This window comes from Pseudophryne corroboree, chromosome 4 (assembly GCF_028390025.1).
Source record: "Pseudophryne corroboree isolate aPseCor3 chromosome 4, aPseCor3.hap2, whole genome shotgun sequence".
Lineage (NCBI taxonomy): Eukaryota > Metazoa > Chordata > Amphibia > Anura > Myobatrachidae > Pseudophryne > Pseudophryne corroboree.
Window position 1 is genome coordinate 395,349,697 of NC_086447.1, and position 288,358 is coordinate 395,638,054.

At 44.6% G+C, this 288,358-nt stretch overlaps 1 long non-coding RNA gene across 1 annotated transcript; it reads left to right on the forward strand.

Annotated features, from left to right (window-relative positions):
• The first annotated feature begins 103,256 nt into the window (after positions 1 to 103,256).
• On the forward strand, positions 103,257 to 216,806 carry LOC134911453 (uncharacterized). The gene is made up of 4 exons (XR_010176584.1): positions 103,257 to 103,432; positions 103,850 to 103,900; positions 187,007 to 187,103; positions 215,902 to 216,806. It is a non-coding gene; the product is annotated as an uncharacterized LOC134911453 (long non-coding RNA).
• Positions 216,807 to 288,358: the final 71,552 nt, after the last annotated feature.

Genomic DNA, 288,358 nt, shown 5'->3' on the forward strand with positions numbered 1-288,358 from the left:
TCACTGCATGGAGCAGGAAATCGGATGCAGCCTGATGTAAATGGTGGACAATAGTACTATGTGGAATGTGAACAATGGTGCTATGTGGAATTGAGAGTGGTTGATCTCCTGACATTGGCTTAAGAATCTGTTCTGATTGGGCAATGTATCTCTATGTATTTTTAGGTATTAGTCTTGAACAGCGCAACAGGTAGCCGAAGTCAACTGACATAAACACGGATGGTGCCTGGTTGCTGTTAGTATAGTCATATATGTTGACACATATTTCTGATGTTTATATTATCTGATCGGGACCTTTACCACAAATTGGTAGGCACAATTGGAAGGGAACTTTTTTATCTACTGGGTGCCTAATGATTTACAAGTGCCCCTTGCCCTAAACTCCCTGTAGGGCGAGGCTTTTCGGACGATCCTCCTATGACCCGAGGATGAACGGGATGAACTAGAGGAGATTTACAGCATATTAGTTGATATCTAATGAGACACCTCCCCCGCTGAAACCCTCCGACAGCGACTGGTCATTTTCAGAGGGAGGATGAGTCCATACCACAGTATGCCAATGCGCTTCAGGAAATGATGGGGGAGGTACAGAGGAAAGATCCCGATGGGTTTAGGGCGCTCACCAATACCAGCCAGATATTACAGGACCAATTCCCCATGGGACTCGGGAATGTGCCTTTGAGGCAGGTCATTCTGGATAAAATCTCTCAAGATGACACACTGACCTTTCATCAAGTGGAAATTGACGCAGTGGCCAAGGATCGAAATGCAAGTTACGGGCCCCACGCCATCGTCCCCCAATGGGTGCAGCCAATGTCTGAGCCAGAGGCTAGCAAGGAAGCCAATCCCTTACAAACCTGTGTCAGAGACCTGAAGGAGACCTTCCTTCGGGTGACCAAGGAAATGAGGGATGAGGTTGTCCAACTATGGGATGAAGTGCATTGGCGGGATCGCCAAGGCACAGAGTCTAGATCCCAGGAGAGGAATGCCGGACGGACCCAGGGATGGAGCACTGGAGACAGTTGTTCTGGAGACAACAGAGGACCTCGTTGTTACTCATGTCATAGGTATGGACATATCACCTGGACTTGTTCCGAGGTGATCCCAGAGGCTCAGTTAAACTAACATTCCTCACAGTAATGGGACCACCCACGGGGGAAAGTGACAAGGGGTATTCAGCCATCATCAAAACAGGCTGAATTGGTAGGAGAGTGTCCCATTGTAGTCGGACACCTTAGAGGAAAGGATCATTCCTGACTGTTGGATACCAGCTCTCAGGTAACCACTATGTCCGAGGCATGTTTCTTGGAGCACTTTGTCCATCTAAAGGACACAGTGTCCGAGAGCTTTATCGAGAGCTTTTAATAATCTGCCCATCCCAGTGGTGGGGGTGGTGTGGATGGAGATGGAAGTTTGCGGCCAGAACCTGGGGAAGAAGGGGCTGCTGGTGGTCAGTAGCACTGGATTGAGTCATGACCCAGTGATTATTGGTATGTATGTACTACGACATCTAGACCAACTATTGTTCAAAATGGGCAACGGTACTGGAAAAGTTTGGGAGTTCAGCGCCCCGTCCAGCAGGCTTTCCAACTGGTAGGTCGGCGACAATGGACCAGAGGACAGTTAACGATCGATGAACATCTGGGCCTCATAAAAATCGGTCACCACCAGCGCCTAGAATTACCCCCTCGTCAGGAGACCATTATTCCCTTGGAGGTGCGGACTCATCAGAGCCTGAATGGCATGGAAGTGATGGTGGAACCCACAGACGTGCTGGGAATAGGATCTGGGGTGATGGTGGCCCAAACCATGTCGGTGGTCTCTGGATGGAAAGTTTCCGTTCGGATCTGCAATCTTAGAGATCAACTATGGTGGATACAGGCAGAAACAGTTATCACTCAGGTGGTGGCCATCGATGAAGGCAGCATTCAGGGGATGCAAAAACTTTCCCTACAACCAGAGGCTTTGGAAATATGGGCAATGTCCATTTGAGTGGAGAGAGGAGAGAAGCCCAGCCCCGAGTGGAACGGCACAGTTATCCGAGAACAGATGGACGTGTCTCTGGAGGAGTGTGATGCCGGGGATATAACCAAGTTGGATCAGATGCTCTGGGACCGACAGAATTTTTTTTCCCGTCATGAGGAGGATTTCGGGTACACCGATAACTTGTAACATGAGATTCACACAGGGGATTGCCTTACCTATCTGAGAACGGTACCAGCCGATACCTCCACAGTTATACCAGGAAATCAAGACAATGCTGCGTCAAATGTTGGACAACCACGTGATACAGGAGAGCAAGAGTCCATGTGCTGTGACCATAGTCCTTGTCAGGAAGAAAGATGGGACCATCCATTTTTGTGTTTTGACTATCGGAAGTTGAATAGCTGCACTGTCTGTGATGCTTATCATCTACCCAAGATTGAGGAGTACTTAGCCGCACTGGGCAATGCAAGATTCTTTTCCACCTTGGACTTGGCCAGTGGATAGTGGCAAGTGCCTGTGGCCCCACAGGATCAGGAGAAAACTGCATTTGTTATGCCCATGGGGTTGTTTGAGTTCTGTTGCATGCCATTTGGGCTGACCAACGCACCCACCACTTTCCAGTGGATGATTAATTTTGAGGCCTTGCTGATTTACCTAGACAATATCATTGTGTTTGCAGTGACATTGGAGGAACACTTTGCTCGTCTCAATATGGTTCTCCAGCGGTTAGAGAAGTATGGCCTAAAGCTTAAACCCCGGAAGTGTAACCGGTTGAAGTCGAGTTTGGAGTATCTTGGGCATGTGGTGTCCCATGATGGAGTGTACCCTGCACCCAGCAAGATTGCGGCGGTTCAAGATTGGAAGGTACCCACCTCTGTCACGGAACTGCTGGCTTTTCTGAGTTTAGTCAGGTATTACCGACGCTGCATCAAGGATTTTGCCTGGATAGCAGTACTTCTTCATGTGTTGCTTCAAGTAATCGCTATCACAAAGAGAGCAAACCTGGATATGTGGGGGTAGGCACAGGACCATGCCTTCAACCTGTTGAAGAAAAGCCTCACGGAAGCTCCAGTGTTATTGTATGCTGACTTTGAGAAACCATTCATCCTGCACACGGACGGAAGTCTACAAGGACTGGTTGCGGTTTTGGCTCAAGTTCAGGATGGCCAGCAGCGGGTGATCACCTATGGCAGCCGTAGCTTGCGGGAGACCGAGAGAAATCCGGACAACTGCAGTTCCTTCAAGCTGGAGTTGCGGGCGGTAGTTTGAGCCATAACCGAAAAATTTGCTAAATACTTTACAGCGGCCCATGTGGACATTTATACAGACAACAACCCCTTGGCATATCTGGAGACTGCCAAGCTGGGCACCTTAGAACAATGATGGCTGGCTAGGTTGGGAAAGTTTTTCTATAAGCTCCACTATCGGCTGGGGAAGAGAAACGCCAATGCGGATGCTCTGTCCCACTTCCCAGTGGAGGTGGCCGATCCTGATGGGGAGTAAGACAGAGATGGTGTAGAGGTGCTGGATCTAACCTGTGTGCGGCAGCCCATCCCGGAGAGGTGTGTCCGGTGAAGATACAAGCTGCGCTGCTTCGACAAACAAAAGATGACTGGGCAAAGGAGCAACAGCAGAACGAGGGTCTGAAACTCATTCGACAGTGGAAACAGGCCGGTCATTGGCCGTCCTGGCAAGAGCAGAATGGGCTGACTATGTTCTGCAGAAAGGGGATGCGTCGCTGGGAACAATTGCGGGTCTGTTCGGGTACCGTGCGAAGAGTGTGCTATTTGGAACAGGAATTTCATACTGTTGAACAGATAGTGGTGCCGGAGGCCTGGGTGCGAACACTGGTGGAAGAAGCGCATGATCAGGGGGCTCATTTGGGAACCAATAAGAGACACAAGTACTTTGCCCCTCATTGGGCAGTACTTTGACACCAGTACTTTGCATCTGTAGGGGCAGTCCTTTGCCCCTACATTGGTTGAGACACCAGTACTTTGCCCCTCGACTGCAAAATGTTGTGGATCAAGTGTGTCGGGAATGAAGATGGTGTGCGGTAGTTAATCCGTAGGAGCAGCATGCATCCATCCAGACTATTCGGACCAGTTGGCCATTGGAATTGATGATGATCGTCTAAGTTTTGATCGGGGAGTCGGTCAGTGGACACCAATATGCCCTTGAGATGACTGACCACTTCACCAAGTTTACAGTAGTGGTCCCCACTTGGAATCAAACTGCCGAATTAGCAACAAAGGCAATCATTGAGCACTTCATTCAACAGTATGGTTGTCCTGAATGGATTCATTCCAATCATGGAGCCTGTTTTCAGGGACAGTTGATGGAACGTCTTTGCCGTCTCTATGGTGTCCAGAAGTCCCATACAATGCCTAACCACCCATAGGGGAACGGATCCTGTGAAAGGTTTAATCGGACATTGCTGCAAATGCTCCGCATGCTGGAGGGGGAAAAGAAGCACCAGGAGTCCGAACATGTGCAGGACTTAGTCTGGACTTATAACAACCGGGTCCATCACACCACTGGGTTCTCTCCTTTCTTCCTGCTGTTTGGAAGGCCAGGGCGGGAAGCGCTGATTTACAGTTGTCTGGTACTGACGAGGGGGTTCCCCTATCTCCAGCCGGATGGGTGGAGGAGCATCGACTGTGCCTGAAGGCAGCCTACGAGTTAGCTGGGTAACTTATCGCGGATCATCACCATGCAGCTGCAATGTCTTGAGAAGCTGAGCCATTGGCGGTAGGCCAGCGGGTTGTGGTGCATGAGGTCCGTCCGCAGGATGGTGGGAGGTCACCCCTTACGTTATTCGCCATTGTCTGTCTCCGGATGGTCTAGTTTATCAAGTAGTGTCAACTGATGGGACCAGACGTCTACGTATGTTTCATCGGGATAAACTGTGACCTTGTCCTTTTCCTGACCGCACTCAGGGTAACCTGTCCTCGGAGGAGGCTGAGGGGTTTAGGACTTCTGACTGGGAAGTTCCTTTTCCTGTGCTGGAAGTAGAGTGGTGGCTGCCTGCTGAAGAGTATCAGCCAGACGAGTTGCCGGGAACTCAACCGCCAACTGATGTGATCACCCCACCTTTGCCAAGGCATTCTCAGTGTTCTAACTGTGGTGTTTCTGGCCCCCGCTATGCGGACCCTGACTTTGTATGGTCAAACTCTTGCTTTGTAGGGACTACAAAGGACAAGGGGGTGGGAAATGTGGAGTGGTCCGTGTGGGTAACCTGCCAGGGATGGAGTGGAGGGTACTTACCTCCATCTCCCTCTGGTGGGCAGTGTCTCATGGTGGGCTTCGGTGCAGCGGCGGGATTCTGGCATGGAGGGACTTGCATCCATTAAGATTCAAGTCCCTCCAATTGGATTGCGGCAGTTTGAATGGCACGCCAAGCGCAAGCCAATCGGGGCTCGCACATTGGCAGCCAATGGGGAAAGGCCATGACAAGTCAATCAGGGCTTGCTACGTCATATAAGAGATGCTGCAGAGCGGAAGAGCTCAGTTGGGTTCCGAGCACTGAAGCAAGAAGAGCTCCAGAAGAAGAAGAAAGAAGTGGTTATGGTGGAGGCTGAGAAGAAGATAGAGGAAGAAGTGGCAGGAGAAGCGGCGGCGGAGAAGATCAAGGAATCAGTGGAAGAAGCCCAGCGGCGGAGGACCGGCAGAGAGTGCTGCAGCGTGTGGAAATCAAAAGAACTGATGAAGCCTCTCCCACCAAGTCGGGTAGGCGGCCTTGGGCCACCAGTACATACTGTACCTTTAATCCTCCCTAGAGCACCAGGGTTCAGGCATTAGGCCTGTGGACATAGTCAGGCCCCTTCAGCCTATGCTAATATAGTCAGGCCCTTCCTGCCTGTGTCCACTTTCAGGCCTCTCCGACCTGTGCCACTTCCAGGCCTCTCCAACCTGTGCCCCAACCTGGCCTCTGACCTGTGCCCACTTGCAGGCCCCTCCGGCCTGTGCCCACTTTCAGGCCTCTCTGGCCTGTGCCCCAACCAGCCCTCTGGCCTGTGCCCACTTGCAGGCCCCTCCGGCCTGTGCCCACTTTCAGGCCTCTCCGGCCTGTGCCCCAACCAGCCCTCTGGCCTGTGCCCACTTTCAGGCCCCTCTGGCCTGTGCTCTCAACCAAGCCTCCAGCCTGTACCCTCAACCAGGCCTCCAGCCTGTACCCTCAACCAGGCCTCCAGCCTGTACCCTCAACCAGGCATCCATCCTGTGCCCTCAACCAGGCCTCTGGCCTGTGCCCACAACCAACCATCTGGCCTGTGCCCGCATATAGGCTTAAGCATGAATCTTTACAGGTACAACTCCAGCTTGAATGTGTATAAATCATTGCCCGGTGAGTGAGATAATCCATTGAAAGGTCAGGATAAAGGGTTGTAGTGCACAGGGCCTGGCCAAGATGAAGCTCCACAGGTAGTGTGCTTGTGCAGTAGCTTACAGGGTCTGGCTGGGTGTGAGGAACCAGCTGGTTCCCTCACTTTGCACACTGTAAGGGATTGGAGGGGCTGTGGAGTAATGGACCCATCCTACACGACTCAACTTCCCATTAACCTGGAGTGGACTGCTGTCCACAACAGAGAACGCTATTGGCGCGTCAAGGGGAGAGCACCCACAGCATCTGTTATCCTGTGAGTGAAGCCGGCTATACTGGGTCATCATATGTCATCTCACAGGGATATTATTCAGTCTGATCCATTGCATTGTGGTTGTATATTGATGGTGTGATCTCTGTCAGTTAAAGCTAGAAACAGTAGTCCCAGCTGTATTTGTTGTATTGTTCAGCAGGTGAAGTTAGGCAGAAGTTAGTTGTTAGCCATTAGATAAGCCTGCAGTTAGGGAGGCTGCTCTTCTTCCTTCTACAGAAGCAGAGATCTGCTACCATCAAGGTGACCAGTAAGTTTAAAGTGAGTATTGCTCTGTGTCTGTTTGTTACCCCTCCCCATGCACTGGTCTAAGGGGTTTGCTCACGGTAGTGAGAACCCCATTGTCACACTATGCCTGGACTACACCTGAGTGTGTGAAAATTGGGTAGCTGAGGCTTCTAGCCAGTGATGTCCTCTCCCCCAACCGGAGAAGGTCAACGCTACCCCTGACGTATCCCCCTTCTCCGCTGAGAAAAAGGGTTGCTATTTCTTAAGCAGCTCACTCCCTCTTCTAGATTGACCGATGACCGCTGTTGGGAGGAGGTATCTGTGCACTGGGTTTGTCCAGAGGTCCTGTTCATTAAAACTTAAGCATCCTGCCAGTGAGAGGGTGCTACCACAGGTAAGCAGCAGGACTACACCTGCATGGCAGCATGCACTGCATCTTGGGTCACCCCATTACATAAACACACACCAAATGATTCCTTTAAGCACCACTGTTGGTAAAAAAAAAATGGAAACCACACACACCTTTTTCACTAAAAAAAGAATACACACAACTTTCACTAAAAACACACCCACACCTCTTTCATTCAAAAAATACACATACACACCTCTCACTTAAAAACACATGTGCACATAAACATAAGCTGCTTCCATCATTTATTAAAGACGCCCTACGGCACTCTGCACCCTCTACCCTCCTATGCACCACACAGTACAGCTTGATGCGGGTGCTCCATACCTATGGCTATCAGGGAGGATGAGGAGAGTGCTTCACCTGGCCAGCTGTCAAAAAATCTGGAAAGTGCCTGGGAGGAGCTAGCTGCAAGCCATCTCATGGCTACAAGGAGCTGGGAGGTAACTGCAATGTCAAACAGCTCCTTCGTCTTCAAAAAGCAGGCACCCCCGCTGCACTGCACGCACTGAGACATGGGCACTAGGCTCCTCTGTAAGGGTTGCGGATGAATTACACGTCACATCCGCGACCAGTCACTAGCGAACCAACAGTCCGGGTCATGGAGCGGAGCACTGCTGATACTGATGGAGCTCCGTTCTGCCACTCAATGTCACAGGTCACGGTCAGTAGCACAAAGAGCCAGAGACAATGGAGAAGTGCCCACTCCAGGATAGAATCCGGGCGGCAGCCGACTCCATTGTCTCCGTCAGCTCCGCCTCTGCCGGTGGATTGGAGTAAGGTCCATGCTCTTCTTTAAATTGTAAACTCATCTTTAAAAGGGTGTAGAGTGGCAGCAAATGCACATGTATCCCACCCTATCTAGAGATGACTGTCATAATGCCAATAATAGAGTAATACTAGTAACCTTGGGTAAACATTATTAAAATTGTGCCACCTTATCAGAGGCATAATAATGACTGTAAGGGGCTGACTGAAGCAGGCCCTCCACTTTGTGCAGTGGGCCTTCCCCATACTTCTGCTTGTGGCCATCTTTCAAGTGACATTTTTAGAATGATGATGCATGTGCAAAGGTTTGCAAAGACCAACTGACACAGTGAATATATCACCTGGAAGATGGTCACCCACAGAAGGTATAAGGGGAAGGGACGGGTGTCCAGCTGAGCTACACAGTTGGGCCTGTTCTTGTTGCAGGCCTCCCCTTGCCATATGGACCACACACCCTTCACCCATTATAGATAAGCCACTGTCTCTTATAAAATTATTACTTTGGGCTAATGTCCATAAAATATTATTACTAATACATGCAAAAGAACTCCTAGGGGTGTTCCTCTGTACCCACCAGGAATAGCTGGATACAGTAAGGTCCCAGAGCGACACTGGTCTTATCTTAATTAGACCACCAATATATTGTAATTTTGGACACCAGGCCCATGGGCATTATTTCATTTCGGGTGTCAAGCCAGTGGACATAGAGTAAATCTAGGGTACTAGGCCCATGGTACAGATTTAATTTCAAGCACTACTCCTGTGGCCATTATTTCATTTTGGCATTAATCCCATGGAGCTGACTCCCTCTTGGGGTGTGAAGGGGCTCTCCGGATCCTAAAATGAATGTCCTGTTTTCAGTGAAAAGCCCAGTTCTCCACCAAAATGGCATTAAGCTTTTCATTAGCCCTGTGTAAGTGTGTAGTAGGAACTAGGCCTATTACACTGAAAAAGACACCTAGGCCTGCAAAAGGTTAGATGTCCCGGCATTTGTGTGTGTGTGTGTGTGTGTGTGTGTGTGTGTGTGTGTGTTTTCTGTTTAAGTGTGGCATGTTTCAGGTCCCTAAAAGGAGTTGATTCTCTTGCCTAATATGACAAGTTTCCCCTAGTGTCTATGGTCAACTGTTGTCACTTTGTCATTAGTTCTTCCAGCAGTCAGGTCCCCATTAAAGGTAGGAAACTGGTAAGGTACCTACCGGTACTTATTTCTGTTGCATTGTAATGTGTGTGGGTTATTGGGGAACACAATAGTAGAGTTTTACTGATAGATTAGTAACCTACATCCAGCCGGCTGTTGTAGGTGGTACATTCCTAGAGAATAGGGCTAGTGTACCACATCTGTGTGGGTGGGCTATGTTAGTGTGTATTTAGGCCATAAAGTGTCCATCAAGGTGAAAAGTGTAATCTTACTGAGTGTCATTCTTATGTCTCTTACTGTCTAGGCCTAGTTTCTCTTCCACATGTGGGTGCTATAGCAGACTGTTAGCATGTACCCTTGCCTGTCCCTACGCAGGGCATCCCCAGAAGCTGGCAGTGGGGGTCAGTTAGTGGATACTGGCACTGTCTTACCTAGGTTCTGGTTCTGGGCTGGACCAAAAGCTCCTGCAACTGTGTCTATTGGCAGTCATCAACCTACAACTTTATGCATATGCATATGCTAATACATAGCCCTTCCTTTGTGTACTCCTGTGCTGCTGTATGTGCAAGGACTGAGGTGCCCACTTCAAGTGTCTGTACATACAGTAATACCAGCTGGTGCATCCTTAGACTCACCACTGATCACACAATCAAAACATACACCAACTCTGTGGCAGGTACAGTTTCTCTATTTGAGTACGGCCTCTTATATGAGCAGTTGAACATCTGTATATACAACCACTTTCACTGGCACTTGCATAACACACCCATAAGACGGGCTATCTCCATGCATGCAACAAGACATCTGCTTGTCAAAGAATGAACACATCTGCTTGTCAAGGAATGAACGCTGCATTTTCAATACACGTCTTCCTGCATGTATCTGAAATTGCAACAGTGACTCTGTATGAACAAAATTGGGACGTATCCATGGTGTGACTTAGATAAATGCTCAGTAGTAAGTTTTGTCAGTGTCTTCCCATATTGTTGCCTGGATCTAACATCTTTGCCACTCCTGCAGAGTCATATGACCTGCACTCCAGAACTGTCTGCAACATCACAGCAGCCTTAAGGTAAGAGCTTGAGAAGCAATGTAAGTGCACGGCTACAGTTCACAAGCCTCCACCTGTCACAAATACTCTGTGAGGAAGGAGAATAATAAGCTCTGTATGGCTATGTGGAGACATAGCTTGACACACAAAACAGTACGGTAGAGAAAGGGAGAGGAGCAGGGTGAATTTCCCATTAGACACATGAAGCACATGTATAAGGGAGCCACTTACAGGGGTGCAGCACTCAGGTGCTTGTTTAATTACTGTTAGACCAAAATTTCCCAGTAACTACAAAATATTTCCCCTGTAGAGTACAGTATGCCATCTTGAGTTAGGTGTGGATGGGTAAAACATGCACAGACTGCCCCTTTAAACTGCCTTTAATAAATATCTATACATCATAATACAAAATGTCATACAGTTGATCATAGCTTGCAGTGGCAAACACAGGATTTCTAGAAGGGGGTTTCCAAATTCAATCCACAATCTCCCACTCCGCGAAACATGGAAATTTAACAGTATTGATGGCCTATAGTATAGGCTGCATCTGTACCTGTCTCCTTCTGTGTACCAGTGGCGTGCGGTGAGGTCAGTGGCTGGTGAGGCACTGCAGCTATAATGTCCGCCGAGTCCTGCCAACGAAACCTACCACCGTGGGACCAATGCCCGCTACCGTCGCCATCCCTGATGCCCGCTACCCCCACCACTAATGGCCACTGCCCCCACCGATGGCTTACAAAATCACCCACCATCAACTGCCCAGGCCCCCCGCCACTAATTCGCATCTCAGTCTAATACCGTCGATGTCAATGCCTGCAGCCAGCCTGCTCAGAAGACTTGTGATGAGCAGGCGGCTAATATATTGTACATTTTTATAAAATAAATATTAGTGTTTAGGACTGGGGAGGGAGTGGGAGGAGGACATGAATGCAATTTTGTTGTCCAGGGCTTCCATTAACTTAATAGCACCGTGGGTGCGGCGCTATTAATTTAATGGAAGTCCTGGACAACAAAATAGCCAGCAGTGGGTGACAGGGAGATGGTGACGCCAGGTAGTTGACAGCAGTGGGTGAGAGGGAGAGGGTGACAGGGACACGGTGACGCCAGGTAGTTGAGAGCAGTGGGTGAGATGGAGAGGGTGACAGGGAGATGGTGACAGCAGCGGGTGACAGGGAGTGACGCCAGGGAAAAGGTGACAGCAGCGGGTGACAGGGAGTGATGCCAGGGAAAGGGTAACAGCAGCGGGAGACAGGGAGTGACGCCAGGGAAAGGGTAACAGCAGTAGCAGTGGGTGAGATTATGACAGAGAGAAATAAAGGGTAATGGGGATAGGCAGTGAATTACATTATAGTGCTATTTACTTACCTGGTCCTGGGCCTAGAACTGCAGTGTGGCGCTTAAGGGCCCCATACATTAGACCGATAATGCCGGCTTTCAGCCGAATTCTGGCATTCGTCCCGATATATTGGGTGAAATCGGGCATTTTTGGTGTGATTTCCCCCCGATCCGATGCACGTTCCCGTGTGCATTGGATCGGATCCCCCTAGATCCGACATATCACGAGTGCTAAATTCGTTATATGTCGGATCCCGCAGTTAATGGATGGGAAAGTAAAAGATACATCGTATGCAAAAAAAACGGCATACGATATATCTAATACTATCTTACCAACGGGGAGGATGCCGGGAGGTTGGAGGAAATCTTATATGACATGACGGACCGTCATGTTGTATAAGTGTATAAGAAACAGCATTGGCTCCTCGTATTTAAAATAGGGCCAGTGCGTGCAAAAAAATATGGGGGCATGGCTTCATGGGGTTAGGGGCATGGCCACAAAATAATACCAATGCATATTAAGCTGTACAATAGTCTCCATTATTCAAATTACGCCGCACAGTAGCGCCACTCACACACATTACACAAGGTAGAACCCCTGTCACACATTACGCCAGGTAGAGCTCACTTTTACACAGTACGGCAGGCATTGTCCCCTTTTTACACAGTACAGCAGGCATTGCCCCCTTTTTACACAGTACAGCAGGCATTGCCCCCTTTTTACACAGTACGGCAGGCATTGTCCCCTTTTTACAAAGTACAGCAGGCATTGCCCCCTTTTTACACAGTATGGCAGGCATTGTCCCTGAGAAGGGTGGAGGCACAGGGGCAGCAGAGCCCGCACTCACCTCATGCTCCCCCGGGCCGCGATGCTTGAAGTGGGTGTAGAGGGAGAATGGAGCACCACCGCCCTGGAGTTCCACTGCTCCGTGCTGCGTGGATGGCCTCCAAGTTGCCCAGTGCGGGGAACTGCTGCCGGGTGATCCGCATTGCTGTGGCTAGCCGTAGTGCGGTCACTGCGTAGGTGCCGGCTAACAGAAAAACATTTCAAGTTCTGACGGCACCGGCACTCAGGTCTGTCACTATACAGGGGGACGGGCTGGAGGATGGGCGGGCAGGGATGGCGGGGCATGTTCCTTGGTGCCCCCCTCCCGATTCAACCACTGGCCAATCGATTCCGACTAAAGTGACAGGGGCGTGCTTTCATATGAGCTGAAAGCACGCCCCTGTCAAACCGGCACTTCTACTAGGTGCCGCTTACAGGGATTTTTTCAATGGGTGTTTGCTGTCCATCGCCTGGCCCCGCCCCCCGCTTCCGGCCCTGTCACGCTGACATCAGGAGTCACCAAGAAAGGTGCCTCCAAAACACTTTAAAACAGGTTTTTTATAAAGATAAATATGATTAAAATAATATTAAGGCTAAAGCAGATACTTATGACACAGAATATGTGTCATAAGTATCTTCTTTCTATTATTTTAATCATTATGACAGGGGAGGCACTGCCTCCCCTGACTGCACGTCCCTGCTGTGTACCAGTCTATGTGTGCATCCCCTTGTGTAAGACCTCTATTGCCAGGAGTCACTCGGAGGCAGAGTTATATGATGTAAGTTCCTCTTCCTCCATCCCAGAGAGAGAGTGAGGAGAGTGTGACACACAGTGAGAGACTGAGAGACAGAGTCCTGGTGTACAAGTGAGCAGAGCTGAGACTGGGAGCAGATCTCAGCTACAGAGACTCACAGTATTCCAGTGCATGCATCATCTTCTCTACATTGGGAGTCAGACTGCCCGGCAGAGCAGTCCTCCATGCTTCACCACCACAGACATCTCCTGATAAGTACCACTACTTAATGCTGTTACCTTGTGTGATATATGGGCTCCTGTTTACAGCTATCAGTGTGACATCTGAGTCACCTGTGTACACTAAATAAACCTGCATTACTGTTTAAGTCATCAAATATGTGGACTGACGTCACTGCACCAGATAGCCCAGTACACTCGGCTAACAGTATCAAACATATTTAAATAATATAAATTAGATAAGTGGTTATGAAAAGGTTAATCATACTATAATAAATAAATACAGAAACATAATAGAACCAATAGGAAACAGAACTGCACTTTCTAAGCTCACATTCTCCCACCTCATGGTAAGGCTCCAGCCTCTTCTTCCCGGTAGTTACTCTCTGGTCCAATGCACTGGCTGTGGGCACAAAGCCAGCAAACTTGGTAGAAGAATCTGCTACCACTGGGTATGTACAGCAGCTCCGCTCTGTCCCTTAAACTGCATGTTGTGGCAGCAGCTCTAGTAATTGTACTATATACCATTGCTACTGTCATAATTTGAGCCACTTGCCAAATCCCTGCATTTGTCTATGGCTTGTTTCATTATTATCTTAAACTGCTAATCATCAATGACAGTTTATAAGAAAAAAATGAAAATAACAAAATAAGGGTGGTGTGGTGTAGCCATTACTTTTGTGCTTAGGGGCGCCCTGAACTCTATCTGCCTCTGGACTGGGGCATCAGCGTAAAAATGGTACTGGAGGTCAAAAGGGTGAAGTAGTTTACCAAGATAAAAGGTATGAGGAGGGAGAAGCAAATGGAGGAGTGCATGTGGTAGAGAAAGAGACAATAAAGGAAAGGCAGTGTACTGTATAAACATAGGCCCTCATTCCGAGTTGTTAGCTCGGTATTTTTCATCGCATCGCAGTGAAAATCCGCTTAGTACGCATGCGCAATGTTCGCACTGCGACTGCGCCAAGTAACTTTACTATGAAGAAAGTAATTTTACTCACGGCTTTTTCTTCGCTCCGGCGATCGTAATGTGATTGACAGGAAATGGGTGTTACTGGGCGGAAACACGGCGTTTCAGGGGCGTGTGGCTGAAAACGCTACCGTTTCCGGAAAAAACGCAGGAGTGGCCGGGGAAACGGTGGGAGTGCCTGGGCGAACGCTGGGTGTGTTTGTGACGTCAACCAGGAACGACAAGCACTGAAATGATCGCACAGGCCGAGTAAGTCTGGAGCTACTCAGAAACTGCTAAGTAGTTAGTAATCGCAATATTGCGAATACATCGGTCGCAATTTTAAGAAGCTAAGATTCACTCCCAGTAGGCGGCGGCTTAGCGTGTGTAACTCTGCTAAATTCGCAATGCGACCGATCAACTCGGAATGAGGGCCATAGTGCATAGGCCCTCATTCCGAGTTGATCGGTCGCATTGCGAATTTAGCAGAGTTACACACGCTAAGCCGCCGCCTACTGGGAGTGAATCTTAGCTTCTTAAAATTGCGACCGATGTATTCGCAATATTGCGATTACTAACTACTTAGCAGTTTCTGAGTAGCTCCAGACTTACTCTGCCTGTGCGATCATTTCAGTGCTTGTCGTTCCTGGTTGACGTCACAAACACACCCAGCGTTCGCCCAGGCACTCCCACCGTTTCCCCGGCCACTCCTGCGTTTTTTCCGGAAACGGTAGCGTTTTCAGCCACACGCCCCTGAAACGCCGTGTTTCCGCCCAGTAACACCCATTTCCTGTCAATCACATTACGATCGCCGGAGCGAAGAAAAAGCCGTGAGTAAAATTACTTTCTTCATAGTAAAGTTACTTGGCGCAGTCGCAGTGCGAACATTGCGCATGCGTACTAAGCGGATTTTCACTGCGATGCGATGAAAAATACCGAGCGAACAACTCGGAATGAGGGCCATAGTTTGTAGTCAGAAGCAGCTGACCTCTGGGGGTTATTCAGGTTTGTTAGCAAACTAAAAATAGCACACTATTGGGCAAAACCATGTTGCACTGCAGGTGGGTCAGATGTAACATGTGCAGAGATATTTAGATTTGGGTGTGTTGTGTTGCTTCTGTGCTTGGTAAATAATGCAGTGGCGTAACTACTGCCCCCGCAGTCCTCGCGGTGGCTTGGGGGCGAGGGGCTGCGGGGGCGCCACTGACTTAGAACAGATTGACATGCGGACGAGCGTCTGCATGTCAATCTGCGGTCTCCTCTCCCTCCCTGCTGTGTTGGAGGGACACGGAGCGCACATCGCGCGTCTCTCCTGTGTCCCTCCCTGGCTCTCCCCCGGCCGGTCTAAGGAAGTGCCGTTCGTGAGCTCTGATTGGCTCACAAACCGGCACTTCCTTTATTAGACCAGCGGGGGAGAGCCAGGGATGGACACAGGAGAGACGCACGATGTGCGCTCCGTGTCCCTCCAACACATGGGATGGGGGGGCGGGGGAGCAGGCACTGGGGGCATATACCTGGCACTGTGGGGGGAAGATCTGGCACTTGGGGCATATACCTGGCACTGTGGGGGGCAGATCTGGCACTGGAGGCATATACCTGGCACTGTGGGGGGAAGATCTGGCACTGGGGGCATATACCTGGCACTGTGGGGGGCAGATCTGGCACTGGAGGCATATACCTGGCACTGTGGGGGGCAGATATGGCACTGGGGGCATATACCTGGCACTGTGGGGGGAAGATCTGGAACTGGGGGCATATACCTGGCACTGTGGGGGGCAGATCTGGCACTGGGGGCATATACCTGGCACTGTGGGGGCAGATCTGGCACTGGGGGCATATACCTGGCACTGTGGGGGGCAGATCTGGCACTGGGGGCATATACCTTGCACTGTGGGGGCAGATCTGGCACTGGGGGCATATACCTGGCACTGTGGGGGCAGATCTGGCACTGGGGGCATATACCTGGCACTGTGGGGGGAAGATCTGGCACTGGGGGCATATACCTGGCACTGTGGGGGCAGATCTGGCACTAGGGGCATATACCTGGCACTGTGGGGGCAGATCTGGCACTGGGGGCATATACCTGGCACTGTGGGGGGAAGATCTGGCACTGGAGGCATATACCTGGCACTGTGGGGGAATATCTTGCACTGGGGGCATATACCTGGCACTGTGGGGGAATATTTGGCACTGGGGGGAGCAGGCACTGAGGGGGCATATGTGGCACTGTGGGGGAATATTTGGCACTGGGGGGAGCAGGCACTGAGGGGGCATATGTGGCACTGGGGGGGGGGTATATGTGGCACTGGGGGCATGTACCTGGCACTGTGGGGGAATATCTGGCACTAGGGGCATATACCTGGCACTGTGGGGGAATATCTGGCACTGGGGGCATATGTGGCACTGGGAGCATGGCCCTAGCAACAAGCACTACCCCCTAGCAACGAGCATGACACCCAGTGCATGAAACCCCTGGCAACGAGCATGACACCCTGAGCATGAAAACCCCTGGCACCGTGCATGGAACCAAGAGCATGAAACCCCTGGCAACGAGCAGGTAATTTAAAAGTAATTAGAAGCCTTACTGTAGAACTTAATGTGTAATGGGCATTACGGTGTGTGGCATAATGTATCACGGACATTGCGGTGTGTGTCATAATGTATCAGGCATTACGGTGTGTTGTATACTATATCACGGCATTGTGGTATGTGGTATAATGTCTCAGGATCATTGTGGTGTGTGTCATACTGTGTCACAGACATTGTATGTGCTATAATGTATCAGGGGCATTGCAGTGTGTAGCATAATGTATAACGGGCATTGCAATTCCTGTCATAATGTGTCACAGGCATTACGGTGTGTGGCATAATGTGTCTGGGGCATTACAGTGTGTGCATATTGTGTCATGTGCATTATTGTGTGTGGAATAATGTCTAAGGGCCATTGCAGTATGTGGAATAATGTATACTGGGCATTACTATAAGGAGGAAAAATGACAAATAATGTAAGGGGCATGAATCAGGATTATTTTTCTTTCCTGTGGTGGCCAACGTCTGGGCGTGCAGGTTGCAAAACTGGGGTATAAGGTAGTCTTTTCCTGCAATGCCACACCCTCCATGCAAAGCCACGCCCATCTCGACAAAGCCACACCCCCTTTTTGGCGGCGCGCGCATTTTTCTACCTTTGCTAGTGCCATTACGAGGGGTATGGGGGGGGGGGGGGGCACCGAAGGATTTTTTGGCTTGGGGGAGAAAAATTTCTAGTTACGCCACTGAAATAATGGGTGCTTTATTTTTACACTTCAATTTAAATTTCAGTTTGAACACATCCCGCCCAAAACTAACTCTCTCTGCACAGGGCCGATGCAAGGTTTTTTGGCACCCTAGGCAAAAGTTCAGCCTACAGCCCCCCCCCCCCCCCCTCTATCAGTCAAAATTAGTTCTAATAAAGACGTGAAGTGTGAGGTGTGATCATGTTCTAGAAGCTGTGTGTAAACAGTCTGATTCTGATCTTCCTGAAGCAGCAAATAGCAGAAAAAGAAAAACTAGATATATGGAGTGTTCAGTGGCGGAACTAGTGAGCGGTGGGCCCAGGTGTGACAAAATTCTTTGCCCCCCCCCCCCCCTCATCCCATCCAAGTCCACCCCCTCACCCCTGGAGAGGATCTGGTGAGGGGGACCTGCTCAGGGCCAGGGAAATGGATACCTAGCAACAGTGGCGTAACTAGACATTTTAGCGCTGTGTGCACGAAACGGCATCGGAGCCCCACCCCTGCATGTAAAACAGGGGTAGTGCGCTCCGTAGGCGCGCGAAAAAATATAGGGCGTGGCTTCGTGGGGAAGGGGTGTGGCCACAAAATAATACCAATTCATATAACGGTGCACAGTAGTCTCCATTATTCAAATTACGCCGCACAGTAGCACCACTACACCAGGTAGATCCCCTTTTAAACCTTACGGCAGACAGCGTCCCCCTTTTTACACATTAAGACAGACAGCATCCCCTTTTTACACATTAATGCAGACAGCGTCCCCCTTTTACACTTTACGGCAGACAGCGTCCCCTTTTTACACATTACGGCAAACATCGTCCCCCTTTTTACACATTACGGCAGACAGCGTCCCCCTTTTTACACATTAAGGCAGACAGCGTCCCCCTTTTTACACATTAAGGCAGACAGCGTCCCCTATATATATATATATATATATATGTATATATACATACATACATACATACAGCATGCATTGCACATATACACACAAATACTGTACACAGCTACTGCAATCCTGTCCACACTCTTGCCACTTGTTTCTCTGCTCCTTACCAGCTGTGTGCACCGCTGTTGTGACACAGGGTCTTCGGGTTAACATTGCAAAGCAGGGAGAGGCCAGCAGGGTGCAGTGACCTGATCTCCAGGATTCGGGCTGCTGATCTACCACTGTGTCAAGCTACCTCTGCTCCCTGTCATCTCCCGAGCCCATCACTTACCCGCACAGCTGCAACATGCACGGCTCTGCCCCTGCCGCCGCCTCCGCTCCTCAGCGTCTCCATCTTGAGAAGCAGCCCCTGAGACAGTCACTACAGCACACAGCCGCAGCAGCATGCTTGGCTGGGCTCCGCTGTCTCCTCCGCTCCATCAGGACAAACTGCAGTGCGCCCGCTCCCACATCCGCGGAGCCTGCCTGTCACTTCCACACACAGCCGCAGCAGCTGTTCTGCTGCTTGACCGGGATCGGAGGAGGCGGCGATGGCGGAGCCGAACATTCAGCTGTGTGTGGAAGATGTGACAGGCTTGGGGGGGAGGGGGGGGGATGCGGGGGGGGCGGGCGGGGGTCGAGGGGGGATTGCCTAGGACACATAATCTGTGGCCGCATCTTCCAGGGGCAGTTGATTGGGGGGGAAAAAAGTAAGTTTACTGGGAGCGTGCCGCCCTCCAGTGGCAGCCGCCCATAGGCAGCTGCCTAAAGCTGCCTAATGGTGGCGCCGGCCATGTCTCTGCACATGTTACATCTGCTCCACCTGTAGTGCAACATGGTTTATTAGTGTGCTTTTTTGGTTTGCTAACAAACCTGAACATGTCCCTCTATCCACAGATCATGAAGACCATGCTCTCCCTTCTCTTTGAACCTCTGGACAAAGTAACACTCATTTGCAACAAGCATTTACATTTAAATATATAATGTAATCTGTTTTTGATATACATATACAGTATATATATATATATATATATATATATATATATAAAATGCAAAATTAAATATATTTACTGCAAAAGTACCAGAAATGCCCTTTTACATTATTGCAGAGCGACAGAGCGTGTGGGTGGGGAAAAAATAGTTAATAAAGGATTACTAAGTCATCTTTGTCTACAAATAAAGTATAAAGTTCCAAATACATCTAACCAAAGGGTTGCAGATAGAGATTCTTGAAGGTAAACTGTCTCATCTTGGAGTCATTAATCTGGTTTGCTGGATCTTAGTGATGATGAGATATTTGGTAATCCAGTCTTGCAATGTGGTACTTGTTGAGACCATTTCATCTGTCTTTATGGAATGGGATTCTGTCCATCTGCTAATTTACTTCAGGATTTTCAAGATGTGTCATTGTAGAAGTGGGAAATAACATATCATATTAAAATAATGTACATTTTCCTTTAAATATGGGTATCAATATATTTACATATACATTGTGTCTATTTATAAAACATGGACCTAGGCTAAACCACATTTTTCATGCATGTGAATGGGCTTGTGATCTATAATCTTCCAGAATCTTGTTTTTATATTATCAGTATTGATAAGAACAGATGCTGAAAATACCATCCAGCATACAAAACTATTTGTACTGTGTAGACATTCAGCATTACAGGGCAAGAGCTGACTATGTAATAACTTTAGCTTAGTAAATGTGAATATATGTCTACTTGCTATGCCAGCAGTAACATAACATACTCCAGAACAAATTCACAGCATGCCCTGCAGAACATCACCACCAGCTCAGCAAACGCATTTTCAATCTATAAATTTTACTAATAGCATTGTGTATCAATAATAGATTTCAAAATAGAACTTACATATATTTTAGTCTATGAAACTTGCACTGCATATTTCCTAAGCCATCTAATGAAATCCATGTAATACATTCCAAGCAATAAATTCCAATCATATCACAGCTATACATTTACTGTCTCATCTGAATGTACAACATAAACTTTACCTCAATTGTCTGTTAATAGACAACAATGCCCCCTGGACACCCCATATATTGTAATATTTATCAATAATTTGCTTACCAAAATAAAAAATGACAGCCACTATCCGAATATTACATGTGTGCTAAACATACTCCCAGTAACTAACTGACTTAAGGTGCATACACACCAGAGGCGGAACTAGCGCCAGCGCAGGCAGTGCCTTGTACTGGGGCCCGCAACTGTCAAGGGGCCCGCAGCCAGAACGGCATGTAATGAGTTAAACTAACTCATTACATGCCGCCTGGCTGCCGCTGTGTTCCGCCGCCACCAAGGAGAGGATGCGCACCGGCTACGGGGGGGGGGGGGGGTAACGGAGGAGGGAGCCGCAGCAGCGCTGTGTAATTGGTGCACATCGCATCCCAGCATTCACAGCGGCGGAGGGCAGCCTATGGTAAAGGAGAGGTCCAGCAGCAGCAGCGCTTCTACCGATGACATAGCGCTGCTGCGGCTCTCTCCTCCACCCCCCTCCTACTTCTTCTCCCCTGCCAGAACAGAAGCTGCACGAGGAGCCTGAGCCAGCGGAAACGGTAAGTATACCTATCTATCTATCTATCTATCTATCTATCTATCTATCTATCTATCTATCTATCTATCTATCCTGTTTGCCGTAATGTGCAAAACATGGGACGCTGTCTGCCGTAATGTATAATAAATGGGACGCTGTCTGCCGTAATGTGTAAAAAATGGGACGCTGTCTGCCGTAATGTGTAATAAATGGGACGCTGTCTGCCGTAATATGCAAAAAATGGGACGCTGTCTGCCGTAATGTGTAATAAATGGGACGCTGTCTGCCGTAATGTGCAAAAAATGGGACGCTGTCTGCCGTAATGTGTAATAAATGGGACGCTGTCTGCCGTAATGTGTAATAAATGGGACGCTGTCTGCCGTAATATGCAAAAAATGGGACGCTGTCTTCCGTAATGTGTAATAAATGGGACGCTGTCTGCCGTAATGTGCAAAAAATGGGACACTGTCTGCAGTAATGTGTAAAAAGGGGACGCTGTCTGCTGTAATGTGTAAATAAGGGACGCTGTCTGCCGTAATGTGTAAAAAAAGGGACGCTGTCTGTCGTAATGTGTAAAAAGGGCACACTGTCTGTCGTAATGTGTAAAAAGGGGGACGCTGTCTGCCGTAATGTGTAAAAAAGGGGAAGCTGTCCGCCATAATGTGTAAAAGGGTCTCTACCTGGTGTAGTGGTACTACCGTGTGGCGTAATTTGAATAATGGACACTACTGTGCACCGTTATAGGAATTGGTATTATTTTGTGGCCACACCCCTTCCCCACGAAGCCACGCCCCTATTTTTTGCGCGCGCCTACAGCGCGCACTGCCCCTGTTTTACTTAGAGGGGCAGGGCACGATGCAATTTCTAGCACACAGCACTAAAATGACTAATTACGGCACTGTTGCTAGGTATCCATTTCCCTGGCCCTGAGCAGGTCCCCCTCACCAGATCCTCTCCAGGGGTGAGGCGGTGGACTTAGATGGGGGGGGCCCAAAGCATTTTGTCGCACATGGACCCACCGCTCGCTAGTTCTGCCACTGATACACACGGTGAGATTCGGGCTAACCCCGATTCTCACTGTGCGATAGGGACTAGGTCGGCATCGCAAGCATATAGTGACTGTGCTTGCGATACTGACTGTGCGATTTTGGCTAAGTGTCAATTTTTACTGTCTTTTCTACGAGATAGTCAAAATTGACTTGCCTGCACAGTCAATCTAGGCTTGCGATGCCGACCGCGTGGGACCGCGCATCGGCATCGCAAGGTGACTTTCACCTTGCAATCTGCACTAACTTTTCTTATGATTTTGACTATATAGTCAAAATCGTAAGAAAATATCTCACATTGTGTACACTCCATTAGTATACCCTAATTCATTCAAACATTTAGGAAGCCCTTAGTTCAGTTGCCTTTATCTCCAAACATTTTCATTCACTAGAAAGTTTTCAGTTAAGCACCCTTCTTATTCCAATCACTTAAGGTTAGAGCCTCATTATAGAGGTGAAAGAACTTTGGGCCTAATTCAGACCTGATCGCAGCAGCAAATTTGTTCTCTAATGGGCAAAACCATGTTGCACTGCAGGTGGGGCAGATGTAACATGTGCAGAGATATTTAGATTTGGGTGGGTTATATTGTTTCTGTGCAGGGTAAATACTGGCTGCTTTAATTTTACACTGCAAATTAGATTTCAGTTTGAACACACTCCACCCAAATCTAACTCTCTCTGCACATTTTATATCTGCCCCAGTGCACATGATTTTGCCCATTAGAGTACAAATTTGTGCTGCGATCAGGTCTGAATTAGGCACTTAGTTAGCTTTGTGCAATTAAATCATGCCAATGGCGCATAGTCACAGGCAGTGGCAGAACTGTGGGAGGCAGTGGAGTCGGCTGCCGCCGGGCTCCTGACCTCAAGGGGGCACATCTCCTCCACTGTCTCCCGCTGCCTGACTATCCGTTCGCTGCTGCTTTTTTTTTTTATCACGGAGGAGCTGTGTCAGTGACACAGAAGCTGTCTCCTGTATATAGAGAGAGCTGGCACTGGCTGCAGCTAGGGGGAGCTCCAGAGCGCAGCTCCTCCCGGGCCCTTCCAGTTAAGCAAGCCAGCCAAGTGAAGCACTCTGATCCTCCGTCAGGCTGATGATAGCCAAAGGTAGGCACTGGCAGCACTTGCTGGGGGAGAAGGTGTAGTTGGGGGGCTTTAATATATGTTGTAAGCACTGTGTTTTGTGTGTGCATGTTTTTAAGTGAGGTGTGTGTGTGTGTGTGTGTGTGTGTGTGTGTGTTTTTTTTTTTTAAGGAAAGTTGTGTGTTCAAGTAAAAGAGGCATGTGTGTGTAAGTGAGAGGCATGTGTGTGTAACTGAGAGGCATGTGTGTGTGTAAGTGAGAGGCATGTGTGTGAGAGGTGTGTGTGTGTGTGTGTGTGTGTGTGTGTGTGTGTGTGTGTGTAAGTGAGAGGCATATGTTTGAGAGGCATGTGTGTGAGAGGCATGTGTGTGTGTAATTGAGAGGCATGTGTGTGTGTATAATTAAGAGGCATGTGTGTGTAAGTGAGAGGCACGTGTATGTGTAAGTGAGAGGCATGTGTGTGTAACTGAGAGGCATGTGTGTGTGTGTAAGTGAGAGGCATGTGTGTGAGAGGTGTGTGAGAGGCATGTGAGTGTGTGTAAGTGAGAGGCATATGTTTGAGAGGCATGTGTGTGAGAGGCGTGTGTGTATGTAATTGAGAGGCATGTGTGTGTGTATAAGTAAGAGGCATGTGTGTGCAAGTGAGAGGCATGTGTGTAACTGAGAGGCATGTGTGTGTGTGTGTGTGTGTGTGTGTGTGTAAGTGAGAGGCATGTGTGTGAGAGGTGTGTAATTGAGAGGCATGTGTGTGTGAGGCGTGAGTGTGTGTGTGTGTGTGTGTGTGTGTGTGTGTGTAAGTGAGGTGTGTTTGTGTGTGTGTGTGTGTGTGTGTTTTTTAAGGAAAGTTGTGTGTTCAAGTTAGAGGCATGTGTGTGTAAGTGAGAGGCATGTGTATGTGTAACTGAGAGGCATGTGTCTGTGTAAGTGAGAGGCATGTGTGTGAGAAGTGTGTGAGGCATGAGTGTGTGTGTGTGTGAGTAAGTAAGTGAGAGGCATATGTTTGAGAGGCATGTGTGTGAGAGGCGTGTGTGTGTGTGTGTGTGTGTGTGTGTAATTCAGAGGCATGTGTTTGTGTGTGTATAAGTAAGAGGCATGTGTGTGTAAGTGAGAGGCATGTGTGTGTAACTGAGAGGCATGTGTGTGTGTGTAACTGAGAGCCATGTGTGTGAGAGGTGTGTAAGTGAGAGGCATGTGTGTGTGAGGCGTGAGTGTGTGTGTGTGTGTGTGTGTGTGTGTGAGTGTAAGTGAGAGGCATATGTTTGAGAGGCATGTGTGTGAGAGGCGTGTGTGTGTGTGTAAGTAAGAGGCATGTGTGTGAGAGGCGTGTGTAAGTGAGAGGCATGTGTGTGTGTAAGTGAGAGGTGTGTAAGTCAGAGGCATGTGTGTGTGAGTGTGTGTAAGTGAGAGGCATATGTTTGAGAGGCATGTGTGTGAGTGGCGTGTGTGTGTGTTTGTGTGTAATTGAGAGGCGTGTGTGTGTGTGTGTGTGTGTGTGTGTGTGTAAGTAAGAGGCATGTGTGTGAGAGGCGTGTGTGTAAGTGAGAGGCATGTGTGTGTGTAAGTGCAGGGGAAAACGCAGGATTTGTGAAGGGGGTTTTCCAATGTGGGTGTGGAGCCATGCATAGTTGGGGGCAGGGGCAGGACTGAAGTGACACTATGGGCAGGATGTACTAAGGAAAAATGCGGTAAAACCCCCTGTTTTCGGGGGCTTTACCGCATTTTCAAATGTACTAAGACCCGGGTGCAGTTTTTTCGCCGCCCAGGGTATCGCCATCTCTGGATGGCGATACCCTATAGAAGCTTATGGGCTTCTTATCGCCGGCCGTTGCAACCTGCCGCCTCCACGGCCCCCGCCACAGATGCCGTTTCCCCCCGGCATACCTACCTCCAGGCAGCCTGGAACCGGAGACCACCCGCCAAACACCTTACAGGTATCGCGGGAGTCCCTGTCACCGCATTGCGATGTCTGATCACATATGTCAGTACATATGCAATCAACATTGCTGCAATGGGCGGCGATGTATGTTAATACATCCCGCCCTATCTGTGTACATAAATATATAGCACACACACCTCTTTCACTTTATATGCACACACTTTTCATTTATTGCGCGCACACACTATTCACTTAGTACGCACACACACATCTCTTTCACTTTATATGAGCACACCTTTCACTTATTACGCACACAATTTTCACTTATTATGCACATACACATCTCTTTCATTTTATATGCACACACAGACCTTTTTTACTTTCTACGCACACTCCTTTCACTTATTACGCACACACTTTTCACTTATTGCGCACACCCCCCCTTTCACTTTATATATGCACACACACCGTTTCCACTTATTACAAACACACACACGTCACACACACACACACACTTCACTTAATAACACACACACACTTTTCTTTCCCCTCCCCCCCTATATCACTTCATAGTATGTTTGCACATAAACAAAGGCGGCTGCTGTCAGCATTTATTACAGATCCCCCCTGCCGCCCCCCACTTGCTCCATACACACACAGTGCAGCTTGATCCGTCCGTATGCTTCGTTACCTGTGACCATGGACGGGACGGAGGAAGAGAGTGCTTCTCCCGGCCAGCACTAGTAACATTGGAACTGCTGCTTCTGAGGAGCTGTGCTCCCCAGCTCCACCTACAGTAGAGCCAGCCCACTGCTAGCGGCTCTGAATATGAGGAGGAAGCTGCCGTGACATTGACAAGCTCCTCCGTCTCATAACAAAAAAAAATCAACGGTCAGCTGGGGCGATGTAGTGGAAAGCAGGGGGGTTTCTAGGTACTCAGAAACCCCCCCTGCGTGCGCTAGTGAAGTGAGAGGCATGTGTGTGAGAGGCAAGGATTAAAGGAGGCATTTGAGCATTTCTACAGGACTACACACCTGGTCTGGGTACACGCTATCTTACAAATATATGGAGGGGTGTCCGTTTCTGTGTGTGTGTGTGTGTGTGTGTAAGTGAGAGGTGCGTGTGTGTAAGTGAGAGGCGTGTGTGTGTGTGTAAGTGAGAGGCGTGTGTGTGTGTGTGTGTGTATGTGTGTGTGTGTGTGTGTAAGTGAGAGGCGTGTGTGTAAGTGAGAGGCATGTGTGTGTAAGTGAGAGGCATGTGTGTGTGAATGTGAGAGGCATGTGTGTGTCTAAGTGAGAGGCATGTGTGTGTCTAAGTGAGAGGCATGTGTGTGTCTAAGTGAGAGGCATGTGTGTGTGTTTAAGTGAAAGAGGCATGTGTGTGTTAAAGTGAAAGCGGCGTGTGTGTGTGTTTAAGTGAAAGAGGCGCGTGTGTGTGTTTTTAAGAGAATGAGGTGTTTGTGTGTTTTTTTATATATGTCGGCAGACCGCTGCGCCAAAGTATCTCCATCGAGACCCGCTGGCGGGTGAGGAAGCACTGTAGGTGTACTATAAAGGTATTCTGATGTCTGTTTTATTTTAATGACTGACTTGGTGTGCGTCCACTATGTATGTGTATCTATATTACTATTGGGAAAATTACCTAAGCACGCTGCTACTGTTCACCCTGAGTGCCGGATAGTTACATATGGTATGTGTGTGTATATGAAGGGGGGCACCAACATTTATCATGCCTCCGGGCGACTGGGACAAACTTACGCCACTGGTCACAAGGAATCATTACAGTGCTCAACTGTGATGAAGAAAGAGTCCTCATATGTTATCATGACCGTTCCTCATATATGATATCCCTTAGCTGCCCATCTAACATTCTGTGTAGGTAAAATGCAATCCACACAAGCCCACACTGCTCTGCATGCCCAAAGCCCAGAAAACATACATTTTGGTGCACTTGTATTAATATTAGAGATGAGCGCCTGAAATTTTTCGGGTTTTGTGTTTTGGTTTTGGGTTCGGTTCCGCGGCCGTGTTTTGGGTTCGAACGCGTTTTGGCAAAACCTCACCGAATTTTTTTTGTCGGATTCGGGTGTGTTTTGGATTCGGGTGTTTTTTTCAAAAAACACTAAAAAACAGCTTAAATCATAGAATTTGGGGGTCATTTTGATCCCAAAGTATTATTAACCTCAAAAACCATAATTTACACTCATTTTCAGTCTATTCTGAATACCTCACACCTCACAATATTATTTTTAGTCCTAAAATTTGCACCGAGGTCGCTGTGTGAGTAAGATAAGCGACCCTAGTGGCCGACACAAACACCGGGCCCATCTAGGAGTGGCACTGCAGTGTCACGCAGGATGTCCCTTCCAAAAAACCCTCCCCAAACAGCACATGACGCAAAGAAAAAAAGAGGCGCAATGAGGTAGCTGTGTGAGTAAGATTAGCGACCCTAGTGGCCGACACAAACACCGGGCCCATCTAGGAGTGGCACTGCAGTGTCACGCAGGATGGCCCTTCCAAAAAACCCTCCCCAAACAGCACATGATGCAAAGAAAAAAAGAGGCGCAATGAGGTAGCTGTGTGAGTAAGATTAGCGACCCTAGTGGCCGACACAAACACCGGGCCCATCTAGGAGTGGCACTGCAGTGTCACGCAGGATGTCCCTTCCAAAAACCCTCCCCAAACAGCACATGACGCAAAGAAAAAAAGAGGCGCAATGAGGTAGCTGTGTGAGTAAGATTAGCGACCCTAGTGGCCGACACAAACACCGGGCCCATCTAGGAGTGGCACTGCAGTGTCACGCAGGATGTCCCTTCCAAAAAACCCTCCCCAAACAGCACATGACGCAAAGAAAAAAAGAGGCGCAATGAGGTAGCTGACTGTGTGAGTAAGATTAGCGACCCTAGTGGCCGACACAAACACCGGGCCCATTTAGGAGTGGCACTGCAGTGTCACGCAGGATGTCCCTTCCAAAAAACCCTCCCCAATCAGCACATGATGCAAAGAAAAAGAAAAGAAAAAAGAGGTGCAAGATGGAATTGTCCTTGGGCCCTCCCACCCACCCTTATGTTGTATAAACAAAACAGGACATGCACACTTTAACCAACCCATCATTTCAGTGACAGGGTCTGCCACACGACTGTGACTGATATGACGGGTTGGTTTGGACCCCCCCCAAAAAAGAAGCAATTAATCTCTCCTTGCACAAACTGGCTCTACAGAGGCAAGATGTCCACCTCATCATCACCCTCCAATATATCACCGTGTACATCCCCCTCCTCACAGATTATCAATTCGTCCCCACTGGAATCCACCATCTCAGCTCCCTGTGTACTTTGTGGAGGCAATTGCTGCTAGTCAATGTCTCCGCGGAGGAATTGATTATAATTCATTTTAATGAACATCATCTTCTCCACATTTTCTGGATGTAACCTCGTACGCCGATTGCTGACAAGGTGAGCGGCGGCACTAAACACTCTTTCGGAGTACACACTTGTGGGAGGGCAACTTAGGTAGAATAAAGCCAGTTTGTGCAAGGGCCTCCAAATTGCCTCTTTTTCCTGCCAGTATAAGTACGGACTGTGTGACGTGCCTACTTGGATGCGGTCACTCATATAATCCTCCACCATTCTATCAATGTTGAGAGAATCATATGCAGTGACAGTAGACGACATGTCCGTAATCGTTGTCAGGTCCTTCAGTCCGGACCAGATGTCAGCATCAGCAGTCGCTCCAGACTGCCCTGCATCACCGCCAGCGGGTGGGCTCGGAATTCTGAGCCTTTTCCTCGCACCCCCAGTTGCGGGAGAATGTGAAGGAGGAGATGTTGACAGGTCGCGTTCCGCTTGACTTGACAATTTTGTCACCAGCAGGTCTTTCAACCCCAGCAGACTTGTGTCTGCCGGAAAGAGAGATCCAAGGTAGACTTTAAATCTAGGATCGAGCACGGTGGCCAAAATGTAGTGCTCTGATTTCAACAGATTGACCACCCGTGAATCCTTGTTAAGCGAATTAAGGGCTCCATCCACAAGTCCCACATGCCTAGCGGAATCGCTCCGTGTTAGCTCCTCCTTCAATGTCTCCAGCTTCTTCTGCAAAAGCCTGATGAGGGGAATGACCTGACTCAGGCTGGCAGTGTCTGAACTGACTTCACGTGTGGCAAGTTCAAAGGGCATCAGAACCTTGCACAACGTTGAAATCATTCTCCACTGCGCTTGAGACAGGTGCATTCCACCTACTATATCGTGCTCAATTGTATAGGCTTGAATGGCCTTTTGCTGCTCCTCCAACCTCTGAAGCATATAGAGGGTTGAATTCCACCTCGTTACCACTTCTTGCTTCAGATGATGGCAGGGCAGGTTCAGTAGTTTTTGGTGGTGCTCCAGTCTTCTGTACGTGGTGCCTGTACGCCGAAAGTGTCCCGCAATTCTTCTGGCCACCGACAGCATCTCTTGCACGCCCCTGTCGTTTTTTAAAAAATTCTGCACCACCAAATTCAAGGTATGTGCAAAACATGGGATGTGCTGGAATTTGCCCATATTTAATGCACACACAATATTGCTGGCGTTGTCCGATGCCACAAATCCACAGGAGAGTCCAATTGGGGTAAGCCATTCCGCGATGATCTTCCTCAGTTGCCGTAAGAGGTTTTCAGCTGTGTGCGTATTCTGGAAAGCGGTGATACAAAGCGTAGCCTGCCTACGAAAGAGTTGGCGTTTGCGAGATGCTGCTACTGGTGCCGCCGCTGCTGTTCTTGCGGCGGGAGTCCATACATCTACCCAGTGGGCTGTCACAGTCATATAGTCCTGACCCTGCCCTGCTCCACTTGTCCACATGTCCGTGGTTAAGTGGACATTGGGTACAACTGCATTTTTTAGGACACTGGTGAGTCTTTTTCTGACGTCCGTGTACATTCTCGGTATCGCCTGCCTAGAGAAGTGGAACCTAGATGGTATTTGGTAACGGGGGCACACTGCCTCAATAAATTGTCTAGTTCCCTGTGAACTAACGGCGGATACCGGACGCACGTCTAACACCAACATAGTTGTCAAGGCCTCAGTTATCCGCTTTGCAGCAGGATGACTGCTGTGATATTTCATCTTCCTCGCAAAGGACTGTTGAACAGTCAATTGCTTACTGGAAGTAGTACAAGTGGGCTTACGACTTCCCCTCTGGGATGACCATCGACTCCCAGCAGCAACAACAGCAGCGCCAGCAGCAGTAGGCGTTACACGCAAGGATGCATCGGAGGAATCCCAGGCAGGAGAGGAATCGTCAGAATTGCCAGTGACATGGCCTGCAGGACTATTGGCATTCCTGGGGAAGGAGGAAATTGACACTGAGGGAGTTGGTGGGGTGGTTTGCGTGAGCTTGGTTACAAGAGGAAGGGATTTACTGGTCAGTGGACTGCTTCCGCTGTCACCCAAAGTTTTTTAACTTGTCACTGACTTATTATGAATGCGCTGCAGGTGACGTATAAGGGAGGATGTTCCGAGGTGGTTAACGTCCTTACCCCTACTTATTACAGCTTGACAAAGGGAACACACGGCTTGACACCTGTTGTCCGCATTTCTGGTGAAATACCTCCACACCGAAGAGATGATTTTTTTGGTATTTTCACCTGGCATGTCAACGGCCATATTCCTCCCACGGACAACAGGTGTCTCCCCGGGTGCCTGACTTAAACAAACCACCTCACCATCAGAATCCTCCTGGTCAATTTCCTCCCCAGCGCCAGCAACACCCATATCCTCCTCATCCTGGTGTACTTCAACACTGACATCTTCAATCTGACTATCAGGAACTGGACTGCGGGTGCTCCTTCCAGCACTTGCAGGGGGCGTGCAAATGGTGGAAGGCGCATGCTCTTCACGTCCAGTGTTGGGAAGGTCAGGCATCGCAACCGACACAATTGGACTCTCCTTGTGGATTTGGGATTTCGAAGAATGCACAGTTCTTTGCTGTGCTGCTTTTGCCAGCTTGAGTTTTTTCATTTTTCTAGCGAGAGGCTGAGTGCTTCCATCCTCATGTGAAGCTGAACCACTAGCCATGAACATAGGCCAGGGCCTCAGCCGTTCCTTGCCACTCCGTGTCGTAAATGGCATATTGGCAAGTTTACGCTTCTCCTCCGACAATTTTATTTTAGGTTTTGGAGTCCTTTTTTTTCTGATATTTGGTGTTTTGGATTTGACATGCTCTGTACTATGACATTGGGCATCGGCCTTGGCAGACGACGTTGCTGGCATTTCATCGTCTCGGCCATGACTAGTGGCAGCAGCTTCAGCACGAGGTGGAAGTGGATCTTGATCTTTCCCTAATTTTGGAACCTCAACATTTTTGTTCTCCATATTTTAATAGGCACAACTAAAAGGCACCTCAGGTAAACAATGGAGATGGATACTAGTATACAATTATGGACTGCCTGCCGAGTGCAGACACAGAGGTAGCCACAGCCGTGAACTACCGTACTGTACTGTGTCTGCTGCTAATATAGACTGGTTGATAAAGAGATGTCTATGTAACTATGTATGTATAAAGAAGAAAGAAAAAAAAAACACGGTTAGGTGGTATACAATTATGGACGGACTGCCTGCCGAGTGCAGACACAGAGGTAGCCACAGCCGTGAACTACCGTACTGTACTGTGTCTGCTGCTAATAATATAGACTGGTTGATAAAGAGATGTCGTAGTAGTATGTATGTATAAAGAAGAAAGAAAAAAAAACCACGGTTAGGTGGTATACAATTATGGACGGACTGCCTGCCGAGTGCAGACACAGAGGTAGCCACAGCCGTGAACTACCGTACTGTACTGTGTCTGCTGCTAATATAGACTGGTTGATAAAGAGATGTCTATGTAACTATGTATGTATAAAGAAGAAAGAAAAAAAAACCACGGTTAGGTGGTATACAATTATGGACGGACTGCCTGCCGAGTGCAGACACAGAGGTAGCCACAGCCGTGAACTACCGTACTGTACTGTGTCTGCTGCTAATATAGACTGGTTGATAAAGAGATGTCTATGTAACTATGTATGTATAAAGAAGAAAGAAAAAAAAACCACGGTTAGGTGGTATACAATTATGGACGGACTGCCTGCCGAGTGCAGACACAGAGGTAGCCACAGCCGTGAACTACCGTACTGTACTGTGTCTGCTGCTAATATAGACTGGTTGATAAAGAGATGTCTATGTAACTATGTATGTATAAAGAAGAAAGAAAAAAAAACCACGGTTAGGTGGTATACAATTATGGACGGACTGCCTGCCGAGTGCAGACACAGAGGTAGCCACAGCCGTGAACTACCGTACTGTACTGTGTCTGCTGCTAATATAGACTGGTTGATAAAGAGATGTCTATGTAACTATGTATGTATAAAGAAGAAAGAAAAAAAAACCACGGTTAGGTGGTATACAATTATGGACGGACTGCCTGCCGAGTGCAGACACAGAGGTAGCCACAGCCGTGAACTACCGTACTGTACTGTGTCTGCTGCTAATATAGACTGGTTGATAAAGAGATGTCGTAGTAGTATGTATGTATAAAGAAGAAAAAAAAACCACGGTTAGGTGGTATACAATTATGGACGGACTGCCTGCCGAGTGCAGACACAGAGGTAGCCACAGCCGTGAACTACCGTACTGTGTCTGCTGCGACTGGATGATAAATGATATAAAAAATATATATATATCACTACTGCAGCCGGACAGGTATATATTATATATTATATAATGACGGACCTGCTGGACACTGTCTGTCAGCAGAATGAGTTTTATTTTTATAGAATAAAAAAAAAAACAACACACAAGTGAAGTCACACGACGAGTGTTTAACTTTTTCAGGCAATCACAATATAAGTATACTACTAACTATACTGGTGGTCAGTGTGGTCAGGTCACTGGTCAGTCACACTGGCAGTGGCACTCCTGCAGCAAAAGTGTGCACTGTTTAATTTTAATATAATATTATGTACTCCTGGCTCCTGCTATAACCTATAACTGGCACTGCAGTGCTCCCCAGTCTCCCCCACAATTATAAGCTGTGTGAGCTGAGCAGTCAGACAGATATATAATATATATAGATGATGCAGCACACTGGGCTGAGCCTGAGCAGTGCACACAGATATGGTATGTGACTGAGTCACTGTGTGTATCGCTTTTTTCAGGCAGAGAACGGATATATTAAATAAACTGCACTGTCTGGTGGTCACTCACTATATAATATTATGTACTCCTGGCTCCTGCTATAACCTATAACTGGCACTGCAGTGCTCCCCAGTCTCCCCCACAATTATAAGCTGTGTGAGCTGAGCAGTCAGACAGATATATAATATATATAGATGATGCAGCACACTGGGCTGAGCCTGAGCAGTGCACACAGATATGGTATGTGACTGAGTCACTGTGTGTATCGCTTTTTTCAGGCAGAGAACGGATATATTAAATAAACTGCACTGTCTGGTGGTCACTCACTAGTAAACTCTCTGCACTCTCTACACTTCTACAGTACTCCTCCTAGTCCTAAGCTCCAGTAAATCTCTCTCTCTTATAATCTAAATGGAGAGGACGCCAGCCACGTCCTCTCACTATCAATCTCAATGCACGTGTGAAAATGGCGGCGACGCGCGGCTACTTATATAGAATCCGAGTCTCGCGAGAATCCGACAGCGTCATGATGACGTTCGGGCGCGCTCGGGTTAACCGAGCAAGGCGGGAGGATCCGAGTCTGCTCGGACCCGTGAAAAAAACCATGAAGTGCGGGCGGGTTTGGATTCAGAGAAACCGAACCCGCTCATCTCTAATTAATATATCTGTTAAACTTAATAGAAAAACAAATAGAGATTGTAAGAAGTCCTATATGTCCTACATGCATACATGTGTAGCATATTCTATAGTGTCTATATCTAGTATATTATAAAATTACATATGGTACGGCCTTCAACGTCCAACTTTACTTTAAATGTAATTTGCCATTTGAATTATCATCAAAATACCCATTTGCTTTAGCAGGAATCTCTATGGTGCAAACCCCTTTCCCTACACAATCATGCAATCACATACAGCCCATCAAAGCAATCGTGCTGTTACAGGCAGATTACTACTCATCGAGCACTGAAATCTAGCTTAAACAAAGTTCAAGTGTATAAACAATTGCAGATAGATAATCAAAATAGTTTAAATAATAATAAATCAAGATAGTATAACTGTCCACATGCAACACAGGCCTCTATCAACAACTGCTAATAAGAAATATGAGGAATAATTAAAAGGTGGAATATATTGGGCTCATATTGTAAATATATGCATGTTTCACTAACACTTTACAGTTTTATTACCTTATCATCAGTTTGTGCAAGGAAAAAGTAATTCTAGAAAAAAAGTGAGCACACCCAGACCGTCCCTCTCTATAGATCTATGTTGAAAGCAAATATAACAAAAATATGACTGTAATAAATAAAAAAAAATAAAAAAAATGCTAGATAATATGGTTACTGTGCCACCTAGTGAGAATAAGTAACAATTTCATGATAATTTTTTTAATAAACCATTTTATCTATCCCACAACCACAGGACCAATGCAGGGTTGAACGCAAGTCATTCATAATTACAACTGCATTGCACGCATGGAAATAAATGCAAACACTCTCCCTTTTACAGAGTTATTTACTGTATGTGAAACGTATGTCACCTATTTGTATACTTACAGCATACTTGCCTACATTCTATTTCTCCTCTCCGGGAGAAGCCCGGAGAGGAGACGCTGCAGGAGTATTCGGGGGGGGGGGGGGGGACTGTGACATCGCTAAGCCCCACCCCCATCGGGAAATGCCGCGATCCGCGGGTCCGCGGGAAGGGGGCGGGGCTAAAATGACGCGATTTGCACCATTTTAACCCCTTCTCCACCCGACGGACCCGCGAATGCGGAAGGTTATCTCTCTATCCTGCTCGCATCACTAGGGTGCGAGCAGGATGCGGGAGACCCGCCCACTCTTCCGGGGGTGCGGGGGGCTACCCCAAAAACCGGGAGCCTCCCGCAGCTTCCGGGAGAGTAGGTAAGTATGACTTACAGCATAGATGCCTACCCTCCCTCATTCTGCAGGAGACTCCCTGAAATAGCAGCAATCTCCCTCACTCCCTGAAAAGTCCAGCAATCTCCCTGATTGTACCTTACCCCCATTATGCAGCTATTATATTCTTGGGGGGGAAATAAATCAGAGATACATACATTCGAATGGGATCATTAGTGCCATTTCCCTGCATTGGTTATAAGGCACAACGATCCCTATGGCCACTTACAGTATATGGAACCTCTTGTAAAACACAATACACAAACAAATCCTGCAAAATATCAGTGTGTTTTCTTCAACAAATAGATCTTACTAACTTTGGGGCTCATTTTATATTTGGATGTTAGTCATTTTCATGACACACCTTTCCGATATAGCAGTACGCGCCAACGGTGATAGGTGTTACTTTCACAATCTCCCTGAAATGCTTTTTCAAAAGTAGGCAAGTATGACTTACAGTCGTTTCAATGCTGTCACATTCAGTATGATCAGTATAAAAAGAAGTTTTCTTTATAGTTGATAGGAACAGTACAAAGGCCCTCATTCCGAGTTGTTCGCCCGCTAGCTGCTTTTAGCTGCATTGCACACGCTAGGCCGCCGCCCTCTGGGAGTGTATCTTAGCATAGCAGAATTGCGAACGAAAGATTAGCAGAACTGCTACTAAATAATTCTTTGCTGTTTTCTGAGTAGCTCCAGACCTACTCACAGATTGCGATCAGCTCAGTCCGTTTAGTTCCTGGTTTGACGTCACAAACACGCCCTGTGTTCGGCCAGCCACTCCCCCGTTTCTTCAGACACTCCCGCGTTTTTCCCTGACACGTCTGCGTTTTTTAGCACACTCTCGGAAAACGCTCAGTTACCACCCAGAAACGCCCCTTTCCTGTCAATCATTCACCTATCAGCAGTACGACTGAAAAGCGTTGCTCGAACACCAGCAAATCTACTAAGTTTTGTGTTAAATAACTTAACGCATGCGCTCTGCGTACCATGCGCATGCGCAGTTAGCAACTAATCGCAGCATAGCGAAAATCAGCAACGAGCGAACAACTCGGAATGACCACCAATGGACTTACACAGTTTTAAATGAGTTGTTTATTGTGATCTGCATGTGATCTGCATGTGTGATCTGCATGTTACTAAAACTGAATACAGTTTGTCTCTCCTGTAACTGTCATGCATCGGATGTGACCTTACACCAACCAGGTTCATAATATTGTGATTTGATTGAAAAAACTGAAAGGTGACTGTATGCTTATGATTGCACTGGGGTTTCATAGTAATTTTTCAGGGTTCTATCATCCATGTGCAACAAATAGATGCATTTTAAGATAAGGAAGGACGTTGGATGTAGGCACTGCCCCCTATGCCCCCCGAATACCTTCTGTCTGTGGCAACAGCTATCCATCTTTCCATGGGGTGTGGTATGCAGGGTCGACAGTAACTAGGTCGACAGTAACTAGGTCGACCACTATTGGTCGACAGTAAATAGGTCGACAGGGTCTCTAGGTCGACATGGTGTAGGTCGACATGAGTTTTTAATGTTTTTTTGGTGTCGTTTTCTCCGTACATTGACCGGGAACCCCACTTAGTGCACTGTGTCCCCTTGCATGGCTCGCTTCACTCGCCATGCTTCAGGCAAGGTGCCAGGTTACTATTCCCAATCGTAGTCCACGTGGATCATTAAGAATGAAAAAGGTCATGTCGACGTTTTGACCTGTAGACCTAGAACATGTTGACCTAGAGACCCTATCGACCTAGTTACTGTTGACCAATAGTGGTCGACCTAGTTACTGTCGACCTAGTTACTGTTGACCTAGAGACCGGATCCCCTTTCCATGCATTCAGAAAGATGCTGCATGTTTAGACTATAGCAAAGACTTTGGTTGTATTGGCTATTTCCTTTGATGGTATCATTTTTCTGAAGCTTTCACCTGGAAGATGCTACTACCAACTGAAAGTAATGGTGCAGCAGCTGCACAGTGTTCTGGATGGAGGGTGTGCAGGGCATGCCTGACCAAGGATCTGTGTGCACTGTGTACTCTACTCGCAGAACAGGCAAACTACTAGTAACCCAGCATGTGCAGTCATCAAAGTATAAAAATCATGTATCAAAGAAATATAACCACTTTCATTGCCTCCAGAGCTGGCCCTAACCAATATGGTGCCCTAGGCAAGATTTTGGCTGGTGCCCCTAGCACCACCGCTAGTTCTTCCTCTGACCCTGTACCCCTTTCCCAGCATCATCACCCCTCACCCACAACTGTCCCTATTTTGGTTTTTCTACCCCCTATATTTTAAATAGGAAGAGTGCGCACATTCAGCGCACAGTCCAAAAAGGGGTGTGTTCTTGCTGGGAAGGGGCATGGCCACACAATAGTACCCCCAATTCAAGATACGCTACATGCGATAGTGTCCCTTTTTCACATTACATTACACAGTATTACCACTTTACCTTATAAACATTACTCCTCACAGTAGTGGCCCTTATTCACATTACACCACACCAAATTGCTCCTTATTCACATTACACCACACCATATTGCTTTTTATTCACATTAGACCACACAGTAGTGCCCTTTCTATACATTATGCCACACTGTAGAGCACCTTATACACATAATGCCACACATTAGTAATGTATTTATACACATAAAACCACACAGTGATGCCCCTTACACATGACACACATTATTAATGTCCTTATAAACATAATGTGCCTTACACATTATGCCAACCTTTATTAATGCCCTTATACACATAATGTCCCTTACACATATGTCGCACATTATTAATGCCCTTATACACATAATGACACAGATAATGTCCCTTCACATATACCACACATTATTAGTGCACTTATACACTTATACATTTTCAACAACTTTCCACTTCTCTACAACTGCTCTCACCAATTTCTACATTTACCACACCTGAGACTGCTGTATCCCACCTGCACCAGACTCTATAGCGTGCCCTTGATGAAGCATCTCCAACTACCCATCACACTCCATGTAGGCTTAGATGCCAACTGTGGCACTCTAAATCAACAAGACACCTACAAAAACTGTCACAAAGTAGAACGTCAGTGGCGTAAATCTCAGAATCCAAGTGACTTTCTCACATATAAGACCACCTACCACTCCTATCGTCAGGCCCTGGACACTGCCAAACAAACATATTTCCAATCTCTCACCTCTTCTTATGCCACCAACCCCAAGCGACTTTTTAATACATCTAAATCACTTCTTTACCCTCCCTCACCTCCAGTAGCGGCTCTTGCCATGGACAAGCAGGCTTTTTGCCCGGGGCGCTGCTGCCCAGAGGGTGCCGCCACCGCGTCAAGAGCCGCATACTAATCCCCCCCATCCCCGGCTGCAGCAGGCGCCGTGGGCTGTGTGGGCGCCCGCTGCAGCCGGCATTGCTGACTGACACTAGAGGTCATAATTGACCCCTAGTGTCTGTGCAGCACTACTATGGGAGAGACATTATGACGTCTCTCCCATAGTAGAGAGCAGCGGCGGCAGGAGATGGAGGGTAGCTCAGCAAGAGCGGTAAGTATTATATGTGGGGTTTTTTTAATGTGTGTGTGTGTGCGCGGCGCTACTGGGGTACAACTACTGGGGGCACTGGCACAGATACAGGGGGCACAACTACTGGGGGCACTGGCACAGCTACAAGGGGCACAGCTAGGGGGCACAACTACAGGGGCACAGCTACTGGGGCTCTGGCACAGATACAGGGGCACACCTACTGGGGGCACTGGCACAGCTACAGGGGTCACAACTACAGAGGTCACAACTGCTGGGGGCACAACTACAGGGGACACAACTACTGGGGGAACAGCTACAGAGGCAAAGCTACTGGGGGCACAACTACTGGGGGCACAGATACCAGGGGCACAGCTACTGGGGGCAGAACTACAGGGGTCACAACTACTGGGGGCACTGCTACTGGGGGCAAAGCTACTGGGGGCACAGCCACAGGGGTCACAACTACTGTTGGCACAGCTACTGGGGGCACAGCCTCTCCTCTTGATCCCATACCCTCACAAGTTAGTAAAACTTTGTCTCCTGTGCTTAACCCACTTTAACTAAAATCTGTAATCTCTCTCTCTCTCTCTCTCTCTCTACTGGTATTTTTCCTTTTCTGTTTAAGCATGCAGTGATTGCTCCCATTCTGAAAAAATACAGTTCTGACCCAAATACTCTCTCTAACTGCTGTCCTATTTCTCAGCTCCCATGTCTCTCCAAGCTACTTGAGAGACTTGCCTACACTCACCTTACACACTTTCTCAACTCCCACAACTTATTGGACCCACTTCAGTCAGGCTTTCGTGCCCAACACTCTACAGAGACGGCACTGACCAAAGTAGTGAATAATCTGGTCATTGCTAGATCGAAAGGCCATTACACACTTCTTATTCTTCTAGATCTCTCTGTTGCTTTTGACACGGTTGACCACTCTCTTCTCATACAAACACTACAATCCCTATGTCTTCAGGACACAGCCTTTACTTGGTTCTCATCCTACCTATCTAATCGCTCTTTCAGTGTTCACTTCTCTGATTCTACCTCTTCTTCTCTACCTCTATCAGTTGGAGTACCGCAAGGCTCAGCCTTAGGTCCTCTGCTTTTCTCAATCTATACCTCATCTCTTGGTAAACTAATCAGCTCCTTCGGATTTCAGTATCATTTGTACGCTGATTATACTCAAATCTATCTATGCTCCCCAGATTTATCACGATCTGTATTCATTCGTGTCACTGACTGCCTGTCTGCCATTTCATCTTGGATGTCATCTCGCCACCTCAAACTCAACATTTCCAAAACAGAATTATTTTCCCACCAGCCAAGAGTAGTTACCAACCTTATATCTCCATAACGGTTGACAATTCGACTGTCCACCCTACCCCAAAAGCTCGCTGCCTAGGTGTCATCCTTGACTCTGAACTGTCCTTTGTTCCACACATTCAATCTGTCTTTAAATCATGTTACATGCACCTAAAAAACATATCCAAAATATGTCCTTATCTTACACAAGAAACTGCAAAAACTCTAATCCATGCACTCATCATCACCCACATTGATTATTGTAATGGTCTCTTACTGGTCTTCCCAAACATAGGCTCTCACCACTACAATCCATTTTAAATGCATTTGCGAGGCTAATCTTCCTCACTAGACGTTCTTCGTTTGCTGATCCGCTCTGTCAGTCCCTCCATTGGTTACCAGTATTCTACCGTGTTAAATATAAAATACTTTTACTTACATACAAGGCTATTAACCAAACTGCACCAACATACATCTCTTAACTGATCTCAAAATATCTCCCTACCAAACCTCTCCGCTCTGCACAAGTATTATTTGTTCCCACTCAAAATTACAGGACTTTATCCAGGATTCCCCCACTCTGTGAAATGCCCTCCCACGCACAATAAGACTCACCTCTAGTCTCCAAACCTTTAAGCATTCCCTGAAAACTCACCTCTTCAGACAAGCCTATCAAATTCCTAATTGCATCCTCTCTGTACAGTCCACATAACCTCACATTTTTTGTCTTCCAACATTGCTGGGTGATCATATCATACAACCCATTAAGAACCTAGCAATCTGGTGGACCATTATGCAATAGGTAGCATCTATCCTTATGTATCAATGCCTATATCCCTATAGATTGTAAGCTTGCGAGCAGGGCCTTCCTACCTCTGTCTGTCTATTTTTGCCCAGTTTGTTCTATAACTGTTGTTCTAATTGTAAAGCGCTACGGAATAGGCTGCGCTTTATAAGAAACTGCTAATAAATAAATAATAAAATAGTGCCCCTTACACATTTGCCGCACATTATTAATGCATTTATACACATAACACACAAAATGCCCCTTACACATATGCCGAACACTAATGCGCAACCAACCCACCGGCACACAGCAGTTACATGGCCGCTAACACTGTGACCTCTGCCTCTGCTTGAATTCAGATGTGTCCTCATTAGAGATGAGCGGGTTCGGTTCCTCGGAATCCGAACCCCCCCGAACTTCAGCCTTTTTACACGGGTCCGAGGCAGACTCGGATCTTCCCGCCTTGCTCGGTTAACCCGAGCGCGCCCGAACGTCATCATCCCGCTGTCGGATTCTCGCGAGGCTCGGATTCTATCGCGAGACTCGGATTCTATATAAGGAGCCGCGCGTCGCCGCCATTTTCACACGTGCATTGAGATTGATAGGGAGAGGACGTGGCTGGCGTCCTCTCCGTTAGAATAGATAGAGACACTTGAGTTGATTTACTACTAACTTAGTAATTTTGGGGAGCATTAGGAGTACTCAGAGTGCAGAGTTTTGCTGATAGTTACTAGTGACCACCACCAGTTTTATTTATTATTTAATATAATCCGTTCTCTGCCTGAAAAAAAACGATACACAGTCACATACCATATCTGTGCTCAGCCTCAGTGTGCTGCATGATAATATCATCTATGTATATCTGACTGTGCTGAGTGCTCACTGCTCACACAGCTGAATTGTGGGGGAGACTGGGGTGCATTTATAGCAGGAGTACAGTGCACACTTTTGCTGCCAGTGTGACTGACGAGTGACCACCAGTATATTGTCTGCCTGAAAAAGTTAAACACTCCTGTGGTGTTTTTTTTTTTATTCTATAAACGCATTCTGCTGACAGTGTCCAGCAGGTCCGTCATTCATTATATTATATAAATATTTACCTGCAGTAGTGTTATATTTTTTTTGTTCATCTCTATCATCTTTATCATCTCTATATTAGCAGACGCAGTACGGTAGTCCACGGCTGTGGCTACCTCTGTGTCGTCAGTGCTCGTCCATAATTGTATACCTACCTGTGGTGGGGTTTTTTTTTCTATCTTCTTCATACTAGTAGTTTAGGAGTCTGCTGACAGTGTCCAGCAGGTCCGTCATTATATTATATATACCTGCAGTAGTGATATATATATATTTTTTATATCATTATCATCTCTATACTAGCAGACGCAGTACGGTAGTCCACGGCTGTAGCTACCTCTGTGTCGTCAGTGCTCGTCCATAATTGTATACCTACCTGTGGTGGGTTTTTTTTTTCTATCTTCTTCATACTAGTAGTTTAGGAGTCTGCTGACAGTGTCCAGCAGGTCCGTCATTATATTATATATACCTGCAGTAGTGATATATATATATTTTTTATATCATTATCATCTCTATACTAGCAGACGCAGTACGGTAGTCCACGGCTGTAGCTACCTCTGTGTCGTCAGTGCTCGTCCATAATTGTATACCTACCTGTGGTGGGGTTTTTTTTTCTATCTTCTTCATACTAGTAGTTTAGGAGTCTGCTGACAGTGTCCAGCAGGTCCGTCATTATATTATATATACCTGCAGTAGTGATATATATATATTTTTTATATCATTATCATCTCTATACTAGCAGACGCAGTACGGTAGTCCACGGCTGTAGCTACCTCTGTGTCGTCAGTGCTCGTCCATAATTGTATACCTACCTGTGGTGGGGTTTTTTTTTCTATCTTCTTCATACTAGTAGTTTAGGAGTCTGCTGACAGTGTCCAGCAGGTCCGTCATTATATTATATATACCTGCAGTAGTGATATATATATATTTTTTATATCATTATCATCTCTATACTAGCAGACGCAGTACGGTAGTCCACGGCTGTAGCTACCTCTGTGTCGTCAGTCACTCGTCATCCATAAGTATACTAGTATCCATCCATCTCCATTGTTTACCTGAGGTGCCTTTTAGTTGTGCCTATTAAAATATGGAGAACAAAAATGTTGAGGTTCCAAAAATAGGGAAAGATCAAGATCCACTTCCACCTCGTGCTGAAGCTGCTGCCACTAGTCATGGCCGAGACGATGAAATTCCATCAACGTCGTCTGCCAAGGCCGATGCCCAATGTCATAGTACAGAGCATGTAAAATCCAAAACACAAAATATCAGTAAAAAAAGGACTCAAAAATCTAAAATAAAATCGTCGTCGGAGAAGCGTAAACTTGCCAATATGCCATTTACCACACGGAGTGGCAAGGAACGGCTGAGGCCCTGGCCTATGTTCATGGCTAGTGGTTCAGCTTCACATGAGGATGGAAGCACTCAGCCTCTTGCTAGAAAAATGAAAAGACTTAAGCTGGCAAAAGCACAGCAAAGAACTGTGCGTTCTTCGAAATCACAAATCCACAAGAAGAGTCCAATTGTGTCGGTTGCGATGCCTGACCTTCACAACACTGGACGTAAAGAGCATGCGCCTTCCACCATTTGCACGCCCCCTGCAAGTGCTGGAAGGAGCACCCGCAGTCCAGTTCCTGATAGTCAGATTGAAGATGTCAGTGTTGAAGTACACCAGGATGAGGAGGATATGGGTGTTGCTGGCGCTGGGGAGGAAATTGACAAGGAGGATTCTGATGCTGAGGTGGTTTGTTTAAGTCAGGCACCCGGGGAGACACCTGTTGTCCGTGGGAGGAATATGGCCATTGACATGCCTGGTGAAAATTCCAAAAAAATCAGCTCTTCAGTGTGGAAGTATTTCAACAGAAATGCGGACAACAGATGTCAAGCCGTGTGTTGCCTTTGTCAAGCTGTAATAAGTAGAGGTAAGGACATTAACCACCTCGGAACATCCTCCTTTATACGTCACCTGCAGCGCATTCATCATAAGTCAGTGACAAGTTCAAAAACTTTGGGCGACAGCGGAAGCAGTCCACTGACCAGTAAATCCCTTCCTCTTGTAACCAAGCTCACGCAAACCACCCCACCAACTCCCTCAGTGTCAATTTCCTCCTTCCCCAGGAATGCCAATAGTCCTGCAGGCCATGTCACTGGCAATTCTGACGAGTCCTCTCCTGCCTGGGATTCCTCCGATGCATCCTTGAGTGTAACGCCTACTGCTGCTGGCGCTGCTGTTGTTGCTGCTGGGAGTCGATGGTCATCCCAGAGGGGGAGTCGTAAGACCACTTTTACTACTTCCACCAAGCAATTGACTGTCCAACAGTCCTTTGCGAGGAAGATGAAATATCACAGCAGTCATCCTGCTGCAAAGCGGATAACTGAGGCCTTGGCATCCTGGGCGGTGAGAAACGTGGTTCCGGTATCCATCATTACTGCAGAGCCAACTATAGACTTGTTTGAGGTACTGTGTCCCCGGTACCAAATACCATCTAGGTTCCATTTCTCTAGGCAGGCGGTACCGAAAATGTACACAGACCTCTGAAAAAGACTCACCAGTGTCCTAAAAAATGCAGTTGTACCCAATGTCCACTTAACCACGGACATGTGGACAAGTGGAGCAGGGCAGACTCAGGACTATATGACTGTGACAGCCCACTGGGTAGATGTATTGACTCCCGCCGCAAGAACAGCAGCGGCGGCACCAGTAGCAGCATCTCGCAAACGCCAACTCTTTCCTAGGCAGGCTACGCTTTGTATCACCGCTTTCCAGAATACGCACACAGCTGAAAACCTCTTACGGCAACTGAGGAAGATCATCGCGGAATGGCTTACCTCAATTGGACTCTCCTGTGGATTTGTGGCATCGGACAACGCCAGCAATATTGTGTGTGCATTAAATCTGGGCAAATTCCAGCACGTCCCATGTTTTGCACATACCTTGAATTTGGTGGTGCAGAATTATTTAAAAAACAACAGGGGCGTGCAAGAGATGCTGTCGGTGGCCAGAAGAATTGCGGGACACTTTCGGCGTACAGGCACCACGTACAGAAGACTGGAGCAACACCAAAAACGCCTGAACCTGCCCTGCCATCATCTGAAGCAAGAAGTGGTAACGAGGTGGAATTCAACCCTCTATATGCTTCAGAGGTTGGAGGAGCAGCAAAAGGCCATTCAAGCCTATACAACTGACCACGATATAGGAGGTGGAATGCACCTGTCTCAAGCGCAGTGGAGAATGATTTCAACGTTGTGCAAGGTTCTGCAACCTTTTGAACTTGCCACACGTGAAGTCAGTTCAGACACTGCCAGCCTGAGTCAGGTCATTCCCCTCATCAGGCTTTTGCAGAAGAAGCTGGAGACATTGAAGGAGGAGCTAACACTGAGCGATTCCGCTAGGCATGTGGGACCTGTGGATGGAGCCCTTAATTCGCTTAACAAGGATTCACGGGTGGTCAATATGTTGAAATCAGAGCACTACATTTTGGCCACCGTGCTCGATCCTAGATTTAAAACCTACGTTGTATCTCTCTTTCCGGCAGACACAAGTCTGCAGGGGTTCAAAGAACTGCTGGTGAGAAAATTGTCAAGTCAAGCGGAACGCGACCTGTCAACATCTCCTCCTTCACATTCTCCCGCAACTGGGGGTGCGAGGAAAAGGCTCAGAATTCCGAGCCCACCCGCTGGCGGTGATGCAGGGCAGTCTGGAGCGACTGCTGATGCTGACATCTGGTCCGGACTGAAGGACCTGCCAACGATTACGGACATGTCGTCTACTGTCACTGCATATGATTCTCTCACCATTGAAAGAATGGTGGAGGATTATATGAGTGACCGCATCCAAGTAGGCACGTCAGACAGTCTGTACGTATACTAGCAGGAAAAAGAGGCAATTTGGAGGCCCTTGCACAAACTGGCTTTATTCTACCTAAGTTGCCCTCCCACAAGTGTGTACTCCGAAAGAGTGTTTAGTGCCGCCGCTCACCTTGTCAGCAATCGGCGTACGAGGTTACATCCAGAAAATGTGGAGAAGATGATGTTCAATGAATTATAATCAATTCCTCCATGGAGACATTCACCAGCAGCAATTGCCTCCACAAAGTACACAGGGAGCTGTGATGGTGGATTCCAGTGGGGACGAATTGATAATCTGTGAGGAGGGGGATGTACACGGTGATGAATCGGAGGATGATGATGAGGTGGACATCTTGCCTCTGTAGAGCCAGTTTGTGCAAGGAGAGATTAATTGCTTCTTTTTTGGTGGGGGTCCAAACCAACCCGTCATTTCAGTCACAGTCGTGTGGCAGACCCTGTCACTGAAATGATGGGTTGGTTAAAGTGTGCATGTCCTGTTTATACAACATAAGGGTAGGTGGGAGGGCCCAAGGACAATTCCATCTTGCACCTCTTTTTTCTTTCATTTTTCTTTGCGTCATGTGCTGTTTCGGGAGTGTTTTTTGGAAGGGCCATCCTGCGTGACACTGCATTGCCACTCCTAGATGGGCCAGGTGTTTGTGTCGGCCACTAGGGTCGCTTATCTTACTCACACAGCTACCTCATTGCGCCTCTTTTTTTTCTTCTTTGCGTCATGTGCTGTTTGGGGAGTATTTTTTGGAAGGGCCATCCGGCCTGACACTGCAGTGCCACTCCTAGATGGGCCAGGTGTTTGTGTCGGCCACTAGGGTCGCTTAGCTTACTCACACAGCTACCTCATTGCGCCTCTTTTTTTCTTTGCGTCATGTGCTGTTTGGGGAGTGTTTTTTGGAAGGGCCATCCTGCGTGACACTGCAGTGCCACTCCTAGATGGGCCAGGAGTTTGTGTCGGCCACTTGGGTCGCTGAGCTTAGTCACACAGCTACCTCATTGCGCCTCTTTTTTTCTTTGCGTCATGTGCTGTTTGGGGAGTGTTTTTTGGAAGGGCCATCCTGCGTGACACTGCAGTGCCACTCCTAGATGGGCCAGGTGTTTGTGTCGGCCACTTGGGTCGCTGAGCTTAGTCATCCAGCGACCTCGGTGCAAATTTTAGGACTAAAAATAATATTGTGAGGTGTGAGGTGTTCAGAATAGACTGAAAATTAGTGGAAATTATGGTTATTGAGGTTAATAATACTTTGGGATCAAAATGACCCCCAAATTCTATGATTTAAGCTGTTTTTTAGGGTTTTTTGAAAAAAACACCCGAATCCAAAACACACCCGAATCCGACAAAAAAAATTCGGTGAGGTTTTGCCAAAACGCGTTCGAACCCAAAACACGGCCACGGAACCGAACCCAAAACCAAAACACAAAACCCGAAAAATTTCCGGTGCACATCTCTAGTCCTCATACATCTTGCCTCAATACGCCATGCAGCAGGAGATGCCTGGTACGAGTCAGCTGGCAGCTCTGGTGGCTTTTTAATGAAAATGTGTCTTATTTGCATTGCTATATGGCTAGGATGCACAAGCAGCTTCTGCTGATTAAAATTATATATTAATTCTGCTGATTAAAATGCTGCATGCCTATATTCTGTGTGCGACTGAGACTGTATCTGCATATGCAATGCTACGTTACAGTGATTTGAGGAATACACTGTAACGTAGCATTTCGTATGCAGATACAGCCACAGTCACACACAGAATTTAGGAATGGTGCATATCATTTCAATCGGCAGAAGCTGCTTGTGCCCCTAGGCGTACCGAATGCCCTAGGCATTTGCCTAGTTTGCCCATGCCTAGGGTCGGCTCTGATTGCCTCCTCATTGATTCTACTGTATGACACTGCTGAACCTGACAAGTATACTAGTAGATAAGCAGATATTTCCTTTCTATCTGACACATATAGTAGGGACTGCTTCCCCATTTCAAAGTCTCTGTCTTAACAGCCTTTCGCCATTTCGACTTTCTGTAATGCATTTCTGGCATCTTCAGCTGAACTGTAATGAGAAAACACCCTGGGATAGACACTTGAATTGAATAATTGGTTAGATGCTTGGGAGGTTGTAGCGGCATCTTCAGTAAATATATGAATAGATAAACTGAGTATATAAATTGCTTTTCTGCAGGGCCGCAACTAGGGGTGATGCTATTGCTTAGTCCGCTGGGGGCACGCTACCCAAATGCCCCTGCATCTGGCTAGCCAGTTGCCTGTAACAGCAGCAGCACTGCATGGTTTTGCCTAATAAGTGATTGCCTCTTGAAAAAAACTTCAGCGTTCGGCTGGCATCCTGTTCGGCCCGATGCCTGCAAAACACAAAGTTGGACACACCCGGAGAAGAACTTGTCCGCTGAATTTCCTGCATAGCCATGTACTGCAGCTCGGCTTTCCTGGATTATTTTCTCAGTTTTTCTTACACATTTTTCCTCCTCCTGACAACATACTGATCAGTGCAAAACACAAATGGTTTCTGTACTTGTCATTAGTGCATTCAGCTATCTATGTGTTGAAATATGTAGGAAATGCATTATGATCTCAACTGATGTACTTGAGAGGTTCTTGCCAATATTTTTAGCTTTTAACGTTTTAGAACTCTTAATATAGAAAGAAAAGAAAATATGTCAGAAAAACTGCATCAATGTGTTCACAGTAAACTGTATATTAGCATTGTTCTGTCTATGAGGACTGTGCGCCAAACTGTGGGGAAAATAGAGCACACAGGGCCTGATTCAGAGTTGCAATCAAAGAACAAAAGCACACAACTGGGCAAAACCATGCTGCACTGCAGGTGGGGCTGATACAACATGTGCAGAGAAAGTTAGATTTGGGTGGGTTATATTTTTTATGTGCAGGGTAAATACTGGCTGCTTTTGCATGTAGCCCACAATTGTTAGCCAGATTTATTTTTACACTGCAATTTAGATTTCAGTTTGAACACACCCCACCCAAATCTAGAGCTCTCAGTACGTCACATCTACCCCACCTGCACTACCACATGGTTTTACCCAGTTGTGTGCTTTTTATGTTTGCTAACAAACCTGAATAAGGTCCATAGGCACTCATTCCGAGTTGTTCGCTCGCTAGCTGCTTTAAACAGCATTGCACACGCTAGGCCGCCGCCCTCTGGGAGTGTATCTTAGCATAGCAGAATAGCGAACGAAAGATTAGCAGAATTGCGATTAAATAATTCTTAGCAGTTTCCGAGTAGCTCGAGACTTACTCCTACACTGCGATCAGCTCAGCCCGTTTCGTTCCTGGTTTGACGTCACAAACACGCCCTGCGTTCGGCCAGCCACTCCCCCGTTTCTCCAGACACTCCCACGTTTTATCCTGGCACGCCTGCGTTTTTCCGCACACTCCCAGAAAACGGTCAGTTTCCGCCCAGAAACACCCACTTCCTGTCATTCACACTCCGATCACTTCAACAATGAAAATTCTTTGTTCGGACATGAGTAAATCTACTAAGTTTTGTGCTAAAATACTTAGCGCATGCGCGCTGCGTACCATGCGCATGCGCATTTTTGCCTTAATCGCTCCGTTGCGAAAATCGGCAACGAGCGAACAACTCGGAATGACCCCCACAATGCGTACTGTTCACTAGGGATGAGCGGGTTCGGTTCCTCGGAATCCGAACCCACCCGAACTTCATGTTTTTTTACACGGGGCCGAGCAACTCGGATCTTCCCGCCTTGCTCGGTTAACCCGAGCGCGCCCGAACGTCATCATCCCGCTGTCGGATTCTCGCGAGGCTCGGATTCTATCGCGAGACTCGGATTCTATATAAGGAGCCGCGCGTCGCCGCCATTTTCACACGTGCATTGAGATTCATAGGGAGAGGACGTGGCTGGCGTCCTCTCCGTTTATAGAGAAGAGAGTGAGACAGTAGAGAGAGACACAGTAGTAATTTTGGGGAGCATTAGGAGGAGTACTAGTTACTTGCTGAAGTGATAGATAGTGTGACTGTATATAATCTGACTTGTGGGGGAGACACTGACAGTGGGGAGCAGTTAGAGTCTGAGAGCAGGACTCAGGAGTACATATAACGTACAGTGCACACTTTTGCTGCCAGAGTGCCACACTGCCATTGTGACCACACTGACCACCAGTATAATATATATTGTGATTGTCTGCTTAGGAGTACTACTTGCAAGTTGCTGATAGTGTGACCAGTGACCTGACCACCAGTCACCACCAGTTTAATATATATATATATATATATATATATATATATAATTGTATATAATATATATATAATATTGTATACCACCTACCCGTGGTTTTTTTTTTTTTCTTTCTTCTTTATACATACTACTATAGTAGCTTACTGTAGCAGTCTGCGGTGCTGCTGAGCTGATAGTGTCCAGCAGGTCCGTCATCAGTCATTACATAATAAATATATATACCTGTCCGGCTGCAGTACTAGTGATATTATATATATATATATTGATTTCATCTCATTATCATCCAGTCTATATTAGCAGCAGACACAGTACGGTAGTCCACGGCTGTAGCTACCTCTGTGTCGGCAGTCGCTCGTCCATCCATAATTGTATACCACCTACCCGTGGTTTTTTTTTTCTTTCTTCTTTATACATACTACTATAGTAGCTTACTGTAGCAGTCTGCGGTGCTGCTGAGCTGACAGTGTCCAGCAGGTCCGTCATCAGTCATTACATAATAAATATATATACCTGTCCGGCTGCAGTACTAGTGATATTATATATATATATATATATATTGATTTCATCTCATTATCATCCAGTCTATATTAGCAGCAGACACAGTACGGTAGTCCACGGCTGTAGCTACCTCTGTGTCGGCAGTCGCTCGTCCATCCATAATTGTATACCACCTACCCGTGGTTTTTTTCTTTTCTTTCTTCTTTATACATACTACTATAGTAGCTTACTGTAGCAGTCTGCGGTGCTGCTGAGCTGACTGTGTCCAGCAGGTCCGTCATCAGTCATTACATAATAAATATATCTACCTGTCCGGCTGCAGTACTAGTGTGATGTAATATATATTGATTTCATCTCATTATCATCCAGTCTATATTAGCAGCAGACACAGTACGGTAGTCCACGGCTGTAGCTACCTCTGTGTCGGCAGTCGCTCGTCCATCCATAATTGTATACCACCTACCCGTGTTTTTTTTTTTTTTTTCTTCTTTATACATACTACTATAGTAGCTTACTGTAGCAGTCTGCGGTGCTGCTGAGCTGACAGTGTCCAGCAGGTCCGTCATCAGTCATTACATAATAAATATATCTACCTGTCCGGCTGCAGTACTAGTGTGATATAATATATATTGATTTCATCTCATTATCATCCAGTCTATATTAGCAGCAGACACAGTACGGTAGTCCACGGCTGTAGCTACCTCTGTGTCGGCAGTCGCTCGTCCATCCATAATTGTATACCACCTACCCGTGGTTTTTTTTTTCTTTCTTCTTTATACATACTACTATAGTAGCTTACTGTAGCAGTCTGCGGTGCTGCTGAGCTGACAGTGTCCAGCAGGTCCGTCATCAGTCATTACATAATAAATATATCTACATGTCCGGCTGCAGTACTAGTGTGATATAATATATATTGATTTCATCTCATTATCATCCAGTCTATATTAGCAGCAGACACAGTATGGTAGTCCACGGCTGTAGCTACCTCTGTGTCGGCAGTCGCTCGTCCATCCATAATTGTATACCACCTACCCGTGGTTTTTTTTTTCTTTCTTCTTTATACATACTACTATAGTAGCTTACTGTAGCAGTCTGCGGTGCTGCTGAGCTGACAGTGTCCAGCAGGTCCGTCATCAGTCATTACATAATAAATATATCTACCTGTCCGGCTGCAGTACTAGTGATATTATATATATATATATATTGATTTCATCTCATTATCATCCAGTCTATATTAGCAGCAGACACAGTACGGTAGTCCACGGCTGTAGCTACCTCTGTGTCGGCAGTCGCTCGTCCATCCATAATTGTATACCACCTACCCGTGGTTTTTTTTTTTCTTTCTTCTTTATACATACTACTATAGTAGCTTACTGTAGCAGTCTGCGGTGCTGCTGAGCTGACAGTGTCCAGCAGGTCCGTCATCAGTCATTACATAATAAATATATATACCTGTCCGGCTGCAGTACTAGTGATATTATATATATATATATATATATTGATTTCATCTCATTATCATCCAGTCTATATTAGCAGTAGACACAGTACGGTAGTCCACGGCTGTAGCTACCTCTGTGTCGGCAGTCGCTCATCCATCCATAATTGTATACCACCTACCCGTGTTTTTTTTTTTTTCTTTCTTCTTTATACATACTACTATAGTAGCTTACTGTAGCAGTCTGCGGTGCTGCTGAGCTGACTGTGTCCAGCAGGTCCGTCATCAGTCATTACATAATAAATATATCTACCTGTCCGGCTGCAGTACTAGTGTGATATAATATATATTGATTTCATCTCATTATCATCCAGTCTATATTAGCAGCAGACACAGTACGGTAGTCCACGGCTGTAGCTACCTCTGTGTCGGCAGTCGCTCGTCCATCCATAATTGTATACCACCTACCCGTGGTTTTTTTTTTCTTTCTTCTTTATACATACTACTATAGTAGCTTACTGTAGCAGTCTGCGGTGCTGCTGAGCTGACAGTGTCCAGCAGGTCCGTCATCAGTCATTACATAATAAATATATAATATATACCTGTCCGGCTGCAGTACTAGTGATATTATATATACATATATATTGATTTCATCTCATTATCATCCAGTCTATATTAGCAGTAGACACAGTACGTTAGTCCACGGCTGTAGCTACCTCTGTGTCGGCACTCGGCAGTCCATCCATAATTGTATACCACCTACCCGTGGTTGTTGTTTTTTTCTTTCTTCTTTATACATACTACTATAGTAGCTTACTGTAGCAGTCTGCGGTGCTGCTGAGCTGACAGTGTCCAGCAGGTCCGTCATCAGTCATTACATAATAAATATATATACCTGTCCAGCTGCAGTACTAGTGATATTATATATATATATATTAATTTCATCTCATTATCATCCAGTCTATATTAGCAGCAGACACAGTACGGTAGTCCACGGCTGTAGCTACCTCTGTGTCGGCAGTCGCTCGTCCATCCATAATTGTATACCACCTACCCGTGGTTTTTTTTTTTTTCTTCTTTATACATACTACTATAGTAGCTTACTGTAGCAGTCTGCGGTGCTGCTGAGCTGACAGTGTCCAGCAGGTCCGTCATCAGTCATTACATAATAAATATATCTACCTGTCCGGCTGCAGTACTAGTGATATTATATATATATATATATTGATTTCATCTCATTATCATCCAGTCTATATTAGCAGCAGACACAGTACGGTAGTCCACGGCTGTAGCTACCTCTGTGTCGGCAGTCGCTCGTCCATCCATAATTGTATACCACCTACCCGTGTTTTTTTTTTTTTCTTTCTTCTTTGTACATACTACTATAGTAGCTTACTGTAGCAGTCTGCGGTGCTGCTGAGCTGACAGTGTCCAGCAGGTCCGTCATCAGTCATTACATAATAAATATATATACCTGTCCAGCTGCAGTACTAGTGATATTATATATATATATATATATATATAAATCCAAAACAATCCGGCACTCAAATAGTTAACGTGCATTCACCTGTGTGCCCTTGCTGAATAAAACACATGCTATGGTTCAGAACAGTCCCCATTCAGAACAAGCACGGCACTACAGGACTTAGTTGAAAAATCATCTTTATAGAAGCATAGATTGAAAATATCTGTACATCACCATATTAGCACTTAACCTTCATCACAATGCTGCATTTCGGGCCCCGCAGGGTCCCTTCGTCAGGTTGGTGCAAGTGCTGTGAGAAAAAGACAAACATATACAGATAACACCAAAACACTTACCTAAATAGACTCCCCATGCTGGCGTGTGTAGCCTCAGACCGGCGTGGTGTTTCCGGTATGTTCCAGGCGCCGTCCCGGTGACATCATCGCGATGCGCGGTAACCAAGGCAACCCGTGTATACCGCATATTCCAATGCCGCTGGGATCACAGTATCCTTACAGGGGGAGACTAGTTAGAAACAAAACAAAAAAACATACAAAACTACATAACACATGAAAGCACAATATAGCAGCATAAATATTATCCATCCGCAACATGTATATACCATCAGCTGGTCAGAGTAAACAACTGAACCCTGTGGTGTATAAATATGCAACTTGTATTTTAAATATAAACAATGTATGTTAAACTATTAATCCTGATGCATGGTGGATATTATAGGAGGATAAATTAATGGCCAGACTAGGAAAGACTGTATCTAGTGTAATGTACGACTAAAATAATTGAAGCAAACTAAGTAGCCCCAAAGGCAGTAAGAAAGATGATGATAAATGCTAGATACAAGTGTCACAGTCAAAAAGTACGGAGGGCATTCCAATTAATCTTTTCATTAAGGCCTGATGGTTGTAGAGCATTCAGTTTTAAAATCCATCTTGCTTCTAATCTGTGTAGAGCCAATACTCTATTACCACCCCGATGTAAAGGGGGTACGTGATCGATAAGCTGATATTTTAGATCAGACAAAACATGGGCTTTATCACAGAAATGTCTAGATACCGGCTGGTCATTGGGTTTGCTGGATAGTGCTTGATTAATATTGGAGCGATGCAGTGCCATCCTTTCTCTTAAAGTACGGCTAGAAAGACCCACATATAACAGTTGACAGGGGCAAATGATGCAGTAAATAATAAAACGAGTGGTGCAAGTCATCACGTGCTGTATCTTGAATTTCTTCTTCGTTAAGGGGTGGATAAACTCTGATCCTTGTATCAATGTAGTGCAGGTAGTACATGATAGGCAGCGGTAACTGCCAGGTTTTTTGCTTATGCCAAAAATACCCGATCTAGGGGAGTAGTCAGTAATATCGGTCTTAACTAGAAGGTCCCGTAAATTCCGTCCTCGTCTGTAACTGGTCATCACTTGTGTATCATGAAAACAGGCTAGTGATTTATCTGTTTTTACAATGGGCCATAATGCTCGTGTGGCCCGAGGGATGATCGGACTAGCCGTAGAGTATTTAGTGGACCAAATGAATTTATTCTGAGACGGTTCTGACTGAGAGCGTGATTGGAACAGAGTCTCCCTATCCATGTCCATGATATTGGACTTCGTGTCTATGAGATCTTTGATGTTATAACCCCTTTTTGCAAATTTATCTACTACTATTTGTAGTGCATCGTCCAAAAGTGCATGATCGCTCGTGATTCTTGCCACTCGAAGCATCTGTGAACGAGGTAGCCCTCTCTTCAATGCGGGTGGGTGGTGGCTGCTCGCATCCAATAACGAATTACGATCAGTCGGCTTGTAGAAGACCGTGGTAGTCAATTTGCCCTCTTTTAAATGGACTGTGACATCCAGATAATCAATATGACTGGAACTGTATGAATATGTAAATTTAATGGGTCCTGGTAGAGCATTGATGCTATTCATCATGGTTTCAAATGACATACCACTCCCCTTCCAAAGAATAAATAAATCATCTATGTATCGGGTAAACCACTGTATTTGCGATGAAAAGGTAGGGTTATCAAAAAACAGATGTTGTTCTTGTTCGAACATGAAGACGTTGGCGTATGCCGGAGCCACGCTACTGCCCATGGCACAGCCTGCCAACTGGAGATAAAAGCTACCATTAAATAGAAAATAATTTTTGGTAAGAATTAATCTAAGTAATTGAAGAAATAATGGTTTATCAAAATTAAAGTCATCCTCCAAGTTGTAAATGAACGACTCCATGGCCTTAATGCCTGCTTCATGAGGAATCGAGGTGTATAAGGAGGAAACATCCATGGTACATAGTACCGTATCTGATGGTAAATTATCCAAAACCATAATCTTTCTCAAAAATGTAGAGGTGTCCTTCAGATATGTTTCACGTTTGGTGATGTGAGGTTGTAGTATGGAATCCAAAAGTTCAGCAACCGGTTGATACAAAGATCCCCTCGCCGAAACGATGGGGCGTCCTGGGGGGTTATCCAGACATTTGTGAACTTTGGGTAGTGTGTACAGGCAAGGGATAATAGGATATTTAGGGATTAACGCATCTTTAAGTTTCGCGTCCAGTTGTTTATTCATTACTGCCTGATCCAGTACCCGAAGCAGTTCCTTCTGGAAACTCACCGTGGGGTCACGATCTAATTTGGTATATGTAAGAGTGCATGACAATTGTCGCAGCACTTCATTGACATATTGAGATCTATCTTGTACAACCACACTTCCACCTTTGTCAGCTGGTCTTATTATGATTGTGGTGTCCTCACTTAATTTTTTGAGAGCCATTCGTTCTTCAAATGTCAAATTGTGATATATCTTACCAGGCGTGGCTATAAAGCGGTTCACCGAATCATTTATGAGACGACTGTATGTTTTAAGAGATGAATTGGATGATATCGGATCAAAAGTGGAGGTAGTATATTTCTGTATAATTTGGTGTCGTGGTTCGCGATCCTCATCCATTTTGTTGTTCTGAAAAAACTCTTTCAATCTCATCTTACGATTCATCTGGTGTAGGTCGGTCTGCCATTCAAAAGGGTCATGAAAGTTGGTAGGGACGAATGAAAGTCCTTTATTAAGTACAGACATCTCGGTAGCGGTCAAAGGACGTGATGATATATTAAAGATCAAGTTGTTTTCTTTGCTCTGCTTGCTTTTGTTGATCCTTTGGTTTTGTCGGCTCCTCCTTGTGGGCTTGGGCCAGTATCTGCTCTGGCCCTGGTGGTAGCCCCTAAAGGGGGACGCTGTGCCGATACTGAATCATCCGAATCTACCAAGGCAAAGTCACTGTCACTGTTTGAAAGTTGTGATCCTCTATCCGTTCTTCCCCTGCGAGATCTCTGGGATGGTCTCCCATGTGTTCTATTCTGGAACTTCATTGTGTCCGTGCCTGTTAGCCAGCGATACACCTGATTATCTTCATAATCATTGCGGACTGTTTGCAATTTGGACTTTTTAAATTTCAACAGGTCACGTCTGTGGGTCTCCACCTGTTGTGTCAGTTTCGCCCATGTCGCAGCATACCCAGGATCAGACAATGTTTCCACTTGGGATGTATTCAATGCATCAATTTTGGCTCTAGTAACTGTAAGCTCCCGACCGGACTCCTCAATGACGAGGAGCATCAGGTCGAAGCTGCACTTATTGAGCACAGAGATCCATCTGCGGCAGAAGTCCGGATTCGTTCTCACTATCGTGGGAGCGTTCCGGACGCGGAATCCTCGTGGGATCATTTTCTGTCTATAATAGTCAGACAGAGTGGAGCCGTGTAGTAAGTAATCAGTCTCCCGCTTACGTAGTCTGTATAGTTGTTTGTATAAATCATCAATGCTGTCCTCTAGTGCCTCAGGGACACAGTCCTCAGCAAATAAGATTCTTTCTGCCTGCGTTTTGTTGAAACTTAGAGTCTCCATGGTTTGTGAACCCAGATTCGCAAAGGCAGTCACATCATGTCTGTTTTCATTAGAATCCTCCATTCTCTGCTGCTATGGCTTTCAAGTGATGAGTTTAGATATAAATAAATAATATACAAGTAGGTGCCTTGATACTTGTGGGAGTTGATCCCCACCTAATACAAATCCAAAACAATCCGGCACTCAAATAGTTAACGTGCATTCACCTGTGTGCCCTTGCTGAATAAAACACATGCTATGGTTCAGAACAGTCCCCATTCAGAACAAGCACGGCACTACAGGACTTAGTTGAAAAATCATCTTTATAGAAGCATAGATTGAAAATATCTGTACATCACCATATTAGCACTTAACCTTCATCACAATGCTGCATTTCGGGCCCCGCAGGGTCCCTTCGTCAGGTTGGTGCAAGTGCTGTGAGAAAAAGACAAACATATACAGATAACACCAAAACACTTACCTAAATAGACTCCCCATGCTGGCGTGTGTAGCCTCAGACCGGCGTGGTGTTTCCGGTATGTTCCAGGCGCCGTCCCGGTGACATCATCGCGATGCGCGGTAACCAAGGCAACCCGTGTATACCGCATATTCCAATGCCGCTGGGATCACAGTATCCTTACAGGGGGAGACTAGTTAGAAACAAAACAAAAAAACATACAAAACTACATAACACATGAAAGCACAATATAGCAGCATAAATATAATCCATCCGCAACATGTATATACCATTAATTTATCCTCCTATAATATCCACCATGCATCAGGATTAATAGTTTAACATATATTGTTTATATTTAAAATACAAGTTGCATATTTATACACCACAGGGTTCAGTTGTTTACTCTGACCAGCTGATGGTATATACATGTTGCGGATGGATAATATTTATGCTGCTATATTGTGCTTTCATGTGTTATGTAGTTTTGTATGTTTTTTTGTTTTGTTTCTAACTAGTCTCCCCCTGTAAGGATACTGTGATCCCAGCGGCATTGGAATATGCGGTATACACGGGTTGCCTTGGTTACCGCGCATCGCGATGATGTCACCGGGACGGCGCCTGGAACATACCGGAAACACCACGCCGGTCTGAGGCTACACACGCCAGCATGGGGAGTCTATTTAGGTAAGTGTTTTGGTGTTATCTGTATATGTTTGTCTTTTTCTCACAGCACTTGCACCAACCTGACGAAGGGACCCTGCGGGGCCCGAAATGCAGCATTGTGATGAAGGTTAAGTGCTAATATGGTGATGTACAGATATTTTCAATCTATGTTTCTATAAAGATGATTTTTCAACTAAGTCCTGTAGTGCCGTGCTTGTTCTGAATGGGGACTGTTCTGAACCATAGCATGTGTTTTATTCAGCAAGGGCACACAGGTGAATGCACGTTAACTATTTGAGTGCCGGATTGTTTTGGATTTGTATTAGGTGGGGATCAACTCCCACAAGTATCAAGGCACCTACTTGTATATTATTTATTTATATCTAAACTCATCACTTGAAAGCCATAGCAGCAGAGAATGGAGGATTCTAATGAAAACAGACATGATGTGACTGCCTTTGCGAATCTGGGTTCACAAACCATGGAGACTCTAAGTTTCAACAAAACGCAGGCAGAAAGAATCTTATTTGCTGAGGACTGTGTCCCTGAGGCACTAGAGGACAGCATTGATGATTTATACAAACAACTATACAGACTACGTAAGCGGGAGACTGATTACTTACTACACGGCTCCACTCTGTCTGACTATTATAGACAGAAAATGATCCCACGAGGATTCCGCGTCCGGAACGCTCCCACGATAGGAAGAACGAATCCGGACTTCTGCCGCAGATGGATCTCTGTGCTCAATAAGTGCAGCTTCGACCTGATGCTCCTCGTCATTGAGGAGTCCGGTCGGGAGCTTACAGTTACTAGAGCCAAAATTGATGCATTGAATACATCCCAAGTGGAAACATTGTCTGATCCTGGGTATGCTGCGACATGGGCGAAACTGACACAACAGGTGGAGACCCACAGACGTGACCTGTTGAAATTTAAAAAGTCCAAATTGCAAACAGTCCGCAATGATTATGAAGATAATCAGGTGTATCGCTGGCTAACAGGCACGGACACAATGAAGTTCCAGAATAGAACACATGGGAGACCATCCCAGAGATCTCGCAGGGGAAGAACGGATAGAGGATCACAACTTTCAAACAGTGACAGTGACTTTGCCTTGGTAGATTCGGATGATTCAGTATCGGCACAGCGTCCCCCTTTAGGGGCTACCACCAGGGCCAGAGCAGATACTGGCCCAAGCCCACAAGGAGGAGCCGACAAAACCAAAGGATCAACAAAAGCAAGCAGAGCAAAGAAAACAACTTGATCTTTAATATATCATCACGTCCTTTGACCGCTACCGAGATGTCTGTACTTAATAAAGGACTTTCATTCGTCCCTACCAACTTTCATGACCCTTTTGAATGGCAGACCGACCTACACCAGATGAATCGTAAGATGAGATTGAAAGAGTTTTTTCAGAAAAACAAAATGGATGAGGATCGCGAACCACGACACCAAATTATACAGAAATATACTACCTCCACTTTTGATCCGATATCATCCAATTCATCTCTTAAAACATACAGTCGTCTCATAAATGATTCGGTGAACCGCTTTATAGCCACGCCTGGTAAGATATATCACAATTTGACATTTGAAGAACGAATGGCTCTCAAAAAATTAAGTGAGGACACCACAATCATAATAAGACCAGCTGACAAAGGTGGAAGTGTGGTTGTACAAGATAGATCTCAATATGTCAATGAAGTGCTGCGACAATTGTCATGCACTCTTACATATACCAAATTAGATCGTGACCCCACGGTGAGTTTCCAGAAGGAACTGCTTCGGGTACTGGATCAGGCAGTAATGAATAAACAACTGGACGCGAAACTTAAAGATGCGTTAATCCCTAAATATCCTATTATCCCTTGCCTGTACACACTACCCAAAGTTCACAAATGTCTGGATAACCCCCCAGGACGCCCCATCGTTTCGGCGAGGGGATCTTTGTATCAACCGGTTGCTGAACTTTTGGATTCCATACTACAACCTCACATCACCAAACGTGAAACATATCTGAAGGACACCTCTACATTTTTGAGAAAGATTATGGTTTTGGATAATTTACCATCAGATACGGTACTATGTACCATGGATGTTTCCTCCTTATACACCTCGATTCCTCATGAAGCAGGCATTAAGGCCATGGAGTCGTTCATTTACAACTTGGAGGATGACTTTAATTTTGATAAACCATTATTTCTTCAATTACTTAGATTAATTCTTACCAAAAATTATTTTCTATTTAATGGTAGCTTTTATCTCCAGTTGGCAGGCTGTGCCATGGGCAGTAGCGTGGCTCCGGCATACGCCAACGTCTTCATGTTCGAACAAGAACAACATCTGTTTTTTGATAACCCTACCTTTTCATCGCAAATACAGTGGTTTACCCGATACATAGATGATTTATTTATTCTTTGGAAGGGGAGTGGTATGTCATTTGAAACCATGATGAATAGCATCAATGCTCTACCAGGACCCATTAAATTTACATATTCATACAGTTCCAGTCATATTGATTATCTGGATGTCACAGTCCATTTAAAAGAGGGCAAATTGACTACCACGGTCTTCTACAAGCCGACTGATCGTAATTCGTTATTGGATGCGAGCAGCCACCACCCACCCGCATTGAAGAGAGGGCTACCTCGTTCACAGATGCTTCGAGTGGCAAGAATCACGAGCGATCATGCACTTTTGGACGATGCACTACAAATAGTAGTAGGTAAATTTGCAAAAAGGGGTTATAACATCAAAGATCTCATAGACACGAAGTCCAATATCATGGACATGGATAGGGAGACTCTGTTCCAATCACGCTCTCAGTCAGAACCGTCTCAGAATAAATTCATTTGGTCCACTAAATACTCTACGGCTAGTCCGATCATCCCTCGGGCCACACGAGCATTATGGCCCATTGTAAAAACAGATAAATCACTAGCCTGTTTTCATGATACACAAGTGATGACCAGTTACAGACGAGGACGGAATTTACGGGACCTTCTAGTTAAGACCGATATTACTGACTACTCCCCTAGATCGGGTATTTTTGGCATAAGCAAAAAACCTGGCAGTTACCGCTGCCTATCATGTACTACCTGCACTACATTGATACAAGGATCAGAGTTTATCCACCCCTTAACGAAGAAGAAATTCAAGATACAGCACGTGATGACTTGCACCACTCGTTTTATTATTTACTGCATCATTTGCCCCTGTCAACTGTTATATGTGGGTCTTTCTAGCCGTACTTTAAGAGAAAGGATGGCACTGCATCGCTCCAATATTAATCAAGCACTATCCGGCAAACCCAATGACCAGCCGGTATCTAGACATTTCTGTGATAAAGCCCATGTTTTGTCTGAACTAAAATATCAGCTTATCGATCACGTACCCCCTTTACATCGGGGTGGTAATAGAGTATTGGCTCTACACAGATTAGAAGCAAGATGGATTTTAAAACTGAATGCTCTACAACCATCTGGCCTTAATGAAAAGATTAATTGGAATGCCCTCCGTACTTTTTGACTGTGACACTTGTATCTAGCATTTATCATCATCTTTCTTACTGCCTTTGGGGCTACTTAGTTTGCTTCAATTATTTTAGTCGTACATTACACTAGATACAGTCTTTCCTAGTCTGGCCATTAATTTATCCTCCTATAATATCCACCATGCATCAGGATTAATAGTTTAACATATATTGTTTATATTTAAAATACAAGTTGCATATTTATACACCACAGGGTTCAGTTGTTTACTCTGACCAGCTGATGGTATATACATGTTGCGGATGGATAATATTTATGCTGCTATATTGTGCTTTCATGTGTTATGTAGTTTTGTATGTTTTTTTGTTTTGTTTCTAACTAGTCTCCCCCTGTAAGGATACTGTGATCCCAGCGGCATTGGAATATGCGGTATACACGGGTTGCCTTGGTTACCGCGCATCGCGATGATGTCACCGGGACAGCGCCTGGAACATACCGGAAACACCACGCCGGTCTGAGGCTACACACGCCAGCATGGGGAGTCTATTTAGGTAAGTGTTTTGGTGTTATCTGTATATGTTTGTCTTTTTCTCACAGCACTTGCACCAACCTGACGAAGGGACCCTGCGGGGCCCGAAATGCAGCATTGTGATGAAGGATAAGTGCTAATATGGTGATGTACAGATATTTTCAATCTATGCTTCTATAAAGATGATTTTTCAACTAAGTCCTGTAGTGCCGTGCTTGTTCTGAATGGGGACTGTTCTGAACCATAGCATATATATATATATATATATATATTGATTTAATCTCATTATCATCCAGTCTATATTAGCAGCAGACACAGTACGGTAGTCCACGGCTGTAGCTACCTCTGTGTCGGCAGTCGCTCGTCCATCCATAAGTATACTAGTATCCATCCATCTCCATTGTTTACCTGAGGTGCCTTTTAGTTGTGCTTATTAAAATATGGAGAACAAAAATGTTGAGGTTCCAAAATTAGGGAAAGATCAAGATCCACTTCCACCTCGTGCTGAAGCTGCTGCCACTAGTCATGGCCGAGACGATGAAATGCCAGCAACGTCGTCTGCCAAAGCCGATGCCCAATGTCATAGTACAGAGCATGTAAAATCCAAAACACCAAATATCAGTAAAAAAAGGACTCCAAAATCTAAAATAAAATTGTCGGAGGAGAAGCGTAAACTTGCCAATATGCCATTTACCACACGGAGTGGCAAGGAACGGCTGAGGCCCTGGCCTATGTTTATGGCTAGTGGTTCAGCTTCACATGAGGATGGAAGCACTCAGCCTCTCGCTAGAAAAATGAAAAGACTCAAGCTGGCAAAAGCACCGCAAAGAAATGTGCGTTCTTCGAAATCCCAAATCCACAAGGAGAGTCCAATTGTGTCGGTTGCGATGCCTGACCTTCCCAACACTGGACGTGAAGAGCATGCGCCTTCCACCATTTGCACGCCCCCTGCAAGTGCTGGAAGGGGCACCCGCAGTCCAGTACCTGATAGTCAGATTGAAGATGTCAGTGTTGAAGTACACCAGGATGAGGAGGATATGGGTGTTGCTGGCGCTGGGGAGGAAATTGACAAGGAGGATTCTGATGGTGAGATGGTTTGTTTAAGTCAGGCACCCGGGGAGACACCTGTTGTCCGTGGGACGAATATGGCCGTTGACATGCCTGGTGAAAATACCAAAAAAATCAGCTCTTCGGTGTGGAAGTATTTCAACAGAAATGCGGACAACATTTGTCAAGCCGTGTGTTGCCTTTGTCAAGCTGTAATAAGTAGGGGTAAGGACGTTAACCACCTCGGAACATCCTCCCTTATACGTCACCTGCAGCGCATTCATAATAAGTCAGTGACAAGTTCAAAAACTTTGGGCGACAGCGGAAGCAGTCCACTGACCAGTAAATCCCTTCCTCTTGTAACCAAGCTCACGCAAACCACCCCACCAACTCCCTCAGTGTCAATTTCCTCCTTCCCCAGGAATGCCAATAGTCCTGCAGGCCATGTCACTGGCAATTCTGACGATTCCTCTCCTGCCTGGGATTCCTCCGATGCATCCTTGCGTGTAACGCCTACTGCTGCTGGCGCTGCTGTTGTTGCTGCTGGGAGTCGATGGTCATCCCAGAGGGGAAATCGTAAGACCACTTTTACTACTTCCACCAAGCAATTGACTGTCCAACAGTCCTTTGCGAGGAAGATGAAATATCACAGCAGTCATCCTGCTGCAAAGCGGATAACTGAGGCCTTGGCATCCTGGGTGGTGAGAAACGTGGTTCCGGTATCCATCATTACTGCAGAGCCAACTAGAGACTTGTTGGAGGTACTGTGTCCCCGGTACCAAATACCATCTAGGTTCCATTTCTCTAGGCAGGCGATACCGAAAATGTACACAGACCTCAGAAAAAGAGTCACCAGTGTCCTAAAAAATGCAGCTGTACCCAATGTCCACTTAACCACGGACATGTGGACAAGTGGAGCAGGGCAGGGTCAGGACTATATGACTGTGACAGCCCACTGGGTAGATGTATGGACTCCCGCTGCAAGAACAGCAGCGGCAGCACCAGTAGCAGCATCTCGCAAACGCCAACTCTTTCCTAGGCAGGCTACGCTTTGTATCACCGGTTTCCAGAATACGCACACAGCTGAAAACCTCTTACGGCAACTGAGGAAGATCATCGCGGAATGGCTTACCCCAATTGGACTCTCCTGTGGATTTGTGGCATCGGACAACGCCAGCAATATTGTGTGTGCATTAAATCTGGGCAAATTCCAGCACGTCCCATGTTTTGCACATACCTTGAATTTGGTGGTGCAGAATTTTTTAAAAAATGACAGGGGCGTGCAAGAGATGCTGTCGGTGGCCAGAAGAATTGCGGGACACTTTCAGCGTACAGGCACCACGTACAGAAGACTGGAGCAACACCAAAAACGCCTGAACCTGCCCTGCCATCATCTGAAGCAAGAAGTGGTAACGAGGTGGAATTCAACCCTATATATGCTTCAGAGGTTGGAGGAGCAGCAAAAGGCCATTCAAGCCTATACAACTGACCACGATATAGGAGGTGGAATGCACCTGTCTCAAGCGCAGTGGAGAATGATTTCAACGTTGTGCAAGGTTCTGCAACCTTTTGAACTTGCCACACGTGAAGTCAGTTCAGACACTGCCAGCCTGAGTCAGGTCATTCCCCTCATCAGGCTTTTGCAGAAGAAGCTGGAGACATTGAAGGAGGAGCTAACACGGAGCGATTCCGCCAGGCATGTGGGACTTGTGGATGGAGCCCTTAATTCGCTTAACAAGGATTCGCGGGTGGTCAATCTGTTGAAATCAGAGCACTACACTTTGGCCACCGTGCTCGATCCTAGATTTAAAACCTACCTTGGATCTCTCTTTCCGGCAGACACAAGTCTGCTGGGGTTCAAAGACCTGCTGGTGAGAAAATTGTCAAGTCAAGCGGAACGCGACCTGTCAACATCTCCTCCTTCACATTCTCCCGCAACTGGGGGTGCGAGGAAAAGGCTCAGAATTCCGAGCCCACCCGCTGGCGGTGATGCAGGGCAGTCTGGAGCGACTGCTGATGCTGACATCTGGTCCGGACTGAAGGACCTGTCAACGATTACGGACATGTCGTCTACTGTCACTGCATATGATTCTCTCCCCATTGAAAGAATGGTGGAGGATTATATGAGTGACCGCATCCAAGTAGGCACGTCACACAGTCCGTACTTATACTGGCAGGAAAAAGAGGCAATTTGGAGGCCCTTGCACAAACTGGCTTTATTCTACCTAAGTTGCCCTCCCACAAGTGTGTACTCCGAAAGAGTGTTTAGTGCCGCCGCTCACCTTGTCAGCAATCGGCGTACGAGGTTACTTCCAGAAAATGTGGAGAAGATGATGTTCATTAAAATGAATTATAATCAATTCCTCCGTGGAGACATTGACCAGCAGCAATTGCCTCCACAAAGTACACAGGGAGCTGAGATGGTGGATTCCAGTGGGGACGAATTGATAATCTGTGAGGAGGGGGATGTACACGGTGATATATCGGAGGATGATGATGAGGTGGACATCTTGCCTCTGTAGAGCCAGTTTGTGCAAGGAGAGATTAATTGCTTCTTTTTCGGTGGGGGTCCAAACCAACCCGTCATTTCAGTCACAGTCGTGTGGCAGACCCTGTCACTGAAATGATGGGTTGGTTAAAGTGTGCATGTCCTGTTTATACAACATAAGGGTGGGTGGGAGGGCCCAAGGACAATTCCATCTTGCACCTCTTTTTTCTTTAATTTTTCTTTGCGTCATGTGCTGTTTGGGGAGTGTTTTTTGGAAGGGCCATCCTGCGTGACACTGCAGTGCCACTCCTAGATGGGCCAGGTGTTTGTGTCGGCCACTAGGGTCGCTTATCTTACTCACACAGCTACCTCATTGCGCCTCTTTTTTTCTTTGCGTCATGTGCTGTTTGGGGAGTGTTTTTTGGAAGGGCAATCCTGCGTGACACTGCAGTGCCACTCCTAGATGGGCCCGGTGTTTGTGTCGGCCACTAGGGTCGCTTATCTTACTCACACAGCTACCTCATTGCGCCTCTTTTTTTCTTTGCGTCATGTGCTGTTTGGGGAGTGTTTTTTGGAAGGGCCATCCTGCGTGACACTGCAGTGCCACTCCTAGATGGGCCAGGTGTTTGTGTCGGCCACTAGGGTCGCTTATCTTACTCACACAGCTACCTCATTGCGCCTCTTTTTTTCTTTGCGTCATGTGCTGTTTGGGGAGTGTTTTTTGGAAGGGCCATCCTGCGTGACACTGCAGTGCCACTCCTAGATGGGCCCGGTGTTTGTGTCGGCCACTAGGGTCGCTTATCTTACTCACACAGCTACCTCATTGCGCCTCTTTTTTTCTTTGCGTCATGTGCTGTTTGGGGAGTGTTTTTTGGAAGGGCCATCCTGCGTGACACTGCAGTGCCACTCCTAGATGGGCCCGGTGTTTGTGTTGGCCACTAGGGTCGCTTATCTTACTCACACAGCTACCTCGGTGCAAATTTTAGGACTAAAAATAATATTGTGAGGTGTGAGGTATTCAGAATAGACTGAAAATGAGTGGAAATTATGGTTTTTGAGGTTAATAATACTTTGGGATCAAAATGACCCCCAAATTCTATGATTTAAGGTGTTTTTTTGTGTTTTTTGAAAAAAACACCGAATCCAAAACACACCCGAATCCGACAAAAAAAATTCGGTGAGGTTTTGCCAAAACGCGGTCGAACCCAAAACACGGCCGCGGAACCGAACCCTAAACCAAAACACAAAACCCGAAAAATTTCAAGTGCACATCTCTACTGTTCACCTGTCCTATTTTAGCATGTATCAAAAAGCAATGGCAATGGGGACTCAGCAAAAGCCTTTCTGGCTTGATTGTAGAACAATGAGCCTGCTCAGGTGTCTGTCGCACATGCACATTAACCAGCAAATTGTCTCTGGCAATATTAGGCTACAGACAACACAGGAGAGGATGCCATCAAGGATGGAAACATTGCAGGACCTCACTAGACAGCTAAGTTATGTTATATACAGTACTGGCAACAGAGCCGGCCCTAACCAATATGATGCCCTAGGCAAGATTTTGGCTGGTGCCCCCTAGCACCACCGCTGGTTCTGCCTCTGACCTTGCACCTTTTTCCCAGCACCATCACCCCTCACCCATAGCAGTCCTTGTACCCCCTATATTTTAAATAGGAACAGTTCGCACATTTGATGCACAGCCCAAAAAGGGGCATCTTCTTGCTGGGAAGGGACATGGCCACACAATAGTAACCCCAATTCCAATTACGCCACACAGTACTGCAACTTTATTTACATTTTATCTTGCAATAGTGTCCATAATTCATATTACATCCCACAGTAGTATCACTTTACCTTATAAACGTTACTCCTCACAGTAGAGCCCCTTATTCACATTACATCACACTGAATTGCTCCTTATTCACATTACACCACACCTTATTGCTCTTTATTCACATTAGATGACACAGTAGTGCCCTTTCTATTTGCAACGCCACATAGTAGAGCACCTTATACACATAATGCCACACATTAGTAATGCATTTATACACATAATGCCACACAGTAATGCCCCTTACACATATGAGACACATTAATGTCCTTATAAACATAATGCACCTTACACATTATGACAACCTTTATTAATGCCCTTTTACACATAATGTCCCTTACACATATGCCGCACATTATTAATGCTCTTATACACATAATGACACACATAGTGCCCCCTACACATTTGCTGCACATTATTAGTGCCCCTATACACATAATGACACACGTACAGTAGTACCCTGTTACACATATGCCGCACATTATTAATGCCCTTATACACATAATGACACACATAGTGCCCCTTTACACATATGTTGCACATTATTAATGCATTTTTACATGACACACATAATGCTCCTTACACATATTCTGAACACTACTGCACAACCAACCCACTCACATGCACACAGCACTCACACTTCCACTAACACTGTGACCTCTGCCTCTGCTTGGATACAGATGTGTCCTTACAAATCTTGCATCAATGCTAACGTCGGGCACTTTTTTTAATGAAAATGCATCTTATTTGCATTGCTATGTGGCTAGGATGCACAAGCAGCTTCTGCTGATTAAACTGATATGCAGCATGCCAATATACTGTGTGAGACTGTGGCTGTATCTGCATATGAAATGCTACATACAGAATATAGGCATGTCGCATATCATTTTAATCAGCAGAAGCTGATGATGCCCCTAGGCTTATCAAATGCCCTAGGCAATTGCCTAGTTTGCCTATGCCTATGGCCGGCTCTGACTGGCAACACAATCAGAGCCGGCCATAGGCATAGGCAAACTAGGCAATTGCCTAGGGCATTTGATATGCCTAGGGGCATCAGCAGCTTCTGCTGATTAAAATTATATGTGGCATGCCTATAGTCTGTGTGTAGCATTTCATATGCAGATACAGCCACAGTCTAACACAATATATAGGCATGCTGCATATCATTTTAATCAGCAGAAGCTGCTTGTGCATCCTAGCCACATAGCAATGCCAATAAGATGCACTTTCATAAAAAAAGGTGCCCGACGTTAGCATTGAGGCAAGATTTAGGAGGACACATCTGTATCCAAGCAGAGGTCACAGTGTTAGTGGCAGTGTGAGTGCTGTGTGCATGTGAGCGGGTTGGTTGTGCAGTAGTGTTTGGAATATGTGTAAGGAGCATTATGTGTCATGTAAAAATGCATTAATAATGTGCAACATGTGTAAGGGGCACTATGTGTGTCATTATGTGTATAAGGGCATTAATAATGTGTGGCATATATGTAACAGGGTACTACTGTATGTGTGTCATTATGTGTATAGGGGCACTAATAATGTGCAGCAAATGTGTAGGGGGCACTATGTGTGTCATTATGTGTATAAGGGCATTAATAATGTGCGGCATATGTGTAAGGAACATTATGTGTAAAAGGGCATTAATAAAGGTTGTCATAATGTGTAAGGCGCATTATGTTTATAAGGACATTAATAATGTGTCTCATATGTGTAAGGGGCATTACTGTGTGGAATTATGTGTATAAATGCATTACTGTGTGGCATTATGTGTATAAGGTGCTCTATTATGTGGTGTTGCGTATAGAGAGGGCACTACTGTGTTGTCTAATGTGAATAAAGAGCAATAGGGTGTGGTATAATGTGAATTAGGAGCAATTCATTGTGATGTAATGTGAATAAGGGGCTCTACTGTGAGGAGTAACGTTTAAGGTAAAGTGATACTACTGTGGGATGTAATATGAATTATGGACACTATCACATGATCAAATGTGAATAAAGTTGCAGTACTGTGTGGCGTAATTGGAAATGGGGTTACTATTGTGGGGCAATGCCCCTTGCCAGCAAAAACACACCCCTTTTTGGGCTGTGCGCAAAATGTGCGAACTGTTCCTATTTAAAATATAGGGGTACAAACCCCAAAATAAGGACTGCTATGGGTGAGGGGTGATAGTGCTGGGAAAGAGGTGCAAGGTCAGAGGCGGAACCAGCGGTTGTGCTAGGGGGCACCAGCCAAAATCTTGCCTAGGGCATCATATTGGATAGGGCCGGCTCTGAACACAATCATAAGTATCATTGTGATTAGGGATGAGCGGATTTGGTTTTACTCGGTTTTACTCGGTTCTCAAAACGGCATCTTATTGGCTCACGGATGTCACGTGTTTTGGATAGCCAATAAGATGCCGTTTTGAGAACCGAGTAAAACCGAGTAAAACCGAGTAAAACCGAACCTCGCTCATCACTAATTGTGATACTTAAAATATGCAGCTGAGTATAGAATAAAAGTGACACATTTATTGTTAAAGAGATGTACAGTACTATCATAAAATTTAAATCAGTGAGATACAGTGCAATATTGTCCTTGGTGACATGAGATGCCTTTATTCTTCTTGTGCACCTAGTTTTCCATCAAAGTATATCAGCGTAGTCGTACATAGGGGGTAATTCTGAGTTGATCTTAGCAGCAAGTTTGTTAGCAATTGGGCAAAACCATGTGCACTGCAGGGGGGGCAGATATAACATTTGCAGAGAGAGTTAGATTTGGGTGGGTTATTTTGTTTCTGTGCAGGGTAAATACTGGCTGCTTTATTTTTACACTGCAATTTAGATCTCAGTTTGAACACACCCCACCCAAATCTAACTCTCTCTGTACATGCTATATCTGCCCCACCTGCAGTGCACATGGTGTTGCCCAACTGCTAACAAATTTGCTGCTGCGATCAACTCAGAATTAGGCCCCCAGGGCCTAATTCAGATCAGATCGCAGCAGCAAATTTGTTAGCTAATGGGCAAAACCATGGGGGTAATTCCAAGTTGATCGCAGCAGGAATTTTTTTTAGCAGTTGGGCAAAACCATGTGCACTGCAGGGGGGGCAGATATAACATTTGCAGAGAGAGTTAGATTTGGGTGGGTTATTTTGTTTCTGTGCAGGGTAAATACTGGCTGCTTTATTTTTACACTGCAAATTAGATTGCAGATTGAACCCACCACACCCAAATCTATCTCTCTCTGCACATGTTATATCTGCCTCCCCTACAGTGCACATGGTTTTGCCCAACTGCTAAAAAATTTCCTGCTGCGATCAACTTGGAATTACCCTACTGAATTCTAAATTGCAGTGTAAAAATAAAGCAGCCAGTATTTACCCTGCACAGAAACAATATAACCCACCCAAATCTAACTGTCTCTGCAAATGTTATATAGGGTATTAGGGAACGTTTGGACAGGCCGGATTTCTTTGTGGGGCCTTGTGGGAAATAGGGGCCTGCATTGATCAGCTAATCTAACCCTTTAACACTCTGACACTTTACTGCTGACCTCTTTCTAATATTCTGCAGCAACTTTCACTTGCCTAACTGTGATTTTTCACTGCTATCCTTTATTTCTGTGATGCCCTGGAGAGGTTTTGCTGAGGTGGTTTCGGGGGTGCCCTGCGCCCCAGAGGCGAATCCTTTTAAATGTTAGGGACCTGTCTGATGAGGTTACCGTGAGGATTGGTGGTCAGGCTCATATACTGACCAATGTATGCCAAGAACCTCAGATATGATGTGTAATTACATTTATTATGATTCTAATGGTTGTATGGTGCACCTGCTTTGTTGTTCCTAAATCCAAAATGAGCCTAATTTTGCTGATTTATTACCGAAGCAAGATTTAATTTTGCAAAGTGAGATTATTAAAAGCAGGTAAAGTGGTGGAGAGGGCACATGAAAAAGGGCATTATTTGCTTTAAAGAAGTGTGTACTAAAATAAAAGCGTTTTTATTGTAATGCCTGGGTGAGGCATATCACTATATATACTGGAAATACAGGGATAGTGGACCACTGCGCTCACAGCGGCTGCAGTTTTGTAGAACCCTGGTGTCACTCAACACCATATATCCTGAACATTAGCTAAAAAAATGGGAACTATCAAACTGCGCACAGCTTATGGAAGTAAATATATCAGTCTATGATGTTGATCAGAAGGTTATGGACCAATGTTCCTATATTCTTCTATCTTTCCTTCCAATTCTTTCCTTTCTTACTTCTGAAAAGTCCCCTTCAAATTTGTCGAATGTCCCTCAAAAACAAGGAAAGAACAATATTGTGTAGCAGTTCCTGGATTTGAGTGATTCTCTGAGTAATCTGGTTCGACAAGATGGTTCGTACCGTACTCACGTCTGAACGGTGGGATTCACACACATAAAGGTTTCTTTTTTGGGAAGGTTTTCTCCTGACTGGATTTGGTCGTGTTCTCTCCTCTGTGTCTGCTCCTCGGCTCTCACTGCTGCCTTCCCACACTGTCCTGGAGCTGGGGCCTCCAGTCCACTAGCCAAGCTACTGTGCGCAGTTTGATAGTTCCCATTTTTTTAGCTAATGTTCACTATATATACTGGTTTGAGCCAGTGAATCCCTGTGAATTGAAAATTTACCAGTTTTATTACATTTGGGGCCTAATTCAGCATGGATCACTATTCTGAGAAATTGCAGTTGTCTGAGATTAGAAAGATGCCGCCCTAACAGGAAGATATAACGCCCCATGCAAAATTGTAAATGCATCACAGATTGCTATCCACTCCCTGAATACGCTTGGGCACGCCTGCGTTTTTTCTAACACACCCAGAAAACGGCAGGTTTCTGCCCAGAAACGTTGGATTCCTGTCAGACAAACAGCGTCTATATTTCGATTATGATCTGCACGCATTTTCTGTCACTATTACCGCTCGCGTGTGCGCAATGTGAACTCTACGCATGCACAGTCATTTCATAAGCGCTCAATTTGCAATTTCTCTGAATAGCAATCCATGCTGAAATAGGCCTTTGGTGCAGTTTGTGACTTTGTAGCTGAATTTATGTGGTACTACAAATCCTTATGTACAGGATGTTATGATGAGCATTTCAATTCAAAAATAATAATAAAACGTAATAGTTATGATGCACCTTAATAGTAAAGCATTAGTGCCACTTAGTGGTTTATGCTAGAATTACTTTGTTCATTTCCTAAGTAAGGACACATTGCTGCTACAGCCCAGCTGTATTTTTTATATACATTTCAAGAGTCTTTTGAGAATTCCACTTTACTGAAAGTGATTTTCCAAAATGCTTGTAGTAATATTTGTCTTGATTTATGACTTTACCAAATTAATATTATTCTGCTGAGTACAATAGTTGTTAGTTAACAGTATGTTAAAGGGAAACATTTCTATTCTTGGGAGCAACTGGGTGTAGTGAGAGTATAATAACTAAATACAGGCTAGGTATACTCCTTCATGTTAGACCCTCATGCAAAAATGGCTCACACTCATCATCATCATCATCATCATCATCATCATCATCATTTTAAGAATCAACAAATGACACAGCACCATAGAATCAACAAAATCTGAACCGAAAAACTACAAATAAGTAAGAGGCTATAGAAACAAGTGCAGCATATAAAGTCAAAACAAATAGCAAAACTGTAAGGGGTTGTGCAGAGAATATTTTCCAGGGGCAGATTCTAAAGGCAGAATGTGGGCCTATTCCTTGTTCTGTTCAAAGCAGAAAATGAGTCATACCTGTGTCATTTTTTGAAAACCTGCATGATGTACCTTTCACATCTCATTGTTGTTACATTTTTCCAAAAATATTTGAAATTCATTGTATAATTTAAATGATGCAACAATCCTTTACAACTAAACAGATGTTTGTGTTCATCGTCCAAATCACTCTAGATTGAGTAAATATAATTACTGATTGGCTGCAGTTGCATAAATTGCTATGGGTTACTGCAAATTGACACTTTTGTACTTTGTTAATAAAGAACCAATAATTATTGCTAATGTTCTACCCATTGATTAGAGCAAAGGCAAATTTTCCAAACCATTAACACTTAGCGAGTAATGCTACCGAAATAATGAATGGTAATATATACAGTATTCTTTTTTTTTTTTTTTGTAAATTCTGTTTATTGGAGTTACATAGACATAGAATAAGCATGGAAGTGTAAATGAGAAATAAGAGAGGCAAAAATGTTCAACAATACACAATATTAGTAAACAATACCAACAAAACAATGGGCTAAGCACAAGACAAGTAATGACCATGGAAGCAGTGAAGGGAATGCCACTAATGGGTATGGAACTGAACAGAGCCACAAATGGTCTGACTTAACATAGCACATGGGCAATCAAAAAGTAACAGAGTAACTGCACTAGACACATGACTGGAGGGAGGTGGCACTCAAGAGGGGAACTCAAGCAAATACTAGTCCTGATGAATAAGTAAAGGCAAGTACGAACATAATTATATTATTATCAAGGCTCTGAGAGTAGGCGACGAAGAGAACCATTTAGTTGTCTCAACGAGACACATAAATTGAGACATGGGTGGATTGATCAAGGTGTTCTATAAAAGGAACCCATTTTTTGTAAAAGAATACTATTCCTTTCTCCACATTTGGTAAGGTTGAGTGCCTGTTAAAATATAAGAATTGTAAAAAAATGTTGTTTTACTTTGTTAATCATGCTAGAGGAGACAGAAGTCCAATGTAACAATATACAGTATATTTTTTAGTTATAGTAACTATAAAAGTGAGGAGGGGCATCACTGAAGTCTTCAGGGGACCTAGATTCCAACCAGAGAAGTTGGCACAGAGGCATGCAAGAGGGTCAAGATGCAATAACAAAGAAAGCATTTTACTGACTAAAGGTAACACCCTACACCAGAATTTGTTAATTTTACCACAGTTCCAAAAACAAAGAAAACATAAAGTGGCATTTGAGTGATGGCACTTGGGAAAAGCCCCAGACTCTGTGGAGATTATACACTTAAATTGTGCGGGTGCAAAGTAAGCTTTGTCAGTAGTACAAACGTGCACCTACTGTAGATGAGCCGATTGTAAAATCTTAATTTTAGCACCATACAGGACTATTCAATTATTTCTCACAGCGGCCAGCACTAGATGGTGCCCAGAGGAGCAATTCAATTGTTGTTGTGTTCGGGTGTGATGAGCTGTGGGGAGACACATTTCAGCTCACAGCCTCCCATGGGGGAAATGCGTGAAAAGTGACCCATTTGGGCACCCAAAACTTCACTTTTCAAGTCGCGCCCAGCACTTTGGTCGGGTTTAGCTGATAAGCGTGATAAAAAAAAAAAAAAAACAATTAACCATTGTCGTCATCCCCCTATCCTTCCCGATCTGTTTAGATGGGAGATTGGGCACAATAAGCAGTTGAATAACCCCTATAACGTTTAAGCAGAGCAGACACCAGGGATACAACTGGGATATCTTTCTGACATTCACAAGGACAGGATATAAGTATCTAGTTTTGTAAGTATTATTGATGACAATTTTCAAGACAGTGCAGAGGGTCTGGAGTAGAAGGATTGGGCATAGCAGGAAGTAGAGAATTAATATAGTGATGTGACTGTCAGAACACAAAAAAGTGTCAGTGTGGAAGTTTGAATTTTTCACTTAAGTGTAAAAATTAAAGCAGGGTACCTCCAGGTTTAAACACTTGGCATGTTGAGGAGAGGCCTTTATCATGCCAAGTGAGGAAAAAAGAGCTGAATAGTGAGGGGGGAAAGAATGGATTGCCCCACAGGGGAATAGAGGGAGAAGTAAGGTTATTTATGTGTCATTTCTTGTTGAGGGTAAAGTATGTGTCTTGGAACATGGGGCCTAATTCATGTTTTTACACAATGCTGATGGTCATGCAACTAGGCAATTATCACCAGAATGCACGTGTCGCGATCACACTGCACCTGTGCCAAGGTACATGGTGAGATTTTATATGCAGAGTGCTTGACAGAAAAGGGATTGTTTGGGGGAGGTAACAGGGAGTGGTGGCAAAATGCAGGCATGTCATGGCCTTTTTCGAGGTGTGTATCTGTCTTCAGCTGCGATCATGTATGTATAGAAACATGGCGCCAGTGTCGTTACTTCCACAGCCAGTCTATGTGACCATAAACTCACTGGAAGAGTTGATGTTCCTCATCATTGCTTTTGGTGCTGCATATGTATATGCTGTTGCTAATGATCTTGCAATGGCTCTGGTGGGTGCCTATATTCTTTTCTATTGGGCAGCTTGTGATGTTTAGCAATTCCATATGTGCATACAATGATGTATTAGGGCCATGATGTGCGTGAGGACATGAGAAGGGATGTCAGAGGATTTCGTGCTGAAGTAAAGCACTTGGAGAATAGGGTGCTAGGAGGTCTGTATATAGTAATGAGTCTTGCCTTGTACTTTGTAAAAAAAATGATCATCATTGCAGCTGAGCAGATCTATGTAGTGTGTGGCTGCAAGGGTTTGGATGTGTGGCTGCACACTACATAGATCTGCTGAATTGCAATGTTGATTATAATTTGTACAAAGTAGCTTCATATAGCTAGACATCTCATAGTTTTTATGCAGGATCAAATAGCTCAATGAGTATGGTGTTTGACTGGAATGCAATAGGTTATGGGTTTGAATGGCAGTATATTGAAATGTGTTATTTAGTAAAGGGTATTGTAACTGAATAACACAAGCTCTCAAGTTAAGTGCATGATTGTGGTATACAGAGAATTTGTGTCCAAATTTTTCATGCTCCCTCCCCATGAGGACATGCGCCTTATGTCCTTATTGGAAAAATGAAGGAGGGCAGAGCTGGATTAAGGCTATGGGGGGGCCGGGGGCCCTTCAGAAGTGGGACCCATAATAAAGAAGTGGGCAGATGAGTTATATATCGGTTTGCAGGCTTCCGTGCATTGGGCAATTCACTAACCAAACCCCCATCATTTATTTATTGATGTTGTGAGGATAAGTGAGCTTGCTATGGTGAGTGCTGAATTTTGTGTTTGTATATATTTAAGTAGGTGGCCATGGGCTACATGCACCCCAACCTATGAGTGGTGAGTGCAGACATTGCACCCCGCTTCTGAGGTGGGAAGTGCTGTGGTTTTATATTTGTGTGTGTGTGTGTGTGTGTGTGTGTGTGTGTGTGTGTGTGTGTGTGTGTGTGTGTGTGTGTGGCACCGATGTTAATCTTAGTGATGTGCACCGGAAATTTTTCGGGTTTTGTGTTTTGGTTTTGGGTTCGGTTCCGTGGCCTTGTTTTGGGTTCGAACGTGTTTTGGCAAAACCTCACCGAAAATTTTTTGTCGGATTTGGGTGTGTTTTGGATTCGGGTGTTTTTTTCAAAAAACCCTAAAAAACAGCTTAAATCATAGAATTTGGGGGTCATTTTGATCCCATAGTATTATTAACCTCAATAAACATAATTTCCACTTATTTTCAGTCTATTCTGAACACCTCACACCTCACAATATTATTTTTAGTCCTAAAATTTGCACCGAGGTAGCTGTGTGACTAAGCTAAGCGACCCAAGTGGCCGACACAAACACCTGGCCCATCTAGGAGTGGCACTGCAGTGTCACGCAGGATGGCCCTTCAAAAAAATACTCCCCAAACAGCACATGACGCAAAGAAAAAAAGAGGCGCAATGAGGTAGCTGTGTGACTAAGATAAGCGACCCAAGTGGCCGACACAAACACCTGGCCCATCTAGGAGTGGCACTGCAGTGTCACGCAGGATGGCCCTTCAAAAAAATACTCCCCAAACAGCACATGATGCAAAGAAAAAAAGAGGCGCAATGAGGTAGCTGTGTGACTAAGATAAGCGACCCAAGTGGCCGACACAAACACCTGGCCCATCTAGGAGTGGCACTGCAGTGTCAGACAGGATGGCACTTGAAACAAATACTCCCCAAACAGCACATGACGCAAAGAAAAAAAGAGGCGCAATGAGGTAGCTGTGTGACTAAGATAAGCGACCCAAGTGGCCGACACAAACACCTGGCCCATCTAGGAGTGGCACTGCAGTGTCACGCAGGATGGCCCTTCAAAAAAATACTCCCCAAACAGCACATGACGCAAAGAAAAATTAAAGAAAAAAGAGGTGCAAGATGGAATTGTCCTTGGGCCCTCCCACCCACCCTTATGTTGTATAAACAGGACATGCACACTTTAACGAACCCATCATTTCAGCGACAGGGTCTGCCACACGACTGTGACTGAAATGACTGGTTGGTTTGGGCCCCCACCAAAAAAGAAGCAATCAATCTCTCCTCGCACAAACTGGCTCTACAGAGGCAAGATGTCCACCTCATCATCATCGTTCGATTCATCACCCCTTTCACTGTGTACATCCCCCTCCTCACAGATTATTAATTCGTCCCCACTGGAATCCACCATCTCAGGTCCCCGTGTACTTTCTGGAGGCAATTGCTGCTGGTGAATGTCTCCACGGAGGAATTGATTATAATTCATTTTAATGAACATCATCTTCTCCACATTTTCTGGAAGTAACCTCGTACGCCGATTGCTGACAAGGTGAGCGGCGGCACTAAACACTCTTTCGGAGTACACACTGGAGGGAGGGCAACTTAGCTAGAATAAAGCCAGTTTGTGCAAGGGCCTCCAAATTGCCTCTTTTTCCTGCCAGTATACGTACGGACTGTCTGATGTGCCTACTTGGATGCGGTCACTCATATAATCCTCCACCATTCTTTCAATGGTGAGAGAATCATATGCAGTGACAGTAGACGACATGTCAGTAATCGTTGGCAGGTCCTTCAGTCCGGACCAGATGTCAGCACTCGCTCCAGACTGCCCTGCATCACCGCCAGCGGGTGGGCTCGGAATTCGTAGCCTTTTCCTCGCACCCCCAGTTGCGGGAGAATGTGAAGGAGGAGATGTTGACGGGTCACGTTCCGCGTGACTTGACAATTTTACTCACCAGCAGGTCTTTGAACCTCTCCAGACTTGTGTCTGCCGGAAAGAGAGATACAACGTAGGTTTTAAATCTAGGATCGAGCACGGTGGCCAAAATGTAGTGCTCTGATTTCAACAGATTGACCACCCGTGAATCCTGGTTAAGCGAATTAAGGGCTCCATCCACAAGTCCCACATGCCTAGCGGAATCGCTCTGTTTTAGCTCCTCCTTCAATGTCTCCAGCTTCTTCTGCAAAAGCCTGATGAGGGGAATGACCTGACTCAGGCTGGCAGTGTCTGAACTGACTTCACGTGTGGCAAGTTCAAAAGGTTGCAGAACCTTGCACAACGTTGAAATCATTCTCCACTGCGCCTGAGTCAGGTGCATTCCACCTCCTTTGCCTATATCGTGGCCAGATGTATAGGCTTGAATGGCCTTTTGCTGCTCCTCCATCCTCTGAAGCATATAGAGGGTTGAATTCCACCTCGTTACCACCTCTTGCTTCAGATGATGGCAGGGCAGGTTCAGGTGTTTTTGGTGGTGCTCCAGTCTTCTGTACGCGGTGCCTGTACGCCGAAAGTGGCCCGCAATTCTTCTGGCCACCGACAGCATCTCTTGCACGCCCCGGTCGTTTTTTAAATAATTCTGCACCACCAAATTCAAGGTATGTGCAAAACATGGGACGTGCTGGAATTTGCCCAGATGTAATGCACGCACAATATTGCTGGCGTTGTCCGATGCCACAAATCCCCAGGAGAGTCCAACTGGGGTAAGCCATTCTGCGATGATCTTCCTCAGTTGCCGTAAGAGGTTTTCAGCTGTGTGCGTATTCTGGAAAGCGGTGATACAAAGCGTAGCCTGCCTAGGAACGAGTTGGCGTTTGCGAGATGCTGCTACTGGTGCCGCCGCTTCTGTTCTTGCAGCGGGAGGCAATACATCTACCCAGTGGGCTGTCACAGTCATGTAGTCCTTAGCCTGCCCTGCTCCACTTGTCCACATGTCCATGGTTAAGTGGACATTGGGTACAACTGCATTTTTTAGGACACTGGTGACTCTTTTTCTGAGGTCTGTGCACATTTTCGGTATCGCCTGCCTAGAGAAATGGAACCTAGATGGTATTTGGTACCGGGGACACAGTACCTCAATCAAGTCTCTAGTTGGCTCTGAATTAACGATGGATACCGGAACCACGTTTCTCACCGCCCAGGCTGCCAAGGCCTCAGTTATCTGCTTTGCAGCAGGATGACTGCTGTGATATTTCATCTTCCTCGCAAAGGACTGTTGGACAGTCAATTGCTTACTGGAAGTAGTACAAGTGGTCTTCCGACTTCCCCTCTGGGATGACGATCGACTCCCAGCAGCAACAACAGCAGCGCCAGCAGCAATAGGCGTTACACTCAAGGATGCATCGGAGGAATCCCAGGCAGGAGAGTACTCATCAGACTTGCCAGTGACATGGCCTGCAGGACTATTGGCTTTCCTGGGTAAGGAGGAAATTGACACTGAGGGAGTTGGTGGTGTGGTTTGCAGGAGCTTGGTTACAAGAGGAAGGGATTTAGTGGTCAGTGGACTGCTTCCGCTGTCACCCAAAGTTTTTGAACTTGTCACTGACTTATGATGAATGCGCTGCAGGTGACGTATAAGGGAGGATGTTCCGAGGTGGTTAACATCCTTACCCCTACTTATTACAGCTTGACAAAGGCAACAAGCGGCTTGACACCTGTTGTCCGCATTTCTGTTGAAATAATTCCACACCGAAGAGCTGATTTTTTTGTATTTTCACCAGGCATGTCAATGGCCATATTCGTCCCACGGACAACAGGTGTCTCCCCGGGTGCCTGACTTAAACAAACCACCTCACCATCAGAATCCTCCTTGTCAATTTCCTCCCCAGCGCCAGCAACACCCATATCCTCATCCTGGTGTACTTCAACAGTGACATCTTCAATTTGACTATCAGGAACTGGACTGCGGGTGCTCCTTCCAGCACTTGCAGGGGGCGTGCAAATGGTGGAAGGTGCAAGCTCTTCCCGTCCAGTGTTGGGAAGGTCAGGCATCACAACCGACACAATTGGACTCTCCTTGGGGATTTGTGATTTCGAAGAACGCATAGTTCTTTGCTGTGCTTTTGCCAGCTTAAGTCTTTTCTTTTTTCTAGCGAGAGGATGAGTGCTTTCATCCTCATGTGAAGCTGAACCACTAGCCATGAACATAGGCCAGGGCCTCAGCCGTTCCTTGCCACTCCGTGTCGTAAATGGCATATTGGCAAGTTTACGCTTCTCCTCAGACGCTTTTAATTTTGATTTTTGGGTCATTTTTTTACTGATCTTTTGTGTTTTGGATTTTACATGCTCTGTACTATGACATTGGGCATCGGCCTTGGCAGACGACGTTGATGGCATTTCATCGTCTCGGCCATGACTAGTGGCAGCAGCTTAAGCATGAGGTGGAAGTGGATCTTGATCTTTCCCTATTTTTTTAACCTCCACATTTTTGTTCTCCATATTTTAATGCGCACAACTAAAAGGCACCACAGGTATACAATGTAGATGGATGGATAGTATACTTTATGTATGACGACGAGTGACTGAAGACACAGAGGTAGGAACAGCAGTGGCCTACCGTACTGATATATACAGTATAATGGACCTGGTGGACACTGTCAGCAGACTGCGTTTATAGTATAAAGAAAAAAAGACACCACAGGTATACAATGTAGATGGATGGATAGTATACTTTATGTATGACGACGAGTGACTGAAGACACAGAGGTAGGTACAGCAGTGGCCTACCGTACTGATATATACAGTATAATGGACCTGGTGGACACTGTCAGCAGACTGCGTTTATAGTATAAAGAAAAAAAGACACCACAGGTATACAATGTAGATGGATGGATAGTATACTTTATGTATGACGACGAGTGACTGAAGACACAGAGGTAGGTACAGCAGTGGCCTACCGTACTGCTATATACAGTATAATGGACCTGGTGGACACTGTCAGCAGACTGCGTTTATAGTATAAAGAAAAAAAGACACCACAGGTATACAATGTAGATGGATGGATAGTATACTTTATGTATGACGACGAGTGACTGAAGACACAGAGGTAGATACAGCAGTGGCCTACCGTACTGCTATATACAGTATAATGGACCTGGTGGACACTGTCAGCAGACTGCGTTTATAGTATAAAGAAAAAAAGACACCACAGGTATACAATGTAGATGGATGGATAGTATACTTTATGTATGACGACGAGTGACTGAAGACACAGAGGTAGGTACAGCAGTGGCCTACCGTACTGCTTTATACAGTATAATGGACCTGGTGGACACTGTCAGCAGACTGCGTTTATACTTATAGTATAAAGAAAAAAAAGACACCACAGGAGTGTTTTTCAGGCAGACAAACGTATACTGGTGGTCACTGTCAGCAAAACTGTGCACTGTACTCCTGCTATAGCTGCTCCCCAGTCTCCCCCACAATTAAGCAGTGTGAGCACTCAGCACAGTCAGATATATCATGCAGCACACTGAGGCTGAGCACAGATATGGTATGGAGCATTTTTTTCAGGCAGAGAACGGATAAAAAAAAACTAGCAAAACTCTGCACTGTACTCCTCCTAACAGCTGCTCCCCAATCCTCCCCACAATAAGCTAAGCAGTAGCAATCAGATCAACTAACTATAACTATATAAACGGAGAGGACGCCAGCCACGTCCTCTCTCTATCAATCTCAATGCACGTGTGAAAATGGCGGCGACGCGCGGCTGCTTATATAGAATCCGACTCTCGCGAGAATTCGACAGTGGGATGATGACGTTCGGGCGCGCTCGGGTTAGCCAAGCAATACGGGAGAATCCGAGTATGGCTCGGACCCGTGTAAAAAGGGTAAAGTTCGGGGGGGTTCGGTTTCTCGGAAACCGAACCCGCTCATCACTATAATCCATTGAGCCGTTTTATTGAAACCCCAATGTATGTATATGTATGCTATTATTAAAACAAGTGTTGCATAATCTCACTGATACCTTGCGCCCCTCATTTGCTTTCTTCACATATGCTACACTGAGCCCGTGGTACGGCTATTTCTGAGAGGAGGCTGCAGAGACATTGTTAATAAGGATCTTCAGGAGCACAAATTATTCCTCAGTAATGTATGGACTGGTTGGATCAGCGCGATCACCATCATATTTTTTATATACATGTGTGTTTGTGTGTGTGTGTTTATCAATATAGACATGTATATGAATGTGTATATATGTATATGTATATGCATATATATATATGTACGTACAAACGTACGTACGTACGTACGTACGTATGTGTGTGTGTGTATATAATAAATATGTATACACACACACACATATATAAATATATATACACATACATATATATATATATATATATACATACACACACACACACACACACATATACACACACATGCATATACAGTATATATCTATATATACACATATATGCACACACAGATATATATATCTATATATAAAGAAATTCCAAGGTCCGGCACTCCCCGCATAATGGAAAACTTGAGCCGGTGCCCTCACAAATGGGAAGTATACAACGAGCGCAGGTGCGGCACTCAGGCAAATTAGCAGCAGGAATAACAGGCGGAGACTGTATTAATCAATCAACGTTTCAATATCCGAAAATATTGTCATCAGGATTACAACATTGAATAAAACACATACCTTTATAGTGCCCACCAAACAAGAAAGTAGCGGTTCCCAGGCTGGGACTGACCACCCGCCCCGTCGCCGCACACACACTGACGTCACCTGTGAGGTGCATTCTACTACGTACACCGCTACCATGGAAACCCGAAAACGGAAACAGGCTGTAATAAACTACAATATGGTGAACAAAGTCAACACTTTCAAATATAGTAATGACAGATCATACGATCATAAGAAACAATAATAACACACTGTTGCTATCGTACAGGTTTTGGATACCTGCGCTCACCCTCTATTTGGTGTTTGTATGTGAGAAATGATGTATCTCTATGATCTGTAAATACCTTTATAAGTCACAATGCTTAGTATAACAGATGGTACAATAATTCATATATAATTGATGATATTGTGATTACACATAAATGCCCTTATAGTAACATGCATATTGTGTGAACATCCGATGTATAGGGAAATTCAACACAAGATGAAATAAAATATGGTATTGCCGCTTGATGAAGATCCTAAAAAAAAAAAAAAAAAGAGAAAGAAAGTCTTGTGAGAAAAGGAGTGTCTTTGTTCCAGATATATAGGAGTCAGTCTTTATCTGAAGGGATTTCCTTTCCCCTCAGTGTGAGTCTAAACAGTGTGCCCAGAGGCGGTTCTTTTGTCAATAATTGATCGTAGGTGGAGGTCGTGTTCTGGGAGGCCGGAGTCCCGGCCTGCCAGGTGCAACTTACCCTCACGATGTGATGTTTAGTTCTCTTTGTTCACTCTGTGGTGAGTGATGATGTGGCCACTTGCGCTGTTTCCGCTGTATCCGTCCCCGGTGGTGTTCCTCAGCAGACAGGGCTGGAAGCCTTCCTGGCTCTGCTGCTAGGCTGCCGGGTCCCGCCGGAAGCCGCACTGAACAACCGGAAGTTGCGTTGCCACAACGCTCAGCTTCTTCCTATGTCCTGTGCGGTCTCAACGGCCGCTCCACTCGCCGGCCGGCGATGAGTCTTGTGGATGTAGTTTGCGGTGATGTGCTGGCAAACTTGAGGTGTCTGCATGGATCTGTTTCCAACCGGTTTCGGCCGCAACTGGCCTTCTTCAAGGATTCAGAGTGCTGTCCCATGGGGTTCTTTTATTGGTCTTTCTGACCAATCGGATGCGGTGGGTGTGGTTCCAAATGGGTGATTGATGTTGTGGTGGGTGTGGTTCCAAATGGGTGATTGATGTTTCCATGGAAATGCTTCACTTAGTGCATCTGTTCATGTCAAACAGTAGTGTGCCAGACTTTTTTACTTTTATGGTATGGTGTTTGACGACAACGTGTATGTCCCATATATAGATAGTGGTTTCTTGGTCATATGTATCAACATACATGAATAGTAGTTCTACGGTTAAGTAGAGATATAATTTTCTACAAACATATCACATTTGCATATGTATTCATGTCTATGTATAAGTGGATATGGGTGTCTGGTTTTCCAGTGTCCGTTAGTGTACTCCAACCTGTAATGATTATTTGACTAGTATGCTGTTGTTAAAGTCAATGTCTTTAATGAAGATCTCCAATTAAAGACAATTCATTACAGTCAAAAACATTCAGGAAGGATGTGGATGTCAACAGTTACATCCTAGCAACCAGTGGACACCACAACACATGGCTTCAAAACATACCTAAGGGGCAATTCATGAGAATTAGGAGAAATTGCTCAGATGTGGGTGATTTCAAGACACAAGGGAAACAGCTGGGGGACCAATTCTTGGAAAAGAAATACGCCCCCGAACTGGTAGACAAAGCATTTGCAGAAACATTACACTTAGACAGACAAACACTACTACAGGACAAAACTAAACCACGGAATTCCCCAGGAGAGAGGACCTACTTTATAACCCAATATAACAGAGCAGCCAAACAAATAGAGAAGACACTGCAAACACATTGGAGTATACTAAGGAAAGATGAGGACCTTAATAAAATCTTGGATGACAGACCACACATAGTCTACAGGAAAGGGAAAGCCCCTGACATTAAGCAGAAATTGGTAAGGAACCATCTTAAACCATCAGCAAAGGTACAAACTACGTTACCATACACAGAACACCATACGGGCTTTCACTATTGTGGCAAATGCTCAGGCTGCAAGATCACACACAAGACCACCACAAAGAGAATAGAGGAATTCCACTCCTCCACGATAAATGAGTCATTCAAAATCAGACATGAAGTCTCATGTGAAAGTAAGGGGGTGATATACCTACTGAGATGCCCGTGTGGGCTAGAATATATAGGCAGAACCATCAGACCATTAAAAAATAGGATATATGAACTTATAAGAAACATCAAAATTGGATATGAGAACCACAGCGTATCAAAACAATACAAAGAAGTACATGGGGCAAATCCCACCACTTTGTTCTTCATAGCAATAGAGAAACCACTCAGAAATTGGAGAGGTGGGGATTTCAATAAAATATTGGATAGGAACGAATTAAAATGGATCTTTAATCTCAAAACCATGGCACCGAAAGGTCTCAACATTGACTTTAACAACAGCATACTAGTCAAATAATCATTACAGGTTGGAGCACACTATCGGACACTGGAAAACCAGACACCCATATCCACTTTTACATAGACATGAATACATATGCAAATGTGATATGTTTGTAGAAAATTATATCTCTACTTAACCGTAGAACTACTATTCATGTATGTTGATACATATGACCAAGAAACCACTATCTATATATGGGACAAACACGTTTTCGTCAAACACCATACCATAAAAGTAAAAAAGTCTGGCACACTACTGTTTGAAATGAACAGATGCACTAAGTGAAGCATTTCCATGGAAACATCAATCACCCATTTGGAACCACACCCACCACAACATCAATCACCCATTTGGAACCACACCCACCGCATCCGATTGGTCAGAAAGACCAATAAAAGAACCCCATGGGACAGCACTCTGAATCCTTGAAGAAGGCCAGTTGCGGCCGAAACCGGTTGGAAACAGATCCATGCAGACACCTCAAGTTTGCCAGCACATCACCGCAAACTACATCCACAAGACTCCTCGCCGGCCGGCGAGTGGAGCGGCCGTTGAGACCGCACAGGACATAGGAAGAAGCTGAGCGTTGTGGCAACGCAACTTCCGGTTGTTCAGTGCGGCTTCCGGCGGGACCTGGCAGCCTAGCAGCAGAGCCAGGAAGGCTTCCAGCCCTGTCTGCTGAGGAACACCACCGGGGACGGATACAGTGGAAACAGCGCAAGTGGCCACATCATCACTCACCACAGAGTGAACAAAGAGAACAAAACATCACATCGTGAGGGTAAGTTGCACCTGGCAGGCCGGGACGCCGGCCTCCCAGAACACGACCTCCGAGTCCACCTACGATCAATTATTGACAAAAGAACCGCCTCTGGGCACACTGTTTAGACTCACACTGAGGGGAAAGGAAATCCCTTAAGATAAAGACTGACTCCTATATATCTGGAACAAAGACACTCCTTTTCTCACAAGACTTTCTCTTTTTTTTTTTTTTTAGGATATTTATCAAGCGGCAATACCATATTTTATTTCATCTTGTGTTGAATTTCCCTATACATCGGATGTTCACACAATATGCATGTTACTATAAGGGCATTTATGTGTAATCACAATATCATCAATTATATATGAATTATTGTACCATCTGTTATACTAAGCATTGTGACTTATAAAGGTATTTACAGATCATAGAGATACATCATTTCTCACATAAAAACACCAAATAGAGGGTGAGCGCAGGTATCCAAAACCTGTACGATAACACTAGCCCTAGAGTCTGGACAACTCTCCAGATACCAGCAGCCCCCTTGAACAAGATACACATACTGTGCGCTCCACGCAAACCCCTTGATTCCACACACTGTTGCTACTATAGATGCAAAGAACATGAAAAACAGACTAGCAGCATAAATAATTTCAGCGTAAGATAGAGAAAGTGATACTTTCATTTAACCCATTAGGGGAAATTACATTCAGCCTATAGATCCACCGTGCCTCACATCTCAAAAGACGCAAGGAACGGTCCCCCCCTCGCGCATTTTGCGGGACAGTATCAATCATCCGGTATCTTAAACTGGACAGAGTATGGTGAAACTCCACAAAATGACGAGCGACCGGTTGGTCGCTAGAACCAGAATTAATAGCAGCTCGAATGGCACTCCTATGGTTACCCATTCGCTCTTTAAACTTACTCTCGGTTTTACCGATATAACTCAAGCCGCAAGGGCAGATAATTTGGTAGACTACAAATGATGAATTACAGGTAAAGTGGTGGAGAATTTTGTAAGTTTTACCCGAATGGGGGTGTTGAAACGTATTGCCAGTGAGAAGAAACTGGCAGGTAGTGCATGTACACTTAAAACAGCCCATACGTGTCCTACCAAAAAAGGGGCGATTAATATTACCAAAAGAGGAAATATCAGTTTTTACCAAAATATCTTTTAAATTGCGTCCTCGGGAATAGCAAGACATTACATCATAATTGGCCAAATTTAGTTTAGGATCACTTTGTACAATGGGCCATAACTGTTTAATTGTTTTATTAATAGTAGGGGAAGCCAAATTAAATTTATTGACCCACCCAAACTTCTTTCTTTTACTAGGGCTCGGTGTAGCAGATGTAGTTGCATTTTTAACTAAAGAGGTTCTATCCAAGGATAAAACTTTAAATTTACAAGCCTCTAATAAATCTTTACTATAGCCACTGTCTAAATTTTTTTTAATCAATAAATCAATTTGGATTTCAGACATCTCCCTATCACTATTGATACAATGAATCCGTAGCATCTGAGAATACGGGAGGCCATTTATCAAGGGTAACGGATGGCAACTATGTGCTTTTAATAGCATATTCCTATCCGTAGGTTTTGTAAAAAGACTAGTATGAATCTGCTGATTACTAACAGAGATACAAACATCAAGAAAATTTATCATTTCCCTGCTTGAAGTATAGGTAAATTTGATGGGATGATCAGTATTATTATGCTCATTGATCAAATTACTTAATATCTCAATATCTCCACACCAAGGGGGTCATTCCGAGTTGTTCGCTCGTTATTTTTTTGTTGCAACGGAGCGAATAGTCGCTAATGCGCATGCGCAATGTCCACAGTGCGACTGCGCCAAGTAAATTTGCTATGCAGTTAGGAATTTTACTCACGGCATTACAAGGTTTTTTCTTTGTTCTGGTGATCGTAATGTGATTGACAGGAAGTGGGTGTTTCTGGGCGGAAACAGGCCGTTTTATGGGAGTGTGTGAAAAAACGCTACCGTTTCTGGGAAAAACGCGGGAGCGGCTGGAGAAACGGAGGAGTGTCTGGGCGAACGCTGGGTGTGTTTGTGACGTCAAACCAGGAACGACAAGCACTGAACTGATCGCAGATGCCGAGTAAGTCTGGAGCTACTCAGAAACTGCTAAGAAGTGTCTATTCCCAATTCTGCTAATCTTTCGTTCGCAATTTTAATATGCTAAGATTCACTCCCAGTAGGTGGCAATTAGCGTGTGCAAAGCTGCTGAAAGCAGCTTGCGAGCGAACAACTCGGAATAACCCCCCAAATCAGCAACAAATCATCTATATATCGTAAAAACAACAAAATGTTTGATGAAATTGTCTCGTCGGAAAAAAATAGTAAATGCTCCACATAGAACATGACAATGTTGGCATAGGCCGGAGCCATAGAACTGCCCATGGCACAGCCACTGGTTTGCAAATAAAATTTGCCCTTATACAGAAAAAAATTGGTGTTCAAAATAAGTTCAAACAAGTGGAGCATGATACCAATTTTATCCGAAGAGAAGTCACTTTTGTTATTCAAAACCAACTGTAAAGAGTGTAGCCCCATGCTATGGGGAATGGAAGTATACAAATTAACCACATCGATGGTGACTAGCCAGCAATCAGATGGTAATAAAGGTAAATCAGATAACTTGCGTAACAAGGTGGACGTATCTAGAAGGAAAGTAGGTTCCACCTGAATCAAGGGTTGCAAGAGGGAATCAAGGTATGCCGCCACCGGCTGAAAAATGGAACCCCGTGCAGAGACAATCGGGCGCCCAGGAGGAGGATCTAACCATTTATGGATTTTGGGTATGGTGTAAAAATCGGAATAATAGGAGATTGAGGAAGTAATACATCTTTAATTTTCTCCGTAATTACACCCATATCCAAAGCCTGGCAGAGTACCCTTGCTAATTCCCTCTTACAAACCCTAGTGGGGTCACCAGGGAGAGGACGGTATACCAAAGGATCTGATAGCTGGCGCATAATCTCCCGGTCATAGTCCACAAAGTCCTGTAAAACAATGGCCCCGCCTTTGTCCGCCTGGCGAATTATTAAATTCTTATTACCAGCCAGGCTCCTCAAAGCGTGACGTTCAATTGGAGACAAATTAGGGTGATGATTCCCTTTGTCATTCACTTCGGAACACGCATGTACCTCTTGATCCAATAGTCTCATGACCGTCCTGATCGTAGGATTATTAGACGGAGGGTCAAAGAGAGAGCGAGGTGCAAACTTTATAAGAGCTGAAGGAAGTTGATCACTACTCATACCCTCCTCTTGACCAAAAAATTATTTTAACCGGAGAGCACGTGACAATTCATACTTTTCCATACCCCATTCCAATTCGTCAAAACACACTGTTGGTATGAAAGATAGACCTTTTGATAATAAACTGTATTCCCCAGTGGACAGTTCATAAGATGATAAATTAAAGATTAGGTCTTTTTGTAAAGTGGGGGACGTCCTACTCTTCCCCTGCCTCTTTGTTTGTTTTCCCCTTCTCGTGAATTTCCTTTGCCTCCTTCCTCTACCGGATATTCTTCGGTACTTTGGGGCGCGTGTCTAAAGGGACCTTCTGATACTTTGATTGTTCAATTTCATTATTGGAACTTGTGTTGTCATGGGAAGATTCTGTATCAAAGCGAGTTGCAGACCGGTTGACCTGGCGTCTATTTCTTCTAAAAAACGGCTGTTTTCTCTCATAAGCGGGATTACCTGAGATCCATCGGTACACCGTATGCCGCTCATAGTTCCCTTCAACTTTAACTAATTTCTCCTTTTTAAATTGGAGCAGATCTTTTTTATAAGTAGCCAACTGAAGTCTCAAACGATCCATCCAATCAGAGCTTTCATCCGCTGTTAGAATAGGGACATTAATCTGCTCAAACTGCACAATCTTATCTTTGATGACTTGGAGCTCTTTAGTCGATTGCTCAATGACGAGAATCATTAAGTCAAATGAGCAACGATTTAAAATCCCTATCCAACGTCTGCAGAATTGAGGGTCAAACCTGCCTATTGTGGGGCAGTTGCGGACTCTAAATCCGCGGGGAATCATCTTTGATTTATAGTAGTCACTAAGTGACACGCCATGCAGATAAAAATCTATCTCTTTTTTCTTTCATTTTAAGAGATCCCTAAAAATGATCTCAGGTGCAGTGGCCTCCACTTCATCCTACATACCAGCATTATAGAGGATTGCCTCCACCTCCGACTCAGAAAAGGTGTGAGTGTCACCCATAGGATACTGGAATTGTGCTGTCATGTCGTTCACATCCTCACCACCTTCAGCCATTTTGATGCCAGGTGCAGTACTGTGACGAAGTAAAGTGAACCGTGCAAATAAAGTGCTACTGCTTAGAAAGTGATAACTTGTGCAAACACATAAATAAGTACTCAAAAGTGCTTGGTATTATCCATTGTAGCGCACTAATGAGTATAATCAAATACTGTAGCTGTTACTGCAAACACAGCTAGTGAATATCCTGTTCAGTAAGACAATAGATATAGCTGGGTGCCTTGACAAAGTGAATATTCCGCTTAATCCACTTAGTATAAAGAAATTCCAAGGTCCGGCACTCCCCGCATAATGGAAAACTTGAGCCGGTGCCCTCACAAATGAGAAGTATACAACGAGCGCAGGTGCGGCACTCAGGCAAATTAGCAGCAGGAATAACAGGCGGAGACTGTATTAATCAATCAACGTTTCAATATCCGAAAATATTGTCATCAGGATTACAACATTGAATAAAACACATACCTTTATAGTGCCCACCAAACATATTGTAGTTGGGTCAATAAATTTAATTTGGCTTCCCCTACTATTAATAAAACAATTAAACAGTTATGGCCCATTGTACAAAGTGATCCTAAACTAAATTTGCCAATTATGATGTAATGTATTGCTATTCCCGAGGACGCAATTTAAAAGATATTTTGGTAAAAACTGATATTTCCTCTTTTGGTAACATTAATCGCCTCTTTTTTTGGTAGGACACGTATGGGCTGTTTTAAGTGTACATGCACTACCTGCCAGTTTCTTCTCACTGGCGATACGTTTCAACATCCCCATTCGGGTAAAAAATACAAAATTATCCATCATTTTACCTGTAATTCATCATTTGTAGTCTACCAAATTATCTGCCCTTGCGGATTGAGTTATAGCGGTAAAACCGAGAGTAAGTTTAAAGAGCGAATGGGTAACCATAGGAGTGCCATTCGAGCTGCTATTGATTCTGGTTCTAGCGACCAACCGGTCGCTCGTCATTTTGTGGAGTTTCACCATACTCTGTCCAGTTTAAGATACCGGATGATTGATACTGTCCCGCAAAATGCACGAGGGGGGGACCGTTCCTTGCGTCTTTTGAGATGCGAGGCACGGTGGATCTATAGGCTGAATGTAATTTCCCCTAATGGGTTAAATAAAAGTATCACTTTCTCTATCTTACGCTGAAATTATTTATGCTGCTAGTCTGTTTTTCATGTTCTTTGCATCTATAGTAGCAACAGTGTGTTATTATTGTTTCTTATAATCGTATGATCTGTCATTACTATATTTGAAAGTGTTGACTTTGTTCACCATATTGTAGTTTATTACAGCCTGTTTCCGTTTTTGGGTTGCCATGGTAGCGGTGTACGTAGTAAAATGCGCCTCACAGGTGACGTCAGTGTGTGTGCGGCGACGGGGCGGGTGGTCAGTCCCAGCCCGGGAACCGCTACTTTCTTGTTTGGTGGGCACTATAAAGGTATGTGTTTTATTCAATGTTGTAATCCTGATGACAATATTTTCGGATATTGAAACGTTGATTGATTAATACAGTCTCCGCCTGTTATTCCTGCTGCTAATTTGCCTGAGTGCCGCACTTGCACTCGTTGTATATCTATATATATATATATATATATATATATATATACACACACAAACATATATATATATATATATATATATATATACACATACACTGCTCAAAAAAATAAAGGGAGCACTTGAACAACACATCCTAGATCTGAATGAATAAAATATTCTTATTAAATACTTTGTTCTTTATAGTTGAATGTGCTGACAACAAAATCACACAAAAATTATCAATGGAAATCAGATTTATTAACCCATGGAGGTCTGGATTTGGAGTCACACTCAAAATTAAAGTGGAAAAACACACTACAGGCTGATCCAACTTTGATGTAATGTCCTTAAAACAAGTCAAAATGAGGTTCAGTAGTGTGTGTGGCCTCCACGTGCCTGTATGACCTCCCTACAATGCCTGGGCATGCTCCTGATGAGGTGGCCTGGGAGGATCTCCTCCCAGACCTGGACTAAAGCATCCGCCAACTCCTGGACAGTCTGTGGTGCATGGAGCGAGACATGATGGAGTCTGTTGGTGGATGGAGCAAGACATGATGTCCCAGATGTGCTCAATTGGATTCAGGTCTGGGAAACGGGCGGGTCAGTCCATAGCATCAATGCCTTCGTCTTGCAGGAACTGCTGACACACTCCAGCCACATGAGGTCTAGCATTGTCTTGCATTAGGAGGAACCCAGGGCCAACCGCACCAGCATATGATCTCAAAAGGGGTCTGAGGATCTCATCTCGGTACCTAATGGCAGTCAGGCTACCTCTGGCGAGCACATGGAAGGCTGTGCAGTCCCCCAAAGAAATGCCGCCCCACACCATTACTGACCCACTGCCAAACCGGTCATGCTGGAGGATATTGCAGGCAGCAGAACGTTCTCCTTGGCATCTCCAGACTCTCATGTCTGTCACATGTGCTCAGTGAGAACCTGCTTTCATCTGTGAAGAGCACAGGGTGCCAGTGGCGAATTTGCCAATCTTGGTGTTCTCTGGCAAATGCCAAACGTCCTGCATGGTGTTGGGCTGTAAGCACAACCCCCACCTGTGGACGTCGGGCCCTCATACCACCCTCATGGAGTCTGTTTCTGATCATTTGATTAGACACATGCACATTTGTGGCTTGTTGGAGGTCATTTTGCAGGGCTCTGGCAGTGATCCTCCTGTTCCTCTTTGCACAAAGGCGGAGGTAGCGGTCCTGCTGCTGGGTTGTTGGCCTCCTCCACATCTCCTGATGTACTGGCCTGTCTCCTGGTAGCGCCTCCATGCTCTGGACACTACGCTGACAGACACAGCAAACCTTCTTGCCACAGCTCGCATTGATGTGCCATCCTGGATGAGCTGCACTACCTGAGCCACTTGTGTGGGTAAGTGGGTTGTAGACTCCGTCTCATGCTACCATTAGAGTGAAAGCACCGCCAGCTTTCAAAAGTGACCAAAACATCAGCCAGAAAGCATAGGAGCTGAGAAGTGGTCTGTGGTCACCACCTGCAGAACTTTCCTTTATTGGGGGTGTCTTGCTAATTGCCTATAATTTCCACCTGTTGTTTATTCCATTTGCACAACAGCATGTGAAATTGATTGTCAATCAGTGTTGTTTCCTAAGTGGACAGTTTGATTTCACAGAAGTGTGATTGACTTGGAGTTACATTGTGTTGTTTAAGTTTTCCCTTTATTTTTTTGAGCCGTATATATATATATATATATATATATATATATATATTTATTTATTCATAGTGGGGCAAAAAAGTATTTGGACAGCCACCAGTTGTGCAAGTTGACCCACTTAAAAAGATGAGAGAGGTCTGTAATTTCCATCATAGGTACACTTCAACTGTAAGGCAGAATCTGAGAAAAATATACAGGAAATCACATTGTATGGTTTTTAAACAATTTACTTGTATATTCTTGTGGAAAATAAATATTTGGACACCTACCAAGCAGCAAAATTTCTGGCTCTCACAGACCTGTTACTTCTTCTTTAAGAAGTTCTTCTAGCCTCCACTCGTTACCTGTATTAATGGCACCTGTTTGAAATGGTTATCTGTATAAAAGACACCTGTCCACAACCTCAAACAGCCAGACTGCTACCTATCCACCACAGCCAAGACCAGAGAGCTGTCTAAGGACACCAGGGACAAAATTGTAGAGCTGCACAAGGCTGGGATGAGCTACTCGACAATATGCAAGCAGGTTGGTGAGAAGAGATCAACTGTTGGCGCAATTATTAAAAAATGGAAGAAATACAAGATCACTGACAATCTCCCTGGACCTGGGGCTCCATGCAAGATCTCACCTCGTGGGGTATCAATGATCTTGAGAACGGTGAGGAATCAGCCCAGAACTACACGGGGGGACCTGGTCAATGACCTCAAGAGAGCTGGGTCCACAGTCACAAAGGTTACCATTAGTAACACACTACGTCGTCATGGATTGAAATCCTGCAGCGCCCAAAAGGTCCCCCTTCTTAAGCCAGCACATGTTCAGGCCCGTCTAAAATTTGCCAGTGACCATCTGGATGATCCAGAGGAGGATTGGGAGAATGTAATGTGGTCAGATGAGAGCAAAATCGAACTTTTTGGTATAAACTCCACACGCCATGTTTGGAGGGAGTAGAATGATGAATGGCATCCCAAGAACACCATACCCACTGTGAAGAATGGGGGTGGAAACATCATGCTTTGGGGCTGCTTTTCTGCAAAGGGGACAGGATGAATGATCCGTATTAAGGAGAGGATGAATGGGGCCATGTATCGTGATATTTTGGGCAAAAACCTCCATCCCTCAGTAAGAGCATTGAAGATGGAACGTGGCTGTGTCTTCCAGCATGACAATAACCTCAAACACATCACCTGGGCAACTAAGGAGTGGCTCCGTAAGAAGCATTTCAAGGTCCTAGAGTGGCCTAGCCAGTCTCCAGACCTCAACCCAATAGACAATCTGTGGAGGGAGTTGAAAGTCTGTGTTGCCCGGCAACAGCCCCAAAATATGACAGGTCTAGAGAAGATCTGCATGGAAGAGTGGGCCAAAATACCTGCTACAGTGTGTGCAAACCTGGTCAAGAACTACAGGAAACATTTTACTTCTGTAATTACCAACCGAGGTTATATTACAAAGTATTGAGTTAAACTTTTTGATTGTCCAAATATTTATGTTCCGCAAGAATATACAAATAAATTGTCTAAAAATCATACAATGTGATTTCCTGGTTTTGTTTTCATATTCTGTCTCTCACAGTTGAAGTGTATCTATGATGGAAATTACAGACCTCACTCATCTTTTTAATTGGGTCAACTTGCACAATCGGTGGCTGCCCAAATACTTTTTTGCCCCACTATATATATATATATATATATATATAAATGTCTCCAACGGCGTCACTCAGGACTGAACTCGGGAACAAAATCACTGACGCATATGGTAGTTTTTCAACATTTCAGTGCTGCTGCACTTTACATTGTGACACATCTTGATAAAAGTTCAGCAGCACTGAAACGTTGAAAAACTACCATATGCGTCAGTGATTTTGTTCCCGAGTTCAGTCCTGAGTGCCGCCATTGGAGATATTTGTATGGAGCTGTATGCTGTGCAGCTTAATATGGAGGGCACCAGGCAAGGTACCTGTGGAGATGATCTGAGTGCCGGATTTTTGCTTACTGTATATATATAAGCCAGGTGTGGAGCGGAGCTCTGAGACGGAGCCTTCTCACTCATCAGACCATAACCAGAAGTGCTTTATGGAGTGTTAATCAATTTTATCTACACATGGCTAATTCTGAGTTGAATGCAGAGTGGCTGCTTTTGCGTGAGATGCCATGGAATGCAGATTTACTACTTTATGATAATGCAAGTTTTCTTAGGTCTAATGCAAGACTCCATACCACTTCAAGCAAAAAGTGGCACTGCCCACCGTTTGTCTCTCCACAGCCACAACTGTCATCATTAGTATTAGCAGATGCGATCAAGATCCATCAGAAACAGCAGCCACAACTTAGAATAGCATGAAGCTAGAAACATGCCCATAATAGCCCCACAACACTCATATGACACTGCCAGGAGTCAGATCTCTTGCCTACGCCCGCAGCTGTACCGCCAAAGTTGACACCTGGAATGCCAATTTCACACAAAGAAAGATCCAGCTGAAATCTGTCACAGAATCCACTAGAGACATGCAAAATTAATAAATTAGAGTCTCCGTATGCACAGTATGATAAAACTTGCTATTTGAAGTGATAAAAGAAGCTGCATCTGACACAACGGAATCAGGCCCGCAACAAGTAACAAGTATGTTAATCATTATTAAAGGTGACTTTATTTGAGTTTCTAATGTAAATACACTTCAAGGACTATGTTTATGTTATAACTGATACATCGTTCTCCTCAGCTGTAGTAAATGTAATATGTTAGGTTTCTTTTGCCTTTTGTTTTGTATAGTAACAAAATAATATACATTATACACTGTGAGGTAATAATTATCACTTTGAGAATCCTTTTAAATTGGCAAGAATCAATGATGAATAATGCATTCCTAAATAATTAGCAAGAATGCCTTCTTAATGTTTTCTTCCCTTACCCTTGTTGCTCTGGAGCTAATTTACATAAATAGGGTTGGACTGGCACACAGGGGTGCAGGGGAAACCCCCGATGGGTCCTGTTGCCTGCCGCCCCCCCCCCACCCCACCCCACCCCCATCCCCATTCCTCTAGAGATCAGGTTCCAGATTGTACGCTTGAATTATATATATTATATATATATATATATCTTACATTAAACTGTACAGGACTATGGTCTATTTTCTACAGGGCATTTATGTTATTAACCTGGTACATTATCATGCATGCAATAGCAGTATCTACTACAGGTTGAGTATCCCTTATCCAAAATGCTTAGGACAAGAAGTATTTTGGATATCGGATTTTTCCGGATTTTGGAATAATTGCATACCATAATGAGATATCATGGCGATGGGACCCAAGTCTAAGCACAGAACGCATTTATGTTTCATATACACCTTATACACACAGCCTGAAGGTCATTTTAGCCAATATTTGTAATAATTTTGTGCATTAAACAAAGTGTGTGTACATTCACACAATTCATTTATGCTTCATATACACCTTATACACACAGCCTGCAGGTCATTTAATACAATATTTTTCATAACTTTGTGTATTAAACAAAGTTTGTGTACATTGAGCCATCACAAAACAAAGGTTTCACTATCTCACTCTCACTTAAAAAATTCCATATTTTGGACTATTCCGTATTTCAGAATATTTGAATATGGGATACTCAACCTGTATATATGTATATGTATATATATATATATATATATCAAGGGGCCCAGACCATGCACTCACTAGTGATTAGCCAAGCCCCTAAGCATGTGCCTCCACCACTGCATTCTCCCGGTGGGCGCTTCATGCCTTAGTCCTACACTGTATATAAAATCTCCTCCCCCACAGTGCATTGCTGGGTCTGCATACAACAGTTAATAACATAGTTACTAATGGAATAAACACCACTGACAGTGTTTTCTTATGAATCACTTTCCCCTATGTCTGCTTACATATCTTTCAACTTTCCATTGTGCAATTAAACCAACAATTTTCAGTTTTAGTTCTGCAAATGAGATACCTTCGATGCCAAAAGGCAAAACATAGTAACAGACTGGGATCTCTAATTGTTGTTTATCGGAGATACACAGAATGGTAGCTTATCAAATCAATTTATTGGTCTATCACGAGTGCATGTACAGTAAGAGATAGTTTAATGTAGACTAGAAAATAAAAATTCCCCCAGCACACCGTAACGAACCAGCTAATGAGACATACATTATGAATAATAATAGTAATGCAGAGATCTCAGTTACATACACTTGCAAATATATGGTAAACCACAAGGTACGCCAAGGTACTGTATCTCTTCTCTGGTTGTTCTCAGCTACATGATAACCCACTGTCGGTCATACATTTATGTATTCCTAAATTAAGAGTCAACTATCCTGGAGGCACTACAAGATTATCCAATATGGCACAACAAGGATCAGCATACCCTAAAACTACTGATCCCATCTCCTTCTATATTCCAATTTAACATTCAGGAGCAATATTCTGATATTTAAGCTGGCTTGTCCAGGAGGATGGGGTGGGGGGGAGATTTCAGGTGGTGCAGAGACACAATAGATGCAGCAGTGGCACTGAGCTAATTTAACCAATTTAATCGAACAGGACAATGTGTCAATATTTGGCAGTTGGACAAAGACCATGGTAGTGTACCTTAAGTGGGAGACCAAATAGGAACTTTATGGTTCTGCTCCAATACTATTCAGCTTGAAAATGGAGCATATGCAATGTTCCAGAAAAGATTATTCTGCTTTCTCTGGAAAGCTGACAGTATGATTCGCTGGAGATGATTTTCTATATCACACATCTTGAGCTTGTAAAATGCAAATTGCTCAGTTGCTCTGCAGTATCATCAAAGAGGATCATGTATCCCCATGCGTAATTGACCTATTTATGAGGCCTGCATGTTCTAGTATAATTGGATTACTTCAACTCTGACCTCCTTTGTGTAAGGACATTTTTACAGTCTCTAATAATTGCAATGTTCTTTTTTGGATGATTGGCTGAGAGAGGTTCCTAATCATTGCTTTCTTATTTATTCCTATGGCAGTGTCCACAAGTGACCTGTCATTTTTGGCTAGGCACTGTACATAGTGTACAGACACGTCCAGCTGGGCTCATTTGCATTTTATTTTCCGAAGATTTATGGATGTCTACAGGGAATGAAGAGGAGGCCATCCAAGGTTTGGTAAATAAGAAAGGTCTAGCCCCAATACGCCATTCAGAGCATCTGGCATCTTTTTGGAGTATATTGTGTCTGACTGAGTCCACATACAGAGCACTTGTATTGGTAAAAATCTGCAGTTGCCACATTGTAGCACTTTGTATATAGATTCAGATCAGAGACTCAGTCGCACACAGATATAAGTGTCGCATATCAAATTAATTAGCATAGTCTCCTGGTGCGTTCAAGCCAAATCATGTTGTGACTAAGACATTTTCAGCAACAAAGATGCCCATTGCTAGCAGAGTGCCACGGGACCTCTCACGCTGAGAGGGGCTATTTGGGGTGACAGCAGCAGTGATGTAAGTGGACATAGCTGTACAAGGGGTGGTCTTCAGTATGCCGGCTGTCGGGATCCTGGAGCACAGTATACCGGCGCCGGAATCCCAATAGCCAGCATACAGACACTTTATCTCCCTCTTGGGGGTCCACGATCCCCCTGGAGGGAGAACAAATAGCGTGGTGTGCCCGCAGCGTGGCAAGCGCAGTGAGCCCACAAGGGGCTCATTTGCGCTCACCATGCTGTCGATATGCTGCCGGTCGAGATTCCGGCGCCGGTATGCTGGTCGCCGGGAGCCCGGCCGCCAGCATACAATACTACACCCCTGTACAATACAATACTACACCCCTGTACAAGCACTAACCGAGAGTTTCTCAGGCAGACACTGACGTAATCAGATCTGTGCTTCATCATGCACTCTGACCTATTTATTACAGTGGTGCAACCAGCTTTTGACATGAGGGGAGTGAAGTGGAAAACATAGCACCCAAGCACTAAGTGTTTAAAAATTCAGTATCAATATCTAAATATCAATATCTAATTTTTTTTATTCTAAATCACATCAATATTAACCCTTGACACCACATTAATAACCCTCTCCCCCCTCCCACAACACACATTCACACACACACTACAGAAAACAGTATAAAGCAACACACCCAGAACCCAGTTAATCCCAATACAGTAAACAGAGCATTACCGTGAATACTGTACAAGACTATCAGCATCTTAGTGACTGCCGTATAGTACTAACAGTACCACAGTAAACACCATACAGCAGAGGTTATCAACATGCGACCCTCTGCGGCTGAGCAACTACACATCCCAAAATGCCCTTACACAATTTTACTATGCCCAAATAGCAGCGCTGTGGCAATGCATGTTGGGATGTGTAGTTCCACAGCAGCTGGAGGGCCACATTTTGAATACCTCTGTCACACAGGTATAATACTGCCTCCACCTTTCCTGTTCCTTGGTTCTCTGCTTCTACTGTCAGTCACCACATAACAGTAATTGAAAAGAGTATTGCAGGTGGCTTCATCATCTACAAACTATTGCTCCAAAATTGTGCCTGGGGCTGGGGCATTGTAAGTCAGATGGAGACCTTAATTCAGCTACCTTTAGAATGGTGTCACATGATGCATGGTTCTCACCACTTGAGAAGAATGTCCATTTTACCCACTGCTCTCTCCCCCTTATTGGAACACACAAACAATACGGATTTCAAAATGCCATACAGTCTAGCAAGTTGATTTTGGCCTTAACAGCAATCCAAAGGCTGTAATAGGATGGTGGTCAAGAGCGCTGTTACCGGATCATGATGACAGTACAGTACAAAGTAACATAGGGGGTCATTCCAAGTCGACCGCACGTAGCAACTTTTTGCTGCTCGTGCGATCAACCTGACGCCACCTATGGGGGAGTGTATTTTAGCATAGCAGGGCTGCGAACGCTTGTGCAGCCCTGCTATGCTAAAAAAGTTTCAAGTAAAAATAGACCAGGGCTGCAGTTACTCACCCAGTGCGATGGATCCAGTGATGAAGGTCCCGGTCCTGACGTCAGACATCCGCCCTCCAAACGCCTCGACACGCCTGCGTTGTTGGACTCACCAAGCCTGGAAAACGGTGAGTATCCGACCCGGATTGCCTCCCGTCTGTCCATCTTCTTGCGATCGCCGCTGCAATCACATTTCTCGCTGGCGGAGTCGTTGGCCGGCGACGACACGTGTGCGCAATCCGTGCACCGCGCATGCGCATTTCTGACCCGTTTGCACTGCAGCGAAGAACCGCTGCGTGCGAATGGTCGGAATGACCCCCATAATGCTTACCTATATAGACAAAACTGATTGGACACTGAGCAGATCAATTAGATTTTATTGATGTCAGTACTTTGTAGGTCCACCATGTGCAGCAATTTCTGCAGATACTCTTGTTGGCAAACTGTCCACAAGTTCCTGGACAACAGCAGGCTGTTTTGCCAGTCTGCCTTAAGTACAGTGACCAACTGTAATATTGAAGAAGGTCGAGTCGGCCTAGAATGCACACATCCCTCCAATTCATCCCAGAGTTTCTCAATGGGGTTAAGATCTGGTGCCCAATGTACTGACGCCCGAGTTCGCTGGAGGTGTGAGATGCTGGCCGATCTTGGATGTTTTTTTAAATAAGCAGTCACTTACAAGGCAAAACCATGCTTTGTAAGTGATTGCCCCTTTAAAAAAAATGTCAGATCGTCCGGCATCTCACATCTCCTGCAATCTCAGGTATCATTACATCCGGCCCCTGGACTCTGAGCTGGCCAGTCCTCCGGTTTATCAACATTTCTGTATACCAGTCGAGCGTTGCCCTGGAAACTTGACTCGTGGCATTGTCGTCAAAAACATTTGTTGTTTTCGTAGAACTGCCACAATGTACGGAGCACAGAGTTGTTAAGAATATCTCTATACTTCTCAGAGTTAATGTGACTCTGCATTAGTACTAGTGGACCCATGCCAAACCAAATGAAAGAGCCCCACATCATATTGCCACCATCTCCATGCTTTACTGTAGGTACTGTACACTCTGGCATCAGACATTCTGCTGGCAATCGCCAAACCCAAATACATCCTTCTGATCTGAAAAGTGTAAATCCTGATTCGTCACTCCATAACACTTGCTGCCATTGCTCCACTGTCCAGTTTTTACGCTCTTTACACCATCATAAGCGTTGAGCTGCATTCTTCTTTATGATTAGAGGTTTATGAGCAGCTAAAACAAAAAGACAGACTGTATCACACTTGCGCAGTCACACCAGCAGCCAGAAGTGAAATCCTCTTAGGGTGAATCCCTCACCCAAAATATAAAATTGATAAAGTTTAAAATAGAGACTCTCTCCCTGCGCTAGTTTCTATAATCTGTAAGATACTTCTGATTTGTTATTAAAAAGGCAACATTTACAGTTATCATATGTGATCAGGGTTTCCAAATCCTCTTCACATCCTGTTCCGTATTGTGGGAACTTCCCGTATTTCAAGCACTTTTCTTGATTACTCCAAAATTGCAGCATACAACATATGGAGAAAAAAAGAAAAAGTGCAATAGTGTAATACCATTTTTAATAAATAAAATCAACTACATAACATAGAGAAGGATCTCATTATCCTTTATCTGACTGCACTCATGACCATTGGCAGAAGATGCTAAAGGATAACTACCAGCAGGTGAACTAGCAGCTGTCAGTTCTAATATAAGCATGCATAATCAGACATCACGTTCCCTGGCAGCTCCTGACTCATTCACCTTGAAAAAGAACCCAGATAGGGTTGAAACGCATTGGTGGAGAGCATTTGACACAGCATGTGAGGATTAGAGACTGCCAGCTGGAGGAACTCCCAGAGAGAGCTGCCTGGGATGGGATTTCTGGTTATGTATGCTTATATCAGAACTGACAGCTGCCAGTTCTCACCTGCTGGTAATTTTCCTGACTTTAGCATTTTGTGCCATTGGTTCTATTTTGGAGTGCAATCAAATAAAGGATAATGAGATCCTCCTGTATGCTTTTATATGTCTATATTTAGTGGATATTTCTATTCAACAGTTCAAAGTCAAAAAACACCCATGAAAATACAGACTGTCTGTTGGGGTTACGTTCAATATCACGGCTGTCGGGATCCCGGCAACAAAAATACCGTCACTGTAAACCTGACACCATTCAGAACACTGATGCCGGATTCCGAAGAACATCAGGATCCTGATGCTGGAATCCCAACAACCAGGATCCTGAAGGTAAGTATACATGGGACGTTAGGTTTAGGCAGTGGAGGGGCGGTAGAGGAGGGGGACGACGACCAGTAGCTGTAATCCAGTGGAGGGGGGGGGGGGGGGGGGGAGGGATAGGCTGCAGGGGAAAGGAGGCTAGAGTTAGGCTGTGGCCAGGTGTGGTTGTGGGGTTAGGTTTAGGCACTAAGAGGAGAGTGTTAGGATTAGGCTGCTGGGTGTGGGGGGAGGGTTAGGTTTAGGCACTTACCGGGGATGTTATTGTTAGGCACTATGATAAAGATGGAGATGATCGTGATATTGATCGTAACACATTAGTACTGCTGACTGAACGTAATATATGGTCACATTCAAAGATAAAGCTGGTTAATACTCTAAAGTGTACACAGTTAAGTAATGTCAGTGTCCTATTCCACTTGCGTCCAGGTCTGGCTGGGATGTATGTACTTGAGGATGCACTGACAGAAAACTGCCTAGGTAAGAACGCCCTGTTCCATTTCCAACCCATTAACTCATCTGAGATCAAGTGTAGATGCAATCAAAAATGCATCAGCCTCTGCAACAACCTCATTTCTGTGTAACCATTTTCAGAGCATGCACAATACAAACACACACAAGATACACTATGGGGGTCATTCCGACCTGATCGCACGCTGCGCTTCTTCGCAGCCGTGTGATTGGGTTGGAACTGCACATGCGCGGCCGCATTGTGCAGGTGCGTTGTCGCTGGGCTGCACCGCCTCCAATGAAGAAAGCGGTCGCAACGGTGACTGCAAGAAAATTGACAGGAGGAAGGCGGATCCTGGCGTCAACTCACCATTTTTGGGGCGTGGCGATCCGAACACAGGTGTGTCGAGGCGTTTAGAGGGCAGATGTCTGACGTCAATTCTGGGACCTGCAACGCTGAAGTGATCGCACAGGGTGAGTAACTCTTACCCTAGTCTACTTCTGCACAAAACTTTTTTTGCATAGCAGGGCTGCACAAGCGATCGCAGCCTTGCTATGCAAAAATCCACTCCCCCATAGGCGGCGTCTAGTTGATTGCATGGGCTGCAAAAAGTTGCTACATGCGATCAACTTGGAATGACCCCCTATGCCTGCAAACAGCATACATTCAGCTCCTCGTCAACCCATATATAATTATTTATCGTTACTTTCATAAAAGCATTGTATGTTTTGTGAATGTTGATAGAAAATGTTAGAAACAAGTTCAACAGAACTGGAAGTCATGTTTCTTTCACAAGATCTATGTAGTCCTATTGTCTATTTATCATGCTGCCATTTGCTGGTGATATAGAAGCTAATTTTGCAATAACTATTTCTCCAAATACTAGTATCTTGAGCATCGAGAGGGCTGTTTGTTGCCCTTGTATAAAATTCCTTAATGTGGGATGCTGACATTTCCTAAAATTCAGTGATGAGCAGTGAGGTGAATGGCTGGGGAGGCACACACGGTGATGAGTCTGAATGCTGGGAGCATGTCTCACCCCCTACTCACTGTAACTCTCCACTCACTACACTAAACTACAGTGTACAGTGTCCATTGAGTCTTCTCTTGCTGCTGCTGACTGAGCTCTGACTACAGTGCACTTCCTGGTCACATGACACATCCAAGTGACCATCAGTGCACAAAGCCCAAAGCAGTGTCTGGCTGAAGAACCGGGGCAGAGCTGTTGCTGCTTCATCTCTCATCTCCCTGCAGCTTCAGGGATATCCACAAAGCTGGTGAGTGTTAACTATAAAAATTATTTCAATTAGCAAAGAAGATGTCTGTGTTATAACTTCTCTGTGTTATTCTAATAATTTTTATATAAAATCTCAGGAGTTTGATAGGGAGTATGTGGAGCCTCCCCTGCCTGCCCTGTCTGCACGTCCCTTCAAAAACTAGAGATGCATCCATTGCAGAGCCGGATTTAGACCTCATGGGGCTCTAGGCAAGTACTGGTTTGGGCCTCCCTCCATAGCCAGATTGGGAAGGGGGGGATTGCAGTTCATACTGTACCCCGGGGTTCCCCCGGACAGAGGACACTGATATCACTAACTTTTACTCTTGTGTAGCAGCAGAACCAGGCAACCGGGCAGCCAGAATGCGAGCAGCACAGTGTGCAGTGCTGGCAGAGACACAGGAGTATCAGGATTCATGAGCTACCAATGGAGCTTTCTGACCAGAGGAGAAGTAGGAGGGAAGGGGGAGCAGAGCTGTTGAACCCTGAAATTGTTAGGGGCCTGCAGTATAGTGGTGTTTAATGACGGGGGCTGCAAGCTTAAATGCATTGATCAGTACATGAACTAAAACTCCTAGCACCTTGATTACTAGCAGTTAGGGTGTGCAGTCTAAGGCCCCTTTCCCCATAGACTCTGTAGTGATACAGGGATCCCAGCTCCTCTAACTCCCTACATGGGTGTCTATGTCCTGTGTAACCTGTTATCTAATGAGGGTCTACAGAGAGGTTTAAGTGACACAGGAATCCCAGCTCCTCTTTCCCCTGCCTGGGTGTCTGGATACTGTGTAACCTGTTATATAATGAGGAACCAGGGACACACACACACACACACACACACACACACACACACACACACACACACACACACACACACACACAGTCTTCCTAAGTCATGTACCAGTGTGTAAGTAGATTCAAATTTTCTATGTGTATTTTAAGGTTGTTTAAGTTGTCTTTGTACAAGAACATTTTATAAAATAGTTGTCTTTCAATTAGGTGGAGCTATAAACAGTACCCAGACATTATTGAACTATTAATTAAAATTTAATATACACTATTGGTTTAAATTTAATATACACAATCCATACATCCAAACATGACTAATTATAGGAGGCACAAAATGTTCTCTACCTGGACTTCCCTCTTAAGTTATGATTGCACTCACCTGTGTTGAAACACCTTTCTTATCAATTAAAGTTTAACAAAGTAGACACCAATTATATTTTAAGAAGGAGAGCATTTTTTATCCCTACTGGAATGGGTCATGTTGGGATGTATGCACAATCTGATATAGTCCCCCCCCCCCCCCCCTCACTTCTACTGGGGCCTCCCTGTCTAAAGTGCTCCAAGCACCCCTAGGCTTATTCCAGCCCTGCCTCCCGCCTTTTCAAAATAAATACACTATAGGATTTATTTTTTGTGGCAGGTGGGGAGTGAATGGGCTGCCTTATATTACAGAAAACAATGACACACTTTGGCCTCAATAGGAAAAAAATAAAACACATTGGCTCCCTACAGGGAAAAAACACTTTGGCCCCTGACATGTACACATTGGCCCCAACAGGAATAAATAAAACACATTGGCCCCCAACAGGAATAAATAAAACACATTGGTCCCCAACAGGAGAAAAAAAAACACTGGATTCTGACAGGAAAAAAAACCCAAACACACTATATATTATACCAGCTGCTGTGATGACCTACATATAATACCAGTAAAGGTCCCCATCACATAACAATGCCAGGAGAGCACATCATATTATAATGGCTGTGTATCCCTTCACATTACACCAGTAGTGGTGCAACTTGCAATATAGCAGCAAAGAGGACAATTATATATCAACAACATGGGTCCTAATAAAAACTAATCATAGAAGGATACTCATCATGTTATAGCATATAGCTTTGGATCACATTATGGGGGTCATTCCGAATTGATCGCTAGATGAAAATGTTCGCTGAGCAGCGATGGTGCCAAAAAACGGCACTTCTGCGGATGCGTATGTGGCGCAATGCGCACGTGCGACGTACTTTCACCATAGCCGATGCAGTTTCACACAAGGTCTAGCAACGCTTTTCAGTCGCACTGCTCGCCGCAGAGTGATTGACATGAGTGGGTGTCAACTGACCATTTTCAGGGAGTGTTCGAAAAAACGCAGGCGTGCCAGGAAAAATGCAGGCGTGGCTGGGCTAACGCAGGGTGTGTTCGTGATGTCAAAACAGGAACTGAACAGTCTGAAATGATCGCAAGTGCTGAAGCTACTCTGAAACTGCACAAAATTATTTTGTAGCCGATGTGCAATCCTTTCATTCACATTTCTGCTAAGTTAAAATACACTCCCAGTGGGAGGCGGCATAGCGTTTGCACGGCTGCTAAAAACAGCTAGTGAGCGAACAACTCGGAATGACCCCCAATACCAACAGAGATAATCTGTCACAATCCTGACTGTAGTTTTCATATTTGGTGATGCCATCTGTCCCGGGTCCTGTGCCTTTTTGCTCACTGAGTTAAACAGCTTGTCAGCACCATGAGTTTCCTGAGTTCTATGCCTGAAGGGTAATAGTTAACTAGCTCCACCTGTGGTGATCTCCTGTGTGAGTCTGAGTTCAGTAATCTGAAGTTTAGGCCTAAAAGCCAGCATCCTATGTTTTGCAGAAGTTCAGGCTTCAGTGTTCTCTCGGCCTGCTAGGCCTCACTTTACATCACAGCCTAGTCTAGAGTACTCACGTGACAGTGACTGTTCACCTGACCCAGAGCTGTCCAATCCTCTGCCAGCCTGAGACTCTCTGCATCACCTAACACTGCTCACCAATCACCAAGGACCAGGAAGTATAAGTCGGGAGACTGAGTTGGAAACTGGGCCAATTCCTCGTGTCACACACAGCTCTGTGTGAGCTGTGAAGCTGAGCTCCCTAAAGGTAACCCTTGTACTTTAGTTCCTGTGAAAACTCTGTTCCTTTGTTACCCAGTTTGGTTTACATTTGTGTTGCCACTATTTCCACGAGTCTCAACGTAAACCACAGCTGCCGTGTTTCATCTTTACTGCTGTTGTGGTTGTGGTCTCCAGAGCTCCCGTATCCCTGTGGCTTCAGTGCCTCCAAGCATCTCCGTGCCACCAAGCGTCTCCATGCCTCCAAGCACCTCCGTGCCTCCAAGCACCTCCGTGCCTCCGAGCACCTCCGTGCCTCTGAGCACTTCAGCGCCTCCAAGCACCTCAGTGTCTCCAAGCACTTCTGCACCTACAAACACCTCAGTGCCTCCAGGCACTTCTGCACCTCCAAGCACCTCAGTGCCTCCAAGCACCTCAGTGCCTCCAAGCACCTCAGTGTCTCCAAGCACTTCTGCACCTACAAACACCTCAATGCCTCCAGGCACTTCTGCACCTACAAGCAGTTCAGTGCCTCCAAGCACCTCAGTGCCTCCAAATACCCAGTGCTCACAAGCGTAGTTGGTGTCTCCAGCATCCGGTACTCCTTCATTCATTTCTCAGCACCTTTCAAGTTCTGTCTTTCAGGAGACCTCCAGCATCCATACGTGCCTCCTGTCTGCCGACTAAATCCTGCATGAGGAAAACCTAGATTCGGCCATCTCTGCTGCGGTCCAGCTGCGGTTCCTCTTCTCGGTCACCGGAAGAAACCCCGAGTCCACAACACTTCCAAACCAGGTCAGTGATAGTATTCACATAGTCCTCCAGTTGCCCGCACAGACTTCACTAACACCGGGTTCACAAAACCACAGTCATGACAGTAGGAACTGGCCACATGGACCCGGCCGAAAGTGTTTGTCTGACGCAGGACCTCCTAAGCAATATTGCAGGACGCTTGGAGGGTTTGGAGTCGACTCAGCATCAATTGGCACAGTGTTTGCAGCGGATTTCGTTCTCCAGAGATTCTCTGACCTTCTGCACTAAGACTCCTGACCAACTGCAGATTTTCTACCAGATGTTATTACAGTTACAAGAACTTTTGTCTAGTATTCTTTCTGTGATGCCTGATCTCTTCAGGAATACTATCAACGTTGTTGAACCTGTTTTGTCCCATCCAGTTAATAGAGTCTCTTCCTCTGTGCAAGGAAAAGTTGTTCATCAGAGCTATCCACGGCCCAAGCTCTCTGAAGCTGAACGTCAGCGGCGTAGGGAGCTACACCTCTGTCTTTACTGTGGAAATTCCGGTCATTTTGTTAAAGACTGCATTCTTCGTAAGCCAGGGAATGGTGACAAATCTCAGTATCATAGTGCTCATGTCTACAAGTCATCCACAGTAGCCAATCCTGCTACTGCTGACAGGGGTATCAAGAACGCTACTCTGAAAGAGACTCAAATTCATGACTGGGGTCCGGTGATTAAAAGACCTTATTCCAAGTTGGGTGTCCAGAGAAGAATGTTCAAGCCATTTAGAGTCACAGAGGAGTCAGGGTGTCCAGCCCCAGGAGGGGCATCTACAGAGTGTCCAGCCCCAGGAAGGGGCGTCTTCAGAGTGTCCAGCCCCAGGAGGGGCGTCTTCAGAGTGTCCAGCCCCAGAAGGGGCGTCTTCAGAGTGTCCAGCCCCAGGAGGGGCGTCTTCAGAGTGTCCAGCCCCAGGAGGGGCGTCTTCAGAGTGTCCAGCCCCAGGAGGGGCGTCTTCAGAGTGTCCAGCCCCAGGAGGGGCGTCTTCAGAGTGTCCAGCCCCAGGAGGGGCATCTTCAGAGCGTCCAGCCCCAGGGAGAGGTTCAGAGCGTCCAGCCCCAGGGAGTCTACAGAGTGCTGCCCAACCAGAGAGTCTACAGAGTGCTGCCCAGCCAGAGAGTCTACAGAGTGCTGCCCAGCCAGAGAGTCTACAGAGTGCTGCCCAGCCAGAGAGTCTACAGAGTGCTGCCCAGCCAGAGAGTCTACAGAGTGCTGCCCAGCCAGAGAGTCTACAGAGTGCCGCCCAGCCCCGTGAAGAGGGGGCTCCTGCCTCAGCCCAGCCCTGTGAAGAGGGGGCTCCTGCCTCAGCCCAGTCCCGTGGAGAGGGGGCTTTTGCCGGTCCAGCGATACTCCGGGCACTGCCTGGTCAGGTTCCATCCGGTCCAGCAATACTCGAGGACCAGCCTGGTCAGTCTCCTTTGGCTCCAGCCAATTCAAGTATTCTTGGATCCCATCCAGTCCTACTCGTTCAGCCAAAGATTTCTTCAGTTTCAGTCTTTTCAAGTTCATCTGGACTCAAACCGATTCCAAGCATTGGTCCGAGTACAGAACTTTTGTCAGTTGGTCCCAGTAAAGGACTTCCACCATCTAGTTCTAAAATTAGACTTCAGTCTGTCTCTGATTCTGTTTCCTTGTCTTCCAGCACTGAGTCCACAGCTTCTGCGGGGAATTCTAATACCTATTCTCTTCATTGTCAGGATAAATTGGCTGTAACCACTAAAGCTAAGAAAAATCCCAAGGCTACTCACTTAAAGTCTGAACGTGCTACAGAGCTGGATACTGATCTAAGTACAGATTTCTCAGCTATGTCCCTAAGCTTGTCTGAGCAACCTAATGTTCCATCTGCTGATTTGGATACAGGACTTCAGGCTAATTTCGCTGAGAAGGATACCGAAGTTACTTCCTCAATCCAGTCACCAGAGTCGTTTACCTCAGTCGCAGATGCAAGTGGTGCAGCTTCGGGGAGAATTACTAGCATCTCCATCCAGAAGGAGATTTCAAGTGATTTCTCAGTCTTATTTGAGGATTTCAGCCAGACTACTTCAGAAGGGATAGTTTCTCATCAGCCTGACGTTCCACAAACTAATTCCAATCTAGCTTCTGAGAGTGCATCATCGGTTTCAGCCTCTAAGCTTTCGTCTGATGCTTTACCACCTATTTACTTTGATGGAGATTTATTGCAATATGCCGCTCTGGTTGATCGATTTCTCTCTCTGATGGAGTCGGATCCTTCAGGTGCAGTAACTCCTTCCAACGTTACTCGATATCTGTTCCTGGCATTCAGAGGAAGAGCTTTGGAGTGGGCTAACACGCTTTTTGAGAGTAATGATCCTGTGTTCCATGATTTACAGACTTTTAGTAATGCTGTGGTTAAAGAATTTAATCCTAAACCTTTGGAATCTGACTCAGTAAAAGAATCATGCTCTAAAGGGAATGCAGAAGGAAGTTTGTGCTGTCCTCCCAGGGATAATCTAAGTATCTCCTTCGGTAAGAATCCGACCATTAAAATTGCTCATGTAGGAGTCTCTCCTAGCCCAGAGAATTTAAAACTCCAGTGCACCTCCTTTTCATCTGCAAACTGTGTATCTAAGGGTGATTCATATCTTCCATTAGACTTGGACTCAGACTCTGAATTTGATCCAGTTCATGATGCTACTCCTTTCATGGGAGATCCCATGTTTTCATCGGAAGGTTTTTCTTTACAGGAGATTCCGCTCTCCCTGGTCAAAACCAGATGTTCCCGTAACAAGAAGAGGCATCGACGAAGGTCCTAAGTTCTTCTGTATGAATTTCTCAAGTTCCTCTAAGATTCAGGATGGGTGTCCGGAGTCCACCCTTTAAGAGGGGGGTACTGTCACAATCCTGACTGTAGTTTTCATATTTGGTGACTTACCCCTGCCATCTGTCCCGGATCCTGTGCCTTTTTGCTCACTGAGTTAAACAGCTTGTCAGCACCATGAGTTTCCTGAGTTCTATGCCTGAAGGGTAATAGTTAACTAGCTCCACCTGTGGTGATCTCCTGTGTGAGTCTGAGTTCAGTAATCTGAAGTTTAGGCCTAAAAGCCAGCATCCTATGTTTTGCAGAAGTTCAGGCTTCAGTGTTCTCTCGGCCTGCTAGGCCTCACTTTACATCACAGCCTAGTCTAGAGTACTCACATGACAGTGACTGTTCACCTGACCCAGAGCTGTCCAATCCTCTGCCAGCCTGAGACTCTCTGCATCACCTAACACTGCTCACCAATCACCAAGGACCAGGAAGTATAAGTCGGGAGACTGAGTTGGAAACTGGGCCAGTTCCTCGTGTCACACACAGCTCTGTGTGAGCTTTGAAGCTGAGCTCCCTAAAGGTAACCCTTGTACTTTAGTTCCTGTGAAAACTCTGTTCCTTTGTTACCCAGTTTGGTTTACATTTGTGTTGCCACTGATATTCACTATTTCCACGAGTCTCAACGTAAACCACAGCTGCCGTGTTTCATCTTTATTGCTGTTGTGGTTGTGGTCTCCAGAGCTCCCGTATCCCTGTGGCTTCAGTGCCTCCAAGCACCTCAGTGCCTCCAAGCGTCTCAGTGCCTCCAAGCGTCTCAGTGCCTCCAAGCACCTCTGTGCCTCCAAGCACCTCCGTGCCTCCAAGCACTTCCGTGCCTCCAAGCACCTTCGTGCCTCCAAGCACCTCAGTGCCTCCAAGCACCTCCGTGCCTCCAAGCGCCTCCGTGCCTCCAAGCGCCTCCGTGCCTCCGAGCACTTCAGCGCCTCCAAGCACCTCAGTGTCTCCAAGCACTTCTGCACCTACAAACACCTCAGTGCCTCCAGGCACTTCTGCACCTCCAAGCACCTCAGTGCCTCCAAGCACCTCAGTGCCTCCAAGCACCTCAGTGTCTCCAAGCACTTCTGCACCTACAAACACCTCAGTGCCTCCAGGCACTTCTGCACCTACAAGCACCTCAGTGCCTCCAAGCACCTCAGTGCCTCCAAACACCCAGTGCTCACAAGCGTAGTTGGTGTCTCCAGCATCCGGTACTCCTTCATTAATTTCTCAGCACCTTTTCAAGTTCTGTCTTTCAGGAGACCTCCAGCATCCATACGTGCCTCCTGTCTGCCGACCAAATCCTGCATGAGGAAAACCTAGATTCGGCCATCTCTGCTGCGGTCCAGCTGCGGTTCCTCTTCCCGGTCACCGGAAGAAACCCAGAGTCCACAACACTTCCAAACCAGGTCAGTGATAGTATTCACATAGTCCTCCAGTTGCCCGCACAGACTTCACTAACACCGGGTTCACAAAACCACAGTCATGACATAATCAACACATTACAGAATATTGGTAGAGATTCCAATAACACGAGTAATTCATTTTGACGTCTACTTGGGTAATGTGGTTTAGCAGACATACCCGGAGAAGTTTGTAAAAGCTCCTCATGTCCATTCTGGGGTAGCCAGAGCTCACAGGCAAAGTGGGACAAGAGGTCGGTGACTATATATAAGGTATACCGATGCTAGAAAATTTCCAATTGGCAGTTGTGAGGAGAGTTTATTTATCTGGCAACATCCAGCTATGTTATCTCGCTGTGGGGCTTGGGAAATGTCCCATATTTCTGGTGGTCCATTCCACCCATGGTGCTGGCCCTGGCAGCTGCTGTTGTGCTGTGGCTGGCTGGGGCTGACGGCAGGCTCTCCAATGCACCACAGTGGGACTCTGAGAGTGTGGGGTAGGTCTGCATGACATCATGATGGGCCACTACTACTGTGAGCATTACTGTATCATACCTCTAAACTTTTCTGTACCTTGAATCGGGATCCTTGCTTGCCAACTTGGAAAGGGTGTGTGGCCTCGGGTGGGAGGGGCATCACTTCTACTTAGTGGGCATTGCCTTGTGACACGGATCCATTTCCTGACATTTTTGAGGCATGCCTAGAGCTCCCCTAGCAGCTGGGCATCCCCCGGCTTACCTCCCTGTACTGTTCAGTTATCACTCACTGCTTTGCAGATTAGCAGGTTATCAAAGGCTTCCCCAACTGCCCCCCCCCCCCCCTCCATGGGTGGGCCAGCAAGACAGTGTCCAAGTTCTGGACTATCTCGCTGGAATTGGGACAGTTGTCAAGTATGCTGCATGTGTAAGGGGAGCTACTACTGTGGGCATTACTTTATGTGTAAGGGGCACTACTACTGTGGGCATTACTTCATGTGTAAGGGGCAGAGGCGGAACTACCGCCAGTGCAACCAGTGCGTTGCACTAGGGCCCGCCACTGTCCAGGGGCCCAAAGCATGTAATGAGTCAAACTGACTCATTACATGCTGCTGTGTGCTGCGGGCAATGGCCGCCTGCATCACACAGCCGCCCGGAGAGGAGAGGAGCGCGGTGGACGCGGGGGGAAGGGAGGAGGATGGAGATGGAGGGAGCTGCAGCAGCGTTTTGTTACTGGTGGAGGCGCTGCTGCTGCTGCTGTCCCTCTGCTTCACTATAGGCTGTCTTCCGCCACTGTGAAGCGCATCCCAGCATTCACAGCGGCGGAGAACAGCCTATGGTGAAGCAGAGGGACAGCAGCAGCGCCTCCACCAATAACACAGCGCTGCTGCGGCTCCCTCCTCCACCTCCCTCCTCCTCCTTCCCTCCTGCCCGAGGTCTCTGGAGAAGCTGCACGGAGGAGCCTGAGCCAGCGGAGAGAGTAAGTATAATTAATTCTTTCTTTCTTTCTTTCTTTCTTTCTTTCTTTCTTTCTTTCTAAATGTGCAAAAAGGGGGACAGTCTGCCGTAATGTGTAAAAAGAGGGACTCTGCCTGCCGTAATGTGTAAAAAGGGGACGCTGTCTGCCGTAATGTGTAACGAGGGCACGCTGTCTGCCGTAATGTGTAAAAGGGGACGCTGTCTGCAGTTATGTGTAAAAAGTGCATGCTGTCTGCCGTTATGTGTCAAAAGGGGGACGCTGTCTGCCGTTATGTGTCAAAAGGGGGACGCTGTCTGCCTTAATGTGTAAAAAGGGGACGATGTCTGCCGTAATGTGTAAAAAGGGTGAATCTGTCCGCCGTAAGGTGTAAACGGGTCTCTACCTGGTGTAGTGGTGCTACTGTTTGGCATAATTTGAATAATGGAGACTACTGTGCACCGTTTTATTAATTGGTATTATTTTGTGGCCACACCCCTTCCCCACAAAGCCACGCCCCTATGTATTTTTGTGCACGGCTACGGCGCGCACTGCCCCTGTTTTGCATGCAGGGGTGGGGCTCCGATGCCGTTTCTTGCACACAGTGCTAAAATGTCTAGTTACGGCACTGTTGCTAGGTATCCATTTCTCTGGCCCTGAGCAGGTCCCCCTCACCAGATCCTCTCCAGGGGTGAGGGGGTGGACTTGGATGGGATGGGGGGCCCAAAGCATTTTGTCGCACCTGGGCCCACCGCTCGCTAGTTCGGCCACTGGTAAGGGGCACAACTACTGTGGGCATTACTGTATGTGTAACGGGCACTACTACTGTGGGCATTAATGTATGTGTAATGTGCACTACTACTGTGGGCATTTACTCTATGTGTAAGGGGAACTACTTCTGTGGGCATTACTGTATGTTTAACGGGCGCTACTACCGTGAGCATTACTTTATGTGTAAGGGGCACTACTACTGTGGGCATTACCATATGTGTAAGGTGCGCTAATACTGTGGGCATTACTGTATTTGTAAAGGTACTACTGTGGGCATTACCATATGTGTAGGTAGGGGTGATCTTCAGTTTGCTGGCTGTCGGGATCCCGGCGCACAGTATACCGGCACCAGAAATCCCGACAGCCAGCATACCGACACTTTTTCTCCCTCTTGGGGGTCCACGACCCCCCTGGAGGAAGAATAGATAGGGTGGCGCGCATAGCGCGCCACTGTGCCCACAGCGTGTTGAGTGCAGCAAGCCCACAAGGGGCTCATTTGCGCTCACCACACTGTCATTATGTCGGCGGTCGGGATTCCGGAGCCGGTATGCTGGTCGCCGGGAGCCCGGCCGCCGGCATACCCTACTACACCCGTAGGTAGTGCTACTACTATGGGTATTACCAGATGTGTAAGTGTAACCACTGTTCTGGGCAAATTTATAGTTTGTAGGGGGGTGCCAAACACCCTGGCACGAGTCCTGCCTGTCCACCCATCTTCTAATTAAGTACTTCTGTCCCTTTCTTAGCCCCTCTTTGTGTGTATCTGTCTTCTATTTTTCCCTCAACTCATCTGTACAACAAGACCCCTCCTACCACTTGTCAGCATCAGTTAGCTGCTGAGCTGGCTGTTGTTAATAACTCCTGCAATTTAATTTTGTTGCTGCTAGAGCGGCTCTGATGTCTGGAGTTTGGGCACTTGCATTGAGGTGTCATTGTTTCCAGCTGCTAGAACGCTAAAACCAGAAATTTGTTTGCCTACACAGTGGAGTCAGCTCAGACCATTGAAAATGGCAGGCTATTTGAGAGTAGTTTATGGTGCCCTTCCCTAACAGTGATTGTTAAGTGATTAGCCTTCTTGCAGCTATTTGACTACTAACTCCTGTTCCCGTCAGCATTGCTAAAACTTATATACCTGTTCCTAGACCTTGTATTGTGCTTGACCTATCTCTGTAATTGTCCATTGTTATTTGTATACCTGTTACCAGACCTAGGATTGTACCTGACCTGCCTCTGTCTTTGCCCGTTATATTAGGATACATGTTCTGGACCTTGGATTGTATCTGATATGTCTCTTTCTTTACCCCTCAATATTTTTATATGTGTACCATACCTTGGAATGTACCTGACCGGCTACCTGTCTTAAGACTGCAGTGTGCATTTGCTGTTTGAGACTACACTGCAATTGCTTGGGTGTCTGAATTGAGCCTTACTTCCTAATGTTGTGGAAGAATTGCTAAATCAAACCCTAGTGAGCAGGTAAGAGACTTTTGTACTGGATTTAAAAAGGCAATGATACTAAATGTACTGTACAAACTAGTGATGAGCGGGTTCGGTTTCTCGGAAACCGAACCCCCCCGAACTTCACCCATTTTACACGGGTCCGAGGCAGGTTTGAACCTTCCCGCCTTGCTCGGCTAACCCGAGCGCGCCCGAACATCATCATCCCGCTGTCGGATTCTTGCGAGATTCGGATTCTATATTAGCAGCCGCGCGTCGCCGCCATTTTCACTCGTGCATTGGAGATGATAGGGAGAGGACGTGGCTGGCGTCCTCTCCGTTTATTGTTGAACTTGATTGCTTTATTGCTTAATTGTGGGGAGGACTGGGGAGCAGCTGTTAGAAGGAGTACAGTGCAGAGTTTTGCTGATAAGTGACCACCAGTTTTATCCGTTCTCTGCCTGAAAAAAACGCTCGATACCATATCTCTGCTCAGTGTGCTGCATAATATATCTGTGCTCACACTGCTTAATTTTGGGGACTGGGGAGCAGCTGTATTATATAGCAGGAGTACAGTGCAGAGTTTTGCTGACAGTGACCACCAGTATACGTTGTCTGCCTGAAAAACACTCCATATCTGTGCTCAGTGTGCTGCTTTATTGTGGGGACTGGGGACCACCAGTATAATTAATATTATATAGGAGGAGTACAGTGCAGAGTTTTGCTGACACAGTGAACACTAGAGATGAGCGGATTCGGTTTTACTCGGTTTTACTCGGTTCTCAAAACCGAATCTTATTGGCTCACTGATGTCACGTGTTTTGGATAGCCAATAAGATTCGGTTTTGAGAACAGAGTAAAACCGAGTAAAACCGAATCCGCTCATCTCTACAGTATACTATATATAGCAGTACGGTAGGCCACTGCTGTACCTACCTCTGTGTCGTCATTCATTAAGTATACTATCCATCTACATTCTTCTATACCTGTGGTGCATTTTAGTTTTGCAGTTTGCTGACACAGTGACCACCAGTATACTATATATAGCAGTACGGTAGGCCACTGCTCTACCTACCTCTGTGTCGTCATTCATTAAGTATACTATCCATCTACATTCTTCTATACCTGTGGTGCATTTTAGTTTTGCAGTTTGCTGACACAGTGACCACCAGTATACTATATATAGCAGTACGGTAGGCCACTGCTGTACCTACCTCTGTGTCGTCATTCATTAAGTATACTATCCATCTACATTCTATACCTGTGGTGCATTTAAAGTTTTGCAGTTTGCTGACACAGTGACCACCAGTATACTATATATAGCAGTACGGTAGGCCACTGCTGTACCTACCTCTGTGTCGTCATTCATTAAGTATACTATCCATCTACATTCTATACCTGTGGTGCACTTTAGTTTTGCAGTTTGCTGACACAGTGACCACCAGTATACTATATATAGCAGTACGGTAGGCCACTGCTGTACCTACCTCTGTGTCATCATTCATTAAGTATACTATCCATCTACATTCTATACCTTTGGTGCATTTTAGTTTTGCAGTTTGCTGACACAGTGACCACCAGTATACTATATATAGCAGTACGGTAGGCCACTGCTGTACCTACCTCTGTGTCGTCATTCATTAAGTATACTATCCATCTACATTCTTCTATACCTGTGGTGCATTTTAGTTTTGCAGTTTGCTGACACAGTGACCACCAGTATACTATATACAGCAGTACGGTAGGCCACTGCTGTACCTACCTCTGTGTCGTCATTCATTAAGTATACTATCCATCTACATTCTTCTATACCTGTGGTGCATTTTAGTTTTGCAGTTTGCTGACACAGTGACCACCAGTATACTATATATAGCAGTACGGTAGGCCACTGCTGTACCTACCTCTGTGTCGTCATTCATTAAGTATACTATCCATCTACATTCTATACCTGTGGTGCATTTAAAGTTTTGCAGTTTGCTGACACAGTGACCACCAGTATACTATATATAGCAGTACGGTAGGCCACTGCTGTACCTACCTCTGTGTCGTCATTCATTAAGTATACTATCCATCTACATTCTATACCTGTGGTGCACTTTAGTTTTGCAGTTTGCTGACACAGTGACCACCAGTATACTATATATAGCAGTACGGTAGGCCACTGCTGTACCTACCTCTGTGTCATCATTCATTAAGTATACTATCCATCTACATTCTATACCTTTGGTGCATTTTAGTTTTGCAGTTTGCTGACACAGTGACCACCAGTATACTATATATAGCAGTACGGTAGGCCACTGCTGTACCTACCTCTGTGTCGTCATTCATTAAGTATACTATCCATCTACATTCTATACCTGTGGTGCATTTTAGTTTTGCAGTTTGCTGACACAGTGACCACCAGTATACTATATATAGCAGTACGGTAGGCCACTGCTGTACCTACCTCTGTGTCGTCATTCATTAAGTATACTATCCATCTACATTCAATACCTGTGGTGCATTTTAGTTTTGCAGTTTGCTGACACAGTGACCACCAGTATACTATATATAGCAGTACGGTAGGCCACTGCTGTACCTACCTCTGTGTCATCATTCATTAAGTATACTATCCATCTACATTCTATACCTGTGGTGCATTTTAGTTTTGCAGTTTGCTGACACAGTGACCACCAGTATACTATATATAGCAGTACGGTAGGCCACTGCTGTACCTACCTCTGTGTCGTCATTAAGTATACTATCCATCTACATTCTATACCTGTGGTGCATTTTAGTTTTGCAGTTTGCTGACACAGTGACCACCAGTATACTATATATAGCAGTACGGTAGGCCACTGCTGTATCTACCTCCTGTGTCGTCATTCATTAAGTATACTATCCATCTACATTCTATACCTGTGGTGCGCCTCTTTTTTTCTTTGCATCATGTGCTGTTTGGGGACAATTTTTTTGAAGTGCCATCCTGTCTTGACACTGCAGTGCCACTCCTAGATGGGCCAGGTGTTTGTGTCGGCCACTTGTGTCGCTTAGCTTAGTCACACAGCGACCTTGGTGCGCCTCTTTTTTTCTTTGCATCATGTGCTGTTTGGGGACAATTTTTTTGAAGTACCATCCTGTCTTGATTGACACTGCAGTGCCACTCCTAGATGGGCCAGGTGTTTGTGCCGACCACTTGTGTCGCTTAGCTTAGTCACACAGCGACCTTGGTGTGCCTCTTTTTTTCTTTGCATCATGTGCTGTTTGGGGACAATTTTTTTTTAAGTGCCATCCTGTCTTGATTGACACTGCAGTGCCACTCCTAGATGGGCCAGGTGTTTGTGTCGGCCACTTGTGTCGCTTAGCTTAGTCACACAGCGACCTTGGTGTGCCTCTTTTTATCTTTGCATCATGTGCTGTTTGGGGACAATTTTTTTGAAGTGCCATCCTGTCTTGATTGACACTGCAGTGCCACTCCTAGATGGGCCAGGTGTTTGTGTCGGCCACTTGTGTCGCTTAGCTTAGTCACACAGCGACCTTGGTGTGCCTCTTTTTTTCTTTGCATCATGTGCTGTTTGGGGACAATTTTTTTGAAGTGCCATCCTGTCTTGACACTGCAGTGCCACTCCTAGATGGGCCAGGTGTTTGTGTCGCCCACTTGTGTCGCTTAGCTTAGTCACACAGCGACCTTGGTGTGCCTCTTTTTTTCTTTGCATCATGTGCTGTTTGGGGACAATTTTTTTGAAGTGCCATCCTGTCTTGATTGACACTGCAGTGCCACTCCTAGATGGGCCAGGTGTTTGTGTTGGCCACTTGTGTTGCTTAGCTTAGTCACACAGCGACCTTGGTGCGCCTCTTTTTTTCTTTGCATCATGTGCTGTTTGGGGACAATTTTTTTGAAGTGCCATCCTGCCTGACACTGCAGTGCCACTCCTAGATGGGCCAGGTGTTTGTGTCGGCCACTTGTGTCGCTTAGCTTAGTCACACAGCGACCTTGGTGCGCCTCTTTTTTTCTTTGCATCATGTGCTGTTTGGGGACAATTTTTTTGAAGTGCCATCCTGTCTTGACACTGCAGTGCCACTCCTAGATGGACCAGGTGTTTGTGTCGGCCACTTGTGTCGCTTAGCTTAGTCACACAGCGACCTTGGTGCGCCTCTTTTTTTCTTTGCATCATGTGCTGTTTGGGGACAATTTTTTTGAAGTGCCATCCTGTCTTGATTGACACTGCAGTGCCACTCCTAGATGGGCCAGGTGTTTGTGTCGGCCACTTGTGTCGCTTAGCTTAGTCACACAGCGACCTTGGTGCTCCTCTTTTTTTCTTTGCATCATGTGCTGTTTGGGGACAATTTTTTTGAAGTGCCATCCAGTCTTGATTGACACTGCAGTGCCACTCCTAGATGGGCCAGGTGTTTGTGTCGGCCACTTGTGTCGCTTAGCTTAGTCACACTGCGACCTTGGTGCGCCTCTTTTTTTCTTTGCATCATGTGCTGTTTGGGGACAAGTTTTTTGAAGTGCCATCCTGTCTTGATTGACACTGCAGTGCCACTCCTAGATGGGCCAGGTGTTTGTGCCGGCCACTTGTGTCGCTTAGCTTAGTCACACAGCGACCTTGGTGCGCCTCTTTTTTTCTTTGCATCATGTGCAGTTTGGGGACAATTTTTTTGAAGTGCCATCCTGTCTTGATTGACACTGCAGTGCCACTCCTAGATGGGCCAGGTGTTTGTGTCGGCCACTTGTGTCACTTAGCTTAGTCACACAGCGACCTTGGTGCGCCTCTTTTTTTCTTTGAATCATGTGCTGTTTGGGGACAATTTTTTTGAAGTGCCATCCTGTCTTGACACTGCAGTGCCACTCCTAGATGGGCCAGGTGTTTGTGTCGCCCACTTGTGTCGCTTAGCTTAGTCACACAGCGACCTTGGTGCGCCTCTTTTTTTCTTTGCATCATGTGCTGTTTGGGGACAATTTTTTTGAAGTGCCATCCTGTCTTGATTGACACTGCAGTGCCACTCCTAAATGGGCCAGGTGTTTGTGTTGGCCACTTGTGTTGCTTAGCTTAGTCACACAGCGACCTTGGTGCGCCTCTTTTTTTCTTTGCATCATGTGCTGTTTGGGGACAATTTTTTTGAAGTGCCATCCTGCCTGACACTGCAGTGCCACTCCTAGATGGGCCAGGTGTTTGTGTCGGCCACTTGTGTCGCTTAGCTTAGTCACACAGCGACCTTGGTGTGCCTCTTTTTTTCTTTGCATCATGTGCTGTTTGGGGACAATTTTTTTGAAGTGCCATCCTGTCTTGACACTGCAGTGCCACTCCTAGATGGGCCAGGTGTTTGTGTCGGCCACTTGTGTCGCTTAGCTTAGTCACACAGCGACCTTGGTGCGCCTCTTTTTTTCTTTGCATCATGTGCTGTTTGGGGACAATTTTTTTGAAGTGCCATCCTGTCTTGATTGACACTGCAGTGCCACTCCTATATGGGCCAGGTGTTTATGTCGGCCACTTGTGTCGCTTAGCTTAGTCACACAGCGACCTTGGTGCGCCTCTTTTTTTCTTTGCATCATGTGCTGTTTCGGGACAATTTTTTTGAAGTGCCATCCTGTCTTGATTGACACTGCAGTGCCACTCCTAGATGGGCCAGGTGTTTGTGCCGGCCACTTGTGTCGCTTAGCTTAGTCACACAGCGACCTTGGTGTGCCTCTTTTTTTCTTTGCATCATGTGCTGTTTGGGGACAATTTTTTTGAAGTGCCATCCTGTCTTGATTGACACTGCAGTGCCACTCCTAGATGGGCCAGGTGTTTGTGTCGGCCACTTGTGTCGCTTAGCTTAGTCACACAGCGACCTTGGTGCGCCTCTTTTTTTCTTTGAATCATGTGCTGTTTGAGGACAATTTTTTTGAAGTGCCATCCTGTCTTGATTGACACTGCAGTGCCACTCCTAGATGGGCCAGGTGTTTGTGTCGGCCACTTGTGTCGCTTAGCTTAGTCACACAGCGACCTTGGTGCACCTCTTTTTTTCTTTGCATCATGTGCTGTTTGGGGACAATTTTTTTTGAAGTGCCATCCTGTCTTGACACTGCAGTGCCACTCCTAGATGGGCCAGGTGTTTGTGTCGCCCACTTGTGTCGCTTAGCTTAGTCACACAGCGACCTTGGTGCACCTCTTTTTTTCTTTGCATCATGTGCTGTTTGGGGACAATTTTTTTGAAGTGCCATCCTGTCTTGATTGACACTGCAGTGCCACTCCTAGATGGGCCAGGTGTTTGTGTCGGCCACTTGTGTCGCTTAGCTTAGTCACACAGCGACCTTGGTGCGCCTCTTTTTTTCTTTGCATCATGTGCTGTTTGGGGACAATTTTTTTGAAGTGCCATCCTGCCTGACACTGCAGTGCCACTCCTAGATGGGCCAGGTGTTTGTGTCGGCCACTTGTGTCGCTTAGCTTAGTCACACAGCGACCTTGGTGCGCCTCTTTTTTCCTTTGCATCATGTGCTGTTTGGGGACAATTTTTTTGAAGTGCCATCCTGCCTGACACTGCATTGCCACTCCTAGATGGGCCAGGTGTTTGTGTCGGCCACTTGTGTCGCTTAGCTTAGTCACACAGCGACCTTGGTGCGCCTCTTTCTTTCTTTGCATCATGTGCTGTTTGGGGACAATTTTTTTGAAGTGCCATCCTGTCTTGACACTGCAGTGCCACTCCTAGATGGGCCAGGTGTTTGTGTCGGCCACTTGTGTCGCTTAGCTTAGTCACACAGCGACCTTGGTGCGCCTCTTTTTTTCTTTGCATCATGTGCTGTTTGGGGACAATTTTTTTGAAGTGCCATCCTGTCTTGATTGACACTGCAGTGCCACTCCTAGATGGGCCAGGTGTTTGTGCCGGCCACTTGTGTCGCTTAGCTTAGTCACACAGTGACCTTGGTGTGCCTCTTTTTTTCTTTGCATCATGTGCTGTTTGGGGACAATTTTTTTGAAGTGCCATCCTGTCTTGATTGACACTGCAGTGACACTCCTAGATGGGCCAGGTGTTTGTGTCGGCCACTTGTGTCGCTTAGCTTAGTCACACAGCGACCTTGGTGCGCCTCTTTTTTTCTTTGCATCATGTGCTGTTTGGGGACAATTTTTTTGAAGTGCCATCCTGTCTTGATTGACACTGCAGTGCCACTCCTAGATGGGCCAGGTGTTTGTGTCAGCCACTTGTGTCGCTTAGCTTAGTCACACAGCGACCTTGGTGCGCCTCTTTTTTTCTTTGAATCATGTGCTGTTTGGGGACAATTTTTTTGAAGTGCCATCCTGTCTTGATTGACACTGCAGTGCCACTCCTAGATGGGCCAGGTGTTTGTGTCGGCCACTTGTGTCGCTTAGCTTAGTCACACAGCGACCTTGGTGCGCTATTTTTTTCTTTGCATCATGTGCTGTTTGGGGACAATTTTTTTGAAGTGCCATCCTGTCTTGACACTGCAGTGCCACTCCTAGATGGGCCAGGTGTTTGTGTCGGCCACTTGTGTCGCTTAGCTTAGTCACACAGCGACCTTGGTGCGCCTCCTTTTTTCTTTGCATCATGTGCTGTTTGGGGACAATTTTTTTGAAGTGCCATCCTGTCTTGATTGACACTGCAGTGCCACTCCTAGATGGGCCAGGTGTTTGTGTCGGCCACTTGTGTTGCTTAGCTTAGTCACACAGCGACCTTGGTGCGCCTCTTTTTTTCTTTGCATCATGTGCTGTTTGGGGACAATTTTTTTGAAGTACCATCCTGCCTGACACTGCAGTGCCACTCCTAGATGGGCCAGGTGTTTGTGTCGGCCACTTGTGTCGCTTAGCTTAGTCACACAGCGACCTTGGTGCGCCACTTTTTTTCTTTGCATCATGTGCTGTTTGGGGACAATTTTTTTGAAGTGCCATCCAGTCTTGATTGACACTGCAGTGCCACTCCTAGATGGGCCAGGTGTTTGTGTCGGCCACTTGTGTCGCTTAGCTTAGTCACACTGCGACCTTGGTGCGCCTCTTTTTTTCTTTGCATCATGTGCTGTTTGGGGACAAGTTTTTTGAAGTGCCATCCTGTCTTGATTGACACTGCAGTGCCACTCCTAGATGGGCCAGGTGTTTGTGCCGGCCACTTGTGTCGCTTAGCTTAGTCACACAGCGACCTTGGTGCGCCTCTTTTTTTCTTTGCATCATGTGCAGTTTGGGGACAATTTTTTTGAAGTGCCATCCTGTCTTGATTGACACTGCAGTGCCACTCCTAGATGGGCCAGGTGTTTGTGTCGGCCACTTGTGTCACTTAGCTTAGTCACACAGCGACCTTGGTGCGCCTCTTTTTTTCTTTGAATCATGTGCTGTTTGGGGACAATTTTTTTGAAGTGCCATCCTGTCTTGACACTGCAGTGCCACTCCTAGATGGGCCAGGTGTTTGTGTCGCCCACTTGTGTCGCTTAGCTTAGTCACACAGCGACCTTGGTGCGCCTCTTTTTTTCTTTGCATCATGTGCTGTTTGGGGACAATTTTTTTGAAGTGCCATCCTGTCTTGATTGACACTGCAGTGCCACTCCTAAATGGGCCAGGTGTTTGTGTTGGCCACTTGTGTTGCTTAGCTTAGTCACACAGCGACCTTGGTGCGCCTCTTTTTTTCTTTGCATCATGTGCTGTTTGGGGACAATTTTTTTGAAGTGCCATCCTGCCTGACACTGCAGTGCCACTCCTAGATGGGCCAGGTGTTTGTGTCGGCCACTTGTGTCGCTTAGCTTAGTCACACAGCGACCTTGGTGTGCCTCTTTTTTTCTTTGCATCATGTGCTGTTTGGGGACAATTTTTTTGAAGTGCCATCCTGTCTTGACACTGCAGTGCCACTCCTAGATGGGCCAGGTGTTTGTGTCGGCCACTTGTGTCGCTTAGCTTAGTCACACAGCGACCTTGGTGCGCCTCTTTTTTTCTTTGCATCATGTGCTGTTTGGGGACAATTTTTTTGAAGTGCCATCCTGTCTTGATTGACACTGCAGTGCCACTCCTATATGGGCCAGGTGTTTATGTCGGCCACTTGTGTCGCTTAGCTTAGTCACACAGCGACCTTGGTGCGCCTCTTTTTTTCTTTGCATCATGTGCTGTTTCGGGACAATTTTTTTGAAGTGCCATCCTGTCTTGATTGACACTGCAGTGCCACTCCTAGATGGGCCAGGTGTTTGTGCCGGCCACTTGTGTCGCTTAGCTTAGTCACACAGCGACCTTGGTGTGCCTCTTTTTTTCTTTGCATCATGTGCTGTTTGGGGACAATTTTTTTGAAGTGCCATCCTGTCTTGATTGACACTGCAGTGCCACTCCTAGATGGGCCAGGTGTTTGTGTCGGCCACTTGTGTCGCTTAGCTTAGTCACACAGCGACCTTGGTGCGCCTCTTTTTTTCTTTGAATCATGTGCTGTTTGAGGACAATTTTTTTGAAGTGCCATCCTGTCTTGATTGACACTGCAGTGCCACTCCTAGATGGGCCAGGTGTTTGTGTCGGCCACTTGTGTCGCTTAGCTTAGTCACACAGCGACCTTGGTGCACCTCTTTTTTTCTTTGCATCATGTGCTGTTTGGGGACAATTTTTTTGAAGTGCCATCCTGCCTGACACTGCAGTGCCACTCCTAGATGGGCCAGGTGTTTGTGTCGGCCACTTGTGTCGCTTAGCTTAGTCACACAGCGACCTTGGTGTGCCTCTTTTTTTCTTTGCATCATGTGCTGTTTGGGGACAATTTTTTTGAAGTGCCATCCTGTCTTGACACTGCAGTGCCACTCCTAGATGGGCCAGGTGTTTGTGTCGGCCACTTGTGTCGCTTAGCTTAGTCACACAGCGACCTTGGTGCGCCTCTTTTTTTCTTTGCATCATGTGCTGTTTGGGGACAATTTTTTTGAAGTGCCATCCTGTCTTGATTGACACTGCAGTGCCACTCCTATATGGGCCAGGTGTTTATGTCGGCCACTTGTGTCGCTTAGCTTAGTCACACAGCGACCTTGGTGCGCCTCTTTTTTTCTTTGCATCATGTGCTGTTTCGGGACAATTTTTTTGAAGTGCCATCCTGTCTTGATTGACACTGCAGTGCCACTCCTAGATGGGCCAGGTGTTTGTGCCGGCCACTTGTGTCGCTTAGCTTAGTCACACAGCGACCTTGGTGTGCCTCTTTTTTTCTTTGCATCATGTGCTGTTTGGGGACAATTTTTTTGAAGTGCCATCCTGTCTTGATTGACACTGCAGTGCCACTCCTAGATGGGCCAGGTGTTTGTGTCGGCCACTTGTGTCGCTTAGCTTAGTCACACAGCGACCTTGGTGCGCCTCTTTTTTTCTTTGAATCATGTGCTGTGTGAGGACAATTTTTTTGAAGTGCCATCCTGTCTTGATTGACACTGCAGTGCCACTCCTAGATGGGCCAGGTGTTTGTGTCGGCCACTTGTGTCGCTTAGCTTAGTCACACAGCGACCTTGGTGCACCTCTTTTTTTCTTTGCATCATGTGCTGTTTGGGGACAATTTTTTTTGAAGTGCCATCCTGTCTTGACACTGCAGTGCCACTCCTAGATGGGCCAGGTGTTTGTGTCGCCCACTTGTGTCGCTTAGCTTAGTCACACAGCGACCTTGGTGCACCTCTTTTTTTCTTTGCATCATGTGCTGTTTGGGGACAATTTTTTTGAAGTGCCATCCTGTCTTGATTGACACTGCAGTGCCACTCCTAGATGGGCCAGGTGTTTGTGTCGGCCACTTGTGTCGCTTAGCTTAGTCACACAGCGACCTTGGTGCGCCTCTTTTTTTCTTTGCATCATGTGCTGTTTGGGGACAATTTTTTTGAAGTGCCATCCTGCCTGACACTTCAGTGCCACTCCTAGATGGGCCAGGTGTTTGTGTCGGCCACTTGTGTCGCTTAGCTTAGTCACACAGCGACCTTGGTGCGCCTCTTTTTTCCTTTGCATCATGTGCTGTTTTGGGACAATTTTTTTGAAGTGCCATCCTGCCTGACACTGCATTGCCACTCCTAGATGGGCCAGGTGTTTGTGTCGGCCACTTGTGTCGCTTAGCTTAGTCACACAGCGACCTTGGTGCGCCTCTTTTTTTCTTTGCATCATGTGCTGTTTGGGGACAATTTTTTTGAAGTGCCATCCTGTCTTGACACTGCAGTGCCACTCCTAGATGGGCCAGGTGTTTGTGTCGGCCACTTGTGTCGCTTAGCTTAGTCACACAGCGACCTTGGTGCGCCTCTTTTTTTCTTTGCATCATGTGCTGTTTGGGGACAATTTTTTTGAAGTGCCATCCTGTCTTGATTGACACTGCAGTGCCACTCCTAGATGGGCCAGGTGTTTGTGCCGGCCACTTGTGTCGCTTAGCTTAGTCACACAGTGACCTTGGTGTGCCTCTTTTTTTCTTTGCATCATGTGCTGTTTGGGGACAATTTTTTTGAAGTGCCATCCTGTCTTGATTGACACTGCAGTGCCACTCCTAGATGGGCCAGGTGTTTGTGTCGGCCACTTGTGTCGCTTAGCTTAGTCACACAGCGACCTTGGTGTGCCTCTTTTTTTCTTTGCATCATGTGCTGTTTGGGGACAATTTTTTTGAAGTGCCATCCTGTCTTGATTGACACTGCAGTGCCACTCCTAGATGGGCCAGGTGTTTGTGTCAGCCACTTGTGTCGCTTAGCTTAGTCACACAGCGACCTTGGTGCGCCTCTTTTTTTCTTTGAATCATGTGCTGTTTGGGGACAATTTTTTTGAAGTGCCATCCTGTCTTGATTGACACTGCAGTGCCACTCCTAGATGGGCCAGGTGTTTGTGTCGGCCACTTGTGTCGCTTAGCTTAGTCACACAGCGACCTTGGTGCGCTATTTTTTTCTTTGCATCATGTGCTGTTTGGGGACAATTTTTTTGAAGTGCCATCCTGTCTTGACACTGCAGTGCCACTCCTAGATGGGCCAGGTGTTTGTGTCGGCCACTTGTGTCGCTTAGCTTAGTCACACAGCGACCTTGGTGCGCCTCCTTTTTTCTTTGCATCATGTGCTGTTTGGGGACAATTTTTTTGAAGTGCCATCCTGTCTTGATTGACACTGCAGTGCCACTCCTAGATGGGCCAGGTGTTTGTGTCGGCCACTTGTGTTGCTTAGCTTAGTCACACAGCGACCTTGGTGCGCCTCTTTTTTTCTTTGCATCATGTGCTGTTTGGGGACAATTTTTTTGAAGTACCATCCTGCCTGACACTGCAGTGCCACTCCTAGATGGGCCAGGTGTTTGTGTCGGCCACTTGTGTCGCTTAGCTTAGTCACACAGCGACCTTGGTGCGCCACTTTTTTTCTTTGCATCATGTGCTGTTTGGGGACAATTTTTTTGAAGTGCCATCCAGTCTTGATTGACACTGCAGTGCCACTCCTAGATGGGCCAGGTGTTTGTGTCGGCCACTTGTGTCGCTTAGCTTAGTCACACTGCGACCTTGGTGCGCCTCTTTTTTTCTTTGCATCATGTGCTGTTTGGGGACAAGTTTTTTGAAGTGCCATCCTGTCTTGATTGACACTGCAGTGCCACTCCTAGATGGGCCAGGTGTTTGTGCCGGCCACTTGTGTCGCTTAGCTTAGTCACACAGCGACCTTGGTGCGCCTCTTTTTTTCTTTGCATCATGTGCAGTTTGGGGACAATTTTTTTGAAGTGCCATCCTGTCTTGATTGACACTGCAGTGCCACTCCTAGATGGGCCAGGTGTTTGTGTCGGCCACTTGTGTCACTTAGCTTAGTCACACAGCGACCTTGGTGCGCCTCTTTTTTTCTTTGAATCATGTGCTGTTTGGGGACAATTTTTTTGAAGTGCCATCCTGTCTTGACACTGCAGTGCCACTCCTAGATGGGCCAGGTGTTTGTGTCGCCCACTTGTGTCGCTTAGCTTAGTCACACAGCGACCTTGGTGCGCCTCTTTTTTTCTTTGCATCATGTGCTGTTTGGGGACAATTTTTTTGAAGTGCCATCCTGTCTTGATTGACACTGCAGTGCCACTCCTAAATGGGCCAGGTGTTTGTGTTGGCCACTTGTGTTGCTTAGCTTAGTCACACAGCGACCTTGGTGCGCCTCTTTTTTTCTTTGCATCATGTGCTGTTTGGGGACAATTTTTTTGAAGTGCCATCCTGCCTGACACTGCAGTGCCACTCCTAGATGGGCCAGGTGTTTGTGTCGGCCACTTGTGTCGCTTAGCTTAGTCACACAGCGACCTTGGTGTGCCTCTTTTTTTCTTTGCATCATGTGCTGTTTGGGGACAATTTTTTTGAAGTGCCATCCTGTCTTGACACTGCAGTGCCACTCCTAGATGGGCCAGGTGTTTGTGTCGGCCACTTGTGTCGCTTAGCTTAGTCACACAGCGACCTTGGTGCGCCTCTTTTTTTCTTTGCATCATGTGCTGTTTGGGGACAATTTTTTTGAAGTGCCATCCTGTCTTGATTGACACTGCAGTGCCACTCCTATATGGGCCAGGTGTTTATGTCGGCCACTTGTGTCGCTTAGCTTAGTCACACAGCGACCTTGGTGCGCCTCTTTTTTTCTTTGCATCATGTGCTGTTTCGGGACAATTTTTTTGAAGTGCCATCCTGTCTTGATTGACACTGCAGTGCCACTCCTAGATGGGCCAGGTGTTTGTGCCGGCCACTTGTGTCGCTTAGCTTAGTCACACAGCGACCTTGGTGTGCCTCTTTTTTTCTTTGCATCATGTGCTGTTTGGGGACAATTTTTTTGAAGTGCCATCCTGTCTTGATTGACACTGCAGTGCCACTCCTAGATGGGCCAGGTGTTTGTGTCGGCCACTTGTGTCGCTTAGCTTAGTCACACAGCGACCTTGGTGCGCCTCTTTTTTTCTTTGCATCATGTGCTGTTTGGGGACAATTTTTTTGAAGTGCCATCCTGTCTTGACACTGCAGTGCCACTCCTAGATGGGCCAGGTGTTTGTGTCGGCCACTTGTGTCGCTTAGCTTAGTCACACAGCGACCTTGGTGCGCCTCTTTTTTTCTTTGCATCATGTGCTGTTTGGGGACAATTTTTTTGAAGTGCCATCCTGTCTTGATTGACACTGCAGTGCCACTCCTAGATGGGCCAGGTGTTTGTGCCGGCCACTTGTGTCGCTTAGCTTAGTCACACAGTGACCTTGGTGTGCCTCTTTTTTTCTTTGCATCATGTGCTGTTTGGGGACAATTTTTTTGAAGTGCCATCCTGTCTTGATTGACACTGCAGTGCCACTCCTAGATGGGCCAGGTGTTTGTGTCGGCCACTTGTGTCGCTTAGCTTAGTCACACAGCGACCTTGGTGCGCCTCTTTTTTTCTTTGCATCATGTGCTGTTTGGGGACAATTTTTTTGAAGTGCCATCCTGTCTTGATTGACACTGCAGTGCCACTCCTAGATGGGCCAGGTGTTTGTGTCAGCCACTTGTGTCGCTTAGCTTAGTCACACAGCGACCTTGGTGCGCCTCTTTTTTTCTTTGAATCATGTGCTGTTTGGGGACAATTTTTTTGAAGTGCCATCCTGTCTTGATTGACACTGCAGTGCCACTCCTAGATGGGCCAGGTGTTTGTGTCGGCCACTTGTGTCGCTTAGCTTAGTCACACAGCGACCTTGGTGCGCCTCTTTTTTTCTTTGCATCATGTGCTGTTTGGGGACAATTTTTTTGAAGTGCCATCCTGTCTTGATTGACACTGCAGTGCCACTCCTAGATGGGCCAGGTGTTTGTGTCAGCCACTTGTGTCGCTTAGCTTAGTCACACAGCGACCTTGGTGCGCCTCTTTTTTTCTTTGAATCATGTGCTGTTTGGGGACAATTTTTTTGAAGTGCCATCCTGTCTTGATTGACACTGCAGTGCCACTCCTAGATGGGCCAGGTGTTTGTGTCGGCCACTTGTGTCGCTTAGCTTAGTCACACAGCGACCTTGGTGCGCCTCTTTTTTTCTTTGCATCATGTGCTGTTTGGGGACAATTTTTTTGAAGTGCCATCCTGTCTTGATTGACACTGCAGTGCCACTCCTAGATGGGCCAGGTGTTTGTGCCGGCCACTTGTGTCGCTTAGCTTAGTCACACAGTGACCTTGGTGTGCCTCTTTTTTTCTTTGCATCATGTGCTGTTTGGGGACAATTTTTTTGAAGTGCCATCCTGTCTTGATTGACACTGCAGTGCCACTCCTAGATGGGCCAGGTGTTTGTGCCGGCCACTTGTGTCGCTTAGCTTAGTCACACAGTGACCTTGGTGTGCCTCTTTTTTTCTTTGCATCATGTGCTGTTTGGGGACAATTTTTTTGAAGTGCCATCCTGTCTTGATTGACACTGCAGTGCCACTCCTAGATGGGCCAGGTGTTTGTGTCAGCCACTTGTGTCGCTTAGCTTAGTCACACAGCGACCTTGGTGCGCCTCTTTTTTTCTTTGAATCATGTGCTGTTTGGGGACAATTTTTTTGAAGTGCCATCCTGTCTTGATTGACACTGCAGTGCCACTCCTAGATGGGCCAGGTGTTTGTGTCGGCCACTTGTGTCGCTTAGCTTAGTCACACAGCGACCTTGGTGCGCTATTTTTTTCTTTGCATCATGTGCTGTTTGGGGACAATTTTTTTGAAGTGCCATCCTGTCTTGACACTGCAGTGCCACTCCTAGATGGGCCAGGTGTTTGTGTCGGCCACTTGTGTCGCTTAGCTTAGTCACACAGCGACCTTGGTGCGCCTCCTTTTTTCTTTGCATCATGTGCTGTTTGGGGACAATTTTTTTGAAGTGCCATCCTGTCTTGATTGACACTGCAGTGCCACTCCTAGATGGGCCAGGTGTTTGTGTCGGCCACTTGTGTTGCTTAGCTTAGTCACACAGCGACCTTGGTGCGCCTCTTTTTTTCTTTGCATCATGTGCTGTTTGGGGACAATTTTTTTGAAGTACCATCCTGCCTGACACTGCAGTGCCACTCCTAGATGGGCCAGGTGTTTGTGTCGGCCACTTGTGTCGCTTAGCTTAGTCACACAGCGACCTTGGTGCGCCACTTTTTTTCTTTGCATCATGTGCTGTTTGGGGACAATTTTTTTGAAGTGCCATCCTGTCTTGATTGACACTGCAGTGCCACTCCTAGATGGGCCAGGTGTTTGTGTCGGCCACTTGTGTCGCTTAGCTTAGTCACACAGCGACCTTGGTGCGCCTCTTTTTTTCTTTGAATCATGTGCTGTTTGGGGACAATTTTTTTGAAGTGCCATCCTGTCTTGATTGACACTGCAGTGCCACTCCTAGATGGGCCAGGTGTTTGTGTCGGCCACTTGTGTCGCTTAGCTTGGTCACACAGCGACCTTGGTGCGCCTCTTTTTTTCTTTGCATCATGTGCTGTTTGGGGACAATTTTTTTGAAGTGCCATCCTGCCTTGATTGACACTGCAGTGCCACTCCTAGATGGGCCAGGTGTTTGTGTCGGCCACTTGTGTCACTTAGCTTAGTCACACAGCGACCTTGGTGCGCCTCTTTTTTTCTTTGCATCATGTGCTGTTTGGGGACAATTTTTTTGAAGTGCCATCCTGTCTTGACACTGCAGTGCCACTCCTAGATGGGCCAGGTGTTTGTGTCGGCCACTTGTGTCGCTTAGCTTAGTCACACAGCGACCTTGGTGCGCCTCTTTTTTTCTTTGCATCATGTGCTGTTTGGGGACAATTTTTTTGAAGTGCCATCCTGTCTTGATTGACACTGCAGTGCCACTCCTAGATGGGCCAGGTGTTTGTGTCGGCCACTTGTGTCGCTTAGCTTAGCCATCCAGCGACCTCGGTGCAAATTGTAGGACTAAAAATAATATTGTGAGGTGTTCAGAATAGACTGGAAATGAGTGGAAATGATGGTAATTGAGGTTAATAATACTTTGGGATCAAAATGACCCCCAAATTCTATGATTTAAGCTGTTTTTTAGGGTTTTTTGAAAAAAACACCCGAATCCAAAACACACCCGAATCCGACAAAAACATTTCGGTGAGGTTTTGCCAAAACGCGTCCGAATCCAAAACACGGCGGCGGAACCGAATCCAAAACCAAAACACAAAACCCGAAAAATGTCCGGTGCACATCACTAGTACAAACAGGCATGTTTTGTTTAAAAAATGATTGCCTCTTTGAATCCAGCAGCTGAAATCACCAAAAAGGTAGAGACTTTGAAAAGCGCTTTATAGCAATCTTTCCCCCAAAGACTGTATCTAATCAATATGACCTATGCAAATTCACTGGTCTGGTATTCTAGTTTTACTGATGATTTTAGTGATCACACATTAATTTACAACATTATATGAGCAAAATTAAACTTCTAAACACAAACTGTAAAGCTCTTTATTCAATAAGACTCAATAATATCAAATTTCCTTGTTGAGTGAGCTAATACTGTAGTTTCCAGTTCCCTGTTTATTGGTTAGATTTAGAGACAAAATGGAGAGAGACAAAGTACCAACCGGTCAGCTTCTAACTGCCATGTTACAATCTGTGTTTAAATAAAACGCTAAGGGGGTATTCAAATAAGTGGCATTTTTTCGACTGGTCAAAAAAACGTCACTAATTCAACACAGGGTGTTCAATTACGGACATTTTCACTTGTTTTTTTAATCCATTTTCACCCATGCCATTTCACTTTTTTTGTGTCAATTCGGCATGGGTGAAAATTGTGTTAAAATCGGGCAAAAATGCCCTCAAATTTGCCAAAACGTGTGTTGGTGGCGAAGTAGCCGATACACGTGGTTTTTGCCAGTTCCAAAATTTTTGACCAGTCAAAAATTGCACGGCATTAAATAGGTCGAATGCAAATTCAATCTGAGAACGGGAGAAAAGTGCAGTTTTCCCTATATATAGGAATATCCCCCTAAATATCCTATTAAGTATTTAAGAATGTAAAAGAGAATATTAAAAAAGCACTTATATGTACCACAAATCTACAATAGTTAATACTGTGCATAAAATAATCTCAATGCCACACCATTGTCATGTTTTAAGACATGAATAAGGTTAAACTAAGCAGTATTTAAGGAGACAAAAGTGTTGGCAGAGTGTTGCAGTGTCAGATAGGGATGTTAGTCCACACAATGGCACTTAACCAGGATGATTGGTTTATTCAGATAACAGAAATAACAGCTTGTAGTACAGTATATAGAAGATGATCTGCAGCATCAGCAACTCACAGTATACATGTGAAGCAGTACAGTGGTAACACCGGAATTTAGTACACATAGGGTGCGTCTGTGGGGTAGACAAGGTCACACACTCAGGAGAGCAGAAGCTGCACATCAGTGCAGTTGTCTCTCCCAGGAAAAACTATCTTAGACTGTGCACTAAGCAACTCCTCCTGCACTGAGCTGGCACTAGGAGGGAAAACACTAGAGCAGGGAAGCTGCCTCTAGTGCTGGGAATGGAGACAGACCACAGAGTGATCCACTGACTAACAAAAAGAACACTTGAAAGGAGTGGTTATAAAATACTTGAGCTCTGGTCTTTGAAGTTATGGTTTTCTCGTTTCACCATATGTATATCCATCCAGCAAAGCAGACATGCATAAGGTTATGTAGAACATATTTATGAGATATTTTCCTAGAACTGGAATGTGTCTGTGCTTTTTGTTATGTGCAAAGTGAGTAATTAGGCAGATTTGTACAACCAGAAATGTGTTGCACACTTGCACATTCTGTGTTTCATAATTGACCTTTTCTGCCTTTGAACTGTACTTGGCTGATAAAAAAAATCTCCAACAATCATTCTAACTGTTATAACTGATGAAAACACAATTTTTAGCACTTAGAGAGCTTAATAAATATGTAAAGCATTTGTTTAGAAGCAAAAACAGAAAAAAAATATACTAAACTATACAACCAAGAATGTGTATTTGAAATATAACTTCTGACAATATTTATATCACTGCATATGTTAGTATTTGTTCCAAATACAGATGAAAGGTTGGAAATAAGTTTAAGACAGTCATAATTTCATAATAAGAACAATTATTTAAAATTATACCTATATATTATTCTAAAATATTAAACTTAAAATATGTAATGCAATGGGAAATTATTACAACATGTTATACATTTTTTAATACATGTATTTTTGCTATATCTGAAGATGATTATATGATCATTATGTTTCACTTAATACTTTAAGTGTTTTCAGGTTTTGGATATTTTTACTATTATAGTGAATTTTGATTGTTTAAAATGTATACAATGTAATTTTTTTATTCAATTTTGATGCGATTCCATAGTTTAAGCAAAAAATCTTTACAGTGTAATTGTTGCCATGTGTTTTTATTCAAAGGCAAAACATTTTTTAAGTCATGGTAACAAGCTAAAATAACATCTTTGATGATATGTATTTCACTATGGTTACTCTTACAGCAATTTTTCTGCCAGTGAAGCTGCTGTCCTTTGAGGGATGTTAAGAAAATACTTGATTTACTTTCTACTACATGTTTTACAAACTGACCAACATGTTCATTAGATATAAAATGAGATTAGATAATTTTGCACATGACAGCTCTTCCTCGGGGCCTTGTTCATGGTTTGAGACTTACTTGCACAAACTGGCAATAATGTTATTTTGAGTATTAGTAACAGTACAGTTATTTAAAATCTGCACAAAATATATATGTTGTCTTACAGAAACAATTCATTTTAAGTGAGGGTGTTTCAAATAATAAAATAGTCTGAACCCACCCAAATGCTGGGGATACTAAATTCATGGATTAGATCCAATTGCTTAGGTGATACAATTGTAGTGGTCATGTTGTTTAAACACAGACTTCTATACAAAGAAGGCAAAAAAACAAATTTTTTATTTCATGTTCATGTATAAATACATTTTTATTATATAATCCACATGTACTTGTACATGTAAAAATACACACAATACACAAACAAGCCAGATGTATGAATGGAAAGATGGATGTGCTCTGGTTTGGAAGTGATGGATGGTAAGTATATACTGTGTGGGTGCTAGAGTGGTGAAGGGTGGTCTGCCTAACAAGTGTTGGGTGCTAAGATTACTAGGCATAGATGCTAGTGTAACTACTTTGATCACACTGAGCAGAGCTATATATCAGGAAGGCAATGCAAACAGCCAACATAGTGGGTGTATTCATGTCTTTACAAGATCACAAAATAATTATTTAATTTAGATCCAGTGTTGGACTGGAGCATGAAGGGCCCACCAGAAGAATGTAGTGGCATGGGATCATACTTAAGGGGCGTGGCCAAATGCCAGAGGGTGTGTGGCCAATCACCGCAGATGCTTGGCTAGCCATTAGAGAGTGCATGATTTGGACCCCTTTACAAATGTATACATAGTAAATACTGATGGTGCATGCATGATAATGTACTGGATTGATAACAGCTGTGCACAGTAGTGAATACACCACATGCAGTATAGTGTAACATATATATATATATATATATATATATATATATATATAGTCATTAAGCTAATGGTGGTGATCCTGGGTATGTATATTCAGCTATATAAGCTCTTACCACTGGGATGACTTAATTGTAGGCTATTGAATAAATGCACAGCTGCAATGTCATTGCAATTAATTATAAGGACTACGTTCATTATGATAAAGCCTAAACCAAAAAGAAATGGGGAGAGGGTTGGGTTGTGACCTCCTACTTTGATTGGCATGGGTGCAAATCTTGGTGTAGTTACTATAGATCTTCTTCCATGGTCCTGCACCATCACATAACTAACCTTCTAATAGAGTAACAATGTAAAATTTGAGTGTAAAGTCTTGAGCCAAGGGATTTCTCCAGTACCTCTGTGGACCAGTCAGATCCTATTTACATCTACTAAACTACATGTGCAAAGAAAAACCACATTAAATCAACCCCACTTATAAAATACTACAAATCATTTTGACCCCTTAATACCCTGCAATTAATGCAACCTATGCCATGACTTTTATGCAGGCTGGCACCAATAGCAACAACTCGTATTTAAAAAGTTTAAAAAAAAAAGTATATTAATAAAGAAAAATGATCACATATTATTTAATAATATATTAATGTAATTTATATTTCTTTAACCTACACACTCAAATAAATCAAGTATACTAGTTTATTTTGATTACAAATGAGTAAGGATTTCTGTATTGAACATGCACCATCCTGAGGTGCAAACAAAAAGCCACAATAAGGCTTACCATATCCAGCGTTAATTTAACACGTTATACATGAAAAATACAGCTCACAGAAAAAACATTTAAAAAGTCAATCAGCTTGTATGACTAATGTTAATGAAAGTTATTCAACCCACTTTAAGCACTGCACAGCACGACTAACTGGTATCAATTCTACCACATTCCACAATACAGAGGCAGTTTGTAATTTCATAGTATAACTTAATTTCTAACTAAAGTACAACAGTACACATGAAATTAGTGTGTAACCGTTTTTATTTTATTTTCTATTAATTATTACATAATAATATATGTGACAAATGCATAATAAAATATTTAATTGTCAGCATGTTGTACCTGTCAACATTTCAGTTTTGATATGCTTTATAGCAAAGAAAATAAATACATTACAGCTTTTGCATGGTTCGTAAAAAATAATAAAATAGCACACAATTATAAATATGGTGAAGATTTTGCATTATTTTTTTTTCATTTTTTGATAAGTGCCCTTATGCAGGGTAGGCATACTCATGTTTATATTGTAGACTTTTTCAGGGTAGGTAGTATATATAATTATCATATAATTATATCAGATATCTCATCATAGCCAGTGGCGTAAGTGTGTGTGTGTGTGTGTGTGTGTGTGTGTGTGTGTGTGTGTGTGTGTGTGTGTGTGTGTGGAGTTCTGAAAAAATAAGATTTTACTTACCGGTAAATCTATTTCTCTTAGTCCGTAGAGGATGCTGGGGACTCAGTAAGGACCATGGGGATAGATGGGCTCCACAGGAGACATGGGCACTTTAAGAAAGAATTTAGTTCCCGGTCTGCACTGGCTCCTCCCTCTATGCCCCTCCTCCAGACCTCAGTTAGAGAAACTGTGCCCAGAGGAGATGGACAGTTCGAGGAAAGGATTTTGTTAATCCAAGGGCAAGATTCATACCAGCCACACCAATCACACCATATAACTTGTGATAACTACCCAGTTAACAGTATGAAAACGACATATCATCAGTTCAAGACCGATGCAACTATAACATAACCCTTATTGAAGCAATAACTATATACAAGTATTGCAGAAGAAGTCCGCACTTGGGATGAGCGCCCGGCATCCTCTACGGACTACGAGAAATATATTTACCGGTAAGTAAAATCTTATTTTCTCTAACGTCCTAGAGGATGCTGGGGACTCCGTAAGGACCATGGGGATTATACCAAAGCTCCCAAACGGGCGGGAGAGTGCGGATGACTCTGCAGCACCGATTGAGCAAACATGAGGTCCTCCTCAGCCAGGGTATCAAACTTGTAGAATTTTGCAAAAGTGTTCGAACCCGACCAAGTAGCAGCTCGACATAGCTGTAGTGCCGAGACCCCCCGGGCAGCCGCCCAAGAAGAGCCAACCTTCCTAGTGGAATGGGCCTTGACCGATTTTGGTAACGGCAAACCAGCCGTAGAATGCGCTTGCTGAATCGTGTTACAAATCCAGCGAGCAATAGTTTGCTTTGAAGCAGGGGCACCAATCTTGTTGGATGCATACAGGACAAACAGCGCTTCAGTTTTCCTGACTCTAGCCGTTTTGGCTATGTAAATTTTCAAAGCCCTGACCACATCAAGTAACTCGGAATCCTCCAAGTCATGTGTAGCCACAGGCACCACAATAGGTTGGTTCATATGCAAAGATGAAACCACTTTTGGCAGAAATTGTGAACGGGTCCGCAATTCTGCTCTATCCATATGGAAAACCAAATAGGGGCTTTTATGTGACAAAGCCGCTAATTCAGACACTTGCGTAGCCGAAGCCAAGGCCAACAACATGACCACCTTCCACGTAAGATATTTCAACTCCACCGTTTAAGTGGTTCAAACCAGTGTGACTTTAGGAAACTTAACACCACGTTAAGATCCCAAAGTGCCACCGGAGGCACAAAAGGAGGCTGAATATGCAGCACTCCCTTTACAAAAGTCTGAACTTCTGGGAGAGAAGCCAATTCTTTTTGAAAGAAAATGGATAGGGCCGAAATCTGGACCTTAATGGAACCTAATTTAAGGCCCAAATTCACTCCAGTTTGTAGGAAGTGAAGGAAACGACCCATATGGAATTCTTCCGTAGGAGCATTCTTGGTCTCACACCAAGAAACATATTTTTGCCATATACGGTGATAATGTTTTGCTGTTACTTCCTTCCTAGCCTTTATCAGCGTAGGGATAACCTCAACCGGAATGCCTTTTTCTGCTAGGATCCGGCGTTCAACCGCCATGCCGTCAAACGCAGCCGCGGTAAGTCTTGTAACAGACAGGGTCCCTGTTGCAACAGGTCCTGTCTTAGAGGAAGAGGCCACGGATCTTCTGTGAGCAGTTCCTGCAGATCTGGATACCAGGTCCGTCTTGGCCAATCTGGAACAATGAGGATTGTTCTCACTCCTTTTCTTCTTCTTATCCTAAACACCTTTGGTATGAGAGGAAGAGGAGGAAATACATAGACTGATCGGAACACCCACGGTGTCACTAGGGCGTCTACCGCTACTGCCTGAGGGTCTCTTGACCTGGCTCAATACCTATGTAGCTTTTTGTTGAGGCGGGACACCATCATGTCTATCTGTGGCAGTTCCCACCGACTCACAATCTGTGCGAAGACTTCTGGATGAAGTCCCCACTCTCCCGGGTGTAGGTTGTGTCTGCTTACATGATTCTCCGCCCAGCGAAGAATTCTGGTGGCTTCCGCCATTGCCACTCTGCTCCTTGTGCCGCCTTGGCAGTTTACATGAGCCACTGCGGTGATGTTGTCTGACTGGATCAGAACTGGTCGGTCGCAAAGTAAGGTCTCCGCTTGACGTAGGGCATTATATATGGCCCTTAGCTCAAGGATGTTGATGTGAAGACAAGTCTCTTGACTTGACCAAAGACCCTGGAAATTTCTTCCCTGTGTGACTGCTCCCCAACCTCGGAGGCTTGCGTCCGTGGTCACCAGGATCCAGTCCTGAATGCCGAATCTGCGGCCCTCGAGAAGGTGAGCACTCTGCAGCCACCACAGTAGTGACACCCTGGCCCTGGGGGACAGGGTGATCAACCGATGCATCTGAAGATGTGACCCGGACCACTTGTCCAGTAGGTCCCATTGGAAAGTCCTCGCATGGTACCTGCCGAAGGGAATGGCCTCGTATGACGCCACCATCTTTTCCAGGACTCGAGTGCAATGATGCACTGACACCTGTTTTGGTTTCAATAGGTTCTTGACCAGAGTCATGAGTTCCTGGGCCTTCTCTATCGGGAGATAAACCCTCTTCTGGTCCATGACCAGAATCATGCCCAAGAAGGGCAGACGAGTCGTAGGAACCAGCTGCGACTTTGGAATATTGAGAATCCAGCCGTGTTGCTGTAACACTTTCAGTGAAAGAGAGACGCTGTTCAGCAACTGCTCTCTTGATCTCGCTTTTATGAGGAGATTGTCCAAGTACGGGATAATTGTGACACCTTGCTTCCGCAGGAGCATCATCATTTCCGCCATTACCTTGGTGAAAATCCTCGGGGCCGTTGAGAGACCAAACGGCAACGTCTGAAATTGGTAATGACAATCCTGTACCGCAAATCTTAGGTACGCCTGATGAGGTGGATAAATGGGGACATGAAGGTACGCATCCTTTATGTCCAGTGACACCATAAAATTTCCCCCTTCCAGGCTTGCGATGACCGCTCTTAGCGATTCCATCTTGAACTTGAACCTTTTCAAGTATAGGTTCAGAGATTTTAAATTCAATATGGGTCTGACCAACCCGTCCGGTTTCGGGACTACAAACATGGTCGAATAATAACCCCTTCCCTGTTGAAGGAACCACCACCTGCTGAAGATACAAATTTTGTATTGCGTTTAACACTATTTCCCTCTCTTGGGGGGAAGATGGTAGGGCCGATTTGAAATACCGGCGAGGAGGCACCTCTTCGAATTCCAGCTTGTAACCCTGAGACACAATTTCTATTGCCCAAGGATCCACCTGGGAGTGAACCCACATGTGGCTGAAATTCCGAAGACGTGCACCAACAGGGCCCGGCTCCGCCAGTGGAGCCCCAGCGTCATGCGGTGGATTTTGTAGAGGCCGGTGAGGCCTTCTGTTCCTGGGAACTAGCTGCGTTGTGCAGCTTCTTTCCTCTGCCCCTACCTCTGGCAAGAAAGGACGCACCTCGGACTTTCTTGTTTCTTTGTGAACGAAAGGACTGCATTTGATAATGCGGTGCTCTCTTAGGCTGTGAGGGAACATAAGGCAAAAAATGTACTTTCCAGCTGTAGTTGTGGAGACCAGGTCAGAGAGACCTTCCCCGAACAATTCCTCACCCCTGTAAGGTAAAACCTCCATATGCCTTTTTGAGTCGGCATCACCTGTCCATTGCCGAGTCCACAGGACCCTTCTGGCAGAAATCGACATAGCGTTTATTCTAGAACCCAGTAGTCTAATGTCTCTTTGAGCATCTCTCATATATAGGACAGCGTCTTTTATATGCCCCAGGGTCAATAATACAGTATCCTTATCTAGGGTATCCAATTCCTCAGATAAGGTATCCGTCCAATGCCGCTACAGCACTACACACCCAGGCCGACGCAATTGCCGGTCTTAGTAAGGTACCCAAATGTGTATAAATGGACTTCAGGGTAACCTCCTGTTTGCGATCAGCAGCATCTTTGAGGGTAGCCGTATCCTGGGACGGCAGGGCTACCTTTTTGGATAAGCGTGTTAAAGCTTTGTCCACCCTAGGGGGGGATTCCCATCGTAGCCTATCCGTTGACGGGAAAGGATAGCCATAAGAATCCGTTTGGAAATCTGCATTTTCTATCTGGAGATTCCCAAGCTTTTTCACATAACTCATTCAGTTCGTGTGAGGGGGAAAAAAGTTACCTCCGGCTTCTTTCCCTTATACATATACACCATCGTGTCAGGGACAGGGGTTTCCTCTGTGATGTGCAAAACATCCTTTATTGCTATAATCATGTATCGAAGGGATTTAGCCAATTTTGAACTTTGCATCATTGCAATCGACACTGGAGTCAGAATCCATGTCGGTATCTGTGTCAACAATTTGGGATAGTGGGCGCTTATGAGACTCTGACGGTCCCTGCGACAGGGGGTCAGGCACGGGTTGAGACCCTGACTGTCCCAATGCATCAGCCTTGTCAAATCTTTTATGCAAGGAATTAACATTATCATTTAAAACCTTCCACATATCCATCCAATCAGGTGTCGGCGCCGTCGGCGGAGACACCACATTCATTTGCTCCTGCTCCTCTCCCACATGGCCTTCCTCATCAGACATGTCGACACAAGCGTACCAACACACCACACACACACACAGGGAATGTCCTTTCTGAAGACAGTTCCCCCACAAGGCCCTTTGGAGAGACAGAGGGGGAGATGTACTAAGCCTGAAAAGTGATAAATATCACTGTGATAAAGCACCAGCCAATCGGCTCCTAACTGCCATGTTACAGGCTGTGTTTGAAAAATGACAGTTAGGAGCTGATTGGCTGGTACTTTATCACTGTGATATTTATCACTTTTCAGGCTTAGTACATCTGGCCCAGAGAGAGAGTATGCCAGCACACACCCCAGCGCTATAATATCCCAGGAATAACACAGTAACTTAATGTTAACCCAGTAGCTGCTGTATGTATAGTTGTTTGCGCCTAATTATGTGCCCCCCCTCTCTTTTCAACCCTCTTCTACCGTGTATCAGCAGGGGAGAGTCCGGGGAGCTTCCTCTCAGCGGCGCTGTGGAGAAAAAAGGGCGCTGGTGAGTGCTGAGGGAGAAGCCCTGCCCCCTCGACGGCAGGCTTCTGTCCCGCTTATACAGTAATTTTGGCGGGGGCTCATACATATATACAGTGCCCAGCTGTATATATGTGTACTTTTGCCAACATGAGGTCCCTAATGCTGCCCAGGGCGCCCCCCCCCCTGCGCCCTGCACCCTTACAGTGACCGGAGTATGTGAGGTGTGTGGAGCAATGGCGCACAGCTGCAGTGCTGTGTGTTACCTCTAGTGAAGAACATGAAGTCTTCTGCCGCCTGTGAAGTCTTCTTTTCTTCTCATACTCACCCGGCTTCTATCTTCCGGCTCTGCGAGGGGGACGGCGGCGCGGCTCTGGGACGGACTGCAAGGGTGAGATCCTGCGTACCAATCCCTCTGGAGCTAATGGTGTCCAGTAGCCTAAGAAGCAGGACCTAGCTTCAGAGAGTAGGGCTGCTTCTCTCCCCTCAGTCCCTCGATGCAGGGAGTCTGTTGCCAGCAGAGCTCCCTGAAAATAAAAAACCTAATAAAATACTTTCTATCAGTAAACTCGGGAGAGCTCACTGAAAAGCACCCAGCTCCACTGGGCACAGTATCAAACTGAGGTCTGGAGGAGGGGCATAGAGGGAGGAGCCAGTGCACACCAGGAACTAAATTATTTCTTAAAGTGCCCATGTCTCCTGCAGAGCCCGTCTATCCCCATGGTCCTTACGGAGTCCCCAGCATCCTCTAGGACGTTAGAGAAAAATGTATATACTGTATATAATACATTTTATTGTCTTTTATTTTAAATCACACATTTCTTAGCAATCATACCCAGGATTAGAACCCATGACCTGTTACACTAACAGCAGACACTTTACTGATGGAGTTATTAGCTCCTGTAGAGGAAGCATAATAATTCTAACTATATGTGTAACTGTCAGAGAAGTATCTTCATATAGTTAAAATTCTCATATTTCCTATACAGTACCAAACAGCTTCATCAGTAAGGTGTCTGCTTCCAGTGTAATAGGTTGTGGTTTCTAATCCTGGTTGTTACACTTGTAAAATGTGTATATTCAGTACAATAAAGAGGGTGTGATTTGTAAGGTGCAGGGACCATTGAGGAAGTCGGCCACTGAAAAGGCAGCATCAGCTATCAATTAACTTAATTCAATAGTGTCACAGAATGGGAGGAGAGGTGCCCCCCTTCAGAGCAGGAGCCCAGCGGCAGATGACTCCGTTGCCTCCCAGAGTTCTGCCTCTGGTTGGAAAAGAGTAGCTGAAAAACAAATATAGTCCTTTAACAACAACCAAAACTGGTTACTGAACTACCAGCAGATGGAAAGGCCAATAGGGTACAATTAAATTAATAAAATACAACACAGATGCCAATCTCGAACATTACAATGCCTTTACCTGGGAAAATAATGAAGGCACAATGGAAAAAAAATTGGACTAAGGGATAAATTTACTAAATGTCGGTTTGACCAAATTGTTAAGTTTTGGTGTTTTGCCAGTGTTAGTGATATGATGATTTCATCACTAAAGGCAAAACCATTGTTAAACCACTGTGTTTTAGAAATCGACCATTACACATCATGGTCTCGATTTTGCAAAGATAAAAAATGTCTAATTTACTAAGCAGCAGTTTACTAAACTGCCATGAAACCAGTCAAAATCATTCACAAAAATTGGTAGAATCTGACCAATGAGATTGAGAAATGGCACTGCCAATTGGTCTATGCTTGATTGTGATGTCTATAAAAGGGACAAAAATATGTTCTCTACTGTGGCTGTAGGAAAATGTATGCAGTTTTACAGTTCCAGGTGAACCAGGAGCCTGGCCAATGAAACCCATGCCCTGTGTGAAATGGAATGGTCATTACATTTTGTTATTAATTTTTGTATTATTTAAAACTGTATATTTTTTTTAATGGAATATTCAATTATTTATTTCAATTTGAAATGTATTTATCTGTGATTTCTGCATTCATCTCACAGGTGACATTGACTATCTAAAAGCAATTATATCGTTTTTGGAGTTTTCCGTGTCATTTGCACAAATCCCTGCTTAGTGGATAACCCCTAATTAATGAGTTATGTGATTGTAAAATAATAGCCATTTTTAGAGCTACGTTTTGAAAAGTGGAGATTTATAAGGTCATTTGCCTATAGCAGGTGAATATCCTGCAAACCAGAATGAAAAAAAAGGAGATATGATGAAGACTGATATTTATTAGTATTCCCTTAAAGTGTGTTTCAGGGGTGTATCTAATACTTGGCCAGAATGGCCACACAAATATAAGATAGCAGTCACTGCTATCTTATATCTTATATTTGTGTGGTGCCCTGGGGTGGTTTGGCAGGGGTGGTTTGGGGGTACCCTTTGCCCCAGAGGCGAATTCCTATAATGTTACGGACCCGATGCGGTTGACGATTGGTGGGCAGGCTCATAATAGTGGCCAATTTTATGCCAAAAACTCAGATATGTATATGTATAAATATTACATTTGTTATAATTCCAATGGTTGTATTGTGCACCTGCTCTATTTTTCTATGTTGAGAATTTAGTCTCAGATACGGTGCACATCCCATTATAAGTAGCTGGGTGTGTAGTCCAGTCCCTCTTTTCCCAATATATTAGACACAGGGGTGGGTCAACTTACCCCACTGGTTCATCTTATCCCACTCTCCCCTACTAAAAATAGAAAAATTGCATAATTTGTGAGGAAACCGGAAATACAATTGTAATACTTATGATTCATTACCAACTGCAGCCAGCTAAGCTTCCGGTTATCATCAGCCTGCCATGACTATGGGCCTATTTTTATTTGGAGGCCTGGAGCTGTAGCTCCATTTGCCCCATTGTTAATCTGGCCATGGTGACATATTTCCAATTGAGGCATTATGATGTGGTATATTATCATTTGGGGACATTACAGTGTGGCATATTATCAATTGGGGAAATTACCGTATAGCATATTATTTATTGGAGGCATTACTGTGTGGCCTATTATCTATTGCTGGCATTACACAGAGGCATATTATCAATTGTGGCATTATTAGGTGGTATATTATCAAGATATTTTTATTAGTTTTAGTGTTTCTTAGAATTGGATTTTCTCAGCAAAGAACTCTCCTTATTGCTGAGAGGCTAACTGTGAGAAAATATTTGGTGACCCTCCATCCAAATTAATTTTCTTAACACAACAGTCCAAGAAAAAAGTTTGGATGTTCCTGCTCTAGTTGTACCAGAGTTGATTCTATTCAGTGAATACTAAGTGGGTGATTCAAATGTTTTTTTGGGCGCCCAATTGTTGCTCTGATCAGGTACTCATTGCTTGAAATGTGCACAAATAAATGGGATATAGCCACGAATAGCGGCTAATCCCATCTAATGTCCTGGTTAGTTTGGAGTTTGGGCACCTACTGTAAACCACAGACTTTGCACACATTGCTTCTTGTACCACAAAAGGCTGCTGGAAAAAATGTCACCCCCGCACCTAACAGGCAAATGGAGCAACAATTGAATTGCTCCTTTGTGTGACCTCTAGTGGTAGCCGTGGGGGAAAACAATTGAATTGCCCCCTATGGGATCAATTAAATTTACCTTGAGTTCTCTTATGGTAAGAGTAAGTGCAGCTATATGTCGCACTTACTATACCGCTGGACTTGTAGATTTCTGTTCGCAACCACACAGGGGAGAGATTGGGCAGAGGGGGGGTGAGTTTGTCATTGTCAGCCTTTCTATGCCACTGCAACGGCAACTCGCCCTCCTCACAGGCATTTGAATTGAGCCCTATTAATGAACACACAGTTTACATATTTGTGGGATTTTATACAATGAGCAAAATATTTTTATTCTAGTACAGTACAGCTATTTGTTAGCTGTAGTATTAAATGTATATAAATAACAGTAAAACATGTCCGTATTTCATTGGAGTGGATCAGTTTTGCTGTAAAACAGTAGATTACTTCCTACTATAAAAAACAATAAGTAAAAAATTAAATCAATTGCCCATTACAAACACATATGATATAGAAACTAAACCCATATGAAATGTGTAGTAAATGTTAAAACAGGAATAGGATACAAACTCCTGCCATGAATGAGACGTTGAAAACTAAATGGACCCTGTTCTCTTCCCTTGATAAATCTTTTAGAAAGACCAAAACATCTGGATTTACATCTCATTCTCTGCCACGTTGACAAAGTGCCACTTGCAGGATACCCCCTGTGAATAAATGAGCGCAAGGTTCTTTAGCTGCTTCCTCAAACATATCCCTTTACAAACATTTCCTGTGAAGCTGAAGGAAATGTCCATATGGAAAATTCCTTTAATCTCGATATGTGTATTGGAACTACTGTATCTTTGCATAGAAGTGAATACATTTCCTCCATTTTGCAGCTATAACCCCAATTTATCATTCTCCGCCTCACCTCAAATGCCACTCACATACAAAAGTTAGAGTATGGGTATATAGAGAAAGGTACACTACAAATATTTGGCAGACTAGATATTTATCATTCAGATTGGAAAATATTCTGTAATTGCATCATTTGCATCTCCTTTCATATTGTTATGGTGAGCATCAGTTTGGACTATGCTTAATAACTTTCAGGACCCATTTAATTTAAAGACAAAACAAAAATAAGATTTTACTTACCGGTACATCTATTTCTCGTAGTCCGTAGTGGATGCTGGGGACTCCGTAAGGACCATGGGGAATAGCGGGCGCCGCAGTAGACTGGGCACTCTAAAGAAAGATTTAGTACTATCTGGTGTGCACTGGCTCCTCCCTCTATGCCCCTCCTCCAGACCTCAGTTAAGGAAACTGTGCCCGGAAGAGCTGACATTACAAGGAAAGGATTTTGGAATCCAGGGTAAGACTCATACCAGCCACACCAATCACACCGTATAACTCGTGATAAACTTACCCAGTTAACAGTATGAACAATAACAGAGCATCAGATAAACCCTGATGCAACTATAACATAACCATTACTTAAGCAATAACTATATACAAGCATTGCAGAAAAAGTCCGCACTTGGGACGGGCGCCCAGCATCCACTACGGACTACGAGAAATAGATTTACCGGTAAGTAAAATCTTATTTTCTCTAACGTCCTAGTGGATGCTGGGGACTCCGTAAGGACCATGGGGATTATACCAAAGCTCCCAAACGGGCGGGAGAGTGCGGATGACTCTGCAGCACCGAATGGGCAAACACAAGGTCCTCCTCAGCCAGGGTATCAAACTTGTAGAATTTTGCAAATGTGTTTGAACCCGACCAAGTAGCAGCTCGGCAAAGCTGTAATGCCGAGACCCCTCGGGCAGCCGCCCAAGAAGAACCCACCTTCCTTGTGGAATGGGCTTTCACTGATTTTGGATGCGGCAATCCAGCCGCAGAATGAGCCTGCTGAATCGTGTTACAGATCCAGCGAGCAATAGCTTGCTTTAAAGCAGGAGCACCCACTTTGTTGGATGCATACCGGATAAACAGCGAGTCAGCCTTCCTGACCCCAGCCGTTCTGGTTACATAATTCTTCAAAGCCCGGACTACGTCAAGCAACTTGGAATCTTCCAAGTCACAAGTAGCCGCAGGCACCACAATAGGTTGGTTCAAATGAAAAGATGACACCACCTTTTGCAGAAAATTTCGGACGAGTCCGCAATTCTGCCCTGTCCATCTGGAAAACCAGATAGGGGCTTTTACATGACAAAGCCACCAATTCTGACACACGCCTAGCCGGAGCTAAGGCCAACAGCATGACCACTTTCCACGTGATATACTTTAGCTCCACAGTCTTAAATGGCTCAAACCAGTGGGATTTCAGGAAACCCAACACCACGTTAAGATCCCAAAGTGCCACTGGTGGCACAAAAGGGCGCTGAATAAGCAGCACTCCCTTAACAAACGTCTGAACCTCAGGCAGTGAAGCCAGTTCTCTTTGAAAGAAAATGGATAGGGCCGAAATCTGGACCTGTATGGACCCTAATTTTAGGCCCATAGTCACTCCTGACTGTAGGAAGTGCAGGAATCGACCCAGCTGGAATTCTTCTATAGGGCCTTCCTGGCCTCACACCAAGCACATATTTTCGCCATATACGGTGATAATGCTTTGCTGTCACGTCCTTCCTAGCCTTTATCAGCGTAGGAATAACTGCATCCGGAATGCCTTCTTCCGCTAGGATCCGGTGTTCAACCGCCATGCCGTCAAACGCAGCCGCGGTAAGTCTTGGAATCAGGGGCGGATCCAGAAGAAAATGATAGGGGGGGCACCATGGAAGGGGCAAGTACATTTGCGTGCGGCTTCGGTGCATGTGAGGTGGCGCTTCTTATACAATGCCCACAGTAGTAGCGCTCATTATGCAATGTCCACTGTACTGGTAGTGCCCCTTATATAGACCCCATAGTAGTGGTGCCCCTTTTGCAATGCCCGTATTGCCCCCAGTAGTAATGTTGCCTGTAGTAATGCCTCCAGTCATTATGCCCCCAGTGGTAATTCCCCTGCCGTTATGACCCCAGTAGTTTACCCCCCCCCCCTTTAGTTTAGCCTCCCAGTGGTAATGCCCCCAGTAGTTTAGCCACCAGTAGTAATGCCCCCTGTAGTTTGCCCCATTGTAGTTTAGCCCCCGTAGTTATGCCCCCTTGTAGCTTAGCCTTCAGTAGTAATGCCCCCAGTAGTTTGGCCCCTGTAGTTATCCCCCAGTAGTTTGGCCCCAGTAGTTTGGCCCCCCTGTAGTTTAGCCCCCAAGTAGTAATGCCCCTGTAGTTACGCTGCCATTAGTTAGCACCTTTGTAGTTGGCCCCCAGTAATAGTCCCCCAGTAGTTTGCCCCCAGTAGATGCCACCCAGTAATAATGTCCCCCAGCAGTTTGCCCCCAGTAGATGCCCCCCAGTAATAATGTCCCCCAGTAGTTTGCCCCCAGTAGATGCCCCCCAGTAATAATGTCCCCCAGCACAGTAGATGCCCCCCAGTAATAATGTCCCCCTGCAGTTTGCCCCCAGTAGATGCCCCCCAGTAATAATGTCCTCCAGTAGTTTGCCCCCAGTAGTAATGCCCCATAGGAGTTTGCCCCCAATAGATGACCCCCCAGTAGTAATGCCCCCAGTAGATGCCCCCCAGTAATAATGCCCCCAGTACATGGCCCCCAGTAAAAATGTCCCCAGTAGATGGCCCCCAGTAAAAATGTCCCCCCAGTAGCTGCCCCAATAGATGACCCCCCAGTAGTAATGCCCCCAGTAGGTGCCCCCCCAGTAATAATGCCCCCAGTAGCTGCCCCCAATAGATGACCCCCAGTAATAATGCCCCCTACTAGTTTGCCCCAATAGATGACCCCCCTGTAGTAATACCCCCAGTAGATGGCCCCCAGTAAAAATGTCCCCCAGTAGCTGCCCCCAATAGATGACCCCTCAGTAGTGATGCCCCCAGTGGATGCCCCCCAGTTATAATGCCCCCAGTAGTTTGCCCCCCCAGTAGTAATGCCCCTTGTTGATGCCCCCCCAGTAGTAATGTCCCCCGTAGTTTGCCTCAGTAGATGCCCCCGCTGCATTAAGGAAGAAAAAAACTTACTTACCGAGCCCCGTTCCCGCTTCCAGGCCGCTGCAGTCCTCCTCCTCCTCCCTGGGCGTCTGCTCCTCAGTCAGCACTATGAGAGAGACGTCATGACTGACGTCTCCCCCATAGCGCACGGCGCACAGTGACAGCGGCGGAAGCCGGAGCTCAGTACTGAGCTCCTGCCTCCGGCTGCCGCTGTGCAGGGAGACGGGCGCCCGCTGGTAACACAATCTCAGCGGGCGCCCGTCATCTCCCTGTGCGGCGGCGGCAGCGCCGGGGGGAGGGGGGGACAGAAGGCCACAAATGATAGGGGAGGCACAGGCCCGAGTGCCCCCTCCCTGGATCCGCCACTGCTTGGAATACACAGGGCCCTTGTTGCAACAGGTCCTGTCTGAGAGGCAGAGGCCATGGGTCCTCTGTGAGCATTTCTTGCAGTTCCGGGTACCAAGTCCTTCATGGCCAATCCGGAACAATGAGTATTGTTCTCACTCCTCTTTTCCTTACAATTCTCAGCACCTTTGGTATGAGAGGAAGAGGAGGAAACACATAGACCGACTGGAACACCCACGGTGTTACTAGTGCGTCCACAGCTATCGCCTGAGGGTCCCTTGACCTGGCGCAATACCATTTTAGCTTTTTGTCGAGGCGGGACGCCAGCATGTCCACCTGTGGCAGTTCCCGTCGATTTGCAATCTGCGTGAAGACTTCTTGGTGAAGTCCCCACTCTCCCGGGTGGAGGTCGTGCCTGCTGAGGAAGTCTGCTTCCCAGTTGTCCACTCCCGGAATGAACACTGCTGACAGTGCGCTTACATGATTTTCCGCCCAGCGAAGAATTCTGGTGGCTTCTACCATCGCCACCCTGCTCCTTGTGCCGCCTTGGCGGTTTACATGAGCCACTGCGGTGATATTGTCTGACCGGATAAGAACCGGTTGGTCGCGAAGCAGGGTCTCCGCTTGACTTAGGGCGTTGTATATGGCCCTTAGTTCCAGGATATTGATGTGAAGGCAAGTCTCCTGCCTTGACCACAGCCCTTGGAAATTTCTTCCCTGTGTGACTGCCTCCCACCCTCGGAGGCTTGCATCCGTGGTCACCAGGACCCAGTCCTGAATGCCGAATCTGCGACCTTCGAGAAGGTGAGCACTCTGCAGTCACCACAGGAGAGACACCCTTGCTCTGGGGGATAGGGTGATTAACCGATGCATCCGAAGATGTGATCCGGACCACTTGTACAGTAAGTCCCATTGGAAGGTATGGAACCTGCCGAAGGGAATGGCCTCGTATGATGCCACCCTCCTTCCCAGGACTCGAGTGCAGTGATGCACTGACACCTGTTTTAGTTTTAATAGATTCCTGACCAGTGTCGTGAGCTCCTGAGCTCTCTCTATCGGGAGATAAACATTTTTCTGGTCTGTGTCTAGGATCATGCCTAGGAGAGGCAGATGAGCTGTAAGAACCAACTGCGACTTTGGAATATATAGAATCCAGCCGTGTTGCCGTTTCACTTCCAGAGAAAGTGATACGCTGTTCAGCAACTGCTCTCTTGATCTCGCTTTTATGAGGAGATCGTCCAAGTACGTGATAATAGTGACACCTTGCTTCCGCAGGAGCACCATCATTTCCGCCATTACCTTGGTGAATATTCTCAAGGCCGTGGAGAGACCAAACGGCAACGTTTGGAATTGGTAATGACCATCCCGTACCGCAATTCTGAGGTACGCCTGATGAGGTGGATAAATGGGGACATGAAGGAATGCATCCTTTATGTCCCGAGTCACCATAAAATCTCTCCCTTTCAGGCTTGCAATCACCGCTCTTAGCGATTCCAACTTGAACTTGAACCCTTTCAGGTATATGTTCAGGGATTTTAAATTCAATATGAGTCCGACCGAACCGTCTGGTTTCGGGACTACAACATGGTCGAATAATAACCCCCTCCTTGTTGAAGGAGGGGAACCTTGACCACCACCTGTTGAAGATACAATTTATGAATTGCAGTTAACACTGTTTCCCACTCGTGGGGGGAAGCCGGCAGGGCCGTCGGTGAGGGGGCATCTTCTCAAAGTCCAGCTTGTATCCCTGAGACACAATATCTATTGCCCAGGGAACTAACAGGGAGTGAACCCACTTGTGGCTGAACTTACGAAGGAGTGCCCCCACCGGGCCTAGCTCCGCCTGTGGAGCCCCAGCGACATGCAATGGATTTTTGTAGAGGCCGGGGAGGACTTCTGTACCTGGGAACTAGCTGTGTTGTGAAGCTTCTTTCCTCTGCCCCCGCCTCTGGCAAGAAAGGACGCACCTCGGACTTTCTTGTTTCTTTATTCGAAAGGCTGCATTTGATGATGTCGTGCTTTTGTAGGCTTTGCAGGAATATAAGGCAAAATATCAGAATTACCAGCTATAGCTGTGGAGACCAGGTCAGAGAACCCTTCTCCACACAATCCTCAGCCTTCCAAATGCCTCTTAAGTCGGCATCATCTGTCCATTGCATATTCTACAGGACACGTCAAGCAGAAATCGACATAGCTAGGACCCAGTATACTCATGTCTCTTTGGGCATGTTTAATATATATATATATATACATATATATATATATACCTATCACTTAAGACAGCATCTTTAATATATATATATATATTTCTATATATATATATATATATATATATATATATATATACATACTAGGGTCTCAATCTCTGTGATAGTGTAGGACCTGTATGAAGGTGGGGTACCTTGAATCGGTATACAGGCTTCCGTGCATTGGCCAATCCACCAACTAAACCCCCATCATTTATTTATTGAATTGTTGAGGATAAGTGAGTTTACTTTGGTGAGTGCTGGGTTCTCTGTTTGTATTTATTAGAGCGATGTGGTCATGGGCTATATGCACCCCGCCCTGTGAGTGGTAAGTACAGCTGTGTACCCCGCTTCTGTGGTGGAGAGTGCAGTGTTACATGCACCCCACCCTGTGAGTGGTAAGTGCATAGCTGAGCCCCGCTTCTGGTGCGGTGAGTGCTGTGGTTTTTACTCTGTGTGTATATGAAGGGGTTAATCTATGGTTAGCTCTTATTAACCGTGGCCACTAGCTTTCTCATGCACCCCTGTGTGGACTTTATTATCCTGAACCTGTCTCAGCTGTTTTTTGGCAATCATCTTTGAGCCAGTGCAATAGGTGACTAGTGTGCCTTTAAAAGCCATATAGTCTGTGGCAGGTACACATTACATCTAGCAGGCAGATGATGCAGCAGTGTGGTAGTCAGGTTTTAAGACTCTGTGATAGTGTAGGACCTGTATGAAGGTGGGGTACCTTGAATCGGTATACAGGCTTCCGTGCATTGGCCAATCCACCAACTAAACCCCCATCATTTATTTATTGAATTGTTGAGGATAAGTGAGTTTACTTTGGTGAGTGCTGGGTTCTCTGTTTGTATTTATTAGAGCGATGTGGTCATGGGCTATATGCACCCCGCCCTGTGAGTGGTAAGTACAGCTGTGTACCCCGCTTCTGTGGTGGAGAGTGCAGTGTTACATGCACCCCACCCTGTGAGTGGTAAGTGCATAGCTGAGCCCCGCTTCTGGTGCGGTGAGTGCTGTGGTTTTTACTCTGTGTGTATATATATATATATATATATATACCTATCACTTAAGACAGCATCTTTAATATATATATATATATTTCTATATATATATATATATATATATATATATATATATACATACTAGGGTCTCAATCTCTGCTGATAAGGTACCTGTCCACGCTGCCACAGCGCTATAAACCCATGCCGACACAATCGCCGGTCTGAGTAGTATACTAGAATGTGCACGCTATCTACAGGATCCCTGAGAATAGCTAGTGCTACCTTCTGGGAAACTGGACACCCTAGGGGAAGATTCCCATCACATCCTGGCCCTAGTGGGGAAAGGATACTGCTTGAGAATTTTCTGTGGGAAGCTGCAGTCTCTTGTCTGGAGTTTCCCGCTCTTTTTCCTCATGAGAGGAGGGAAATTTACCTCAGCTTTCTTCCCCTTAACATGTGTACCCTTGTGTCAGGGACAAATGAGTCATCAGTGATATGCAAATCCTCTTTTATTACAATAATCATATATTGAATACCTTTCAGCCATTTTGGCTGTAACTTTGCATTATCGTAGTCGACACTGGAGCCAAACTCTGTGTCGATATCAGTGTTTATTATTTTGGATAGTGAGCATTGTGAGACTCTGAAGGTCTCTGTGAAATAGGGACAGACATGGGTAGATTTCCTGTCTGTTCTCTAATCTTTTGTGCAATAAATTCACCTCAGCACTTACACATATCCAAACAGGTGTCGGCGTTGTCGACGGAGACACCCTCTCACACACATATTTGCCCTATCTCCTCCTTAGGGGAGCCTTTTACCTCAGACATGTCGACACACATGTACTGACACACCACACACACAGGGGATGCTCTATTTGAAGACAGTTCCCCCACAAGGCCCTTTGGAGAGACAGAGAGAGAGAGTATGCAAGCACACACCCCAGTGCTATATGACCCAGGAATCACACAGTAACTTAGTGTTAACCCAGTAGCTGCTGTATATATTGTTTTTGCACCAATTTTATATGCCCCCCCTCTCTTTTTACCCTCTTCTATTGCAGGGGAGAGCCTGGGGAGCTTCTCTCAGCAGATCTGTGGAGAGAAAATGGCGCTGGTGAGTGCTGAGGAAGAAAGCCCCCTCAGCGGCGGGCTTCTGTCCCGTTTCTGTGTAAAAATAATGGCGGGGGCTCGTACATATATACAGTGCCTGACTGTATATATGTATAATTTTGCCAAAAGGTATTATCTTAATTGCTGCCCAGGGCGCCCCCCCCTGCGCCCTGCACCCTACAGTGACCGGAGTGTGTGGTGTGCTGTGGGAGCAATGGCGCACAGCTGCAGTGCTGTGCGCTACCATAAGTGAAGACAGGAGTCTTCAGCCGCCGATTTCGATGTCTTCATGCTTCTGCTGCTTCTGTTCTTCTGGCTCTGCGAGGGGGACGGCGGCGCGGCTCCGGGAACGGACGATCAAGGTTAGGTACCTGTGTTCGATCCCTCTGGAGCTAATGGTGTCCAGTAGCCTAAGAAGCGCTACCTAGCTGCCGTGAGTAGGTTTGCTTCTCTCCCCTCAGTCCCTCGTAGCAGAGAGTCTGTTGCCAGCAGAAGCTCTCTGAAAATAAAAAACCTAACAAAATACTTTCTTTTCTAGCAAGCTCAGGAGAGCCCACCAGGAGCACCCAGCTCTGGCCAGGCACAGATTCTAGCTGAGGTCTGGAGGAGGGGCATAGAGGGAGGAGCCAGTGCACACCAGATAGTACTAGATCTTTCTTTAGAGTGCCCAGTCTCCTGCGGAGCCCGCTATTCCCCATGGTCCTTACGGAGTCCCCACACACCTTTAATGACTTTGAGAGAGAGATATCAGTCCGGCTCCCGGAGCTTTGCGCACCGCAGGCGCTGAACAGCTGATTCTGCTCCCGTCTTCAAGCTGCCGCATATAGCGTCCTCCCGTCTCCCGCTTGTCAATCTCGGACAACACTGCACATCAATACGGACCAACAGACAGTGTCCACTGGGTCACATATAGGGCACTTTCACTGACGCGTTTCGCTTCCAATTGAAGCTTCCTCAGAGTCACTCTACATTCTACAGGTGCTTGCGGTGCACTAAGCCCCGGGTGTTATATCAATTCCTCCATGATTTCTGGACATCTATCCCATAAGTAAAGAACCATCCGTTTATGTGAGCAATCGGTTAAGTCCATTCATTGGTATATATATAAACAAAGGCTCCATATATATCACACCATATGATATCTAATCATGAAACATTTATGAGCACATCTAATCGGACTGTCCTATTTGGGAACAAAAACAAGGACATCATAAATTTTATGAGTATTGAATATCCCACTGTGGTCACTATTAGCTATATGATCCACCTCTTATGCTCAATTAGTAGTTTTATTATTTAATTATTGATTTGGTTTTATTTATATGTGCATATTAATTATTTCATTCTTTGATGAATTTTCTGTGTGTTCTTATATGATTGATTTTATAGATATTAAAACTATCTTACAATTACTATATCGAGTGTATTCATGTCCTGTTTCCTCTAATTAAGTTTATTAGTGCAAGGGATTATATAGTTTATTGTGCAAAACCAGCAAAGGATGCTTCACCACCACCCCACCTAAAGCCGTAACAAACAAAGAAACAAGCCAAGGGGAGGAGAAAACTCAAAAAACCTCCTGCGGACCTTTGATATGCCAATTGTAATTAGGCCCCCTCGGAGGAAAATTAAAAAATTCACTTCACACCCTCGATTTCCGAATGCTACCCGTTCAAAAACCGATGGGTAAACAGAGTTTTTGGGTTAGCGCAACAGGTGCAACTAAGCCTTATCTAAACGTATGTAGGACTTATAAGAAGTAGATTTCCAACGGCCCAGCTCCTGAATAGCTGCCGTGGAGGAGCCCGTGGCTGCCGCATGGGTAGCCGCCCCAATCTGAAAGGAATGGGTACTGAAATCTGCACACCGCAAGCCCAAAGCTCCTAAAAAGCTCCTAAACACAGCTGCAAACTGGAACTTAGTGAGAGGACTAGAGAGCGCGTGCAGCAGCAACTGGTCGCTCCCCAGAGGCCGCAACTGGATATACTCTTGCGCCAGGCGCAATGGGCAGACACCCACATCCTCCTGGGCTCCCAAGGACACCCAGCGACCACGACGAGCTTGATCTGTCTTGGAGCGCGCAATCTTGCAGAGCAACAGACCATCCTGCAAACGCACGTTACAAAAAAGGAGGCCGGAATCCCGGGACGACTTGCTACTTGCCACCAACTCACTGATCCTAAAAGCCCCAAATAAAACCAATGCAAAGGCTAATCTAAAGAGTGCCACCTCAAACGCGGACTCAGCGACACGAGGCAGCACACCCAGCAATTCAGCCAATAACTGCAACGTAACAGGCCTAGGGGAATCCGCAGGCGCGGGGCGCTCCTTAGCCCAACCCTTAAGCGCTTTGGAAAGAACAAAAGACCCGGTAGGATCTGCCAGCCCGCGCAGCCTAGAATGGAAGGAAATGCCTGCAAGGGCAGAAGACATGGCTGCCTTAGACCTACCTGTCTGATAATGTTCCCACACAAAAGCCATCAAACAGTCTACGGGGACTTACCTGCTGCATCATACCTACTGTAAAATGCCTTCCAATCACACCAGGCCGCACCTTATGCCCTAAGCGTGGAAGGAGATAAAGCATACCTGGCCAAAGTAGCTAACCCGTCTCAACAATCTGCCAGACATAAGCCGGGCATGGTAAACCCTCGGTCGCCGCCCCGGCACCAACTCACGGAACTTATCAAACTGAAAACGAGACAAAGCATCCGCTATCTGATTGTCGATTCCGGAACCGTGATGAGCCCTGAAATTGATATTGCGCCACAAGCAGACGAGCACCAGATGTCTCAAAAGGCGCAAAGCTTGTGGGGATGAAGAAAGCTGATTGTTGTTAGCGTGAACCACTCCCAGGTTGTCGCAGCGGAACAAAATGTCCCGATCCAAAAACCTAGAAGCCCACAATTCCAAGGCTACAAAGATAGGAAACAATTCCAACAACAGGAAGTTCCTAGTGAAACCCCGGGAGACCCAAGAGGGTGACCAAGGAGCAGCACACCAGCCACCAGCGAAAAAGGCGCCAAAACCAAAACTGCCCTAGGCATCAGTGAACAGCTGGAGGCATCGGTTGGAACAACGTAGAGGAGGCCACAAAACCCTGCAGTGGCCCGTTCAAGTTTACGGCAAAAAACCCTACCCATGGGGATGATCCTGCATGCAAAATTGAAAGAGCCCAGCAAAGACTGAACCAGTTTAAGCCGAACCTTGCGCTTGCCCATGCATTCATCAATCAAACCCAAAAGCTTCTGCACCTTGTCAGCGGGGAGGCGACAGCAACCGGCCACCATGTCTATTTCAATCCCCAGATTACTAAGGCAATTGGTAGGGCCTTCGCATTTTTCCGGGGCAATGGGATCCCCCAGGACCTCAAATAACGACCTGGCCAAAAACAAGATGTCGAAGCAAACCGAACTGTCCCTCGGGCCCATGAAGAGAAAATCATCCAGGTAGTGGGCAACACCGGGGTTGCCGGAGGCGGACTGGATGCACCAATGCAAGAAAGTGCTGAATTTCTCAAAATAGGTACAAGAGACAGAACAGCCCATGGGCAGGCACCTATCAACGTAGAAATCCGAACCCAATTTGAAACCCAGGAACCGCAGGGAATCTGGGTGTAAGGGGAGAAGACGAAAAGCCGACTCAACGTCTAGTTTGGCCAACAGGGCACCTGGACCACATTCACAAACCAAACGCAGAGCCTCATCAACAGACTGATAACTCACTCTGCAAACAGCATCGGGAATGGAATCATTAGCAGAACCCCCGTGAGGATGAGACAAATGCTGGATAAGGCGGAACTTGCCCGGAGTCTTCTTGGGCACCACCCCGATGGGGGAGATGCACAAGGCAGGAAGAGGGGGAACGGCACATGGACCACACATGCTCCCCAAGCCGATCTCCGCATTCACCTTCCGTCTAACCTCATGCGGGAAATCGTGAGCCGATTTCAAATTCCGGCGCTCAACCACGTGCACGGAATCCAAAATGGGCAGACGGAAACAGTGACTGAAACAATCTAGCAAGAACTGTGCGGCCGACCTGTCAGGGTACAAACTAAGCCACCGCCACAGCTCGGGAACCCGAATCGGGGAATGGGCCTTACTTGTTACTTCCAGTGACCTCAGCTGGAGCGGAGGGTTTTCCGCTCACGGCCGAGGTGCAGTCCTTGGACAGGTGACTGGCTCTGCACACCTTGCATGGGTGGTGAAAATGGCAGTTAACGCCCCTGGTGCACTTGCCCTCATTATACGTGAAACACTTGCCTTTCACCAAGTAGCATGGACCAGAAGCGCCAGCTGTAAGGGGCTTCTTGCCCGGAGCATCCCGGGGGGCCTGACCTGCTGGGTGACCTCCAACTACACCTCCACATCTTTGAAACCCAAGGGCAAGACCGCGTTGCCATCTTGATTACGACAAAACTTCTCGTTGTAATCCCTCCAAGCGTAACCCTTTGGATTTCAAATACATTTCATGAACTAAAAACAAATACTTCACCATGTTGGGATATTCGGCAGGCCGCGACTCCGTACAACAGGCCGTAAAGACCAAAAACCTCATAATCACTGATGTAAATTACGGAAAGCATTATTCCCAATGCCTCCCGTTTTCTTGGCCACATCAAAACCCTGACGCATGTCATCCGTAAGGGTAAACATGTCCATGTACTTGCCCTTCCTAATCTTTTCCCTTATCCTTTTACGTATGCCCCGGGTAACAGCCGTATTTGCGCAATGCACCATTTCCGTGAAAAGAGGGGGGTCAGAGGGAACCGAAGCCGCCGGCGCCTTGACTTTCCTAGATTCCTTCACCACGCGATGCGCAATGAACCTAGCCAACTTACGCAGGCGCCTAGGAGAACCAGAGGAAACACTACTAGAAGAGTTAGAAGAAGTGCTGGAAGAACAAGGAGAAACAACAGCATGCTCACCGGTGCCTGAAGGACCTGGAACACCAACAGCCACCGCCACCGATCTCTGGCGGTGCGTCTTCCGCTGACGCCGCAGCTGCATCCTTCCGCAACGAAGCCACCGACTACCCTGGACTCACCGACACCTGTGTAGATGACACAGAGGGGACAACAAGCGCAGGAAGTGCCCGCACATTAACAACAGAAACAGGAGGCACAGGCGGAGGGGGGGCAATTCAATGCTGCAACCCAGGGGGGGGCAGCGGGCAAAGGTGGGGGAGGACACCCAGATGGGAGGGAAGACCCCGTGGCAGGAGGGTCAGCCCTGACCAATGGGACGTCCCCAATGGTGTAGGCCGGAAGCCATGGGGGGAGAACATAACCTGCAGCTCAGGGAAAGAGAGGAGGAACAGTGGAGAACTGCGCGGGAGCGGGTGACGGCTGCCAAAACTGGGCATGTGGGGCCGTAGTCGTGGGGGAGTTCCTGAGATATGAACCCGCAAAGGCCGGTGGAAGATGGAGACCCGAGGCCCACGTGGGCTGGACCCCTGACGCTGAAACTGTAAAATAGGGAGAAAATTGTGGGGCGGATGCGACAGACCCGGTTGCCACGCCATGGAGGATACGGGGAATGACTGCACAATGGAAAAAAGCTGCATTCCAGGGAAAACCAGCGGAAATCGCCCCGAGACATACCCAACCGGCGCCGAAAGCAAGGAAGGAGGGCCAGGAAAGTGGAATGATGCTGCCAGGGAAGACTGTACAGACACCATCTGCAATACCCCAGACTGGCCAGCCGGGGGCACCTGTGAACCAGGAAAAGGGGGGGCCGAGGGACGGAGCAGCCCTAAGGGAGCAGGGGAGTCATGCAGAAGAGACCCCGGTGTGAGCACCGCGGCAGGCGACCCCGTCAGAGAAGCCGCCTGCACCACATGTGCCCCGGAGTAAATCTGCGAACCCCCGTCCACAAACCCAGAAGTGTCCAGCCCACCACACCCACCCATGGCCAGCGAGTATGCCAGAGCCGGCCCCCCTGCATGGGGGAGCTCAGACGTGGCACCCAGCAATGCACTACCAGGGAAGGCAGGGTCCGGCTGCCACCCATGCGCCGTTCCGGCCTCCACATGCTGCGGCCCGCCTCCCCCCACAGCCAGCCCTGGGCCAACAGGCACCACGTGGGCACCGGAGTCGCCAGCCGGAGCCGCAAACGGGGATGTGGAGAGGGATGTGCCGGGAGATGCCGAGCAGGAGGAGAGGGCAGCCTGCAGCGCCACGGCTGCCGGGGAAGACACCCACGGCCATCCAGCACCCACAACTGCCGCGGCAGGGGTACCGCACCCACCTCCAGACTGGCCAGACGGAGGAGAGGTGCAGACCGCAGTGGTGCGACCCCACCGTGACCCGCAGGCAAGTGCGGGAGCGGAGGCAGTGGGAGGTCATAATTTGGGAACGCGGGCATTGAAATGCCGCTGCCTCAGCCAAATGACGGGGAGGGAGAGCGGACCTGCGGGGATGCGGCATGGCAGACAGGGATATCAGAGGCACTCAGACAATACTAGAGAAAAATAAATAATCAGGGGGAAAACCAGCTAACTAATAATGAAATAAAACCATCCAAATGAAAAAACAGAGGACAGTATAAGAATACAGTATGTGTACTCAGCCTTCCAGCATTCCAAAATGGCAAGAGGAAGTCTGAGGCACATGACTGGAATTATATAGTGGCCTAAACCCACACCCACAAAACCTTGACTGACAGGCAACCAAACCTAGGGAAAAATTACCAGACCCCTACAAAACTACCTAGCAACTGCTTAGTCATGAACAACCAATCACAAAAAATGGGGCTCTTATATGGTCTCATGCTTAGTCAGCCTTCAACTAATCCAATCATACAATTAGGTTTGTGTGTGCAGAATCTCCCTACACCAGGGAAAACACAACTCTCAGAACAGTGGTGGTCATTCTGAGTTGTTCGCTCGCTAGCTGCTTTTAGCAGCATTGCAAACGCTAGGCCGCCACCCTCTGGGAGTGTATCTTAGCTTAGCAGAAGTGCGAACGAAAGGTTAGCAGAATTGCTACTAAATAATTCCTTGCAGTTTCTGAGTAGCTCCAGACCTACTCCTAGATTGCGATCACCTCGGTCCGTTTAGTTCCTGGTTTGACATCACAAACACGACCTGCGTTCGGCCAGCCACTCCCCCGTTTCTCCAGACACTCCTGCGTTTTTGCCTGACACGCCTGCGTTTTTTAGCACACTCCCGGAAAACGCTCAGTTACCACCCAGAAACTCCACTTTCCTGTCAATCACTCACCGATCAGCAGTGCGACTGAAAAGCGCTGCACGAACAACAGCAAAACTGCTAAGTTTTTTGTTAAATAACTAAGCGCGTGCGCTCTGCGTACCATACGCATGCAGCAGCAAATCGCAGCATAGCAAAGATCGGCAACGAGCGAACAACTCGGAATGACCACCAGTATGTCTAATTCATGTTTGTGTGCAATGCTGATGTTATCGCAACAGAGTGGTTAGCAGACTGAGCATGTGCCAAGATTGCACTGCACATTTACCAAGGTACCTTGCAATCGTGCATGCATTGACATGTTATATGCAGAGTGATAGATATGGTGGGACCATTTGGTGGAATTAACATGTGTGATGGCAAAAACACAGGCGTGTCATGGTCGTTTTTGAGGCATGTATCTGCCTTCAGCTGCAACCATGTATGACTTTGCAATGTAAAGACTTTGCAATGGCTCCGGTGGGTGTCTATCTTCTTTTCTGGGCAGCAGATTCACTTGCGATGATTGGTAGTTCTGTAACCTAAAAAAAACACAGGCACGTATACATTTTAGTGATGAGCGGGTTCGGTTCCTCGGAATCCGAACCCGCCCGAACTTCAGCTTTTTTTACACGGATCCGAGCGACTCGGATCTTCCCGCCTTGCTCGGTTAACCCGAGCGCGCCCGAACGTCATCATGACGCTGTCGGATTCTCGCGAGGCTCGGATTCTATCGCGAGACTCGGATTCTATATAAGGAGCCGCGCGTCGCCGCCATTTTACACGTGCATTGAGATTGATAGTGAGAGGACGTGGCTGGCGTCCTCTCCGTTTAGAGAAGAAATAGATAGGAGAGTGAGAGTGAGACAGTGACACTTCATTTACTGGAGCTTAGGAGGAGTACTCAGACAGAGAGTGCAGAATTTTGCTGATAGTATTAGTTAGTTACACTAGTGACAGTGTGAGACAGTGACACTTCATTTACTGGAGCTTAGGAGGAGTACTCAGACAGAGAGTGCAGAATTTTGCTGATAGTATTAGTTAGTTATACTAGTGACTGACCAGTGACCACCAGTGCAGTTTTATATTATTTAATATAATCCGTTCTCTGCCTGAAAAAACGATACACAGTGACTCAGTCACATACCATATCTGTGCTCAGCCCAGTGTGCTGCTGCATCATCTATGTATAATATCTGACTGTGCTCACACAGCTTAATTGTGGGGGAGACTGGGGAGCAGTTAGGTTATAGCAGGAGCCAGGAGTACATATTAAAATTAAACAGTGCACACTTTTTTTCTGCAGGAGTGCCACTGCCAGTGTGACTGACCAGTGACCTGACCACCAGTATATAGTATACTATATTGTATTGTGAATGTCTGCCTGTAAAAGTTAAACACACGTCGTGTGACTTGTGTGGTGTTTTTTTATTCTATAAAATAAAAAACTCATTCTGCTGACAGACAGTGTCCAGCAGGTCCGTCATTATATAATATATACCTGTCCGGCTGCAGTAGTGATATATATATTTTTTTTATATCATTATTTATCATCCAGTCGCAGCAGACACAGTACGGTAGTTCACGGCTGTAGCTACCTCTGTGTCGGCACTCGGCAGTCCATCCATAATTGTATACCACCTACCCGTGGTTTTTTTTTTCTTTCTTCTTTATACATACTACATCTCATTATCATCCAGTCTATATTAGCAGCAGACACAGTACAGTACGGTAGTCCACGGCTGTAGCTACCTCTGTGTCGGCACTCGGCAGTCCGTCCATAATTGTATACCACCTACCCGTGGTTTTTTTTTTTCTTCTTTATACATACTACATCTCATTATCAACCAGTCTATATTAGCAGCAGACACAGTACGGTAGTCCACGGCTGTAGCTACCTCTGTGTCGGCACTCGGCAGTCCATCCATAATTGTATACCACCTACCCGTGTTTTTTTTTTCTTTCTTCTTTATACATACTACATCTCATTATCATCCAGTCTATATTAGCAGCAGACACAGTACAGTACGGTAGTCCACGGCTGTAGCTACCTCTGTGTCGGCACTCGGCAGTCCATCCATAATTGTATACCACCTACCCGTGGTTTTTTTTTCTTTCTTCTTTATACATACATACTACATCTCTTTATCAACCAGTCTATATTAGCAGCAGACACAGTACGGTAGTCCACGGCTGTAGCTACCTCTGTGTCGGCACTCGGCAGTCCATCCATAATTGTATACCACCTACCCGTGTTTTTTTTTTCTTTCTTCTTTATACATAGATACTACATCTCTTTATCAACCAGTCTATATTAGCAGCAGACACAGTACAGTAGTCCACGGCTGTAGCTACCTCTGTGTCGGCACTCGGCAGTCCGTCCATAATTGTATACCACCTACCCGTGGTTTTTTTTTCTTTCTTCTTTATACATACATACTACATCTCATTATCATCCAGTCTATATTAGCAGCAGACACAGTACAGTACAATAGTCCACGGCTGTAGCTACCTCTGTGTCGGCACTCGGCAGTCCATCCATAATTGTATACTAGTATCCATCCATCTCCATTGTTTACCTGAGGTGCCTTTTAGTTGTGCCTATTAAAATATGGAGAACAAAAATGTTGAGGTTCCAAAATTAGGGAAAGATCAAGATCCACTTCCACCTCGTGCTGAAGCTGCTGCCACTAGTCATGGCCGAGACGATGAAATGCCAGCAACGTCGTCTGCCAAGGCCGATGCCCAATGTCATAGTACAGAGCATGTCAAATCCAAAACACCAAATATCAGTAAAAAAAGGACTCCAAAACCTAAAATAAAATTGTCGGAGGAGAAGCGTAAACTTGCCAATATGCCATTTACCACACGGAGTGGCAAGGAACGGCCGAGGCCCTGGCCTATGTTCATGGCTAGTGGTTCAGCTTCACATGAGGATGGAGGCACTCAGCCTCTCGCTAGAAAAATGAAAAGACTCAAGCTGGCAAAAGCAGTAGCACCGCAAAGAACTGTGCATTCTTCGAAATCCCAAATCCACAAGGAGAGTCCAATTGTGTCGGTTGCGATGCCTGACCTTCCCAACACTGGACGTGAAGAGTATGCGCCTTCCACCATTTGCACGCCCCCTGCAAGTGCTGGAAGGAGCACCCGCAGTCCAGTTCCTGATAGTCAGATTGAAGATGTCAGTGTTGAAGTACACCAGGATGAGGAGGATATGGGTGTTGCTGGTGCTGGGGAGGAAATTGACCAGGAGGATTCTGATGGTGAGGTGGTTTGTTTAAGTCAGGCACCCGGGGAGACACCTGTTGTCCGTGGAAGGAATATGGCCGTTGACATGCCTGGTGAAAATACCAAAAAAATCAGCTCTTCGGTGTGGAACTATTTCAACAGAAATGCGGACAACAGGTGTCAAGCCATGTGTTCCCTTTGTCAAGCTGTAATAAGTAGGGGTAAGGACGTTAACCACCTCGGAACATCCTCCCTTATACGTCACCTGCAGCGCATTCATAATAAGTCAGTGACAAGTTCAAAAACTTTGGGTGACAGCGGAAGCAGTCCACTGACCAGTAAATCCCTTCCTCTTGTAACCAAGCTCACGCAAACCACCCCACCAACTCCCTCAGTGTCAATTTCCTCCTTCCCCAGGAATGCCAATAGTCCTGCAGGCCATGTCACTGGCAATTCTGACGATTCCTCTCCTGCCTGGGATTCCTCCGATGCATCCTTGCGTGTAACGCCTACTGCTGCTGGCGCTGCTGTTGTTGCTGCTGGGAGTCGATGGTCATCCCAGAGGGGAAGTCGTAAGACCACTTTTACTACTTCCACCAAGCAATTGACTGTCCAACAGTCCTTTGCGAGGAAGATGAAATATCACAGCAGTCATCCTACAGCAAAGCGGATAACTGAGGCCTTGGCATCCTGGGTGGTGAGAAACGTGGTTCCGGTATCCATCATTACTGCAGAGCCAACTTGTTGGAGGTACTGTGTCCCCGGTACCAAATACCATCTAGGTTCCATTTCTCTAGGCAGGCGATACCGAAAATGTACACAGACCTCAGAAAAAGAGTCACCAGTGTCCTAAAAAATGCAGCTGTACCCAATGTCCACTTAACCACGGACATGTGGACAAGTGGAGCAGGGCAGGGTCAGGACTATATGACTGTGACAGCCCACTGGGTAGATGTATGGACTCCCGCCGCAAGAACAGCAGCGGCGGCACCAGTAGCAGCATCTCGCAAACGCCAACTCTTTCCTAGGCAGGCTACGCTTTGTATCACCGGTTTCCAGAATACGCACACAGCTGAAAACCTCTTACGGCAACTGAGGAAGATCATCGCGGAATGGCTTACCCCAATTGGACTCTCCTGTGGATTTGTGGCATCGGACAACGCCAGCAATATTGTGTGTGCATTAAATATGGGCAAATTCCAGCACGTCCCATGTTTTGCACATACCTTGAATTTGGTGGTGCAGAATTTTTTAAAAAACGACAGGGGCGTGCAAGAGATGCTGTCGGTGGCCAGAAGAATTGCGGGACACTTTCGGCGTACAGGCACCACGTACAGAAGACTGGAGCACCACCAAAAACTACTGAACCTGCCCTGCCATCATCTGAAGCAAGAAGTGGTAACGAGGTGGAATACAACCCTCTATATGCTTCAGAGGTTGGAGGAGCAGCAAAAGGCCTTTCAAGCCTATACAATTGAGCACGATATAGGAGGTGGAATGCACCTGTCTCAAGCGCAGTGGAGAATGATTTCAACGTTGTGCAAGGTTCTGATGCCCTTTGAACTTGCCACACGTGAAGTCAGTTCAGACACTGCCAGCCTGAGTCAGGTCATTCCCCTCATCAGGCTTTTGCAGAAGAAGCTGGAGACATTGAAGGAGGAGCTAACACGGAGCGATTCCGCTAGGCATGTGGGATTTGTGGATGGAGCCCTTAATTCGCTTAACAAGGATTCACGGGTGGTCAATCTGTTGAAATCAGAGCACTACATTTTGGCCACCATGCTCGATCCTAGATTTAAAGCCTACCTTGGATCTCTCTTTCCGGCAGACACAAGTCTGCTGGGGTTGAAAGACCTGCTGGTGAGAAAATTGTCAAGTCAAGCGGAACGCGACCTGTCGGTGCGAGGAAAAGGCTCAGAATTCCGAGCCCACCCGCTGGCGGTGATGCAGGGCAGTCTGGAGCGACTGCTGATGCTGACATCTGGTCCGGACTGAAGGACCTGACAACGATTACGGACATGTCGTCTACTGTCACTGCATATGATTCTCTCAACATTGAAAGAATGGTGGAGGATTATATGAGTGACCGCATCCAAGTAGGCACGTCACACAGTCCGTACTTATACTGGCAGGAAAAAGAGGCAATTTGGAGGCCCTTGCACAAACTAGCTTTATTCTACCTAAGTTGCCCTCCCACAAGTGTGTACTCCGAAAGAGAGTTTAGTGCCGCCGCTCACCTTGTCAGCAATCGGCGTACGAGGTTACATCCAGAAAATGTGGAGAAGATGATGTTCATTAAAATGAATTATAATCAATTCCTCCGCGGAGACATTGACCAGCAGCAATTGCCTCCACAAAGTACACAGGGAGCTGAGATGGTGGATTCCAGTGGGGACGAATTGATAATCTGTGAGGAGGGGGATGTACACGGTGATATATCGGAGGATGATGATGAGGTGGACATCTTGCCTCTGTAGAGCCAGTTTGTGCAAGGAGAGATTAATTGCTTCTTTTTTGGGGGGGGTCCAAACCAACCCGTCATATCAGTCACAGTCGTGTGGCAGACCCTGTCACTGAAATGATGGGTTGGTTAAAGTGTGCATGTCCTGTTTATACAACATAAGGGTGGGTGGGAGGGCCCAAGGACAATTCCATCTTGCACCTCTTTTTTCTTTTATTTTTCTTTGCGTCATGTGCTGTTTGGGGAGGGTTTTTTGGAAGGGCCATCCTGCGTGACACTGCAGTGCCACTCCTAGATGGGCCCGGTGTTTGTGTCGGCCACTAGGGTCGCTTATCTTACTCACACAGTCAGCTACCTCATTGCGCCTCTTTTTTTCTTTGTGTCATGTGCTGTTTGGGGAGGGTTTTTTGGAAGGGCCATCCAGCGTGACACTGCAGTGCCACTCCTAGATGGGCCCGGTGTTTGTGTCGGCCACTAGGGTCGCTTATCTTACTCACACAGTCAGCTACCTCATTGCGCCTCTTTTTTTCTTTGCGTCATGTGCTGTTTGGGGAGGGTTTTTTGGAAGGGACATCCTGCGTGACACTGCAGTGCCACTCCTAGATGGGCCCGGTGTTTGTGTCGGCCACTAGGGTCGCTTATCTTACTCACACAGTCAGCTACCTCATTGCGCCTCTTTTTTCTTTGCGTCATGTGTTGTTTGGGGAGGGTTTTTTGGAAGGGACATCCTGCGTGACACTGCAGTGCCACTCCTAGATGGGCCCGGTGTTTGTGTCGGCCACTAGGGTCGCTTATCTTACTCACACAGTCAGCTACCTCATTGCGCCTCTTTTTTTCTTTGCGTCATGTGCTGTTTGGGGAGGGTTTTTTGGAAGGGACATCCTGCGTGACACTGCAGTGCCACTCCTAGATGGGCCCGGTGTTTGTGTCGGCCACTAGGGTCGCTTATCTTACTCACACAGTTAGCTACCTCATTGCGCCTCTTTTTTTCTTTGCGTCATGTGCTGTTTGGGGAGGGTTTTTTGGAAGGGACATCCTGCGTGACACTGCAGTGCCACTCCTAGATGGGCCCGGTGTTTGTGTCGGCCACTAGGGTCGCTTATCTTACTCACACAGTCAGCTACCTCATTGCGCCTCTTTTTATCTTTGCGTCATGTGCTGTTTGGGGAGGGTTTTTTGGAAGGGCCATCCTGCGTGACACTGCAGTGCCACTCCTAGATGGGCCCGGTGTTTGTGTCGGCCACTAGGGTCGCTTATCTTACTCACACAGTCAGCTACCTCATTGCGCCTCTTTTTTTCTTTGCGTCATGTGCTGTTTGGGGAGGGTTTTTTGGAAGGGACATCCTGCGTGACACTGCAGTGCCACTCCTAGATGGGCCCGGTGTTTGTGTCGGCCACTAGGGTCGCTTATCTTACTCACACAGCGACCTCGGTGCAAATTTTAGGACTAAAAATAATATTGTGAGGTGTGAGGTATTCAGAATAGACTGAAAATGAGTGTAAATTATGGTTTTTGAGGTTAATAATACTTTGGGATCAAAATGACCCCCAAATTCTATGATTTAAGCTGTTTTTTAGGGTTTTTTGAAAAAAACACCCGAATCCAAAACACACCCGAATCCGACCAAAAAAATTCGGTGAGGTTTTGCCAAAACGCGGTCGAACCCAAAACACGGCCGCGGAACCGAACCCAAAACCAAAACACAAAACCTGAAAAATTTCCGGCGCTCATCTCTAATACATTTGTGTGCAAACATGAATTAGGCCATTGTGAAGCAGAACATACATGTTAGCCATTAGCGTTTCTATCATGGGTGCAATGTGTGTGGTGCACACGGGCCCTTGGGTCCAGGGGATGCCACATTGCACACACTGCACCCATGTTGTTTACCTTTCCAGAGTCCCATGATTGACGCTACAGTCACTGTATCCGTGGCAAAAATCCAACCAAATATGGCCGCTGCGCATGCGCAGTTTGAAATTTGTCTTTAGACCATGGCAGGTGCCATGCTTCCAGAGACCTGCACATGAGCAGGAGACTCTGGCACAATGCCGAAGCATACGGCGCTGTGGAGAGGAGGGGGCCCACCCGGAGTTTGCACATGGGCCGCCTCTTAAAACTCTCCTGATGTTAGCTGTTCTTGCAGATGGAACAAAGAGATAAATATAAAAAAGATAAAAGGACGGCTGAGCACTGCTATTAAGCTATATTAAAATAAATATCAGTATTAAAAAAAATAGGTAAAAATACAAAACAAATAAAAACACAATACAACAGCAAGACAGGTTTCATTTCAGAAATTAGGCACTAAGGGACATAGGGTTGAATGCAGCAGCTGTAGTGCGCGTGCATGACCCTTCAATATGTGATCCATCCCAGAAGGATGCAATCGTATAGTAACTGAAAGGCGACGGGTGTACTGGGATGGTGATGCGGCTTTGGGGCGGAGAGGAGCAGGAAATGGAGGCCCATTTTCGGGACCAGTGCAGATGATGCCACCTATGTTTGCTGTGATTGGAAACATTACTGCGGTACCATTGCATAGGCAGCCATGCTATGTAGGCAGGAGTCATCCTTTATTTGAGGTTTCCATGATGTGATCACAAATGATTGTGATCACATCACGGGGCGGCACCACACAAGCTGGGTGGCCTTGCCCTGTGCTGGGCGGCCCCCAGCATGTGAGTAGTACAATAGCAGTTTTTGCTAACCTAAATTGAATCCATGTGTATTCATACAAAAGTTTAGTGCGCTGTGTCACTTCATATCTTTTTTTCTGTATCAATAAATGTGTATAAATTCTGAGAAATAATCACATCTGTTTGAACTATATTAATTTTCATGAAATAGCACTAACAGTGGGATACTAACACTTCTGACTTCCAAATATTTTGAGTGTCAGTGTTTTTACTCGTTCTGGTATCCATTGTTTGTAGACTAATAGGGGTCAGCACCGCACTGGATTTGAGATTTCAAGGAGTTGTATATATACTGTTGCGAGTGGACCAACAGTGTGTAACAGTAGAAGGATCCCTGATAGGGGTGCTTGATGTAAAAGATAGTGGCGCTCCCAGAGTCAGTGGTATAAATTATAGTGTATAAAGAAAAAATAAAGACTATGTTGGGGCACACTTGATGGATATAAAATATGTTAAAACTTAACTTTTGTTATGGTTAATCATAAAAGAAGAATGGACACAGACTTACATACAAAAAACAGTCACCTTAGGTGGAGTTGAATAGTATTAGTATAAGGGGTTGACATGCGCCATGTTGACACCAAGCAAATTGCTAAGTGTACATAACAAATTCCAATACGCCTCTGGTGAAAAATATTAAAATCAAAAGATATGTATAATATCTTAGTAAATCAGGAGTGTAATATCGTTATGGGGTTAAATGATTTTCAATAATGGTAGATATACTCCTTGATAATGGCTCCCTTGGTATTTGTAATGGTTGTGCTATTGAAGCTTCTTTCTCTGGTAGGTGCAAAATTGTAGTTCTAATTGGTAGAATAGGTATAGGGGTAAGGCCAATGTTTTCTCCATCACTTCTGCTGTTTGTTGATGATTGGAGCTACTGCACCTGATATTCCAAGGTAGTCACCTGACCTTGTACTGATCATGCCTGTCACTGCTTTGCTTCCAAGATCAGACGGATTTGGGCGTAGCCAGTGAAGAATGGCAGTAGTAATATGATTCAAACAATGAGAGAGCATGTGGTTTCAACATTTATACCAAGTTGAGAACTTCTGCTGTCCCGCTGAGCTGCCCCAAGTCTCTGTTACAGTTGCATTGCAGGGAACTTGATATCTGGCAGTGGATGAGAGGGTTCTCGAAAAAAAGAAAGTGGAGAGAGAGAGGGTGCCATTCACCATCCACTATAATTCTATATGACGGTGAACAGCAGAAGTTGGGGCACACTCTCTCTCTCTACTTTCTTTTTTCGAGAACCCTATTTTCAGGGGGACAATAAGCCCAACAAGTAACTAGCCTGAGCACTGAGCCCAAAGGGCCACTTCCTATATCCAGATCATTAGAGACCCCCCCCCATGCTACAAACGCACACTAAGTAGAGATGCCACAGATGCATTCCACTCCTACTACACCAAATTGTACTATTTGAATGATCTTAAATCTCCCAATGAGATAGCGTCCTTTGGGGAATTTGTAGCCCAGTATACTGCAGAGCTGGAGGAGGCCCCAAAGTCAAATCTCTCTGGAAAAAGCTAGACAATTTTTTATTACAAAATCTTTAAAGATAAACTTCTTCCCAAGATGCTCCAGGCCTTCTGTGAGAACTCTTGGAGGCTTACATCACAGTCATACACAAGGTGAGGATGGAACCATTATAGTGTCCCAGTTACTGCCTGATCTCCTTACTCAGTACCAATATGATGCTGTTTTCTAAGTTCATATCTGATAGACTCCAGACCCTTCTTCATACGCTGATAAACTGGTGGCTGATGATATGAGATTCAAAATCAGCTAAACACTTGGCTGATTGGCAGATTCAAAATTGAGGGATGCCTTCAGTGGCTCACAGGAGCCCCCAAAGGCCAGGAAGTGGCAGTTCCACATCAGGTAATGGGGCCTAGAAGCCTGATGTGAGGTACATATGGTTGGCCTGTGGCAGACCCCTGACCTCTTTAAAGGACATGTGTCTGGGCTCTTTGCGCCCGATGCATTTTCTCTAGAGCAGGTACAAACTAATGATTGAATACACATTTTGTTTTATTGCCAGTGGCCACTTTTATAGCAGAGCAGTGGAAGGCCATACACTCCTTAAACATGCAGGAAGTCATCCCCACATAATATAGTGCACATGGACAAATTATAATATATACAACAAATTTGGTTGTGCAGGTTAGTACATGTTTGATTTTAAACGTCTTCCCTGAATGAGTATGTTGGAAGGTATGTCCACTTTGTAAATGGCTGCATGTGGTGCACAAAGGACATTTATAACAACCTTATTTTTTGCTCCCCAAAAAAATACATCTTTATTGTACTTAGTTACTGTTAGAATTCACCTGCCTCTAATGTTTGGCAGGTGAATTACAAGAAGAGGTTTACCACTGGAGATGTAGGTAGATGCAGAGTGGCACAGAAATGGTTAACCAGACTTGACTGTGGAATACTGTATTAACTTGAGCAAGGTGTAGCAGAATTTTAAGTTTAGCAGACTATGGACTCTCCCTTTAAGACAGGAATGTATATCACCATACTTTAACACTGATTATGGACAGCAGATGAGTAGTTACACAGCTATGAGCTAAGGCTTGAATTCAGGACCAGAATGTATCACAATCACAGTTGCAGGTAATGAATGTCCACAGATGTGAGGGAATACTAAGTACTTCATTGTAGCAGTGATATAATAATGTATGGCAAAGAAATCACAGTAACAGTCCAAGGTACAATATGAGCAGAGAGTAAATGGTTATCCAGAATGAGACTTGCAGCAGAGTAATGAAATCGTTGAACAAGAATCCAGAGTAATATAATCCACAGAATGTAGATTGCAGGATTTGCACAATAAATCAGAAATGCATGCAGCATAGAGGAAGTCCACAGTAGTATGTAAACATAGGTAATGAATGCTTAGAGCAGTCATTCCCAACCACGGTCCTCAAGGCACACCAACAGTGCAGGTTTTAGTGATATCCAGGCTGTAGCACAGATGATTAAATCAAAATAACTGAGCTACTAATTAAGTCACCTTGTTGAAGCCTGGATATCACTAAAACCTGCACTGTTAGTGTGCCTTGAGGACCGTGGTTGGGAATGCCTGGCTTAGAGAATCCACAGAGCACAGTTGAAGTCCAAAATACCTAGCTGAGGTCGTCCTGGAACACAAACTGACAAGAACAGGAGTTGCTGGATAACATGAACTGGCAGACCAGGTTTCTCGGCATGAACTGGAGCTAGGACTAAGACATCAGACAATGCAGATAGTTCAGGCAGGAAAATAGTATAATATCACCGGCATTGGAGAACTCAGCTGGCTGGTTTATAACAGCCACACTAACCAATGAACAAGGCCAGGCTGGGAGTGTTAACTCTAATTACAAACCCTGTGCACCTGCTGAGCTGCATGTACACAGAGCCAAAGGAGCAGAAAACACAGGAAGACACAGATGGATCAGCTGACACCAGGTACATTCTGAACAGAATCATAACAGTTACATCTGTACAGGCTAGAAAATCTCTCAAATTTTTACCATGTCTGTAGCAAGCCCTAGGGTATACTTTTCTAAAGGTTGGAAAGTCCATGTTGCTTGCTACAATAGACCACACATTTTAGTTACTCATGGCATTACCTCGCTTGAGGTGGAAAAAGTTGTAGTCCATGGGAAATGATCCAAGTTGGTGTTGACTGCACTGCAGCAACTGTTCCTGTCGCAATGCCAGGATTCTTTCCTTAGTAGCCAATAGATGGATATTGTATGGATATTCTCTTGTTCTAAATTTATCCATAGTGTGCAGAGAGGTCTATTCTAAGCATTTGAGAAAAAGCCTATCCCTTCTTTAATGGAGAAGGATTATGACTGCCAGTGTTAAGTAGCGTTTTTCTATTTGTGCTTTTATGGAACACATTGCAAGAGATCTTCCCTTCATAATGTGTACCGATACATCTAGAAAGTCAATATCAATGTTGCTCCATCTGTATTCGATGATCGATTAATTGCTTCCATTAGATTATCAAAGGCAATATGAACTTAATTCCAAAGCATAAAAAGGTTGTCTATATACCTAGTATATAGACCTATATACTTACTGATGTCAGGTGACTAAAAGAACATCTCTTATTCTCTTTGAAATATATATATATATATATATATATATATATATATAAAAAAACTCCAATGATCCGTCACTCCTGTAGTAGCTATCAATTACTTGCCAGGGTGCACTCCTAGGGAAAGAGGATGTATCCCATCCATATGCATGCAGAATAAGGTAGCGCTACTGGACAGTCAAATGACATCACACCGGAAGTGAAGCCCGCCAGGTCACGTGACCAGCGCTGCTGCAAGTCTCCATGGTGATGCATAAATATATGCATGCCTGGAAGACCTGATAGAAATATATATAAAAAAAAACTTATATAGTGTATCAAACAAATGTGTACTCTACTTTTCAGTGAACACACCGATCAACATATATGTAAAAATTAACAATTCATATAGACATCTAAAACTACATGTATTGCCAATGCCATCTAGTGGCTAAAAGTGAAAAGTGCAATAATAGTCAGCATATTGTATGCTAAAATGTTTGTGCTGAGTAAAATGATAAAAACTGTTAAAAATGAAAATACTAAGTGATCATGGTCATGATTAAGTGAGCATAGTCCTAATACAGGTTGAGTATCCCATATCCAAATATTCCGAAATACGGACTTTTTTGAGTGAGAGTGAGATAGTGAAACCTTTGTTTTTGATGGCTCAATGTACACTAACTTTGTTTAATACACAAAGTTATTAAAAATATTGTATTAAATGACCTTCAGGCTGTGTGTATAAGGTGTATATGAAACATAAATGAATTGTGGGAATGTACACACACTTTGTTTAATGCACAAAGTTATAAAAAAATATTGGCTAAAATTACCTTCAGGCTGTCTGTATAAGGTGTATATGTAACATAAATGCATTCTGTGCTTAGATTTAGGTCCCATCCCCATGATATCTCATTACGGTATGCAATTATTCCAAAATACGGAAAAATCCCATATCCAAAATACCTCTGGTCCCAAGCATTTTGGATAAGGGAGACTTAACCTGTATTGAGTTTTTACTTGCTCTTTTAAAATTTACTCTCACACATAATTATTTTTTGTATGATGGGGGATTTTATATTCAAACAGCAGGTTGTGCTATGGGGTCTTGCGCAGCACCAGTATACACTAAAGGAACAGACTTTGGCTACAAGAGAGATCATCCCTTGGGTTAATCAATTTTATGTGAAGAGCAAATATACAAAAAAAAAAAGAGCTAAGGCTTTGTGGCCTGTAATTCACGAGTGATACACAATTATCCAGTTTGAAAAATACCAAATTAATGTCATGTTACACCCGAGGCCCTAACCTCAGAGATCTACTTGTCCTCACAGACATTACAGGGATCAGCGGCCCCAAAACCCACTTTATGAGTTGTAAAGAGGGATGCTATAAGTGTACGGGCTGCACGACATGTAACTACATGATCCCAGGCAACAAGTTTTACCATCCTCATACAGGCAAAACTTTCTTGATCAAATATCCAGTCATGTGTACATCCAAATTTGTGGTATATCTATTGTCTTGTCCTTGTGGACTGAATCATGTCGGTAAGACTAAACGACAATTTAAGGAGAGGATGATGCAGCACAGGGCAGCTATACGAACTGCAATAAATCAAGGTGACAGTGATCAGACAGTGGCATGTCATTTTTCTACTGCTAGGCACTCCACGGCCACACTCCTGTATCGGATAATAGATCAAGTACCACCCTCCTTGAGAGGAGGTGACAGAGACAAATGCCTTTTGCAGTTGGACTGTAAATGGATTCACACATTGAATACAGTGAGACAAATAGTTATATCCTGCGCTCACCTTCCTTGGGTATCTGTTGTGGCAGCAAAATTGCAAATGAGGCTAAACCCACAACCTCACAATATAATGACAAGAAAAAGGTTTTGCAACTGCGCCTGGAAAGTAGATGAATTGTCAATGTTTGGTAATATACCTGTTTTATTAAATAATCAGGGTAAGCTACATAAATATTCATGCAAACACAAGTGCTGTTTTCTAGTACAGGTTGAGTATCCCTTATCCAAAATGCTTGGGACCAGAGGTATTTTGGATATCGGATTTTTCCGTATTTTGGAATAATTGCATACCATAATGAGATATCATGGCGATGGGACCTAAATCTAAGCACAGAATGCATTTATGTTACATATACACCTTATACACACAGCCTGAAGGTAGTTTTAGCCAATATATTTTATAACTTTGTGCATTAAACAAAGTGTGTCTACATTCACACAATTCATTTATGTTTCACATACACCTTATACACACAGCCTGAAGGTAATTTAATACAATATTTTTAATAACTTTGTGTATTAAACAAAGTTTGTGTACATTGAGCCATCAAAAAACAAAGGTTTCACTATCTCACTCTCACTCAAAAAAGTCTGTATTTCGGAATATTCCGTATTTCGGAATATTTGGATATGGGATACTCAACCTGTAATAAGGAAAAATGAGAAAAGAAGAAAGAGAGGGAGAAGAAAAATAATAAAAATATAGCAAAGATAATAAACAACAATGCTAACAATATTAATTACAAAAAACCAGAAGGTTTGAAAAAATTGTATATGCGTGCATACACAAAATACTGTGAAATCAAGTATATCATCCAATTGTTGTGCTGGAAAGGAGTGTGGCGTCCCACCTCCTTATTAACGCACTTAATGTTTGAGAAATTGTCTGTAACTGTATTCCTCCACACAGTCCTGGTTTAATACGTGTTCCAAAGTGAATTAACTTTCCTCTGTGTTATAGGTAAGTCTATTGCAAGCAATGATGCTAAGCAAATGTCCTTTATGGGATTTTTTATTCCAGCAGCGTTTAGGTGAAAGGGGTACCCCCGGTGGGTAAACGGGGGGAATCTCAGAGGGATCGGTAATAAATAGCTCCAGACTGGCCGCTGTCTAACCTCTTTCTGGAATAGTGAAAAAGAAAAAGGTTAATACAGACGCCGTCCACAAGCCCGATCGAAGGGACGCGGTCCTGTATCTGAGGGGGAAAGTGACACGGGCTTAGAGAACCGAAACGGGACTGTCCGCCGTGTACTCCCCCCTTTACAGAGCTGTTACCTGTGTCTCCTGTGATCGTATCCCGGCATCCATCTCCACTCAGCTTCACCGTGCGTCCTCCGGCTCCTGGTGCTGAATCTCCTTCCTGGTTGTTGGGACTTGCGGTCACGTGACTTCGAGCTCCGTTCTAGTCTCTGCGCGCCTCCGGAGTCACTTGCATGCCAGAAGTGCTGAGCTTGTATAGCACCCTTTCCGTCCAACGCTTTGCTCCCCCTGTGACATGCGGGGTGCTGGCGTCAGCGGGGGGTCAGGGTGCCTTGTTACAGAAGGAAAGCGGCTGCCACCCTTTGATCGGGCTGGTGGACGGCGTCTGTATTAACAGGCGCTTTTTCACTATTCCAGACGGAGGTTAGACAGCTATTTATTACCGATCCCTCTGAGATTCCCCCCGTTTACCCACCAGGGGTACCCCTTTCACCTAAACGCTGCTGGAATAAAGAATCCCATAAAGGACATTTGCTTAGCATCATTGCTTGCAATAGACTTACCTATAACACAGAGGAATGTTAATTCACTTTGGAACACTTATTAAACCAGGACTGCAGAGGCGGAACTACCGCCAGTGCAACCAGTGCGTTGCACTGGGGCCCGCCTCTGTCCAGGGGCCCAAAGCATGTAAGGAGTCAAACTGACTCATTACATGCCGCTGTGCGCATGCCGCTCCTCTTCTCTCTCCGTGCGCACAGCCGCCCGGAGAGAGAAGAGGAGCAGCGGTACGTGGGGGGGGGGGGGGGGGAGGGGGGAGGAGGAGGAGGGAGGTGGAGGAGGGAGCCGCAGCAGCGCTTTGTTACTGGTGGAGGCGCTGCTGCTCCTCTGCTTCACTATAGGCTGTCTTCCGAGAACAGCCTATAGTGAAGCAGAGGGACAGCAGCAGCAGCGCCTCCACCAATAACACAGCACTGCTGCGGCTCCCTCCTCCACCTCCCTCCTCCTCCTTCTCTCCTGCCTGGGAATCGTCAAGCTGCACTGAGGAGCCTGAGCCAGCGGAGAGGGTAAGTATAATTCTTCTTTCTTTCTGTCTCTTTCTTTCTCTTTCTTTCTTTCTTTCTTTCTTTCTTTCTTTCTTTCTTTCTTTCTTTCTTTCTGTCTTTGTTGGGACTGCCTGCCGCAATGTGTAAAAATGGGGGACTGCCTGCCGCAATGTGTAAAAAGGGGGAATCTGCTTCCCGCTATGTGTAAAAATGGGGGACTGCCTGCCGCTATGTGTAAAAAGGGGGAATCTGCCTGCCGCAATGTGCAAAAAGGGGGAATCTGCCTGCCGCAATGTGTAAAAAGAGGGAATCTGCCTGCCGTAATGTGTAAAAAGGGGGACGCTGTCTGCCGTAATGTGTAACAAGGGCACGCTGTCTGCCGTAATGTGTAAAAAGGGGACGCTGTCTGCCGTTATGTGTAAAAAGGGGGACGCTGTCTGCCGTAATGTGTAACGAGGGCACGCTGTCTGCCGTAATGTGTAAAAAGGGGACGCTGTCTGCCGTTATGTGTAAAAAGTGTATGCTGTCTGCTGTTATGTGTAAAAAGTGTACGCTGTCTGCCGTAATGTGTAAAAAGGGGACGCTGTCTGCCGTAATGTGTAAAAAGTGTACGCTGTCTGCCGCTATGTTTAACAAGGGCACGCTGTCTGCTGTTATGTGTAAAAGGGGGACGCTGTCTGCCGTTATGTGTAAAAAGTGCACGCTGTCTGCCGTAATGTGTAAAAAGGGGGGCGCTGTCTGCCGTAATGTGTAAAAAGGGGACGCTGTCTGCCGTAATGTGTAAAAAGAGGAATCTGTCCGCTGTAAGGTGTAAAAGGGTCTCTACCTGGTGTAGTGTTGCTACTGTGCGGCGTAATTTGAATAATGGAGACTACTGTGCACCGTTTTATGAATTGGTATTATTTTGTGGCCACACCCCTTCCCCACGAAGCCTACGCCGCGCACTGCCCCTGTTTTGCATGCAGGGGTGGGGCTCTGATGCCGTTTCTTGCACACAGTGCTAAAATGTCTAGTTACGGCACTGTTGCTAGGTATCCATTTCTCTGGCCCTGAGCAGGTCCCCCTCACCAGATCCTCTCCAGGGGTGAGGGGGTGGACTTGGATGGGATGTGGGGGGGGCCCAAAGCATTTTGTCGCACCTGGGTCCACCGCTCGCTAGTTCCACCACTGCAGGACTGTATGGAGGAATACAGTTACAGACAATTTCTCAAACATTAAGTGCGTTAATAAGGAGGTGGGACGCCACGCTCCTTTCCAGCACAACAATTGGACGATATACTTGATTTCACAGTATTTTGTGTATGCATGCATATACAATTTTTTCAAACCTTCTGGTTTTTCGTAATCTTTGTTAGCATTGTTGTTTATCATCTTTGCTATATTTTTATTATTTTTCTTCTCCCTCTCTTTCTTCTTTTCTCATTTTTCCTTATTACTAGAAAGCAGCACTTGTGTTTGCATGAATATTTATGTAGCTTACCCTGATTATTTAATAAAACAGGTATATTACCAAACATTGCCAATTCATCTACTTTCCAGGCGCAGTTGCAAAACCTTTTTATTGAATACAGTGAATCCATATGGCTAAAATGAGGCTCTGAATTTAAATCGTTTTTTGTGACTTGGAGGACATAATAGTGCAGTTAATTTATTGTTCATAATGCATTGCTAAGAATGTGAATATTCGAGTTATATATTACCGATTTTTACAGCTACCTATTTGTTTTAGCATATTTATTAATGGATATGTTAGTAATTTAAAACACTATAGATCACTTAGTACAATTACAATTGCTTAAGGTAGAGAAAGTGCTAAATATCTTACAGTGAATATTCATTATATACATTGATTATTTTAGGTTATCACCAATCTGTGGTTTCCCGTAGTTTTCTTATTTACATTTTTTATATACCCAATATATAGTCACTTAATATTTACATTTTTAACAGTTTTTATCACTTTTACTCAGCACAAACATTTTAGCACACAATGGCCCTCATTCCGAGTTGATCGGTCGCAAGGCGAATTTAGCAGAGTTACACACGCTAAGCCGCCGCCTACTGGGAGTGAATCTTAGCTTCTTAAATTTGCGACCGATGTATTCGCAATATTGCGATTACTAACTACTTAGCAGTTTCAGAGTAGCTCCAGACTTACTCTGCCTGTGCGATCAGTTCAGTGCTTGTCGTTCCTGGTTGACGTCACAAACACACCCAGCGTTCGCCCAGGCACTCCCACCGTTTCCCCGGCCACTCCTGCGTTTTTTCCGGAAACGGTAGCGTTTTCAGCCACACGCCCCTGAAACGCCGTGTTTCCGCCCAGTAACACCCATTTCCTGTCAATCACATTACGATCGCCGGAGCGAAGAAAAAGCCGTGAGTAAAAATACTATCTTCATAGTAAAGTTACTTGGCGCAGTCGCAGTGCGAACATTGCGCATGCGTACTAAGCGGATTTTCACTGCGATGCGATGAAAAATACCGAGCGAACAACTCGGAATGAGGGCCAATATGCTGAATATTTTGCACTTTTCATTTGTAGCCACTAGATGGCATTGACAATACATGTAGTTTTATATGTCTATACGAATTGTTAATATTTACATATATGTTGATCAGGGTGTTCACTGAAAAGTAGAGTACACATATTTGTTTGATACACTATAAGTTTTTTTTATATATATATTTCTATCAGGTCTTCCAGGCATGAATATATTTATAAACAGAAATTCCCAAGTGCGCTAAAGTGGTATGTAATTACACAGTTCTTCCAGCGTTATTTTCGTCAGAATGTAGACTGGAGGGTATTTAAATCTGGGGACCTGTAACAGACACCCCTCACCAAATAGTCACCCAAACAAGAGGCCAACAGGCCAATTAGTAAAAAGTTATTTTAATAACGTATACACAGTTCAAAGTATAAAATTGTGTCAATAAAATGCAACTAAAAGAGTACACAGCCAACACGTTTGTAGGGTGGAATCTAGATATCCCCTCACCTTTTGCAAGGTGCGAGCTCGACAGGGAGTATCTTTACAGACTAGGTTGTGATTCTCTGACTGACAAACCCAACGCGTTTCGTCTTATCGACTTCATCAGGGGTAACGCATATAGGAAAAGGCTAATTTGCTCATGATGAATTAATATAAAGGATCATAACCTCTAATGTACGATTATTCAGAATCTCCTATATCTGGACTTAGTGGATGAAGCTCTTATATCAGGGCTCCTGATTAGAACTTAAGAGGTATTCCTTCTTAAATGTGTAATCGGTTGGATAATGGTGTTTTGTATAAACTACCTTAAAACTAATTGGGTGTAAATCCTTACAGGGTCGCCTAGGAAATACTATTGGTTATAATCTCTTAGGAGTGCAGACAACCATATGTCGGCATTTTTGCAAACTACCTAAAGTGTGGTGTCCAATTTTAATTTCAAGACTATTTCTGATTCGGATGTTGACCAACGTACAATGAAATTCAAGAATTATATAGCTGGTTTAGCAATCTCAAAAGTATAAGTGGTGTGGCTTCCTCAATAGGTCTCACAGAATAGATCCTGGGAGAGATTTGGCTGCATGTGGAAATCACAGAATGAATATATTTATGCATCATCATGGAGACCTGCAGCAATGCTGGTCACGTGACCGGGCAAGCATCATTTCCAGTGTGACGTCACGCCCGAAACTGGAAGTGAGCCGCAATCACTGGGACCACACACCATCTGGCTGCAAGAGGGTCCTAATTTGGGTATGTACATTTTCAATATACACTGCTCAAAAAAATAAAGGGAACACTAAAATAACACATCCTAGATCTGAGTGAATGAAATATTCTTATTAAATACTTTGTTCTTTACATAGTTGAATGTGCTGACAACAAAATCACACAAAAATTATCAATGGAAATCAAATTTATTAACCCATGGAGGTCTGGATTTGGAGTCACCCTCAAAATTAAAGTGGAAAAACACACTACATTCTGATCCAACTTTGATGTAATGTCCTTAAAACAAGTCAAAATGAGGCTCAGTAGTGTGTGTGGCCTCCATGTGCCAGGTGGTGGATGGTCTCCTGAGGGATCTCCTCCCAGACCTGGACTAAAGCATCCGCCAACTCCTGGACAGTCTGTGGTGCAACATGGTATTGCTGGATGGACGAGACATGATGTCCCAGATGTGCTCAATTGGATTCAGGTCTGGGGAACGGGCGGGCCAGTCCATAGCATCAATGCCTTCGTCTTGCAGGAACTGCTGACACACTCCAGCCACAAGAGGTCTAGCATTGTCTTGCATTAGGAGGAACCCAGGGCCAACCGCACCAGAATATGGTCTCACAAGGGGTCCGAGGATCTCATCTCGGTACCTAATGGCAGTCAGGCTACCTCTGGCGAGCACATGGAGGGCTGTGGGCGCCCCCCCCAAAGAAATGCCACACCGCACCATTACTGACCCACTGCCAAACCGGTCATGCTGGAGGATGTTGCAGGCAGCAGAACATTCTCCTTGGCGTCGCCAGACTCTGTCACATGTGCTCAGTGAGAACCTTCTTTCATCTGTGAAGAGCACAGGGCGCCAGTGGCGAATTTGCCAATCTTGGTGTTCTCTGGCAAATCCCAATCATCCTGCATGGTGTTGGGCTGTAAGCACAACCCCCACCTGTGGGCGTCGGGCCCTCATACCACCCTCATGGAGTCTGTTTCTGATCATTTGAGTAGACACATGCACATTTGTGGCTTGCTGGAGGTCATTTTGCAAGGCTCTGGCAGTGCTCCTCCTGTTCCTCCTTGCACAAAGGCGGAGGTAGCGGTCCTGCTGCTGGGTTGTTGCCATCCTACGGCCTCCTCCACGTCTCCTGATGTACTGGCCTGTCTCCTGGTAGCGGCTCCATGCTCTGGACACTACGCTGACAGACACAGCCAACCTTCTTGCCACAGCTCGCATTGATGTGCCATCGTGGATGAGCTGCACTACCTGAGCCACTTGTGTGGGTTGTAGGGAGGTCATACAGGCGCGTGGAGGCCACACACACTACTGAGCCTCATTTTGACTTGTTTTAAGGACATTACATCAAAGTTGGATCAGCCTGTAGTGTGTGTTTCCACTTTAATTTTGAGGGTGACTCCAAATCCAGACCTCCATGGGTTAATACATTTGATTTCCATTGATCATTTTTGTGTGATTTTGTTGTCAGCACATTCAACTATGTAAAGAACAAAGTATTTAATAAGAATATTTCATTCATTCAGATCTAGGATATGTTATTTTAGTGTTCCCTTTATTTTTTTGAGCAGTGTATATGCACTGTTTTTTTCACTGTTTATGTGTGTTCTGATGACAGGGGGAAGTGCCCCGAAACGTTGATACTAAAAGCATCAGCTTGTTTCACTCATTTGACTGTCCAGGAGTGCTACCTTATTCTGCAGACACATATATATATATATATATATATATACACACACACATATACATACATATATATGTATATATATATATATAATTTGCAAATGATGGTTCCACATTTGACCCCATCACGCATCCAGCTAGTCGAAGATAATAAGCCCCTTCAAAAAGGAAGTAACCTCTTGTAAGTGTCAATTTGAGCAGCTGTAAAAATAATTTATGATTAAATTGTAATGGTGTCTCAAAAATTACCCAAGAAAATTATGACTGCTTTCAAGTCTTCCATATGTGGGATTGAGGTACTGTATATAGACTGGCAATGTCTATGATACACATGATGGAATTATCATTATATTAGCAACATTGTTAAATAAGTTAAAAAAGGATGCTGTTTCTTCAGATATGTAGGTTGTTTTGCAATATGTGGCTAAATTACAATGTCCAAAAGCTGACATACTGGCCGATACACTGACCCCCGTGCTGAAATGATGGGTCTGCCAGGTGGATGGAGTGTGTCTTTATGTATCATTGGCATTACATAAATGATCAGTACAATAGGGAACTCTTGTTGTAAAGCATCATATGATTTTTGCTCTAACAGTTTAGCATCCAATGCTTGTAGCAGAATTTGTATAAGCTCCAGGTAAGCTTGCTCATAATTAGCTACATTTGTGTATGTGCCATTATCATTTTGCCATGTACTAAGCAAACATATGCTGTTATTAGTTTTCAGGATGAGTTTAGGGCGCGGTGCTCCCTGAACTGGTGGTGCTGGGCTGCTTTGGGATAGTACACTAACATCTAATTTAGCACTTTGTATATAACTTTCACATAATTTTCTACTATTAATACTTTTTTAATTACACTTTTCATGTGTATCTTCTTTTACATAAAGCCTCTTCCTCCTAATATTCACTTACACTTTAACTTCACACTGGTGTGCCGCCCTGGGGTGTCTAGCCCTTGCAGGGTTGCGGGCAGGCCCGGTGACAGGGGGGTATAAAGGGTACACCCATGCTGGGCCCTGATGTTCTGAGGGGCCCCAAGGTTGTGAGGGGTACGGCGCCTGGTAGTGCATAAAGTAACATAATGGCGGGTATCCATGGCTGGTGCTGCAGCAGTTAGGCAATCACATTGTTAATAAGGCGCACCCACCCTCCGGTAACGGAAACCTCATGGTCACCTGGTCCGGTCCCCATACTGTGTGTATGTTGGGATGACATCATGACGCGCTGCGCCTGTCCACCCGTCCACCCTTTCCTGTTCTGTCCCTGCCATGCATGTACTGCATGCAGTCTTAAGAGAGGCAGGGGAACAGGCATGACTGACTGGAGCCGGCGCCGGTCAGCATTTCGGTGCTACCAGGCTTTTGCTTGTAACAACTTGGTACAGTGTGTTATATTATATTTAATTATATAGTAATTTATTAAATATATCTTTATTATAGCTATTAAATATATTGTTAAATTATATATATTAGTATTTATTGGCACATGCCGGGGAATTTGTGGGTGTGGGCTCACGAGTCAAGAGGGGGAGAGGGGGGCCCAGACGTGCCAGTGTGCTGGGCCCCAAGATTTCTATTGCCAGCCCTGTTTGTGGGGTGTCATGCTCCAGACTTAGACTTAATGTTAGGTACCCCCAGCACTCAGAGACGCCTTGTAATTGAACTGGGGGCTTCTCATACCTTTGCAAATGTATGCAACTGAGATCTCTGAAATGTCTACCATCATGTAGTTATCAAATCCTGTTGCTGCTGTTCTTCAGTGTGCTGGGGGATACAGATGGATATTCAGACTGAAAACATTGTCACTGAGGGGCCTGAATGAAAATCTGGGCTTACACTGCTTTATATAAATAAACAGTTTTCTGTAGTTTTATTAATGTCAGGTTCATAATTTATACATGTGGTTTATGTGATTTTTGCAGAATATAATTTTTCCCGGATGCACTGGACTTTAAATTATTATATTCTGCTGTATTCTGTTTGCTACTTTGTGCTTATAAAATGTTGCCAAATAGTGTATTCTAATACATCTGTATGCTTAATGGTGTATTTGCTGCTGATGTCTGTACCAGCCAGGTTAACAGCGTTTGTTATGGTGATGTTGTTTATTTGTTCTTCTGTAGCCTGGCCAAATGGAGAGGTGTGGTGACATCATCAGTGGACAACATCCATGGGACCCAGCGGCCGGCATTCCACATGGGGGTGATGGTGTGTTAAAAGGTCAGTTCCTATGTGGGGTGATTTGTGTCCTGATGACGAGGCAATAAAGTCTCCAAATGTTCAAATTTACCTGCTGAGGTCCGTGTCTGTGTTGTAAAGCCCGGCTGCCATCGTCTGTGTTGCTATGAATGTATCCCTGAGCCGGGATACCTAGGAATGCACCGGGTAATGTATTTATTGAAACTGGATGTGCTGCATATATATATATATATATATATATATATGTATATATGTATATATATATATATAGCACAACTTGATGGGCAGCACTCCAAGGATTTAGAAAGAAAACATACAGCTCACCAAGCTTGTTAGATCAACGTTTCAGGTGCCTTTATTTGCACCTTTCGTTAGGATACAATAAAACAAACCAAACATACCTTTTATAACACCAGAGCGTGAGACACACCTCGCACCTCCCATGCTTCCGGCGCCCGTGCGCTGACGTCATCCATCCGTCCCCGTCTCCACATACACAGTGGGCGGGACTATTGCCATAGCGACAAAACTAACAAACACCGGAGACAATGACCCTATGCGCATAGCGCCGTACTTACACCGCCTGATCGCACGGACACCAAAGCAGGGGATCCAAGGTATAACTTGTATAGAAACACCGCTATGTGCAGCTGAACCTTTCCCTTCCCAGCTGCAGTGGAACTGAGTGACAACACACACAGTCCATGCAGCTCAAGGATTGGTTCCAATATTTCTGAGTAATATCTCCACCTAAAACCATACACCAAGGGGACCAAAGGATAACTATCCGGATAGAAAAGCATCTACTATTAAGCTATATTATATACCAAGGCAGCAACCAGATTAATACCAACTAGAGTGATCTAATCCTTGTTCAGGTACTTCCATAATGTCAAGAACCCATAGTTTAAAAAAAAAATTGTATATTCTCCTATCAAAAGAAAATTTAGCCTATACACAAAAAGAAACCTATACAAAAAAATGTTAAGGGCTGCTGATATAGCCCATAAAATACATAATTATATATATAAACAATAGGCAAGAACCCACAGCACTCATACATCCGCGGTGCCAGTGGTATTGTGACCGCACTATTTAAATAAAAAAATCATACAAATTCAGCACTCACCTAATATTAACACTTCAAACTGTAATTCATCTGAATTCAGGGAATGTTAGTTCCAAAATATTGCAATAGTTTGTTAAGCTGACCAGCCCCTTCACGGCCATTCCCATTTGGTCAGTCCCTACACTGATGTGTGGGTGCTTGGGTGTGGTTCCGGTCTCTTTAAAAGAGTGGGATAGGGCCTAAACGCATGATATAAGCATGCTCTGTATTTAAAATCCAAAAGATGCCTGTGAGCATTGCTCAGTGTAGGGACTGACCAAATGGGAATGGGCGTGAAGGGGCTGGTCAGCTTAACAAACTATTGCAATATTTTGGAACTAACATTCCCTGAATTCAGATGAATTACAGTTTGAAATGTTAATATTAGGTGAGTGCTGAATTTGTATGATATATATATATATATATATATATATATCCAGCAATATCAGAGATGGCACTCAGAGACTTGCAGCAGTGAAAAAAGACATCTGTATTGGATGTTGATACACAAACGTTTTCGGAGCTTCTGCCCTGTCCTCAGGACAACATCTACAGCTGTAGATGTTGTCCTGAGGACGGGGCAGAAGCTCCGAAAACGTTTGTGTATCAACATCCAATACAGATGTCTTTTTTCACTGCTGCAAGTCTCTGAGTGCCATCTCTGATATTGCTGGATATTATTTTGTTTGGAAGGGCACCTGAGCAGTTGGGGTTATCACATTGAGTGCCGGCATACTGTGGATGGGTATATATAGATATATACATATATATATAATATATATATATTATAATATATAAAAATGAAAATTTGTCCTTCTGTCATTCTGTCCTTCTGTATTGTATTTCTATACAAATCCACAGTTTACAAGCAAAGATCGTGAAATTTTACATACAAGCATATTAAAACATGGTGGAGGCAACTAAAACAATTTGAAATCCCTAGCATCCCTAGGGGGGCAGACAGCAGCACAGAGTATATCAGGAGACAGCATAACTCCGGAATTGCAGGAGCAATGTACTCAAAAATTGGTACACATGTCTTACAATCTGGCAACAAACACTGTGTGGGGAAGACACCCCTAGCACCCTTAGTGGTGGGGCAGCAGCAATGAGTATTTCAGGAGACATCAAAAATATGAAAGGGCTGGAGCAATTTACATGAAACTTGGTACACATCTCACTTACAATCTGGGAACAAACTCTGTGGGGTTAGACACCCCTAGCACCCCTAGAGGTGGAACAGCAGCACAGAGTATTTCAGGAGACAGCATATCTCCCAAATGGCTAGACCAATCTACAACAAACTGTGTACACATATGACTTACACTCTGGAAACAAACACTATGGGGGTCAGACACCCCTAGCAACCCTAGGGGTGGGCCAGCAGCACAGAGTATGTCAGCAGACAGCAAAACTGTGGAAGGCCTGGAGCAATTTACACCAAACTTGGTGCACATCTGACTTACAATCTTGGAACAAACTCTGTAGGGGTTAGACACCCCTAGCACCCCTAGGGGTGGGACAGCAGCACTGAGTATTTGAGGAGACAGCAAAACTATGAAAGAGCTGGAGCAATTTACACCAAACTTGGTACACATCTGACTTACAATCTTGGAACAAACTCTGTGGGGGTCAGACACCCCTAGCACCCCTAGGGGTGGGACAGCAGCACAAAGCATGTCAGGAGACAGCATAACTGTGGAAGGCCTGGAGCAATTTACACCAAACTGGGTACACATCTGACTTACACTCTGTGAATAAACACTTTGGGGGTAACATACCACTAGCACCCCTAGGGGTGGGCCAGCAGCACAGACTATATCAGGATATGCATGATATGTCAGTGATGACAGGACTGCATGTGACAGGGCCAGTTACATGATGTGAGGAGGGGAATGGAGGTAGCACGAACCCACACACTAAGAGTTATATAGTGGAAGTAGCATGGTCCCCGAGCAGCACAGAGTATATCAGGAGATACATAATGTGCTGTGCTATATAAGAAACTGTGGAGTGTTTGGGGGAGGAGGATCTATCTAGGTACTTATCTAATATATAAAAGCAAAAAATTGTGCTTCTGCCCTTCTGTCCTTTTTTTTATACAAATCCACAGTTTACAAGCGAAGATCGTGAAATTTTACATACGAGCGTATTGTTATTTATACTGTGTGTTTAATATTTAAGCTAATTTTTGTAAACAAACATTCTTAAAATCCCAGGCAACGCCGGGTACTCCAGCTAGTGTATATGTATGTATGTATGTATGTATGTATATGTATATGTGTGTGTGTGTGTGTGTGTGTGTGTGTGTGTGTGTGTGTGTGAGAGAGAGAGAGAGAGAGAGAGGGAGAGAAAGGTTAATTTAAACACCACATATTTAAGTGTATTCCAATATTCCAATGAAGTTCTGCAAAATAATACAATTCAATTGTGAGTTTATTGTGTTATTTTATATATTTGCTGTTACATATACAAATGCAATATCATAAGATGGAATGGTCCCCATATGGGTTATCCATGCTGAGTTTTATGCAGATTCTAATAACACAACATGCGATCATTCACCAGGCATATATATGAAGTGCTCACCCTGATCACCATGTATATAAATGGGTGCCCCTTCACTTTGATAAAAAAATACCCAGTCTCTCTACGTTGAAGTGTTATCACTACTGTGAAGCTTGCCTCATAGCTAGTAATAAATTGTTAATCGGGAGAAGGTACACAAAAAAAAGGGGGGGGGGAGTAGTGGAATGTGAATACTTCTGGAAGAGGGCAGTCGCAAATTTCCAAATAGGCACACAAGGCACATGCCTAGGGGAGACACTTGTTTGGGGGTGGCACTTGGATGCATGTGTTGGTATGGTCAGCCTGAAATGTACAGGTAAGTGCTAAATATTTCCACTGTACTGTATCATTTTCCATCTTGCATGGAATGTAAATGTTACAGTTCATCTGCCTATGTTTGGCAGGTGAATTACGAGAATAGGATAAATGCTGGAGGTGCAGGCAGGTGTAGGGTGGCACAGAAATGGTTAACCAGGCTTGACTGTGGAATACTGAAGTGTCTTGAGCGAGGTGTAGCAGGATGTAATGTTTAGCAGACTGTGGACTCTACCTAAAGACTAGAATGTGCATTACCATACTTTAACACTGATGATAAACAGCAGATGAGTAGTTACACAGCTATGAGCCAAGGCTTGAATACAGGACCAGAATGTATCACAATCACTGTTGCAGGTAATGAATGTCCACAGATGTGAGGGAACACTAATTACTTTATTGAAGCAGTGGTGTGATAATGTATAGCAGAGGAATCACAGTAACAATCCAAGGTACAACATAAGCAGACTGTAAATGATTGTCCAATATGAGATTTGCAGCAAAGTAATGAAATAATTGAACAAGAATCCAGAGTTATAATCCACAGAACTAAGATTGCAGGATTTGCACAATTAATCTGAAATACATGCAGGCATAGATGAAGTTTACAGTAATATGTAAACACAAGTAGTTAATACTTGGAGAATCCACGGTGAAAGTCCATAATATTTAGCTAAGGTAGCCCTGGAAACACAAACTGGCAAAGACAGAAGTTGCTGGATAACATGAACCAGCAGACCAGGCTTTCAGCATGAGCTTGGACTAAAGACACCAGGCAATTCAGATAGTTCTGGCATGATGATGATGATGATGATGATGATGATGATGATGATATAACCGGCATGGGAGAGCTAAACTGGCTGGTTTATAACAGCCACACTGACCAATAAAAAGCCAGGTCGGGAGTGTTAACTCTAATTAGAAACTCTGTGCACCTGCAGAGCTGCATGTACACACAGAGTCTAAGGAACAGAAAACACAGGAAAGACACTGATGGATTGTTAATGTCAGCTGACACTAGGTGCATACTGAACAGAGGAAATACATGCATCTCCTAGGGGAGACACTTGTTTGGGGGTGGCACTTGGATGCATGTGTTGGTATGGTCAGCCTGAAATGTACAGGTAAGTGCTAAATATTTCCACTGTACTGTATCATTTTCCATCTTGAATGCAATGTAAATGTTACAGTTCATCTGCCTATGTTTGGCAGGTGAATTACGAGAATAGGATAAATGCTGGAGGTGCAGGCAGGTGTAGGGTGGCACAGAAATGGTTAACCAGGCTTGACTGTGGAATACTGAAGTGTCTTGAGCGAGGTGTAGCAGGATGTAATGTTTAGCAGACTGTGTACTCTACCTATAGACTAGAATGTGCATCACCATACTTTAACACTGATGATAAACAGCAGATGAGTAGTTACACAGCTATGAGCCAAGGCTTGAATACAGGACCAGAATGTATCACAATCACTGTTGCAGGTAATGAATGTCCACAGATGTGAGGGAACACTAATTACTTTATTGAAGCAGTGGTGTGATAATGTATAGCAGAGGAATCACAGTAACAATCCAAGGTACAACATAAGCAGACTGTAAATGATTGTCCAATATGAGATTTGCAGCAAAGTAATGAAATAATTGAACAAGAATCCAGAGTTATAATCCACAGAACTAAGATTGCAGGATTTGCACAATTAATCTGAAATACATGCAGGCATAGAAGAAGTTTACAGTAATATGTAAACACAAGTAGTTAATACTTGGAGAATCCACGGTGAAAGTCCATAATATTTAGCTAAGGTAGCCCTGGAAACACAAACTGGCAAAGACAGAAGTTGCTGGATAACATGAACCAGCAGACCAGGCTTTCAGCATGAGCTTGGACTAAAGACACCAGGCAATTCAGATAGTTCTGGCATGATGATGATGATGATGATGATGATGATGATGATATAACCGGCATGGGAGAGCTAAACTGGCTGGTTTATAACAGCCACACTGACCAATAAAAAGCCAGGTCGGGAGTGTTAACTCTAATTAGAAACTCTGTGCACCTGCAGAGCTGCATGTACACACAGAGTCTAAGGAACAGAAAACACAGGAAAGACACTGATGGATTGTTAATGTCAGCTGACACTAGGTGCATACTGAACAGAGGAAATACATGCATCAATAGAATCATAACAGTAAATGGGTAAGACATACACATACTACCATACTAAGCTGTCCTACTTAGTAAATATGTATACATACTGTACAGTAATTAAAAATAAAAAGTCAGTGTTTTTTTTTATTATTTTATTAGATTGGCTATCACTAATCAAGGAAAATATTAAAATTAGGAAAGGTGGTGGGGGGGGGGAGATTCTATTGAAATGTTCAATGTATTCATTCTTGTTAGGTTAATAAATATTGTGTTACATAAATAACAAAATTAGTTTTTCTTTTCCTGTATGATGATCCCTTACTGTAGTAATTTGTGTGTGCACATCCTTGAGAGAACATTTTATGCAATTATACTGTCTTTGTAAATAAATATTTTTGACTTGGCTGCAATATCATCAAAAATGTAGCTGCAATTAACATACTTTACACATTTTTATTTTTATTTTTCCAATCACAGTTTAGAAAAAAATTTTTATACAAAATATAAAATCCTGAAATAATGAACAGTTCGGATGCAAGACCTGATGAAAATTCAATGACAAAATACAACACTTTTACGAAGACCATCTATAAATATATTTCAGTGTATTTCCTAATAAACAAAAAAAATTACAAGACCATGCTCTTGTACTGTCACCTAGTGATATATCTGTTTGCACAGCTTGTACCTATTCAATTACCCACACTTATGTTAATGTGTGTGCTATCCACAGCATATTTAAACAAACTATAGAAAGTTGCAATGGCTTTAATCTGTCTACAGGAAGTTATAAAATTAAAGTTAATGTCTGATTAGTTAATGTAATTTAGATCAAAATTGCACATAAATGCAAATGTTAATCAGTAACACTTTAGATTGTTGAATATTAATTGATAAAGTGTTAAAAGATTAAAAATGAACCATGCAAATACATTCATTTCACTATAGATGTTAGAACTTGCTACTATTGTTAATTATTTATTACTTATACTTATTGCTCTATTTGTCACTTCAGTTACAACAAATGTTGGTCTTGGAAATATAGGCGCATGGGAGGAAACCTATCACAATTAATATTTCCATGACACTGAATTGTGTAGAACAGTTTCTATATCCAAGCTGGGCAGATACATACAGTCTGCATTTCCAGCTGCAGGGGGGAATTCAATTGTCCACAAAAAGCGGTTATTTTATTGCGGATCAACGTTTTGCCCTTATCACGTAAAATGTGACATGAAAATAGCTTTTTGCAGGATGGGTGCTCCCAGAGCTGGACCTATCCAATATGATGCCCTAGGCAAGGATTTGGCTGATGCCCCCTTGCACAGACGCTAGTTCCGCCTCTGACCCTGCACCTCTTTCTCAGCACCATCACCCCTCACCCATAACAGTCATCATTTTGCTGCTCCTACCGCCTATATTTTAAATAGGAACAGTGCGCACATTCAGTGCGCAGCCCAAAACGGTGCATGTTCTTACTGGGAAGGGGCATGGCCACACAATAATACCCCCAGTTGAAATTATGTATAACACAGCACTGCAACTTTATTCACATTATATCATGCATCTTATTCACGTTACATCACACAGTAGTACCACGTTACTCCTCACAGTAGTGCCCCTTATTCATATTACACCACACCATATTGCTCTTTATTCACATTGGACAACACAGTAGTGCCCATTCTGTACGTTTCGCCACCAAGTTCTGTAGTACACCTTATACACATAATGCCACACATTAGTAAGGCATTTCGTATGCAGACAGAGCCGCAGTCACATACAGAATATAGGCATGCTGCATATCATTTTAAATCAGCAGAAGCTGCTTGTGCCCCTAGGCATTAGCCTAGTTTGCCTATGCCTAGGGCTGACTGGGTTCTCCTGTTTCTAAACCTATCTAATTGCAAATGTGTGAAATGAGATTCCCATTTGCCAGCAAAACCAGAGAAATGTGATAGTGAAATGACGAAATCTGCTTATACCTTAAGAAAAGCTAAACTAATATAGGAAAACTGTCTAGAAGTTTATTAGTGGTCATAATAAAAGTATTTGGGGTATTTAAATAGTCAAATGGCTGTAATTTGCATTTTTTTTTAAGTGAAAAAATAATAGAAAGCAGTTGTTTTTCTCCAAAATAAGGGCTCACATGAAATAGGGGGTACATACACAGGAGTACAGATATATATTTGGGTAATTTTAAGCACTTCAAAAAAAGTGATTACTCCCACCTGCAAGATTAAAAACACTTGTCTCTCTCATTAAGCACCCCAATATACCTGTCCCATACATTGTACCCCAATTTCCATTTCATACTATTTAACCCAAAAAATGGCATGACATTATTTACCATTTAAAAATATTTAAAAACTTCTTAGTGCCTAATTAGTTACTCAGGGGGACGTCCCAGGGGTTCAGAACCAAATCCAGACATTTTTATCTTAAAGTAAAGATTTTTCACAACTTTTCTACTGTTCTGGAGGAGGTGATATAAAATATGTGGTAAATCTATGGAAAATTATTGGCAAAAATGTTTTGTTGACAGTTGAATAGCAGCTTTTCAAGGGTCACAATAAAAGCACAGTTTTTATCACGCAAAATGGGAATTTGCTACTAATTGGATTCCCCTCTATAACAGTTGGATTCATTTTGACTAATCACATAAAATAAGAAACAAATTTATCAAAATCTTGAAAAAATGTATTCATATATAATTCTTGCTAGTTTATTGTGCACCCACCATCCCAATCCCAGTGCTCCATCCCAAAATCCCACCACCACCACCATTCTGTGCATAACCGTAACTATGTGTGGGCCAATGGTGCATTGCCCACAGCGCATCTGCACTGTAGGCGCATCCGCTGGCCCACACACATGCCGCACAGGGCCGCGCTGCACAAAGGAGACCAGCGTGCAGCCGAAAATCTACAGCGCCCGGCAACCTTGTCAGCGTGTGATATAGATTGGCTGCCAGGTGCTGTAGCTTGCGGTCTCCCCCGCTGGCGCTGTTACAGGAGTAGCTGCTACCCCCTGTGCTGTTGTCTCGCGGCACCAGTGGCCAGCCTCTAGGAGCAGCAGAGTGGTGACTCACCCCATGCTGTGAGCTCACAGGAAGATTTGCAGCTCCACCGAGGGCAGCCAAGTCTCAGTCTCTCTCTCTCTCTCTCTCTACCCTCCCTCCCTCCCCCTGCCTAATGTGTAAAAAGGGGACTGTCTGTCTACTGTGTAAAAAGGGGGACTGCCTGTCTAATGTGTAAAAAGGGGGACTGCCTGTCTAATGTGTAAAAAGGGGGACTCTGCCTTTCTATTGTGTAAAAAGGGGGACTCTGCCTGTCTATTGTGTAAAAAGGGGGACTGTCTGCTGTGTAAAAAGGGGGACTACCTGTCTATTGTGTAAAAAGGGGGACTGCCTGTCTATTGTAAAAAGGGGGACTGCCTGTCTATTGTGTAAAAAGGGGGACTGCCTGTCTATTGTTTAAAAAGGGGGACTGCCTGCCTAATGTGTAAAAACTGGGGGATTCTGCCTGCCTAATGTGTAAAAAGGGGGACTGCCTGTCTGATGTGTAAAAAGGGGGATTCTGCCTGCCTAATGTGTAAAAAGGGGGGACTCTGCCTTCGTAATGTGTAAAGAAAAAGGGGACTCTGCCTGTCGTAATGTGTAAAAAGAGACTACTTGGCGTAATGTGTGACATGGGCTCTACCTGGTGTAATGTGTATAAATGGCGCTACTGTGCGGCATAATTTGAATAATGGAGACTTCTGTACAGCGTAATATGAATTAGTATTATTTTCTGGCCACACCCCCTTCCCCATGAAGCCACGCCCCTACATTTTTGGCCATGCACCTACAGCGCGCACTGGCACCATTTTGTATAGGGGCGGGGCCGCTGATGCTGTGTCTTGCACACAGTGCTAAAATGGCTAGTTATGGCACTAATTCTGTGTACTATATGGCAGTACTGGTATGCTCTGTGTACTGTGTGGTGGTTACTGGGATGCTCTGTGTACCATGTGGACAGAACTGGGAAGAATAAGTTACACCGCTACTAGTATTCTTAAAATAGGTACTGTAGCAGGAAGTTTAGAAGCTCATGGAAATAAGCAAGGAACCCATGTATTGGTTCAAGCTACAGTATCTGCAATTTTTTGGAATGTTATGGGTTTTATGTTAGGGCTTGTTGTTATTAAACATGGGTGCTGTCAGTTTAACTTTGGTACTGGTTTAGGGGAGGGAGGACTAGATGATTCAATCATTAATTGATTTTCCATATTTCATGTATTAATCCCTTTTCACCAAACAGGCCCCCAACCTTCCAGGACACAGACAAGCACCAGCAGGTAGTGATATTTGCAGGAACAGGTAAAAGGACAGGGCAGTCTACCAACTATTCTTGTTCTGGTGGGACAGTCCCAATTTTAGGAACTGCCCTACTCAGACATGGCTATGTCCTCACTAAAAGCATAGTTGGGATGTAGATCCCACCGTAACCATGGTGATAATGATGACCCAAACTCACAGACCACCCCCCCCAAACACCACAAAATTAGTCACCAATGGCTTACTTGAATGCAAACATCAACATTGTAAAGGCTAAAAATTTAGATGGTGAAGGCAAAACTCATTACATTAAAGTGCCAATGTATATTGCATTTATTCTATGGTTCTAGGGTGTCTTCATTTTTAAAGGAAGCATAAATACTCTGATGTATCATGACTCAAAGGAAAGTTTTAGTGCCTGTACATTACCTCACCAACCAGGGCAAATTAAACTACAGTATAAATTTGCGCTCTTACATACTTTACAAAGGGACAGCGCGCACTGGGTTTACCATTGTGTGGCGTGGCCACACAATGGTAAACCCATTTCAAGTTTTGTCGCACAATAACTCAATATTGTTTATATTACACCATACACAGTACCCCTGATACATATTAGACCACATAGTAGTCAGAGACAATTCTAGGGCAGGATGAACCATGCAGTTGCACAGGGCACCTGGGGCCAGTGTCTGCACAATATATCATGCAGTCTGCCCATCCACATTGAATACTGTTGAAAACATCCCTCCCAAAATTGACACCGAGTCAGTTTTGAAGGATGCTAGAGGAGGCAACAAAAGGAGGCAGGTGCAGACAGTGGTCCCCGGAAATGCTGGGACTGCTGTCCCATGAGGGAGGCAAGAAACATTCTTATAAAACCTTTGACAATAAGTCACACACATTGGCCCCATAGCCACACACACTACCTCCAAAGTCACACACACTGGCCCCGTAGCCAGCCCCCATAGCCACACACACTGCCTCCATTGCCAACCCCATTAGCCACACACAACCTCCATACCCTGTCCCTATAGATATATGTGCAGTCCAATAGCCTGCCCCTATAGCCACACATTACAAAAGTCCATACCCTTTAGCTACTCCAAGCCAGCTCCCCTCGAAGCCTCAAGTCTACTCCCATCTGTTGTGTGGTGACTGATGAGGTGAACCTGGACAAGCTTGCCCACAGCCACTGCTGTTCATACTGGGAGTTGAAAAGAGAGCCCTCGGGATGCACTGACAGTGACGTCACAAGCACAGTGCCTCAGCCGGGTTGTCCATGGCAGGCCAGACAAAAGCAGAGCAGATGAGGTTCAGGTGTGCAGCTATTGCCAGCCCATGCCTTCAGGCACCACTGGTTTCACAGTTCAAGGTGCCGGTGCCACTACCCGGCATACAGTGCAATAGGCACAGCAGAAGCTGGCAGCAACAGCACACAGCAGCAGGGTAGCAGAGTGAGGAGAGTGCCTCTCCAGCCTGGCATCTCCCTGATTTGCAGACCTTGCTGAGTGGGTTTTACCAACCCTGTCACCTACCATAGAGAATTGCAGTAACTACCATGCTTTACAGAGAGCATCACAGTGACTATGCATGGAGGGTTTCAGTGACGGCCATATCATACAGAGAGTGTGAGTGACTGCCATATAATGCAGAGGACAACATAGGTGGTATTATAGGGGTTTTATATATACTGTACATGGGGACACTATGTTACAGCTGTTAAGATGACTTTAGAGTAACCACCCCTAGCTTGTTCTTGTGTAGGCAGGCTGTGTAGGTTCAAATAGCAGGAAATTAGATAAAGTACTGTAGAATTACAATAGTCTCCAGTATGTCCAGAGTTATTCCACAAGCTGATCAGAGACTATCTGGGTTTGGCAACAGGTTCAAGTAATAAAGGGTACTGGCAATAATCAGGTCTGGGGTTCCTGCTTCTGCCTGCTCCTTAAACATCTTGCTTGATATTTGAGTATTGGACCCTGGACTTGACGTCTGCCTCTATCTTGCTCCCTAAATAAACTGGGCTGGATATTTGTGAATCAGATCCTGGACTTGAACTTAAACCCTGAATCTGCCTGCTCCATAAAAACCCTGCTTGATTCCTGTGTTTCAGACCGCAGATTGTATCTAACAAAAAACTATGCCTTGTGTGAAAATATCTCACAGGTGAGCAACATTCTTTTAAGATATTACTGGGTTGTTCACTGCTGTTGTCTTGTTTTTGTGAACTTCTGCCCTATGTTTCTTACTGGTTTGTTTGAATAATATACTCATATAGCATTATGACAACTCTAGTTAAAGCCAGAGAAAATATAAAAACAATTAAAGGGATCATAGATTATTCAGCCACATGGTGATACATAAGGAGTTGAACCAAGTAACAACAAAGGTGGAAGATATTGAATTTTAACTGGTTAGTTCCAAGGGCGTAGCTACCATAGGTGCAGGGGATGCGGCTGCTATGGGGCCTGAGTTGTCTCTGGGGCCCGAGCCTTCCGCTGCACCTAGTTTCTGAGCCCCGGAGCTGGCAACCTTTAACCTTACAATTGTGCAGACACACCTGCTGATCCTGCGGGCTCTGACTCCTGTGTACTAACTAATGCTGGGAGGAGGCATGGCTGAGTCTGCAGGGACATCCCTTGACCATGGCCAAGCCTCCTCCCAGCGTCTGTGAGGAGACACGAGGCGAAGCCGGGCCGGGAGAGCAGAAGAGGCAGCAGTGCAAATGAGGCGGAAGTACAACAGCAAACTGCTGACAACTTTAAAAACAAACGGGGCCCCAATGGTGAGTGCTGCGTGTGGTCCACTGGGGGAGGCAATCCTAAAGTAATTCACCGTAGGGGGGCGGACGTGTCGCGTGGGGGGAAGGGGGGGTGCACGCACATGAAATTATGCTATGGGGCCCCGACTGACATAGCTATGCCCCCGGTTAGTTCTTAAGCCATATAGCAGAATGGCATGGAGCTTTGATCATGGTCACCTAAAGGCAGGTTATTTAGGGGTAGGGAAAACCTTGGAGAGATTTTTTACAAAGCTTTTGTGTGTCTGAATACTATTTGTCATTTCACAGAGTGACAAAACTGTGTTTCCAGACGTCATTTTAGGAGTGATTTCATTATGTTTGCTGTTATCGAGATGTACTTTGCACAAATAGCCATGAAGGTAGTTGGGGCTCTAAAAAAGTCTGCTTGAGGTCATAAGTGTATTCTATGGGCGACTAGACTACCCAGTATTTCAGAAGCAGTACCATACTTCAGTGAAGAACATGGGCTGTAGATTGGATGAGAACTCTGGAAATCTGTTCATTCACTCTCCTAGAATTAATTATGAAAGAAAGACGGAAAAAATGAAAAACATTGAAGGAACAAATTAGTCTTATACAAACAACCTTGGAACCATTTCAAGAGTTAATGGAGTTTAAAAATAAGGAGAAAGAGATCCAACATAAAATTGCTTTGAATACGAAAGAAATTATACACAAAAAACAGACAAAACTAAGAAGAGATCACGAATTTTACAAAAAGGAAGGGAAAGATCCCTTCAAGCATATGAGGGAAGAAGGTACACCCATATCTATCTGCTCGCTTGCAGGAGAGGAAGATGACATAATGGACATACAAACTCCAGAATCACCACCTTTAGTACTACATAAAGAAGACTGCCCGAGGTACAAAAGAGAAAGACCACATGGCACTGGATCCAGGATCAGCAGGCATGAAAGGATACACAAGAGAAAGCAGTCGCCTCCCTCCTATTCCCAAAGAAGAGTCGATGTATCACCACGAAGAGAGGAGGAGAGACGAAATCCTAAAGGATGGAAGACTCGTCCAGTGGAACAATATAGGAGAAGACTGTACCAACAGCAATTTAACCAACGATGGAATAATGGCAATTAACATCGCAGGGATACACAGTGCATGAGGTACCACAGCCCTGACAGAAGATTTGAAAGAAGGGAGAGAAGAGAGAGGTATCAAGATTGGCAGGAGAAAGATGACTACACACAACCCGGGAGGTATTCTGAAAGAAGACCATCATTCAATTCCCACTTGAATAATACTGAAACCGAAAGGACCACTTTTCTAGGAAGAAGGGACTGGGGGAACTGCCGCTAGTCAAAAGATAAAAAAAGAGGAGGAAAAGAGGGGGAGTTAAACATAGAAAAAATAAATCAAAACCAGAGGAGGGAAAGGAACAAGAGAAAAAACCCAAGAAGAGGAAAAACCTCAAAATTAATCAAATCATGGCAAAATCTACAATTTAAGCGACAAAATTTTAACCAAGACAGAGGAGGGATTGCTCCTCAAGGGTTTAAAGTTTGCCCCAACTAATAAAATAGATCAATTCAACATATTCATCGATGTAGAAAAATTTGTAAGAAAACTCACCATAAAAAAAAAAATTCACAAAAAAAGAATAGGAAGGTGAAATTGTTGAAACAACCAGTAATGGCGGGTTTAAGAACAAATCCACCTTTTATCCAAAACATCTCAAAGGGAGCCTGGTGGACAGCTTCCAGAAAGCAGTCTTGGAAGATTTGGATAAATTGAGTAACACCAGAAACACCAAATGGAATCTAACCAAGAAAGAACGACAGGCGTTGAAAGCATTACAGAGCGATGAGACCATTATTATTGTGATAAAGGAGGAGGAGTGGTCATTATGAACAAAGAAGATTACATTAAAGAAATCAACCGGCAATTGGAAGATGGCAAGACATATATGAAACTTAAGAATGATAAAGATGGAAGCCATATTTGTTCATAGGACTCCATTTTATAATTGACATCTTACAAGCTGTTTCCAAATTGTTATTCTCCAGCTTAGAATTGACACAGGAAAGAGTGTAGACCTGTACTTTGTTTGAACCCACATTGTGAAGTTATGACCTTTATCTAAGATATATTTTACGGTAATTTCCTAGCAGAAATATAATGTCAGCAGCTAGACATGTGAGCTTCAAAGGGTATTTGTCAGTTTGCGGTACAGCAGGTGTAAAAATATAACCAGACATATGTAGGTTTCGAGGTTAGCAAAAAAACCCTAGTTATTCCACTTAAGAGCACATATAAAAAATATAGATGTTGGCAAACATATTACGTATAAGATAGAAGTTTTATTAGCCAATAGGATTATGCTTCGTGTCAGGAAACGACGACACGATATGTTAATTGGTATCACTTTATAATGTACTGCTAGTAGGAAATAAAGCTCTCTCTCTGCTCTATTACTTTCCACTTAATACACGTGTGGCTAGTTATTACAAAGGTTATTTTGTTGACTGGTCACTGGCTGCAGCCGTGTATGAACCTAATGCTGACTGACTGAATGCGTGCTTGAACTTGGTTAAGCAAAGGGTGCCCTTTCCTGGGGATCCCTTTATCAATATGGAGGCCCCTACCGAGATCCCACATCAACTGTTGAACAGCGGACGACTGAGCGGACGGTTCCTGGACTGAGACTCAAAACCCATGCATGGTACGTAGAGATATTTCTCTGTAGACTCTCATTCCATTAACTATCCAATTTGCTCTGCTGGGAGACAGGCATCGGGATCGTACGCACAAAGTTCACTCAGTAAACAGGTTTTTCTCATTTTCATTCTATCTCTTGCTTATATGTGCTTATATATGTGTTATAAAGGCGTAACAATGAATGAATGTGGAAGTAAATGAATTCTGAGTATTTAGAGTGTGTCTGCATATAACCAACTGATGGATTGTTACACTAAACGTTGCTGCGACCACTGTCTTGTTTTGTCTTATATTGAGAATTAGAACTTATGTTAAGTTTGTGTTACTGCAGTCTATATGTGTAGAATATTGTAGAAAGACTTTAAAAATAAGTCAGAGTTATGAAACAGACATGTCCCCTTTGTAAGTGTGTAGTACTCTTAGTAAAGGCACACCACGATCAGAAATTGTATTTACATTATATTTGTAATCCAGGAGAATCACCCTTATTCTCTGAACCGTGGGAAGAGGGGTTTAACATTTTTGTACCAATACATTGTCATTTTATTCTTAAAGTAAGAAATATTGGAAAGGATTGGTCAGATATACTGTCTGAATTGGAAGGTTCAGAACATTATATTGTACATAATATAAAAGTCTAAGTTGTACTCACAGTAGAATATCATTGCATCTGACTTGCATATATTGCTAGCACCTCAACAAAACACGTCCTGTCACTTTACAAAATTATAGCGTACAGAGTTTAAGAAAAAAAAAACAGGAACGGAAGCTGTTTAAAAAAAAAAATTTTTCTCGCTCTTCCGTGAGTTGTAACCACAGACTAGTGCGTGCACTGAATGCAAGTTAAATGTCCTGTCAGAATTGTGTCTGCATAGCTATTATACATAGGTTAGGAGAAGGACATCCATTTGTTTTAAAAGCAGTAGTGTTCTCTGCAGAAGAAGGGGTTTGGAAAAATAGATGATGTGTTCATATTGATGGAATGTCATTTTATTCCAAAGGATAGTGACATAGGTAAAAATTGGTTACAGATCACCTCTGTTTCAGGCAATTTTCCTCACAATTATATCTCTGAGGATCCGTTAGATCCAGGCTACTGATATTTTCCGGATTTTGAATTCTTACTGGCCATAAGAATGGAAAATACAAATACTTATCCTTCGGATGAAGCACCTCGGAGTGCCATGGACATTATGAAGAATGTACATGGTGAGCAATGCTTGAAGGGTATGAGACGATTGTTTCAATGGGCAAAAGTGACTACTAATGGCACTAGACCCGGATAGGTTGAAACAAATTATAGTAACCTATGGGAGATATGTGAAGGATAATAATCTGAAACAGAGTCTTGATTTGTGGATTAAAACAGGTAAATTACTTCAGTATAAGAAAAAGTTAAAGAGTTAGGACAAACTCAAGAACAAATGGCTCTAATTAATATGGATGATTTTAAAGATGCAGACATATCTGGACAGGAAACAATGATACATAGAGGTCCCAAGAAAACCAAAGGGTATCCGTACTGGGCATGTCCAAACTGTAGACATTGTAACCCCCCAAATGATACACTATGTCCAATTAGTCAAACACCTTGGTCCTATAAATGTAAGCACTGTAAAGAACCAAATGTTAAAAAAAATCTGTTAAAATCTAAAAAGTTAATCAGTAAATGGTTGCCAGTGTTAAAAAAATAAAAGACCTACATATTATACCTGAAGATGTGCATGCCACAGACTAATATATTGGTAGACTAAAAATTGTACAGCATGTAATGTCAAGAGACCAAAAATGTCTCCAAATTTTTTTTTTATGTATGGTCTCAAGCTTGGCATCTGCACCTCCAGTGTATAATTTACTTAAGAATTTGGTCTCTGCAAACTATATCCGGTGTACACATAAGATGCTGTCACACCTGGTGTAGCTGCTGACGGACCTAATCCAGCGCGCCAAAAGTTGCGCTGAACCACTGCATAATATAAAAAATTCAGAACTGTTAACGTAACAGTTACAGAACTCCCTGATGTTTAACAACAATTTATGAAGTTCATTAAACATGTAAAGAAAATTAAAAATAATTTAAACCTAAAAATAGAATCCAAAAAGGGTTATAAGTTTTCTGGTTCATGCTTAGTGATGGACAATTGGACTCAGGTGGCATGGAAATGCAAACATAAAACCAGCTGGTGGTAATCTATTCTTGACTTCTTTTTGCCTTCCCATGTGGGCTGGTCTGGTCCGTCATTAGGTAAAACTGAGGTCCAAAAGTCTCAGTTTCAGGCTGCTTTTGTCTCTGAAACTGCATGCTTATCAAATTGTGTAAAGAAATTATTCATAAATTGTAGTCAGTGTGTTTGCACTTTTCTGTCATTTTGTGCCACAAAATAAAAAAATAAGAATTTACTTACCGATAATTCTATTTCTCGTAGTCCGTAGTGGATGCTGGGGACCCCGTCAGGACCATGGGGATTAGCGGCTCCGCAGGAGACAGGGCACAAAAGTAAAAGCTTTAGGATCAGGTGGTGTGCACTGGCTCCTCCCCCTATGACCCTCCTCCAAGCCTCAGTTAGGATACTGTGCCCGGACGAGCGTACACAATAAGGAAGGATTTTGAATCCCGGGTAAGACTCATACCAGCCACACCAATCACACTGTACAACCTGTGATCTGAACCCAGTTAACAGCATGATAACAGCGGAGCCTCTGAAAAGATGGCTCACAACAATAATAACCCGATTTTTGTAACAATAACTATGTACAAGTATTGCAGACAATCCGCACTTGGGATGGGCGCCCAGCATCCACTACGGACTACGAGAAATAGAATTATCGGTAAGTAAATTCTTATTTTCTCTGACGTCCTAAGTGGATGCTGGGGACTCCGTCAGGACCATGGGGATTATACCAAAGCTCCCAAACGGGCGGGAGAGTGCGGATGACTCTGCAGCACCGAATGAGAGAACTCCAGGTCCTCCTCAGTCAGGGTGTGCCCCTGACCAAGTATCAGCTCGGCAAAATTGTAAAGCCGAGACCCCTCGGGCAGCCGCCCAAGATGAGCCCACCTTCCTTGTGGAATGGGCATTTACATATTTTGGCTGTGGCAGGCCTGCCACAGAATGTGCAAGCTGAATTGTACTACACATCCAACTAGCAATCGTCTGCTTAGAAGCAAGAGCACCCAGTTTGTTGGGTGCATACAGGATTACAGCAAGTCAGTTTTCCTGACTCCAGCCGTCCTGGAAACTATATTTTCAGGGCCCTGACAACATCTAGCAACTTGGAGTCCTCCAAGTCCCTAGTAGCCGCAGGTACCACAATAAGCTGGTTCGGGTGAAACACTGACACCACCTTAGGGAGAAACTGGGGATGAGTCCGCAGCTCTGCCCTGTCCGAATGGACAATCAGATATGGGCTTTTTTGAGACAAACGCCGCCAATTCTGACACTCGCCTGGCCGAGGCCAGGGCCAACAGCATGGTCACTTTCCCTGTGAGATATTTCAAATCCACAGATTTGAGCGGTTTAAACCAATGTGATTTTAGGAATCCCAGAACTACGTTGAGATCCCACAGTGCCACTGAAGGCACAAAAGGGGGTTGTATATGCAGTACTCCCTTGACAAACTTCTGGACTTCAGGAACTGAAGCCAATTCTTTCTGGAAGAAAATCGACAGGGCCGAAATTTGAACCTTAATGGACCCCAATTTGAGGCCCATAGACACTCCTGTTTGCAGGAAATGCAGGAAACGACCGAGTTGAAATTTCTTCATGGGGCCTTCCTGGCCTCACACCACGCAACATATTTTCGCCACATGTGGTGATAATGTTGTGCGGTCACCTCCTTCCTGGCTTTGACCAGGGTAGGAATGACCTCTTCCGGAATGCCTTTTTCCCTTAAGATCCGGCGTTCAACCGCCATGCCGTCAAACGCAGCCGCGGTAAGTCTTGGAACAGACATGGTACTTGCTGAAGCAAGTCCCTTCTTAGCGGCAGAGGCCATGAGTCCTCTGTGAGCATCTCTTGAAGTTCCGGGTACCAAGTCCTTCTTGGCCAATCCGGAGCCACGAGTATAGTTCTTACTCCTCTACGTCTTATAATTCTCAATACCTTGGGTATGAGAAGCAGAGGAGGGAAGACATACACCGACTGGTACACCCACGGTGTAACCAGAACGTCCACAGCTATTGCCTGAGGGTCTTTTGACCTGGCGCAATACTTGTCCAGTTTTTTGTTCAGGCGGGACGCCATCATGTCCACCTTTGGTCTTTTCCAACGGTTCACAATCATGTGGAAGACTTCCCGATGAAGTCCCCACTCTCCCGGGTGGAGGTTATGCCTGCTGAGGAAGTCTGCTTCCCAGTTGTCCACTCCCGGAATGAACACTGCTGACAGTGCTATCACATGATTTTCCGCCCAGCGAAAAATCCTTGCAGTTTCTGCCATTGCCCTCCTGCTTCTTGTGCCGCCCTGTCTGTTTACGTGGGCGACTGCCGTGATGTTGTCCCACTGGATCAATACCGGCTGACCTTGAAGCAGAGGTCTTGCTAAGCTTAGAGCATTGTAAATTGCCCTTAGCTCCAGTATATTTATGTGGAGAAAAATCTCCAGACTTGATCACACTCCCTGGAAATTTTTTCCCTGTGTGACTGCTCCCCAGCCTCTCAGGCTGGCCTCCGTGGTCACCAGCATCCAATCCTGAATGCCGAATCTGCGGCCCTCTAGAAGATGAGCACTCTGTAACCACCACAGGAGAGACACTCTTGTCCTTGGAGATAGGGTTATCCGCTGATGCATCTGAAAATGCGATCCGGACCATTTGTCCAGCAGATCCCACTGAAAAGTTCTTGCGTGGAATCTGCCGAATGGAATCGCTTCGTAATAAGCCACCATTTTTCCCAGGACTCTTGTGCAATGATGCACTGACACTTTTCCTGGTTTTAGGAGGTTCCTGACTAGCTCGGATAACTCCCTGGCTTTCTCCTCCGGGAGAAACACCTTTTTCTGGACTGTGTCCAGAACCATCCCTAGGAACAGCAGACGTGTCGTCGGAAACGGCAGCGATTTTGGATATTTAGAATCCACCCGTGTTGTCGTAGAACTACTTGAGATAGTGCTACTCCGACTTCCAACTGTTCTCTGGACCTTGCCCTTATCAGGAGATCGTCCAAGTAAGGGATAATTAAGACGCCTTTTCTTTGAAGAAGAATCATAATTTCGGCCATTACTTTGGTAAAGACCCGGGGTGCCGTGGACAATCCAAACGGCAGCGTCTGAAACTGATAGTGACAGTTCCGTACCACGAACCTGAGGTACCCTTGGTGAGAAGGGCAATTTGGGACATGGAGGTAAGCATCCTTGATGTCCAGGGACACCATATAGTCCCCTTCTTCCTGGTTCGCTATCACTGCTCTGAGTGACTCCATCTTGATTTGAACCTTTGTATGTAAGTGTTCAAAGATTTCCCATTTAGAATAGGTCTCACCGAGCCGTCTGGCTTCAGTACCACAATATAGTGTGGAATAATACCCCATTCCTTGTTGTAGGAGGGGTACTTTGATTATCACCTGCTGGGAATACAGCTTGTGAATTGTTTCCAATACTGCCTCCCTGTCGGAGGAAGACGTTGGTAAAGCAGACATCAGGAGCCTGCGAGGGGGAGACGTCTCGAATTTCCAGTCTGTACCCCTGGGATACTACTTGTAGGATCCAGGGGTCCACTTGCGAGTGAGCCCACTACGCGCTGAAACTCTTGAGACGACCCCCCACCGCACTTGAGTCCGCTTGTACGGCCCCAGCGTCATGCTGAGGACTTGGCAGAAGCTGTGGAGGGCTTCTGTTCCTGGGAATGGGCTGCCTGCTGCAGTCTTCTTCCCTTTCCTCTATCCCTGGGCAGATATGACTGGCCTTTTGCCCGCTTGCCCTTATGGGGACGAAAGGACTGAGGCTGAAAAGACGGTGTCTTTTTCTGCTGAGATGTGATTTGGGGTAAAAAAGGTGGATTTTCCAGCTGTTGCTGAGGCCACCAGGTCCGATGGACCGACCCCAAATAACTCCTCCCCTTTATACGGCAATACTTCCATGTGCCGTTTGGAATCTGCATCACCTGACCACTGTCGTGTCCATAAACATCTTCTGGCAGATATGGACATCGCACTTACTCTTGATGTCAGAGTGCAAATATCCCTCTGTGCATCTCGCATATATAGAAATGCATCCTTTAAATGCTCTATAGTCAATAAAATACTGTCCCTGTCAAGGGTATCAATATTTTCAGTCAGGGAATCCGACCAAGCCACCCCAGCGCTGCACATCCAGGCTGAGGCGATCGCTGGTCGCAGTATAACACCAGTATGTGTGTATATACCTTTTTAGGATATTTTCCAGCCTCTCAGCTGGCTCCTTGAGGGCGGCCCTATCTGGAGACGGTACCGCCACTTGTTTTGATAAGCGTGTGAGCGCCTTATCCACCCTAAAGGGTGTTTCCCAACGCGCCCTAACTTCTGGCGGGAAAGGGTATATTCATTTAATTTATCTGATTCAGGAAAAACTACAGGTAGTTTTTTCACACCCCACATAATACCCTTCTTGTGGTACTTGTAGTATCAGAAATATGTAACACCTCCTTCATTGCCCTTAACATGTAACGTGTGGCCCTAAAGGAAAATACGTTTGTTTCTTCACCGTCGACACTGGAGTCAGTGTCCGTGTCTGTGTCTGTGTCGACCAACTGAGGTAAATGAGCGTTTTACAGCCCCTGACGGTGTTTGAGACGCCTGGACAGGTACTAATTTGTTTGCCGGCCGTCTCATGTCGTCAACCGACCTTGCAGCGTGTTGACATTATCACGTAATTCCTTAAATAAGCCATCCATTCCGGTGTCGACTCCCTAGAGAGTGACATCACCATTTCAGGCAATTGCTCCGCCTCCTCACCAACATCGTCCTCATACATGTCGACACACACGTACCGACACACATCACACACACAGGGAATGCTCTGATAGAGGACAGGACCCCACTAGCCCTTTGGGGAGACAGAGGGAGAGTTTGCCAGCACACACCAAAAACGCTATAATTATACAGGGACAACCTTTATATAAGTGTTTTTCCCTTATAGCATTTTAATATATATATACATATCGCCAAATAAGTGCCCCCCCTCTCTGTTTTAACCCTGTTTCTGTAGTGCAGTGCAGGGGAGAGCCTGGGAGCCTTCCCACCAGCATTTCTGTGAGGGAAAATGGCGCTGTGTGCTGAGGAGTATAGGCCCCGCCCCCTTTTCGGCGGGCTTCTTCTCCCGTTTTTCTGAGACCTGGCAGGGTTAAATACATCCATATAGCCCCCAGGGGCTATATGTGATGTATTTTTAGCCAGAATAAGGTACTATCATTGCTGCCCAGGGCGCCCCCCCCAGCGCCCTGCACCCTCAGTGACCGCTGCTATGAAGTGTGCTGACAACAATGGCGCACAGCTGCAGTGCTGTGCGCTACCTTATGAAGACTGAAGAGTCTTCTGCCGCCGTTTCTGGACCTCTTCACTTTTCGGCATCTGCAAGGGGGGTCGGCGGCGCGGCTCCGGGACGAACCCCAGGGTGAGACCTGTGTTCCGACTCCCTCTGGAGCTAATGGTGTCCAGTAGCCTAAGAAGCCAATCCATCCTGCACGCAGGTGAGTTCACTTCTCTCCCCTAAGTCCCTCGTAGCAGTGAGCCTGTTGCCAGCAGGACTCACTGAAAATAAAAAACCTAACAAACTTTTACTCTAAGCAGCTCTTTAGGAGAGCCACCTAGATTGCACCCTTCTCGGACGGGCACAAAAATCTAACTGAGGCTTGGAGGAGGGTCATAGGGGGAGGAGCCAGTGCACACCACCTGATCCTAAAGCTTTTACTTTTGTGCCCTGTCTCCTGCGGAGCCGCTAATCCCCATGGTCCTGACGGAGTCCCCAGCATCCACTTAGGACGTCAGAGAAAATAAAAAATATATAGTCAGTAAAATACATTAATAAATATGTATTGAATCAGTGGCTACAAATGACGTGTAGACTTCAATGGAAGTGTGTAATATAATGTATTATGTAAGTTCTAATGGTTTATCATTAAACTCCAGCTAACCCCTGTTCGGAGTTGGGAGAGTGCTGGCTCACTCTCAGTGTTTTATTTGTGTGTGTAAAATAGTATTATCTTAATATAAAGTTTTGGATAAATATAATAAAATGTGTTGTGGCCAAATGAATATTGCCCCAGCCAATAGAAAAGGGCTGTCATAAGACTACACATATAACATGTATTTGTATAAAAAAAATAAAAATCTCCACAGTAAAATTAATATCTCTGTGTCTAAAACAGTAACAGTTCATAGGCAAATAATTAGAAACATGTTACAGATGTAAGAAAATATTTTCTTTAATGTACAGCTCGTTACTGTTCCAGTTACAGTGTGTAATGAAATGTCAGAAAATCAGGAAGTGTTTGGGTAACTATTACAAGGGGTGGGGCCAAGTAATGAGGTAAACTAGGTATGAGAAGTGGGCAGAACTGTAGTCATAGTCCATACCCCTAAGATAGAAGTCTGCCCTCATGATACAATTACATTTACATGGTATAAAATCAAGATTGTAACTGTAAACTGCAACAATTCATAAATGATACCTCTGAAAGATGTTAGGTGAATATACATTAACATTGCATTACTGCTGATGCTCGGCATATAACAGTAAAGGAGGGAGGTTTATTTTAGAAATATCTCTATGACGCACCTTACAACAGCTTAAGTCATTTCTAGAATTAATCACCTATTGTACAAAATACATTCCAAGGGCATCACAGAAAACTAAGTTTTATATGATGCCATCAAAAGAACAGCAAGTGTAAGGTATTTTTAAATAGAACCCAAATGTCAACCCTTATTGCTATTCCTATATAAAAAAAAAATGTAAGGTACATAGAAATAAGTTACAATATGCATAAAATGTTTTTACAATTTCTAGGACACTGCATTTCTGCTTATAGTAAGCATATCACTACAAAAAGGAGGAAAATTATTTCAGAAGTTAAACCTCCTCAAACAGGAAGAAGAAGCCTCAGCATAATAGCACCTCTTGAAATCTCTAGTATTAGGGTGTGCAGTCCAGGCCCCCCTTTTTACCTCCTCAAACATGTAAACAACTCATATCCTTTTAGGACTAATCACTTATTGCAAAAAGTGGATTGTAGGCGCATCACAGAAACTACAAGTGTTATATGATGCCCTAAAGGGACAAAATGCACAAGGTGCATTACTCATGACACAAGAACAGCTAAATGCTTATTGTCAGCTAAAAACAGACATAATATCGGCACCAGCATTAGGACTCCGGATTATGCAAGGCCTTTCAATTTGTTTTGTTGTGAAATTTTAGGCCATGCGCAAGAAATATTAACGCAGGTACATTGTGATAAGCAGCGACCCCTAGCGTATTACTCAGTACAGTTAGACCCAGTCATACGGGCAGCACCAACATGTGTCAAGTCAGTAGCAGCAGCAGCGTTACTGTTATACAAGGCTGCTGATATTGTTCTGGGTCATCCCTTAACTGTACAGGTGCCTCACTCAGTGACTGAAATTCTGAACCAAGCGCAGACTAAACATTTATCTGCTGCTAGACTAACCAAATATGAAGTAGCATTGCTTACACCATCCAATGTCACTATCAAACGTTGTACTTATTTGAACCCAGCTACATTATTGCCGCTGGTTTCAAAAGAGGGGAATGGTGCGAGTGATGATGAAATGACAGGCACAGAAAACCAATCAAATTTTTCAATTTCTACACACGCTCAAGAACATGATTGTATAGAGTTAATGACCCTTGAAGCCGCAAGTACACCAGAAATACAGGAACATCCTCTACTAAATGCAGATTTACATTTATTTGTGGATGGCTCCAGGTACTATGTGGATGGGGAACCTCATACAGGTTTTGCAGTTACCACAGAGACAGACATCTTAATACAAGAACCCTTGCCATCAGGTAGTACAGCACAGGAGGCAGAACTTAGGGCATTAATAGCAGCCTGTATTTATGCTAAAGGTCAAACAGTTAACGTTTATACAGACTCAAGGTACTGCTTTGGTATTGCCCATGACTATGCCGTTATCTGGAAGAGCGGAAATTTTATAGGCTCTTCAGGAAAACCAATAAAACATGCAAACTGTATTAGGGCATTATTTGCTGCCTTTCAATTGCCAAAGAAATTAGCAGTTATAAAGGTCAAAGCACACAATAAAGAGGATACTGCAGAGGTCAGAGGAAACGCTCTAGCCGATCAGGCTGCAAAAGCTGCAGCAGTCCAGCCTCTGCCAAACACTCAGGTGATGTTAACTGTCACACCAGAGTTATTAGACTTACAGTTATTGTGCAAATTACAAGCACAGGCCTCAGGCAAGGAGAAAAAGGATTGGGGAAAATTAGGTGGGCGAATACACGGTGACAGATGGATGGTGGAAAACCGTATCTGTTTACCACGCTCACTTTACCCAGTCTTAGCACAAATATTGCATAAAAAAACTCACCAATCAAGAGATGCAATGGTGAGGATTCTGAACCAGCATTGGGTAGCACCAGGTTTCACACAGGCAACACAGGGCTTATGTTGCAGGGTGTGTAACTTGTGCTTTACATAACCCAGGAAAGGTTGTGAAGGTACCAGTAAAAAGTACCCCGCAAACCTGCTACCCCTTTCAGCGATTACAAATAGACTTTATCCAGTTACCTAAATGTTCTGGGTATAAAAATGTACTTGTGTGCAGAGATCTATTTCCAAATTGGGTCAAGGCTTGGCGTTGTAAAGCAGCAAACGCCAAAAACAGTTGCAAAGAAGTTAATGCAAGAAGTAATATGTAGATATGGAGTACCTTAAGTTATTGAAAGCAACAGAGGTACCCATTTCACAGGAGAAGTATTAGGCAAAATTCTGTCAGATTTAGGTGTTACTCAGGCCTTTTACACTCCCTATAGGCAGAGTAGTAAACATGTAGAAAAACTTATTACCTTAAAACTAAAGTTATAAAAATAAGTTACAGAAACAGGCAAAACATGGCTAGAAGGTTTACCCATTGCTTTGTTCTCACAAATACTTCAAGTGAAAAGCATGGGTTAATACCATATGAAATCTTATTTTGGTATTGTTGCTAGGACAGTATGTTATTTTCCCAGCAGCTTCTACATGAGCATGGTAACTTAACTTATTATGTAATGCATATATAACAGCAACTAACCAAATTGCACGGAAAAGTTTTTGATTCTATTCCAGACACCAACTGTTCCCAACTAAAACAAAATCACCAAGTAGGCGCACGGTACCAGTGATGTTGATAAAAACACAATTTAATAACATACAACCAATAACAAACTGATTGAAAGACACAACACTACACAGAGCATATAACTGAGGTATTATACCTTATAGTTCACACATAAAGTGTATAAATAAGTGAAAGGGACACTAATATGCAGGAGAACCCGTCTCTGTAAGATAGGGTTAATCTCTCACATTAATTCCATATCAGACAGTTTAAATGAAAAGGAAGTCCTGTAAACTGATGTAATTAGCGTTTGTGACCATAAAGGTGTCCAGATTTAAATAGTGTTTCCTTGGAGCAAAATAAACCAGCCGATTAATGTTACTCACTGAGACGTAATGATCTCTTGCTGTACGGGATAAATGGTTAAGAAACCGCTTGTTATCACCCTGTGCATGGGTGAGACATCCGTCAGCGGTATATTCAGATGAAAGCCACTTCTTTCTGTGCAGCACCAGTTGCCTGTATTAGATCACCATACAGATCCTCCAGCTTGCTGAGCGACGCCCGGCCGGGCAGGAGGTAACAATGTTCCAAATGCAAGGAGAGTTAGAGTGGAGTGATTGAATCACAGGCTGGATCATTCACCGGTAACTTGTAACAAACGGCTGAAAGTGATGGATGTCGTGCTCCGTGGGACACTTAATGGTCAAGTGTGGCCCTTACTTCTGTACCCTCAACGTGTTTCTCCGCACCTCAGGCGGCTTCTTCAAGAGCCAACTGTTCCCAAGACTCACATGAACTAAAGCAAGGTGATTGGGTGGTCACTAAGAAAGAGAAAGTCTCTTGAACCCAGATTCAAAGGACCGTTTTAAGTTCTGTTGACTACCGCCACTTCAGTCACGTTGAGTGAAAGAAACTCGTAAATAAACGCATCTCATTGCAAGAAAGTGACAAAGGAAGTATTATCCAATCACGATACATAATCAAAATATATAGATACAATTTAATAGGCCCCAGGCCATATAAGGGTGTGGGGGATGTATAATGTGTTAGTTAGTTCTTCTTGTTAGCATGATTATTCTTATATAAACAGTAATGATTGAACCTTACTTATATAAGGAGTCAAGTGATAGTGCAATAATCAGTAACTATGCCAAAAATAACAGAACAAAAGGGAATACACATAGGATGTCAACAATTACCCAAGTAAAGACAAATAGGCATAGAAGATGCTAGTCATTGAAAGTAAAACAGGACCAATATAAACAGTTGTCACCAATTGTTTACTGTATCTGCAGGCTAGTATGTCACTTTGCAGACCATCTATGGAGTAAAATGTTGTACTTATTTAATAAATTATACTAGCCCAGAAGATATTATTGATGAAAAGATAAATGAAGTAATACAGTTGAAAAATCAGTTCGCTACTAATCATAATTATACCAGTGTATTTCCAGATTCTTTCTTTTCTTGGTTTTATAAACACCATACAACCAATTGCTTTTCAGAAATATTATCTATTGTTGCTAAGGAACTTGTTTTGCTATTAATTACATATTGTAAGGCTTATTATGTGGATACTGACACTAAAATGTTTTTCTACCTAAGGCATTGCTGAAACTGCTAAACTGCAACCAATTTATATGAAACTTATTGGAAGAGCTACAATATATAACTCCACATCACACTACTGTGAAAGCTGCCATACAAGATACTCAGAAGCTGTCCCTGCTGTTATGATGATGTGATCTAAAGAAACATTGCTGTCACAATATTGAGTCAAAAAGACTTTCAAAAACTATTGAGCAAGGACTATGAACATTATCACGATCTCATCTTCAGAAAACGCTTCTCCTTTATGAACTTTCTCTTGTGGTTAGGGATAAGAGGATAGGGAACAATGGTTCTACCCGAGTATAGGGATGTTGAATGGACTAGCCCATGCCTGGAGTGCCCCTATGGTACACCAGTCGTGAAAGTAGGTGTCCCTATAGAATCAGTGACCAGGTAAAGGAAGGGTAAAATAAAATTAGAATCAAAGAGGGGAAGTTGATAAAGATGGAAGCCATATTTGTTCATAGGACTCCATTTTATAATTGACATCTTACAAGCTGTTTCCAAATTGTTATTCTCCAGCTTAGAATTGACACAGGAAAGAGTGTAGACCTGTACTTTGTTTGAACCCACATTGTGAAGTTATGACCTTTATCTAAGATATATTTTACGGTAATTTCCTAGCAGAAATATAATGTCAGCAGCTAGACATGTGAGCTTCAAAGGGTATTTGTCAGTTTGCGGTACAGCAGGTGTAAAAATATAACCAGACATATGTAGGTTTCGAGGTTAGCAAAAACCCCCTAGTTATTCCACTTAAGAGCATATATAAAAAATATAGATGTTGGCAAACATATTACGTATAAGATAGAAGTTTTATTAGCCAATAGGATTAAGCTTCGTGTCAGGAAACGACGACACGATATGTTAATTGGTATCACTTTATAATGTACTGCTAGTAGGAAATAAAGCTCTCTCTCTGCTCTATTACTTTCCACTTAATACACGTGTGGCTAGTTATTACAAAGGTTATTTTGTTGACTGGTCACTGGCTGCAGCCGTGTATGAACCTAATGCTGACTGACTGAATGCGTGCTTGAACTTGGTTAAGCAAAGGGTGCCCTTTCCTGGGGATCCCTTTATCAAGAACGATCCAACATCAAGAATCAAGACCAATCTCAGTAAACTACTACAAACTAGTGATGAGCGGGTTCGGTTTCTCGGAAACCGAACCCCCCCGAACTTCACCCTTTTTACACGGGTACGAGCCATAATTGGATTCTCCCGTATGGCTCGGGTAACCCGAGCGCGCCCGAACGTCATCATCCCGCTGTCGGATTCTCGCGAGATTCGGATTCTATATAAGCAGCCGCACGTCGCCGCCATTTTCACTCGTGCATTGGAAATGTTAGGGAGAGGACGTGGCTGGCGTCCTCTCCGTTATTGTTGAACTTGATTGTGCTGTGCACTATTGCTTAATTGTGGGGAGGGCTGGGGAGCAGCTGTATAATATAGGAGGAGTACAGTGCAGAGTTTTGCTGATCAGTGACCACCAGTTATCCGTTCTCTGCCTGAAAAAAACGCTCCATATCTGTGCTCAGTGTGCTGCATATATCTGTGCTCACACTGCTTAATTGTGGAGACTGGGGAGCAGCTGTATTATATAACAGGAGTACAGAGCAGAGTTTTGCTGACAGTGACCACCAGTATATGTTGTCTGCCTGAAAAACACTTCATATCTGTGCTCAGTGTGCTGCTTTATTGTGGGGACTGGGGACCACCAGTATAATATTATATAGGAGGAGTACAGTGCAGAGTTTTGCTGACCAGTGACCACCAGTATATAATATATAGCATTACGGTACAGTAGGCCACTGCTGTACCTACCTCTGTGTCGTCATTAAGTATACTATCCATCTAGAATCTATACTTGTCGTGCATTTTAGTTTTGCAGTTTGCTGACACAGTGACCACCAGTATACTATATATAGCAGTACGGAAGGCCCTTGCTGTATCTACCTCTGTGTCGTCATTAAGTATACTATCCATCTACATTCTATACCTGTGGTGCATTTTAGTTTTGCAGTTTGCTGACACAGTGACCACCAGTATACTATATATAGCAGTACGGAAGGCCACTGCTGTACCTACCTCTGTGTCGTCATTAAGTATACTATCCATCTACATTCTATACCTGTGGTGCATTTTAGTTTTGCAGTTTGCTGACACAGTGACCACCAGTATACTATATATAGCAGTACGGAAGGCCACTGCTGTACCTACCTCTGTGTCGTCATTAAGTATACTATCCATCTACATTCTATACCTGTGGTGCATTTTAGTTTTGCAGTTTGCGGACACAGTGACCACCAGTATACTATATATAGCAGTACGGAAGGCCACTGCTGTACCTACCTCTGTGTCATCATTAAGTATACTATCCATCTACATTCTATACCTGTGGTGCATTTTAGTTTTGCAGTTTGCTGACACAGTGACCACCAGTATACTATATATAGCAGTACGGAAGGCCACTGCTGTACCTACCTCTGTGTCGTCATTAAGTATACTATCCATCTACATTCTATACCTGTGGTGCATTTTAGTTTTGCAGTTTGCTGACACAGTGACCACCAGTATACTATATATAGCAGTACGGAAGGCCACTGCTGTACCTACCTCTGTGTCGTCATTAAGTATAATATCCATCTACATTCTATACCTGTGGTGCATTTTAGTTTTGCAGTTTGCTGACACAGTGACCACCAGTATACTATATATAGCAGTACGGTACGGAAGGCCACTGCTGTACCTACCTCTGTGTCGTCATTAAGTATACTATCCATCTACATTCTATACCTCTGGTGCATTTTAGTTTTGCAGTTTGCTGACACAGTGACCACCAGTATACTATATATAGCAGTACGGAAGGCCACTGCTGTACCTACCTCTGTGTCGTCATTAAGTATACTATCCATCTACAATCTATACCTGTGGTGCATTTTAGTTTTGCAGTTTGCTGACACAGTGACCACCAGTATACTATATATAGCAGTACGGTACGGAAGGCCACTGCTGTACCTACCTCTGTGTCGTCATTAAGTATACTATCCATCTACATTCTATACCTGTGGTGCATTTTAGTTTTGCAGTTTGCTGACACAGTGACCACCAGTATACTATATATAGCAGTACGGAAGGCCACTGCTGTACCTACCTCTGTGTCGTCATTAAGTTTACTATCCATCTACATTCTATACCTGTGGTGCATTTTAGTTTTGCAGTTTGCTGACACAGTGACCACCAGTATACTATATATAGCAGTACGGAAGGCCACTGCTGTACCTACTTCTGTGTCATCATTAAGTATACTATCCATCTACATTCTATACCTGTGGTGGATTTTAGTTTTGCAGTTTGCTGACACAGTGACCACCAGTATACTATATATAGCAGTACGGAAGGCCACTGCTGTACCTACCTCTGTGTCGTCATTAAGTATACAATCCATCTACATTCTATACCGCGGTGCATTTTAGTTTTGCAGTTTGCTGAAACAGTGACCACCCGTATACTATATATAGCAGTACGGAAGGCCACTGCTGTACCTACCTCTGTGTCGTCATTAAGTATACTACCCATCTACATTCTATACCTGTGGTGCATTTTAGTTTTGCAGTTTGCTGACACAGTGACCACCAGTATACTATATATAGCAGTACGGTACGGTAGGCCACTGCTGTACCTACCTCTGTGTCGTCATTAAGTATACTATCCATCTACATTCTATACCTGTGGTGCATTTTAGTTTTGCAGTTTGCTGACACAGTGACCACCGGTATACTATATATAGCAGTACGGAAGGCGACTGCTGTACCTACCTCTGAGTCATCATTAAGTATACTATCCATCTACATTCTATACCTGTGGTGCATTTTAGTTTTGCAGTTTGCTGACACAGTGACCACCAGTATACTATATATAGCAGTACGGAAGGCCACTGCTGTACCTACCTCTGTGTCGTCATTAAGTATACTATCCATCTACATTCTATACCTGTGGTGCATTTTAGTTTTGCAGTTTGCTGACACAGTGACCACCAGTATACTATATATAGCAGTACGGAAGGCCACTGCTGTACCTACCTCTGTGTCGTCATTAAGTATACTATCCATCTACATTCTATACCTGTGGTGCATTTTAGTTTTGCAGTTTGCTGACACAGTGACCACCAGTATACTATATATAGCAGTACGGAAGGCCACTGCTGTACCTACCTCTGTGTCGTCATTAAGTATACTATCCATCTACATTCTATACCTGTGGTGCATTTTAGTTTTGCAGTTTGCTGACACAGTGACCACCAGTATACTATATATAGTAGTACGGTACGGAAGGCCACTGCTGTACCTACCTCTGTGTCGTCATTAAGTATACTATCCATCTACATTCTATACCTGTGGTGCATTTTAGTTTTGCAGTTTGCTGACACAGTGACCACCAGTATACTATATATAGCAGTACGGAAGGCCACTGCTGTACCTACCTCTGTGTCGTCATTAAGTATACTATCCATCTACAATCTATACCTGTGGTGCATTTTAGTTTTGCAGTTTGTTGACACAGTGACCACCAGTAAACTATATATAGCAGTACGGTACGGAAGGCCACTGCTGTACCTACCTCTGTGTCGTCATTAAGTATACTATCCATCTACATTCTATACCTGTGGTGCATTTTAGTTTTGCAGTTTGCTGACACAGTGACCACCAGTATACTATATATAGCAGTACGGAAGGCCACTGCTGTACCTACCTCTGTGTCGTCATTAAGTTTACTATCCATCTACATTCTATACCTGTGGTGCATTTTAGTTTTGCAGTTTGCTGACACAGTGACCACCAGTATACTATATATAGCAGTATGGAAGGCCACTGCTGTACCTACCTCTGTGTCATCATTAAGTATACTATCCATCTACATTCTATACCTGTGGTGCATTTTAGTTTTGCAGTTTGCTGACACAGTGACCACCAGTATACTATATATAGCAGTACGGAAGGCCACTGCTGTACCTACCTCTGTGTCGTCATTAAGTATACAATCCATCTACATTCTATACCTGTGGTGCATTTTAGTTTTGCAGTTTGCTGACACAGTGACCACCAGTATACTATATATAGCAGTACGGAAGGCCACTGCTGTACCTACCTCTGTGTCATCATTAAGTATACTATCCATCTACATTCTATACCTGTGGTGCATTTTAGTTTTGCAGTTTGCTGACACAGTGACCACCGGTATACTATATATAGCAGTACGGAAGGCCACTGCTTTACCTACCTCTGTGTCGTCATTAAGTATACTATCCATCTACATTCTATACCTGTGGTGCATTTTAGTTTTGCAGTTTGCTGACACAGTGACCACCAGTTTACTATATATAGCAGTACGGAAGGCCACTGCTGTACCTACCTCTGTGTCGTCATTAAGTATACTATCCATCTACATTCTATACCTGTGGTGCATTTTAGTTTTGCAGTTTGCTGACACAGTGACCACCAGTATACTATATATAGCAGTACGGAAGGCCACTGCTGTACCTACCTCTGTGTCGTCATTAAATATACTATCCATCTACATTCTATACCTGTGGTGCATTTTAGTTTTGCAGTTTGCTGACACAGTGACCCACCAGTATACTATATATAGCAGTACGGAAGGCCACTGCTGTACCTACCTCTGTGTCGTCATTAAGTATACTATCCATCTACATTCTATACCTGTGGTGCATTTTAGTTTTGCAGTTTGCTGACACAGTGACCACCAGTATACTATATATAGCAGTACGGTACGGTAGGCCACTGCTGTACCTACCTCTGTGTCGTCATTAAGTATACTATCCATCTACATTCTATACCTGTGGTGCATTTTAGTTTTGCAGTTTGCTGACACAGTGACCACCAGTATACTATATATAGCAGTACGGAAGGCCACTGCTGTACCTACCTCTGTGTCGTCATTAAGTATACTATCCATCTACATTCTATACCTGTGGTGCATTTTAGTTTTGCAGTTTGCTGACACAGTGACCACCAGTATACTATATATAGCAGTACGGAAGGCCACTGCTGTACCTACCTCTGTGTCGTCATTAAGTATACTATCCATCTACATTCTATACCTGTGGTGCATTTTAGTTTTGCAGTTTGCTGACACAGTGACCACCAGTATACTATATATAGCAGTACGGAAGGCCACTGCTGTACCTACCTCTGTGTCGTCATTAAGTATACTATCCATCTACATTCTATACCTGTGGTGCATTTTAGTTTTGCAGTTTGCTGACACAGTGACCACCAGTATACTATATATAGCAGTACGGAAGGCCACTGCTGTACCTACCTCTGTGTCGTCATTAAGTATACTATCCATCTACATTCTATACCTGTGGTGCATTTTAGTTTTGCAGTTTGCTGACACAGTGACCACCAGTAAACTATATATAGCAGTACGGTACGGAAGGCGACTGCTGTACCTACCTCTGAGTCGTCATTAAGTATACTATCCATCTACATTCTATACCTGTGGTGCATTTTAGTTTTGCAGTTTGCTGACACAGTGACCACCAGTATACTATATATAGCAGTACGGAAGGCCACTGCTGTACCTACCTCTGTGTCATCATTAAGTATACTATCCATCTACATTCTATACCTGTGGTGCATTTTAGTTTTGCAGCTTGCTGACACAGTGACCACCAGTATACTAAATATAGCAGTACGGTACGGAAGGCCACTACTGTGCCTACCTCTGTGTCGTCATTAAGTATACTATCCATCTACATTCTATACCTGTGGTGCATTTTAGTTTTGCAGTTTGCTGAAACAGTGACCACCCTTATACTATATATAGCAGTACGGAAGGCCACTGCTGTACCTACCTCTGTGTCGTCATTAAGTATACTATCCATCTACATTCTATACCTGTGGTGCATTTTAGTTTTGCAGTTTGCTGACACAGTGACCACCGGTATACTATATATAGCAGTACGGAAGGCCACTGCTGTACCTACCTCTGTGTCGTCATTAAGTATACTATCCATCTACATTCTATACCTGTGGTGCATTTTAGTTTTGCAGTTTGCTGACACAGTGACCACCAGTATACTATATATAGCAGTACGGAAGGCCACTGCTGTACCTACCTCTGTGTCATCATTAAGTATACTATCCATCTACATTCTATACCTGTGGTGCATTTTAGTTTTGCAGTTTGCTGACACAGTGACCACCAGTATACTATATATAGCAGTACGGAAGGCCACTGCTGTACCTACCTCTGTGTCGTCATTAAGTATACTATCCATCTACATTCTATACCTGTGGTGCATTTTAGTTTTGCAGTTTGCTGACACAGTGACCACCAGTAAACTATATATAGCAGTACGGTACGGAAGGCGACTGCTGTACCTACCTCTGAGTCGTCATTAAGTATACTATCCATCTACATTCTATACCTGTGGTGCATTTTAGTTTTGCAGTTTGCTGACACAGTGACCACCAGTATACTATATATAGCAGTACGGAAGGCCACTGCTGTACCTACCTCTGTGTCGTCATTAAGTATACTATCCATCTACATTCTATACCTGTGGTGCATTTTAGTTTTGCAGCTTGCTGACACAGTGACCACCAGTATACTATATATAGCAGTACGGTACGGAAGGCCACTACTGTGCCTACCTCTGTGTCGTCATTAAGTATACTATCCATCTACATTCTATACCTGTGGTGCATTTTAGTTTTGCAGTTTGCTGAAACAGTGACCACCCTTATACTATATATAGCAGTACGGAAGGCCACTGCTGTACCTACCTCTGTGTCGTCATTAAGTATACTATCCATCTACATTCTATACCTGTGGTGCATTTTAGTTTTGCAGTTTGCTGACACAGTGACCACCGGTATACTATATATAGCAGTACGGAAGGCCACTGCTGTACCTACCTCTGTGTCGTCATTAAGTATACTATTCATCTACATTCTATACCTGTGGTGCATTTTAGTTTTGCAGTTTGCTGACACAGTGACCACCAGTATACTATATATAGCAGTACGGAAGGCCACTGCTGTACCTACCTCTGTGTCATCATTAAGTATACTATCCATCTACATTCTATACCTGTGGTGCATTTTAGTTTTGCAGCTTGCTGACACAGTGACCACCAGTATACTATATATAGCAGTACGGTACGGAAGGCCACTACTGTGCCTACCTCTGTGTCGTCATTAAGTATACTATCCATCTACATTCTATACCTGTGGTGCATTTTAGTTTTGCAGTTTGCTAAAAACAGTGACCACCAGTATACTATATATAGCAGTACGGAAGGCCACTGCTGTACCTACCTCTGTGTCGTCATTAAGTATACAATCCATCTACATTCTATACCGCGGTGCATTTTAGTTTTGCAGTTTGCTGAAACAGTGACCACCCGTATACTATATATAGCAGTACGGAAGGCCACTGCTGTACCTACCTCTGTGTCGTCATTAAGTATACTATCCATCTACATTCTATACTTGTGGTGCATTTTAGTTTTGCAGTTTGCTGACACAGTGACCACCAGTATACTATATATAGCAGTACGGAAGGCCACTGCTGTACCTACCTCTGTGTCGTCATTAAGTATACTATCCATCTACATTCTATACCTGTGGTGCATTTTAGTTTTGCAGTTTGCTGACACAGTGACCACCGGTATACTATATATAGCAGTACGGAAGGCCACTGCTTTACCTACCTCTGTGTCGTCATTAAGTATACTATCCATCTACATTCTATACCTGTGGTGCATTTTAGTTTTGCAGTTTGCTGACACAGTGACCACCAGTATACTATATATAGCAGTACGGAAGGCCACTGCTGTACCTACCTCTGTGTCGTCATTAAGTATACTATCCATCTACATTCTATACCTGTGGTGCATTTTAGTTTTGCAGTTTGCTGACACAGTGACCACCAGTATACTATATATAGCAGTACGGAAGGCCACTGCTGTACCTACCTCTGTGTCGTCATTAAATATACTATCCATCTACATTCTATACCTGTGGTGCATTTTAGTTTTGCAGTTTGCTGACACAGTGACCACCAGTATACTATATATAGCAGTACGGAAGGCCACTGCTGTACCTACCTCTGTGTCGTCATTAAGTATACTATCCATCTACATTCTATACCTGTGGTGCATTTTAGTTTTGCAGTTTGCTGACACAGTGACCACCAGTATACTATATATAGCAGTACGGTACGGTAGGCCACTGCTGTACCTACCTCTGTGTTGTCATTAAGTATACTATCCATCTACATTCTATACCTGTGGTGCATTTTAGTTTTGCAGTTTGCTGACACAGTGACCACCATTATACTATATATAGCAGTACGGAAGGCCACTGCTGTACCTACCTCTGTGTCGTCATTAAGTATACTATCCATCTACATTCTATACCTGTGGTGCATTTTAGTTTTGCAGTTTGCTGACACAGTGACCACCAGTATACTATATATAGCAGTACGGAAGGCTACTGCTGTACCTACCTCTGTGTCGTCATTAAGTATACTATCCATCTACATTCTATACCTGTGGTGCATTTTAGTTTTGCAGTTTGCTGACACAGTGACCACCAGTATACTATATATAGCAGTACGGAAGGCCACTGCTGTACCTACCTGTGTGTCGTCATTAAGTATACTATCCATCTACATTCTATACCTGTGGTGCATTTTAGTTTTGCAGTTTGCTGACACAGTGACCACCAGTATACTATATATAGCAGTACAGAAGGCCACTGCTGTACCTACCTCTGAGTCATCATTAAGTATACTATCCATCTACATTCTATACCTGTGGTGCATTTTAGTTTTGCAGTTTGCTGACACAGTGACCACCAGTATACTATATATAGCAGTACGGAAGGCCACTGCTGTACCTACCTCTGTGTCGTCATTAAGTATACTATCCATCTACATTCTATACCTGTGGTGCATTTTAGTTTTGCAGTTTGCTGACACAGTGACCACCATTATACTATATATAGCAGTACGGAAGGCCACTGCTGTACCTACCTCTGTGTCGTCATTAAGTATACTATCCATCTACATTCTATACCTGTGGTGCATTTTAGTTTTGCAGTTTGCTGACACAGTGACCACCAGTATACTATATATAGCAGTACGGAAGGCTACTGCTGTACCTACCTCTGTGTCGTCATTAAGTATACTATCCATCTACATTCTATACCTGTGGTGCATTTTAGTTTTGCAGTTTGCTGACACAGTGACCACCAGTATACTATATATAGCAGTACGAAAGGCCACTGCTGTACCTACCTGTGTGTCGTCATTAAGTATACTATCCATCTACATTCTATACCTGTGGTGCATTTTAGTTTTGCAGTTTGCTGACACAGTGACCACCATTATACTATATATAGCAGTACGGAAGGCCACTGCTGTACCTACCTCTGTGTCATCATTAAGTATACTATCCATCTACATTCTATACCTGTGGTGCATTTTAGTTTTGCAGTTTGCTGACACAGTGACCACCAGTATACTATATATAGCAGTACGGAAGGCCACTGCTGTACCTACCTCTGTGTCGTCATTAAGTATACTATCCATCTACATTCTATACCTGTGGTGCATTTTAGTTTTGCAGTTTGCTGACACAGTGACCACCAGTAAACTATATATAGCAGTACGGTACGGAAGGCGACTGCTGTTCCTACCTCTGAGTCGTCATTAAGTATACTATCCATCTACATTCTATACCTGTGGTGCATTTTAGTTTTGCAGTTTGCTGACACAGTGACCACCAGTATACTATATATAGCAGTACGGAAGGCCACTGCTGTACCTACCTCTGTGTCGTCATTAAGTATACTATCCATCTACATTCTATACCTGTGGTGCATTTTAGTTTTGCAGCTTGCTGACACAGTGACCACCAGTATACTATATATAGCAGTACGGTACGGAAGGCCACTACTGTGCCTACCTCTGTGTCGTCATTAAGTATACTATCCATCTACATTCTATACCTGTGGTGCATTTTAGTTTTGCAGCTTGCTGACACAGTGACCACCAGTATACTAAATATAGCAGTACGGTACGGAAGACCACTACTGTGCCTACCTCTGTGTCGTCATTAAGTATACTATCCATCTACATTCTATACCTGTGGTGCATTTTAGTTTTGCAGTTTGCTGAAACAGTGACCACCCTTATACTATATATAGCAGTACGGAAGGCCACTGCTGTACCTACCTCTGTGTCGTCATTAAGTATACTATCCATCTACATTCTATACCTGTGGTGCATTTTAGTTTTGCAGTTTGCTGACACAGTGACCACCGGTATACTATATATAGCAGTACGGAAGGCCACTGCTGTACCTACCTCTGTGTCGTCATTAAGTATACTATCCATCTACATTCTATACCTGTGGTGCATTTTAGTTTTGCAGTTTGCTGACACAGTGACCACCAGTATACTATATATAGCAGTACGGAAGGCCACTGCTGTACCTACCTCTGTGTCGTCATTAAGTTTACTATCCATCTACATTCTATACCTGTGGTGCATTTTAGTTTTGCAGTTTGCTGACACAGTGACCACCAGTATACTATATATAGCAGTATGGAAGGCCACTGCTGTACCTACCTCTGTGTCATCATTAAGTATACTATCCATCTACATTCTATACCTGTGGTGCATTTTAGTTTTGCAGTTTGCTGACACAGTGACCACCAGTATACTATATATAGCAGTACGGAAGGCCACTGCTGTACCTACCTCTGTGTCGTCATTAAGTATACAATCCATCTACATTCTATACCGCGGTGCATTTTAGTTTTGCAGTTTGCTGAAACAGTGACCACCCGTATACTATATATAGCAGTACGGAAGGCCACTGCTGTACCTACCTCTGTGTCGTCATTAAGTATACTATCCATCTACATTCTATACTTGTGGTGCATTTTAGTTTTGCAGTTTGCTGACACAGTGACCACCAGTATACTATATATAGCAGTACGGAAGGCCACTGCTGTACCTACCTCTGTGTCGTCATTAAGTATACTATCCATCTACATTCTATACCTGTGGTGCATTTTAGTTTTGCAGTTTGCTGACACAGTGACCACCGGTATACTATATATAGCAGTACGGAAGGCCACTGCTTTACCTACCTCTGTGTCGTCATTAAGTATACTATCCATCTACATTCTATACCTGTGGTGCATTTTAGTTTTGCAGTTTGCTGACACAGTGACCACCAGTATACTATATATAGCAGTACGGAAGGCCACTGCTGTACCTACCTCTGTGTCGTCATTAAGTATACTATCCATCTACATTCTATACCTGTGGTGCATTTTAGTTTTGCAGTTTGCTGACACAGTGACCACCAGTATACTATATATAGCAGTACGGAAGGCCACTGCTGTACCTACCTCTGTGTCGTCATTAAATATACTATCCATCTACATTCTATACCTGTGGTGCATTTTAGTTTTGCAGTTTGCTGACACAGTGACCACCAGTATACTATATACAGCAGTACGGAAGGCCACTGCTGTACCTACCTCTGTGTCGTCATTAAGTATACTATCCATCTACATTCTATACCTGTGGTGCATTTTAGTTTTGCAGTTTGCTGACACAGTGACCACCAGTATACTATATATAGCAGTACGGTACGGTAGGCCACTGCTGTACCTACCTCTGTGTTGTCATTAAGTATACTATCCATCTACATTCTATACCTGTGGTGCATTTTAGTTTTGCAGTTTGCTGACACAGTGACCACCATTATACTATATATAGCAGTACGGAAGGCCACTGCTGTACCTACCTCTGTGTCGTCATTAAGTATACTATTCATCTACATTCTATACCTGTGGTGCATTTTAGTTTTGCAGTTTGCTGACACAGTGACCACCAGTATACTATATATAGCAGTACGGAAGACTACTGCTGTACCTACCTCTGTGTCGTCATTAAGTATACTATCCATCTACATTCTATACCTGTGGTGCATTTTAGTTTTGCAGTTTGCTGACACAGTGACCACCAGTATACTATATATAGCAGTACGGAAGGCCACTGCTGTACCTACCTGTGTGTCGTCATTAAGTATACTATCCATCTACATTCTATACCTGTGGTGCATTTTAGTTTTGCAGTTTGCTGACACAGTGACCACCAGTATACTATATATAGCAGTACGGAAGGCCACTGCTGTACCTACCTCTGAGTCATCATTAAGTATACTATCCATCTACATTCTATACCTGTGGTGCATTTTAGTTTTGCAGTTTGCTGACACAGTGACCACCAGTATACTATATATAGCAGTACGGAAGGCCACTGCTGTACCTACCTCTGTGTCGTCATTAAGTATACTATCCATCTACATTCTATACCTGTGGTGCATTTTAGTTTTGCAGTTTGCTGACACAGTGACCACCATTATACTATATATAGCAGTACGGAAGGCCACTGCTGTACCTACCTCTGTGTCGTCATTAAGTATACTATCCATCTACATTCTATACCTGTGGTGCATTTTAGTTTTGCAGTTTGCTGACACAGTGACCACCAGTATACTATATATAGCAGTACGGAAGGCTACTGCTGTACCTACCTCTGTGTCGTCATTAAGTATACTATCCATCTACATTCTATACCTGTGGTGCATTTTAGTTTTGCAGTTTGCTGACACAGTGACCACCAGTATACTATATATAGCAGTACGAAAGGCCACTGCTGTACCTACCTGTGTGTCGTCATTAAGTATACTATCCATCTACATTCTATACCTGTGGTGCATTTTAGTTTTGCAGTTTGCTGACACAGTGACCACCAGTATACTATATATAGCAGTACGGAAGGCCACTGCTGTACCTACCTCTGTGTCATCATTAAGTATACTATCCATCTACATTCTATACCTGTGGTGCATTTTAGTTTTGCAGTTTGCTGACACAGTGACCACCAGTATACTATATATAGCAGTACGGAAGGCCACTGCTGTACCTACCTCTGTGTCGTCATTAAGTATACTATCCATCTACATTCTATACCTGTGGTGCATTTTAGTTTTGCAGTTTGCTGACACAGTGACCACCAGTAAACTATATATAGCAGTACGGTACGGAAGGCGACTGCTGTACCTACCTCTGAGTCGTCATTAAGTATACTATCCATCTACATTCTATACCTGTGGTGCATTTTAGTTTTGCAGTTTGCTGACACAGTGACCACCAGTATACTATATATAGCAGTACGGAAGGCCACTGCTGTACCTACCTCTGTGTCGTCATTAAGTATACTATCCATCTACATTCTATACCTGTGGTGCATTTTAGTTTTGCAGCTTGCTGACACAGTGACCACCAGTATACTATATATAGCAGTACGGTACGGAAGGCCACTACTGTGCCTACCTCTGTGTCGTCATTAAGTATACTATCCATCTACATTCTATACCTGTGGTGCATTTTAGTTTTGCAGCTTGCTGACACAGTGACCACCAGTATACTAAATATAGCAGTACGGTACGGAAGGCCACTACTGTGCCTACCTCTGTGTCGTCATTAAGTATACTCTCCATCTACATTCTATACCTGTGGTGCATTTTAGTTTTGCAGTTTGCTGACACAGTGACCACCATTATACTATATATAGCAGTACGGAAGGCCACTGCTGTACCTACCTCTGTGTCGTCATTAAGTATACTATCCATCTACATTCTATACCTGTGGTGCATTTTAGTTTTGCAGTTTGCTGACACAGTGACCACCAGTATACTATATATAGCAGTACGGAAGGCTACTGCTGTACCTACCTCTGTGTCGTCATTAAGTATACTATCCATCTACATTCTATACCTGTGGTGCATTTTAGTTTTGCAGTTTGCTGACACAGTGACCACCAGTATACTATATATAGCAGTACGAAAGGCCACTGCTGTACCTACCTGTGTGTCGTCATTAAGTATACTATCCATCTACATTCTATACCTGTGGTGCATTTTAGTTTTGCAGTTTGCTGACACAGTGACCACCAGTATACTATATATAGCAGTACGGAAGGCCACTGCTGTACCTACCTCTGTGTCATCATTAAGTATACTATCCATCTACATTCTATACCTGTGGTGCATTTTAGTTTTGCAGTTTGCTGACACAGTGACCACCAGTATACTATATATAGCAGTACGGAAGGCCACTGCTGTACCTACCTCTGTGTCGTCATTAAGTATACTATCCATCTACATTCTATACCTGTGGTGCATTTTAGTTTTGCAGTTTGCTGACACAGTGACCACCAGTAAACTATATATAGCAGTACGGTACGGAAGGCGACTGCTGTACCTACCTCTGAGTCGTCATTAAGTATACTATCCATCTACATTCTATACCTGTGGTGCATTTTAGTTTTGCAGTTTGCTGACACAGTGACCACCAGTATACTATATATAGCAGTACGGAAGGCCACTGCTGTACCTACCTCTGTGTCGTCATTAAGTATACTATCCATCTACATTCTATACCTGTGGTGCATTTTAGTTTTGCAGCTTGCTGACACAGTGACCACCAGTATACTATATATAGCAGTACGGTACGGTAGGCCACTACTGTGCCTACCTCTGTGTCGTCATTAAGTATACTATCCATCTACATTCTATACCTGTGGTGCATTTTAGTTTTGCAGTTTGCTGAAACAGTGACCACCCTTATACTATATATAGCAGTACGGAAGGCCACTGCTGTACCTACCTCTGTGTCGTCATAAAGTATACTATCCATCTACATTCTATACCTGTGGTGCATTTTAGTTTTGCAGTTTGCTGACACAGTGACCACCGGTATACTATATATAGCAGTACGGAAGGCCACTGCTGTACCTACCTCTGTGTCGTCATTAAGTATACTATCCATCTACATTCTATACCTGTGGTGCATTTTAGTTTTGCAGTTTGCTGACACAGTGACCACCAGTATACTATATATAGCAGTACGGAAGGCCACTGCTGTACCTACCTCTGTGTCATCATTAAGTATACTATCCATCTACATTCTATACCTGTGGTGCATTTTAGTTTTGCAGCTTGCTGACACAGTGACCACCAGTATACTATATATAGCAGTACGGTACGGAAGGCCACTACTGTGCCTACCTCTGTGTCGTCATTAAGTATACTATCCATCTACATTCTATACCTGTGGTGCATTTTAGTTTTGCAGTTTGCTAAAAACAGTGACCACCCTTATACTATATATAGCAGTACGGAAGGCCACTGCTGTACCTACCTCTGTGTCGTCATTAAGTATACTATCCATCTACATTCTATACCTGTGGTGCATTTTAGTTTTGCAGTTTGCTGACACAGTGACCACCGGTATACTATATATAGCAGTACGGAAGGCCACTGCTGTACCTACCTCTCTGCCGTCATTAAGTATACTATCCATCTACATTCTATACCTGTGGTGCATTTTAGTTTTGCAGTTTGCTGACACAGTGACCACCAGTATACTATATATAGCAGTACGGAAGGCCACTGCTGTACCTACCTCTGTGTCATCATTAAGTATACTATCCATCTACATTCTATACCTGTGGTGCATTTTAGTTTTGCAGTTTGCTGACACAGTGACCACCAGTATACTATACATAGCAGTACGGAAGGCCACTGCTGTACCTACCTCTGTGTCGTCATTAAATATACTATCCATCTACATTCTATACCTGTGGTGCATTTTAGTTTTTGTATTTTGCTGACACAGTGACCACCAGTATACTATATATAGCAGTACGGAAGGCCACTGCTGTACCTACCTCTGTGTCGTCATTAAATATACTATCCATCTACATTCTATACCTGTGGTGCATTTTAGTTTTGCAGTTTGCTGACACAGTGACCACCAGTATACTATATATAGCAGTACGGAAGGCCACTGCTGTACCTACCTCTGTGTCATCATTAAGTATACTATCCATCTACATTCTATACCTGTGGTGCATTTTAGTTTTGCAGTTTGCTGACACAGTGACCACCAGTATACTATATATAGCAGTACGGAAGGCCACTGCTGTACCTACCTCTGTGTCGTCATTAAGTATACTATCCATCTACATTCTATACCTGTGGTGCATTTTAGTTTTGCAGTTTGCTGACACAGTGACCACCAGTATACTATATATAGCAGTACGGTACGGAAGGCCACTGCTGTACCTACCTCTGTGTCGTCACTAAGTACACTATCCATCTACATTCTATACCTGTGGTGCATTTTAGTTTTGCAGTTTGCTGACACAGTGACCACCAGTATTTATAGCAGTATGGTACGGAAGGCCACTGCTCTACCTACCTCTGTGTCGTCAAGTATACTATCCATCCATACCTCTGGTGCATTTCAGTTGTGCGCAGTATATATAGTAGTAGGCCATTGCTATTGATACTGGCATATAATTCCACACATTAAAAAATTTAGAACAAAAATGTGGAGGTTAAAATAGGGAAAGATCAAGATTCACTTCCACCTCGTGCTGAAGCTGCTACCACTAGTCATGGCCGAGACGATGAAATGCCATCAACGTCGTCTGCCAAGGCCGATGCCCAATTTCATAGTAGAGAGCATGTAAAATCAAAAAAACAAAAGTTCAGTAAAATGACCCAAAAATCAAAATTAAAAGCGTCTGAGGAGAAGCGTAAACTTGCCAATATGCCATTTATGACACGGAGTGGCAAGGAACGGCTGAGGCCCTGGCCTATGTTCATGGCTAGTGGTTCAGCTTCACATGAGGATGGAAGCACTCATCCTCTCGCTAGAAAAATGAAAAGACTTAAGCTGGCAAAAGCATAGCAAAGAACTGTGCGTTCTTCTAAATCACAAATACCCAAGGAGAGTCCAATTGCGATGCCTGACCTTCCCAACACTAGATGGGAAGAGCTTGCGCCTTCCACCATTTGCACGCCCCCTGCAAGTGCTGGAAGGAGCACCCGCAGTCCAGTTACTGATAGTTAAATTGAAGATGTCACTGTTGAAGTACACCAGGATGAGGATATGGGTGTTGCTGGCACTGGGGAGGAAATTGACAAGGAGGATTCTGATGGTGAGGTGGTTTGTTTAAGTCAGGCACCCGGGGAGACACCTGTTGTCCGTGGGACGAATATGGCCATTGACATGCCTGGTCAAAATACAAAAAAAATCAGCTCTTCGGTGTGGAATTATTTCAAAACAAATGCGGACAACAGGTGTCAAGCCGTGTGTTGCCTTTGTCAAGCTGTAATAAGTAGGGGTAAGGACGTTAACCACCTCTGAACATCCTCCCTTATACGTCACCTGCAGCGCATTCATCATAAGTCAGTGACAAGTTCAAAAACTTTGGGTGACAGCGGAAGCAGTCCACTGACCACTAAATCCCTTCCTCTTGTAACCAAGCTCCTGCAAACCACACCACCAACTCCCTCAGTGTCAATTTCCTCCTTACCCAGGAAAGCCAATAGTCCTGCAGGCCATGTCACTGGCAAGTCTGACGAGTCCTCTCCTGCCTGGGATTCCTCCGATGCATCCTTGAGTGTAATGCCTACTGCTGCTGGCGCTGCTGTTGTAGCTGCTGGGAGTCGATCGTCATCCCAGAGGGGAAGTCGGAAGACCACTTGTACTACTTCCAGTAAGCAATTGACTGTTCAACAGTCCTTTGCAAGGAAGATGAAATATCACAGCAGTCATCCTGCTGCAAAGCAGATAACTTAGGCCTTGGCAGCCTGGGCGGTGAGAAACGTGGTTTCCGGTATCCACCGTTAATTCAGAGCCAACTAGAGACTTGATTGAGGTACTGTGTCCCCGGTACCAAATACCATCTAGGTTCCATTTCTCTAGGCAGGCGATACCGAAAATGTACACAGACCTCAGAAAAAGACTCACCAGTGTCCTAAAAATTGCAGTTGTACCCAATGTCCACTTAACCACGGACATGTGGACAAGTGGAGCAGGGCAGACTCAGGACTATATGACTGTGACAGCCCACAACCTCTTACGGAAACTGAGGAAGATCATCGCAGAATGGCTTACCCCAATTGAACTCTCCTGGGGATTTGTGACATCGGACAACGCCAGCAATATTATGCGTGCATTACATCTGGGCAAATTCCAGCACGTCCCATGTTTTGCACATACATTGAATTTGGTGGTGCAGAATTATTTAAAAAACGACAGGGGCGTGCAAGAGATGCTGTCGGTGGCCCGAAGAATTGCGGGCCACTTTCGGCATTCAGCCACCGCGTACAGAAGACTGGAGCACCACCAAACATTCCTGAACCTGCCCTGCCATCATCTGAAGCAAGAGGTGGTAATGAGGTGGAATTCAACCCTCTATATGCTTCAGAGGATGGAGGAGCAGAAAAAGGCCATTCAAGCCTATACATCTGCCCACGATATAGGCAAAGGAGGGGGAATGCACCTGACTCAAGCGCAGTGGAGAATGATTTCAACGTTGTGCAAGGTTCTGCAACCCTTTGAACTTGCCACACGTGAAGTCAGTTCAGACACTGCCAGCCTGAGTCAGGTCATTCCCCTCATCAGGCTTTTGCAGAAGAAGCTGGAGACATTGAAGGAGGAGCTAAAACAGAGCGATTCCGCTAGGCATGTGGGACTTGTGGATGGAGCCCTTAATTCGCTTAACCAGGATTCACGGGTGGTCAATCTGTTGAAATCAGAGCACTACATTTTGGCCACCGTGCTCGATCCTAGATTTAAAACCTACGTTGTATCTCTCTTTCCGGCAGACACAAGTCTGCAGAGGTTCAAAGACCTGCTGGTGAGAAAATTGTCAAGTCAAGTGGAACGTGTCCCGTCAACATCTCCTCCTTCACATTCTCCCGCAACTGGGAGTGCGAGGAAAAGGCTAAGAATTCCGAGCCCACCCGCTGGCGGTGATGCAGGGCAGTCTGGAGCGAGTGCTGACATCTGGTCCGGACTGAAGGACCTGCCAACGATTACTGACATGTCGTCTACTGTCACTTCATATGATTCTCTCACCATTGAAAGAATGGTGGAGGATTATATGAGTGACCGCATCCAAGTAGGCACGTCAGACAGTCCGTACGTATACTGGCAGGAAAAAGAGGCAATTTGGAGGCCCTTGCACAAACTGGCTTTATTCTACCTAAGTTGCCCTCCCTCCAGTGTGTACTCCGAAAGAGTGTTTAGTGCAGCCGCTCACCTTGTCAGCAATCGGCGTACGAGGTTACTTCCAGAAAATGTGGAGAAGATGATGTTCATCAAAATGAATTATAATCAATTCCTCCATGGAGACATTCACCAGCAGCAATTGCCTCCACAAAGTACACAGGGACCTGAGATGGTGGATTCCAGTGGGGACGAATTAATAATCTGTGAGGAGGGGGATGTACACAGTGAAAGGGGTGAGGAATCGGAGGATGATGATGAGGTGGACATCTTGCCTTTGTAGAGCCAGTTTGTGCAAGGAGAGATTGATTGCTTCTTTTTTTGGTGGGGGCCCAAACCAACCAGTCATTTCAGTCACAGTCATGTGGCAGACCCTGTCGCTGAAATGATGGGTTCGTTAAAGTGTGCATGTCCTGTTTATACAACATAAGGGTGGGTGGGAGGGCCCAAGGACAATTCCATCTTGCACCTCTTTTTTCTTTAATTTTTCTTTGCATCATGTGCTGTTTGGGGACAATTTTTTTGAAGTGCCATCCTGCCTGACACTGCAGTGCCACTCCTAGATAGGCCAGGTGTTTGTGTCGGCCACTTGTGTCGCTTAGCTTAGTCACACAGCGACCTTGGTGCGCCTCTTTTTTTCTTTGCATCATGTGCTGTTTGGGGACTATTTTTTTGAAGTGCCATCCTGCCTGATACTGCAGTGCCACTCCTAGATGGGCCAGGTGTTTGTGTCGGCCACTTGTGTCGCTTAGCTTAGTCACACAGCGACCTTGGTGCGCCTCTTTTTTTCTTTGCATCATGTGCTGTTTGGGGACTATTTTTTTGAAGTGCCATCCTGCCTGACACTGCAGTGCCACTCCTAGATGGGCCAGGTGTTTGTGTCGGCCACTTGTGTCGCTTAGCTTAGTCACACAGCGACCTTGGTGCGCCTCTTTTTTTCTTTGCATCATGTGCTGTTTGGGGACTATTTTTTTGAAGTGCCATCCTGCCTGACACTGCAGTGCCACTCCTAGATGGGCCAGGTGTTTGTGTCGGCCACTTGTGTCGCTTAGCTTAGCCATCCAGCGACCTCGGTGCAAATTTTAGGACTAAAAATAATATTGTGAGGTGTGAGGTGTTCAGAATAGACTGGAAATGAGTGGAAATTATGGTTATTGAGGTTAATAAAACTATGGGATCAAAATGACCCCCAAATTCTATGATTTAAGCTGTTTTTTAGGGTTTTTTGTAAAAAACACCCGAATCCAAAACACACCCGAATCCGACAAAAAATTTTCGGTGAGGTTTTGCCAAAACGCGTCCGAATCCAAAACACGGCCGCGGAACCGAATCCAAAACCAAAACACAAAACCCGAAAAATGTCCGGTGCACATCACTACTACAAACCCATCTTGATAAAAAGACATTGACCGAAAAGGAATTTGAATACTTAAATGTTACTGAACCATCAATACCGACAATATATGTCTTGCCAAAAATCCACAAAAGAACAACAAAGCTCCCAGGAAGACCTATAGTTGCGGGAATTGGAAGTCTAACCGCAAATTTATCTGAGTTTATAGACGCCCACTTACAACCTCTGGTCAACAAGACAGATTTCCACTTAAAGGATACAACAGATACATTACAGAAAATTAAGAGTATCGAGTGGAACAACAGCATGCATATGGTGACAGCAGATGTAGAAGCCTTGTACACAAGCATTCCGCATGAAAAGGGTCTAGAGGCAGTCAAATACTACCTAGACAAGACAGACTATACTGAAAATAAAAAAGATCTGCTTCTGCAAGGTATTACATTCATATTGAAAAATAACTATTTTCATTTTAATGGCACATATTACAATCAACTGGTCGGGACAGCGATGGGCACTAAATTTGCGCCTAGTTTCGCTAATTTGTACATGTCATTTTGGGAGGAGAAACAGGTAAAAACTACAACTACAAGAACAAAATGAAAACATGGTACAGATATATAGATGATGTCATCTTTTTCTGGGAAGGTTCTAAGGAGGAATTAGAACAATATTGCCAATCACTGAACAATAACAACTTCAATTTGACTCTTAGTTTTACAATCAGCCAAAAAGAATTACATTTCCTGGATCTTCACATCTATATAGAAGAGAACCAAATAGAGACTAAATGCTAAAAGAAACCCACTGATGCTAATAACTACATTGAGATGTCAAGCAAACACCATGCAAATTGGTTAAACAGTATACCGAAGAGTCAATTCCTCAGATTGAGAAGAAATTGCAGCAAGAAAAGTGTCTGCGAGGTACAAATTGAACAAATGAGAAAAGGATTCGAGGATAAAGGCTATGACAAGGACAGATTAAAAAGATTCAAAGAAGAAGTCATGGAAAAGGAACGAGAAGAACTTCTTAAAGTACAAAACAAGAAAATTGCTGAAGATGTCCACAAACTTGCTTTTATTAAACAATTCACACACCAACATAAAAAAATTGAATCGATAGTGAAAAAACATTGGCATTTATTACAGAGAGACCTACTACTCAAAGATATTACACCAGCAAAGCCCAAATTCATCTATCGGAAGGCACCGAATTTGAAGAGTAAACTCACAAAGAGTGCACTACCATAAAAAGAGAAACATCCGATCAGAAGTAAGGGCTTTTATAGATGTGGAACCTGTCAAGCTTGCCGTGAAATCCAAACCACAAAATCTAAATATGAGGAATTCAGCATAAACAATGTCACGTACAAACTCCATGATTTTATGACCTGCCATACCACCAACGTGATTTACCTGATAGAGTGTAGCTGTCATAAAATTTATGTAGGAAAAACAAGTATAGCGCTAAAGACACGCTTGGGTGAACACGTAAGAAATATAAAGAAAGGGGTCATGACTCATCCTTTGTCCAGTCATTTTAAAGAAAAACATCATTCATCAACCAAACACATTCTGCAATTCCTTGCCATTGAAAATGTGAGAAACACCTGGAGACATAGAGATGAAACAACGCGACTAGCAAGAACAGAGATGAGATGGATCTATAAATTGAAAAGTCTGATTCCGAATGGATTAAACGCAGACTTTGAATTTAAGTGGTCCCTGTAGCATATTCTAATATTCCACTCCTCTCCCCATGTACCTTAATAAGATTTCACTCACATTTAAATACTCATCCTAAATTCTATTGCTATACTGGTATACACCCCTATCATATTCATTCTTATATACCACTATTGTATATGTTGCATGTTATTTTTATCTAAGGATCATTAAGGGCTTTCATCATCTTTACTCTATACTGTTATGCACCCCTACCAAACTCATTTATTTTCATTACCGTTTTATGTGTTTCATTTTGACCCCCCCTTCAAGAAATGTTATTTATGTGGTTTCCTCCCCCCCCCCTTTTTCAGATTGATATGCGCTGTAAAAAACTGGGTGTATATGGACGTCTCAAAAGCAGGAAGTCAAGACGTGGTCTGCTGTGCGTTCCATAGCCCGGAGGCACGCGACCACACAGCGGAGGGAGATAATCTAAAGAAGACCGTCATGCGGTCCATGTGCGTTCCATAGACCGGTAGCACGCGGCCGTGACACAGGAAGTGCACGAGTCAAAGCCGGGATGCGTCCGTGGTGCTTTCCACGGACCGGAAGCACGCAGCCGCTCCCGTACCTATCTATTAGAGATGGCTTTTTTAAGTAAATAATCCACGAGTACCACCAACGTGATATTAACATAAAATTATGAGATCCCCAGTATTATTAAAATTTTGTGTATCGGAAGTACGGAAATACGGAGGCTAGGTCCTCCCACTAAAAGTTGAGTTTAGATAGGTTCTGTTTTATAGTTTTTATTATGCAAAGCTGCTATGTTTAGACTACACAACAATTTTGAATCTGTGGAGGGAAAACTTGATGTAAGAATATATAGGTGACCTTGTTGACCCGGAAGTGATTTACATACAAGGTGACCTTGTTGACCCGGAAGTGGTTTACATACAACAAGGTTACCTTGTTGACCCGGAAGTGATTTACATACAGAGCATAAATAACCCAGACTTAGCATAGCTCCTGTCATACAGCCTTGATGAAGGGAGAGATCCCGAAACCGGTCGGCACTGCATGACAGGAGAAACTTGTGTGGCAAAGAGCTTCACCAGACGGACGGAACTGTGTGTCACTTTGGGAGACGGGTTCCGGAGCCAGCTTCCTCGTAACATCAAAGGCACATATTTCTTGAAAATCCGGTAAACCTCCAACTTTACCTTTTTATATCAGGGGATATTTGAGCTGTATTCTTTCCAGTGAGACTCATTATTCAATGCTGATTATATTATTATTTGTGGTAATTCTCCATCTATTACCTTTTATGTATTGGCAATTTTTATTTGTATATATTAAAATTACTTTTCTCTGAACCTACTACACTATGGCCCTCATTCCGAGTTGATCGCTCGCAAGGAGATTTTAGCAGAGTTACACACGCTAAGCCGCCGCCTACTGGGAGTGAATCTTAGCTTCTTAAAATTGCGACCGATGTATTCGCAATATTGCGATTACAAACTACTTAGCAGTTTCAGAGTAGCTTCAGACTTACTCGGCATCTGCGATCAGTTCAGTGCTTGTCGTTCCTGGTTTGACGTCATAAACACACCCAGCGTTCGCCCAGACACTCCTCCGTTTCTCCGGCCACTCCTGCGTTTTTTCCGGAAACGGTAGCGTTTTTAACCACACGCCCCTGAAACGCCGTGTTTCCGCCCAGTAACACCCATTTCCTGTCAATCACATTACGATCGCCGGAGCGAAGAAAAAGCCGTGAGTAAAAATACTATCTTCATTGTTAAATTACTTGGCGCAGTCGCAGTGCGAATATTGCGCATGCGTACTAAGCGGAATTTCACTGCGATGCGATGAAATATACCGAGCGAACGACTCGGAATGAGGGCCTATATCTGGAATTCTGTTTTCCCTATATAAATTTAGTTTCTGGGGAGCGTTTGTGGTAAAGGTTGACTACAGAGGACCTGTGAGGGGATTGACACACGATCATCCTAGCTGAGGAATACTTTTGAAAGGCATATATCGTGGCTTGTATTGCACTTAGTTCTGTATTTAGCAGAAGACTTGTGAGGAAAGTACCCCTTTTTTCATTAATCTTATAAGCGCATGACATCTTCACCTTACCCATTGTAGACCAAACTAGTTTTAAACTTAAAAATATGCATAATTTTTTAGTTTTTTTAATTTATGTTAAGGATCACAAAAATGGATTATGCCTGTAACACAAGAGGTATGTAAATATGCATACATAATTAAAAATAAAAATGTTATATAGTGGCTTTTATTTTTATTCTTGTAAATAAGGGCTTATAGCCAATCAATAAAAATAATAAAATTAGGCAGGCAGGAGCAGACGTTACTCTTGTGCCTTTTGGCACCCTCACTTCTAAATCCGCCCCTGCATAGACTCCTATGTCATCAGCTATCACCATCTTCAGAAGATGTTAGCCGTCATTTTAGCCACACATAGGGGGTCATTCAGATCTGATCACTGGGCTGCTAATTTTGCTGTCCTGCATTCAGATAGTCGCTGCCTCCAGGGGGAATGTATATTCGCCGTGCGAGTGTGCGATCCTATGTGAACGCCAAGCTGCTAAAATCCACTTTGTGCAGTCTCTGCACAGCCCAGAACTTACTCCTCCAATGCGATCACATCAGGCTGATCGGGGCCGGACCTGACATCAGACACCCTCCCTGAAAACGCTTGGGCACGCCTGCATTTTTCTGAACACTCCCAGTAAACGGTTACCACCCACAAACGGTTTCCTCCTGTCAATCACCTTGCGAACACCTGTGTGAATGGAATTTTCGCACCATCCCGTCACTGTCCGGCGATGCCCGTTGTTGTTGTCTGATGCGCGTGCGCATTGCGGTGCATACGCATGCGCAGTTATTATCTGATCGCTGCTGTGCATCTGAATGACCCCCATAGAGCAGAAGGGAAAGGGTTCAGTGCAGCTCCCGACCGTCAGTTGCAGCAGTAGTAGTGGGGGAAAAAAGAATGTTGTCTTTGTTTTCTTTCCATTTAACTGACTCTTCTCCCTGTAGGAGCTCATGTATTAACTGAATGTCCTGTAAAACCTCAGTCCAGACTGTTAAATTACTCTTTCTAAAGTGATGCATGAATCTGACAGACCTTGGCTTTCCAGTCATAACTGTCAGTCAGATGAATTGCAAAGTATCATGCCATAAGTAAATGTAGCAAGGGAATATTGTAAATCAATATGAATGTTTAGATATACCTGTAAATTCTTTTCTTTTTCATGTCTCTGATTCCTTTGTTGTTTGCATTTCGATTGTAAAAAGAACACTCAGCTGAAATGTTTAAATGTCTTCCTTTAGTTCTATAAATCTGCAACTGAATTAATATTACAGCATTGACCGGGGATGCACAAAACACTGAAAGAATAAGAAAATAACAAAATAATGATAAACAGGAGTAATCTTAACTGTAACCCTCAAATTGCATGTTTGAAAAGAGCCCCATGAGAAAAAGTAGAATTATATACAGAATGGTAGTTGCTGAGTAAATTTCTTGGCCCATAACAAGTGCATATATATGAGTGACTAGACAACAAAAGCAAAACAAGGTCCCCCAGAAAACTTCAGTGGACCAGCAAAAGAGATATACTGTACCCTACATCAGTGGTTCTCAAACTGTGTGTCGAGGCACCCTGGGTTGCCTCAGGACACTTGCAGGGGTGGTCTAGGGCCAATTTAAATTATCTATGGTCATTGTAATAAGCAAACCCAGAACTGGTGGTTGCCAATTCTAAAATATGTAGATAAACAGAAGTGAATCCGGTCTTAAAAGGAAACTTTTGGCCTAGGGGTGCCATGAAAAAAATTCTGATATTCTAGGGTGCCGGGATTCAAAAAAGCTTAGGAACTACTTAAATGCCTGCATCTCTGCTCTGGTGATAATAGCACCTACTTTGGGTCATATATTATGTGTTTCTGAATTGATAGCCAACTTACCAGGAGGCACCCCAGGATCCTCCAATATTGCACTATATGAATTAGTATACCCTTCAGATGCTTCTACTTCCCTCGGTGGGCTGCCATCTGTGCAGTATGTACCCATATGCCCAGCTTTGAATAAGTACATGCACATTTCTAATTTGATAGGACTAGCACCAAAAAATGTTATCCGCACCAGCATTTTGATATACAGTATTCTGAAGATGATTGTGGTGACATTGCTATTAGCAGTGATATGCAAATGGTACAGAATGCAAATAAAAAAATGATACATTAATCCAAATAATTGGAGTACTAGGACATTTCTTTAGTACACTGGGAATAATGAAACCAAAAATCCATTCAATTCTGCAGGTTATTAAAGAGCTATGCACCTCGGTCCACCACACTCAATATAATGGTTTGGTGGAATTAACTGAATCATATGAAGTAAAAACAGTGAAATACAGAAAAAATTGGATTATCTGCATATTTATGGTTTCTCATTAGAGAAGTTATGCAACCATCTTCCAGATTCTCACCTCTTGCCTTATTGTACGGGGGACACAAGTCACTATTTACAAAAACATTCTTCAGCATGTGCTTCAAATGCAGGAGAGAATAACTGCAGTAGTGCCAACAGTGAGAAAGAATATAGAGCTGGACCAAGAGGTAGAACAGAAGGTGTACTCATAATGATCAAGTGTATATCAGAGGGCTTATTTTAGTTTCCAGAGTGGAAAGTTTTTGCCCATATTCCAGGGACAATTTTAAATAGTAAAGACTTGCAAATATGTGCTAGCCAGAGAAATAAATACACTGACAAATTTATCATGTCCATCAGATAAAACCATGAACGGATAGCGTGCAGGCCCGGAAAGGCCATTACACAAGTGTGTGTGCGTGTGTGTGTGTGGGGGGGGGGGAAGAGAGAGAGAGAGACCCCCGGTGGGCCGACTGGTGTGTGGCCTGCCTGTAATTTACTGGCCTGCCCCCCATGGCTGCCTGTCATGCTCAAAAGCCATAATTGAGTGACGCGAAAAAGGGGTGGGGCCACAGATGACAGGCGGCCCTGCACACCAATCAGAGCTACTACTGTGCTTGCGGCCGGGAGGCATTGCAGTATGTGCTCCTGGACGCTCTGATCTTCGACACCCACTCAGTGTGTCCTCAAATGCGACATTTCAGGGCTGGAGCAGTTTGGTCAGGGACACAGCACAGCCAGCCTTACCTATACAGCTGCAGTCTGGGTTTGTTGGGGCCCTCTTCCCTGGGACAAGCCAGTAATGAAGGGAGTAATTGGTGGCATGGATAGTAGAAGAACTATCCTGCTAGCCTAGCTCCTCCCCATGGTGTCGTGGCTCCTCTCCCTGATGTCAGAGGTCGTTTCTCCAACTTGTTTCTAGCATCTACCATGAGCTGAGGGTTATGGCTAAAATCAAGTTGTAGAAAGGACCTCTGATGTCACTAAGAGATGGGGCTATATCACCAGGGGGAGGAGCCATGCCTGAACAGGGTACCCGAACTGTACCCTTGCGGGCTCACTTCACTCGTCACGCATCGGGGTCGGTTGCACGCTCTGCTCCACTCACCACTGGGTTACTAAATTGAGTAATTGGTGGTGTGGATAGTAGAAGAACTATCCCGCTGGCCTAGCTCCTCACCGTGGCTCCTCCCCCTGACATCAGAGGTCCTTTCTCCAACTTGATTCTAGCATCTGCCATGAGCTGAGCTCCTATACTGGCTGGCCCCTCCTCTCCTATCTCCCGACCTCCTACCTTTTGATTCACTTCCTTACCCAGACCAGCAACCATCCTGCCCCTTGCCTTCTACACCCACAAGGTAAACACATGCTTGGGGGGTGTTGGGGACTAAAGGTTATGTGTAAAAATGTGTCAGTGTCTGATGCATTTGGGTGTGTATATGAAGTGTGTCTGTATTTGAGTGTCCTGTTCTTTATTAAGTGTGTGTGTGTGTGTGTGTGTGTGTGTGTGTGTGTGTGTCTATATGTGTGTGAGTTTAAAAATATGCCTTGGGGGTGTTAGGGGATAAAGGTGTTAGGGGATAAAGGTTATGTGTAAAAATGTGTCAGTGTCTGATGCATTTGGGTTTGTATATGAAGTGTGTCTGTATTTGAGTGTGTGTGGAAAAATATATGTGTAAGTGTGGCATACATTTATGTGTGTGTACTCTGTATGTGAGTGTAAAAATACATGTGTAAATAACATTTGTGAGTGTGTGTGTACTGTGTCTGTATGTGTATGTGAGTGTGTGGAAAAATACATGTGTAAGTGTGGCGTGTGTGTGTGTGTGTGTGTGTGTGTGTGTGTGTGTGTGTGTGTGTGTGTGTGTGTAAAAATATGGGTCGGTGTGGCATACATTGATGTGTGTGTGTGTGTGTGTGTGTGTGTGTGTGTGTGTGTGTGTGTGTGTACGGCGTCTGTATGTGTATGGAAAAATACATGTGCAAAGTATGGCATACAACTGTGTGTGGGGGAGGCTGTTTTTTTCTTTATTAAATGTGTGTGTATAGAATATATTTTATATATAGATATTTTTCAAGCGTACAGCATTATTAAACACTGCTACAGTATGCTTGTGATGAATGGCAGGATACATCACATGCAAATTGTGATGCTTGATGCATACTGCCCTGGGTGTTTTGGTCATGTTGTTTATTGCCTAACATTTTCATTTTTATTTTTCACCTTTTGTTATGGACTGGGCTAGTAAGTGATATTTACTAATACTGTATATGTGTTATATTTATAGTAATCATAGGCACAACTAGTGACTGTAGGTTGCCTGTCAATGGTCTATATTTGATTTTAGATCTTTGACAGAGCGCACTTATTGATGGCACTTACTGTATGTCATACAATTAACTAACTGCTTCAGTCCTATTAGGTATTTAGGATACCTAATAGGAGTGACTTGTTTTTCTTTGTTTACATTTTAACTGGGTCCCGCTTCATCACTTCTGGGACCATGGTGCCAACATCCCTGCCCTGCTTCCGGGTATGCAGTGTTTTGTGTTCCACTTGCTGATTTGGGATAAGAGGCACTCTAGGCTCAGTCCTGCTAACCCCCAACCCCCGTCACTCAATACCCACATTAAGGAAACCACACCCCCTACATTGTGACACCCAGTTTTATATTGCATGTTCTGGTAGAAAAAGCATGTCCACTGGTTTGTGTGTGCCCCCCAGACTGTAGGTTGGGGGGAAATGATGGTGGTGATGGTATTCCTTGTGTTTAATAGTGCACAGGTTCTCAATCTCAGTCCTCAGGACTTCAAACAGTGCATGTTGTCCAGTGAAATAATTAGTTCCACCTTATGAAATGTGTTAGCGAGTAATGAGTACACCTGTGCACCTGCTAGGTGACCTGGAGAAACGTGAGTCTGTTTGGGGGACTAAGCTTGAGAACCACTGTAATAGAGTATAGCATGTAGCTGTCATTGCTTTAAAATGTACTTAGTGAGTGTGTAAAGGATTAAATGTCACCCCAGTTTAAATTTCTTAACTTTAGTTCTTCTGCTACAACACAATACTTGCTAAACTTTTTAATATATTAGGTCCTGCTAATATGGCATGCTCTACCTACATTAAATTTTGAAGTTGAAATCCCACCTACTTTGGTATTGGTTCTGCCTACAGTTGATTTGGTGCCGCCCACATAAAGCCACTTCTATAAATTTTTCCAGGGCTACTTTTATTTTCCAGTCTGCCACTGATAGCGCGCCATGTTGGCCAAACCTTCCCATCCAATAGCATCCATGCCCTGGGTTTCTAAAGTAAAAACGATGGGCCTAATTCAGAATATTTTTTTTATAGATCACACACTCTTTTCTAATCCTACCCTTAAGGCCTATACAGTTTACCTGCATGCAATACAAAAATTAACTTTAAGGTAGCTACCTGAGTTCACCATTTACCAAAAATATCTCAAGGTGAACGTCCGGGATGCCAACTTAGATGTTATACATAACACACTTTCTCATATGCATTAATTAAATAATGACATTGAAAAATACAAGCATACATTTATGCATAACTTAGTGTGTACCTGAAGTCTCTTTACATTACACATTACATATATTCATGTTGTCCACTTTAGCTACACATTACTACCTAGTAAGCTGAACTCACATAATATTTTCTAGTATGTGAGGCCACAAATTTCTGTTTGTTTCTGGCAATTGCTTTACAGCCACGTTTTAAGTATAAATATGCTGCCTGGGAGATTTCCACTGGTTAAAGTACTTTACTTAGCCAGACAGTACTTGTTTCAATATTGCATCTTTTCCAGTTGTATCCAATAAGACCAGACTTTCTAGCAATACTGTACTCCCAGAATCTAAAAGTAACTGTTACTTTATTTAGCCAGACTGAACTGTATCAGTCAATGTCAGGGTTGGACTGGCCCCCAGGGGTACAGGGGAATCCCCCGGTGTGCTCCACCGACAGGGCCCCCACCTCCACTAGGGATCAGGTTCCAAACTGTGCACTTGAATTATAAGGTACATATGTTACCTTTACTGCACAGGACTTTGGTGTATTTTCTACAGATCATTACTGTTTTTAATCTGGTACATTATCATGCATGCACTAGCATTGTTTGTTTGATTAATATATATATATATATATATATATATATATATACTTACCAAGGGGTCCAGCCCATGCACTCTCTAATAGTTAGCCAAGTCTCTGTGGTGGCTGGCCACACCCCTTCTGGGGACTGGCCACCCCCTAAACATGTGCCCTTACAACTGCATTTCCCCGGTGGGCCCTTCATGCCCCAGTCTGACACTGGTCAATGTAGCATTAATGTTACTAATGTCTTGTTAAGTTTGTCTGGCAGCAGTTAAGAGTATTTTTCCTGACTGTGCACTATAATGAAATGACTTTATATTATACAGGTGCTAGAAAATCCTGTTCCTGTAGTGAACATTGTTGTAAATATAGCTTATTTTCTTTCCTTATATTTAATTCCAGTAGTGTTAGGCTGTAGCCAAGTTAATTGTCAATGTTCTTTGGGGTCGATTCAATTCGGCAACAGTTGAATAGCGCCGGGAGTTTGCTCCCGACGCAATTCAATTCAGCTCCAGTTAAGTCGGCGATGGCCCGTTCTCGCCGACTTAACAGGTAGTTTTGTCGGGAGAACAGGCATTCTCCGACTTAACTACCCGACTTAACTACCCGCGGCAATGCTGATTCCCGACAGAATCAGCCTCGACTTTTGTCGGGTTTCTTCTCTCATCCCCCGGGGATGAGAGAAGAATTCCTGACAATTGAGGGTCAGTTGTTGCTGTATTAAATAGCGCCGGGAGTTTGCTCCCGGCGCTATTCAACTGTTGCCGAATTGAATCAACCCCTTTGTTAGCTAACGGAGTAGTATGGTTTAAGTGTAGGTATTATAAGTGAGTGCAAGATTTTGAGTTTGAGTGAGGGATTCTTTGCTTTCTCTCTCTGTCTGCTTGCTCTGTGACTGCCTTATAACTTGCTATGCTGTCTGCGACTGACTCTGGCTCTCCCTCGACTTTCTCCTGCTATGCCAGTCACTGGAATTACTAAACTCAGCTACAGTTGGCTAATGGTTGACTTTTTCTCCGTCTGGTATTAACATCCTATAGGCATCCTCAAATCTCCTGCCTGCATATTGTTTACAGCAGGCAGCTGCAGGAGGTAGAGATACCTTTGGATGTGCCCAAGTCTTGTAAGTGCAAATCAGGCAGCATCATCAGCCTCTCCACTGCCCTCACAATGCTTCTACTTGGGGCAGCGGACAAAGCTTGAATAGCGCTATATCCTGCAGGCAAGCATTAGTGGCATCGGATGCAGGGGCAGATGTATTAACCTGGAGAAGGCATAAGGAAGTGATAAACCAGTGATAAATGCAAGGTGATAAACATACCAGCCAATCAGCTCCCATATGTAAATTAACAGTTAGGAGCTGATTGGCTGGTGCATTATCACCTTGCACTTAACACTGCTTTATCACTGGTTTTTCACTTCCTTATGCCTTCTCCAGGTTAATACATCTACCCCTCAGTCACCTCTTTGCCCACTCAATGTTTACAGCAGAGGTGAGCGGCAGTAAGAGTGACTTCAGCGGCACTACTTGACTATGCGCCTCTGCACTGTCAGTGCTCCACCCACTATTACAGCTTTTTAGTGGCGGGGAAGCACCCAGGTACTGCGCTTTCACGAGGGATCTCCTGTCCACTGATCAGCGAAGAGGAGCCTCTTTTATCCTCCTACTGAGTCCAGCTCATGCTGATTAGCAGCCTTCCATTGGCCACACATTCTCCCTGTTGCCAATCACAACCCTCTCTTAAACAGCGGCTCACGGTCAGCACCAGAGTCTCACTGTTGAAGCCCTGCAGACAATTGTTGCAGCAGTTCGCGGACAGTGCGATTGATCTGCTTTCCGCTCCCGCAGACCATTACACCCAAACTGTCATGGTAAGTCCACATTGACAGTTGAATACATATCTCATGCAGTATAACTTTATTAGATTCAGACTATGACACACAGCTCCTGCAACTGTCTCCTAGGCAACCGCTGCATACATATTCATATATCATTGATTTCATATATTTACACATATTTTAACCATATATATATATTACATATTATATTTATTATGCATTTCCCATAAAAAGATATACTCATTATATGAGCCTTGTATATTATGAATTTTGAATATTTTTATATCACAGGTAGTATATATATATTTATAGGCTATATATATTTATATACATTTTTTATGAATACATGGCTACATGTCTGATCATGTAATCCCAGACAGACCCAATGTTGAAATCAGGGCTCTGTGGGGGCCATATCATCACTTCCAGGACTCCTTGTTCTTCTTTACAATGAAGATAGTACTTAATGACATTGGCTGTATGTTTGGGGGTCAGTGTCCTGCTGCAGAATACATTTGGAGCCAATCAGACCCCTCCGTGATAGTATTGGATGATGGATAAGTACCTGCCTGTATTTCCCAGCAATAATCCTGACCAACCACCCAAGGCACACCCAAGAGTGGTACATCTATCTTATAAAGTGGTCCCTGTGAGACAAAATAGTTCTATTTGGAGATAATGTTGGGTGAAACAGACGTTTGCTGATTCTGAAGAGGCTGCTCAGGGTAGTTCTCTTTTGAATAGATCATCATTGTACAAGTCATGTTTGATGAGGTCTGATATTAAATCATTTAATTTATGTGGTAAATTTGACATTTTGGGAAAATTTTCTGTCAGAGCTACAGTATCTGTCATAGTGAGGCAGTGATGTTCTGCTATCCTATTAGTCTCTCTGTAAGAGCTGTTACTGTTTAAACTTGTAGAGTGAGGTGTGCAGTTGTTGGGAAATAATGCATGGGCATGTGATCTAATGTGTCCAATCATGCTACTGAAATCTGTCTCAATACACCACACCATCGTATATGTAAACAGAAGGGAGCCTCCTAGTGAAATAATCGCAAAACACTATAATTGTGAAAACAGGGCTATGACTGAACCTGTACCATGTGCATAAACAGCTTATCCAAGCATGCAGTGACAACTTCCATTCTGAAAAAATTAATTCTGACCCTACCTCTCTCTCAAAATACCGTCCCATCTCTTCACTCCTTCGCCTCTCTAAGCTACTTGAGAGACTTGCCTACACTCGCCTCACACACTTTCAGAACTCACACAACTTATTGGACCCACTTCAGTATTTTGTTTTCAACACTCCACAGAGACAGTACTGACTAAAGTAGTGAATGACCTAGTCACTGCAAAGTCTAAAGGCCATTACTCACTTCTTATTCTTCAAGATTTCTCGGCTGCTTTTGACACTGTTGACCACTCTCTTCTCTTCTCATACAAACACTACAATCCCTAGGTCTTCAAGACACAGTAGTTATTTGGTTCCTATCCTACCAATCAAATTGCTCCTTCGGTGTCTGCTTCTCTAAATCCACCTCCTCTCTGCTACCTCTTTCAGTTGGAATACTGCAGGGCTCAGTCTTAGGTCCTCTGTTTTCTCAATCTATCCCTCATCCCTTGGTAAATTACTCAGCTCTTTTGGATCTCAGTATCACGCAGATGATACTCAGATCTACCTATCCTCCCCAGATTTGTCTCTATCTGTATTAGTTTGTGATACTGAATGCCTTTCTGCCATTTCATCTTTGATGCCATCTCATCACCTCAAACTTAATATTTCCAAAACAGAGTAAATTATATTTCCACCGTCCAATAGTAGTTACCAACCTGATATCTCTATCACTATTGAGAACTCGACAATCAATCCTACCCCAAAAGCTCGCTGGCTAGTTCTCATCCTTGACTCTGATCTGTTCTTTGTTCCCCACATTCATTCTGTCTCAAAATCATGTTACATGCATCTAGAAAAAATATCCAAAATACAACCCCACTTTACACAACACACTGCAAAAACTCTATGCTCTCACTATCTACCAAATTGATTATTGCAATAGTCTCCTTACTGGTCTTACCAAGAACAGACTCACCACTTTAATCCATTCTGAATGCAGCTGTGAAACTAATCTTCCTTGCTAGACATCCATCGTATGCAGATTCACTCTGTCAGTCCCTCCATTGGTTACCTGTATTCTACCATAGTAACATAGTATCTGAGGTTGAAAAAAGACAATTGTCCATCGAGTTCAACCTATTTGTGGTCTCCTATGCATGATGATTTGACTAAAATTTCTGACTGATGCTGCTGTCAGCCGTTGCATTTTATCCCTATTTATAGTAACTATAATGCATGACTATGCACCATACCCCTGGATATCCTTATTCATTAGGAATTTATCTAACCCATTCTTAAAGGTGTTGATAGATTCCACCATTACAACTCCCTCAGGCAGGGAATTCCAAACACGTATTTTCCTTACCGTGAAAAAGCCTTTACGCCGTATTGTGCGGAATCTCCTCTCCTCTAACCTGAGCGAGTGTCCATGAGTCCTCTGTGTTGATCTAACCAAAAACAGGTCCCGCGCAAGCTCTGTGTATTGTCCCCTTATATATTTGTAGATGTTGATCATATCCCCTCTTAGCCTCCGCTTTTCCAATGTAAACATGCCTAGTCTTTCAAGCCTTTCCTTGTATTCCATCGTCTCCATGCCCTTAATTAGTTTGGTCGCCCTCCTCTGAACCTTTTCTAGCTCCAGGATATCCTTTTTGTAGTACGGTGCTCAGAATTGTACACAGTATTCAAGGTGTGGCCTCACTAGTGATTTATATAACGGGATTATAATACTCTCGTCCCTAGCATCAATACCCCGTTTTATGCATGCTAATATCTTATTAGCCTTCTTTGCTGCAGTCATACTTTGGGTACTACTGCTTAGTTTGCTATCTATGAGGACACCTAAGTCCTTTTCCAGTACAGAATCCCCTAATTTTACCCCATTTAGTAGGTAGGTGTATTTTTTGTTCTTGTTACCACAGTGCATTACCTTACACTTGTCTGTGTTGAAGCGCATTCTCCATTTGGCTGCCCATGCTTCTAATTTAACTAAGTCGTTCTGAAGAGACTCTGCATCCTCCTCTGTATTTATAGCCTTACACAATTTGTTATCATCTGCAAAAATTGACACCATGCTCTCTAGACCTTCTGTTAGGTCATTAATGAAAATATTGAACAATAGCGGTCCTAATACTGAGCCTTGCGGCACACCACTTAGCACTTCAGTCCAAGTTGAAAAAGATCCATTAACCACAACGCGCTGCTCCCTACTATCTAACCAGTTTTTGACCCAAGTACATATTGTGCTTCCTAGCCCTGATTCTTGCAGCTTGTAGAAAAGTCTCATGTGTGGTACAGTATCGAACGCTTTGGAAAAGTCTAAAAAGATTACATCCACGTCTTTACCCTGATCTAGGTTTGCGCTTACTGTTTCATAAAAGCCAAGTAAGTTGGTTTGACAGGATCTGTCCTTCATAAACCCATGTTGATTCCTTTTAATGACCTTATTGACTTCAAGGAACTTCTGAATACTATCTCTTAGAATACCTTCTAATACTTTCCCCACTATAGATGTAAGACTAACTGGTCTATAATTACCTGGTTCAGCTTTACTTCCCTTTTTGAATATAGGCACTACTTCTGCTATACGCCAGTCTTTGGGAACCATACCTGATATAACTGAATCCTTAAAGATCAAAGATAGCAGTTTTGCCAGTTCAGAGTGAAGCTCCATTAGTACCCTTGGGTGAATACCATCGGGCCCTGGTGATTTATTAATTTTTAAATGTTTTAATCGGTCACAGACTACTTCCTCGCTTAAATAAGTACCTATCAGTGGGATATTCTCATTATTGAGATTGTGTGTCAGTCCCTGAATAGGGTCCTCTCTAGTGAATACTGTTGAAAAAAAACTCATTTAGTGTGTCTGCTATGTCATTATCATTTTTGCTTAAGACTCCCAACTTGTCTTTTAAAGGGCCTATACTCTCCTTCTTTAATCTCTTGCTATTAATGTATTTAAAGATTTTTTTGGGATTCACTTTGCTTTCCTTTGCTACTAGTTTTTCAGTTTCTACTTTAGCCACTCTTATTTCCTTTTTGCAAATTTTGTTACATTCCTTATAGTGCTGAAATGACTCTGCTTCCCCGTCAGATTTGTATTTTTTAAATGCTCGCCTTATCTTGCCCATAAGTTGCTTAATCTTTTTGTTAAGCCACATCGGTTTATGATTTTTATTCCTTTTTTTGCTGCTCATAGGAATAAATTTGAGTGTATTTTTAGCTAGCAGGAATTTTAGTACCTCCCATTTCTCCATAGTATTTTTTCCTAAAAACAAACCTTCCCATTCAATATCCCTGAAAAATACCCTCATCTTTTCAAAATTTGCTTTGCTAAAGTTTAGAGTCCTAGTTGAGCCAGTATAGGGCTGTTTATGGAAACTGATATTGAATGTGACCATATTGTGGTCGCTGTTTCCTATGGGTTCCCCTACTATAATACCTGATACCAAATCCCCATTGTTTGTTAATACCAGGTCTAAGATTGCATTGTACCTAGTTGGTTCCTCAATTAGTTGGACTAAGGGGTATATGCAATTCACGGCGAATCGCGGCAAATTATCGCCGTTTTTTAATTCGACACAATTCGACAGGTGAATTCTGGCAGGTGGCTGCCGGAATTCACCATATTCAATGAAAAATGGATTCGACATTCCCGCGGGCGAAAAACGGCCGATTTGCCGGATTTTGCCGCGAATTAAAAAAAACGGGGAAAAACGGGAAAAACCCGGAAAAAAATGGCGTGGGGTCCCCCCTCCAAAGCATAACCAGCCTCGGGCTCTTCGAGCTGGTCCTGGTTCTAAAAATGCGGGAACAAAATTGACATGGGATCCCCCATATTTTTAAAACCAGCACCGGGCTCTGCGCCTGATGCTGGTGCAAAAAATACGGGGGACAAAAAGAGTAGGGGTCCCCCCGTATTTTATACACCAGCATCGGGCTCCACTAGCTGGACAGATAATGCCACAGCCGGGGGTCACTTTTATACAGCGCCCTGCGGCCGTGGCATTAAATATCCAACTAGTCACCCCTGGCCAAGGTACCCTCGGGGAGTGGGGACCCCTTCAATCAAGGGGTCCCCCCCCAGCCACCCAAGGGCCAGGGGTGAAGCCCGAGGCTGTCCCCCCATCCAAAGGCTGCGGATGGGAGGCTGATAGCCTTGAGTAAAATGACAGAATATTGTTTTTTCCAGTAGTACTACAAGTCCCAGCAAGCCTCCCCCGCAAGCTGGTACTTGGAGAACCACAAGTACCAGCATGCGGGAGAAAAACGGGCCCGCTGGTACCTGCAGTACTACTGAAAAAAAAATGCCCAAATAAAAACAGGACACACACACCGTGACAAGTACAACTTTATTACACACTGCCGACACACACATACTTACCTATGTTGACACGCCGACTGCCACAGTCTCCGACGATCCGAGGGTACCTGTTAAAAAATTATACTCACCTTCCAGCATCCAGAGATAAATCCACGTCCAGAGTATAATCCACGTACTTGTTAAAAAAACAAACCGCATACCCGACCATGCCGGACTGAAAGTAGTCCCATATTGACACATGAGACCCCTTTCCCCGAATGTGCCGGGACCCCACGTGACTCCTGTCACTGAGGTCCCTTCAGCCAATCAGGAAGCGCTACTACGTGGTGCTCACCTGATTGGCTGTGCGCTGTCTGTGCTGTGACAGCGCATCGCACATCTCTCTCCATTATTTCAATGGTGGGAACTTTGCAGTCAGCGGGGGGGGGTTACCCGCGGTCAGCCGCTGACCGGCGGGTGACCCCACCGCTAACCGCAAGGTTCCCACCATTGAATATAATGGAGAGGCTTTGCAATGCGCTGTCTGAGCTCAGACGTGCAGAGCCAATCAGCAGAGTGCAAGGATGTTGCACTCGCTGATTGGCTGAAGAGACCTTTCAGTGACAGCTGTCACGTAGAGGTCTCTGCATTCGGGGAAAGGGGTCTCATGTGTCAACATGGGACCCCTTTCAGTCCGCTGGCATGGGTATTTGCGTTTTGTTATTTTGCCAAGTACCTGGATTATACTCTGGACGTGGATTTATCTCTGGACGCTGGAAGGTGAGTATAATTTTTTAACAGGTACCCTCGGATCGTCGGAGACTGTGGCAGTCGGCGTGTCAACATAGGTAAGTATGTGTGTGTCGGCAGTATGTAATAAAGTTGTACTTGTCACGGTGTGTGTGTCCTGTTTTTATTTAGGTTTTTTTTTTCAGTAGTACTACAGGTACCAGCGGGCCCGTTTTTCTCCCGCATGCTGGTACTTGTGGTTCTCCAGGTACCAGCTTGCGGGGGAGGCTTGCTGGGACTTGTAGTACTACTGGAAAAAACAATATTCTGACATTTTTCTCAAGGCTATCAGCCTCCCATCCGCAGCCCTTGGATGGGGGGGACAGCCTCGGGCTTCACCCCTGGCCCTTGGGTGGCTGGGGGGGGGGGGGCCTTGATTGAAGGGGTCCCCACTCCCCCAGGGTACCCCGGCCAGGGGTGACTAGTTGGATATTTAATGCCACGGCCGCAGGGCGCTGTATAAAAGTGACCCCCGGCTGTGGCATTATCTGTCCAGCTAGTGGAGCCTGATGCTGGTGTAAAAAATGCGGGGGACCCCTACTCTTTTTGTCCCCCATATTTTTTGCACCAGCACCAGGCGCAGAGCCCGCTGCTGGTTTTAAAAATACGGGGGATCCCCTGTCAAATTTTTCCCCGCATTTTTAGAACCAGGACCAGCTCGAAGAGCCCGAGGCTGGTTATGCTTTGGAGGGGGGACCCCACGCCATTTTTTTCCTTGATTTTACCGTTCCAGCTATTTAAAAAAAAATATATATATATTTTTAAAAATATATAAATAATACTTGTGCCTCCAAAAAAGACAAACCAAGTACCAAATCCCTTCTATTATAAATAGATATGCTATTCCCCCCCCCAAAAAAAAAAACATGTTTTAAATTTTTTTTATTGGTTTCACCCTCCAAAGTGTGGCGGATTGAAAATGAAGAATTTACTGTCTAAAAGCACTGTTGTCGAATTTCCAAACTTGAATTGAATACACTTTGGTCGAATTGCAGCACTTGTATCATTGCAGAAAAGTCGAATTTGACAAAAGTCGAATTTCAAAAAGTCGAATTTTGAAAGACCGTTTTTTTGACGGAAAGCACTGAATTGCATTGACGATTTTTTTTTGTGGCGAAAAAATCCCGAAATTCGACAATTTCGGGAATTAGACCGCAATTACATATACCCCTAAGTAGTTATCATTAAGTGTGTTTAAAAACATATTGGCCCTCATTCCGAGTTGTTCGCTCGGTATTTTTCATCGCATCGCAATGAAAATCCGCTTAGTACGCATGCGCAATGTTCGCACTGCGACTGCGCCAAGTAACTTTGCTATGTAGAAAGTAATTTTACTCACGGCTTTTTCATCGCTCCGGCGATCGTAATGTGATTGACAGGAAATGGGTGTTACTGGGCGGAAACACGGCGTTTCAGGGGCGTGTGGCTGAAAACGCTACCGTTTCCGGAAAAAACGCAGGAGTGGCCGGAGAAACGGAGGAGTGTCTGGGCGAACGCTGGGTGTGTTTGTGACGTCAACCAGGAACGACAAGCACTGAACTGATCGCACAGGCAGAGTAAGTCTGAAGCTACTCTGAAACTGCTAAGTAGTTAGTAATCGCAATATTGCGAATACATCGGTCGCAATTTTAAGAAGCTAAGATTCACTCCCAGTAGGCGGCGGCTTAGCGTGTGTAACTCTGCTAAATTCGCCTTGCGACCGATCAACTCGGAATGAGGGCCCTTGCCCCTAGCAGTATCACATGAATAGTTTTTCCAGTTTATCTCTGGATAGTTAAAATCTCCCATCACTACTATGTCTCCTACTCCTGCTGCTCTTTCAATTTGCTTTAGTAACAATTCCTCATCAGATGCGTTGATACCAGGTGGCCTATAGCATACACCCAATACTAACTTTTTTATTCCTTTTTCACCGCATGCAATTTCTACCCATAATGTCTTGACAGTGTCTACAGTCCCCTCCTGAATATCTTCCCGTATATAAGGTTTTCAAAACGGCTTTACGTAAAGACACACCCCTCCACCCTTTTTATTTAGTCTGTCTCTCCTAAACAGTGTATAGCCCTCTAGATTGACTGTCCAATCATGAGATTCATCCCACCAAGTTTCAGTAATGCCTATAATATCATACTGTTTGCTTGCTGCAAGTATTTATAGTTCACCCTTTTTACCAGTAATGCTTCTGGCGTTTACATACATACAACTAAGATAAGTATTTTCCCTTGCGTTAGGGACATCTTTCACCTTATGTAGCAATGATGACCTGTAATCGTCATTGGTTAGTGCTTTGGTAAAATCTCTTTTAGTACCCATGTTAGTAACCTTACCGCCTGCTCTTACCCTCCCCCCAACTTCTCCCCCATTTCGTTTACTACCGCCATCCCCACTATTCTCACTGCATGACCCGTAGTTTCTAGCTAAAACCATATGCAATGCAAAATACTTTTACTCGCACACAAGGCAATTAACCAAACTACACCAACATACATCTCTTCGCTTATCTCAGTATCTCCCAACCCGGCGTTTCCTGACAACTCAACTATTTAAGCAAGCTCATCAAATTCCAGAACTGCTCACATAAACTTCATAAGCTTTCCTATCTAATTATATTCCCACTATATGGTCCACACATATTTTATCTTGCTTCACTTTCCCTTCCTCCTTACATCGGTTCATCATTGCTGTGGCCATATCATACAGCCCACCGAGAACCTTTGCAATCTGTTGGACAACTATGCAATAGATAGCACCCATCCTTGTGTATCAATTCCTATTTCCCTATAGATTGTAAGCTTGTGAGCAGGGCCTTTGTACCTCTATGACTGTTTGTTAGTAGCCAGTTTTGTTTTATCATTGTTTCCAATTGTAAAGTTCAACATAATTTTCCGCACTACATAAGAAACAGTAAATAAATAAATAAATATATATTAAGATAATAATATAAAGAGAGAGAGAGAGAGAGAGAGAGAGAGGAGAGGGTGGCAGAGACAAAGAGAGGTATACTGTAGGGGAGTGTTAAGACTGAATAAAGGAAGGAGGGGGCATATTGGTATAGTAGGTGCCAATAAAATATGTTAGAGGGAATAAGACCAGAAGTGGGGAGATATTATGACTGTAAGGAGGTGAAAGTCTGCAGGGTGGCATGCTGTGGTATAACAAATAGTGGAGGGTGAGATGGTGGGTGAGAACACATGAATTAAAAAATGACTGTGGAAGAAATTTGACAATAGTGACAGCGGCAGAAGAAGTCGGTGAAGTGGCAGAATAAATACAATGGTATGATATGGCAGTAAATGCAAGAAAATGTAAAGGATTGGTCATAGGTGGAGGACAAGACCTAGAGATGGGTTGAGGCTGGGAGACTAGCATACCAACCCCGAGATCCTGGTAGCAGAATGCTGGTGGGGGTGATGAGTGCAACAAAACCCCTTGCGGGCTTGGGGGCTCACTGCTCTCACGACAGGATCAATTACCCCTCTATGGGTGTCGTGAACACCCACGAATGGGAATAGTCTGTGTGGGTCGGCATTCTGTCTGCCGGCATTTTGATTGCTTGGGATACCGGTATCGGCATGGTGACCGCCAGGATCCTGAGTGGCAGTCACATGACTATATCCCCTAGAGATTACTATTGTCCATGGAAAATTGTATCCAGTCTTTAGATCTACACTAAAAAGGTTTACATTCAATCGGTCAACCACTAATGGTCAAAAAGCATTAGGCTGATAGAGTCAAATTGTCGACATGTAAAAGGTAGACGGTTCAAAAGGTTGATAGGTTCAAAACATCGACATAACAATGGTCGGTGCACATATGGTCAACACAAGTTTTTTTTAAGTTACTTTTTCATACTTTACCATCCACGTGGACTACGATTCTGAATAGAAACCTGCCCGAAGCAGGTACACTAATGGCCCTGGTTTGTGGCATAAAGTGACGAAACACCCCAAAATCAGCCCCAAAAATTGTCTACCTTTTTTCTGTCGACAATTTCAATGTCGACCTTTTGACTCTGTCAACTTTTTGACCCAGTTGACCTAATAAACAACGACCATTAGTGGTCAACCTATTGATTGTAGACCTTCTTTGTGCAGATCTAATAATCTACACTCATGGGAAAGGAGAAGACAGTGGGAGTGTAAACAAGGAAACAAGTGTTGATAGCAGCAAGAATATACACTTACAACACTCTCCCCACAAGTAACAATTATATACATTTACATCCTATGCTCCGTGTGCCTGCACAGCTAGGAAAAAAAAAACAGCTGATGGTTCTATACCATCAGTGGCAGGAGATCATTTGGCTCTCCCCCATCAATGGCAACAGCATTTGACAACGGGCATATACCATCAGTGATTTTGAATTATCGATGGTCGATGGCCATCCTTCCTGTCAGCATCTGTGCAGTGAGTAATACAGGCAGTGTGTCTGCAGTCCAATATGCATTAAGGCACTGGCTGCACAATTAGTGCTCCCAACTCTACCCTGACCTAGGAGAGCAGCAGCTACAGTAGGTTACCTTCTATATATCATTAATGCCTCAGCTATATGCTGTAAGGCACCAGAATAAAGAAACACCCTCTCCTGACTGGTCAGTCTGCCTCCACCTGGAGAGTGTCAGAGCCACAGGACCCTCCTCTGCTGCACTATCAGAATGTATTTAATAGCTGTTGCCTCTGCTACATATAACACTGCACAGATTTGCCTATTAATATGGATGGGCTCCACCCACCCATGATAGTGTGTGAAGCTCTGAAGCAGGAGGGTCCACCAGATACTTACCTGGCCCCAGTCCAACCCTGAGAAAGAGGAGACTTTCTCATTGTGAAGATCCTTCCTGTATTTTCCCTTCAGATTCCTTGGGCTAAATATCTAAAGGACTTGCAATTGATGTTGAAGGTTTCAAAATTGATCCAGACATTGCCTGAGCGGTTCTGGTATGACTGGTCGACCATGTTATGGTCGACAGTCATTAGGTCGACCACTATTGGTCGACATTGACATGGTCGACATGGACACATGGTCGACACATGAAAATGGTCGACACATGAAAGGTCAACACATAAAAAGGTCGACATGAGTTTTTTAACTTTTTTTGGGTGTTGTTTTTTGCGTAAAGTGACTGGGAACCCCAATTAGTGCACCGCTTCCCCTCGCATTGCTTCGGGCATGGTGCCTTCGCTTCGCTCGCCACAGATTACCGTTCCAATCGTAGTCCACGTGGATCATAAAGTATGGAAAAGTTCCCCAAAAGAAAAAAAAGTTAAAAAACGCATGTTGACATTTTCATGTGTCGACCTTTCATGTGTCGACCATTTTCATGTGTCGACCATGTGTCCACATCGACCATGTCAATGTCGACCAATAGTGGTCGACCTAATGACTGTCGACCATAACATGGTCGACCATGTGAACGGATACCGCCTGAGCCACCAGTTCTATTGTCATCATCTTTCTTTGTTGGATTCCACTGTGATGAATTCACTTCATAATATGAGTATTTTCTGCAAAATATAATAAAAAAAAACATAGTTTATAATCACTATGAAGCCTGTAAATGTGTTCTAATGTATGCCGCACATTACGAAATAGTAACATTATATATTAACCAACAAATAGAATGCATATTAATGCTGGTAGACATTATACTTTGTGACAATCACACAAACCAGTGGTTAACAAACTGGAGACCCTGGGGCACTTGCAGAGGTGCCCCGTGTTGGTGGTCCAGGACTAAATCAAATTATTATGGTCAATGTAATAGGCAAACCTAGTGCTTGTAACTACTAATGATAAAATACAAATGTGTCCTCATAAGATGTTGCTGCGCATGGTAGCATGGCGGTGCTGCTATGCATACCGCACCCACCACGATCGCACCATTACCTTTTATTATAGCGGGGAACTTGCGTACACACTCCCACAAAAGCTCCCAGAGTGCTGGTTTCTTTCCAAGCGGTAGCGAGTTCACAGCTTGCCACTACTCATACTTATTAACTGCTGCCGGCTCTCTAAAGTTTATTGATAGTGGGAGCAATGCTGCCCGCTATCATCCACGGTTTTTGCTGTCTATGCTGTACAGGTAGCGCTACATTACATAACCCATGAGCAACAACAGAAGTGGACACAAATGTATGTGGACAAACAGAAGTGAATCCTGTCCCTCACACATAAGTGAACCTGAGGAGGACATATAAACACAATTTACATATTTTAAACTTTTTCAGAATTTCTCAAAAATACAATTTGTGCCTAGGTGTGCCATGAAAAATATTCTGATACCCTAGGATGCCATGGTTTAAAAAAGTTTGTGAACCACTGAAACAAACAATACATTTTATTACAGAAATAATAACAATGTTTGGTATTCACACCGGTGAACTCGTTCGGCATGAACAAACATTGACTCCAAATCAAGTTAGGGTTTCTTGTTGTAATTTATCATAGTCTTTGGCATCAGTCAGACAAAAAACTAGTTGATGTTCGGGTACACTATGGGTGCTGAAGAAAACTCCTGGATTTCTCACAGAGATACACAAGTTATATTAAAAATAAATATTTATTCTTATAAATAAAATGATATGTGATCACAATACAATTAATACAAAAACATGCATCTTGAATATTGACTGGTAGAAACAATGGTGCAGTACAACTGATTAGGTTGTGTTTGATACAAGGGAACCATATATGATTACTAGGATTCCATACAGATATCACAACTGAGTGTGGCAATGGACTGAGGATGTTCTTAAATGTAGTACAGGATGAATCTCACCATGCATTGGTGCTGCGGTGGGCTAGCTGATATATCAGGCAAGGTCCCGGGTTGGAATGCTCGGCACCACTGTAGGTTTCTTATCTAGACCATCCAATCAAACTCCTCCTTCATCCCCAAAAATGAGACACCGAGCATTCCAGTGACATCCTCAATCTCAATATCAACAACTGGACTGGTGTGCTCCTCTCAGCACTTGCAGGGGGTGTGCAAATGGTGGTAGGAGCCTCCCCTTTCCATACAGTCTTGGGACTAGACATCGCAACCGCGGACACACTTGGACTCTCCTTGGGGATTTGTTATATCTCTGAATGCACAGTTGTATTTTCCTGTGCTTTAACAAGCTTAATATTTTTAATTTTTCAAGAGGGAGGAGGGCTTCCATCCTCATGAGAAGCTGAGCCACCAGTCATGAACATAGTCCAAGGCCTTAGCCTTTCCTTGCCATGTTGTGAATGGCATATTGCCAATTTTACGTTTCTCATCAGATAATTTCTTTTTTTTTTTCAGATTATTAATTTTTGCTTCTCGGATATTTCATACCTTCTATGACATTGGGCATCGGCCTTAGCAGACGATGTTGATGGAATTGTATTGTCAATGTCATGACTGGTGGCAGCAGCTGCTTCAGCACTGTTACTAATGAACTGGAAGTGGTTTCTGATCTTCCACTATTTTTTCCTCCAAATTGTTGTTCGCCATTTCACAGGACAGCATCCCTTTACTATTAAAGCCCACAGAACAGTGCCCCTTTATTTTCACAGCACCCCTGTATTCTTACAGCATACAGAAGCAGTGTGCTTTTATTTTAACAACAGCACCCCTGAATTTTTACAGCGTACAGGGCTAGTGTAATATTATTTTAACAGCAGCGCCCCTGTATTTTTACAGCATACAGGAGCAGTGTGCTTTTATTTTAACAACAGCACCCCTGAATTTTTACAGCACACAGGATCACTGTAATATTTTAACAGCTGCACCCCTGAATCTTTACAGCATACAGGACTAGTGTGCTTTTATTTTAACAACAGAACTCCTGTATTTTTACAGCATACAGGACAAGTGTAATATTTTAAAAGCAGCACCCCTGTATTTTTGCAGCATACAGGACCGTGTCCTTTTATTTTAACAACAGCACCCCTGAATTTTTACAGCATACAGGACAAGTTTAATATTATTTTAACAGCAGCACGCCTGAATTTTTACAGCATACAGGAGGACAGCGCCCATGCCCCCTGTACAACACAGTGACAGCAGGGACAGCAACACCCATGTACAGCTGCAGCACCCCTAACAGCACATGAAACACCAGTGACAGCCAGGACAGCACCCCTAATGGCACAGGTACAACACAGTGACAGGAACAGCACCCCTACAGAGCACACACTAACCCCACCTGACGCCACCACCCACAGAGAGACAGAGGTCTGCCTCCCGCACTCTCCAAGTCCGTGATGCACGACTGTTTATATGGAATCCACAACCTGTTTCTGGTTTCCAAGTCTGGCAGGAAGTCCCGAGCCGGACTCGGATCCGGGCTCGGAATGGGATGTTCATGGGGGTTCAATTCTCTGAGAACCGAACCCGCTCATCTCTAGTTTTAACTGTTCTTACATACTTCTTTGCTTAAATTTACAAAAGGTTTTATGTTAAGGATGGCTGCCACCATTTTTTACATTATGTTACTAGAGGAATAATAACACATTTTCACACATATATGTTTAGACTTTTATTTACTGTTTACCAGTTTTCCCTCATGTATGTTATGTTAAATTTGTTTAGTGGTTATAAGACTTTTTTTCTATGATTACTTGGATATATTTACATATAGTATCTGTTCAATTCTGTGACGTTTCGAGCTGCTCTTGGCTGAATCCTAGCATACAAGTTACTTAGTCACCACTGGATGGCGCTTGGACACTAATGTGCAATTGTAAAAGAAATTTATAAATGTAGAACAATACTCCAGGAAAACATTTTACTTGACATCAATGTACATTATAAAGCATATGTCCTGCAAGTTTGGGATTGCTAAAACCAGATGAGAGATCTACTTCAGTGCAGTTTGCAAACTCATGGTTTTTGGCACATTTATGCAACTTTTGTTAACTATTCCATTTTTTAAAGACAAAACCACCTCATTTTAAAGTATCAATCTTGAGAACAATATACCAGTCTTTACACATGTAAAGAATACAAATGTGTGCAATGTATCAAGCTGCCTAACAAAATTACCACTTGTCAAAATGCCAGAAAAAAATCATTTCTGTACATGTGGTTATTATGGACAAGATTGGTAAAACCACATGCTGTTTCACATACTGTATATGGCACATTAGAAAAAAGACTACAGTAAATATTTATTAGGGAGTCAACCCTTGACTTAATTGCTAATCAGTCATATTTAATTTAATGTAGCATTTTAATCACAAGTCAATATAAATTCAGTATTGTATATTCTATTACATGCCAGTATTACAGTACAGTGAATTTTGGATAAGGGATACTCAACCTGTATTATGTTATTACAGGGCCAACATAAATCATTTTTTTAATGTAGTATTTTGGAAATTTTATTGTATGTATGTTAATGTGGGTTTCTTCCTCTCTCTTTCCCCACCTTCCCATGTCTTTCATTATATACCTCCTGTCTCCCCTATGCTTTCCCCTATTATTGCTTTCTACCCCTATTCTTCCACATCCATTTTCCCCCTATTCTTGCTCTGATTTTTTCCATTTCACTTTTATTCCTTCCCTTTATTGCACCAGCTTCCAGCTATCCCTCCCATCTCCCAGATTATTGGCTCTGTCCTTCACATCTCCCTCTATTCCTCCAGCCTCATATTATTCCTCCTATTTCTTCCTTCTCTCCATATTCCAACATATCCCCCTATTTCTCCTGTCTCCCCCTATACTTGCCCCTATTCCTCCTATCACCACCAATTATTCAACTTTTCTCTCCTGTCTCCCCCTGTTTTCCTCGTATTCCTCCCCTTTCTATTACAGTGTGTGCAGTTTTTCAAAAATCATTCTTGGTTTCCGTCTCTCTCTCTCTGTCTTTTCTGGATGTTGTAAGAGGGAATACCGATACCCTGAGGCAGCATAATCGCTGCTCCATGGTCCCTGCACCTGTAATGGCACCCTGCAGCCTGTGATATGCACACAGAAGCTTGTACAGTCCCCCGTAGCTTCCTGGCTATGATCTGGGCAGTGCTGTTTTTCTCAGCAGCTGCTGTCCTCACCACCTTTGTATGACATTATGACATCATGCATTCAGAGGGTGTGGTCAGCACAGGGCAACATAAAGCCCTGTTATAGTACAGATACCATGTGGGTGATCCAGATCACTAGTGCACGCAGAGTGTATGTATGTGTGCGTGGGGGGGGGGGTGTACCCAGAAACCTCCCTCCTGAGGTACCAAATGTATTTTTTTTTTAATCTGGCAGGGTCCAGCAGCCAGCTATTGGAGCCCCGCCCCCTCATGGCTATATGTGATTCCCCCCTATGAATGCTGCATTTGCCCCTGCAGATATCCCCTTAAGAATCTGTTTTAATGGAGGACAGTCAGATCATATTAAATGGAGGGTATATGTTTAATTTGCTAGCTGTTGGGATCCTGGCGGTGGGGATGCCGCTGTCGGTATATTTGGCGGCCAGCATCCCGGTCACAGGCTATTCATACTAAATTCAAATGGAGCATGTTTGATCTTACCAGTTAAGGACCCCATACACTTATACGGCATGGCGGTCTGTCATGTCGTATAAGATTTCCTCCAACCTGAAATCGGGCATTATCGGTCTAGTGTATGGGGCCCTTTAGGTATGAAAGTCCTGCAGCTCTGTTTCCTCCTGTGTATGCTTTAAATGACTTCCTGTGTAATCAATATGATCTTTGATCCTAACACCTGATTAAGAATAACTCTTTAGTGTTGTGAATTGCTTTTCTGGTAATTACCCCTGTGCAGCTGGGAACCCGCTCGCCAATCACCTAACACTTCCAAGTGCTGCATTCTTATGTTGCTATGTCTGTTGTAGATGCAGTGTTTAGTGTCAGTGTGCAGTACAGCCTGCATGATTTACAGAGGGATCAGAGACCAGATCCTATTTACTGCAGGGGTGATTCAGAGTTGGACACTATAGCAGTAGCGGCTGTGACTTTTGTTGCAGCCCCTACAGCGATTTTATGCTAATGCTGCAGGCAATGGACTGTCTACTGAATTGCCCACAGGCTGCTGCTCTAATCCGCCATGGTGCTCAAAAAGTTACACCATCGGTTGGACATCTGCCACCCTATCAGACTTTTCAGCAACCCTATGATTAATGAGTATGTCCAGGGAAATTGGCCACCAGTCAGAAGTCTTCTGGCATCCCTGACACTGGCATACCCCCCGTATGCCAGCCACCCCCTGTGACAGCCACGGAATGCCTATCAGAATTGTATGGATATTCATGTACTTCTAGTCTGTGGCAAGCACCAGATATTCTACATATATCTGGGTGTGAATCAGGCCTGAGTCTGCAGACATGTCACTATTATTGCTAGAGCAGTCTAGTTTTGCTGAAAACCGAACACAATAGAACTTTGAGGTTTCCAGTAAAACCATGCTCCGGCTCAGATCACTTTGGAATTCTGGGTAGAACAGAGCCACGGCTTGGGTCTTCCTGCCAAGTTCGGATCTCGGATATCCTATGTTTTGGATAGAGATGAGTGGCTCAGATTCTATGGAATCTCGACTGCTCAGAACATTTTGCATTCGAGCGCCCACCAGACTTGGATCCCAGCGTGAGGCCGAACATCATCATCCCAGCATCGGATTCTCGCAGGACTTGGATTCTATAAAAGGGGCTGCGGCCGGGACTCTGCACCATTTCCCGGAGAAGAATGCACACTGGTGTGTGCTGCGCTAAGCTTTGCTGAAAAAAATCATATATAGGGGGACACGTTAATTGAAAAAGGGGAACACTGATACTAAATAATAAATAAATGTATAGGCTAGGGGATACACTGCTGAAAGTGGCAACTGCTGTGTCCAGGGTCTCACTAGGGACTGTATTGGTGTGGAGGCACTATTAATATGTGTGTAACTGTAGGGGGTACACTGCATGCTGCTGTATGCTTGCTGTGTTGACTCTGCTATATTATTATATTATAATTATAACTATGCTGTGTCCAGAGTCTCACAAGGGGCTGTGCTGAATAGCCAGTGTGTATAGGGGGCATAGTACTGTTTGCTGCGTTATTCGCTGCTCTACTTAACTGCACTGTGTCCAGACTCACAAGGAGCTGTGCTCTACAGTGACAGTGTATAGGGGGTATAGTATAGTATGCTGGCCGCCGGGATCCCGGCGGCCAGCATACCGGCAGCTGGGCGAGCGCAAATGAGCCCCTTGCAGGCTCGCTGTGCTCACCACGCTATGGGCACAGTGGCACGCTATGTATTCTCCCTCCAGGAATAGTTGTCGGTATGCCGGGAGTCAGGATTCCAGCACCGGTATACTGAGCGCCGGGATCCCAACAGCCGGCATACTGAATGCCACCTGTATAGGGACATGCTGCTGTATGCTGTACTATATACTCTGCTGTAAATTATACTGTTTGGTGCACTATGTTCACGTGCATCTATAAGCCCAGGGATTCCACACGGTGATCTGCGTACTGCAAGTTAAAATTATAAAAACATATATGTAATTAAGTTCTATTGTTTGTACTGTTTGCACTGCAGCTATTTATCCTATTGTGTTGTGTTCACATGTATCTATAAGCCCTATGATTCCACATAGTGATCTGTGAACTGCAAGTAAAGAAAAAACATAAAAATAAAAATATAGTGACGTTTTATTACTTGTACTATTTAGTGCACTGTACCCTAGTGCGCTTTCTTCATGTGCATCTATAAACCCTGTGAGTCATGCAGTTTGAACGGAGCTGCAACTTAAAAAAAAATATATATATATTGTGAAGTTCTATTGTTTATACTATTTGGTGTGCTGTACCCTAACGCGCTTTCTTCTCATGCATCTAACCCTGTGATTCATGCAGTTAAAATGGATAACAATTAGTTTACAGAACACCAACCTGCTGCCACCAGTCATAATGATGATGATGATAGTTTAGCATCTACTAAACTCAGGGCTCAAGGGCATAGCAGATCTAAGTCAGGGCATCTAAAACCAAAAACCCAATATACAGTGGTAGAGAAAAAAAACACTATTAAACATAAAATTGCCAACATGCCATTTACCACATGCAGTGGCAAGGAAAGGCTCATGCCTTGGCATTTATTTTGAGTAGTGGTTCTGCAACTGTCAGTGAGATATTTCTGCCTTTCATGATGGGTCAGTCAGAGTCTGGAAGAGGTGTCAAAAAAAATGAAAATCACTAAGTCAGTAAAACAAACTGTGCTTTCAGAACTGTCAAACATTCCTGAGGAATGTTTAGGGGTGACCACGTTAGCTGTGTGTGAGTCTGACATATTTCACACTGTCCTCATAGAGTAACCTCTTTCACCTCCTTCCACCATTTCTGTACCATCTGCACATGTGGGGAGGCATAATAGAAATTGAGGATTCATGTGTGAAAGTGGAACAGGATGGGGGGGGGGGGATATGTGTGTACTACTACTACCTGACACTGAGGAGGATGTTGATGATGTTGCTTGTGTAAGTCAGCCACCAGTGGCTGCAGTTCTTGGGCCTATTTCTGATCTGATCACAGCAGCAAATATGTTAGCTAATGGGCAAAACCAAGTTGATTGCATGTAGCAACTTTTTGCTGCCCGTGCGATCAACTAGACGCCGCCTATGGGGGAGTGTATATCTGCATAGCAGGGCTGCGGACGCTTGTGCAGCCCTGCTATGCTAAAAAGTTTCCTGTAAAAGAAGACCAGGATCAGAGTTACTTACCTCGTGCGATCATTCCAGCGATGCAGGTTCCGGGATTGTTGTCAGACATCCGCCCTCCAAACGCCTGGACACGCCTGCGTTCACCGAACCACTCCCGGAAAATGGTCAGTTGAAGCCCCAGAACACCTTCCTCCTGTCAATCTTCTTGCGGTCGCCGCTGCAATCGCTTTTGTCATTAATGGCGTCACTGCCCGGTGATGGCCATCACTGGGCAATGATGCGCCTGCGCAATGCGGCCACCGCACATGCGCAGAACTGACCCATTCGCACCACTGCGATAAACAACATCGTGCAAACGGGTCGGAATGACCCCCCAGGCCCAAGTTAGTAGAAGTAGGAACGTTAGCCATCTAGGCAACTCCTCTGTTGCATCATTTGCAGCGAGTTCATGAAATTAATTGTATAAGATTATAATATAATTAACACCCTCATACTCAACCTCCTTATTAGTGATAGAAGGTAGTCCTTCCAAAAAATTATTTTGTGGGGGCCCGAACAAAGCAAGCACATCAGCCACAAAAGTGTCAGTACCTGTTGCTGGAGGGCTTGATTTCTTAAACTGTGCATGTCCTTTTTAATATCCAACATAAGGGTGGGAGGAAGGGCCCAAGGACAATTCTATATTGCATGAACTTACATTTCTGCCACTGCTGTGTGGCAATGTTTCACGGATATGCTATAAACTGGCATGTGTTTGTGCCACTGCTCTGTCGCTTAATAACCAACCAGGGCCTTGCAGCTGTTGCTTAATAATGGTGAAAACAATATCGTAAGCTGAGGTGGTCAAAATTGACTGGAAATGACTGGAAATTAATGTTTTTGAGGTTATTAATACTGTAGGAACAAAAAAAAGGCTCAAATTAAGTGATTTTAGTTTGTTATGTAAATTTAAAAAAACATCTAAATCCACATCTAAAGCCAGTTACGGCAGTTTGGCAAATCAGAACCAAATCCAAATCAGAAAAAATGGCCTGGGGCACATCCCTAGTTTTGGGTTGCATGTAAGTCACTACGTCATGATCAGGATCCATTTCGCACAGGACAATGTATGGAGAGGGTGTGGGCTGTAGTTCATGCTGCATACTACATATAGCACCCAAGTTACATGATTTTAGCTGTTTTATTGATTTCTTAAAAAATTCATATCCAAAACCAAAATACAATGCTTTAGAACCAAAACACAGTTGTCTGTGCACATAACTAGATTCCGCGTGTACACTTGTCCCTGAAGCATAACGAAAGGTCAGAATTGACATAGCTTAATGTTTCTTGCTGGGACAATACCAACCATCATAAGAATTTAAAACCTGATGGGTCATGAAATAAGAATTGGCAACCAGCTGCAATGGGATATACTTGGGAAGAAATTCACAACACTAAGGAACTATCCCCAATATGGGAGCACTAGGGTCAAATATTACACTGAATATAAATAGGCTTACCATACTGGGCAGGATGTACTAAACAAAAAATGCGGCAAAACCACAGTTTTTGGGGATTTTCAAATGTACTAACCCCCTGCCGCCCACTTAGCGATGCGGAGGGTATCGCCATCTTTTGATGTCGATACCCTATAGAAGCCTGTGGGCTTCTTACCACATTCCGCTGCCCCGTGCCGCTCACGCCGACCCTCCAGGGCATACCTGTGTGGAGGCAACCCTTGGTCCCGGAACCCAAACTCCTCCCCAAGCAACACAGCCAGAAGTGCTTCCAGCTGCAGAGAGGAAGAGCCCAGGACTGACTGCAGACATCACCTCCTGGGGCTGGGAGGTTACAAAGACCCCAGGGAGGTGACAGAGACCTCCGCACATCTTTTGACAGGTATCACTGGGGGCTTCTGTCACCGCATTGCAATGTTACTCGCATATGTTAGTACATATGCGATTAGCATCGCCCCGGTGATGTATTTTAATGTATGTAAATGTATGATACCGGTAATGAGGTGAAGCAGGAAGCACTAGCGTCGAGATGTACAAACTCCACCCTTCGGTGATGCCTATAAGCAGATACAGCGCATCAGACTAGTGCTGATGCGCTCTCACTCCCTACCCGCCCGCAGTCCGGAGCCAGCAGCTGCAGCAGCCACTATAGTGTCTGTCAATTGTCATGCTTGGCAAAGATTGGGGTTCCGACAACCGAGCTTTGACTGCAGGGACAACTGCCTGTGAAGGGAGTAGATGAGGTGGCTGAATGTAGTTCCTTCTCATGGGGTGGAGGCCTTAGTATGTGTTTAGAGTTGGCAACAGGACATAAGAAAAGAAGGAAGACTCCGTAGGAAGATATCTGTAGTTTTAATGAATTGTAAAACTGTACACTGATACTTGAATTAAGAAATTGAAAGCCACTGAATTAAAGAATTGAAGACTATGGTTGATGATTAGAAGAATGGGACTGAAGAACTCTGATTTTGAAGAACTGAAGACTGTGATTAGTAATTTGAAGAACGAGGTTGAAAAACACTGACATTGAAGAACTGAAGACTGTGGTTAGTAATCTGAAGAACGAGGTTGAAGAACATGGACTTTGAAGAACTGATGGCTGCGGAGGTCACCGTAGCACCTGGGATTCCTCTACGGCTTAGGGTCCCTGTGGGTACTCTACGAGAAGAGGAGGGCTGAAGAAAATGGGACTGCTTCAGCAAAAGATAATAACCGGAACCAGGTTACCTGGAGCAACCTGAAGCAACCTGGGAGCACAGAGCTAGAGCACCTTATCCAAGTAAGCAACTTGAAGCACTTGCACCCTTACTCTGAACCAGACCCTTTTTGTAAGGGAAGCCTGCCGTGGATAGACTGGACACAGAGTGGGATCTCATTGGCTCTGCTTGGTTTCCAACATGGCAGCCCCAAGCACAGAGGACACACACAGGGAATCAGTATGCAGCTCACTGGGCTCCCAGCCTCCTGGAAGCCAAACACACTGCCAGAGACCCCTGCCAAAGCAGCTCCCTGCCACAGTGCTCAGGTCCCCAGCCTCCGGCCCCAGCCTCCAGAAGCCAGACGGATGCACCTGAGGTCTGCGCCATAGCAGCATCCAGAAGCCGCAGCCCTGCCACCCATCGGAGCGGCCAATCCCGGGACCCTCGGCCAGAGGTAAGGCTCCGGTTACTGACATTAATGGGGCAACGACAACTGCAGCTTTCAAAATCAATAGCTGCAGTTGTCGGAACGGTCAGTGCATAGTGGCGTGCTATCTTTCAGATAGTGCCCCTGTCTTGTACCACACACCGCCGCTGTCACACATGGGGGGAATCGGTATCAGCGCACATGATGTGCACAGATACCTCCCCCACTCCATTTTGATGCTTGCTACATCTGCCTCTGTGTTCCTTAAGCTTCTGGTCTTCCTGTGTCTCCAGACTCCATTTGGGTCCATCATTCCTTGTGGTTGATGTTCCTGTACTGTTGTATCCTATATCAATGCAAAAATTCCTCTATTATAGCTCACTGCTCTGGGGAGCCTTGTAGTTCATCAGTAGCTCTTCCACATCAATTCCTGAGTCTTATACCTTGCTGCTCCTAGACGACCCTGCAGTTTATTATTTCTTGTGTCCCATACCTTGCATCTCATAAGCAGCCCAGCAGATTATCAGTTCCTGTGCTTCATGCATTGCTGTTCCTAGGCCATGAAGTTCATCAGTACTTGTGCCACATACCTCGCTGCTTCTATGATGCACTACATTTCTTCAGTACCTGTGCCTCATACCTCACTGCTCCTATACAGTACTGCAGTTCATCAGTATATGTGGCTCATCAGTTTTTGTGTACTTTACTTATTTTTTGCAGCTCTGCAGTTCTTTGCTACCTCTGGTTCATACCTCGCTGCTTCTGCACTGCCAGGGCCTGATTAATGGTTCCAGCTGTCCTAGGTTAATACAGAAGTTGCCGCCACCCCCAATTTTTTCGCTCATATCCAGTTAAAAATCTATAATTATGTGTTTAAATTGTTCAAGTTTACCACAAATTGAATTATTGTTTGCTGATACAAATTGTATTTTTTTGCCTATAGAAACATAGACTAATGACAGTAATCCGAAATGATACATTAAATATAGTCATCAGTGGGTGAGTGCCACGGATCGCACAGTAAAAAAAAGGAAACCTTGGTAATCTATTGTGACCTCCTCCCCCCCAGGACCCAGCGCTCCAGGCTGCACCTGATCAGCCTATTGGTTGATCAGGCCCAGTGCATTGCTCAGCAGATATCAGTTCTGTGCCTCCTAACCTGTCTCTGCTCCATTTCACTATGCCGCAGTAAGTCTGCTTTATGCAGGGCAGCCAAGAGAAGTTCTGGGCCCCGGTACAACAACTTCCTGGGACCCCTCTGCCCCCAGCGGAGGGGGTGTGACCACAACATGCTGAGGGCATGGCAAGTCCTCTTTGGGGGCATGCCTAGCACATCAGAAGCACCCACTCACAGGAGCATGGCATGCCTCCCAGCCAGAGTAGTAGAGAGCCTGGCTGGGCCCAGGTACTTTTAAGGGGGCATGGCCTAAACAAAGGAGGCATGGACCTAGGCCCCCACTGGGCCCCTCTATCAGACCTTGGCCCAGGTAATTTGTACCCTCTCCTCCCTCTCTTGACGCCACTGGCTTTATGTATCATGTGAACATTATAGTTTCCAACAACCTGTTTACATACAGAATGTGCAAGATTATTGGGACTTGTAGTTCCAGATATATCTTTATTTCCTCACCCTGCAAGTTTGCTATTTTCCAACCATTTCTTTATTTCACCTGTGTATTCTGTATCATTGCTCAATAACGCTGTTAAATAACTGTAAAGCAAGTATTTGATGTTCTCAGCTTACTCAAAATTCTTTCTCTGGGACTAATCCAGGCTGGAGACAGATGCCTGGATCTGTCGCCTAAGTACAGTAACAAAGTTTGGTCTAAACCCTGTCCCGTTTTTAAATACAAGGACCAAATCTGCTGCTGCAAATTCCTTCAAACCTAAATGTGGCCCTCACTCACCCCTTGTAAAATAAGAGTACACTCATAGAAGAAAATCTAATCTCTGTTTTGTACCAGCTCTGAATGGTATCTGGTTGGAATATACAGTAGACAGTAAATAGTCAATAAATCGACACCAGACAATCGACAGTCAATATGTAGACAGGATGAACAGGTCGACAGTTAAATGGTCTATAGTTTAAAGGACCTATATGCTGCTATTCTTTAGAGAGAAAGCATTGTAATTAAAGAGCCCATCCTTTCTGATTTCAGTTCTTTCTTTGATGCAGTCATACAAAAGTTTGGTCTACCACCAATGAATGCTTGTGGAAATTGTTCTATATTGTATACATTGCATCTAGATTTCCTATAACCAAGTCAGCTAGAGCCTATGTTTTAAAGTGAAAAACCTCCCCTATAAGACAAAAGCCACATCAATTCTCTAAGTTGTCCTCAGTGCCACAGTTCTTAATATCAGTTGCCCTACCCTAACAACCTACCAGATGACACTCCTGTATATCTTCAAGTAAATTCCATATTAACCATGAACTCAGATCCCAAGGAGGCTTTGAGGTTGATCCAAAATGCTCCATCAAAATATCCTATTTTTATTCAAGATGCCTTTCTGGAGAAGCCCACTTCTTTGGGCATCTGGAATCCAGAAACATAAGCGGATACTGTTAGGAACAGTGTCTTTTGTGAAGCCAAGTTGCAAGAAGAGACCACAACACCAAAGTTAAAACTAATTGATGCTGGTCACACCTGAAGCACTTTGCAGTTGTTCTTCCCATTAAATAGCAAGCTTTAGACTCTGCAGGGTGTTTTCATCAATTGTCATTTGCCAGTCATGAGCTACTATAGGTGTCTCTGTTGTGGTCCTTCGCCTGGACATGTTGGTTAATCTAATAGAAAGGTAAAGTCGTTTAGTTTAGTACTAGGGATTACTATGGATGTGTGTTTATATAGTGTGTGGCATCTTTAAAATAAACTCTGTGATTGTTTCACCAAAAATATCTTGTGCGCATCATCTTGAAATTTGTTTTGCAGGAGAATCTTGTGATTTTCTCGCAAGCTATTACATTTTGTCCTGAACATATTGGCAGGAATCTAGAAGAGGAACAGGACCACTGACAATGGTGATGTTAGGGTGTGTACACACGGTGAGATCCTTGCTATGCCCGATTTTTACTTGCGATTTCCCTTGAACTCCCCGGAGCCCAGATAGCACAGATTTTGACTAACTTTTCTTGAGATATGGACTATGGCCCTCATTCTGAGTTGTTCGCTCGCAAGCTGCTTTTAGCTTTTAGTGAGGTCAACCGCTGACCGCAAAGTTCCCACCATTGGATACAATGGAGCGCATAGGCGCTACATTGTATCTCTGTTGTGTGCAGCCTGACAGACACTACAGGAGCACACAGCCAATCAGGAGAGTGCCACGACGTGGCGCTCCCTGATTGGCTGAAGGGACCCTCTTTGACAGGAGTCAGGGGGGGTCCTGGCAGTCGGGGAAAGGGGTCCCATCTGTAAACATGGGGCCCCTTTCAGTGCGTGGTCGGGTTTCCGTTTTATTGTTTTGCCAAGTACGTGGATTATACATTGGACACAATCTACACTGGATTATGTGAGTATAATTGTTTTCACAGGTACCCCAAGGATTCTACAGGGACAAGAGGACAGAGCCTCATGTGAACATAGGTAAGTATGTATGTTTGGTGGTGTGCATGTATGTAATAAAATTATACTTTCATGTGTGTGTGTCCTGTTTTTTTGGGGGTATTTTTTTAGTAGTAGTACTACAGGTACCAGCGGGCCCGGTTTTCCACCGCATGCTGGTATTTGTGGTTCTCCAAGTACCAGCTTGCGGGGGAGGCTTGCTGGGACTTGTAGTACTGCTACTAAAAACAATATTCACATTTTTTCAAAAGGCTATCAGCCCCCCATCCGCCGCCCTTGGATGGGGGGGACAGCCTCGGGCTTCACCCCTGGCCCTTGGGTGGCTGGAGGGGGGGACCCCTTGATTTAAGGGGTTCCCACTCCTCCAGGGTACCCCGGCCAGGGGTGACTAGTTGGGTATGTAATGCCAGGGCCGCAGGGACCAGTATAAAAGTGCCCCCCAGCTGTGGCATTATGTACCTGGCTAGTGGAGCCCAGTGCTGGTTTCAAAAATACGGGGTACCCCTACGCTTTTTGTCCCCCGTATTTTTGGAACCAGGACCAGGCGCAGAGCCCGGTGCTGGGTTATGAAATATGGGGGAATCCATGTCATTTTTCCCCCCCATATTTTGTGAACCAGGACCGGCTCAAAGAGCCCGAGGCTGGTTTTGCTTAGGGGGGGGACCCCACGCATTTTTATTTTTTTTATTTTTAACAGTTCTTTTTTTTAAGAAAGGTGCACAATGAAGCCCTGCACGGATCTCACAGATCCTGCCGAGATTCATTGTGTTAATGTCGGCAGTGTTTTACTATTCACTCCCGTAAAACACTGCCAAAAAATACGAATGACATCGACATCGGAAAATACGAAAATGCAGAATACGACATCTTAATAATTTAGTCGTAATAAATTCAATAAGTTGCAAAATTACACTTTCGATGGCATTTGTGTTTGAACTTTAACCTCATTTGGAAAAATACGAATTTTAGTAAATATACCCCTCTGTCTCTTAATCCAGACTTGTTAAGACTGAGGAAGGGCATCAATATTATTTAAAAAGAAAAAAATGGGGTTGTGTATTATGGGCTGTGGTCAAGACCTAAAAGCCCACAAGGCCCAGTTGTTCCTAGGTCACATAGGGAATAATCCAACAATGATTATTCCATAATGAAAATGAATAATCCACAATGAAAATTCCAGTTTATCTTTTACCATATTCCTATTCTTTACCTGTATTAATGTTATATTTTTATATATCATCCGAAAAAAGTATATAGGGATATTATAACAAAATAATCTACGTTTGTTTAATCTCATTAAATTAATTATTTAATGAGATACTGTAGAAAAAGTTACAGTATCAAACATACCACAGTATCCTTCAATAAACTAGAATGACTCACACATATTACTAGATTGCTTCGTACAATTTAAATTGCGCCAGCATTGTTGTCAGGATTTCTGCAGCATGATCTTGTTTGGACTTCTATAAAAATCCTCGCAGATCTTAATGTACCAGGAACAATTTGTTTTCCAGTGTAATTTGCAGTGTTTATATGATGTTTATCTTTTCTTGTGTAACAAAGGAAAATAATTAATTACAGAAAACATATAAGATGACATTATTGTGTGCTATAAATTTAGACCAAAAGAGCCTTTGTGTTGTAAACTTAATTCTTGACCATTTGCCATAATTTTTAGAGGACAATGGGGGTCATTCTGACCCGATCGCAGGCTGCAGTTGTTCACAGTGCAGTGATCGGGTCGGTACTGCGCATGTCTGGGAAGATGATCATAGCTGTGCTAAATTCAGCACAGCTACGATCAACTCGGAATGACCCCCAATGTACTATAATTAGTTGATAACCACTGAGAGAGTACCATGTATAAATCTGCAACAAATCCAGAAAGTAAAAAAAGCAGATCACCATAATATTACAATGGGTCTTACAGTAGCTTCTTGCTTGTTTGCTAAGAATGCAAAAAAATATCTGTATACTGTAGTCGTTAAAGCTTAAAGCTGGATTAGACCCTGGATTGTGGTAGGAGGCTGAACTGTACTTTCCCTCAATCTCATTACAGCTCTTCACTCACATTAATTTAGGGTTACCACATTTTTATTTTCAGATTCCTGGACTGGGGTGGGGAATCTGTGGCATGGCCCGGGGTGTGGCCAAAACACCTGTAGGGAATACCATTTTATTTTATTTGGCAGATTTCAGGCCATTTTCTAATCACTCTGCTAAACACATGACCATTTCTATGCCAGAGCCCCTTCATGCCCCTTTAGGTACTTATGAACCCCTTAATATGCTATAACAGGCCTATTATGCCTCTATCATTGATGTGTGAATCAGGTGAGGCAGGCGAGGCAGTGACTCCTGTCATACTTCAGTGTACTCCAGAGTTTTAACACTCCAAATCTCCAGTAGTAGTCGTGGCTCCGCCTGTGAATACGATTCTCCTTCCATCCGGGTGCACGCCCGCAACAGAAAAGCACCCCATTCACTTGAATGGAGAGTGTCTCCGTCCGTGCGCACGGACAGAGACGCTCAGAATGGGAGCGTCTCTGTGCACTCACGGCATGACTAGGCGGACAGACTCGCCTAGTCACTCTGGGAGTGCATGTTTGCGATGGAGCTGCCTAGGTTGAGCGCGGCTCCATCTGTATATGTCCATACGAACCCTTCGGTTCACATATGTGTTTGTAAATCTGGCTCTGATACTAGCCAGTGCCTCCCCAGCCATTTACCTCACCCAGGCTCAGCGACAGGGATGGGTCAAAGGGGACACCTCCATCAGGCCCCAATGTTGTGAGGGGCCCCAAGGCTCTAAGAGGCAGTGAGTATGGCTGCAGCAGTGTGGCACTAGCTAGCAATGGATTGTAAATTAAATGGATCACACCCACCTGGAACTGAACTGTGGCATGGTCGTTAGTAACCCCCCACCAGTAATGCCCCTGGTCACCTGTCCGGATTCCCGTACTTATGAAGGACATCACGTGATGGACCATACATTACTGAGTCCTCCTGCCCGCCCTTCCTTCCCTGTTCTGTCCCTGCAGTGGTGAAGGTCTGGGTCTATCCACCTAAGAGGAGCAGAACTGCAGGAGAAACAGGCAGCATTGGATAGATGAAAATATACAAGGCCCATAATTGAACGGATGATTTTGCATCAAAATATAACTAATTATCCTATGAGATTAAGGGCCTAATTCTGCATGGATTGTTATTCAGAGAAATTGCAGTTGTCTGCAAGTAGAAAGGTGCCGCCCAGATAGGAAGAAAAAACACCCAGTGTAAAATTGCATATGCATGGCAGATTGCTATCCACTTGCAGATGCATACACAATTTCCGGAACATGGAAGAAACTTTGCCATTTGAGCAAATGCGAGTAGGTCTGAGGCTGCCACTAATCTGAGACGGCCTGGAAATGGCCTGTGCTGACGTCAGAGATCTGCTCCAAAAACGCCTGGGCCTGCCTGCGTTTTTTCTGACACACCCAGAAAACTGCAGGTTTTCGCCCAGAAATGCAGGATTCCTGTCAGTCAAACAGCGGCTATATTGCAATTATGATCTGTACGCAGGGCCGGTGCTAGGGTGTTCGGCGCCCTCCTGCAAAATATAAATTTGCGCCCTCCCATACTTTACATGCAGGGCCGGGGGGTTACCATGGCCTCTTGGGCCCCTGAGCTGCAGGAGATCCGTGCAAGCCTATGGATGTGAACTCTCTGCCCACACACACTCTGTGCAGCGCTAGTTATGGCTCTGCACACAGACAGTGCCGTAACTAGACATTTTACCACTGTGTGCAAGAGAGGGCATCGCCCACCCCCCCTTCCCCTGTATGTAAAATAGGGGCAGTGCGCGCAGCAGGTGCGCACAAAAAATATAGGGGCGTGGCTTCCTGGGGAAGGGGTGTGGCCACAAAATAATACCAATTCATATTACATATTATAGTAGTCTCCATTATTCAAACTATGCCGCACAGTAGCGCCACTACACCAGGTAGAGCCCCTTTTACAAATTACGGCCAACAGATTCCCCTTTTTACACATTACGGCAGCCAGCATCCCCCTTTTTACACATTACGGCAGACAGCGTCCCCCTTTTTACACATTACGGCAGACAGCGTCCCCTTTTTACACATTACAGCGGACAGCGTGCCCTTTTTACACATTACGGCAGCCAGCGTCCCCTTTTTACACATTACGGTGGACAGAGTCTGTATGCATTGGGCCTGTCTGTACGCATTTTCATTCGATAATCACTCAATTTGCGATTTCTCTGAATTAGGCCCTAAATGCATTATAGAAATTAACTACCATATACCAAGACATGATACAGTTTTCTAGACGTCTTACCAGAAAAACCGACCATTATATATCGGAGGAATAAATCACTGAGAAATATCCTAGCTCCCATTAGACAGTACAGGGGTTATTCAGGTTTGATAGCAAAGCAAAAAAGCACACTAATGGGCAAAAACATGTTGCACTGCAGGTGGGGGCAGATGTAACCTGTGCAGAGAGATTTAGATTTGGGTGGATTATATTGTTTCTGTGCAGGGTAAATACTAGCTGCTTTATTGCTACACTGCAATTTAGATTTCAGCTTGAACACATGCCACCCAAATCTAACTCTCTCTGCACACACTAGCGCACGCAGGGGGGGTTTCTAACTACCTAGAAACTTTCCCTGCCGCCAATCCATCGCTGCAGATGACTAATTATTTTTTATTTCTTTTGGACGGCAGACAGAGGAGCTGGGTATGTGATGCGGCAGCTGCCTCATCACATACACAAAGATACGAGTCGGCTAGCAGGTGGCTGCTTCTATTGCTAGGGGTAGCTACAGCATAAGCGCGTAGCTCCCCCCAGGCAGTTTACATGAGCTGTGTTAGTCGGCCGGGTAACCCACTGTCTCCTCCGTTTCTCCGTGCGTCTCCTCCGGCTGCAGGTAATAACTACAGCCTTCATCTAGCTGCGCAGTGTAGTGTGTGTGGTGTGTGTATGTGTGGAGGGAGAGAGTGTGAAGGTTTTAGGCGGTGGAACTCCGTGGGCATAAAGTAAGACGACCAAAGGCAGGGGTTGTACAAAAGTGCTAGAACCTGCTGTATTTGTTCCTCTGAAGTCCCCAAAAAGACAACTACTGTAGCTGGAATATATATATATATATATATATATATATATATATACAACTTAGAAATGGTGACAGACTTTTTACCATACTGTATATGTATATATATATATCCAAAAAAGATACAGGCACTCACCACTTCCTTGATGATGAAAACTTTATTGGTGTGTCTCACATAGAGACAGTTAACAGCATGTCAGCAAAAGGTGTCGACGTTTCGGCTCCATCTGAGCCTTTTTCAAGACTAACAAGATTACAGCAGGTTCTCACCCAGCAGCCCATGACATCAATCATCCAACAGGAAGTAACAGGAAGTAACAGGAAGTAACAAAAACACTGGTATTCAAGTGTTTAACATGTTTAATCAAGGATATGTGTACAGCCAATCGAATCTCCTATGACATCAGAGAGTTACACAACATGTGAACACAATCACAACTATTTAGAACCAAGGGAACAACCGATAGCGGCTAATAGCCGCGTTACCGGAAGTGCTGTGCGTTCCATTGCCAGTGGAACGCACACGTCTATCCGGCGGATGTGGATTTAGCGGACGTGACGTGCGCTCCACTGTGTATGTGGCCGGAGGTGTAGATGGCATAGGACGGCTGTACGTCGTCGCTAAGCAACCCGACTGACGCCAGTATATACGATCACATGACCAACCAAAACACATAAGTGATTATGAATTAATATAGTCATAAATAGTGTGTAATAAGGCGCGCAAGCACGGGAATAATTCATAGATGTATTAAACATAGGGCAGGGGCTCCATATTAGTCCTGAGTGCGGAACAAGCATTAACCACATTAAACATCTTCTTAGTTTGATTCCAATAGATGACAAGTAATTATTGCATAATAATTCATATTTACTGTTGTCAAAACTTCATTCCTGAGATAAAAACTTGTTAACCGCCTATCACTAACCAAAAGAACCACACATTCTCGCCTTTGTACGTATATATAGAATAATTCATAATTACTTATACAGCTTAGCTGAGAAATGTGTAATAGAAGTTTAAAACACATAATATGGATATAGATGGAACCCAGGACTTAATGGAGACCGTATTGGGTGTGTGATATTGCCTCTGCCACTAGGTGAACCAGAGTGATCACCAACACAAAAGACAAGAAAATCACAAACAAGACAACACACATAATTGTAAACATACATTATGAAAAATACGGATATTAAAAAAGTCTAGTCATAGCCCTATCCAAGAAAAATATTGAATGGATTTGCCTCATTTAGGCCTCGTGGTGTCAGAGTGTCCAGCTCGTATATCCATTTAGCCTCTCGTTGTCGTAACTGCCTCTCCCAGTCTCCCCCACGATCGTATTTTTCATAATGTATGTGTGTTGTCTTGTTTGTGATTGGGTTCCAATGGAACGCACAGCACTTCCGGTAACGCGGCTATTAGCCACTATCGGTTGTTCCCTTGGTTCTAAATAGTTGTGATTGTGTTCACATGTTGTGTAACTCTCTGATGTCATAGGAGATTCGATTGGCTGTACACATATCCTTGATTAAACATGTTAAACACTTGAATACCAGTGTTTTTGTTACTTCCTGTTGGATGATTGATGGGCGGGGTTTGTGATATGCCTCTGCTATAAAAGTGCTCCAGGGTTTGATGTGTGTCATGGGCTGCTGGGTGAGAACCTGCTGTAATCTTGTTAGTCTTGAAAAAGGCTCAGATGGAGCCGAAACGTCGACACCTTTTGCTGACATGCTGTTAACTGTCTCTATGTGAGACACACCAATAAAGTTTTCATCATCAAGAAAGTGGTGAGTGCCTGTATCTTTTTTGGATATATTTTTGGATTTCTTGTGAATCTCTTATGGAGCACCGCCCAGGTTGCAAATTGGAGCAGTGAGTGTGGACTTTCTGGATAGATAGATAGATATATAGATATATATACCGTATTTTTCGGACCATAAGATGCGCTTGGCCATAAGACGCACCTAGTTTTTAGAGTAAGAAAACTGGAAAAAAAAGAGCCAGCATACACAGACACACACACACACACACACACACACACACGCACACACACACACACACACACATCAGAGCCAGCATACACATACACAGACACACACACACACATATATTGTAGACAGTACCAGTGGTTCCCCGCGTCCAGGCTCTCAGCTAACGCTTGCCCCGGGTGCACTCCTGAGGACCAAGGAGGTGTGGGGTAGATGCTGGGCTCTGCTGCTGGGCTCTGAGATGTGCCGCGCTCTGCTGATGACGGCGCAGCAGGAGCAGCAGCATCCAGGACCCGCCGGTTCCCCCATGTCCAGGCACTCAGCTAACGCTGCCTGCAGGGAAACTCCTGAGGAGGGAGGAGATGTGGGGGAGTCACATGATGCCGGGCTCTGCTGCTGGGCTCTGAGATGCGCCGCGCTCTGCTGATGACGGCGCAGCAGCAGCAGCATCCAGGACCCGCCGCTACCCGCGAACTCCATCTGCATCTGCTCTTATTCGCTCCATAAGACGCACATACTTTTCCCCCCACATTTTTGGGGAGAAAAAGTGAGTCTTATGGTCCGAAAAATACGGTATATATATATATGTAGATATATATATATATATGTATCCCGAAATGTTGGCGCTTTAGATATGAATACACAGTGATTGATACACAACATAGTTCCACTGCATGCTTTTTCCCGGGTTTCTTTATCAGGCATATCCAGGAGGCGCCGTACCAATTAACTATGGAAGTAGAGTGCCGGTCCAGTGATATATATATATATATATATATATATATATACACACTGTATATATGTATGAAGTATATGTGTATATTCAGTATGTGTGTGAATGAATATATATACACCGTGTGAATTAATATATATACACCGCTCCCCATGCTTGGCCCCACCCCCTTTGGAAACCCCCCTTCACAAATCCTGCGTTTGCCCCTGGCACATGTTACATCCTTCCCACCCCCCACCCCATCCCCGCATTGCAACATGGTTTTGCCCAATAGTTGTGAGGATAAGTGAGCTTGCTATGGTGAGTGCTGAACTGTCTGTTTGTATATATTTGGATTGGTGGCCATGGGCTGCATGCACCCCACCCTATGAGTGGTGAGTACAGATATTGCACCCCGCTTCTGGGGTGGCGAGTGCTGTGGTTTTCTAGATTTGTTTGTATATTACGGGGTTAATCTTTGGTTAACTCTTATTAACCATGGTCACAGGCATTTTCATGCACCCCTGTGTAATCTCACTTGTTCTAAACCTGTGTCAGCTGCTCCTTAGTAATTTATCAGCCAGTGTCAGTTGACTAGTGTACCTTTAAAAGCCATAAGATGCATGGCAGATACACATTAAACCTAGTGGGCATGTGTGCAGTATATTATGTGTGATACAGTTGCCAGGTTTTAATTTTTGTGACTTTGTGATAGTGTATGACCTGCATGAAGGTGGGGTACCTTGGCGAGCGGTATGCAGGCTTCCATGCATTGGCCAACTCACTAACTAAACCCCCATCATTTATTTATTGATGTTGTGAGGATAAGTGAGCTTGCTATGGTGAGTACTGAACTTTCTGTTTGTATATATTTGGGTTGGTGGCCATGGGCTGCATGCACCCCACCCTATGAGTGGTGAGTGCAGATATTGCACCCCGCTTCTGGGGTGGCGAGTGCTGTGGTTTTCTAGATTTGTTTGTATATGTATATATATATATATATATATATACATACACTGTATATATACACTGTATATATGTATGAAGTATATGTGTATATTCAGTATGTGTGTGAATTAATATATATACACCGTGTGAATTAATATATATACACCGCCCCCCATGCTTGGCCCCACCACCTTTGGAAACCCCCCTTCACAAATCCTGCGTTTGCCCCTGGCACATGTTACATCTGTCCCCCCCCCCCCTTCCCCGCATTGCAACATGGTTTCGCCCAATAGTGTGCTTTTTTGCTTTGTTAACAAACCTGAATAAGGCCCAACATCACATATGAAAACAAAGGAACAAATAAATATATTACTTGACAATGTATTACTTAACAAAACAAAAACAGTAAAATTACCAAGTAGTGGAGAAATGATTGACCTTAAAAACTTCATAACTTGTGACACAAAATATGTAATTCATTTATTACAATGTGGTCGTGAAAATGTCAGGTACATTGGCAGAATAAGAGAAAGCCTAAAAGAACATTTCCTTGAACACAGGAGGAATGTTTTGAAGTAAAATGTATTACACAGCGTAATCAAGCACTTTGTGGAACAACATGGGGGAGAGATCCAGAGACCCTACACTGTTACAACTGCCATCTATTCTCCCCACTGTCAGAAGAGGTGATAGGTTCAAAAAAAACTATGTAAACAAGAGGTATACTGGATCTTTAAAATTAATAGTTTACATCCTGATGGACTGAATGTACAAATGGAATTAATTAGTGTCATTTCAATCTCTGATGAATATTTTTCTTTATCCTTCACTGCACCTTTTACCACAATGTTACACCTGTTATCCTTTCACCACTCAATAATACTTTACTCGCTCTTCCATTGCAAAAAGATGGAGAAGTGAGCCAGTGGATAAATTGCCTATGGCAACCAATCAGCTGCTCTGTATAATTCTGTAGTATGCAAATTATAAATGTTACTTCAGTGCTGATTGGTTGCCATGGGCAACTTCTCCACTGGCTCACTTCTCCACTCTTTTCACTGCTTAGTATATCTCCCCCTATATGTAGCAGCTGATTGGCTGCTGTGGGTAACGTCTCCCCTTGCTCACTTCTCCACACTTTTCCTCGTTTCATGAGTAGACAACTTTGTCCTTACATGTCTTTCACTTACATTTTATCCCTAGTTTCCATCTATGGGGTAAATTTACTAAGCTCCCGATTTTGACCGAGATGCCGTTTTTTCATCAAAGTGTCATCTACGTAATTTACTAAGCACTAATCACGGCAGTGATGAGGGCATTCGTAATTTTTTGCAAGTTCAGGTAAAAAATTACGAATGAATACACCATCGGTCAAAACGCGGCTGTTTAAGTATGAATCTCGGTCATTTACTAAGAAGTGCAAAGCAAAAAACAAACAAACACTGCCGTGAAAAATTACAACTCGTAAAAAAGTGCTAAAAAAAACAGACCTACTTTTTTTTTCCGTGATTGGATAGGCATGCAGGGATCCATGAGATCCGTGCATGTATATCAGTGGGAAGGGGTGGGAAAGTTGTTATTTTATTAAAAAAAATTGCGTGGGGTCCCCCCTCCTAAGCATAACCAGCCTCGGGCTCTTTGAGCCGATCCTGGTTGCAGAAATATGGTGAAAAAATTGACAGGGGTTCCCCCATATTTAAGCAACCAGCATCGGGCTCTGCGCCTGGTCCTGGTCCCAAAAATACGGGGGACAAAAAGAGTAGGGGTCCCCCGTATTTTTAAAACCAGCACCGGGCTCCACTAGCTGGACAGATAATGCCACAGCCGGGGGTCACTTTTATATAGTGCCCTGCGGCCGTGGCATCAAAAATCCAACTAGTCACTCCAGGCCGGGGTACCCTGGGGGAGTGGGGACCCCTTCAATCAAGGGGTCCCCCCCCCAGCCACCCAAGGGCCAGGGGTGAAGCCCGAGGCTGTCCCCCCCCATCCAATGGGCTGCGGATGGGGAGGCTGATAGCCTTTGTTGTAAAAGAAAAGATATTGTTTTTAGTAGCAGTACTACAAGGCCCAGCAAGCCTCCCCCGCATGCTGGTACTTGGAGAACCACAAGTACCAGCATGCGACGGAAAAACGGGCCCGCTGGTACCTGTAGTACTACTACTAAAAAAATACCCAAAAAAAGACAAGACACACACACCGTGAAAGTATAATTTTATTACATACATACACACATACATACATACTTACCTTAAGTTCCCACGCAGGTCGGTCCTCTTCTCCAGTAGAATCCAAGGGGTACCTGTTGAAGAAATTATACTCACGAGATCCAGGGGTCCAGGCTCCTCGGGAAATCCAGGGGTAATCCACGTACTTGACAAAAAAAAAAAAACGGTGTCCCGACCACGAACTGAAAGGGGACCCATGTTTGCACATGGGTCACCTTTCCACGAATGCCAGAAACCCACTTTGACTTCTGTCTAAGTGGGTTTCTTCAGCCAATCAGGGAGCGCCACGTTGTAGCACTCTCCTGATCAGCTGTGTGGTCCTGTCCTCACTGACAGGCAGCACACGGCAGTGTTACAATGTAGCGCCTATGCGCTACATTGTAACCAATGATGGGAACTTTCTGCTCAGCGGTGACGTCACTTTAGGTCAACCGCAGGGCAGAAAGTTCCCATCATTGGTTACAATGTAGCGCATAGGCGCTACATTGTAACACTGCCGTGTGCTGCCTGTCAGTGAGGACAGGAGCACACAGCCGATCAGGAGAGTGCTACAACGTGGCACTTCCTGATTGGCTGAAGAAACCCACTTAGACATCAGTCAGAGTGGGTTTCTGGCATTCGTGGAAAGGAGTCCCATGTGAAAACATGGGGCCCCTTTCAGTTCGTGGCTCGGCTTTCCGTTTTCTTATTTTATGCAAGTACGTGGATTACCCCTGGATTTCCCGAGGAGCCTGGACCCCTGGATCTCGTGAGTATAATTTCTTCAACAGGTACCCCTTGGATTCTACTGGAGAAGAGGACCGACCTGCGTGGGAACTTAAGGTAAGTATGTATGTATGTGTGTATGTATGTAATAAAATTATACTTTCACGGTGTGTGTGTCTTGTCTTTTTTGGGGTATTTTTTTAGTAGTAGTACTACAGGTACCAGCGGGCCCGTTTTTCCGTCGCATGCTGGTACTTGTGGTTCTCCAAGTACCAGCATGCGGGGGGCCTTGTAGTACTGCTACTAAAAACAATATCTTTTCTTTTACAACAAAGGCTATCAGCCTCCCCATCCGCAGCCCATTGGATGGGGGGGGGACAGCCTCGGGCTTCACCCCTGGCCCTTGGGTGGCTGGGGGGGGGGACCCCTTGATTGAAGGGGTCCCCACTCCCCCAGGGTACCCCGGCCAGGAGTGACTAGTTGGATTTTTGATGCCACGGCCGCAGGGCACTATATAAAAGTGACCCCCGGCTGTGGCATTATCTGTCCAGCTAGTGGAGCCCGGTGCTGGTTTT